Source organism: Melanostigma gelatinosum (assembly GCF_949748355.1).
Source record: "Melanostigma gelatinosum genome assembly, chromosome: 6".
Lineage (NCBI taxonomy): Eukaryota > Metazoa > Chordata > Actinopteri > Perciformes > Zoarcidae > Melanostigma > Melanostigma gelatinosum.
The window spans coordinates 5,820,552-6,024,621 of record NC_136639.1 but is presented as its reverse complement, the minus strand read 5'-3'; the positions used below and the strand labels follow the sequence as shown (position 1 = coordinate 6,024,621).

Here is a 204,070-nt window from a genome sequence, read left to right as displayed (position 1 = left end):
CACACCCAAGATGTTACCTGAACAGGTGCATGCTGGGTCTGGCTGACATGCTACCTGCTGAAATGCTCATGGTGGGTCCTCCATTCACTGAGCATCTTTTACCCCCAGTGAGGTTTGTGTTGCCACATTCAGACAGGTGAGTACAACAATGAACTCAGTTACCTCTCCAGGTGAGACCGTCTCTGCTTTGCTGTAACATGTGTTTTCTGCTTTGGTGATGTTTTATTCAGCTGTTGATTCTACAAGAAGTGTCGGGATATTTTATTTACCTGGCTTTATTTATTATCGGTCATTTTGTTTCATTGTCTGAGTTTTGTCTCGTGGTTAATTCCAGTGAAGCTACACTGAGCAATGAGGCTTCATATGTATGATTGATACAAGTTGACAAGAGTTGTGTGCCCCGGCTGCAGAGTGTACCAATAGAAATGTAATGTTTGTTTGGACATAAGGCCTCATGTGGCTTGGAATTTGTCCACAGACATTTGTCCATTGACTGTTTTGTGTAAGAAATCTTAATCTCCAAAACAACTGTACCTATTGAACAAATTAGGGCTACAACTGATGCTGTTGCTGCTATTATTTTAAAGGTATACCATGCAGGATTTTCCTGAACAACAATTTATAGATTCATACAAAGTAAACCCTCTCAATCATCATTTTGACCAACCAGAAGTGTGTGGTGGTGTGTGTGTCTGGGTGTGATGCCCCCCACTCATGAAAACTACTAAAATGGAAGGGGGGGGGGGGGGTTTCTGGAAGTATTTACAGTTGATAAGCAGGATAAGAAATGCTGGAAATGCAATAAAGAAATGGGCACTTTTCTCCATGCTGGGGGGGGGGGGGGGTCAAACAGCCGTTACCAGAATCCCCACAACGATGTCTGCTCTGAGACAAATCGCTTCTGCCACCTTACCAGCACAGAGATCAGGCTGAACTGGTTTCATTGAAGCAGCAAGGCTCATTCTGCAGAACTGGAAGAGCCCACATACGCCTGCGTTCACAGAATGACTCCGTCATGACAGCGACCGCTGCCTTTTAAATTCAGTGATGAATGTTTTTCCCCTCTATTTTATGTATTTCATTCTGCGGTTTTGTTTATTATTTTAATGGTTATTTGTTGTCTCTCCTTTTTTTGTTGTAGTTTTGCAGTCGGAAAAACGACTACAATGGAGGACACGGCGCCAGAAAAACGCAAATATCCGATTCCAGTTGACATTGTGGGAAGGCAGGGTACATAGAAACAGACAAGCGTTCACGCTCACATTCACACTTACGTTGTCAATGAATTTTTTTGATCGACTAATGGATTAATCAACTAATTGTTTCAGCCCTAGATTAAATATATTGGGGCAAAAAGGTGCAATATTCCTCTCCAATAACTAGAAAGTTGCATGAAATGAAAATACTGAAGTAACATTCAGGTGCCTATGGAAGTGAAGTATTTAAATTTTGGTAGTTTTTTTTAGCTCATGACCTCCAAAATCTGCTCGGATTAACCTAAAGTTTTCGTGACAGCAAACCTACAGTCTTCTCCCTCCTGCTGCTTCCTGTGCTTCTCTGAACCTCCCCCTCCCCCTCCTCTGTTTCCAGCCATCCCTGATAATAACTCAGGAGGAATGTGGGCTGTGGAGCTGCATGTGTTTCCTTGTGTTTGTCCTCACTGGTTTCTTCCCAGTGTTTGTTGCAGTTGGAAGCCTTGTTTGAGAAAAGAAAAGAAACGCGTAACACCAGATACCCGGGAAGTGGTGAACAGAGAGTGGACGGGGCAGTAATGGGAGAAAGCCGGGGGCTTCTGTGTCCCATTGTCCCCTCAACACAAACACACACAGCCATGCTCTCAACTCACCCTGCACTGGTCAGCGGTAGTGGGTTCAGACACTGACCTCTGACCGTGTAATGGCGTGGCAGGTCGAGTGTTGTTATCGGCACCTACAAGGACAACACTACTGGCTGTGACCTCATACAAGAAACGCTTTGAGAGAATTCTCTTGGATGAAGCGGGTTCTCTGCTTAGATATTTCAGTCTTTGGTCGTGGAGTTCTGTGCAAACATTCACATGGAGCTGGCAGGTTGTATTCTACGTCTCGAATTCAATATAATCGTTTCATCCATTGTCAAGACAAAAATAATGATCATAGCAGCTTTAAAGGCCTACGTTTTGTTTTGCTGCCCTAGCTGGACAGCTCAACGAATCAATGTTCCCTCTGCGATGCTCACATGAGGAACTGAAGTAATCCAACTCTTACCCGAGAGTCTGCTTCATTGGATTAACCTTTGGCCTTTGTCACATTATCCACTTAGCAAGTTGAGAAGGTAAACACGACGAACACCAGTAGCGGAGTTCACTTGCTGATTAAGTGTCTCTGCTTGAAAGATGTTTATCCACACTCAGTGGAACCAGATATCTTCTTTATTTTCCAACAATATTACATGTTTTTCCACAATAGAGAGCCCAAGAGTGAAGCATGTTTTAGTATCTTTATTTTCCCTTTAAGGATACCAGTAACCACTGAAGTTGGACTCCAGTAACACATTCAGATGTAGAAGGCCTTTGACTGCAGTCAGGCTTTTAATTTATATGTGAAAAGATCCGCCTTAACCAATAAATCTACAGCCGAGCTCCGTGTCGGAGGCTGCTGATTTGACCTCAGGCGCCGATGACCCGCAGTCACCTCTGACCTCTGTCCTTAGCCCAGGCCATTTAATATAACCCCAGCAGATCAGCTCCATATGGTGGTTCAGAGAGGAGAGCCTGGTGGAGGCCACTGTAGAGTCATTTAATTATACGTCTCCCAACGCCTCCGTAAGTGGAACTTACCAAACGTTATGAGGACAATCAAAGGAGGTTGTTGAGTGTAAATTAAACAGTCCGTGTGCAATATGGTCGCTTCTTTCATCGAAGCTTGGTTGAACGTCAGAGTCACTTTCTGTTGGTGTTAAATCATATTATCAAGTTGGAAAGAAGGTTTCGATTGTGCCATCAAAAACGTGTTATCCACGTTATCTCTGCCCTCACTGATCCACTGGCAGGTTATCAGTATTTGCTGAGGCGTGGGCCAAGGTGTTGACGCAGCTGCGGTTTGGGTGTAAACGTGTCCAGGATGAACCTCGTGCTGCCTGCCAGCCCAGCAGCTTCACGAAAACACAAAGACTGGAAAGATGTTCTCCCACCCCAATGTGTGAAACCGGTCCGAGGAATGTGCTCTGACCTAAAGAGGAAAATGTCTTTGTGATGAGTAACAATATTATCTTGTTAGACCTGAAACAATGTTCATGTGATCTGAAAAACAACTTTTTGCTGTGTTGATAAATCAATGCTGTGTATGTTAATATCATAGTTTTCAGGTGGACAGTGCTCAATGTACAAATAGGAGATTCATGTACTTTACTTGACAATTTTCATTTTACTCGATTACATTTATTTGTTCATTCACTTGTTTTGTTTAACACTGGTTCAAACTACAAACTTACTGACAAAATACACATTTTATTTTGGAAAAGCCAACTTTAATATCAGAAGTAACACTGACTCTGGGGCAGAACAACCCGTTGGTCGTAAAGTCAACCCAATATATTAACCCTACATGGCTACATTTTGAATCCTGTGATTTTTAGTGTTTAATTATTTTTTAGATTCATATTTTACATTATATAATCTGTTAAAATAAAATATATGTTTTGAGAATAATCCCACATTTCCCAACCTTTTTGGCTGACATTTCCTCCATGGACCTTAACTTTTACTTTAGGGATTTTGAATGCATGGTTTGCATTCAAGTATTCTTACACGGTAGAATTGGTACTTTAACTGAAGTAAAGCGTCTGAGTACTTCGTCCACGACTGCATCAGCTGCTGCAACTACTGATCCATCTGAGAATCCAAGAGGGAGAGAGTTTCTGGTCAGTTCATTACCAGAAGGGGGCAGTGGTGCTGTTACTCTCACTTGTATCTCAGTTGACCCAAAGAAAATGTGATTCTCCAATTCTGCAGAGCATCAGAGCCAAAGATCTGAAGCTCAACCAGACAAAGTAGACCTAACTCCGACTCTCTGTCGACAACCGATCTGAGATGCATTCTGGGTCTTTCTCTCTGCTCTGGTGTCTCAGTGACTGAGAAGCCCTGTAGGCAGAGAGGAAGGCGCTGTGGTACAGATACACCGCGCTAAATCTATATATAACGCTGTATATCCCTGTGTGTTTCTTTTTTTTCAGAGTATTGCTTTTCTGTATTGTTGTGTGTAGGTCAGGGGCTGATGGGTGAGAGGACGTCCTCTTCTGTAGAGTAACAGGTGCTGCAGGTCCCCAAGGGCCAATAGGGAAGAGGTACACCGTGTACACGCCTGTGAATGGAACATCTGAGAGAGGATGCTTCATGACAATACAATGTGTGCAGCGGCAAAGAATAGGTTATTGTCTGAAAACGTCTCCGTGTTGTGCTGCAAATAGAGATGCAGAGTAGAAGTTCATTTACATTTGTCATCGTAGTTTATTCGTTTATCAAGCAGGCGACTATTTCAACAAAGTTCTTAAAGGCTTAACAAGGAATTTCAGGATGTCACATTACGCTCAGGGAGAGAGCGCTATTAATCAGCTTTAAGTTTTTATAGATAACTTTACATAACTCTAGTTGGGAAACTTGTTTATTTAGAGGTTTTCTTTCATCCAAATTTTGAGTCAATTTAATTGGCTGCAATTTAAAAGCATATCCTCAGGATTTTAAACCTATTTGCTTTGACTACACCGTGTCCGCTCAAGGTCCAATCACTCACTTGTTCTGTCAGTCTAAATCCTCCATCTCTATTACTTCAGCTGTAGCTATAGTTCCAGATCTGTGTACAAGTATTCAATTCCTTGCCTTTACTTTATTACAGGTATTTGGAATCCATCTCCATGTTTTTGAGTTGCCAGATAAACTAAAAACAAGTAAGGGGAGTAACCGTCGGCCGAGAATCTGAGATTAAAGAACAGGGTTGAGAAAAAGTCTTATATATTCCATTGTTTGATGGGAAAATGCCCTAAAAGACGTGCATATAATAGAAGCAGGACGTCTCTCAGGACCCGAAAGTATCCGTTTTACTCCTTTGGCATTTTTCACAGAGGATCTGAGGTCACTTCCTGTTTGTTATTCCCGATTGCTATCATCCTGAAGGCCCGGCAGCTGTTTTCCAACAATCCAGGAAGTCATTTCTTAATTTGTTATGCCTCCATCACCTCCTCTTTTTTTCTTTTCTAATTCCCAAAGAAACCCCGGCACAAAGCAAGCGAGCACTTATCAGTCGGGGACTTAAAACGTGTTTATTTACAGACCATCAGGGAGCTCGGGCAAGAGGCCTTCAAATTAAGCTGCCTGCTGGACTTCAAAACCCGGAGATTTGGGTCCCTCGGTGCGGCGTCAGGGGCCGCGCTCTTGTTGCCATGTTCGATGGCGTCGACAGCCATTCGCGGGGCTTCAAAGAGCAACGTGGCTGCTGCAGATGTGTGACTGCTCACAGGGTCCTAATCTGTTCAGAGGAGGGGGGGGGGGGGGGGGGGGTGGATCCGATCCGGAGCTTTTTCATCCAGACACTCGGAGACGGGGCTTTTTCCAAGAGGCCTGCTGTAATACAGTGCATTAGTAAGATAAAGGCCTCTCCTCACAGCTGTCTCATGCTGACAGACTCTTGGAAAAAGTGGCTCGGGGTGGATCTGGGAGGATCTGGGAGGATCCTTTCCGTCTCTGCGGCTGTATCTCTTCTGCAGGTTTCTTTCCTTGCAGCCTCACACTTCCTTTCAAACCCTTGAGCTTGGCCTTCTTCTTGCCCATAAATCTCTCGTATCATTGTTCTGATGGTGGTGCTGCTTCATAACAGTGTGCACTTAACTGCAAAGTCGCAGCCATTTTTTTCAAATTTTTCTCAGGCATATGAATTACCAAGCACGACGAAAACCTCACTCCCTTAAAACACCTTAATCTAAATGATTGTTTGATATGGCAGCCAGAATTCCTTTATTTATCAAAAATACATTTTAAAGTGTATGAGGCTTCAGCTGTCTGAGACGGTCAAATCAAGCAGAAATCTTCCAAAGCTTTAGTGCAACATTTCCTCTTTATTACTACATTATTTCCTTACGTTCTTTTTAAAGATCAGAATGAAGGGATTCAGTCTTTTCGTGAAACAGAATATGGAAACATGAATGATGCTTTTGCAGGATCATTTCCACAGAGACGAGGAGAGAAAATCTCCTCTAATTGGCCGTGAGGGTAGTAGTTGCTCCTGTCCAATGAGAGTCTGCGCTGGCTCTCGTTGTGTTTGTATTTATAGCGTGAGGACAGCAGAGTGATGGATTGAAGTCAGTAGACAGGCAGCAGACGAGCCAGGACACGGAGAGGACGACACCAGACCGGGGAGGAAGGGAAGCAGTGGAGATGAAGGGAGGGAGGGAGGCCGAGCCCCAGACGTCACATCTGCCACCACAACTCCCAAGGGACCTCAAGGGCATGGGAACTTCTCCCGTCTCCACCCAACAGCCCCCCCCCCCCCCCTCAATGCTCCAACCAGTCCCTCCACCGGCCTGGGACCTGGTCTGCCTGGAGGGGACCCAGTTCTCCCACTCGTTTCCCTGACTCTATCACACTACTGTTGTTGCTTTTCATAGTCTTTGTGTCGTCATCTTTGACTTTTCCTTCCCTTCTCTCTCTCTTTTCTGTCTCTGTCTATACATGTTCTTCTACTTCTACAAGCCCTGCAGCCACACTGATGGTGGTGATCCTCACTCAGTTTCATGCGTGCAGATGTCTGCTTCTAACCTGTGTTTTCACGTACACGTTCGCGTTTTTGCATCAGTTTTGATCTGACTCTGTACAGTGTACTGGATTGAAATCAAACAATGATAAATGAGTTAAAGAAGCTTAAATATGAAGATATTTCCATTCACATCATGGATTGTCTAGGACATATAACTCTTCTCCCAAGGCTCGAAAAGGCTGCAAGCCCTACAGTAGTTTGCTAAAGACTCTTAAATCAAGTAGCGCTATATGATGAATCAATCGGCTGAAAATTTGATCAGAAACTAGAATAATTTTTGAAGCAAAAATGCCATAAATGCACAACTTCCTGTCACTAGAATTGTGAACATTTTCTGGTTTTCTTCGCCTTCTATTACGGTAAACAGGATCACTTTAGGTTTTGTACTGTTGGTCTGACAGAATAAACAATTCAAGCCTTCAGTTCTTGGAAATTGTGTTTATTTTTTTAAACATTTTACAGACTATTATTAATCCAGAGAGCAATCAACAAATTAATTGGTAATGACAATAATCATTAGTTGCAGCCTGATAGTCGAAGTTCACTTGCTCTCTTGCAGATCGAGTGAAATTGCTGAATTTCAGCTTTATTTTGAGGGTGTTGACATCCACATGTGACCTCCATCCACTGAGGAAGACTGAGATGCGCTTGAGAGCTCTAGAAAAATCGTCTAGAACTTAATTTGGGGTCTCGTGGTGGACTAGAGGTCGAAGATGCTGGCCATGTAATCGCAACATCTCACATTTTATGTCGTCTCTCTACTCTAATAAAGTCAGAAAAAAGCTTCAAAAAGGACCTTGAGTCAAAATTCACATTTTGTCATATTCGTGTTTTATAGGCCAAGAAGAACGTGAGCACTTTAAAACACCCTTAAAACTGAGAGTCAGCACTTCAAATAACCACATAAGTCATTAAGTACAACCAAGACGATGAAGAACCAATACTCAGAGTAACTAAAACTATTCATTTGACAACATGGTGTCTGTAAGAGACCTCACTGTTGATTCTTCGTCGGGTCTCCTGTCGAGAGGCAGCGATGTTGAGCTCTTCAGAGAGTGAACTCACACCTTCGTTTGAGCTGCTTTGGTCCAAACCACAGTGGAAAAGTTTGTTCTTGCATTTTGGAAACAACTGTTTTGGTGAGCTGCCATCCTGGAGGGCAAAAGATTTTGGGTGGAGTTCGAAGAGAAAAACAGTTCTTGTGACTTCTGCTCTGCATTATAGACTTGTATGTGATCTTTCTTGTAATTCACAGCACATTGTCTGGTGTTCAGACCAGGTAAAGCACATGCAGTTGATTATAACCTGAGTGCTGACTCACTTTTTTACCATATGAATTCCACTTATCTTGACTCCGAGTTTGCCCTCGATTCATTTAGTTATGTAGCACTTTAAGTTGTGTAACTGTTACTGTAGCTATTGTAATTTGGCATAAACATATGTTTATGAAGATTGTTTTCTGTATCGAGTTCAAACTACAAACAAACTGGAAAGTATTTTGTTTTACAGATTCCGCCAAAGTTCAAATGGCTTTTGTCCAACTGAGCCAAAAACAAAATGACTGAATGCTCTGGACTTTGCTGCTGCAAACACGTTTGGTATGAATGTGCTCGAACGCATGTGTAGCACAAGATTTGTATCGGTTGCAAACAAAGTGTCTATTTGTGTCACATTGTTGCGTTTACATCTCCGTTTTGACAGTCGAGGTTACCATGCCACATTATCTCCTCTCCGCTTGCGTGTCTGCAGTAATACAGCAGTTAACAATGGCGTGTGTGTGTGTGTGTAAAATACTTCTGTGAAGGCTGTGTGTGTGTGTGTGTGTGTGTGTGTGTGTGTAAAATACCTCTGTCAGTGTGTGTGTGTGTGTGTGTGTGTGTAAAAGACCTCTGTGAAGGCTGTGTGTGTGTGTGTGTGTGTGTGTGTGTGTGTGTGTGTGTGTGTGTGTGTGTGTGTGTGTGTGTGTGTGTGTGTGTGTGTGTGTGTGTGTGTGTGTGTGTGTGTGTGTGTGTGTGTGTGTGTGTGTGTGTGTGTGTGTGTGTGTGTGTGTGAGACCTCTGTGAAGGCTGTGTGTGTGAGATGCATGTGCAGCAGCTGTCGGCGGCATGTAGGTCCTGCAGCCAGCGGCCAAAAACACAGCGGCCGGCTGCTCCCGAAGCTCACAGCAGCACGGCCGCGTTCACACGTTTACAGCTCACCGCTGCCATTCTTGTAGACCGTGTCAATATTATCACAACAATACACGTTCCAGACTATGGCCCAAAAATATCTCCGAATATTGTGTGGCCTGTTGTTTGTTGAACATTTGCTACTGCACACTTTTTAACCTTTCCTTTCGTCTTTTGAGAGAGAGTTCATACCATAAAAGAAAAGGAGGAAGACATTCATGAGAAAGAAAAAAGTCATTTCTGTGCAGCATTTGGATATCTAGTCTCGTGGAGGACGAAGCAAATATACAAGTTTTTTTTCCCGCCACTTTGGATTTATTCCAATAAACAAACTATCAAGACGTCCATGCACTGATGACTGTAAATTTAGACTGTATGGACCAGTACAGAGGTGAATGCTGCTCATGTGAACAATACCACTCGCATTACTAAAAACAGACAACTATTTCAGTAGAAATCAATAAAAACAAATATGAATTGATGCAGTTCAAAATAAAACCTTACAGATAAAAAGAAAACCCAAACTGCAGTCACTTGCCTTTTTAATGTTTTTCTTGTGTGGGGTCATGTGAACAAGCGACGGTCATCGTGTCTGAGGGGTCGCCTCCCCCTCCTCTGAACGGCTAACTTCGCAGCAACAGCTGATATTTCATAAAAGTATAACTTTACTTCTTGGACCGACAACAAATTAACATCAAACAGTTATTGGCACATACTTGGAGCTATAACATTGACACTGAGGTCATCGCACCTTTTTTTTTGGTGAAATTGGGGATTTTAGGAATTCCATAAAAATTGACATACAGCGCAGCCTTTATCTTGGGAACAGAATGCTTTAATACGATGAAATCTCAATGACAAGTTCCACTTATGTTGTTTGCAGCTTTAACTGAACTGCATCTCAAGATCTCGAAGTCTATTCTGTCTTTCATTGGTATTTCATACTTTGGTACTAATTTGGGCAAACTAGAGACAAAGTTCTGACAGTTGTTTGAGTTTTGTTGTTGAATTTAGCAGCATTTGTTGATATAAATAATTGAAAGATCGGCTTCATTTAAAAAAAACGTTTTAGGTTTTTTATTTTGGAGAGTAGGTTTTTTTTCTCAACCTCAGTATTTTTAAAATTGTGGCTTTGTTTAAATCTTTAACTGTTATCATCGCATTCTCATATTCCTGTAAAACTCCCCCTGCAGTCTTATGTTGCTTTCATGTTACTTACCATAACAGTGACCTCAGCAGCTTGAACCGTACTGTTTGCCCTCAGTGTGGTATCTTCGTTTTGCAGTGAAATCAGCTTCGTCTTCCTCCTGACAGGCGAGAACTGAATAGAGGGGAAAAACTCGACTTTCCGGAGATTCTTACGCTCGTTCACAATCAAGGCCTGAATTACACCTTATCACCACATGAACAATGTCCTTATTCAGGTCCCCGACATGCAAGGCACTGATCCAGCAACAATAAGCTGGCACGCACACACACACACACACACAAACCGTTCTAATATACTTGTGAGGACAATGCATTGACTCATATGAGTTCCTTGGAGGTTTAGTTTGACTCCAGCGATGCATGCGTTACCCCAACACTTCCATTTGTGGGGACCTTACTGTTGGTCCCCAAATGTGATCCTGTGAAATTATTTTCACCGTAGGTTTTCCAACTCTCATGGGAAGCGAGGAGTGAGCTACTCCTCTGCTCACTCCTCCCTTCCCATGAGAGTTGGAAAACCTACGGTGACCTCACCACTAGATGCGATTAAATCCTACACACTGCTCCTTTATAGTTTAAACAAAAGTAAATATGTTGAAGGGAAAACAAATTTAATATGTCAGTTAACATTTTGCAATATGTTCTGTGTCAACATTTTGCAACTTGGCAGAAACGTTTAAAAACATTTCTTCATTGTGTAAAAATCTTGTAAAAACACAATTCAGGTGGCATTTTATCTCAAAACACATTTGTTGTTGCAAATTAGTGGAATATAAATATAATTTCTCAGCAACATATTGCAAGATCTGGTCGACAATGTTTTTGACATTTTTGGAGTATTTCAGCAGTATTTCGATAGCAGTTTTCTGTGTAACAAGTGGACTTTTCCAACTTAGCATGTGATTGTGAAGTATTTGAGTGTGACAAAGTATCCGGTCTTAATACATTTCTCATTTAACTTGTTGAAGGTCTCCTCTAGCATTTCTTGAGATAAGTGCAAGCCATTTTTTGTATGAAGTTCAATAATTAGACCATGAGACAAAAAAAGATGGAAAAGACTTTTAGATTGAGCAGATTGACCAGGATGCTTTAGAATCTGACATAATTCAGTGCAGAAAGGTTAATCCGTCCATCCATCCATTAGCTGTACCCACTTATCCTCGAGTGTCTTGGTGAGAAAGGTTCATGTTAAACAAAACTTAAGGAGCTGAGTTTCCGTTCTGATATTATCAGATGAAGACCAGATGGTTCTGACTGGAGCGGAAAGTCTCAAAACCTCCTTAAAAAAACCTTCTGACCCGCAGTTTCTCTCCATCCGTCACCGCCCGTCCTCTGGGGATCTGTGGCTTTTATTAACTCCCCACATAAACGCTAATAAACCTCATTTGTCATGAGATGTATCCTACAGCTTGTTAAAGTCCGGTGCTTCCCAGGAGCTTTCCGCTGAACGACATCTCCCATGCTGCCCTGTCACACCTGCTGGGAATCCCAGGCGACCGCTGGGAGATGAAAATTGACTGAACGGCCCTTTACCGACGCTGCCTGGTTAATTGGCTCGATGCCGCAGATGGGCCTCGTGTTGATACCAGTAATGGCTGTTACAGGAGATGGTGTTGATCTCTGTCACGTGGCTCTCTGCTGCTCTTTGCCCACACACAGGACGAAGGGTGATGCTAATTGATAAGAGGGATAGAAAGCACAACAGGAGGCATCAAACGCTGGAACATCAAGAGAGACGGTGCATTTTCAGTACACAGAAAAGAGAGGAGGAAGGATAGAAACGGAACGAAGAAAACAAGGATGAGAAATAGATAGGAAGGCTGGTGGAGAGAGTGGACCACGGTGGTGCATTTTCTCCTCAGTAAGCCCTGTGTTGAGCAGAGGCAGCTGGGAGTTTGGCAGCTGTTCAATCCCTAATGAGCGACCATCTCCCTGACCCTGCCTCGTCCCTCTCTTCCTCCCTTCATCCCTCAGTTCAATAAACCTCCCGCCTCTCCTCTCCTTCGCCTCACTCCAGCCAGCTCTCCGCAATTAGGAGAAGGACCAAACATGATTGCGATGAAAGGACGAGAGCCTCTGTGGCCCGCGTCGCTGTCGGCTCGACTGTGTCAGAGCCAGGCGGCTCGTTGGGCTCAACGTTGTCCGTCAAGCCTTTGTTCCCGGAGGAGACCAGAGATGGAGAGAGGTGATGACCAGTGCAGCCAGACCAAGAGGAGGGCTGCAGAAGTCTGCAGTGTTATTCAGCCAGAGTTTCAGCAATAAATTGGTCAAACCCAAGTGGCAACCTCCCAGGGCCGAAGAAATAGGCCAATGTGGAAGTGCCAAAAACTGCAGTTCATTGAATGGCCACTTGAGGCTGGCTCCAATAGCGAGTCAATCCCCACAGACCTCTATGTTAAAGTTATGCAGAATAAAGGGCGTGGTCACTTTGAGTGACAGGTGGCCGGTAGCTGTCTCCTCGGAGTCACCTCGGCAAATTCGAGTCATTGAACTTGACCTCTCGGCCGTGTTTGTGGTGTTGCTGTGCTTGCTCTGCTGTAAACTGTACGGCAGGCATCATACTAGCCAATGTGCTGCCGTTGGATGAAGGTCTGGATGGCATCCGTGCCTGCATCAGTTTCCATCGAGATATCAGGAACTGTAATGTCCTTGTTCCACCGCAAACTGGGCTCAATCCTGGAACGTCGTCACCGGACAGAGTCTTGTTCTATCGGCCTAGCGATCTTGACAGAACAGAGGACTCTGGCAAGAAAAAGGTCTTCATGGTGAATAATATACAAAATTGAAGGAGTTGACTGGAGTTGTACCTTGTACGATGTTAGCGTTTGTTATGCTAACTGGACCTGCCCCGAGCCTTGCTCTTCTCCAGCTTCACCCTCTCCTCCAAATACGGACACTTCTGGTTGAAGAAAACGAAGACGGCGACAGCCGGATGCCCCGACTCTGATCTTTACTTTGGCTCTTCAGAAACGTATGGGTGACATTAAGGAGACTATACGTCCACATTTTTACAGTCTATCTTCGAACTTTACCTGTAAAAAAACAACTTTTTCACGCGCAGGAATATGTTAATGCTCTCCAGCAGTGAATATGAAAAACACAAGTTTATAATTTGACCTGCCAGGTAGGTCAACAGTAATAGTAGGCCAATAGTAGGCCAACAACCAAAACATGAACACAGCTTAAACCTATTTAAAATACATAGATATAATTATGTCATGCAAAGGCTCACTGATCGAAGGATAAACACGTTCATGGTAGCGGCTGCTCGATGAGATCGGGAACTGTCATTTCTTCGTACTGCATGCAAATATTTCTGGAGGGGAAGGCTTTGACTCAAAACACAATCAAAAGTGAATCTCTATGTAGCAGCAGGGTAAGCACTGTGTGAATGTAAACATCAATATTATTTCCTCATTTCGGACTTTTTCCCAGTCTTCAAAGGAATTTTGTTCCCGCTTAAAAAAAAAAAAGGAAAAAAGATACGGGGTTGGTTGGTAAACAATAGCCAATAACCCTCAGGCTGTTTCCTTTGTGCAGAGAGCGGAAAACCAACGGTTGACTGAGATGAAACAGGATGACAGGTGTCAGATGAACGAAACAGGATTCTGATGGTCTGGGAGATACTCGATGGCAGCAGGGTGCCTTGGCCAGGAGAAAGCAACTCCATCACACAGCGTCGGCATTTAAAAACCCATCACAAACAGAGAGGGAACGTCTTGTGCAGCGGACACGGTGTGGGAAACTGATGAAATGTGTGATAAGAGTCTGCGAGGCTGCTGGAGGTGTGAATCTCACAATCGCCTTTTCCTGGAACTGGAAGTCGGCTGTTTTTAATGTTAGTGGACATAGAACACCTACAAACAACGCATCCTCCCTGGGGTCCTTTTGTTTCTCTTTGTCATGTCACTTTGTGAGCATTTTGAGTCTCTTGTAGTTGTTTTGCATGACTTTGTGGTCTTTATACATCACTCTGTGGTCACTTTGTGGTCGTTTTGCCTCTCTTTACGGTCTTTTTTACTTTACTTTGTCTTTTTACGTCACTTTGTGCTTGTTTTGCATCATTTTGCAGCCCATTTGTGTCACTTTGTAGCTGTTTTGCATCATGTGTGGTCTTTTTACGTCACTTTGTTGTCGTTTTGCCTCTTATCGTGTCATTGTGTGGTCCGTTTGGTATCTCTTTGTAGTCGCTTTGCATCACTTTGTGATCTTATCAGCTGTACTTTCTGGTCGCCGCTGTATTGTGCTGTACTGATCACAGTTCAGTGCTGGGAGTAACAAGCCATTTCCTGTCGTGCAGCCCACTCGAGACATCTGATTTCCACCTCCAGCCTTCTGCAAATATTGGACCGCCATGTGAACTGAATCACCCAGGGACTTGAAGGGATATGTATTCATGCATGTCATCATGATTAGAGCCATTTAATGAGGACTACAGAGTGGACACATTGTACTACCGGGACATTATACTCACCAGAGAATGACAGCGAACCAACAGACTTGTTTCGAGCCACACATGTCCCGGCCAAAGTGGTTCTTTGTGCATTTCAAAATGCTCATATAGTGGCGGGCGGTCAGTGTGAGTCATAGTGAGGCCCTCCACAATGAAGTGTCAAAGTAGGTTAGAAGCATGATTCTTTTTCTGGTATTTGGTTTGTTAGCAGACTCGGTCGTGAACAGTTGATGTTTGTTCTAAAGGGAAAAGCAAGATGTGTTGCTTGTATGCACTTGGTCCAAGATAAGCCGTAACGTTGAGAACCCCTGGTCTACAGGACAAACACTATCACAATGCCAAATATGGCATTTTTTATTTATTTTGCCTCAATTTAACCATCATGTTTTCAAGAGACTAAGAGAGTCTTACAGAGAGAATAGCAGCACAATGACGTTAACATGAGCACCAAGTTGATTCATGTTTGGGTCCACTCACCTACATGCTTGACGAGGTGTGCGCGGGTACTCTTGGTGCGAACAACCGGCCGTAGTACTCACTGAATGCCTCCATCACAGTTTCTCTACAGTAAAACAAGAGAACAAACATCTCAAGGTATAATTACTAAACAGTGTGGTGATGGGAATATCTTTAGAAAGCATGAAGTGAAGGATCAGTCAACAAAAGTACTTGGTGTTGGGAAAGTACCTATTCCTTTCCAATGATGTGTTGTCTTGTTTTTCAGCATCCCCTTGTTTGGTGATTCAGAGCAATTAGCAGTTAAAAGGTGTATTCAACCTTTTATTTCTCCAGAACTTTCTCACAGCCGCTATTTAGGGATTAATGCCACTCAATTATGTTTCCCAGCTGCATTGTACATTTCCCACAGTTGTAAGATTGTCTTGTCATGAGAGCAGGCCGGGGACAAACAGGTCTATAAATGCAGACGAGTGTATTTGTGTCTGTTTAGACAGATTGGATATTCAAGTAGCCTGTGAACCGCAGGAGCCTCAAATAGCTGTTTTCATTTAAGAGCAGGATTAAGTACACAAACAAAAAGTTGCCGTGTCTACAATTCATGTAAGGTCTTCTGAATTTTTGGAAGTGAAAGGGGAATTCTGAACAAAAGTCAGGGATATCTTTCATCCCACAGACCTATAGGTGAGACCTGGAACTGAGAGCTTTAAAAAAAAAAAACACAAGAAGCTTAATTGCAGAAAACAAAACATTTACTTCCTCTGAACTGTGTACGTGTCGCTGGGAAAATCAGCACAGAAGGTGATTCTGTCAGCCGGGCACCGCTGAGGAGGAAACATGCAGTCCATTTCATCACACGAGCCATTGTTGGGAATTTAGGTTCTCATGCTGCTGCCTCTCGAAATGCAAACTTAAACTTTTAGGGCAAATTAACATTGACACAGATCTCCTTTAACCCCGGTGTACAGCTTTCCTATGTCGGCATACCTGGCCCCAGATTTGTTGTTGTGTGGTGATTTTCTCAAACACAAATTGATTTAGGAACATGTAAAGCATGAAACTACAAAGGTAAAACTAGAATTTGACACACAGGACCTTCCATAAGATCTGGAAAACACAATTTCTTATCAATAAACCAAGTGGCCAAAGTTAAATTCAAAATCGGAATTTGTTGTTTGTTCTTTTAGTTTTAGTTTTTTGTTTCCTCTACTACTTAATATCTTCAGTTTTTATTGTCGAAAACGAGAAGAAACCACACTTTTCCCGTATCCCAGGAGTAACTTACCCACTACATGGTGAGAAAATATATGTTGGCTCACTTTTAAATGAATGAATCATTCAGGGCAAAACAGATATGTATTAATACGAAGGATGAGTCTTTATGTTTACAGTAAACTGCTTAAACTTCCCCCGCATTCAAATGAGATGAGCTCAAATCTAATCATACCTTCGAGCACTAATGTACTTTACAGAAAGCCACCTCCAAAAGTGAAGTCTCACATAAATAAGCGAAAGGTATGTGAATTTATTTTCTTGCCGCCACCTCCTCCGTCGAGCTAAACCCCCTCAGGTGCTTCATTGTCCCACAGAAGTCTTGGTTTCCTCGCTCTTTGTGTGGCACCGTGTCACGCGCTCCCACACACATTACACAGAGGAACACTGATCCTCACCCTTCCTTCCCTCGCCCAAACTACAATTATGAGATTACTCTCACAAACAAGCAACACACACACATTATTGGGGCTTGCACTTATATTGTCCGAACTTGAGGAGACATTACATCTTGGAATAATAAACCGGAGAGCATCAAAGGCTTGGGTAAACAGTTATTTTCCAGTAAATATTTTTCTTACAAAGATTTACAGTACAGTGGAAAAAAGACGATGAGATGGTTGTGTGTATTTTGCAGATACATAAAAAAGAGAAAAGAGATAAAGTCCCTCCTGAGAGAGAGAGACAGAAAGTCCCTCTCGGTCCGAGCGGCGACCTTAAGTCCATATCAGTAACCGCGGCTCACAGACTTGACATGGAGCTATTTCATTCCCATGACTGGGCTGCAGATATTTACCCACAATCCCACAGGGTCATGGAGCCAGTCTGTCCCAGCTGTGCAGCGATAGTTTGGCCTTTCACATCATGTCTCCCTGCAGGCGACGGTGTGGCCTGCAGGTGATGAGTCTTACTGTCAAGATTTTAAAGTAATTTGTGTGATGTGTAATGATGCTACAATCATTCAGGACGTTTTTCTTTGTATCTTTCAGAAGAGGTTAAAACATACTTGTGAATTGGGAATTCATAGAACACAGCGGTGCTTGTTGCAGACACACCTGCAAGACCTTTCTAGTTTTACATTTTACCGGTGTTATCTCTGTCGTCTATAAATGTATTCACTTCATTTTACAATGTGGTCGTGAATTATGTTTGTGTTGTTCATAAAGTTCTTTAAAAAAGTCTCAGGGCTTGCAAACATTCGCCCTGATTCCCACTGGACCTTATGTTTGTTAATAACATTTCACAACCCGTTCTTTGACACATTATTTGTACTAACTACGTTTTGTGGGTGAACATAATTGCTCTCTGGTTCATATTTAGGATTACGTTTTTTTTCAAATGAGTATGTTCTGTGTTTTCACTGGAATTAATTCCAGGGGAGGTGTATGAAGTGCAACATTGTGACACTAGAGACCATGATCCGCATCCTGAACCTGGTGTGTGGTTGGGTTTAGGCAACAAAAGAACTCTGGTTGTCGTTTGGGAATGTTGTGGTTTCGGTGAAATATAAAACAGGTCGTCTTGTGCTTCAAGTTGACTTTTAATTGAATCAAGACCACCATCTTTCCCCAACCTTAACCAGGTGCTGTGAATGTCTGTAAGTACGCAAGTCAAATAAAGAAATCCCTGAATACAAAAGTGTAGATGGATTTGAAAGGAAGGCTGTTGCAACAGATTTGTCCTCGAGTTACAGTAATGCACCACACCCAGACAGGTTTCAATGGCAGCTCATGTTTTACTCTCACCTCTCTTTGCTCCGTTTCCTGTCACAATGTTTCAGAAATGTGTGCAAAGGAGGACTTTTAGCTCGGTAACGACATAAAAAGAAAAGTGGGAATGACAAAATTGGAGCAAAATGGGCTGTGACTGGGAAAAGGTGACGCACCTAACTAATGTTAGGTGGTGGCCCTTATTCTGCAGGAAGTGATTCAATGTTGGAGAACGTCGTTGGTGCCCGTCGGTGACATCATCGTGCAAAATTTGGCATCGCTGAATCGAGTTTTTGTGTGGCAGATGTAGACGACTTCAAGGCAAATGATCAAAACTACAACAACATACATTAATCAACATTTAGACTTATTATTGAGTCTGTAATTGAGAGCACATCACTGCTCTGGACTGGGAACACAACAGGCATTTCATGGAATGTGAATTAAGTCTATTTTTACGTTTCACTGGAAGTTTCTTGTTTCAATTTAGAACTGTGGGGGAAAAAAAGCGGATTGGAGTTCTTAAAATCGCCCCTTGGGATTTAAACAAGCCCGGATCTCTGACACATGGCACGACCACTGAGTGTGTGGGAGTGACGTTCTGAAATACTGACTGGCAGCTGAAATATTAAGAGAAAATGGTGAATGACGGCTGGAAAGAGAGAGGAGAGGGTGTGTGGCAGCGAGAGTGAATGACATCAAGATGGTAGAGACAGAAACAAAGGTACGAGGGATTATAAGTGAGAAGGGAAAAAAACCCAGTTTGAAAGATGGACGAAGTGGAAGTGGAATTACAGAGTCCCGTGGGAAATCCTAATAAGGGAAAGGCAACATAGTTCCCAAACACAGCCTTCCTTTCCTGGCTGCACCTCAGGCGAGTAAGCTGACATTTTAAGCAACATATAATCACTTGAGATGCCTTTGCATCCTCATAACACAGCCTCTGATATTACTGTTTTCCATTAAACTACATGCCCTTTTATTTTTTTGCAGAATGGCTGAGACTTCACACGACGCAAAGAGTGGAATATTTGTTAATGTAGACGGAGCACATAAAGGGCGGTAATTCAGCTGTAATGATCAAATGTTTTAAGGGACAAAGGAATGGTGTTCTCTGCCTGGGAACAGTGGCTCGGAGGTGTGTCACGCCACGTCTTAAGCCCCGACAAGCTAGATGCATTCCTTTGAAAGCGAAATCTGCACCGTGGTAGATATTCACACGTTTCTGGAGTTAGTGAGTCGTATTTCATCATATACAAAAATAAAAACTTTGCGATGAATGCAGCGGTAAAAGCAGCTCGTCTCCACTTTAGGCCTCTCGGTCGCATCCCACCGCTGTTTATAATTCAATGTAAGATATTCGACGACTTCATTTTTACACTAGAAGTGCAGCATGGCAAAAAGAAGCAGCTGACTCTTTCACCCCAAATATGTCGACCTCCAAGACGAGCGTCCGCTGGCATTCAACAGGAAGCCAAAGTTTTGACGGCACAAATTTCACTGTGGAAGAAGAATGGGAACTTGTATTTTGTGTATCTCTGAATTCTTCCAAACAAAATGACAGCATATGCTGTGTGACATAACAACAACCCCAAACATTTTCTGACCTGAAGCCCTGACTGTCAGAACAAAAAAAACCACTATAAACGTAGCAGTGTCAGCAAAAGCTCTCTCTTTAATGAGGCTTTGGAACAAGATGATGGAACACCATGAAGGAATAGTCACTCTGATACAAAGAAAGCAGATTGAGAAACAGAGTAACAGGACCAAATGTGGATGCTGGAGCAGCAAACATTGGTACAACTTTTTCTTTGGGAGTTTAATTCAACCCTCCCCCTGTAAACAAAAGGAGGAAGTGGCCCTGTGTGACTGGCTTGCAGGGACTTCCTGTTTGTGATTATATGTCCAAAAACAGAACCAGAGTCTCTGGACCTCCCACGACTCTGTTTCACTGCGACTCTGTGTGCTGACACTGACCCGCTGCGTCTGGCTGTCCGCACATTGTGCTTACGTATAGCCGGGGAGCCACAATACGGGGAAGCAGCTGCTGTGGACGTAAAAGTGACAAATGTATGTTGTCAGTGGCATGAAGCACACCAGCTTTCATTCGTGTAATTAGCTTAATGGGTCGTGGTAGCGCAGGAAGCGGTCTTAATGGTATTTTAATTTGCTGGGTCAGGAGTTCTGACAGATTGACCTTATTCCCATTGTTGTGACTGTGTTTCAGTGGTTGAAGATTAAGATTTTCCCCCGGCCAATTAATTTGAGTGTATTTATGAATCTATGCCCGACAAAGTGCCAGTGGCGGAAGAAGCAAACGCACTATAAAACACTCCATTATGATCATCGTGCAGCAGGATGGTCCTGCTTATTGTGGTGAGGATGCTTCTACTTGTACGTGACTCTCCCGTTGTGATTTGGGACCATCGCAATGACGAACCGTTCCCGTCACTGGTCCACTCAAAACAATGATATGATTCCAGAGCTTTTCATGTGTGGTTAAAAAACACGATGCATTGACAATATAACAGTGAATTTGACCCAGTACATTTGGCTTTAATTACACTGAACGATGGACTGATGCGAGTTGCCATGTTCGCTTCGTTTTCAGGGACCTATACGTGTTAATAAGTCAGATATAGCAGAGCTTTCCCAACTGTTAATACGACTTGGATATTGACGTGAATGAAATTCATCAATCTGAAGACCTAATCATCCTCATCCCCTGATGAAGAGTGTGAGATTAAGGGAGCCTGGTGTTCCTTTGAATAGCTTTATTGATTCAGAGTTTTCCAAACTATCCCAACAATGCGTTTGCTCCTAAGACTCTCAGCAGCCACCTCCTTCCCTTTAACCTCGCTACCGCAGGAAAGCAGGAGCCAACGACCCTCGCCTGCATATCCTCAACATAGTCTACAGTTCAACAATTAAGTCGGTAAACCCTCCTCCCTGATAAGAACAATACAGCCCCCCCAGGATACATTAATCCGTGTTTGAAACACTCAGGAAATAATACCTCAGCAATACAATGGCCCATTTTCCTTCCCTCAGGTATGCTTCGTCTCGTCGTGGACACCGCGCTTGTAAGAATTGTCTCTGCGCTGGATGTGACTTTGACAATAAATCAAACGCCCGGTGTTGAAGGTCTGATCCCTGGGAAAAGGAAATACAGACAAAAGAGAAAAGAAACTTTGTGCACAATTCTTCTGCAATAACGTGATTCATCTGTTGGAAATAAGAGGAAGCAATGCTATTCTTGCACGTATGAAATGTCACTGTCTTTGCATGTTCAGCTGACCAGCTGTGACTTAAAGACTCGACAAGCTCATGTGCGATTAAGTGATTGGAAATGTATCGTTAAAAATGTGTCTCTCTTTTTCTCTTAATTGGTTCCAAGACCTTTGCAGGAATCTTTTAGAAAGTTATGTGGAAATGATTCCGAAATGATGGACAAAATAAAGCGTTACCTTTGGTGGTTGCACAGTTAGAATATTATAGTGATAACGAACCTAAAATAAAAGTATATGTGCAGGGGAGGAAGGCAGCTGAGGGCCTAACTAAAATGTCTTTCCAACACGAATGATAAATGTAGAGGAAAGAAAACATAAAAGAAATGTAAAATCAATCAATTTAAATAATATATGACATGAAATACAGCACTGTACACCACACTGTTCCTGGTCTGTTACAGACCTTTTGCTAAACTGGGCCCAAACAATCTTGTCCAACTGAGAGTCCCTCAGGGGGACGTGAGGGCACGAGGGTCAATTCTTTCCTCTTCCATGAAGCTTGTTACAGGCCTGTGAATTTGTAAGACTGTGTCATTAGAAATGGCTGTAGTTATTCTCTGGAAACAAAACAAGACCACGGGGCTCTGAAGAGGCTACCAACGGGTGGTTTGGGTCCTTCGGGGCCCTTTGAGATGCTCAGTGAACGTCTGTCGACAGACAACAGTTGTGGTGGCGGAATCGGCTGGAAGCCGGTCTGTCGACCGATCGGGGGATTAGAGCGGCTCACTTTTCAGGGGTCATTTACTGTAAGTGTCGGCGGGAAAATTGTCACGCTCTCTCGAGATGAAGTGTATTGACAATAAACACATCTTACAATGCGTGACAGTTGTTCACACTTCTGCTAATGGGTAAATGATCTGCCTGAGTCACTTTAATGCCGCAAATGTATCCGATAATCCTTAAGAGACAGAAATGGACACTTCTAGAGGCTGATTTTATTCCTCTCGTGGGAAAAAACGAAGTAAAAACCTGCTGACAGAGATTTACCGGGTGTATTTTTTGTATTTTCTTATGGACACAATGCCATTTCAAAATGTTTTCATTGATCAAAAATGAAACATTTTCATTTATCCACATGGGTTTAGGTGTCAAAGAGGGTCAAAAGGTTTTATCTCTAGAGACGATAGAGTCCCCAGAAAATTCGCCATCAACTACCATTGAAGTAACATTTCAGTGACCAGCTGTTTTAGGAGATTTGAGCCTTTTTTTAAATGAAATGATATATTTGTGACTTGTTTATGTAGATTTGTTCTGCTGCCATAACGCTCATTATACATGTAAAAGCACTGCAGTACGTTCAGGTCTTTTCTCTGATGAGAGTCAGCAGGTGTTCTGCTAACCAAAGTTAACAGAAACACAAAGAGTAAATACTTTTTTATTTTTATATTCTGCTGTACCTCATGTACAGTATTAACAAAGCATTTATACGCTTTGACATGACAATTGTGCACAACTGTCCCTTCACTCCTATAATAGTGGATACACGGATACCAGCCAAGTACTTTGCATGACAGTAAGTTACATAAACATGTCCTGACTTGCTCCTTACACGCCACATCTGCCGCTGCAGGCTGCTCGGCGACCGCCCACGCTCTTTCTCAAAGGCGCTAACAGAAGATCTTTCATGCAAAGTGATAAAAAAACATCGTACATTCTTGGCAGAAAGTTCATTCATGAGATACAGCGAATGCAGCAGTTGAACAAGTTTATATTACATCACCGACGTAACAAGCAGCCAAAAGTGAGGAGATAAACCGTTATGATAATGGATACATCCTGTGATCATGTCATTCATGATCATAAAGCAAAGTGCCTGGACAATTGATTAAACAAAGGAACTATAGAGGAAACTTCTGATAATCATTCACACAAAACATGTTTCATATGTGAATTTGAGAAGATAATCTGCGTTAAACACAAAAAAAGATACAGGAAAGGTATCAGTGAAAGAAGGTTTTGTGATTACAGAATATAATAAATAACGAAATGAAGTTTCACTTAGTTTACGTACTTATTTTAAGCCTAACCATGACGTTAACCCTGTAACTAAGGCTCTAACCGTGGCTCTTTCACGGTAACAATGTGGCATAAAATGACTTGTAGCACCCAATACTTGTTACCAAGACTAATTCATTGTTGTTTAAAGAAAAAGATAGAAAAAGAGAATATCAGCTCTATCCCTTTAAAGCTCCTCTCCACACATGTTATAAGACATCGGAAAATACTTTGCTTTGAATAATAAAGAACTTTAATAAACTTCAATAAAATACAAAAAAAAACACATTTACTTTTACTTCCTCCTGACAAAGTCCATAAGCGATAAACATGCAAATTAGTTAAATTTCAAAACGTTTAACAAGAGTCGATTCTCAGTGGCTGTGCATTGGGCACAAAGAAACGTCAGCAGACGAATGAGGGAACAGCTTTCTCTCGTCAAACCCTTTGAAGCTGCCTCCATGAGACTAAAGTGTAGGTTGTGCAAGTGCAGATGTATCAAAGCAGTCTTCATCATCATCATCCAGAACACTAAAAAAAACACCTTTCTGTCAAACCAGATCGTTAATGACAGTCACTTTGCATTCTAGCGATACTGAAATCCCTCATTGGATGGCTAGAGTGACAACAATCAGGGGTTTACCAGATTGCACTGTACTCGTGTGATGTGATCCAACCCCGAGCAGCTGTCTCTGTTTTTCAAGGCTGACAAAGTAGAACAGGACTCTCCATCTGTGCTGCAGCAGTGGATGGGACCGACCCCGACCCCCAGGTCAACACAATGAGGAGGAAATCAACACAAATCCTGTTTACTCTTCACCTCACAATGTGATACAATAACCAACCCCCCCCCCCCTCTTGACAATGAAGAACAGCACAATAGGGAGTTGTTTAAATGAAAGACAGCTTTTGTAGACATGTGTTTGTGAATGTTTTAAAACTTGTAACAGGGATGGGGGATTTAGTCAATAAGTGTACGTTGATACCAGCCAATGATCTCGATGAAGATCAATGTTAGGACTGAGGTCCAAGTTCAGTGTTTAACACGTCAAGTGGGGCCACTCACCTTCTGTTCAAATATAAAGTTGTTTACAGGTGTAAGAACGATAGAAGCAGCATTCAACAACATGCTGTAACAAAATGCTCTAATTAACCGTTTCATTGAACGCAAAAAGTAAAACATAATCTTGTCCTGGTGGCTTTGTTTTTCCAGGTATTCCTGTGTTGGAGGATGCATTGCCTCCACATTTGCTGCGAATTATAATGTTTTTTTTACCATAATTTAAAAAAACATTTGTGAGCCCGCTCTATCAGCACCAGCGTTGTTGTTCTGTAGCTTTAACCTGCTTATGAAAACAGTGTTCCATAGTCATGTATCACATCTGGTTTGTATAATAAATACATGGATAAAGAACAGAATAAATGTAATAGTTCCGGGTTTAAATGTTTGTGGTTCACAGAAGCTATTCCAAGTTTCATTTTATTGATTTATTTGATTAAAAGAAAATGTTTGTGCCAATGAGAGAAAGAAAATGGAGGGACATCATGAGTGTTATTTTGCTGGTTTAATTTAGTCGACAAAACAGTCTTATTATTAGCTGTTTGCAGGCTTTCAATCATATCGCATGGTCTTCATCAGCAGATGTAGATTTTTTTTTCTGAGCAGTTTAAGGACTTCTTGTCCTTGTTGGCGTGAAAATTGAGCTTCAAAGTGAATTCTTGACTTCAGAGTCAGCAGACATCTAAACAATCTCACCACAAAGTCCACGTTTAATTTAAAATGTATTCTACTTTTCCACCAGCACTCGCCATAACCTCTGTTTTTACACAGAAACACTACATGTGATCAGTCAAAACAACAAATGAAATCAGGCTGTCCTCTTCAGGTGATTCGATTAATTGAGCTGACATCGAGGTGGGTTATGGTAACAGGCGAACAGCCAAAGCTGATTATGAGATGACCAGACTGACTCATTTCCATGACAATGCCCTGATAGTATCGCCTTAATCTGACTATAATCATGCTTTAGTGTGCATGTGAACAGACCAATTAACATGTTTGCACACAGCTTTTCACTGTGACCTCCACCTCCTTGTTTTAAAAGTTTTCTCTCCATCGTTGTGTCTTCCAGCCCTCCTGCGCTCTATCTGCCCTCAGGCTTTAAACGTCTGCTTGATGTGTTTTTTTCCTTTGCTCTCTGGCAGTTGTTTTACCTGTAACGTCCTGGAAGAGTGTTCCCAGTAATCGCTCTGTGGTTCATACAACAAAAAAAATATGAGGGTGTTGAAAGAGACACTTGCCTACGCTTAACAATCGTGAATGACTGCATCGGAAAGGTTTCCGTTGTTTGTCAGTTATCCTGCACTTTAGATTATATCTGACAACTAACCGCTGCAACACATTGTGTAACCCGACAAATACAGTTCCTATAAAAAACGAATCACCTCCTTTGTAGGTTTTCATGTTTTAATGTTTTATAATATTGATTGAAAGTAGATTTAGTGTGGCTGTTTTTCAATTTTTTACACAAATCATCAGAAAAATACCATTTAATGTGTAAAAGTCAATTATTTTACCCTTTAAGAGGATGCACCTCAATCTTCACTGGTCACATGATTGGTTCAGTTGAGATCACCTGCGTGTAGTCGAGAGGTTTCAGTTGGTTGAAGTACAAATGAACGTTACAAAAATAGCGACAACATGAAGACTGAGCGACATGGCAAGCCACTTCAGCAAAAGTTGATTGAAAAGAGTCTTTTTCTGTTGATCAGGATAGAAAAGCCACATTAAATCTACTTTGATTTAATGTTATAAAAGGATTAAAAATGTTAATAAGAGAGGATAGCGGACTGTTGTGGCTCCAGTGTGGCAATGACAATAAACTCAGTTGATCAAACATCAATCTCCACTAAAAGTCGGTTTACGTGCTGATTTTTCAGCTTTCCTCGCAGAGGAAGTTTGTTCGGTTCTGTAGATGTTCAAACTTTCCATTATTCTGAGCACTTTTAGGACTTCTCATTGGCTTAAAAAGTGCTCAGAATGTTGAAAAAAACGTTTATAGTTCCATGACTTTATCCTTATCTAACATTTGTCTGCTGACGAGGACCAGCTGACACGAGAGTTATAGGTGAAGCTTGAGAGGAGATTGTTTTGTCAACAATGAACTGTTAGCCCAGCTGTTTTTCGAGTACGACAGATGAGCATGGGAAAATAAATTATTATTTTAAAGGGTTTTTTTATTGCACTATTTGGAGGGCTTGCAAGAGACAACATTAATATAAACATCATCAAAATCAAAGCAGAACAAGTTGAGATCATGACTTTTAGTCTCTGATATCGATCAGACTCCAAAAACACTGGATCCTACACCCTCTGACCCCAGTTAGAAAATGTAAAAATACATAAATAGTTATCAGTCGGTATTTTCCACCTGTGCATGACAGCGGCTACCTGTGTGAAGCTGCTCAGACTCTGTTCACAACCACCTGATGGGAAACTTCTCACGTGGACTCTGCAAAAAACGTACGTGAGTTGCTGTCAGCATTTATTTATCTGTGTAGAAGATCCTAACTGTTAACTGGTTGCTTCCCAGGCTTTTTATGATGCAGGTGATCCAAAACACTGAATCACTCAGTTTCTAGATTAAAGCTGCATTTGGCCGATTTGATTTCTCTTTCCTATTTGTTGGACGGATTGTGACTCTTGTCTAAAAACCTTCCAGCAAGTTACAAAGATGCAGCGTTTGCACCAGAAGTTTATTAGACAACTGTAACTGTAAAAAGAACTGGACTGGCTGCCAAAACAAGTAGTTGGTGCTCATCTGAGTGCTTTTAGACATTTTGAAACAATGTAAAGTTTTCAGATATCAACTCATATCTCCATTGGTGGACAGTAGTTACATGGTGGTGAAATACTGGTTTCAGTGCAGACTGAAATGAGCATGTTCATTGGTTGTTGGATAGTTCAAAATGCAATTATGCAATTAAAATATTTCATCTATCGATCTATCTATCGATCTATCTATATATTACTGGATTATAAGTGGTGCATTAATGTTTGAATCACTCAGATGCTGCAGCAGGTAAAAGTTAGGCCAATTTGAATAACTTTACATCGGCCGAAAGTAGTTTAGGTAGCAGTTTTAGGCTTATATAGAAAGGCCAGAATTGAGCATAAGTACAGTACTTGAGTAAATGCACTTCGTTACATCACATACTAAACACTTAAGTGTAGGTAAAGTATGCTAAAGTTAGCCGCTGTCTCATCGGCTACTTTAACAGTTTTAGTTCTCACAAAGTGTCCTCAGCCCATTTCAATAGTTTGGATGCTGAAGACACTTATCAGCATTATAAGCTGCATTTAGCTTTATATCAGATGAGCATAAAATATAATGCGACCAAAATTCAAGTTACAGAGCGTCTTTGGTTCAAGCTAACTGTGTCATTTACTATTTAAATAACGTTTCCCCCCGCTAAAGATAATTAAGTTTTAAACTTCCAGTTTAAATGACTTATTATCAGGACTTATTGTTTCCTGTTTGAACTAATGGCATAACTTTACTTTACATTAGGCTACATGATACATGAAAACTGCCGGCACAGACTAATTGCTGTACAAAGGATTCAAACTTGTTGATTAACCAATCACTACAGAGGAAAAAACGCCCGGGAAATGATAAGAAGAAAAAAAACAAAAAACTTTGCGCACTATCTGTTCATCGAGTTTGTCTGGGAACAAGCGCGCGCGCGCGCGTGTGTGTGTGTGTGTGTGTAAAAGAATAACGCCCCTCGGTGCAGCGGATGGAGAGGCGCGTCCCCTCAAGTCATTTCCAACCCGGGATCTGAAGCGACAACATCTCATGCTCGGAGTTCTCAGACGCGCTTCACTTTCTCTCTGTGGATCTACTCGAGGATGAACTGAACGTGCATTTGTTTTTACCTAACGGAGAGGAAGACACACTATCGGATCTATGAAAAACCCACGTGGATTTGTACAACCATTTTAAACCAGAAGGAATGCATATTTTCTTTGTGAAACTAACTTTCTTGTTATCGCTGATAGCACTAACACGAGGTAAGTTGCGCGCGCGAGGGGGGGGGGCACATCTCACTTTTTGGGATGTTTTCTTAATCAGCAGTGCAGGAAAATGTGGTTTTATGTTGTATGTACTCTTCAAAGCTCAGAGTGGAGTTTGATTTGAACTTGTTGCATTCACTGCTTTGAAAACTGATGGACTGAAACTGAAGTAGAGCAACTTTTTAGTGTTTACTCATCCTGCAGCTTTCCTCAGTTTACTGATAATTTACATGAATGGACTTTACTTACATTCTTCCACGCACCTGTTGGCATCATCCTTTGCACTCCTGCGTTGCAAACTGGATCAATTCATGCTTCTTCTTTTTTTTGTTACACCGCCCCCGGGGCAGCTGATGGTGCGCACTTGTCCAGCAATCACTTCACTTTTTCTCTCTAGTGTGTATTTCCCTTTGCAGTTTGGATTCAGAGCAGTGCGTGCGCGTGCGTGTGTGTGTTTTTATTTTATTGCAAAACTGTGTTACTCCCCAAATGGCCCATTCTCTCCGGGACAGCTGCAGAGAGGAGCATGCAACTGCCAAACCAGTGTCAAGTCCCCCACAAAAAAACTGCTCTTCTGAAGGTGGCAAGAGTCACACCTCGACTTCACATTTATGGAGGATAACATGTGCTATTTGTATCATTCCCCTGAAGGAAAACAAATATTCGCTGCATCACATTGACCAACTGGTTGCTTCAAAGCTCCTTCAAAGTTTCAGCAGGTGTATTAAAACTCTCCCTTCGCAGGTCTAAGATGCTCCATGCCCAAGGAGTCGTGTTTGAACCAGGGGAGGTGTGAAGCAACTCTAGACGGCAATGGAGAGTGCAAGTAAGTGTTCAACATCTGTGTGTCCTCGTCTCCTTAACCGATACATGGTGAGGAATACCTGCAGAGAAGATTTGACATGACTCAGATTTTTGGTTGACATGTGAGGTCTGTAAAAAAAAAAGGGGAGGGGGGGTCAGTGCTCACACCAGTGTTGCTATTTCTGGGAGGCAAATGGTCCGAGAGCTGAGACAGAAATGAGTGGACATTGATGAGGACAGGGGTCACAGAGAGAGACAGAGAGAGTGTGTGGGTGTGTGTGTGGGTGTGTGTGTGGGTGTGTGTGTGTGTGTGTGTGTGACTGCCAACACACTCTCCCGTCTGCAGCCGAACTCTCGCAGCCCTAAATCTTGCTTTTCTTTTCTTTCGCGGAGCGACAGCTGGGGTTGCCAGAAGCTCGGCGACCATTGTTCTCCGCTGCGATCAATTCTGTGTGACTAATCTGGGTGAGGCTTCCCAGAGAGACCCTCAGACCCCCCCCCCCCACAACCCCTCCTCTCTCCTGGGATTGTGTCCCTTCCTCAATGGCCCTCAGTGCTCTCTCGCTCTCTCTCTCCCTCCCTCCCTCTCCCATTCCCCTGGACAGATGGCATTGGGTGGTTGTTTTTTAACCTGATAAAAAATGGAAACGCGATCCACATTTTGTCCTCTTTTTTAGGATTTGTAGATGTTGTCAGTCCACATGTAAACCAATAAGCTCCGGCTTTGCCCAGAACTCTCTCTCTTTATTTGATTCTTTTACAACAATAGCCTACTTTGCGCTTGGCTCTATTTCCATCCTGGCATGAGCAGCACCAGCCAGTGTCATCTTACTGTCGCAGAGCTCGCCGACCGGGGCGACCGATCGGGCCGGCTGGGTCACGGCTCCGAAACTGTAAGACAGCCAGGGCAGCCATCTTGGTCCCCCGCCACATCTTAATTTGGTCTGGTTGTGTTATTCAGCCCTTAATCACCCCTCCCCTCCCCGTCCTCCTCATTGGGCAACAAAGCCGTCATTGTGCCCCAGCGCTGTCCTCCTCCACCAGACTTCGCCAATTAAACACGGAGATGGACGGCCTCGCAGTTTTCAAAAGGTTTGAGCGCGCAGCAGTGTTCTGAAGTGTGTTTGAAAACGTGGCTGCGTTGGTCGTCACTGTGCCACCAGAGGGCCGGGAGAAAAAGTTTGGGTTCAACAAGTTCAGCAGTTCACAGCAGAAACTCTGAGCTGAAACGATGAGTCGGGTCATCCATGAATTGATCGCAAAGGAAAATCATTTTTAAGATTGAGAAATCATTTAGGTCGATTTTAAAGCGAAATATGGCAAAATATATTCTCTAATAATAACATTATAAACTGAATATCTTTGGGTTTGCAGCTTTTGGTTGAACTAAAAAAGACATTTGAAGACGTGACTTTAGGCTCCGGGAAGTTGAGATGGGCATTTTAGATCGTTTTAATGACATTCGGCTTGCTTTCATATTTTGCTCTGCTGGAGTTACTGTAAAGCAGCTTCAAGTGAACCCGTCAACAGTCTCTGTGGACACGCCTTCAAACGGACACGCAGCCACTGCTCTTTGTTCCTTCTGATTCCAGTCATCAACCCGGTCTCTTCTGAAAGGGAACTCTTTGGAGTTCAAGAAGGTGAAAATAAGGAAATGGTTTGTTCTTGCCTTTTCTATTTGGTTTTGTGTTCCGAGTTTATGTATTCCTATCTCAACATGTTGTCGCAGTGATACGAGGTCCTCAAATGAAAGACTCGTGAGGCTTTCTGTTTTCAAATGATGTCAGTGAGGTTTCAAGGTGCTGCTGTTGTGTGATTCAACATGTGTGGAAATGACTTTTGTTCGATATTTTGAGAGTAATGTTTACGACAAAATCTCTTGAAAGCAACATGGAAGATATTTCCTTCTGTGAGGTCAGCGTGTGAGTTTCTACTCAAGCATTACGCCTCCATAAATGCAATGCTAGCCGATCTTATGGTATCCAGGCTTTCAGTGCTATCGGTCGTGTTAAAAATCTATTACTGGTAGGATCCAAGAAAGTGCAAACGGTAGCATCTTCCCTTCGACCCTCCCTGGTGAAGTCACCCAGTTTGTTAATAAAGTTCTATAACATCTCAATCCCTGACCACAGAAACCCCGATGACATCCCTGGGATAACTTTGTCAGCTCCAACAAATCAACGATACGACTGTTTAATGGGCTTTAGTTGAAGGTAAAGAGTTAATTGATATATTTTTAATCTGCTTGGCCGGGGAGATTTATTTCCCGCCTCATCCTTGACCGGATTGTGATTTAGTTTCTCCTCAATCGAAAAGCCGCCGCTTATGAACTCAAGTGTTGTGTCGAGGTGGAGCGAGTGGGTTTGGATGCTTCAGTTTTATTTTGTGTGACAGAGATGCCTACTTGACATGCCATACCACGAATACCACCCCCCCCCCCCCCCCCCCCCCCTCTTCATATCTGGCCCGCGACCGGCCTCGTGAGATCCCGACTGGAGTTTATCTCCAAAGAGCCGGCGGAGGAGGCCTCTCGTTTGGCGCCGAGGCTTGGCAGCAGCAGCGAGCAGTGACGGAGCCGAGAGAGACAGAACTCCCGACCAGGAAAAATAACTCGCAAATTCCAGTGGCAACAAATCAAAAGCGGCTCGCAGCGGCGCTTCGCTCTCTCTCTCTCTCTGCCCGGAGAGACGTCCGGCGAGGAGGGACGGCGCTGAGAGATCACAGACCTTCATCACCGTGTGGTCGGCGTGACGAAAAAATACAACTGACAGCCTGTTGATCGCAGAGGGTCATGTGGTCGTTTATGGTCGATGACTCGATCTCAACACACACACACACACACACTACTCCCCCCCCCCCCCCAGACGCATCCATTCAGAGTCAGGAAACAGCCTCAGAGTGGCCCGAGGGAAGAAAAGGTGCCGTATCTGATCATATCATCACACAGCGAGAAACGCAGAGCGCGAGGCTTTTATATGGCCGCTGCCGCCGGTGTCGGGTTCCCGTTGGCAAGAGTCCGGCTGGTGAGAGGGCCGATCGTCAGAGTGTTCTGGCTGAATGAAGTGACTTGGTGGCGGGGAACTTCAGCGCAGAGGATTAGTGATATTTGAGCCTCCCTCGTTGGCATATGCCAAGACAAATCCCATAAACTTTGATCGCAGACCGAGAGGATTGACAGTGTGTGTGTGTGTGTGTGTGTGTGTGTGAGAGACAAAGACACTGGGCATACTCCAAACCACACTTCCTCATTTCTTTTCTTTTGCTTTTTCTCTTTCAGCCAGACCACCTGTCTGTGGGTTATAGTATAACAACTAAGCGGGAGCACGGCAGCATCCTCCATAATACCCGTGATTACTTGTGGTTTTGCCCAATTCAGCTCCACACAGGCACAGATTGACTTTGTCTGCCAGGTGTGCTTCCAGCTTTCAGTCGCTGCTGATACACGCTTACTCACAGCATATTGAGGAGAGTGGAGTGTGATGGCTTTGTGGTTCAGCTAAGCAGCAATGCAGATTGTAAGTCTGATAATAATCATGGGATCCGTTACGAGGAGAGAAAAAAAAAAAAGATTCCTCAAGGATCATGAGTTACAACACTTATCCAGACCTGACAAGTCGCAGTGTTTAAGCTAGGATTACTTTATAATAATAGTGACTTACACTTCCCAAGGATGTCATCATCTTTGATGTCCATCATAAATAAACGTCCCTAAATCTGCTTAGAAATGACAGCAAAAGACGCCTTACAGCTCCAGAACTTGCCTGAGAATCGTCACGTCTTTAAGTGTCGTTCAGTGTTACAGTAATCCAGTGATCGCTGTCTGCACATCCATGAGTACGTTGCAAAAAGGAACTGGTAATAGCTTATTCTGCATACGTGTAATGCCGCCAGTTTTGCTAAAATGTAAACAAATATCAGCAAAATAAAAGTGGACTCAACTTCAACTTTCGCTTTAAGTCGACTTCAAAGGTGCTACATTACCGTGACACCTACAATGACTCATTAGTCTCATCATTACATTCAAGAGTGGGATTATGTTTAATGATGATTGCTCAGGAAACTCTTTCTGAACTTTAGCTGATCAATTAGTTCTCCGCTGCTACAGGCAGCTAACGCGATGGTTTACTCTCAGAAATATTAGAGTGTTGAGCAGATAACACACGTATTCCCAATAATTGATTTTGCCGTGCTCTGGCTCAGACCTTGAAGTCTCCGTGTACGGCAGCAACCTGAGTGTCCGGTTGCAGATGCACCTTCAGACACCAGTAAAGCCCTAAAGTGGTTCTCAGCCTCGTAAAGTCAGCAGTGGCAGAAGTCATTCGAGCTGCTAAGAGTCTCATGACATTCTCACACACACACACACACACACACACACACACACTGAGTGGTTGGTCCCTGGGGAAGCTGACTCTTTCCCATGGGCCGTGTCCGTAACGCTCCCAAATAAACAGGGTCTCCAACTCTAATGAAGGCTGCCAGATGTGGGCTGGCCAGGTCAGCTCTCCTGCACGATTAGAGAGGAAGGAAAAGAAGGATGGATGTAAGGAGAGGGGCGAGAGGGACAGCGTTTCCCCTGTCATTTCTCTAGCCAGTGGGGATTTGGTGCAACTTTGGTTTTAACTCCACAACAAACAACAACCCTGGTTTTTTTTTCTCACTGGACTCGGATTTGTGTGATTGAAGCTGAATTTAAGCGAGCATTTCAGTGTTGATTTTCGCCACCGGCGGTGGCAGAGTTGTCAGTGTCAGCCACGAAATGCTGCTGGGAAAACATAAGAGAGGGCAAGAAGAGAGATGGAAGTGTGTCGTCCCCCCCCCCCCCCCTCGGGGCAACGCTTTAAAAACAGATCAGACAAGGCTAGAGGAACTTAAACCAGGCACAGGACCAAACAGCCAGGAAATGAGACCGGGTGGGGGGGAGACAGGAGGGATGGGGGGGGGGGGGGTGCTGAAGGCGACACCTGAGAGAGAGACATGTATGTTTTAAATGTCTTAAAGCATCACTGTTATTTACATCTTTCTGGCCATCCAGACGAGGAGAGAAAGCAAAGAAAGGCAGTATCTAAAGATGAAGGTTACTTCTTCAAATTGTTTTTTTTTGTCCGACCAAATAAATGAAAAATTTACAAAATCTGCATATCCTCACACGGAGGATATCACGGAGGATATCACACCTGAGAAGGAAGCAAACCGAAAAAAAAGACATCCTTTAAATCGTTGCAGATTAATTTGTGTTGAACAACGAATTGATTGGTTCCTTCCTCACCTTTGACCCGCCTGACTTACAGTAGCTGTGGATGAACACACTTTTCCACTGCATTGAATTATGACCGACATTTTGGGTGCTTTCACTTTCACTCGTGTCTCCAGATGAAGTGGTTTAGGCAATCTGTTGGCTTGCGTGTTTTGTTGCCGTCTCAGACTTCATTGTAGATGTGTCACGTGTTCTCAGACCTTAACAGTTACTTTGGCGAGTGCAGTGTTATCAGTAACAATATGATTTCCAAAACCATTAAATAGTATCAAAGCTGTAACAAACCCGATTTCTTTTCTTTATCGAACATCCCGAACGTTATTTACTGTCATTAAATGTCTAAAGAAGTGGGCTGAACAAAGAATAATCCTAAAATAATCTTTATTATGTTATATTTACAGAAATGGAACCCGACTCTGACTCTGACTCCCACAGAGCTTTACAAGGCACAATAAATGCACAACCTAATTCACTAAGCTTCTTAAAATGGATACAGATTGGGGTCCGTACAGCTGCCAAAATCTGCGCCCTCTCTCTCTCTCTCTCTCTCTCTCTCTCTCTCTCTCTCTCTCTCTCTCTCTCCAGGTTTTTTATTTGTATACAGTGCACATGTGTACCCCACATACTATACGTCCAAAGCCTCCGTCCCCCGTCTGTGTGTGTGTGTGTGTGTGTGTGACCTCAGAAAGATGGCAGATGGCAGATTGGCACTGAGGAAAGCCCCTTCAGAGTGACGCCTGGCCAAGGGTCAGATGTCACCACAACATCTGCTGCGGGCTCGAGCCGCCGCCCGGGCCCCCGTTATGCATCCCATCAGTGTCGCGGACCTGTTGCCACGGGCTACTGCGGCGGCAACAGAAGAAGAGCCGGCCCGGGAGTGAGCGCAGAGGAGAACAATGAGGCCTACTGGGCTCGGGGATGACAGAAAGGATAATAACAGTATCGGCCTCACCGCCGGGATGATTCCACTGCTGTCCTGCAGTTATACGATCCTTCCCAAACACCTGATATTTGCTCAGCTTCTGATTTGTGCGCCTCTTTTCGTGTCTTCTTTATTTACCTTTCCAGCGGCCCAGTTTACCTGCTGCTGTTGAGATTATGTCGGCAGATTTCTCTTGTTGAAGCAGCTGCTTGTCCCTGTTTGTTTTGAACACAGCCAAGACTCCATAAAAGAGTCGTTGAATATCTTTTGTCTTACCACCTATTTCTAAGTTTCTGCTCTTATTGAGGCAGTGAAGCTCGCCGGCTGTAAAAGCTGTTTTGTGCCGAGTGTGTATGTGACGGGCTCTCGCCAAGTTAAAGAGCAAACTGTTAGCATTCCTTGCCTAGCGTGTGCTACAGTTGACTTACGGCTCGCACCTCAGCCGGAGTGTGTTTGCACAGTGCGTCCACGTGCACCGAGGTAAGGGGGGGGCAGCGGCTCTCTCTGTTTGTCTTTCGGGCCTCGGTGGCAGACGCCGGGGCTGTTTTGCGAGGGGCAGATGCCAGGTATCGAGGTTTATTCAAGGAGCCGCAGAAAGTGAGCCTCGGGTTAAGACTCAGCACAGGGGACTCTTTTGGAGTAAACACCAAAATTCCCTCTGGACTGGCAACCCCTTTCTGTCTTTCTCTCCCTTGAAAACCCAACCAAACCAGTTCCAGCTTCCTTTCTCTCAGACTCCTTTGTTTGTCCCGCTGCTTGTGTGTGTTTTGGATGTTAAGCTTTTCTTTTTGCCTTACGCTTGGCCTCAAACATCGCAGATCGCCAAAAAACGTTGGAAGAGCAGCTCGGGATAACTTGGAGGCGAGTTTCAGGGGGAGTGAGCAGCAGTCAGTTGAGACTTATCAATCCTAATGTGGTTACTTACAAATGCAAAGGGAAGGGGGGGGGTGAAGAAGGTGCACAGAGGGGAGCGAGCGGATGGCAGCGACTTTGAACAGAGGAAGTGAAACCAGTAATGAGAAAAAAAAAAAATTCAGGGATGAGACATATACAATGAAACGATTAAGAGAGAGATTTTTTTTTTTTAGGAGACAGAGAGGAGGCAAAGGAGAGGAAAGAGGAGGTGTAACAGCTGAATGCGCCCGGCCTGTGGTCAACTCTGAATGGGGAGGAAAAACAAAGGGCCCACTCATCCTTCGCTCCCTCTCTCTCCTCTCCCTCTCGCTCGCTCTTCATGTCTCTGCTAAGTAGTGAGGGGGGGGGGGGGGGGGGCATTCAGATTCCAACACTGTAAAAAATGTCTAGTCCGACAGCTTGATTCTTGAAATATGTTTACTTTAACGTCATGTTTGGTGAGTTTTTATATGGAAACCACACACTGACTCAATAGTGTTGATAAAAAGAAAGTCATACTGGCATAATAATAAGATTACTTTCTTTGCAGTGCGGGGCCCCTGCCTCCGTCTGGGCTCGAGGGCGGTAGTAGGATGGGGTGCCATGCAGAGGAAGGAGTCAGAGCGGTGGGAGATGGGAGGTGGAGGGGGGAGGGGGGGGGGTCGAGGTTTGAATGGCGGGTGCAGCAGCTGCCGTCTCCTCATTAACATGCGCACCTGCTCCCTGCGGCCTTTTTCCAGCGAGCTCGTGTGGCGCCTCGCGACCTCAGCACCCGCCACCGCTGGGACTTAACTGGACTGGCCCTCCAGCAGCCAGATCTGCTGCTTCTCTGCAACAGACTGCAAACGTTGCCAACAGTACAGTTTCACCATCACAGCAACGAAAAGTAAAAAGACAAAATCTTTTGGATTTAAAAATTGACGTCTCATTGAGTCAGGATTGATTGGGAGTAAAAGACAACATGTGACAGTTTTGAGTGAAATTTCTCGTACAACCTCGACTCTGATAAACTTTAATTTTGGAGCTGAAAGGCAATTTGAAACAACCAACCAGAGTCGACTGGGTTAAAATGTATTGTTGTTGCACAGAGAACAAGTAATGAGACAACAGGATGCAGTTTAGCAGCTCACCAGAAGTAGCAGTAACGTGCAGTGTAATGTCCATATCTATAGGGGGAATAAAGGGAATAAACAGGAAGGAGTAGTAAAGATATGAATCGTATTATAACAATGTTATAACGTTACAATGTGTGTGAAGGGTCCAATATCGACCAATTACTGAATACTTCACTGTGTGATTTTGTAAAGAACACATGGCTGAGATTTTTTCATTTTTTCATTTGCACGTAACAGATTCCACTTTCAGCTTCTGAAGCCAGTGCTTGTTTAACCCTTAATGCCACAGTGACCGAGCTACGGTACCCACTCTCCGCTCTCTCCGCGGTGACATGCCACCACTCACTACTGCTGTTTGTGCAGCGGGCAGCCGAGCATGTGATGTTTTATTTTCCTTACCACAGTCCTAAGGCTGCCTAATCCCCTGAGAGGGAGACCCTGTCTAAACACACGACCGTTCCTGCAACCCTGTCCCTAAACCCACACACACACACACACACACACACACACACACACACACACACACACACACACACACACACACACACACACACACACACACTGGACCCCCTGGGAACGTTTGGGGACGTGGTCCTGCCAGCCCCTCGGGGCTAACAGACTTGTTGGCTCTGGTCAGGTATTTGACAGTGAAAGCGGGTTTTTACTGTTGTGGGAAGGCCGCTTTGAAGTCGGCAGGATGTTTTATGCTCAATGTTGTTCTTGTGTGAGAGTAAAACACAACGTATTCAAAGAGGTTTGTCAAGGAAAAAAGTCTCAGAAATTTCGATTTCTAGACATTCGCGGTGCGATTTTCCCTCATATTCCACTAATCTGTCAGGTATAGCGCCACCGTCTTTTCCTTTTCATCCTCTTCCCATCTCTCGTCTGATGCTGAAGCAAATCCTCTCTGGGGGGGGGGGGGGGGGAAGAATAACGAGCATTGAGGGGGGGGGCTACGGTGCTTTTGAAGTTCCCGTAATGTTGGCTTGCAGCTCTAACACTGTGGCATAGATGCCGCCTTGTCCTCAGGATGAATGAGTGCTGACAAAAGGCTCAAAGCGAGCCCATTTCAGACCCGAGAGCTGCTGAAGGGTGCCGCGATGGCTGCTGTTCTCCTGCCTCCTGACTCTTGGAAAGGACGGATTAGGAGCAAGAATTCCAAATTCTGCAGATATTGTTTTTTTGTTCTCGTCTCCGGGGCTGTTGAGTCGACGCTTTGTTTCTGTAATGACCGAGCCTCCCTGGCCACCCAGCGTTGTTGACAGCAGTGTTGAATCTCTGAAGTTGATGAATATGGGGTGGGGGTGGTGGGGGGGTCTAATGTGGCAGGTCTGAGGTGGTTGGTTTTGGTATCAAATAGAGCTGTAATGAAACTGTCATGTGCTGACAGTTGGCAGTGGATGCCTGGTCAAAGTTAACCACTTACTGTCTCAATTGATCAAAAGATATTTACTGATTTCTAACATAATTTTGCCAATGTTTGTGAATCTAGCAGGCAATTTGTTTGTATTGTATTGACTCCCTCTAATATTAAATCTAGGGTTGGTAATCTTGATGAACTAGATAGAGTACTAGATTAAAAAAATGATACAAAAAAACCCAGCCCAGTGTTGCCAACTCTTCTCCAATGAAAGTAGCGAGCAGTGCTGCTACAAAAGTTGCTAAATCAAACAGGAATGTCGCCAAGTTGGCAACACCGACAGCCCCTTCAGGCCTCCCTCCAAAACCACTCCCCCAAAATGATCATGATGAGCATTAACATATCATAATGAACAGAAACAATGAACATGGCTGTTGTTCGTACTCACAGCTGTATATGGTCAGGCAGGCAGTCTCATTGGACGGGCTTATCACAGAGCTGCGACAGCCACAGATACCAGATGTTTCTCTCTTTTTGGCAGAGCGTTGGATTCATTGATTGCTGTCAGGATGTAATGAGAATTTTTCACAAAAATATCCCAAATGTTTTTGAAGACAATTACCAACCCAGCCTTTAACAGAAGCCTGGCTTCAGTGATTAATAAAACAAGAGAGCTTATTGTCATATAAAGGAGCTGGAACAAGGAAATGTTTGGCTTTTTCACATAATAAATGACGCAAACAGATTAATCAGATGGTGTTTGCAGTATCATTTCATGCATGCAGTTGTGAATGTGTGTGTGTGTGTGTGTAAAAGACTGCACACAGTGTAGGTATGAGTGTGTGCATGCTCTGTGTGTGTGTGTGGCCCCTCTTTGTTGAGCCGTGCGTATCCTCAGGGGACTCCCTTCCACTCCTCTCATTGTAATTGTTAATGTGTGAATGTGTCCCAGTGATCTGCAGCAGCTCTCTCTCTCCCCCCCCCCGCTGGAGTCCGAGCTGCGTTTATGACTCGACCTGTGAGAACCATCACAGGAGTTTGTCCCCCTGCCCTGTCCTCCCCCCTCACCCGTTCAGGCCGCTCCGTTTTACAGCCTGGAACACATTGTTTCAGGCGAGGGGGAAGACGGCAGAAAGGCGTTTAAAGCGTAGCTTCTCATGGGCGTGTTGCCGTGTTGTAAAAACAGCACGGACAGGAGAAATGGATACTCAGTCCTGTTTGTTGGCCAAGCAGCTGATTTATAAGCACAGTAGCAAAGAGAAGGGATGACCCTGGTGTTGTCTTACCCCCGTGAACTCTTCCATCCGTGCTCGGCTGAAAAAGATTGGATGGATGAAAATAGTGTTTGGGAATTCCCTTTGACCAATTCCACTCTTTGTAATGCAAATTTTAAATGAAGAAAGAATGGCGATTCATTAGTGCACCAATATATCTTACAGCCGAAAGAAGGTTTTTATTAGATCATTTGAAAATAGTTTGTATTCATGATATAATTCTTTATAATCTTTTGTTTGAGAAATAATTGCTGAAATGGGGGCCCAAAGTTGAGAACCTTTAATCAGTCATACTTTAATTAATCTAGCCAGCATGAGAAAAGGAAATGTCGTTTACAGATGTTTTTTTTGTTGTCTTTGTGTAGACTTTGAAGGTATGTGAAATAGCAAGCTGAGCTTATTTTAATCCAGTTTTGTGGGATCAAATAGCTGCACAGTATGTTTAGTTATTTGAGCGAGAAACTCCTGCGGGAAACATTAAATACTTAAAATCTCACATATCAGAAAATACATTCTGTAAATGAGTGGCAAAGATAAAGATGCATGTCACAGTCTGCAGACAAAGTCATAGATGCGAACATCTCATTCCTCACCCGCCAAGGGCCGCAACAAGAATGCTGCTGACCTCTCCGCCTGTGCTTTCTCAGGTGCCGGGACGGATACGTAGGAAGCAGGTGCCAGTTCCGTGACCCGTGCACCACCTCGCCGTGCATGAACGGCGGCGCGTGTCGCGCCGTGTCCAAGGGGAACACGGTGGACTTCAACTGCACCTGCAGACTGGGCTACAGCGACCGCCGCTGCCTGACGCCCCTCAACAATGTCTGCGTCAGCTCGCCGTGTCGCAACGGAGGCACCTGCGAGCTGGAGAGTCTCAGGACCTACAAGTGCCGCTGCCCACCTGGATGGTCAGGTAACAACACTATGACAGTAGTGCAGAGGTTTTTAACTTGGGTCATGAGACATATCTGAGGGGTTGCAATGTGATGAACAGAATTGGCAACCTATAGATCTGCCTCTTATCTTCCAAAATCTGAATTATTTTTGAAAGGGAGGAACCCCAGGTGAATAGGATAAAAGATTAAACTACCCGATGAAACTTCCCCAGTTGTTTATTTACATTATGGTAATCATTTTTTGTATTACAAGTTTTCTGTAAATGTATGTTTGAATATGGAAATAAGACATTATCTTTTCAAATACGTGCTAATGTACACACATTTCCAGAACTGAAATCTTCGTTAAAGCCAGGTTCAAAGCTTTTGTTTCATTTAGTTGACGTATTAGACTCAAAGGTTTTTCCAGAGGGGATTTTGTGCATCTTTTTGTATCACTTCATAAATCAGAAAGTACGGTGTATGTAAGTGCTACTGAGGAGGAGATTTCTGCCTCACAGTCTGAGAAAAAACTCATTTTGGAGAAATCTACAGACACAAATAGACATTGTGGAAGCAAAGTAGCTCAACATCTCAAAACTGACCAGTGCATGAAAAATGATGACTTTGCCGAACGTGTCTCCTCTTAAAATCAAAAGAAACCCTGACCAAAAAAAGCCAAGTGCAGCCTATACGACAACATCTCTTCTCCGTGCCCTCAGGTAAACTGTGCCAACAAGCCGACCCCTGTGCCTCAAACCCGTGCACCAACGGCGGCCAGTGCTCCGCCATCGAGTCCCACTACATCTGCACCTGCACGGCCTTCTTCTCCGGAAAGACCTGCAAACAGGACGTCAACGAGTGCGACGTGAACCAGTCGCCCTGCAAGAACGGCGGGGCGTGCATCAACGAGGTCGGCGGCTACCGGTGCCAGTGCCCGCAGGAGTACACGGGGAAGCACTGCGAGAGCCGCTACCTGCCCTGCAACCCGTCGCCCTGCCATAGCGGAGGCACCTGCATCCAGAAGGGGGAGACCAGCTACGAGTGCTCCTGTGTGCCAGGTAGGGAGGTGACACTTCAGTCATGGATAAGGAGGAGGTGTTTCGTCACTCTAAAGCCTGGTCACACCACTGTTTACGCCAACAAGTCGTTGCTACGTCGTCGAGCTTCTAGACCCAAATATTCGGTCGAGATGGGAGGATGACTTCCTCCGTGCCTTTACATTGTTCATCGTTATGAAGAAGAAAAGTATTGAGGCGAAATATCGATCGGATCCTTCATCTGTAAGATGACGTGATCCTCTTACATTAAAGCCAGGTTATCTCTCAGGTTGAGTTTAAATGTCACTGTCTGCGAGTTGCTGCTTTCGGGGATGATGTCATTTAGGGCGGGGGTGTTCCTGCTTGTGTGTGTGTTTCTGCTTTGCTGTGTCCAGTGTGTGAACAAGTCAGAGCAGGAAGACATCGGGGCTTATCATAAGGAAATGGTCAAAGGACAACATCCTTTTCACATAGCAGAGTGGGGCAAAGCTTGCTGGGACTTCAGTCGTGCCCACTACCTCATCACCTTCGCACAGAATAACTTTACCTTGTTTTTGTCCGTTGACCACTGAGTCCATAACGACCTGTTCATTGAAACATGTTCCTTGAAAATCCTATTTCTTACCCTTGAAAACAACTTAATATAAACTCAGCATCCTCTCTAAAGGTACACTTTGGAGTAGCAGTGGAACTAGCATCACGAAGCAACGTTTGTTTGAGTGGGTCATCGTTTTTATCTTGTGCTTGTAAATGAGGATGCCCATTAGAGGGTAACAACAGAGTGGATTTTCACTCCCGTCCCACTCCCTCAGAAAGAAAACCGTTGTAGTGTTTATTCATATTGGTTTTTCCTTTCCCGTCCCAGTCACACGATACATCGTGAAGTTGACTCTCATCCCGCAAGAACCCCACAGAAGTCCTTTGACCCACAGGATTTACAATAAAATGTCTAATGCACAGCATGGACCAGAGCACTGCGGTGATACACGATACACATTCATGCCAATGGTTTTACGCTCATCAACAGATGGTAGTAATACGCCAAGAAAGCTAGAAATGCATCAGCAAAATTCAGGGAAGAAGAAGAATGCATGAAAAAATACAGGTTTTGCAAATGTTTTATTCGGGAAAAAAAAGCATTTGAGGCCAAACATGTTCACTATTTAGAAGAAATCGCCACAGGATGCCTCTTTCATAATTGTAAACTTCTCAGTCGGGAGGTAACAAATGTCCAAACGAAATAATAACGCGACCATTTTATTTTTATTAATTTAAACAAACACAAAGACCATCTTCAGTGTGACGCAGCAACGAGTGATGTCATGAAGTTACATGAGTAAATGATGAACTCTTGTCACGTCCTCTTGAATATATTCAACGTGCTGTCGTTGACAGCAACGAGCACTGATATTCTTTTTTCAGAAATATCAGTTTTCTAATAAAATGATGCACACGTTTCAAATGCATTTTCAGAAATGGTCAGTTTATTAACTGTTTGCCGTGAATTCAGAAGTAAACAATTGGGTTTTTTTTGGAAACATTGTGAAGTTTGTTGTGATGACTTGTACTGGGTTTGATTTATTTTATGCCAGATGTACAGTCCAGTGGTTGCCTCTTGTGTAACTGTATAGCAGAGTGGATGTTATTACACAGCAATGACACCACAGACCTCAAGAGGATACAGCTGCCTTCTCTCTTTGGGAGGAAAATGGCCGTTGACCACATTTAACTGCAGAGTGTAGTCTCACTCTCTTGTTGATGGGAGATGGAGGAGAAACGAGTAACTGAACATCTGAAGACCCCAGTACGAGCCTTTTAATCATATCTCACTCTTTGTTTCAGGTTTTACGGGAAGAATTTGCAACCATAACATCGATGACTGTCCAGGTCATGAGTGTGAGCATGGAGGCACATGTGTAGATGGAGTCAACACCTACAACTGCCAGTGCAAACCAGAGTTCACAGGTTTGTGAAGCGACGATCCGGTGCAGACACTTAAGCCGTTATCACTTTGTGTTTTGGGATCCAAACCGCCTTTAATCCTCTGACCGCTGCTCCTCCCGCAGGTCAGCTCTGCACAGAGGACGTTGACGAGTGCCAGCTGATGCCCAACGCCTGCCAAAACGGCGGCACGTGCCACAACACCCACGGCAGCTACCAGTGCGTGTGCGTGAACGGCTGGACCGGCGACGACTGCAGCGAGAACATCGATGACTGTGCCAGTGCTGCGTGCCACCACGGGTCCACCTGTCACGACCGCGTTGCTTCTTTCTACTGCGAATGCCCCGATGGCCTCACAGGTAGCTGTCCCTTTCTTTTGGTTGACAGGAAGTTGCCTCTTAATGCTCAACAGGAAATCGTTTTACAGGAATATGCAACACTCTTCTAAGCTTAAAGTGCCAGTGAAACGGACGTGAGAGCGTCTTTAGCTTCTGTGCTGTTTCACCAGTGAAACGTCACATTTGAACGGTGTACAGTTACAAAATGGATTTAAATCAAATCCTTTGCATCTGATTGGACCACACGCACACCTTCCTACACTGAAAGTTGCAGATGGACTGAAGGATGGATGTCATGGTATTATTGCTTGAAATTGGTCGGTACTAGGTTACGTAAGCAGACTTCATAATTTGTCATACAGGAAGAAAAGATGATTGAATTTCAATTGCATATTTTGTTACATGGGTGTACAATACGACTAGGGGTGTGATGTAAAAAGGGATTTTCCATTCATCTCCATTTAAAGTTCTTTCGTTTAGCTGTCTTTCTTGGGGGGGGTGAAAGCTACAGGAAGCAACAGGTTAAAACGAACGGCCGTGAAGTCGACTCAAGTGCTCTAAGTGGCATTCATAGATGCTGATGTTTGGGTTCTCCTGTGGGTTTTGTGTCCTAAAATGCTCACGTTAGTACAAATGACACCATTTGAAGACTTAATACTGTCCGGTAGGATGTTAAGTCCATCTCCTGTGTTGTGCACCAGGACTGCTGTGCCAGCTGGACGACGCCTGCATCAGCAACCCTTGTCAGAAAGGCTCCAACTGTGACACCAACCCCGTCAGCGGAAACCACTTCTGTACCTGCCCATCAGGATACGTCGGAGCCTCTTGCGATCAGGATGTTGACGAGTGCTCACTGGGTAAAAGTCCACACTACCTGACCGTTAAACTCTCTCTCTGTTTCAGCCTAAAAACGCGAAACCTCCTAAATCATGTCATTGTCATGTCTTTCCACTCAAACTGCTCCCCGTCGGGTTGTGTACATACATGACGACGGCCTGTTTCAGTAAAGCTAAAAGTATTAATCTCTTTAAACAGGTTCCAACCCGTGTGAGCACGCGGGGAAGTGTATCAACACCAAGGGTTCGTTCCAGTGTAAGTGCCAGCGGGGTTACGTGGGGGCGCGCTGCGAGCTGGACATCAACGAGTGCATGTCGAACCCGTGTATGAACGAGGCCACCTGCCTGGACCAAATAGGAGACTTCCACTGTATCTGCATGCCAGGTGAGTTAATCGAAAAAATACTGATGCTCGGGTGTCGGACTGGCTCTTAAAATGACATTAGCACATTTCGACGAGTTGTTAGGATTGACTGCAGTACGTCAAGGCTTACAAACAAGTCACATGGACTCAAAATCGTTTAATCCATTAATGAAGAGAAAATAAATCGGGAGGATTTGTTGATTTTCTCAGTTTAATGTCATTCATAACTGTAAAACCTTTTGAACTGTCGGTCAGATACAATGAGCCATTTGAAGGTGTCACTTTGGGCTCTTTTACAATGTTCTGCTGCTCTATCAACTCACCGATCGATCCATTAATCTAGAAAAAGGAGCTGAAACCATTCGTTGATTAATTGATTAGTAAATAACTGGTTACTATTTTACTCATCGATGAGGAATTAGCTGCTTCTCTTTGTCTTTTGGGAGACTTTCGGTCTTTAGGTGTTGGACTGTTTGTTGGACAAAACAAGCAATGTGATCTTACCCTTAAAACAATAATTGCAGTCCTACTTCTATTCATATAGCCTCTGTGTATCATTTAAAGCTGTTACAGCAGTATATATATATATATATATATATATATATATATAACAGCAGTGTGAAAATGCCTCTCTGTGTCTAACCAATCCATCTCCCTCCTGGTCCTCCCTTGCTAATTGGCCAGGTTACGAGGGGGAGTTCTGCGAGATCGATACGGACGAGTGCGCCCACAGCCCCTGCCTGAACAACGGCAACTGTATCGACAAGATCAACGCCTTCCACTGCCAGTGCCCCACAGGTGAGGCTGCCGCGCTGCTGCAGAGGAGGGAGAGGGAGGGGGGAGAAGGGGGGGGGGGCATGGGGCCAGGGGGCACAGAGGTCGATCTCTCTCTCTCTCGCTCCCTCACTGTCTCTCTCCCTCTCTCCCTTTTTCACTCAAACACACACACACACACACACGCAAACACCTTTCTGGACGGGCACTAATCCCAGCCCTGAGGCAGGCTTTCGCAGGCCCGGGTAGCCAGGAACGAACGCAGCAGAGGGTGGGGGGGGTTTGAGTTTGGGTGGGGGGGGGGGGGGGGGGGGGGGATCTATAGGGAAAGGCTTGAGGAAGTCTGAACTTTTGAAACAAGTTTTCTATCCCTTTTACGGAGTCTGATCAGTGAGCAGAAACGTGTGGTTCTAAACAAGCTTTTGATTGTGACTGGGGAAAAAGGGAGAGATAATAACAGCAGGCAGAGCTGGTGCTGTAAAATGGCATTTTCACTGTTGTAATGGCGAATGAGGTAGCTGTTTGGGCTATTTTAAGGGCAGCTAGTTGCCAGTTCTTTTTTTGTACCAGAAATGCCATTGGAGTTATTTGGAGAAGAGGGATTGATGTTTTGTTCAGGGTGGAAGGAATGCAACTATTGAATCCTGGATAGAGAGGCGAGAAGAAAGCAAAAGAACGATCCTCAAACTCCTCAAAAGAGTTTTTTTGTTTTGCATTCTTTCATTGGGATCATTGAGGTGGAAGTGATTTTTTTTTTTTTAATTTCCATTCGTTGTTTTCGAGAAGCAAAATAGAGAGGCTCTGAGTCGGGTGGATCAAAGGCGGCCTGGGTGGAGTGAGGCAGGATTCCTCCTGTTGAGAGGAAAAAGAAAGGAAGAAAGAGAGACACCCCAACAAGGAAGCTTTAGAATTGATAGAGGGGCTACAAGAGTGAACACAGGAGCTTAACGCCTAAGAAAACTGTGTGTGACAGTGAGCGAGGGTTATGTGAGGAAGCAGCATAAAGTGGTGGTGGTGAAAGTGTTGTTTTGGGAGGGTAGATGGAGGGGGGGGGTGCTGAGAGGCACAGACCGTTATGCTGAAGCAGGAAGGGAGGGGTAAAGAAGGGGAAGGGGTCTTAACCGCCCTGCTTAAGATGTAAATTTGTCCCCGTTGCGAGCCAGGCCCGAGGCGAGGGTCCCCTCTTATTATTTCTGTACATGGAATAGCCATGGAAACCCCACTGAGAGCCATTGAAATGTCTGATTCCAGCAGTCGGGATAAATCCCTCTTTGACTGCTGAGGTGTGTGTGTGTGTGTGTGTGTGCCCCTGTGCATGCTTACATTTCTGCTCCCGCCTTTGTGTGTGGATGCATTTGTGTACATCTGAAGGAATTCTTTCACGGGGGACTGTGACTGAACTGAGAAGAAACGTAACTTTTGCATCACATCTTGGCAAAAAAAAAAACCACTCAATTTGTAACGCTGAGGTTTGTCCGGCTTCTTTTCCCGCTGCTGGAAACAGCTGATCGTCCACTTTACTTGTGAATGAAGTTTCTTCTTTATGATATTGGCTTTCTTTGTTTGTCGTTGAATGAGTAGTCTTTGTGTGGTTAGCATTTAATTTCTAGGGCTGTGTAGTGACAAAGATAAATGTTTTAGCACTTTCAGTCAGTACAGTTAATAGCATGTAACTCAAGGCTTATTAACAGTGTTTTAGGTGTGTGTGTGTGTGTGGGGGGGGGGGGTTTATAATGGTTTGAATAATGGTTAATACATATTTTACCAAATCTTCATTGATCAGTTTTAATTAGGTTGTGGAAAATGTCTAATTTGATGCTTTGAACCTCATTAAAGCATTAGTGAATTATTGATTTACTATTAATTAGTTATTACTCATAAACCCTTTATAGACAGTGCCAGTGATTGTTATGTGGCAGTGTTGCCCCTTGGCTGGTGTTCATCTTTTCTCCTTGCTGTACTAATGCTGTAATAAATGTTGGTAATCATTAATAGCTTTTCCACAAACTGGCAACCCAAAAGTTGCTGTTATTAATAGCTTAAAGGTGATCTATAAAGCATTACTAAATTCATTTGTATCCATTAATAAACCCATCAGTGCCAAGTTAGTATTATTTTTTTAGCAGCTTATGATCAGATGATACTTTGTATGTATGTACATCCAAGTGTAACTCAAAACACACATGTACGCACGTCTCCACTGTGTCTACGCTGCGGTCCTCACTGAATGGTTCCAGCGAGGTCCGCTGGGAGAAATCAGCTCGCAGCCAGCCGCACAAATATTTCCTCACCGGATTAGCTGCAATTGAGTCTGTCTTTCTTTTTTTTAGCTTAAACCACCTGTGTGTTCCCACGTCGGTGTGGTGGAGGAGGAGGAGGAGGAGGAGGAGGGGAGGGGGGTTCAAACTTTATCTCTTCATCAGACAACATCCTACTCTTCCTTGGACTGTACCATCATGTGACAGAGGGGAGACCAGAAGAAAATGTGTGTGATGAGAATAACTCCAGGAAAAATGAAGGAGAAAACCCTGCTGGTTGGTTTTGAATGACAAGGAGTTTGAATGGTGGAGGGTCGAAGGTCAAGCTGGTTCTTTTTAGAGGCGGCGGGGGTGGTGGTGGGGGGCTGAAAGCAAGACAGGAGAATGCACATTGTGATGGAAAAGTTTGGGGGACAAAGGAGGCAACGGGCTGAGTGTGGCGTTGCGTTGAGCAGACAGGCCCTCCTTTGTCTCTCAACCCCTTGGTCAGGAGGCCTCGCAACTTTCATTCTTCCCCCATTTCTTTCCCTCCCTCCCTCTCCCCCCCCCCCCCCCTTGAACAAATCGGTTCCCCCAGTCTCCCGTACCCCCTTTTGGAGTCGTGCTGAAAAGAAGTGAAAGGGAAAATAGAGAGTTTGCAGTGTTGCGCAGTTGTTAATTAACATGCAGATGTCTGATTCGGTGAGAGCTCTTATAGCATGGGCTCAGGATTATGAGGGGGACCGGTTTTGAAATGGTGAGAACACAGTAGCAACGTCTGAACACACACACACACACACACACACACACACACACACACACACACACACACACACACACAATCCCTCATGCCCACATGCACACAATAACACCCCCTTGTTGTTTTTACAGGCTTCACTGGGAACCTTTGCCAGATAGACATCGACGAGTGTGCCAGCACGCCGTGCAAAAATGGCGCCAAGTGCACAGACGGACCCAACAAGTACACCTGCGAGTGCACCGAAGGTATACAAGTTTCAACAGAAGCTGAAATAAGAGAAGTAGAAACTCATAAGGCCCTCCAAAAAGGGAACGGAATGTAAAAATAGACCGAACCAGGGAAATTTACCCAATTGAAAAAAACAACTGAAAAAGCTCAAAGGAATGAATTGTTTCCAGGTTACTCTGAGAGGCACTGCGAGACGGACATCAACGAGTGTTACTCCGACCCGTGCCACTACGGCACCTGCATCGACGGCCTGGCCTCCTTCAGCTGCCACTGCAACCCCGGGTACACCGGCCGGCTGTGTGAGACCAACATCAACGAGTGTCTCAGCCAGCCGTGCAGGAACAGGGGCACCTGCCAGGACCGAGAGAACGCCTACATGTGCAGCTGCCTGAAGGGCACCACCGGTAACCGCCACAAACGCATACAAACAGAAACCTCAACATGACATGCTTCTGCAATTTGAGGAATACTGAAAGCAATTTTCTGACAGGAATCAACTGCGAAATCAACATTGACGACTGCAAGAGCAATCCCTGTGACTACGGGACCTGCATCGACAAGATCGATGGCTACGAGTGCGCCTGCGAACCCGGCTACACGGGTACGAAACTTGCACACAGAGAGTTGGTCGTCGAGTAGACAAAATGAGTGGTTACGGTGCAGGAGCGGTGCCGAACGTATGGACGGAGGAGTGAGGGGTCTTGATGGGGAGGGTGACAGATGGCGAGCGAGTGAGCACGCTCCTCTGAGGCTCTCGGCCGGTGTCACTTTCCAGCTCCACCCTGTCCCCAACCGGCTGCTGTTAGGACACTGCAAGCTGCCCTCACACACAAAGGAGAGGACTCACACACACACTCTGGCACACACAGTCATCTGGGATTTGAGCAGGAGAAAAGATTCCCTGAAAGATTCCTGAAAGTTGAGCTTTTAAAAGCTTGGAAGCCGGTCCCTGCTTTAAAGCTAAATGGGCTGCCTTTATGTTATGCGTGGCACCAGGCTGAATGGCTTCAACGCTTCAAGTTGCCGACAAAAGGGGACTTAAAACCCCCTCATGTTTCTGGAAATTGATACATTTGCAGCGCTGATATATAGACTTCTGTGTGCCGCGGCTTTTGTGACTGTTTTCAGGCATTATGCTAAGCTAAGCTAAATAACTGCTGGCTCCAGGTACATATGTAGCCTACAGACATGAGAGTCGTATCAATCTTCTTATCTAACTCTCGGCAAGAAAGCGTATAAGTGCATTTCACCAAAAATGTAAAACTGTTGCTGTAACAAAAAGGTATCCTCTTCTTACTTATAGGCACCATGTGTAACATCAACATCGACGAGTGTGCCATCAACCCCTGCCACAACGGCGGCACCTGTATCGACGGCATCAACGGCTTCACCTGCGCGTGTCCAGACGGGTACCGGGACCCCACCTGCTTCTCCCAGGTCAACGAGTGCCTCAGCAACCCCTGCATCCACGGCCACTGCGAGGACAAGATCAATGGGTGAGTTAAAAGTGCACTTTAACTGACTTCTGTCAAGTATAGAACCACCAGGCACATTGCATCTACATTTACAGATTCATCGCTGAGATTTTCCCTCGTTTTTTCTCTCCACGTCAGCTATAACTGCCTGTGTGATTCTGGCTGGAGCGGAAAAAACTGCGACATCAACAACAACGAGTGTGAATCCAACCCATGTATGAATGGAGGCACCTGCAAGGACATGACCAGCGGATATGTTTGCACCTGTCGCATGGGCTTCACTGGTCAGTATTGGTGTGGATGAGTGAGTGTGTGTGTGTTTTATAGTGTGTTTGTCATCCAAACCTAACTTCCACGCCACTTGACTGTTGACCTTAAACTTAAACTGAAGTGTGTGTGTGTGTGATATATTGTCCGCTCTAACCCCAGGACCCAACTGCCAGACCAACATCAACGAATGTGCCTCCAACCCCTGCCTCAACCAGGGGACGTGCATCGACGACGTCGCAGGCTACAAGTGCAACTGTATCCTGCCTTACACGGGTATGAAAATATTGGACATATTTTATGTGTTGGTTTGGGGTTGTGGCATTTCCAGTTTCCACAGCCTGTGTGCTGTAAGTTATTGGGGCGAGGAGGAAAGAACGTGCGGCGGATGAAAGAGCTGTTGAGTAAAGTTCAACAGCAAGACTTCCTCAGGGCTCAAAGACACCGAACCTCTGACTCTGTGATACACAAGCGTTCCTGATAAGAGAGCTGGAAAATATTTTTATGACATCTGACTTATTATTTGACAAAACAGATAATGATGGAAAGGCTGAGGGCGAATTGTCTTGTATTTGTCGAGTCGTCTTTTCGGAAAAGTCCACAGCACTTTGAATAATAAAAGGCCCTTGCTTGTGCCGGGGTGGGAACGGGGTGCTTGACACATTTCCTGTTTGCCTGCTTCCTGTCTCACAGAACAGCAAATGGCTTCACAATTGCCGGAAACTGGAGCCGGCTTCCTGTACGAGCCATGTGTTATGGAAACAGATAGGGAAATGTCTCTGCAGGCCTCTACCACTGACAGAACCTGGCTAAAATCTAGTGATAGCACTGATTGAAAGATGATTCTGTGTCCATTTGGGTTGGGTTATCTCCAAGTTCATGACTCCTACATGATACCACACAGTGACAGTTGCTGTTGATCACATTACAAATGTTATTTACTTTAATAAAAGCGGTGTGTGTGTGTTTTCTTCTCTTTGTGTGTTACAGGAGAGAACTGTGAAACCTTGATGGCTCCCTGCAGCTCCAGACCCTGCAAGCATGGAGGAGTGTGTCAGGAGTCGGAGGACTATCAGAGCTTCTCCTGCGTCTGTCCTGAAGGATGGCAAGGTGAACCTTAATGTAATGTCATGAACATTTGTGCCACCATTCAAAGAAAAGGTGACATTTACTTTGTCTTCCTCCTTCCACCCCTCCAAGGCCAAACATGTGAGGTGGACATCAAAGAGTGTGTGAAGAATCCCTGTCGCAATGGAGCAACCTGCCAGAACACTTTGGGCAGTTACCGCTGTGCCTGCAAACCGGGCTTCAGTGGACGCAACTGTGAAAGCAACATCGACGACTGCAAGCCCAGTGCGTCCTCCCGTCTCTCTCCCTTTGCTTCTGTTGCTGAATCGATATCCCGTAGACTCATTGTAAACCAAAAGCAAAGACCTGAATGCACTGAGCCTTTGCCCTCACCCCTCCTCCCGCAGACCCTTGCAGCAACGGAGGCCTCTGTCAGGACGAGGTGAACGGCTTCCTGTGCACCTGCCTGGCCGGCTTTCGGGGCACAAAGTGCGAGGAGGACATCAACGAGTGCGAGAGCAACCCGTGTAAGAACGGAGCCAACTGCACCGACTGCGTCAACAGCTACACCTGTACCTGCCCGCCCGGCTTCAGTGGGATCCACTGTGAAAATAACACCCCCGACTGCACTGAGAGGTACGTAGCTCACAGAGTATCATGTTCAAACCCCACAGCTTTTATTTTAGAGAGTTGAGACAGACTGGTAATTGTCTATACATACACAGATTGGCGAGTAAGAGCATCTGCTCAGATCAACAGGTTCACTTTCATCCACTTGTTAACGTAGACCCCATTTTCCTGTCCAGCACTGCCCCCTCTGGTGGAGTATTGACGCACACCAGCTTTGTTCAACATCTCATATGTTGCAGCTGTCCCATAAACAGGAGGTTAAGTAGACTGCACTCTAAATGAGCTTGTAAATGTAGCGCTGTTTGTGAAATGTCTGTATTTGTCCAACAAAAGCTGCAGAATACTAATTTACAACATTCTTTTATCTCTGTTGTTCCTGCAGCTCCTGCTTCAATGGCGGCAGCTGTTTGGACGGCATCAACACCTTCACGTGTTTGTGTCCGCCGGGCTTCACTGGGAGCTACTGCCAGCACGACATCAACGAGTGTGACTCCAAGCCCTGCCTGAACGGCGGCACGTGCCATGACAGCTACGGCACCTACAAGTGCACCTGCCCACACGGATACACCGGCCTCAACTGTCAGGTAGGAGGAAGGAGAAGCGCTTTAAAGGGACAGTCCCCCCCAGCATATAACATTTTTTTACTTATCAATTTTTGGTTTTGGTGTGAGTTGCCTAGTTTTGGAAATATCAGTTGTAGAAATGTCTTCCTTCTTTTCAATATAGTGGAACTAGATGGCACTTGGTGCTCAGTTGAAAAACTGAAGTTTCATGTATGAACTATATTTTAGTTCCACCAACTACCAAACAATCTAGATTGATAAATAGCACTATAAGTAAGAGGAAAAATGTGTATTTTTGATATTGGGGTGAACTGTCCCTTTATGTTTAAGCCTGTTTTTCTAAAAACTGTGAAAAATGTGATTTAAAAGTGAAAGTATTTTAGATGTCTTTGATACTTGCAGCTTTACACTGACATGCTGTATAATCTTAGACTTCTTCTTTTGACCTGTAAATCACCAAATCACTTTTGGGGATATTTAAATTAGTGAGAGTAAATTACTGAGTAGAGACCGTGTGTTTGCACCTTTCAGAACTTGGTCCGCTGGTGCGACTCGTCACCCTGTAAGAACCGGGGAACTTGCTGGCAGAGGGGAACCACCTACAGCTGCGAGTGCGAGACTGGCTGGACGGGACTTTACTGTGACGTCCCGAGTGTCTCCTGCGAGGTAGCAGCCAAACAAAGAGGTAAGATGAGCGCTACCTGGTTCTGGCCAAAGGTGTTCTTTTTGCATGTTCAAATTGCAATATCATAAATAGAGCGGGAATTGGTTTGATGGTGAAAATGAAAAGCCCACCGTCTCGTCCTCTCTGCGTAGGAGTCGACGTCGTCCATCTGTGTCGTAACTCGGGTCAGTGTCTGGACGCAGGAAACGTTCACTACTGCCACTGCCAGGTCGGATATACGGGAAGTTACTGCGAGGAGCAGGTGGACGAGTGCACCCCAAACCCCTGCCAAAACGGAGCCACCTGCACTGACTTTTTAGGTGGATACACCTGCAAGGTAACAGCGCCAAAGACAGCTGTGCATCTAGTTGTTGTGAATTTAATGTAAAATGAATTCAGAAATCATGTCACTGCAATCTTTTTTATGTTATACTCTGTAATAGAATGCATCCGGTCGAAATAGAATTCCAACATGTGTTATTTTACCTTTTTATAGTAACTTGCAGAGAGTTAATTAAACATAATGTTGTGTTGTCACATTTTTTTGCTCTCAATCAGGGCAGTGTCTCGTCAGTTCATTTTAATTGCAAACTGAGTCTTGAATGTCACTCTACTTGGCATTTCAAAAGTCTCATCATTACCTTATTTAACTTTTTAAAAGTTTTTTTTTTTTATAAATCTCAAACTTTAATTTTCTATCATGAATTTGTTAAAATGTCCGGGTGTCCAGCTGAAGCAACCGTAGGCGGTCCTAATGAAGAGGCCTGGTTATAAATAGAAGACGAACAGCTTGGTTATGTTAATCTCCTCTGGAATAGAGGATCTGCTGGCCTTGGCAGGGTGCGGGCCAGAAAACAGCCAGGTAAACAAAAAAACATCTATTTCATGTCGGCCATTGATTAAACTTCCCCCTCTCTTCTCCCTCTTCCTTCCTCTTCTTCCTCCTCCTCGGCTTCTTCTTCTTCTCCTCCTCTCTCTCAGTGCATGCCAGGATACGTGGGGACCAACTGCTCCGACGAGATCAATGAATGTTTCTCCCAACCGTGCCAGAACGGGGGCACCTGCATTGACCTGATCAATACCTACAAATGCTCTTGTCCCCGGGGAACCCAAGGTGAGCGGACCCCACGCACACTCCTCCACACCGCTCAGCCTCTCCCTCCTCTCCTCCTGGTCTCCACGCTTCATTAATTAGGGCTTAACAGCAGCCAGGGCATGTCTGCAAAACTCCTCCTCCCGTCTTGCCTCCACCCTTCCCTCCACTTGTCAAATACGCCATTGATTTTTCTCCCTGTCACGCATGAAGGGAGAGTGTGTTGTAGGTCAGCACAAAGTGCCGGCGGAGTCGGGTGTATCCCAACGAAGCCGACACGTTGTTGGAGACAGAGGAAGAAACAAAAAAATGTCAGAGGTTTTGACACAAAGTTCAGGGAAAAGTCACCTTAAAATAGATCTTTTTTTTTAGATTCATGATTTTTAAGAATCATTTTTGCAGATTCTGAATCTTTTTCTATCAATATTTAAAATAAATACCGGTAATACTTAATCAGCCATGTCCTGCTTCTGATTTAAACTAAAGCATGTTACATTACAAAAGTGAGACGCCATTGACATTCGGTCTTTCTGGACACCTCAACTAACCTAACTTTTTATATAGTTTTTTACCATTTTTTTACATTCATTTCTATATGAATTTTCCTTCGACTTTACCCTTAATGGGCCATAATTCAATGAGACATTTTGCATTTTGTAAGGAATTAAGAAGCAGTTTTTCACTGTAGTTTCTGTGGCTATAGATCAGTTATGTATAGATCCCTCTGCTTAATGGTAATAGTTCTGTTTTCTGGTTTGTTGAATGTGAAAAGAACATCAAGGAGTTCAATTTCCCTTTTACTAAACTACTGAAAGCTGACATTACTTGTCCCTCTTCCCCTGCCATGCCCCCCTCAGGTGTGCACTGCGAGATCAACATCGACGACTGCAACCCGTTCACCGACCCGGTCACCAAAGAGCCCAAGTGTTTCAACAAAGGGAAGTGTGTGGATCGAGTCGGAGGCTACCACTGCATCTGCTCTGCGGGATACGTAGGGGAGCGCTGCGAGGGAGACATCAACGAGTGTCTCTCCAACCCCTGTGACCCGCGGGGCACGCACAGCTGCATCCAGCTCACCAACAACTACCGCTGCGACTGTCGCACCGGATACACAGGTAAACAGTCGGGGAGGGGGGGGGGGGGGGTCAGCCTTTTGATGACATGTCATGTTTTTGGTTAGATTTCTTACATTTGATTCCCCACGTTAGTCGGACTTACTTACATTTTTATGGTGAGATTAGAATTCGTTTTTGAAATGACGTTTCTGCAAATGTTGCTTGTATGGATTTTTTAAGATGAACTTAACTTGAACTGAAATAAAGCAGATTTATTTATTTGGAACGACTGGAACCATTTTAATAATCGTCTTATTCCTGACATCAAGTCATTTTTCAAGCCAAAATATAAACCAAACATTCTCGAGTGAAATATGAATATTGGAAACATTTGACAATTTTCTCACATTTTATTTGCCGAAGCGATGAACAAAGATAATGTGTTGCTGGCCTGAACTGAAACCAGAGTGTATATCAAATGTCCGGATATTTTTGCAACATGATATTACCGCATCAATGTGATTGACATTCTTTGTCTGTGACTCCTCTGCAGGTCAACGCTGTGACACAGTGTTTGATGGATGTAAGGGGAATCCGTGTCGCAACGGAGGGACCTGCGCTGTAGCCAGTAACACGCCACATGGCTTCATCTGCAAATGTCCTCCTGTGAGTACCGACAGTACACACTCCTACACACACACACACACACACACACACACACACACACACACACACACACACACACACACACACACACACACACACACACACACACACACACACACACACACACACACACAGATCTTTGTCTCTTGTCAGAACATTTATTGAACCACGTTTATTCCTCGGAGTATCACCCAAACCTGAACTGCTACATATCTAATCCTTACTCTGTAGACCGTCTCTCTTTTAATCTTACTTATCCTTTAAATATATGGAGGATTTAAGGCGGGGATCTCTCTTTATTCCCTGAGGCCTAACTTACATCTTTTAGATATTTTCTTATTATATTTTACTTCGAGATGTTTTGTCTTTAGAGGAGTTTTATATCATTTGACATGTGCCCATGCACCACAAACTCTCTGCTCCTCTCTTACTCTAAACTTATCCTGTAAGAAAACACATATAGATTTTTATTTGGATGAAAATTAAGTATTTGTATTTGCTCAAATTAATTGTTAATCCTGATTCAAATTTTTTTTTTTCTTGTCCAGGGCTTTACTGGCTCCACGTGTGAATATGACGCCCAGGCCTGCGGCAGCCTCAACTGCCGCAATGGAGGCACCTGCATCTCCGGCCACAAGAGTCCCAAGTGTCTGTGCACCCCGTCGTTCACTGGGCCTGAGTGCCAGTACCCCACCGACAGCCCCTGTAACTCCAACCCCTGCTACAACGGCGGCATGTGCGAATACACCACCGAGGCGCCGTTCTACCACTGCGTCTGCCCCACGAACTTCAACGGCCTCCGCTGCCACATCCTGGATTACAGCTTCCAGGGAGGGTTCGGCGACGACATCACGCTGCCGCCCGAGGTGGAGGTCGCCTGCGACATCCCGCTGTGCGAGGAGGCGAAGCACAACAAGTACTGCGACGTGCTCTGCAACAACCACGCGTGCGGCTGGGACAACGGGGACTGCTCGCTCAACTTCGACGACCCGTGGAAGAACTGCTCGGCCTCGCTGCAGTGCTGGCGATACTTCAACGACGGGAAGTGCGACTCACAGTGTGACAACGCCGGGTGTCTTTACGATGGGTTTGACTGCCAGAACCTGGAGGGACAGTGCAAGTGAGTGTTTGTATCTCTGAATTAGAATTCACTTAATTTAATCCAAATGACCAAACCTCTAATTGAACTCCCCCCCCTCAGCCCTCTCTATGACCAATACTGCAAGGACCACTACTTTGACGGCCACTGCGACCAGGGCTGCAACAATGCCGAGTGCGAGTGGGACGGCTTGGACTGTGCCAACAACATGCCCGAGAAGCTCGCCGTGGGCCAGTTGGTCCTGGTGGTCCACATCACCCCGGAGCAGCTCCTCAACAACTCCTTCGGCTTCCTGCGCGAGCTGAGCCGCGTCCTCCGCACCAACGTGGTATTCAGGAAGGACACCAAGGGCGAGATGATGGTGTACCCGTATTACGGGAACGAGCACGAGCTGAAGAAGTACAACGTCAAGCGCTCGGTGGATCAGTGGTCCGAGGTTCCTGGCAAGGTTCTGAATGTGGTGAAGAGGAGCCTGTATGACGTGGCAGGCGGCAGCAGGAGAATGAAGAGGGAACTGGATCACCTGCAGATCAAAGGGTGAGCAATACTATTCCATTATGTTTTATTCTTTAACTCCAGCGCAATTTCTTTCTGCTTCAGTGTGCAAAATAGGTTTTATAGTTGACCTCCGTGTGTGCCGTCTCTTCTCTAAAACAGGTCAGTCGTCCACTTGGAGGTGGACAACCGTCAGTGCTTCCAGCAGTCCACTGAGTGTTTCCAGAGCACCAATGATGCTGCAGCTTTCCTCGGGGCTTTGGCCTCCAGTGGCAAGCTGGATGTTCCCTACACCATTGAAGCAGTTTTTAGTACGTACATCAAGTTATTTGTGGTAATCTGTAAAACACTGTTAAAAACGCATCAATGAGCCACATGTTGCGCTGGGTGGCACAACTGAAATGTTTGCATGATGATGAGTTGTAACGAAAGATAAACGGCCTTCCTCTAATGTCCACACATACATGCTGGTTTACGAGTGGATGAGACACACGCGCTGCTCCACGCACACTTAAACTGAAAGTATCCGCCGCGCCCTCTGGTCGGGTCCTAACCCTACCACTCTTTGATTGTGTATTTGTTATGCAGCGGTGAACAAATGCAATTGTGAATCTCATGGCCAAAACAATCAATCCTTCTCTCTGTGTGTAAAGCCACTGGCTTCAGGCTCCAAAACGGTTAATTGCTGCAAATCAACTTATCCAACCCCCCTACTCACACAATACAACACTCTGTGTCTGTCTCTCTTCCCCTTCACAGACATGTACACATATACGTCCACAGATAACACACTCTCACACACACACACACACACACACACACACTTCATCCCGCAGTGTGAGGGGCTGCTGCAACCTTCACCTCGCTGAATGTAATACCAGGACTTAATGCATCTCTAAGGGTTTAGGTTGGGGGAGTTTATCATTTCAAAATCGTTAGTGAAAAAAAAAGAGGGAGAGAGAAGGGGAAAAATTGATCGGGAGTGTGCTAGAAGTTGGGAGTCTTTGTTATCTCGAAAATCCTAATAAATCCTTCGTCTTTACAGCTTAAAGCGCGTGCAGTAATTTGAAGTTCATTAATCCCCCTCCTTTTTTTCTCTTAAAGAAGAAATGGTAAAGTTGTCTCTTGGTACCCGGTTGAAAAGGGAGAGAGGAGGTGGTGGTGTTCGGGTTTTTTTTCCTTTTATCACGCCCCATCCCTTTTTTTCCTTTTTGATGAAAAGTGGTTAGCAATTGTGATTATTACTGAATAGATAGTAGAAGCTAGCTTGACAAACGGTGAGGATCGTCACTCACTTTCTGGCGCTTGCTGCTGGTTGCGGTGTGTTCCGGAGTGGGAACCGTGGGGGCGAAGAAGAGCCGGACTAGCTCTGCTCCAACACTCGGGCGGATCCCGGGTGTCCTGGTCCATCCTCTTGTCCACGTCCGTTCCTCGGCCCGTCTTGACCATGTTGTCCCGTTTCCTACCAGGCGGAGTTGACCCCCAGCCTCCACAGGACCTCTACCCGATCTACTTGGTCCTGGGCGGCATTGGGATGCTGGCCTTCCTCGGCGTGGGGATGGTGGCTGCCCGAAAGCGCCGCCATGAGCACGGGCGCCTCTGGCTCCCCGAGGGCTTCAAGACCACAGAGACCAGCAAGAAGAAGAGACGTGAGCCTGTCGGAGAGGATTCAGTGGGATTAAAGTAAGTTTCCGTTTATTCACCAATGGCGCTCCCCGTCATCGGGTACCTGTTTCTTCGGGTCAGGTGAAGGGCTGGTTCTGATGGTCAGGACGGCTGTAACTGGTGATCAGACAAATTTGGGAAAGGGGGATTTTGCGTGGATCATTAATGATATTGATATAGCAGGTTTAGGTGCGCATTAATTGACTTGTAAGGGCAGAGGGGTGGGGTATGGATTTAATCAATGCTTTTGTTTTTCGGCATTGCTGCACCATTAATGGTGAGTGTTTCGGATGAGATGGAAGCAGCAGAGTGCGTGGATTTTTACTGGCTTTTCTGCTTCATCACAGGCCACTGAAAAACTCCTCAGACATTTCACTCATGGATGACACGCAGAATGAATGGCGAGAAGACGAGCCCTCGGATGCAAAGCGCTTCAGGGTAAGGAAACGGAAATATTACACACCAACGGAGCTTTTAAGGATTTTTCTAAATTTTTTTATAACTTAAGTTTTATTTTTTTACAAATACTGATTCAAGAATTTTGAAAATTACCATCTGGGATTGAAACTGATTTAATTGTAAAATTGAAATTTTTATGAAGACTTTTTTAAAATAATTTTATCATCTGTGTTAAAATTAAGTTTCAGCTTTTTTTGTTCCATTGTGATTTTATAATTTAAACCCTCATGCTCAATTTCAAATGCCTATCCGCTTGCTGTCCGTGTTTTAGCAGTTTGACGAGCAGGCTATTCTGGAGGTGGACGACAAGACGGACCACCGGCAGTGGACGCAGCAGCACCTGGACGCCGCTGACCTGCGCATCCCCTCCATTGCTCCCACACCGCCTCAGGGCGAGATTGAAAATGACTGCATGGATGTTAATGTCCGGGGACCAGGTGGGTGACTGAAGACTCACTTTCTCACTTACTATTAACAAAATCAAACAGAGTTCTGTGTTCCGACACCGAATCAGTGGATGTGGACCTGATTTTGGTTCATTTTCATTTTGGATGACTCGGTACATATTCCATGATTTTGTTAAAGATAAAATGTTCTCGTTTAATTCGTCAGCATAGCGTTAATGATGAGGGAAAATATGTATGGAATCAGTTTTAGGAAGAAGTTGTTATCTTTTCAAGACAAGTAAAGGTATAAAAACAAAAAATGAATTGATTTCTGTTCCACAAAATGAGCTCTATTATTTCTGACTTGTTGTCTTTTTTTCTTTTGGGGTCTTCAGACCTCGAAAGATATTTCCAATGAAACAATTTGAAAAAGAAAAACTGTGTGTTAATAGAACAGCTCACAACTTACGTATGAGGTCATAACTTGTGAGAATGGTTCGTTTTCTTTGTTTTTAGGGGTCACAAGCTTAAAACGGATTTAGCAGAATGACTCATAACTTTTTGAATGAACATTTCTGTGTGTGTGTGTGTCTGGATTGATTCATGCCTTTTCTGAGCGAATGTTCCACATTTCTAGTGTGTGTGTGTGTGTGTGTGTGTTTAATCGCGCATGTAGGAGTAGCTAAAGCCCCATGTCCTCAGGGTAAAGGATCTTCTTCAAAGCAGCCGGCTGGAAGCCAGGAGCCTGGGGGAAAACACTGATTCCTGATCAGATTAATCATTTGTCCAGTTATGGGCCTCTGTTTTTTTTCTGTTCCACATTACCAAAACCAATGAGGGCATCAAATGCAAAAACCCAATTTTGTAGTCAGTGCCAAATTCCCTGAGGGAAAGCTATGAAAAATCAAAGTAACAGGGTTAACAACTTGAGAGCACACTTTTTTCCCCCCATCGTGGTTCGATGCACTTGAATCGACCAAATCTGCGAGATCTGGGGCTTGCTATCCTTTTGAAGAGGGGAAAACCTATTCAAGTCGACTGACTGAGCTGCCTCTCACAGTCAGATATTAATGCTTCGTTTTTTGCAGCAGCCTAGCTTTAGCGAGCCCCGGCCTCTATCCCCCCGGCTTCGCTTTCCTTCTGAAGCCTCTCCTGTGTCGGAGCCTCGATCAGAATCCGTTATCGAAAAGGAGAGGGCTGTGATGATTCAACTCAGGCAAAAGTGTCAAATCCACATTCGATTTGTTTGTTGCTCAGTTTTGATCTGCCTGCTGCTTTGAAGTGCGCGCCTCCTGCAGCAGTTACCGGTGCCGTGCTGACCGTGCATTCTGTTACCTACAAGTGCCTTTCAACATCCCCCCCCCCCCCCTTCTCTGTCCAGATGGATTCACACCGCTGATGATTGCGTCCTGCAGCGGGGGAGGTTTAGAAACGGGCAACAGCGAGGAGGAGGAGGACGCCTCGGCCAACGTCATCAACGACTTCATCTACCAGGGCGCTAACCTCCACAACCAGACCGACCGCACAGGTGAAACCGCCCTCCACCTGGCCGCCCGCTACGCTCGCTCCGACGCTGCCAAACGGCTGCTGGAGGCCAGCGCCGACGCCAACGTCCAGGACAACATGGGCAGGACGCCTCTGCATGCTGCTGTGGCTGCTGATGCCCAGGGGGTGTTCCAGGTGAGCTCTCATATGCCCACGTTTTTTTAAATAGTTTTTTTGAATAGTTTTAGTGCTGAAAAAATAAATCGACTTATCAGTCAAACGTAACCGTTTCAGTAATTTATCGAGCAAAGGTGTGAAAACATTAGCTTTCCAGCTTTGCTGCTTTTCTTTGTTTTATATATATATAAATTATATATCTATAATTTTTGGTCAGATATTGCCTTGGGTTCTGAGAAATTGTGATTTGAGAATTTTCTGTCATTTTCTGGACAAAACCAGAGGTTTTAGTGACATTTATTCGAACATCTGAATCTACCTTTTGAAGTAGGACATTTTGATGAATGTATTCATGTTCAGCTCAAAAGCTCAAAACACGTCTTATGTCTCTGTAGATTCTGATAAGGAACCGCGCCACAGACTTGGATGCCCGCATGCATGATGGCACCACACCCCTGATCTTGGCTGCCAGGCTGGCGGTGGAGGGCATGGTGGAGGAGCTCATAAACTGCCACGCTGACGTCAATGCAATCGATGATTTCGGTAAGGTTTCTCTCTCTTATGCCACTTGTATGAACCTAAAAATCAATGTGATTCAGTGTTGAAGGCGGTCAAATGTTAATGACCCTCAAATGCATCAAAAGCCTGTTTTTGTTTCTTAAGGTAAATCAGCTCTACACTGGGCCGCGGCAGTAAATAACGTGGAGGCTGTAATTGTGCTTCTCAAGAACAGTGCCAACAAGGACATGCAAAACAACAAGGTAAAAAAAGCAAGCTGTCTCTTCCTGCTCTTAACTCTGTAAAACAATAGTGAATCATCTTTCTGAAAAAAACAAACATTCCTCGGCCGTCTTTGATCCTCTTAACGCGATGTCTCCTTTCTGTCTGCCTCAGGAGGAAACTCCTCTATTCTTGGCTGCCAGGGAAGGAAGCTACGAGACTGCCAAGGTCTTACTGGACCACTTTGCCAACAGAGAAATCACTGACCACATGGACCGGCTACCCAGAGACATTGCACAGGAGAGAATGCATCACGACATCGTGCGGCTGATGGACGACTACAACCTGGTACGGAGTCCTCACATGCATGGAGGGTCGCTCTGCACCACCTTGTCGCCCCCTCTCTGCTCGCCCAACGGCTACCTGGTCGGCATGAAGCAGCACCAGCCTCACGGCCAGGGCAAAAAGGCCCGCAAGCCCAGCGCCAAGGGCATCGGCTGCAAGGACGGCAAAGACATGAAGGTGAAGAAGAAGAATTCGCAGGACGGGAAGCCCGGGAACCTCCTGGACAGCTCCGGTGTGCTGTCACCCGTTGACTCGTTGGAGTCTCCACACGGCTACGTCTCCGATGTGGCCTCGCCGCCCATGATGACCTCACCTTTCCAGCAGTCGCCGTCTGTGTCCCTGAACCACCTGCAGGGTATGTCCGATCCACACCTGTCCGTCAACCACATGGTGATGCCGAACAAGCAGGAGCTGGCTCGGATGCAGTTTGACCCGCTGCCTCCGCGTCTCACCCATCTGCCCGTGTCTGGCGCCGGTGGCCAGGGCGCCATAAACGGCCAGTGTGATTGGCTGTCCAGGATGCACGGCACCATGAGCCAGCCAGGCCAGTTCAACCCCATGAGAGGAGCCCCCGGCGGTCAGGGAGGCCTGCACCCGGGAGGGCAGCACGGGATGATGACGTCCCTCCACAATGGCCACCCCGCCGGCCTATCTCAGATGATGACCTACCAGGGGATCCAGAGCGCCAGGCTGGGTCCGCAGCCCCACATCATGCAGCAGCAGGCTCAGCAGATGCAGCAGATGCAGAACCTGCAGCAGCTCCAACAACAGCAGCAGCAGCAGCAGCAGAACATCCAGCTGCAGCACCAGAACTCAAACACGGCCAACAGCCAGAGCTTCATCAGCGGGGAGCTCAGTTCCCCGGAGCTCCAGCAGGGCACCGGCAACTCCAGCATGCCCATCCACACCATCCTGCCGCAGGAGACCCAGATTATGCCCTCCTCCATCAACCAGTCAATGCCCAGCACCCAGTTCCTCACCCCACCCTCCCAGCACAGCTATTCAGGCCCCATGGACAACACCCCAAACCATCAGGTCCAGGTGCCTGACCACCCCTTTCTGACCCCCTCCCCCGGCTCCCCCGATCAGTGGTCGAGTTCGTCCCCTCATTCCAACATGTCCGACTGGTCAGAGGGCATTTCAAGTCCCCCGACAAGCATGCAAGCTCAGATTGCACATCTACCTGAACAGTTCAAATAAAAAGCTTGTATGTCTACGCCCAGACGAGCTGCTGTATATTTTTTTATAAAAAAAAGGCACTCTTTGTGGAAAAAAAGGAAAGAAAAAGGGCAAAGCTGTAAACACGATTTAATAGGACATTTTTATATGCTTTTATACTAACAACCACACCTGCGTTTCATCCATTCTTTTTATTTATTCATGCCTTATTTATACGCATTGCCTGCTTACAGAAATTCCTGGGATCCACGGTGCTGGGTCAAACAGGAGAGAGAAAGTCCTTTTAGAGACGCTTTTCTTTTAGCATTTCTTTTTCTGCAGTGAAGCCGCAGCGTACACACTGGGTATTTATTTCCTTAAGGACTTTTAGTCTTTGCCTTTTTTTTTCATATGATTTCTCAATCTTTGTTTATATTTTGTTTTAGTTTTTTTTGCATAATCTTGTTTCTAAAAACTCTTGTGATGATGGGGCGTTTTATACAGCACATTTTAAGTTTCAGTGTGCTATATTGTCGTCGGTCGATGATAAACAAGTTGTGAATGTTAACAGAACACGTGTCCTGTATTTCATGCACAGGCCCTGTTTGTTTTCACAGTTTCCCCTTTTTTAAATATCATGCGATTCTTAGTTACACTCTACAGTTGTGTACATTTCTTGAATCAACGGAACGACATTACGTCGTGCCTCTAGATTTGACTGCATTCATATGTAGAGATGTGGTGGAGATGTGATATGTTGTACAGTATACAGCCATCTTGGAGATTGGCAGTCAAGACAGGCTTGAGTATCTGTTGGTGTTTGAGAACTGGCCCGTTGGCCACAGCGTATGTTGTTGTCCAGAGGGAAAAGGAAACTTCATTTCCCCTCTCCCTCCTATTAGTTTGAGCCTATGGCTGTGTTCTTCTTTTTGTAAATATGTTATGAATTTCCCTTGTAAGCAGGATTTTGTTTAAGAAATCTGATGTCTTAAGCATGTAATTTTGATAGGTCCCGCACCAGTCAACAGCCTCTAAAATGTCAAACAGAACAGAATATATATTTTATATTGTACTGTCCCTTATGCATAAATAAATTTGAACTATATACAAATAAATACGATATATTATTAGGAGACATTTTTCTCATAAAAAGCAGAAAGAAACATAAATATTGAGGTTTTATAAATTGATATTTATTCACTGTCCTGTAACACAAAAATCAACTGAGGCAACCATTTCTGCATATTATTAAATGTTTTTGTTACACTTTGGTTCAATGGAAAAACTGTTTGCTAAGTTCTCAGTTGTGTCTGCATTAATACTTTGTGAGACACTTCCTGTAGTTTGCAAAATGTTATGATTTAAGAAAAACATTAGGTTGTAGTGAGTTGTAATAGCTGCAATATGTTTCCTTCCTCTTATACAGTTATAATTTGCAAGAAATGTATTTCCCGTTTTTAATATTTTCTTTTCTGTAAATATGTTTCTTGGTATAATAAATGGCACTAAATGGTGTCTTGAACTTATGACAACTGTTTTTTCTTTCTTCAAATTACTTTTCAAGATCTCTAAAGATCAAGGTCTTCTATACACACACTGTGAAACAAGAGGTTAGCTGAATAATTATAGATCTAGTACAATAACATGTATATATAAACATGAGCTTCTGATAGTAAAAAAATAAAAAATAATAGTGATCTTTTTCATACACCGTAGCAATTTATTTAATCTTTTGAAGTTTGCTGAAGGGGCCAAATATTTCCCTTAGTGTGTCTCCCTCTAGTGCTGGTTATAATTATCACATTTGACTGACTCAGATAAAAGGTCCAGCTGGGCTGTTTCTGCAGCTTGTGTTTATCATGGAAAAAGAAAAACGAGACAAAGCAATCTTTGCATGATTTATTGCTGAAGCTGGATTCATTTACTGGGGTCCCAAATAATCCCCAGTTTCTAACTGTTTCTGTGCTTTGTACTTTTCTGAGAGAGAATATTGTCTGACCCCACATTTACTGATTAAACACATAAATGATGCAACATGTAAGCTCAAAACTGACATAATGAAAGCGAGTTAATGATATTATGACAAAGGGGCCAACAAAGACCTTCTTTTTTCTTGTAGAAGAGCCAAATCTCTGGTTCCATCGTCTCAGTTGCTCAGACCAAACAACACATTTGAAGAGGTCATTTTAAGTTTTAGGGAAATTGTGACAGGATTTCTTTATCGATTATTGGGAAATGTACATGTCATATTAATTGATAATGGTCCTTATTGTGGTAGTTGATATTGTTATTTAGTGGTGAATATTGCCAAACAAATGCAAACAGTTGACACAGTGAGCCTGGAACTTGTGGGGCCCCTGGAGGTCTGGGGTGCCGTGGCAGTTGCAGGCTTTTCTAGAATGGTAATCCATCCTCACTTATCACACCAGGGAACACCTTAGAATCAGAATCAGCTTTATTGGACATGTACGCTTACGCGTACAAGGAATTTGACTCCGGTTTTTCGTTGCTCTCTACGTGCATACACAGAATATACAATAAACAGGAACGATGTAAGCGTAAACATTTAACGACTATGTACAACATAAATATATATTCAAAAAGTGTATGCATATATATATATACTGTATATATGAATGCTGTTAGCCTTGTTGTTAAAAGTTGGCGTGAGTTCACCAGAGTGATTTATATCAATGGAATAGCCTGAAACTCCGAAAAGAACTACTGCTCCCATGATGCACCGCTAGTGGCACCGTTGAAGTTCAAAGTTCAAACCTTACAGTAAAAATAGGGTACTTGCTGGCTGGCGGCTTGTGTGTTGCGCTGGGCATAATAAACACCTTCGCGGTCACTGAACACTCTAATCGGTTGCCAGCGCAGCGAAACCCGGCAGAGGAGACCGAAGATGGCCCTCAGCTAACCTGCACCTTGTGTTGCTCTGTTGCCGGTTGGATTTACAAAAACGACGGCTAGCTGGGTGCTAACGCTAGCACGCTAGCTCTGCCAGGAGCACATAGCAACTGCTGCTAGCTAACGTCACTGGACTGGTACTCTTTACTCCCAAAGGCTGCCGCTATGTTCGTCCAGGAGGAGAAGATATTCGCCGGGAAAGTGTTGAAAATACACATCTGCACCATGGACGGCACAGAGTGGTTAGAGGAGGTCACGGAAGACACCACTGTTGAGAAACTGAAGGAGAAGTGCTTGAAACATGTATGTTTTTGGGGTTGTTTGTGTCTTCCCTAGTTTGCTTTTTTTTTTGTCCTGTCACTCCTCTGCCTGGGGTGGTTGCAGTGTGCCCTACCCGCTGTGTACACTGTCAGTGTCAGTGTCACTGGCTTTGTATTTATAGTAACTGGGTAGACCTTGCTATTTATAATTTAGCAGGTTGGCTGCCCATCTCAAGCTAGCTAGCTATGCTAACAGCTATACCCCTTGTCTGTTCCCAGTGGCTCGCCTGAGTGGCATGTTGCTTTACAGGCTGTCTGTTATTACACTCCTCTCTTACTTCTCCTTCTACGGCCTATAGCATAACTTCCAGTGGTAGTCTGCTGTTTGTTTCTCGTGACAACATGTGGAACGTACATGTTTACATTGTTTTCAATTGTGTAACATCAACACACAGCCACAGACATCATGATGCAAGTTGAAATGTATTATCAGATTCAGTTCTGAAACAACTAATTGATTAATTGCCTTTTTTAAATTAATAGTTGAGTCTATAAACATAAGAAAAAATTCTCAATTTTTTAGAGTCCCAGTTTAGTCCCAGTCAAATGATTTGTTTTGTCTGACTAAAGGATATTTAATTTACAATGATATGATGAGTGGAGAAATGCAGAAAACACAGTGGAGAATCATTATCGCTTGATATTTGACTTAAACAATTAATCGATAATCTGAATAATTGCGGATTCTTATTATGCCAACTGATTTATCAGCTTGTTGTTTCAACTCTTTTTGATTAATAGGAACTGACAAGGATTTGGATTGTCGGTTAATCATTTAAACTAAGTATTAAACTAATTCCAGACCATAACATACTTCTTTAATGGGAGAATTTGCTGCTTGTCAGCTTTGTATGTTGTAAATCAAATACTTGGAAGTTTTGCACTGTTGCTAAAAAAAACAACAACAATTTCAAGATGTCGCCTTTTTCTACCATTTTCTAGATTTTATGAATATTTGACAAGGAAATATATCTGACAGATGATAATGAAGACGGTCAACAGTGCAATCCCTTCTGTTTATGCGCTTTGTATTGTGCTTGGTTTACAGTACGTACATGGGAGTCTAGAAGACCCCAAAACACTTACCCACCATAAACTCATACACGCTGCTACAGAACGAGTCCTCACAGACACCAAAACTGTCGCTGATGAGAATCTCAAAGATAAAGGTATGTTTCCGGCCTATTTGACGAGATTTGGGAAGCACACAACCCTCCCCTGTTTCCCACCACCTGACCGTGTTTCATATGTCTCATAGAAGTTTTGCTGCTCATAAAGAAAAGACCGCCGCCGACCCCTCCAAAGATGGCAGACGTTAGTTCAGATGAAAAGGTGAGCTGAATCGGCTTTCACTTTAACCTTCATCGATATTTGTAAATTCTGCACCAGAGATGTGGTGTCTTTATTTTCCCTGCATGCTGTTAATGATGTCTCTTTGTTGTTTCTCCCGGTTGTCACAGAAGAAACAAGACAACAAGGCTCCAGACAAAGATGCAATTCTAAAAGCCACCGGCAACCTGTCCACGCGCCACACTGACCGCACTGTGACCCAGCACAACATCCGGGATGTAAGCTTCTTGGTGGAATGGATCTAGCTTAGTTTAGACCGTTGCAAAGAAGTTATTGATTTTTGTTGCGCTTGTGTTGTTCCAGTTTCAGACGGAGCTCAGAAAGATCCTGGTTTCTCTCATTGAAGTCGCCCAGAAGCTTCTAGCCTTGAACCCTGATGCTGTGGAACTTTTCAAAAAGGCCAATGGTAGAACTTACAATCCATTAAATCTGTTTACACGTCAGGAAAATGAGGATAGGGAGAAGACTTTTTCTTTCTGTTAAACAGGGCGAAAATTCACCAATACATCTCTCCATTAATGCCCTAGACCTCTTATGATCTGCTTAATGGTCCAACCTCGGCACACATTGTTATTGAGTGTATTACTATACATATTACATACGTTTTATTTAAAAACTCTGACAAAATGAGGTATGAAATGTTCTGTCTTCGTGTGCTCTTTTAGTTTTTGCGATCAAACTCAATGTAGCGACCCGCATTTAAAGTCTTTCTTTTGCTTATCGGCCATATTTCGGCCATTGTTTTGTTGCTGGAAATCCTTGATGTTTATTGTTGGAGACATTTCACACACGCATTGCTCAACCCTTAGTGACACTTCTCTGGTGTCTTTGTGTTGCAGCGATGTTGGATGAGGATGAAGAGGACCGGGTGGATGAAACAGCCCTTCAGCAGCTCACTGAGATGGGTTTCCCTGAGAGCAGAGCCATCAAAGCTCTCAGATTGAACCAGTAAGTCTTTGTTAGATAACAAGTCACTCACAACTGATGACGGGCCAAATTATTTGGAATATGTCAACGGTGTTTCTCTAGAAAATAACCCTTTTCCCCCCTCATCTTGTACTCTCTTTCTGCAGCATGTCCGTCACACAGGCGATGGAGTGGCTTATCGAGCACATAGACGACCCCACTGTAGACGCACCCATACCTGGCCAGGACTCGTCCGGGGCAGCAGGGGCCACGGCTGCCGCCACACCGGGCCCCTCGGCGCCAGCCTCCGGTCCGAACCTTCTCCGCAGCCTCTCCAGCCAGTCGAGCACAGAAGAGAGCATCCGGCAGGACGAGCTCACAGAGATCTTCAAGAGGATCCGCAGGAAACGGGAGTTCAGACCGGACTCAAGAGTGGGTGGCCTTAGCCTTCTTTGACTCTTACTTACTGTTGTATAACTCACCCCCTGAGCTTTCCATCGCTCAGTATTTTGTAGGAAGATGCTACTTGACTGCACCATCTAACATACAGTAGTATACATAGACAGAAAGTAGTAGGACTGGACTTTAATCCTCAAGCCTATTAGATACCGAGAATATTGAAATGTGAACTCGTGGATAGAAAGTGTTTGTGGCTTTAGTCATAGGATTTGTCAGTAGAACTGTGACTGTGTATGTAGACTTCATGGGACTGAGCGTGACACTCAGCCTTCTTCCTTGTCTCTGCAGGCTGTCATTGCGTTGATGGAGATGGGGTTCGATGAGAAGGAGGTGGTCGATGCTCTGAGGGTGAATAACAACCAACAGGATGCTGCGGTACGTTCACACAGCCACAACAGGGTTAGCATGCAGATTTGAGAAATGGCTCTTTATATTTATTATATATTATATTTATATCTATTTATAATTATATTCTTTTTATGTTTTTTTTTGTTTTTTTCCTGCAGTGTGAGTGGCTGCTGGGAGACAGGAAACCTTCCCCAGAAGATCTGGACAAAGGCATCGACACCAACAGCCCGCTGTTCCAAGCCATTCTGGAGAATCCAGTGGTCCAGTTGGGTCTAACCAATCCCAAGACTCTGCTAGGTAGAGTCAAGTCACATTTAGTGGACAAGCATATCAAAAACTATCCCGGACATCTTTGCCTATTTTGTTGTGTGGTCGTGTCTTAAAAGAACTCCAGCACAGCTGAACCAGACCGAGCTGAGGAAGGCTGAGTCAGCCAATAAAAGAAAGTAATTTAGTAAATGCAATGAGCTTTACAGAATGAGGACGCTTTCTGCAGTACAGTTCATTTTGTCTGGCCCAAGAAAAAATCATTCTACGTTGTTGCATTTTAATTCTGGTCGGGCTCCTGTTCACATTAGCTTTTTACAAACAGACCCAGAGGAGTAAACCCAGAGAAGTAACTGATCGTGAGCGTTATAAGTCCAGACTGTAGCTGAACCTTTCATATCTCTTGTGTTTGTACGCAGCGTTTGAAGACATGCTGGAGAATCCTCTGAACAGCACCCAGTGGATGAACGACCCCGAGACGGGCCCGGTCATGCTCCAAATATCCAGAATCTTCCAGACCCTCAATCGAACATAGAGCTTCCTGGTGACCCCCTGTGTGACAGGCAGCTTGCGTGTGTGCGTGTGCGTGTGCGTGTGTGTGTGTGTGTGTGTGTGTGTGTGTGTGTGTGTGTATCTGAGTGTGGCAGAGACACAACTATTGTTTTTGCCTTGTAAAGACAACGCTGGAGGAGTATGAATTAAGATGTTACACATATAACTATTTATAACAGTACAGTAAAAACACTTATACAAAACAAATGTTGACATAAACATTATTACAGTAATAATAATAATCAAAAGAAAAGAGATTTAGTATGTTGTTTTTACATTTTAACGAGAACAGTTTGCAGTCGTGACAGACATGATTTATTTTATATCATTTCTCCATGTGCAGAAATGACATCGGACATCAATTTAATGTTTACACTTCGAAGAGAGCTGTTTTTGTATGTTTTGCCATATTTAAATATCAATTACAGTTTTGTCTGTCTCTTTAAATTGTTACATTTCATCTGTGGTGAACGTGTGGAAAACTTCTGTCAGCTTCGCGTTCTGTTTCTTCTCCCACTTTGTCTTTATTATTTATTATTTTTAAATCAAAGTAACGGCTTGTAATTGAGAGGCCGGTGGTCGAAGTTGAGCGTTTGTTCCGCTCGTTGAAAACGGGTTTTCGGACACGTGACCTCTCTCTCCACTCGCGCCCACGAGGTCACCGTCAGCCGGCCGCCTCTCACTTCAAAGCCAACGTTTGTCCTTGAGCTTCTTCAAGAGTATTTATTTGACTTTCTTGCCTTTTTTATTTTTGACGAAAGCTGTACACTAAACTGTTTGTGTCTTAGTCATGTTTTTACAAGAAAACCGATAAATTAGGCCCGTGTGTTTATTGTCAATGTGCTCTTGAATGTCATATTTTAATGTCGCGCTCATCTAGCACTTGTTCACCTCTACGAATATCACTCACTGCAGCACTTCCGAAGTTAAGAGAAGGGTTCACGTCTCAAATGGCTGTAGCGGGACGGTAAACGAAGCTGAGCCGGTTTGCCTTTTTTAACCTTTGAATTTGAAAGATGAAGATGCGCGCTCGCTTCTCGCTGCGAAGGTGCGACCATCTTCACGCACACAAGGAAAAAACAATTTGAGACACAACCAGTGTCTTTTGGTTTACTTTTCCTTTTTTTTTGTCTTTTGAGAGCAGTGAACATTTATGCTGTCAAACCAAACCAAAATGTCACAATATAATCTGCCTTGTCATTCGTTTTTACCCATTGAAACCCCTGTATCACTGTGCAATAGCGAGGACTTCAGCTGACCTGTTCGGAAATCTGTTTGTTTTGCGTGTTACAGATGTGTGAACTGCAATGGGTAGCGTGTTCTACAATATTAGCCTTTGCATCCAGTACTTCAAATCTCCAGCTACAAGAAGGCGGGTTCAGCTGCACCTGGTTGGACCGACGGTTAAAAACAATATGGAGGGTGGTGTGTGTTTGGCCAAGCTTTTTGAGTGTTTTTATTCAATATTTAAAATGTGGTAGTGACGTGACTTTCTGCTCAGGGAGGCTGAGATTGTTTTTCTAAAGCTGTCGTCGGGGCAAACCTCTGCTCACCCTCTTCTAGTTTGGCACTTGAAAATGGCTTGAACTAATCTGTCTAGAACTTCATGAATAAGAGCACTACAGGACATGGTTTCGTAATTGCAATATTTGAAAATATTTAAATGTTTTTAGAGAGAAGTGTCTGTTTGAACTATGTATTATTACATTATTTATATCGAAGCCAAACTAGTAACTTGTTCTTATTTATGAACATTTTTAGCAAACCTCGGAGCTAATCTACAAAATGTGAAAAAAAAGAAGAATTAAATGATTCAAATGTTGTTTTTACAAACCATTGTGAAATGTGCTTCTGGACTTTTAGGGTCTCGGTGTGATTGAAAGTAGTGCAACGCGTTTGAATGAAAGTGTTTGTTCACTCGTCTCCGGAAGCCTCTCTGCACACGTTCTGCACTGCGGTGGACCTCCACCACGGCCACGGTGACAGCTGTCACACCACCTCCATGCTTTGCATCAGTATGCATACACGGCTCTCCCGTAGTATCTCCAAACAAACATTTGGGAGAATGTCCGTTTTACAGAAGAAGAAAAACAGGAAATGCAGACACCTTTGAGAACGGAGAAGAACACGATGAACTGTATTGCTGAGGGACACTGAGGGATGGTTTGAGTCACAGGGTTTGGGTTTCACTCAGCTTTCATACAGGACTGTCCCCGATTAACAACCTATGCAATATACTCTCACCGTCTGTTCATTCAGACAGCCTCACGGCTACTGGCATTTAAATCACTATTGCATTAAAGGTATTTTTTGTGGCTGTATTTTTTTTTTCTTCTTTGAGCGAATGGCAAGAAAACTCAGCCATGTTTAGAAGTGAGCGGATGATCGACTGGACTGATCACTTGGCACCTGTTGGGTAAATAGTTGACTTGTCTCTGAATGTCAGGCGGATGGAGAATGTGTTGTGCCGGGCAGGTGTACTAGTGAGTGAGGAGGATGTTGAGGAGGATGTTTTACAGAAGACATTTTGACACGTCACAGTCAGAGAAGCACAGGTGTAAATAACGTGTCACGATATAAAAACTATATAACTATATAAAAAGCATTTATATATAGTTTCATCAGCCTTCAGGAGAGTCATGCTCAGTAAATATGAAAGTCCATACAACCGCCTGAAAAGATCAAGTGCTGTCAGGTGATGACTCGATTTGACGACAGACAGGAAATCGTGAATGTCATAAATAAATGTACAGAAAAATGAGTTTGACTGCGGACTGCGGCGGTCTGAAGTCTGGTGGGGGGGTTTCCTTTGTGTGTGGCTATGTGGAGGGTGCTGTGAGTTTAAAGCAGCTCACGATGGTCAGAGTTCATGTCACCGTGTCTCCTCACCAGATCTGTGTGTTCCTGCTGAAGGTGGTGAGGAGCTTTTGTGCTCTCATCCATCTAGGCCACTTTTCTGCTGGTTGAGCCTCAGCGCCACGGACGACTTCTGCTTCTCCTCCGGTGTTGCCATCTGCCGGGTTTAAAGCTTCCTTGAGCTCGACGCTTTCTTCTCACAAAAGGTTGATCTGATCAACTCTCTGCTGCAACTCTGAGATTGTTGTCTTGTTCTGTTTTAGGGCATCTTGTCTTGCTCTCTGACTGCTGTTCTTTGAGCCCATCTACCATGCACTGGAGCTTAGTGATGGTATAAGTCTCTTCTGAGGATTGCTAGAGGATCGACTGGAGCCTGCTTTTCTATAATCATCTGATCAAAGCACTTCTCATATTTGAGGGAATGCCCTAAGAATTCGTCAGCAATCCGACTCTTTTCCAAAGCCAGAGATCTCCTCTTGGATCTGGATCTTTTTTAAAAAGCTCTCGAGGACCAAGCCTGCTGCTTCCCGATGGCCTCCTCGAGTCTGCTGCAAGCTCCTCGGTCGCCCTGAAGCTGACTATAATCAAGCTTCCTCTCATTTAGAGCAGCTTCAAGTTCACTTTGCAGCCTTTTGCTCTCAGAAGCGAGTTGTTGGTTCTCATGAGTCAGCTGCTGGGAGACAGCGGCCTCATAGTCCCTCTGGAGTGATCCGTTTTTTTGTTCGTGCCTCTTTGAGGCTCACTGGTCTTTCTCCTGCAGTGAGGAGACAATGTTGTCCTTGGCTTCAATGAAGGTTCTGGAGATTGATGCGCTGGGAACGGATTTAATCCTCTTTTTCCAGACTTTTCTCCTGCTGCTCAATGAGGCAGTCCTTCAGTTCCTTGATTTCGACACAATTCCCCACATCATGCTCTCCTGTTTCTTTTTTGTCCTGACAAGAGGACGCCTCAAGATCCCTCTGGAGATCACTCAATCAACTTCCTGTCCTCTTGGAGCTCTGAGGTCACCTCGGTGATTGTGCCTTTCAGTTTTGCTTCGCTGCTGCTCTTTCTTTGACTTCTTGAGATCAGCCACTTGTCCCTTCAAGTGCTTGCAACAGGAAGGCTGTTTTTTTCCCCAGCTTGCTCCTTCCACAGGGCCTTTGCAAAAGCCTCTCTTTCTGTTCGCTCTTGCTTCAGGGCTGCTTTGTGTTGAGCTGTAGCTCTTCAAGAGCAGCTGTGGCTCCTCTGTCCTCCTCTATGACCAGCTGATTTCTCAGATCTCTCCGATTCATCTGCCTGTGAAACATAAAACAATTATTAGTTTGCTGTCTTTGGGCCTTTTGATTAAGATAACAGAAGTGTACTGTGTTCACTATTGAACAATGTGTGTACAAACATACAGTATATGGTGAGCATGAACAAAGCTGATTTACTCCTTAAGACGTTAAGTGAAAATAAACTTTTTAAATGAATCGCAAGCATGCTCTTGTGAAGACGAAGAAGGATACATATGAACGAAATGCCAGCAATTTCAAACAGAAGTATCAGCTGCATTGTTTGAAATTATTACTATTTTAATGTGTGTAAAAGTGTGGCAATGATCTTACTTCTTACGTCACTGAAGGGAATGACAGTTAATGCAATAATTTCAATAACACACCATCACTCATTTCATTTGTATTTGACATGCAAACAATTCTTTTTTGACAGCATACAAATTAGTGTTGGCACTGCTTTACAAAACCACTGAAATGCTTCAAATTGTCATACTACATTTCACCACTAGATGGCGCCATTCGTCAATGTCACAACGACAACACAGGACTACAACAGCACAAACGTGGACATATTATGTTGTGATAAATTCATACTGAAAGAAAGACATAATAAAGGAAGGAACCACTGAGTAATGCTAGTGGGTTTTAGTCAACTTGTCAAACAAATACCTTAGCCAGAGTCTAGTGGTTAGATTTAGAATATAACATAAACTGAGCTAAGTCATTGCTTTGAAAGAATCTAGCTTCAAAACAACGACTGAAATATAATTTGGAGAGTGAGTTGGCCTACTGTTGGACTTGGTTTATTATTGACAGTTGGTTATTACCAGTGCTCTGGAAGGTAATCACGCATGCGCATTTGCTGCTTTTACGAACGCCTGGGCTGGTAATTACATTTCTATGGGCAGAGCGCGAACACATCCACCGGTTCTCGCTGTAAAGCCAGAGCCAACTATATGTGTGTTTTTGTTGTTATGCTAACTAAAATGAGGCGTCTAATACAGAGATAGGTTTTTGAATCGGAACAGCCTCTCTTGTACGTCGTGTTTCTTCCCGGGAGAGCCCTCTCCCTTTTCTCTAAACCTGGCGGTTGTTTGAGCTGAAAGCCTGCCGCGGAGAGGTAGTCACACACAGGCCGCGAATCGGGTCCTGTTTCTGGGAGGAGACCACCCAGACTCCTCGGCTCCCTGCTAGCTTTTATTAGCCGGCTACGATGCGCCGCTGCTGCTGGTGTATTGTCTACACAGCAGGCCACTGTGAAGCGAGGCGGATCCTTGGATAAGTGTTTAAACTGAAGGGTGCCTTGGAAGATACACACCACACCTTTCAAGGTAATGTCTTCCCAGCTAGCTAACGTCATGCTGCTCCTGTATTAACGTCACAGGAGACACTCCCGAGCTAACTGCTAGCTTCTTCACATTTGCATGTATGGCCCGTTTAGCAAACCTGACGTTAACCAAATGTGTACTTTGTCACCTAACTGTACTTCCCCTCGTTAATGAGATTACTGTAACACAAGTATACTAATGTTATAGATGCAGCTAATTTAGTTAATTAGCAGTCACCTATTAGCTTATTTTCATCCAGCCAGCCAGCCAGGCCGTTAAAGGTGGTGTGGTGACGTCACGTGGAGTTAGCACGCTACAGGTAATAATAATATATAACATTCACTTTACTGAGGATAACTGAGGCTGTCTGGAGAGATGTAAATGAGCTTTAGTAGGGTGGGTTTGTGAGCAGGTGGCTGCATCATGATTAATGTAGGTAGAAATGCTGCGTTGGACTTATTCATTGTGTTTTTGTAACGTTAAGCGTGTTTCAGTGGCCACTAATGTGGTTTTAGTGCGAAGAGAAACTACAGTTGAAAGTGCTCCGAGTTTCATTTAGCCTCAGCACTGATTTAATAAAAACACACACAGTCTGCTCGACTTACTGCAGACTCTGTGTAATGGTAATAATAATACTGTGTGGCAGCAGAGTACAAAGTTGGGTGCTTTAAAGGAGAACTCACTGAAAACAAAACAAAAACATGACCCAACTTAAGCAAGATAGTTATCAGAGACAAAGCACAAGTCAGTGAGACAGTACATACTATCTTGTGTTGTGAGTTTTGTTTTGTTGCAGGATGTGAGGCTGTAGTTTTGAGGCTTTATCGACAATCTGTTAAGTTGCTCAGGTTCTTACTGGCCCAAAATGTGCTTTCTCAGCAAGTGTTTTTGGTTCAAGCAACTAATGTGATCATTGATTGGGTGAAGGAAAAAGATAGACTTCTACCTTTTTTATTTTGCAGTTGTGGTCTAGTACATACAGTACACGTGTGCTTGTCACAGTATAAATAACAACCAGAGAGTTTCATTGTTCATGTTCAGCACTGTTTTCAGTCACTGTAGGCCGAGGTTCATTTAACTGCAAAGACATGGTCTGCTCTCTGTCATCAAGCATTAGACATAATGAATGTGATCACGCCAGAGAGGATGCTACTTTGGTGCTTATGTCTCAGCCACCAGATATAAGCCTACGGTAATTGACTGCTATAGGGAGGATTAACAGCGGCACCCAAAACAGCACTTTCCTTTATAATCAGCAAACACCAGATGAGGATTTTATCTATTTTACTCATTGAAGAATCACTCTAATAGAGCATCGAGACACTAACCAGTGAGATTGTAATTCAGTATATTGTGGATGGCTGATATCCTGTTATTTGACTGTTACTCAGCCGTATGTTCAGTATAATTGTGACGGTAACATCATATTTGTCTTTGTTTTTAAGGATGGATGTTGATTTGTGTGCCAGTGGGGGCAGTACCAGGAGAAAGGTGGACTTGTCTGGGGTTGCAGAAGGCACAATGGACGTCGTATCGCTGGAGATGTACGACTCGGCCAGAGCAAAAATAGCTGCCAACCTGCGCTGGCTGTTTGCCAAAGCCTATGGCATTGGTAAGTAATTCAATTGGCATTCACGCTACACAAATGCTAACTTAAGTTTTCTTATTTAGATTTACATTTGGCTACATTGTATGACTTAATATCTGCCATTACAGATTCAACAACAAGAGATTGTGCTATCCGCACAATGTCTTCCTCGTGTTCACATAGTTATTTCAGACGTTATTGTTGAAACAATGTGTTCACTCTTATCCACGTACTGCTGTCAGCAGATTGTTTTAAAGCGTCAGTGGGGAAACAGTGACAGAAAGATAAATATTTCTGTGTGTGCACTTGAGCCAACAGTAATACCCTCCATGACATTAAGACAACCTTAAGAACCTTAAGATCAATCTTATAAGAATGCAGCACGATCACAGCTTATCTTCTGTTGAGTAGTTGATATCATAAGTCCAATTTCTTTTACTGGGAGCAGCTAGTCAAGTGCATTAAGGTTAAAATCCATTCAAAACAAAACTTTATTACATACTCAGGGCCCAGATACAAGACAATAAATGACATGGAATGAATTACATGCACAAGCACAATCAGATATCATGGTTTCATGAGAATATAAATCTGTGTCCTACAAAGAGTCAACAATACCAATGTTAGTGTTTGTTATTTGAAATGCGTGCAAGAGATGTTGACTCAACTTAATGTTCATTTTAAAGTCTAATGTGGTGCTGTTGGCTTACGCCCTTCATATCTCCAGCCATTAAAGTGTTGGCATGTTTTCAGATTAGATACACTATGAATTATTATAGGCTGTACAGTCCATTGTTTCTTCGTGCATACCTATATATTAACCATGAGAAAGTAAATCTGTGGTACATCCTGACTGTTGGTCAGGTGTTTAAGCTTCCGTCTGCAAAGGTTGCTGAAGTAGCATCACAGACTGGAGCTATTATTTGACTGCAGGGCTGCTGTTTACCTTTAGGTTTGTTTCACTGTGTCTCCTTGTCATAGACGTTAAGCTAAGTCAGTGTTAGCTTCAGCTAACTCTGGCACAAGGCCCATTATTTGCTGCTTCGCATGTCTGTTGCATCAGCGTAGTCAGCGTGGTTATTATTTCAGAGGCTCGTACAAGCTTTGCTTTGTATTCTGCTGTCTCTTGTATATCTGTGGCCATTACCCAGATTTTCTATAGCCGCTGAAGCATTCATATTAAACTGTCAGTCAGATTGGAGTTTTAATGGTAATCCAGGTTATGGGTGGAATGCTACGGTTTCTTTTGCCCAATTAGTTTTCTTCTTTTAGCCTAGCAGTTTGCTCTCAGGTAATTTATAGACTCATATTTTCTCAGAGTTCATAACAAAGCTTGTAGGCAATGGCTTGCTCAGTTCTTGGTCTGTCATCATTGACCCTGGCAAGCAACACAGGCCACAAAAATGTAAGCACATTAGCGATGCATCGCTAATAAGCCTGAGCGGAGATGCTGTTCAGTCACAACAGAAAGCATACGTTGGCTCCAAAGCTTTGGCAGCCCAGAGGGAGGCAACTCTCAGGTGCAGCTGCAATTATCTTCCTCCCCTGGCAACTGAATACACAAGGCCCATTTGTTTTCCACCCTATGGCTCATATGGTGTCTGCTACGTAGCTAATGCTGCACAGTAGTTTGCTCCTGCATCGACTGACTGACACAAACCGTGACGTAGCTCCATTTTAAAATAAGTGGGGCCATCTCGTTTGTATACGTCATGGTCTCCTGTCCAACCGCCCTCTTCATGGACCACAGCAGCTCCCAGTCGGAGCAACAGGCAGACACAGAGAGAGAGCACATGTCTTTACCCTGCTCTCCCCTGCTTGTGCTGCTCACGGTCGGCTGACTCTGCTGTAGCACATCCTGGGTGTTGCTGCCAAACCCCATCCTCAATGCTCCACCCAATCCCAGTGAGTAGATGTTTCAGCACGGCTCCTGGTGGCAGGAGGGTTTTGAGGGGGGGTGTAGCTGCCACACGACATCAGTATCTGAGGAATGAAGTCAAACGTGAAGTCTCGCCCCAGCCAGACCCCTTTGTTTTCATAAACAATCATTGCCACTGTTTAGATGTGTTTACTCAGACGTTGCTCTCCAGGAACGACCCACACTGCTGCCGAGTGTGTTCCTTATAGATTTTTGCTGTTGTATAATGACATCCTTATTTGCACCATGTGTACGGTGGCAGACAGTCATGTGATCTGAGCATTGGCGGCTGCTGACATAAAGGCTGCATGCCCAGTTGTATTAAAAATCGCCATTTCTGTTTCTACTTTTTTCTTACATCACAACAAATGTTAATAGTTTCATTGATAAAGGGATTTGATCAAACCAAAGGCTCAGAGTTACTGTTCAAGACAGAAAGGATCAGGGCGTCCCTACTTGCTAAGCTGACTCAGCAGGTGACAGGTCTCTGATGCACCGTGCGATGATCACAGGCAGAAACAAAAACAATGTCTGAACAGAGAAGATCAACATTTCTGTTTTTGGGAAAGACTGAATGTGTTAGAGCCGAGGAAACCTTCCTGTGGTGTTCAACGTGGTGTTATCTAACACTAGTTCTGAGTAAAACATTCTCGGTCTACAGCTCATGTGTTAGGGCGGTCCCCTTTTTAGTTGATTGGTCGACCAATCAGTCATTTTGGTGGTAGGCGACGAAGATTTCTTTGTTTTAGCCGTTTTAATGCTTTTGTCATGCTGGATGACTTATTTTTATGAGCATATCTCTGGTTAACAAGCCCAATCATGTTTTGTAGTGTAATATTCTTAGCCTACATATTTAATATACATCCTCACTTGTGCCGTTCAACATCTGTGCTTTATGTATTATCATCCACAAAACCAGCTGGAAGGAGCTGCCGGCCTGCCTTCCGGTTTTCCTGAGCAGGAGATTGCTGACGAGTGGCTCCCTTTATCTCCCCATTCAGAGCCGGCACTAAACACATCACACACACACACACACACACACACACACACGGCTTAGAGCAGAAAAACAGATTTAACAAAACAGGGTTCTTTCCATCACTGCACCGTTTTTTTGCATCATTTTTGACCTATTTTAAGCCTCTGTGTGGTTTACGATGCAATATAACTTTGGTTTGTGCGTGCCTCCGTCCCTCGCCCTTATATGGTTGGGATTTCTGGTTTTTGAGAGTGACTTCACATCCAAAGCAACAGACTCTGTAGTGTAGCTCATTGTTTTTTGTTAAGTTGGTGCTGGCACAGCCCACCGTGTCACCTGAGAGGCCTGCTTAGCAAGGATCTGTTTCCCAATGTTCTCCTGAAGTAAAAGGCTGTGACTTCCAAACCCAAGTGGTCCTGTTTGCTCCAGGTAAACTGAAGCCAGCAAAGAACAAATATTACGTAGAAAGTTGTTGCTTTCCTGTTGACACGGTAGACGTTTGATGGGTGGAGGCAGAGATGTTGGTGTTAAAGGTGTTTATATTCCTGCATCAGTGTCTTATTATATTGTTAAATGCCTCATGGTTCACCTGTCCACTGTCTCCATTGCAGACCACATTCCAGAGGACTTAAGGGACCCGTTCTACACGGACCAGTACGAGCAGGAGCACATCAAGCCGCCCGTCATCCGCCTGTTGCTGTCCTGCGAGCTCTACTGCCGCGTATGTGCGCTCATCCTCAAGACGGAGCAGGCGGCGTCTCTGCAGTCGCACCTCTCGGTCATCCAGTCTCTGTCCAGGAAGGGCATCTACGTCGTGGAAAGTGACGACACACCGGTCACAGATGAGGACCTGGCCTGTGTGCCCATCAAAATGGTGAGTGGACTGACTCGAGGTTGAGTCAAGGAAATAAGGCCAGACGCTATGACAACGTTGCACATCAGCTGAGCTCTTCCTGCTTCTGATGTGTTATTTTACCTCAGTGAAATCAGTGCGTTTATCTCGATCCAGCAGTGCAATCAGTCTCCACCACAGACGTTTGAGCCACGAGGAAGCTTCTCTCCGCTGTGCAGAGTAACTGAAACACTGTGCAGAGGCATGACATTTCATGTTATTTGCGTTTGCATAAGTAGTGAGTTGTTTTGCTTGACTTAGTGGAGCTTTCTGAAAAAGATTTGGCCGCTTTCTTATCATTTCTTTATTCAAATGAAGAGGTGGAATTTGACTGTTAGTCGTCACACAACTAGCAAGAGTATCATGCAAAACAGGGCCGTGATGAGGGCTGTGGTGTTTCATTGTCCCACATCTGTTCTCTCTCCTGTCCACATATTCATATTTGAAGATCTAGAACAAATGAAACCTCAATCATTTTTGCTTTTTTTCAACTAGTTTCTTCAGAATTAATTCCTAATCTAATGATTTAGTTGACTAAATAATCTGACAAAATAATCCACGCAGGCTTGTGTGTAAGCAGCCAGACACAAAAAGCCCTGTGAGGGGACGGAAAACTCTGAGCAGGACAACGCTTATCTCCGATAGACTGTTGGAACCCCCCACCCCCTCTCTTAGCTGATTGAGAAGGTGTTTCCATAGCAACATTTTTCGTGTGTGTGTGTCTCTGTCTGTCTGTCTGTCTGTCTGTCTGTCAAACACAGAGATGGCTCAGGGCAGCAGCAGTGCTCTCCATGGGGCTCCTCGCTGCCCTGAAGAAGGGCAGAGTAAGTGTTGGTAGAGAACAAAAGATTTAACAGCACATCATGCTGTTATATTTGCCCTTTTGTTAAAATTTTATTTTAGCACGACTTATTTGGATGATAAGTGCAGTACACAGTTTCTTTTAAGTTGAGTCATTTCGTGCAACAGCAGTTGTGGAAGTTAGCGGTTTAAAGCAACAAGAATTTATAGGAACATTTTTAAGACTTGATTAAATTGCTTTTGAAAACAGAAAAAAAGCTCAACAAAACAGAAGCTACTGTGTGAGTGATTCCAATGAGCCTGAGCAGCCTTCAGCTTCCTCCTTTCCTCTCCTCTCCCGTCTTAGTCTAGGTCTGTCTGGAAGTAGGCTCTCACTGGCTTTGTCGTCGTTCATGTACGTCGTGCTGTGCTGAATGTTCTGAATAGCTCTCGTTCTTTATGCTAACGAGCCTAACCTCGGTGCACTTCCATCACTAATTGGATTAATCCAGCAATATGTTGCACAAAGCACTGACTGAAACAATGGCATGGATCTATTTGCTCTGTAATGGATTCAGGTGCTGCATAGTTGTGATGTCGTGGGCGAGGAATAACCCTTTATAGACTTTTACATAGAATGAGATTCAGAAAGAGGCTAGCTACCAACATTGTGTTTTGTCAGCTGCAATCAGAGATGTATTTGGTGTTAATCCCCTCCCTGGCTGTTAAAAAGGTATATTTTTTTACTGGCAGGAAGCAGGTGTTAGGCCACTTGGAGTGGGGATACACCCCTGCTGGGCCTCTGGATTTCATTATGCTGTAGAGCAGCGGTTCCCAAACTTTTTAGGCCGCGCACCCCCTTCTACATCCCGACCGGGTTCGCGCACCCCCCCCCCCCCCCCCCCCCCCGTTAATAAAAAAAAAAAAAAAAAAAGAAGCAACAGAGCCTTTTAAGCCTTCATAGCGCATAAGAATCGGACCAATGAGAGAACAGTTTGCTCGCGCGTGGCGTTAGTTTACAATATTTAGTCCGCTGTTAAATGTTGCAGTGTGAACACAAACTGCAACATTGTATCATATTAATCCCTGAATCAGAACAAAGCAAATGAACTGAAGGTGTGAAAACGCCCTGAAACACTGCAACAAAGTTTCAATAACTTTCAGTGACACAAGGCGTCACTTTTAAAGAGCAATACTGATGGCGAGCACACACGCACAGGCTCAGAGGCAGATTATCACATTTCATTTACAATTAATGAGCGACTAATGTAGCCAGGATGTCTTCGGACAAAGCATCGATGCGGCGACACAGTGTTGTTGGACACCGGGATCATGCACAACTTTTTTGCTTCTTTCTCCCCAATCATACATTCCACCATCTCTCTGGCAGCTGGCAAGCTCACGTCTTCGGCGATTGTGTGCGGTAGCCCCTTTCTCGCTATTCTGTACCCAGATATGAAGCCCGTAGTGCGTCATTTATAGACCCAACACATCAATGAGACTGCAGTTGGTTTTGGCTGTTTTGTAACTCCTCCAATTTCGATATAAACAATGTAAGGGGCTTTTGACTTGCACTGGCATGCTTGGTGTTCAGGTGGCGACGTAAATAAGAGCTTCAGACTGTTAGCCAGAACCTCACTGCACACCACGCACTGTGGCTTTGGGGAATCTGCGTTGCCAATCCAAGTGAAGCCCAGACACACATACTTTTCATCATATTTCCTCTTGTTTTCCCAGTCTGATGCTCACTCTCGTTTCCTCTTTTTTCACCTTGACTCCGCGATGGGCCGATGTGCTCCCGATGTGTCTGTGCTATCCCTTCCTCCTTTCGGTCTCCTCCGTCTCATCTTCCTCTGACTCTGGCTCGATTTCTTCTCCCGGTCTCTCCCCAACGCACCTCTCCGTTCCCCTCGCCTCCGATTCCTCTCTCTCTCTCTGTCCCTCTCCTCTTTTACGACTGATAGCTTCAGATGTCCCGCCTGACAGTTTTTAAATTAAAATTACATTTTTTTTTTATATTTAATATTATTACACCATCAGACCGCCATTACACTTTTCCTCTCGCGCACCCCCTAGAGGCAGCTCGCGCACCCCCAGGGGTGCGCGCACCCCACTTTGGGAATCCCTGCTGTAGAGAGTGGGTTTAAAGGCGGACACCCATTGGGCTAAATGAGAAGTGTCACCTTTCATTAAACCGTAGCGAGTTATTTCAACCTCAGGGTTGTTCTGCTAGAGTTCTGAAGAAGACAGCATCCTTATCCATTGATCTCAGTCGTTTGATCACACACAATAGTGGCTGTTCTGTCCCAGAATCCACTGCTCACTGACTATTTTTACGACAAATGATTATTCAATAAAGTAAAGACAGGGCTATGCTTTAAACCAGCTGCTTCTCCTGAAGGTGTTGTCATGACATGGTGTAGGATGTTCATAATGAACGTTTAAAGGGAACCCCACTGATTGAACACATCAGCGTCTGTTGTGTACTACGATATTTACTGTCCAGCCTCGGGCAATCCTTCCAATCCAGCTAACTGTGTAATGTGATGTGGGTCGACATGGAGGAGGCCTCCCAACCAACCCGAGATGAGAAAGAACTCTGCTCACATGACTACTAGACTTTTAAATACTTTATTTTGACATTTGTCAGATTTTTGAAGTGAAAGATCAGCAAATCCTGCAGGATGAGTCAAGTGTTTTTTTTTTGCTTTTGGTATACTCTAAAATACATTTGATTTTTGTGATTCTAGTTTTGCACTGATTGAGGTCTGGCTGGTATTTATCTGCATCTGTAACGCTTTGAAATTATTGTTCTCAGAAACCTTAAAGCTCCATTCTGAAAGAATTTTAGTTACACTGTTTTTGAGTCTTTTGTGAGCGCTGTGTGAGGCAGTTTATTTTAGTTTGTTTGGATTACAAGTTCCAAAAAAAATAAGAAAACTACAATATGTGATGAAGTGTGATCTGGGTATTTCAGCTTATTTGCTATGGATTGCATTGGAAACCAGGAACAATCCGTTGAAATTGAATTGTCCTCTGTTTCTACTTCCCCCTCACTCAGAGTGCTCACGTGCCAATGATCGATGCCCTCATGATGGCCTACACAGTGGAGATGATCAGCATCGAGAAAGTGGTGGCTTCTGTCAAGCGCTTCTCTACCTTCAGTGCCTCCAAGGAGCTGCCCTTTGACCTGGAGGACGCCATGGTCTTCTGGATCAACAAGGTTGGCGCGCAGACACACACACACAGCACAGACATAAGCAGTGCATATACAACTAGAAAGGTGCTCTCAGTAGAGTGCAGATGTGATCCAGGTGTGTGTGTGTGTGTGTGTGTGTGTGAGAGAATGAGCATTAGATTAGGTCCTGTTTGTTTGCCAGCCTCTGCCTGAATGTGTGTGTGAATGTTGGCGTGCAGCAAAAGCGCTTTTAGTGGTTTGAGGACTAAGGAGATACAGAACTGGCATTTATATGGCGACTTAAGCCGCCATATAAATGCCAGTTCATTTATCATATTTAAAAACTTTTCACATCCACAGCGTTCCATGCATCTTGCAGTCCAGCCTCTTCACTCCGTAGTTGTCAATCTGATTATGACCCTCGGCTGTCGCTCTGCACCATGCGGTATGAATAATCTGTTTCACGCTGACATTTTAGGAGACAGTGGCCCTCTTGTTTTCTGGAGGCCTGCATGTCACTGGTGCTCAGAGACGGATAGCAGTGTGGATGTGGTGCACACACACAAGAGGCTCATGTTGCACTGATCTTTCAATGAGTTGAAGGCCCGAGGCTGCGAAAGCCGTGACGCAGTGTGTCCGTTAATCATCATGATGTCCCACACCGTCACTCATCATGATGTCCCACACCGTCACTGTCCGTTTGGGACAGTTTTTATTCCCATGTGGGAGAATAAAAGATCATTGGCCTGTTTTTTTTTGTTTTTTTTGACTACATGTAAACACGCTGTCATTATTTCTACTGCAGGTGAACACAAAGATAAGGGAGGTTACAGAAAGAGAGCACAAAGTCAAGCACCCCCCGCTGGAGTCCCCCAGCCACCAAAAGGTAACGCCACTCACAGCGTCTTCTTCTACAGGAGAGAGAAAACCTAAAATACCAGCGCTAAAGTGACCAACACATTTCTAACAGCAGCTTTATCTGTCTGGCCTTTTGGAACTTTTAGAAGTAACTTTTCTAACGCATAACCAAGTAACATTTATTTCATTGGTCTTCATCCAGGTGTTGTTGCTGCAAAATCTTTTTTCGAAAACTTAGTTCAAGACAAGGTCCTTAGTTGTGATGGAAGGAATGTTGCTCCCTGATGGCAGCTGTTGTGACCTTCCTCTCCTGTTCCGATCGGAACCTTTTGTCTCCTCTGACCTGTTGATCTCTCTGCTCCTCTTCCTCATCTGTCTCTCCCTCCCTCTCCTCTCTTATCCCTGCAAACTGGATAGTCTCCCTCCAAATGGTATTGGAAGCTAGTCCCTGTAAGTTGGATGCCAGCCCTGCCCCCCCCCCCCCATAACCCCATTTTCTTTCCTCTCTCCCCCCTTTGCACGCGTAGTCCTGTGTTGATGTGCTCGCACACACTCCACCATGGCTCATTCAAGCTCATTCTGTGCTGCTTGTAGCCAGCGTCGGTCAGCAAGGGGGAGAAGGCTGACGGTTCTTTTCTTTTGTTTCTTCTTTTTTGTTCCCTCGTGGCAAACATGTCGCCCAGGTGTAAGGTTCCTCTGACCTATTTGTGAAGTGATCAAGAGATATTCCTTTAGCTACGCGATGTGTGCTGCCTCATTTCAAGCTCCAGTACGCCATGTGGATCTGCTGCTTGTTTTTTTGCTTTGCAGTTCCATCCCTGGCCACCTCCTCTCACTGATCTGCTTTGTCATTCCCCCTCCGGTCTCTGTCTCTTCTGCTCTCACACACGGTCTCCTCTGACATTATCTCTGCTCTCGTGTGTGTGTGTGTGTGTGTGTGTGTGTGTGTGTGTGTCAGCCTGATGTCATGCACGAGCTGGCCCACTGCATGCTGAAGCCAGAGGAGCTCTTAGAAGCGGTACGGTGGTCCCTCTTTGTCGGGGGAAGTTCTTTTTTTATGTAGAACTTATTTCGGAGTAGAGTTCCTTAAGTTTGGTTGGTAGTTTCACCTGTGACTTGTGACAAAAGCTTCCCAAGTACAGTCAGTCTAATTTTGTGCAACAGCCTCCCAATACACTGTGGATGTTGAGAAAACGCTGTACAAGTTTAAGATAAGTATATCTTTGTTGTGTGTGTGATCTTCTTAAATCGTGCAGTGGTCTCTTAGTTTCTGTGCTCGGCTTTGCCCTCTTTGATCAGTTTGGGTTTAAAATCAAGCTTTGATCTCTTTATTGAAGGGTTCCTTAGAAACATGTTTTTCAAAGAATTGTCACCAAGATGCATACTGAGCAAATCACCTTGTCAGTGCTCTGGTGAACAAACTACGTATGTAAAAACCTAGTTTGATATTTCTGTACTGCAGGTTTTTTGTTCATTATCAGCCAACATACGTATTGACGTATCTGCACTCAGCTCTTTTACAAGTGTCACTGACATGTCAGATTGATTAGTCATTACATACCGAGTGGTGTTCCTCGTATAAGGTGAATGTTTTGATGTCACGCAGAAGCATTTTGGAGTTACAAGCTGCAGTACCAGTCAGTTCAGTCTGCTCTGGCTTCCTGTGCGATCTATATTTATGTTGCTCCAAATCATATGTAGGCCTGTAATCGAGCTCCATCCCCAGTTTCTAAAACGGTTGCACATGCCTATGTAACAATGATCAGCCTATATATATTGAGTCTGTTGTATTTCGTTGATTTGTGCATGTTCTATCTGAAAATGCCCATCTTTACCAGCTGTTGGTAGCTATGCATCTGTCGTCAGCGAGTTCTTACGACACACTCATTTCCCAGAAGTGGGACAGTGATTAGCCCAGTTTCTCTCCCAGTCAGCTGGCTCACGTTGGGCTCCTCTGCTATTGAGGCCTGAGGAAGGCTGACCATCTGTGTTGTTCATACCACTGCTCTAACACCTCCACCTCCTCACAGTTAACCAGCTCTTTGGGGTTCTCCCTAAACTGCTTGATCACGAGCAGCGAGGCTTTGTCTTTGCACTAAATCTGCTGTTGATCCTTTGAAGAGGAGTATCATCTTACATTATCAGCAAATCAAACCACTAGCTTTCTTTGAAACTCCAGGGGCGAACCTTGATCTGATGCTTCAAAGCGAAACATCCGTGATCAATATATTGGTGAGACGTGAATCTCACCAACAAAGGAGTTTGGTGCTGGTGACACTAGTCAATGCATTTAGGATGTTTCATGTGGTGTCATCGGTTGTTGGTATCATTGTGGTGTTTGTAGTTGCTGTTCTCCCATAACGCCCTCTTCGTCTCCCCCTGGTGGCTAGGTGCGGTATCGCCGGGAGCACGCTTCAGGCCGCCAGCTGCCCTTCTTCCCTCTGCTGGAAGACCTGATGAGGGACGTGTGTGACGGAGCGGCACTGCTCACTGTGGTCAACTACTTCTGCCCAGACCTCATGAAGCTGGAGGGTATGCTGAGCCACTCGCAGACACGCATTCAATCGATGAATCTTAATTATCAGTTGCCCTCAACATATTTTTCTGTAAAGATCATCGAGCTTTCTCTGCTACATTGAATTAATATCCATGTGTGACCCTATTTCTGGCGCCTGCACATGGCTGACTGTCCCGTCAGTGTGACATTAATAGCCAGCAGGTCATGGCGTTGTGTCCCGATCTGACTCTGCTCTCTCTTCCTGTCTGACCAGATGTTTGCCTGAAGGAAGTCCCCTCCATTGCCGATAGCCTGTACAACATTCATCTACTCAAAGAGTTCGCCAACGAGTATCTGAATAAGAGTTTCTATCTGACGATGGAGGACATGCTCTACTCGCCGCTCGTGCTCAAGGTACAAAACGTGACGTCCTGTGTTTTCATCAACGTTTGCAATAAAAATGTAAAAACCACTTGGGCTAAACAATTTGTGCTGTTATTTTGAGCTTAATGATGATCATCAAGTCTGTTTGATGTGTTTCTCGTGCTCTCTATGTAGCACAATGTGATGGTGTTCATTGCTGAACTCTTCTGGTGGTTTGAGACTGTCAAGCCAGAGTTTGTCCAGCCCAGAGACCTCCAAGAGTTCAAAGATGGTAAGCATCCCCGTGTGATTCCCACGAAACGTAAATCTCCTTCCAGTCTCTCTGATCTCTACGTCATTGGAAGTTGCATTTAAAATGCCCCTTTCTTATTTCTTAAGTTTTTATTTTGATTACAGTCGAGGTTCTTTGTTGAGATTTCCAGTATCGGTCACTACAACTCTCCCTTCCTCCTCTTCTCAGCTCGAACCATAGCTCAGCCCAAGAGTGCCCGCCCATCAGTGCCTATCTCCAACGCCACCAAGCGCAGCTTCCTGGCCAGCCCTGGTTCGGCCGATAGCCAGAGCAGCCCCGAAGTCTGTAACAGGTACTTCCTGCACCCTGAAGACTCTGACCCCCTGTAAGTCTTCTCTCGCTCTCCTCCTCATCATGTTGAAAGATAACTGAATGTATTTGGTTGGGGGGGGGGGGGGGGGGGAGGAAATGTTCTTACCCCATACTTTGCACTGGTGAAGCGAAGACTTTCTGTTAATCTGCTCTCCCAACAGTGTTTAAAAGACAGTTGTGTTTGTTACTTTTTAAAAAAGTGATTTCTGTTTGTTTTTTAGTAAAGGGGGTCCAACCATCAGTCCTTCCCACCCGCTCCTGCCCCTCAGACAGAGGCAGCAGAAGCAGCATGGAGAAGATGGTGCAGGTAAGGACAACAGTCTTCACACCAACAAGAAGACAAAGGATTGCTCGTCAGTATATGAGTGTGACCAGCAGCTGTTGTTAGACTTATTTTTTGCTTTTGTGTGTGTGTTTCTGGTAAGGTGTCAGAAACCGCTCCAACTCCCTGACTCAAATGGACGGACAACCCCGAGGCTCTGTCGTTGCATGGCCCGACAAGAGGCAGAGGTACCTAAAGGAGCTCAAACTCACACCTGAATTGGCTCTAATATGAAACATATATTTCTACTCGTGGTTTGGAATACCTTTTGTTTCCATATACTACTGAAGGTGAGAAGATGAAACCTTTTTAAAGTTCGGTGGGCTTTGTTATAAATCCGCTGATGGATATTTAAATTGTAATGGATGCAAATGTACTTTGGTTAGAGGTTCACTCCCTGTCCGTCCTTTTGTAAGCGTGTACAATACTATAATTTATACGGCAAAGATTTTGGTTGTGTAACTATTTGTACAGCTGCAATGATTTGCTTGTTAATTGATCAGTCGATTTTATAGACAATCCATTGGCTAATGTGAATGCTCAAGCAGAAATGCTGAACATTGGATGGACGAACTTCCAAACACAAACTCTAAGCAGCTTATAATGTATAATTGTGTTTTTATTTTCATTCTCTCCTCCTGCAGACCGCTGTCCACGCTGAGCCCCTACATGTTTCACTCGGCCACAGACGGCGATGCAGACATTGCTTCTGGCGACGGTGTGAGTCTGGCTCGCTCCATAAGCAAGGACAGCCTGGCGTCCAACGTCATCAACGTCACGCCCAAACACCAGACGTCTGTCCACCAGCCTTCACAGGCTGCAATGCGCCGCGTCAACGGCCTCAGCCTCCTGGGAAACGTCAACATTGAGGATGGGGAAGAAACTCTGGTCGCAGTTGCGAGAACTGATGCCGCCGTCGTCCCCAAACGGGTCGACGGGACGCAAGCAACTGCCACAGCGGGACCCGAACCATCCGCGGAGTCCACGCCTGCACCCGATAGCTTTTACCTAGAACCACTGATGCCTTCTGTGATCAAAGCAGCGAAAGAGAAGTCTGTATGTCTGAACAAGCAGGAGGAGAGCGGTGAGGGGCCCCACTCCTCTGGGAGGGGCTCTCTACGCAGAGGAGACGGATCTGCATCGGTCGTTCGTAGGAAAGCTCCCTGCAGCTTGAACCGGACCTTCACCCCTCCGGGTGAGGAGGGAGACTTGTCGGGGGAGCTTCAACCGGGTCCGGTAGATTTCTGCCCCATTGTTACCAGCAGTGTGGACCCCTCGTCCAGAGAACCAGCTGGGGGGTTCTACCTTCATTCAGATTCTGAAGAGCCAAAGCCTGCCCAGGCCCCGGATGCTGAGCTTGAGGACCTGGATGAAGAGGATCTGGATGAAGCTCTTACCACTAAAGACCCCAACTGGGCCAGGAAAGCCCTGAATGAGGATGAAGAAGAAGAATCAGCCAAACTCCAAGAGGACATGAATGTGAAAGAGCACGAGGACAAAGACATGAACGGCGGCAGCGGTCGCTCCAGCCCCTGTCTCAGCGGTCACTCCCAGGCCAGCAGCATAGCCAGCGGCAGTGTGCGCATGACCTCCTTCGCCGAGCGCAAAGCCCAGCAGCAGCGCTTCGGCAGCAACCACGACCTGCGCTCCAGTGCCTCCAGCTCCCAAAGGACCACTCCGGATGGATCGGAGAGCAGCGGGCCCCTGGCTTCCTCCTGGAGGCTTAAAAGGGACCAGAGCCCCTCCGGCGACGGTGGCGGCGGTTCTAACGTACTGGCTTCTGAAATTGTCCAGCTCCGCATGCAGCTGGAGGAGAAGCGACGTGCCATCGAGCACCAGAAGAAGAAGATGGAAGTTCTGTCGGCGAGGCAGAGGCAGAAACTGGGAAAGGCTGCCTTCCTGCACATCGTGAAGAAAGGCAAACGCGACACGCTACCCAACCCACTCAAAGCTGACATCTCGAAAGACGAGCTCAGTGCGGAGAGAGCACCATCAAGTAAAGACATGTGTGTCGATGCCCTCAGAGGGGACAAAGTGGTGGCGGTAGCCCCCCCGCCAGGTGCCTTAGCAGCAGAAAAGAAAGAGCCCAGCGGAAGCTTCCATCTGGAAGAAGAGTTGGACCTAAACGAGTGCAGCCACTCCATCGACCTGTTGAACGACGCCATCGGCAGCATCCAGCAACAGATGATGCAGCTGTCACTGCAGCAGGAGATGTTGATGAAACAGAATGTACAGTCCCCGCCTGGTGCAGCTCAGGCTCCTCCCGTCACCGGCGACTCAAAGGGAAAGGCAGGCTTTCACTTTGTGGAGCACATCTCCAGCGCCGACCTCACTCCCACCAGGAAACCCCCCAAGCTGAGCTCAGGCCGGGGCTCCAGGGCCAAACCGTCGGAGCTAAAGATAGCCAAGGAGCAGGGCCGGCAGGCCTCCAGGACCCTCACCCCCACCCAGAGCGGGTCGGAGACATTACCACACATAAAGCAGTTAGCCGGGGGCCGGTCCCCCAGGACCGAGCAGCCCGACAGCCCCAGGACCCCCACAGCAGCGGAGACAATCGACAGGCCAGGCGCCGGCCACGCTCGCAGCGCCAACTTCCGCCTTCACGACGAGGCAAACATGCGCCTGCCGACCCGAGTGGACCTGAAGGCCGTGGAAGTGTCCTTTGACGAGTGCCTGTCCGGCACCCAGAGAGAGTCCGACCTCAACTCCTCCGACGGTTCAGGGAAAGAGAACATGCCATCGGACGAGGTGCAGCGCAACAGATCCGCACTGATCGAGGTGGACCTGTCTGTCCCCGAGGAAGAGGAAGCTGCTGAGTACACGACAGGAGGAGGCGATGGAGAGCAGAAGTCAGTCATGGGCTTCTTCTTCAAGGTAATGCCTTTGAACGAAATAGATTTATTTATTTCATTTTTTCCAGTCCAGTCGTTGATGTCGGGTTCCATGTTCTTGTGTTGTAGGACGAGCAGAAGGCAGAGGACGAGCTTGCTAAGAAGAGAGCGGCGTTCTTGCTGAAGCAGCAGAAGAAAGCCGAGGAGGCTCGAATCCGTAAACAACAGCTAGAATCAGAATCGGAGCTGAAGCGAGACGAAGTCAGGTAACCTGTCCAACGTTAGCGTAGGATTTACATGTCGTTCTTCCAAAAACCACGTGCTAACACTGCTGTTTGGTTTCAACTCCAGACGGAAGGCAGAGGAGGACCGCTTGCGGAAAGAAGATGAGAAGACCCGGCGTGAGCTGATAAAGCAGGAGTATCTCCGCAGGAAGCAGCAGGAGCTGCTGGAGGAACAAGGCCTCGGGAAGCCCAAAGCCCCCAAAACCTCCAAACCCAAGCAGAAACACCGACCCAAGCCCGTCCTCAGGGAGGAGGCGTCCGGCGACAATTTCTCCAAGTGCTATTCTTCCACACGTAAGATCGTTACATCATGAGTTTGACATTTAACGGTCACATTGTGTCTTAACACGTGCTAGCACAGTGTGCTTCATTTGCTTCATTTGCACAGCTGAGCTGTGGGGCACGTTGGCTGATGCTTGTTCTACGGTTACTTTGTCACATGACTGAGATTCGTTTCTGACACAAATGTCTTCGCTGCTTTGGATTAAATGACGGATTGAATATCAAATGGAGTAACACACTGATTAGTGTAGCCTAATCTTTATCTGCAACTGGGCAGAAATAATGTGTCCAAGCTGAAAAAACCTGAAATTAAAAAAATGTTGATTCAGAATGCAAATGCCAATGTAATGAGGGTACAGCCCTCAAATGATATGAAATAAAACAAACTTGTAGAGAAAGAAGAGATGGGATTTCATGCAGAAAATGGCATTTAACCACAAAGCACACTCTCTGTTCCACACAGCTGACAACCTGAACAACACCCAATCAGGCTCCAGTCTGTCTCTGGCCTCCGCTGCCACCAACGAGGCCGACAGCGTCAACTCTGGAGGGGCGGGCTCTCAGCGGTAAGCTGCTTCCAGCTTTAGTTTTGTTTACAATGTTAGCTTGCGCTTAAGACGTATTCTGTGTGTCGTTTTCGAGGTTTGCAGTCGTTCTAGTGTTTTCAGTCTGTGCCTCCTTTTGGTTTTGTCCTCCAGCTGCGACTCCGTGGAGTCGTTTCCCGGCAGTCGTGCCAACAGTCGAGCTGCAGAAAGGGACTGGGACAACGGCTCCACTGCGTCCTCCATCACTTCCATGGCTGAATACACTGGTCAGTTTATTATGTTGTCTATCAACAGATATGCTGCTATAACAGACCAGTAGTTGTGTTATTTATCATCTGACTATTTACTCTCTTAAGTGTTCCAACAACTATGAGATCTAACTGGCTTTTCTCCCTTAGGTCCCAAACTGTTCAAAGAGCCCAGCGCCAAGTCCAATAAGCCGATCATCCACAATGCAATCTCCCACTGCTGCTTGGCTGGCAAAGTCAACGAGCCTCAGAAGAACCAGATCCTAGAGGTCAGTCCTCTAAAAACACCACATTACACACCGCTTTTTAAGCCAAAAAGTGAATCTCCTACTCATTTTGCACTTTCACTGTACTTCATTATTATTCCCTTCCCCTCCAGGAGTTGGAGAAGTGCGAGTCCAACCACCTGATGATCCTGTTCCGTGACGGCGGCTGCCAGTTCCGGGCGCTCTACTCGTACTTCCCAGACACGGAAGAGATCCAAAAGCTGACGGGGACGGGACCCAAGAGCATCAGCAAGAAGATGATCGACAAGCTGTACAAGTACAGCTCTGACCGAAAGCAGTTCACCGTCATCCCCTCCAAGACTGTGTCAGTCAGCGTGGACGCCATCACCATCCACAACCAACTGTGGCATGCCAAGAGAGGTGCTGTGCCAAAGAAAAGCGCAAAATAGCAGAGAGCCGGATTTCAAACCCTCCTTCACCCAAGTCGTCTCCTCCCCATCGCGCTTGTTTCCTGAATAGACTGCATTGACACTCACCGCCATGCTCGGCCTGGAAACCTGGAGGCCGTGTGTGTGTGTGTGTGTGTGTGTGTGTGTGTGCGTGTGTGTGTGTGTCAGTCAGTGAGTGTCACAGGTGGTCTGAGGGATCGGTGCTTGCAACTAAAAGGAATGCGGCTGAATTTGCCTCTCAGTGAGATCTATTCGGGTTTCTTTTGGTCCGGCTCGGTTTTTATACGACTCAAGCATGTGGCATTTTCTTCCTCTGTTTCTCTCATACTCTTCTTCTTCTTTTTTTTTATTCTTTTTTTTAATACATAAAGTATTTATTAGTTCAGCACTGTCATGGTCGAGAGCTCAGCTGCAGCACTAAAGTCTCTCCTTTCGGACAACTTGGGAACAAAAGGAGGGGGGGGGGCATTGGGGGAATTCTGTCGCTCTTTTTCGGGAAAATCCGAAGCAAAGGACCTTTTTACAACGCTTTAGGACCGCCAGTCTGCTCTGCTGTCCCAACAACAATCTCTTCCTGCGTGGACTGTCGAATCAGGCTGGCATTGCCGAATTTGCCTCACCGGGGATCTCCAAAAAAAAACAAAGCTGCTGCTCTGAACTGTCTTCTTCTTTAGTCCCGGGGAGCTCCTCAGGTCTCCCTCAGACATCCGTTGGCCTTTTCACGCATCGTGGTACTATCGTCTATTTATTCAACCGCTTTTTAGACTAGACGCTGATCGTGTAGCACTGGATATGTGTATAGCAACAAAAAAAACAGAAAGTTAACGGTCATTTAAATACTTTTTCAAAACATCCTTTTCTGGGAAGAATAGGGTGACGGATAGATTTCTGGGACATAAATTGTGCTTTTTTTTTTTGTTTCAGCCTTTTTCTTTCTGATTACAGCGATGTGCTTTAGAGTCTGAGCTGATGTTATGCGTTTTCATCATAACGGATATTCTCTGATGTTTAGAGCTTAGTTGTGTCTTCTCGCTCCACTGGGCACTCTTGAATTGTCCTGTATAAAGGTGCACTCACGAACACTTGTCGACGGCTTCTTTCATGCAATGTAACCCCCCCCCCCCCCCCCCCCTCCCTAGTGTTTTTGTCGGCCCGTCCCATCTTTAACCACGAGCGCGGCGCACACACTCTTGTTGTGAAGGGTGTGTTGCGTGTCGCTCTGTAACCGCTTGGAGTGACAGTATTTGATACGTTCACAGAGGCGTTTGTGTGTGCAGACTGTGGTTCAGTTATTAAACCGACATTAAAGAACATTCCTCCAAGGTGTTGACAACAGCTGCCATGTTCTCTTCTCTCCGTCTTTAAAAGAAATACAAAAGTGCTTTTTTACAAACCGTTTGTTGGCCTCGAGAACGACCAGTGTTGCACGAGCACTTTACTTTCTGTTTGTTGGGAATTTAACCTTTTCGAATGGGCATAAAAACGAAGAACTAATTGATCATCCTGCTGTTGTGCGCTCATAAAAATTGTTGAAACCAAACGCTAAGATTTAATACTGACATTTAAAGTTGATACGATACTACTGCTGTCTCCAAAAACAAGCTGATACTTGAGTTCTCCTTTGCTGCATATTGATTTGTTTTTGGGTGGACGGGGTGGCAGATCCTTAATTGTATGCAAGTGTATTTCTATGTTCACTAAACGATTGTACTGGCATTTGGTCACCATTTTTGTTACACTGGTGTACTTTTCATCCTTGTTGATTTTATCTCTGATCCCATGCCATCTATTTATTTTACAAATGGAAGCACTGAACCGGAGCACATGTTCAAGTGAATAAAAGTCACATTTTTCATTTTTATTCTTTCCTCATGGCTTGATTTGTCCATTTGTGAGACTCCACTGTTTATGTTATGTCTTTAGACACCACACTGATTTCAGTCTTTGCACAACCAACGGGTTATTTTTTAGTTTTTTCACATTTCTTTCGCAACAGGTGAAGCTGCATCTTTTCACTGAAATGTCAGTTTTTCTTCCCATTTGTGAGTTGACACTAACGACACAGGGTTGTGGGAATCTTCTCAAAGCAAAGAGGCAAACGTGTCTCATCCAACATGATGCTGGGTTTCCTCCTCTGGCGCTAACTGCCTCACACTCCACCACCCAACCGGAACAGCGCCTTGACGCCAGCGCTCATAACCATGGCAAGCTATGATCTGCCATGGCAACAGTGTTTCTTCAGGTGATCACAAGACCCCCCCCACCCCCCCCCCCCCAAACTTTGTAAACTCAGTCCAGGTAGAGTCCAAGCTGTAGACCTGCACCCAGCGTCCATCATGAAGGGTAAGTGCACGTCTTCCACGCTTGTACGACGTGATAAAAATTATGAAATGTTGAAGTCAGAGCTGATCTGAGTTCTGTTTCTCCACAGCTGTTGCTGCTCTCGTCTTGTTGCTGATAAACGTGCGTTTGAGTCATTCTTGTCGTGAAGTGGGACAGATTTTGATCTGCTCGAACATTCCACAAGGTGAGGACTCTCCTTGTTTAGCCAGATATCTTGAAGTGATATCTTCTGATCTACTTGCTTCCATACCACAGCTTTGTAGAAACTTACAGTACAAATTGTATCTTATTTCCTCAAAATTATTCTAAATGTTTGTTACCTAAAATGTTCTCTTCAAAGTTCTGCCAATCATAAACTCTTTTAATGTAGAAATGCTTCGTCACATTAACATCCATGGATTTAAAGTGTGTGCATTTCTAGATGGTCTGCAGAAGTCAGTCTTGTCAACTAGATGGCAGCACAACTTTGAAATCGTGTCATGAAATAATAAATAGAATTGCTGCAACATATAGGTTGATCGTGCGTACATAAGTGCTGGCTTTCAAATGCAGCGAGACATCCAGGTTCCCTTTAATGCACTCGTCTTGTATCTGCATCGCTACCGATACCATTTCTTTCTCCGACAGTCATTTTAATAAAGGGATTTCCAATCATGCAATGAATGCAGCTGATAAAGACTGCTGTTGTGTTGCAGATGACTGATTGCTGTGCTCTTAGCTTTCAGGCCTGGTTTTTCAACTCTGGTGCTGTTTATGAATGACGTCGGGGAGATAAACTCCACTGTGTTACGCAGCGACGGCCTCATCTCTGTAACCAGTCTCATAATCGACGACGCTGCTGTTACAGGAATCGCTGAAGGGGCCTTCAGTTCTTTCCTGCGCCTCACAAATCTCAGTTTGAACCAGAACTGTCTGACAGATATGAACCCAAAATGGTTCGGTCGGCCGGACATCCTCAGCGAACTCGACCTCTCAGAAAACCACATTGAAGTTCTGCGTGAGTCCAATCTGAACGGGTTCATCGACCTCACGAGGCTCAGTCTGAGTAAGAACCGCATCAGAACCATCGATCCCAATAGTTTTCGCTCCAACACCATCTTGGCTGAGCTGGACTTGTCTGGGAACCCCTGGGACTGTTCCTGTGGAGCTGAAGACTTTGTCGACTTCCTAAAAGGTTTGTAAAACATGAAGTTGCGTGTTTCTAAAACCTTTTTTTTTTTTTTTACAAACCTAAAGCTGCTTCTCTTCTCAGATCTACGAAGCAGATCTCTGCTCGACAGACAGACGGAGGTGACCTGTGCGAGTCCTCCATCTCTGAGGGGTCGACCTGTGTGGAACGTGTCGGTGTGCGTGACGTCGCCTCCACCGTCAGTGACGCAGACCGCCCACCGCAAACCCACATCTGGTACAGCTTCTTTTCTCAGTTTGGAATTCTTCACGGTTACAATTTGGATTATTTGCCCCTTTTTAAAAAACACAATGTGTGCTCAGTACCTCTGTTCCCTCCAGCAAAAGTTGTGACAACACCTCCATCAGAGACAAGCACCTCTGTCCAACCCGAACCCACTGATGCACCCGTCACTAGGTCCTCAAACACTGGTACATGTGGTTCTTCTTGTGCCCGTTTCTGGGTTTTTTAATAAGAGTTTTAATTCAATGTGTGCTCAGTATCTCTGTTGTTCTCTCAACACCTCCAGCACGACCCACATCAGAGACAAACCCCTCTGACATCCTCCCAACGGTCACTACGTCTACTTTAAATCCTGGTACATTTGGTTAGTTTTGTTCATATATGAATTCCTTTACCAGCAGAATTGGTTGGTGATATTATTTTAATATCATTAAACCTTTCAGGTCATCCACACCCCAACAACGAATATCACCTTTTCACCCGGTAGTCATAACATTCACATGATATTAGGACTCTTCCAAAAAATAACATTACTCATTGTTCAAATACGTCGTTAAATGTGATAGTTTGTGTGAACAGCACCACCATGTGGCCGTTTATCAAGTTTTCTTTTTAAATTGGATTCTTTCCTTCAAGACAAATATACCGGAAGGAATTCTCCACTGATGTTCACCATTTTGAATTTGATTTCAAACAATGTTTTGTTTAGTAGGCCCAATGTGTTCACAACACTTCCTACAAATATCTATTTTCGTTTTTCTTTACATTTTTAATGATAGATTTTAATATTTATATTTTCTATTATTGTGTTGAGTAATAATAATTAAGGATTACATGTTATTTAAGCCTTGCAAATATTGGTTTGACAAGAAATGTGTGGCACGAGATCTACTTTACTGGAGCTTTCAGCCTTATCTCATGGCCTTCAGTGAGAGATGGAGTTTGACCGACCATGTGTTTGAAAAAGAAAATCAGTGAGCGGAACTAAAATGTTTTCTTCTTTTTCTAGAAGTTAAACCATGATTCATCATGATTGTCTCTAACTATCAGTATTCTGAAGCCCGTGTGTATCCTGGTGCAGATAAACGAGATGAAAGCGTGACCGGTTATTAAAATAACACATTTCGAGGACTGTGCAGCTTGAGCTGCTTGAATCTCTTTAGTCGGTCCGTTGTTTCCCTTCAGCAGCTCATGTGATGTCGCCTCCATCAGTGACGGAGGTCTCTGTCCGCCCTGAACCTTCTGACCTGCCCAGAGCTACATCTACACCCACTGGGATGACGTGTGTGTGTGTGTGTGTGGTTCTTCTGGTCTTTGATATTTGAACCATTATGTAACGTGTGCTTCATGTGTCTGTTTTTCCTTCCAGAAACGTGTGCGACATCAAGACCGTCGGATACAAACGTTGTCTTCACGCTGGTTGTTGTGATAGGTTTGTTTCTGTTTGATCGTCCTGAAAAAGATGAACGGATGCTTGAAAATTCATTTCCGTTCTAACTACTTGCTCCTCCGCAGTGGTTCTTTCGTTGCTCCTGTTTGTGGGGTTCTTCCTGGCGGTGCTGCATCGGAGGAAACGCAACAGCAAAGCCGTGACGCCTGGACGTCCAGAGGAAAACGGACCTGAGTTGAAAGAAGACGGCAGATCCGGTCGTGCTCCGTCTCCAGGACACTCTGAGGAAAGAGAAATCAATCAGTGGGAGACGGGATGGAGGACGCCCTTTGCTGGAGTCAGAGCGAAGTCGGCTAATGCCGTTCTCTTCATGTCTTCTTTTTGTGCGCCTGTCAAAGATGGAGTGACTTTGCGAACTGAGACGGAGGCTCAGTCAGAAGATGCAGGAAAGCAGAAGCTGGGAGAAGAAACTGAAGTAGATGGAGGAGTTGAGACGGATGATGCTGATGTAATAAAAGCTGGGAAACAAGCGGAGGCTGGTGGCGATCTAGGTGAAAACTCCCACCGTGTTTCTGTCAACACCACCAACACTGTGCCTTATCTGAGCATCGGTACAAACCAGAATAAGCTCAGTCCTGATGATTTCAACAAACAGTCCACTGACGGGTCAGCTCAAAGGTCACTGACGGGAAAAATCATGGGGAGGATCTCCACCTGGCCTCCGACCGCAGTTCAGTGGCAGGCCAGATGTAAAGCGAAGGACGAGGAGGAGGGGACAGATGTTTTCGCTGTTTGGACACCAACGTTTCCAGCTGAGGTGAAGACAGTTTTCAAGATAGAGCGTCCCGCCGGTTCTGACTGGGACAAAAAGGAAGAAGACATTGAGAACAATCTAATGGAAGGTTTACGGACTGCACCAAACCAAGATCCTTTAACAATGACCGCAGCTCCCGTGAGTTTAGGACACTGTCAGTCCTCCAAACCAAATGACGACACCACTTGTTTCAGTGAGGCTCTCACCCACACTGGCACGAGGCTAGAAGAGCAGCGAAAGAATGAGGGGAACCTTTGTCCAGATCAAGACCTGAAATCTGCAGCAAATCGTGCGCAGAAGAAGCGCAGCACCGAGGCGGAACAGAGGAGCGAATCAAAGCGAGCTGTGACGAGCAGACGGAGAGCAGAGGACGGCCCAAAGGCTCTCTCTGGCGGCGCCTCGCCAGACGACGAGACGCTGCTGTCCGGCAACGAGTACGCCTTCATGGACCTGCTGCACGAAGTCGTGCAGAACAACGGCCGCTGGACCCGAGACCGGTGGAAGCAGAAAGAAGCCAACAAGCAGCGGCGTCACGGCAGAGCCGCCGAAAGGAGTTTAGAGAAGGGTTCGCTTAAAGTTAGAAATGACGTAACACGACGTACAATGTTGTGGTTTTATTCTATCACTCTTTAAGTTGGAGGAAAATAGTTTATTTTTACCTGCTGCTGAAAAAACATGAAAAAAATGATCTTTGTGTGAGATGAAGTAAACACTTAAAATAATTGTTTGACATTTTGGAGAACACTTAAATGAGCTTTTTATTGAAAGGTTACTGTAGAATCCATCAGACGTAATGTCATTGCATGAGCTACATTTAACAATGTAGAAACACATCCCATCTTATTGTAAAGATGCAAACCCAAACCTTTTTACAGATTTTGTTGCGATTCAACAAGAGATTTAATTCATTGTAAAGCTTTAGAGCTGCTGTTTGGTGGGTTTTCTGGTGGCTCGTCTTTATGCTAAGCTAACTCATCTTCATTGTTGCCATACAGACAGAAGTGGTGTTGATCTTCTCATGCTACTCAAAGAAAGACGTGTGGTTCCCAAAATATCCTTCAGGGAATTGTTTATTTTGATTTCTGCTGCAGTTTAAATGTAATCTCTGTGATAATGCGAGATGAAGTCGATACTCCTCAAATAAAAGCACTCTAATCAAATACAAATACAAATTCATCCACATGTTTTGTCTCCACATTCATCAAGTTGTCATTTGACGATCTGGGATCAAAAAATAAAAAGGTCTTTTCATTTGTTGTATCTGGCTGCATGCAGCATTTATTTGTTCAGGTGGAGAAGTACACTCGCTCCTCATAAGAGTACAAAATGGATCAACCCCTTTTTGACAATGACTTCAAAACATAAAGTGGAGGTAAACGGGATACGTAGGCTTTTGATAACACCTGGACACAACATGCATGTTCCATTCATATAAATACACAGTATCAAATAATGGCCCCAACTTGCAAGCAGTTGACTTGAATATGGGTTTCTCCAGCCATGGGACATCCCACTAAATGTACAAAATGTATTGTTCCTGGCAAGCTAGTATATCAAAACATGCTGTTACATGTTAAATGTAAAAAAGCGCTTATTCTGCAGCCTCAAATAAAATAAAATCCATCATCACTGTCTCTTCATATTTCAACAAATCAATAACATGGCTCTCACCACAATACTTTTTTTTCAAACATCTGCGAGGTAAATGAAAAGAACAAAAAGCATGACGTGTTACTGCACGTTTGACTTCTTTGCATCACAGAGCTGAATACTGTCCACTGTGTTGTACGGATTAAAGGGTCATGCTGTTACGCTCTACACATCCCCGAGGAGCTTAGTGCAAACAAATGTTCAAGTCCTCTTTCACTTTCCATCAAACAAGAGAGACTGAAACGATTTACAAAGTTCCTATTTACAGATTAAACCAAAGATAAATGGAGATTAACTACTGCACACTGCCTTTTTACACAAGGTGTGGCCTGTACAATTTGGAGAGGAGAGCACTTTGTTTCAGCTCAAGTATGTTCCAACTTCTGATTTGGAGACGCGTTACAGGACAGGAATGGACTCGACTGTGCCCGTCGCTGTCTGTGCAAAACCATTCTGCTACCAGTGTAACTGCAACTCCTTAAAGAGTTATGGAACTGGAGGATCACAATGTGAATGAATATTTCCCATTTCCCATGATTTCAAACTATTCCTTGGCTGACTATGTACTTAATACATACATATGTCTCAAACACAACACTAATACTTTATAAAAATAAACTAGAAACCACACAAATATAACATGAATATGCTGAAGTTCAGCTCAGAAAATAAGACTTTAAATATACATTAAATAAAGTAGAATGTGTTGTGGGCACAATTAATACATTTTTGGTTCTACCTTTTCAGCCTGACATCATTTTTCATCAGCTGATGATATCTGCTCGGCCAATAAATGGGTCAGGCGCCAAACTAAAAATAACACCGATATCACAATACATCCCACATGCACAATGGCACAAAATCTACAAATAATTTAAAAGTTATTTACAAAGCAATAGAGTAAACTAAATAATGTAACATACGGGACAGCAGACTTCAAATGGTAAAATAAATGAACAATATTTACGCTTTTTACCATCACAACAAAAAAAAAAAAATCGGTCCCCAAAACAGCACAACAAAGAGAGAAATGCTGACAATGCTAATATGGCTGATAAACGTGCCACGACAGTGTGTATATTCACAGATGACACTTTGTCATAAAAAAAGTTTGTGCTGGTAAAGAAAACGAAAATCCTGCCTGATGAGAAACCGACAAAAAGCAAACCGACATTTGTAATAAATTAAGAAAGGTGCACATGTAACATAACGAGGGTAACGTTGCCCCGAGATTCGGTTCTTTGCGAGTTTAGGCAGAAACGGACGAAGAGGAAGTCGGCCCCGCGAGGGCAACGTCACCCGAGTGAAATGATTTGATATCCTGTGCAGCGTGTGCACGAAAACGACTATCCAAAGACCTCTCACGGCATCCACCAAGTCTCCCTGTCCGGTGCGAGGGTAACAAGTGTGCGAGTACTGAAGGTGTGCGAGAGAGGAGTCGGGGTCGATGACGAGGCACTCTTCATGCATCCTCCTGTAGCAGCTCAGTGGGGAAACAGCAGGTCTCTCAGGGCCGTCTCTTTAAAACAAAGGTAGATTTTTTTCTGATCTGAGGCTGAGAGACGCATGATGCACAGTCACCATGGACCGCTGTTCTTGGTCCGAGACAAGCCTTCATCTGTGTGTGACAAACGTGCTCCGTCGGCCCCGGGCGGTGGCTTAGAGGTTAAGGTGTCAGGGTGTCGAGGACTGATTTTCAGAGGTGAGTCTCGTCTCTCGTCGCTGTGCCAAAGTCCTGCCGGTTCCTGGTGCCAGGTGCCTGCCCCACTTGTGAGTCCTCCGGCATGTGTGCCAGCGGGTCGGACCGGATAATGTACCTGTGGAGACAGAGTCAACGTCATCTGCCAGCATAGAGCGGTAGGTATGGATTTAAGTCCGGGCAGCACAATGTACTGGCAAATGATGAGCACAGTCGCAACCTTAATGGATGAGACACGCAGCAAAACACCCACAGTCTTCTACTGGTCGATGTGAACCTACTGCACACCAGGTGCAGTTTGTTATGCGTATTTTTTTTAAAGTTATTGCTTCTTAACAGTAGTAAAGTCTCGCAAAATATGCAACCAAAGGAAAAAGAAGTGGTGTCGCCACACTGGTCTCCCCGCATTGCTTCGAAACATTGGTTGTTCTGTTTTGAAGTTGAAATAAATGCGTAAACGTGCATTTAATGTCTTAAAATTGCAGATTTTAGCTTGTAATCTACAATCTCAGACCATGTAATCTTGCGTGTTAAGACGTTAAGATCATCTGGCCTTGCTTGTGATATGCAGGATATCATATACAGTGCATAAGGCCATAAGAGAAACGGGTTCTTACACGGTGTCGTTGAGCTCCAGCATGGTGTCAGGAGGAGGATTGATGAGGACGTAGGACAGCGTGTTCTGGTGGTCGTTCATCTCGTCTGGGAAGAAAGAGACAGAGGAGACCTTCAGTGCTGCTCTGGATCCCTCCATGGTGCTCTTCCATTATAGAGATACATCAGCCAGGAAATGAGCCCTCTAACCACTGACGATATGAGACTCCCTCGTTTTAACCCTTTTAGTATCGGTGAGGCTCTTCTCCTAGTCTGGTTGTTCTTCTTACAACTGTTAACAATTACAATTTAACTATTTTTAAAATTTTAGTTACCGAATCCAATTGAGGAATTTATAAATCATGCTGACAAAACATCTAATGGGAAATAAATGGCAGAATTTACAAGTAGATTTCACAGTTGATTCAATAAATATTTTGACGAAAGCCCGACCAACAACAGCTTTTGGAGGCTGAGACCAATTTTGATATTTACAAGTTCAAACGATCTGCAGGACAATCCTTAATTCATGTAATTATCAAGTGTTTTATCAAGAACTTGATAAACTAAATATGAAATCAAATTACTTTTAACACAAAATAAGTTTTTTTTATTTGTAAAATGTTTTAATCATCCATCTTTATCAAATACAAAATGAACAGATAAACTACTGAATGTACTCTATATATAACTCGGCCTTCTATAAAGTTACCTGTAAATGGTTTCCACATTATGAATACATTAACAGTTGCAACAATATACTTAAGCCAACCACGGAAACTGTTTTCCACTATGGAGGTCTAATATTGTTTCAAGAATCAATAAGAGGAAACTGACTGTTACACTCATTCCCCTGAGGAGTCATATGACTGTGTGTCTTTATGTCAGTGTGTGTGTGTGTGTTGTTTATTGTGTGTCTGTATGTGTGTTGCGTGCTCTCTGGCGGCGGCTCCTACTTGCTTTTACGTGATGGACGGAGGAAGTGAAAGGAGGGGACATGTGCCTCCATGACAACCCACCTGCTTGTGGCCCTTTATAAAGCCAGGCGGGGGGGGTGGGAGAGAGAGAAGGGCTAACCGTTACTGACAGGGCACTGTGAGGAACAAGGGGAGGCCCATGCTGCCTGCTGACTCAAACAGCTCCCCAGGCGCAGCTTCACAACGGAGCCAACATGCAGACAGCGTCCGCGGCTACGCCACAAATCCAAACCATTCCCTTTTTTTTTTTTTTTTACTCCTGCGCATTCCACACGGGACCAAAGGCGGCAGGTTGCCATGCTAAAGGACGACGCTCAGCCCCCCCCACACACACACACACACACACAGAGAGGGACATGCTCCAGCATCATCCGTCAGACTGGACCAAACGCAGAGCGACTCGAAACCAAACCGAGTGAAGCAGAAGACATTGGGAGTGTGAGAGTGGAAGAGGTCAACCTGCTGCTGGATCATCACCTGTGAGGTAAACCTGGTCTACAGTGCTGGAGAGTGGAGCGAAAACAATGTGAGTGATGTTAAAGACCGGACCAATTTGTTTTTCTCCTCCAATCCACACTTTGTTATTGTAGACTGCTCAGTGTGTTAAATATGGATTATACCATGGCCACAGAAAAAAAAAAGATACGCCTTTATCTCGTCTTTTTTTTGGGAAAAGAAACCCTCACACACAGTGCAGAAAGGAATGAGTCACCGGTGTTTTTTTCGTGTTGTTGTTGTGGCTCTTTAGGCCAGGACGGATCAAACCGACTTTGATTGCCCATTTTTTCTGGTGGTTTTAGTTTTTTCTTTTATTCCACCTTTTTGCTAGATTTTGACCTCCTGGGCTCCATCAACCCGTCACTCGCTAATGATCAGACTGAAGGCAAACGCCCCTAAAACAAACAAGACATACTGCTATTCCTGTATTAATACTCAGCAATTCCGTCTGCCCTGTACTCACTTACACCTCTATCCCAGTCATGTTCCAAATATGTTAATATCAGTATTCAATGCTCGGAATTTAGTCAAAACTAGTAATGAAAATTGGATATTGATTGACAGATAGTTCGGTGAAGGGTCATACTGCAACCACTTGGGGCGGCAGAAGCTGGAAGCTTCAACCTTTGATCTCTTTTTTGTTGTTGTTCATTTAGACTCGCTAACTGACTTCACTTAAACCACGAGAGGTCAACAAAAACAAGACCAACTGATGTTAGGGTTCAGGATCTTTAAATCTAAAGTCAGCACGTCGACATGATAGTCGTGTGCGTTAAAATGACACACTATATTAAACTGCAGGCAACTATAGCAACAGCACGATTTAAGTCTAACTCACAAACACATTTTAAGGAATGAATGGCGATATAAACTGCTCCTCTTTTTGCCTGTGGCGAAGCGGCCATGGTATAAGTGTGCAGATACACTTTGAGGTGTCCCGGTATATGGAAATAAGAGACAAGGCAGACTTCTTACATTTTCTACATCGAGACGCCTCCGATACACATCCTTCTTTACATACATCTGATGTTTGAATTTGAACTCTACATCTACCCTTCCATCCACAGACATAATGCGCTCCGCTCCACTCTTTAAGCCGTACTCTGATGCCCTGCAGTACTCTAGCCATGTGGGACGTCACCTCACGGGAACACAATGCAGAAAACACCAGGTAGAGAGAGAGAGACAGTAGAGCGAGGTAGGGAGAGGTTGGCTGCTCATCTACCACTTATTCTGGCACAACACACACACACTTATACAGACACACACACACACACTCACACACTCATGCAGTAAAGTTGCAGCACTGTGGTCAACCAGCTAACCTGACGGCTTGGTCCCCTCTGTATACGGGTGCTCTGAAATGTCCTGCAACTCTAAACAACGGCATTTACTGTCAACGTCAATATCCTAATTTGTGAATTTATAATTAACTACAAATTATATAAAACAGCCTACGAAGAATCAGACAAAGGGGGAAAAACACACTTCTAAAAATGGATAAATCAAGATCTGCGTCTAAGTTCAGTGCACTAATCTTCAATGGGTGTTGGTGAAATTCCTTCCTCCACAAGATGGAACGTAGGCGCTCACACTGTCGTGAATGTGTTATAAAGAGCACACGGAATTACCTTGCAAATATCCTAGATTTACTCGATTCATGACATCGCTCGCAGTGAGATTAGAAACATCCTCTACAAGCCAAAGGGGGGAAGATAGAAGAATCAGAGAGAGACAGAGAAGAACAAAGGAAGGGGGGAAACAAGAAAAAGATCAGGCAGGCAGCAAAATGCATTTGCAGTTTAAAAAAGAACTTTTTTTTTTTTTTAAAGGAGAGCGATGCAAAGCAGCCAGGAAATAGTGCGTGTGTGTGCACAGAATCACTTCCAAACGATTCATCTGACACATATTATGATCCTGCCGCAGTAATCCTCACTGACATTCAACGGTTCATAAGATGATCCAGAGCTTTTTGGGTTTCTTCCTGAAACGTAATGAAACATAATATTTCGCAAAGTGCACATCTGGAGCATGATTCTGCTTTTGTTTTGAAAGCGTGAAGCTGGGAGGAGAGAAGAACTGAAGAACAACAAAAAAAAAGGACAGAAGTGAGCAGAGAAGAGTGCAGGCAATTGCAGTCTGTGATCAAACGCAATGGAGACGAGGTTTTCGGTGCTCCTGCATCTCCATGCGTGACGTGCTCACATCCACACGTTGAGGTATGAGCGTGACTGTGAATGTGGTGTGCAATGTGTGATGGGCACATGGAGGAAGAGTTTGATGAGTGTGAAAGGGATGTGAGGCGATGAAGTCGATGTCAATGATGGTGTAGTGCGATATTAATCATTTGTACTATCCCACAGCACCACATCTTATTCGACAGGAAGATGACATGAAATGACTGGAGCACAGATTGGAGTTGTCTTCAAACACGGCCGCACTCACGGCTGAAATAATTGAATTGGTTGAGAGTTGGTGGAGCAAAGGAATGTCCTGAACTAGTACTTGTTTTATTGAATAAAAAGAATATTGATCTTAATGTACATGCTATATTCTATCCCTATATTATGTGTTAGACTCTCAATATTACATGTTTACCTTTTTGTGACGTAACTTATAACATATTCTATTCTAACTATTCTATAAGGTTTATCATTTTTACATGATGCATACTAAGACTTTTTAAGATGTTTTGATGAATCAAAACACATTTTTTCATGGCATACTATACTATGACTTTTTGTGACATTTTTTATGATATAAGCTGTGACGAACTATACTATGACATCTTTGATGGCATTCGATACTAGGATACTTCAGGACGTTCTTTTAATGAGATACCATAGTATAACTTTTCATGATATTTTTGATGGCATACGATAATATACATTTACAATCACTTTCTTTAGGACATACTAGATTATGATATTTTTGATGGCATACTATACTATGACTTTTATGATATTTGTTTTATGGCATACTTTGTTTTGGACCTTTTTAATGATATTCTTTATGGCACACTACACCAGTTTGTTTCCTAAATTATATTCCTAGTGGCATACTATACTACGACTTTTTTATGACAATTTTATGACATACTACAGTATGATTATTTATGACATACTATGACATTCTATGACATACTACAGTATGATTTTTTAAATTTTTGACAAAGTATACTAGGACATACTACCCTTTGACGTATTCATAATATGATATATAAACTGTAAAAACAAATCTGTTGCTTGACACGTCACATGACACGTCACACAAAGTTCTAAGCTTAAACCTGAGATATTTAGGCCCTACCCACTAAAGTTCAACACAACCAATTTCATTATTTCTGCCTCCGTCAGCTGTGGCCTTCAAGAAATGTTGACAGTACCGAGACTCCAATCTGCAAAATAACATCATTTGCATCGTTATCCATTTTCATGCACATAATGACTAATTATGCTGAAATTACTGTGATGAAAATGAATAACCACCAATACCTTTTTTAGTATGCCATACAGATATAAGTCACATGTTGTAAAGCACTGCATTGAGTTAACGTCTACATAAAGCAAAGACGACTCATCATCTCTCTAAACCCCGTGCCGTCAGCTGCTCCACTCACCGTATCCCACGGTGGGCAGGCCCAAGTGCTTCATGCGGTTCTTGACCAGCTCGGACAGTTCCTGTCGCTCGGAGCGCCGGTACAGGCTGAGTCTCTGCTGCGAGATGCGCTCTGCTCTGCTGGACGGTTTGGTGGTCTTCCTGCTCAGCCGCCTTGCCCACTGCATGCTCTTCTTTCTCAGCAGTGGGTGCTCCGATTGGTCACTGGTGGTGGAGTTTCTGTGGGCCTTCTTCTCCTTCCAGGACTCTCCACGCTCGCGATGCTCCTCGCCTTGCTGCATGTTTATGGACACCTGAGACTGGGAGAGCAGGGTGGCAGTGTTAATGCTGGATACTGTGTGTGAACAGGTTCGTGTTGGCTTCACTGTTTTGTTATTTTTTTGTTCAGTTTGTTTCAAAGAAATACCTGCGTGTATCACAATGAAAGCAAACTTTCATATTTCAGGCGCCTGTATTATCAAGATGTGACGGCAATGAGCTTTACATTTTGATAAGCCAGAAAAATGCCAGTGTTGAATTATTGATCGTTGTGTGCTGTCAGCAAAAAGAGGACATTTGAGGAAAATATAGTATAAATTATAAAGAAGCACATTCGGATCTTACCTGTGCGTAACTGTCCTTGCTCTGAAACAAGACAGACAAACAGACATCCAAACAAAAAGAATTGCAATGAAAGACGGAGGCATCCAAAGCAAACTAAATCATCCAAAGCCTCAAAAGTTTGCACATGAATTATTAAATATAGTGTATTTAAAATTGTATTATTCACGATTAAAATGGTGGAAATGAACACTATTATCGAGCAATGGTACATTTCTAGTTTGGATCTGACATTAGCCACTTACATAACCTGCTAAATATCATAAATGGCTGATTTCTTTTTTATTCGTCACACAAAAATGAGTGAAAGTTGTCGAATAACCTTTTGTTGGCAATGCCTCAAATGCATAATTTTCCTTTTTTAATTTCCTTCCCCTGGCATCAAACAAGTAGAAGAGAGAAATGCAAAAAGGAGGAAACAACGATGGATGAAAAGCAACACGAAAAAGCATTCAAAGCAGCAAGTTAGAACGATTGCAAAAACCAAAGAGAGGGTGGGAGAATGGAGGGAAAAATAGAATTTCAAAAAGAAAATAAAAGTAGAAAATTTGCAAATCATGGAAGGACATTTTAAAAAAAGAAAGAAAAGAAGGAATGAAGCAAACACAGAATGAGGGAATGAACAATGAAAAGAAGCTAAAGCCAAACCGGAAGCCAAACCCAAAGCGAGGTCTCCGATATCAAGCGTTTGGTAAAACTGAACTTGCTTCTGAGGTTGAGAACATGTGCGACTCCGTGCGGTAGATCCCTATGGGGATCTCGGCGCTGGAGGAACAAAGCTTCTGGAAGAGTCTGCCATAAGTTCTGATCCACAGATCCTCTTCTGTGATCTTCATCTGAGGACGGAGAATAAAGAGTCAAGTAGCCACAAGCACAAACTCACTCACTCAAACGCTTAGCAGTATGAACGACTCACAGCACACAGGTACCCAGAGCCGGGCGTGGTGTCCAGACCAAGAAGCAGCCTCGCAATAGCGATCATATAGTCCTTAACAAACGACTGAGAGAAGAACGGCAGAGAGAAGGACGGCGGTGAACGACTGTGAAAAAGCCCAGCCACCAACGCCTTGTTCAGAACTCAGGGTTAGACGTTTATGTATATATATACACTTTGTTATCCCACCTGGTAAAGCAGTGTATCCAACATGCTGATGCTGAACACCCTGCCCGCAGCAAACGGCAGCCGGAACATGAAGGCCAGGTTGGAGCCCTTATCACGCTCCGTCTGGAGAGAGAAACAGAGCAACCAGATATTCAAATCTCACCTTTTCCCGTTTGTTTACTGAACTATTGCTCTTTTGCTCCATCTGCAAAAGGACTTCAAGACACTCCTAAAGTAGCAAGTTGGTGAAAGTCTTCACAATTCCTTCCGTTTCTTTTACCATCAGTGCTGGAAGAACAGACGTAACGGCACATGAAAAAGCACTTGAAAATATACAGGGGGGGAGAGACAAATGGTGTGTTTACCACTGAAGACACAACACATACAAGAGCGATTTTTTGAGAGTTGAGGTTGAGAATGAATAATCGATTCCCTCGATCCTTTAAGACTCATTTGAAACATTACACTGCTCGAGATCATCTTCGTTTACGCAGCTTTGATCAGCCTTTTGAAAACATGGACGGACCACAGAGTTACTTTCAGGAAGAACAGAGAACCGAAGTCAAAGTCGTAACATGGTTCTTTCTCAACAGCTCACCTTCTCCAGTTTGGAGAGCGCGAGGGAGTAGCAGTCCTTGGCTCTGAACTGCATGAACCTCATGTTGGACGGATGTGTGAGCTCCGTGATGATGCTGAGACTGGGGAACAACCTGAGCGAGGGGGACAGTAAAGAGAGACGGATGTCAGGGAAGGGAATAAATGCTTCGTGCTGAGGGGGAGACCCCACGTGGCAGTGATGGATGCTTTTAATTTCGGTTGTTGAAGAAAAAAAAAAAGAAGCACTTTGTCTTTGAGATGAACCATTCTGGCAAACTCTGAAAACAAGCATTTGCTTTCCAGCATCTTTACGAGAACAGATGAGGGAGTTAATTAAGTGGAGTCTGATGCACAGTCGAGCCAACGCGAAGGTGTGGCTCAAACGCAAACAGCCGCATGGTACCAACTGTTTCCTGTATGTTTCTACACAATGACATGCTGCCCGTGTTACCTGAACATAGTCTGGACGTTGACGATGGTCTTGGCGTCTGCCATGTAGTCCTCCTCGGCGCTCATGGTGCTCTCCTTGTCCACAACCACCAAGTTGTCAGCGTAGATTATGCCACACTGAAGCAGGTTGTCCAAGCTGGTCCATTCACAAAACAACAGTGTTCACAACGGCATGTCATGTCAGGAAATAGTCCTGGATATTATAACAATGGTAATATCTGTAATGTTCAATGTATTTATATTTCTATCATTTATATCATTTTTGTGACATATTTTGTAACAAAGATAGTTTAACTACATCTGATAGTTTAAAGTCAGTCAGAACGCTGCAGCTCGAGTCCTCACTAAGACCAGGAGGGTGGATCACATCACTCCAGTTCTGAGGTCTTTGCACTGGCTTCCTGTCCAACAAAGAATTGACTTTAAAATCCTGCTGTTGGTTTACAAAGCACTGAATGGTTTCGGGCCAAAACACATCTCCGATCTGCTGCTACCTTATGAACCATCCCGACCCCTCAGGTCGTCTGGGACCGGTCTACTTTCTGTTCCCAGAGTCAGAACTAAACATGGAGAAGCAGCGTTCAGTTTTTCTGCTCCACATATCTGGAACAAAGTCCCAGAAAGCTGCAGGTCTGCTGAGACCCTCAGCTCATTTAAATCAAGATTGAAGACTTTTCTGTTTGCTGCTGCCTTTAATTGAACCACATTCAATTCATATATTAATCAATTTTCTGCATTTTACTACTGCATTTTATTTCTTACACAGTTTTTATTTTTTACTGTTTTTATTGTTTCAATGAATGTTCTTAATTGTTTTTAAATCTCCTTTTCTTTTGCCTTGTGTTTTGATGCTTTTAATGGTTTCATGTGAAGCACTTTGAATTACCTTGTTGTTGAAATGTGCTCTACAAATAAACTTGCCTTACATTCATTTTAAGACATACTAGAGTATGACACATTTTTATGGCATACTATACTATAAGTCTTTTCATCAAATTTCAACAGCATACTGTACGATTGACTTTTTAATGAAATACTATGCCGGGAGGTTTTTATGGCATGCTATACGATCACATTTAATCACATAAATTATGGCATTTATATGATTATATTTTGTCATTTATTTACACATACTATACTACGACTTATTTATGGTTATCTCTAAGTCATACTAAACTATGATTAATATCATAATTTTTCCACATTCCATGTGTGCAGACAGTTACAACATTGATGTTGCAGTCACTCCCTTTTTATATCGCTGATTGCTTTTGATTGGACAGCACAACAATGTTTCATAGCAACCAAATTACACATTACTGAAATCTTAATCAACTATGCTCGCTTAAGACTTAAAGGTCCAACCTGGGTTATTAAATCACAGGTCATAACTCGCTAATGTAAGTGGGAATAAGAATATGATTTATTCACGAGGCAGGTAGCTGTAATACAAATGGAAAAACGACTAAGGAGATGAACGTGATCACAAAATCAATGAATCAAGCGAGCAGGTTTTTATAGCTTTATAAATAATCCAAATACATACTTATCGATTGTGCCAGCCATGAAGTAAACCATTGGAAAGCAGCAAATGGCCTCTAAGAAGTGGTTGTCTGGCCTGCGGGAAACAGGAAACATCACGAATGAGCCTGCCAGACTAATTATCTCTGGAAAACTCCAGTGACACATTATGACACTGCTGCTGCAATTTCCTGAAATGAACTTGTTGATCAGGGAAGTGCAGAGGCTGGTTTAACTGGATTCATTTCGATGGCAAAAAAGAAAAGAAAAAGTTTTTTGTGGAAACGTTTTTTAAAATTCTTGAATTCTGCAAGAGGATTTAACTGGTTGCTATGAAAACCCCTGAGGTCGTCGCTCAGCTTTCTTGGCTCTCTGTCGGCATAGGTTATTGGTTTCGGCGACCGTAGAGATTTGGCCGAAGTCAATAAAACTCAAAGTGAGTTGGAGCAGAAAACACACGCCAGACACACAAATGTTTACACACCCTAACACACGGCTGGCTCGGCTTTCTTATGCAGGGACTTTCTCCATCTTGAAGGAACGCTAACCCACAGTTCCAACTGTGCTCAGCTGACTGCTTTTCGGTTGCTTTAAATTACAAACTCACGGAGCACCGGAAACATTTTTCAAAAATCGATTTCATGTGTCCACAAGCAAACGCAAAAAAAACACAAACACACAAACGGGCACATCCAGATCCATTTCCTCACATATTTTGAACTTTGATTCAGTTCTCTACGTAAAAAAAACGCTTTTTATTAACAATGTAAAAAACATTTTCCTATATCTTGAGGCTAAGTTATCCCATGTTCATCAAGCTAAAATAACTCACTCTACGGCAAACAATTCTGTCACTTTCATTATATGCTCATATTAAAAAAGCACTCTTTTTTTTATCTGTATCAAACTCTGACATACGGTAATTGAAATAAAGAACTAACTACAGATTTGTAATAAAAAGTTTGAATACAACGAAACCTTTATCAACATGAATGCACAGCTGTATCAGTCTACTGTCTATCTGCATACCATCTCATCGTTATGGTGTTAAACTGTACATAATTATCGGTGTAGGTAGTCCATGTGTTAGCGGCCTCGATACAAACGCATTACTCTCGAGTTTTTTGAAGTTATCATGAAAGCGTCTGTGGTTTTACGTCCCTGTAGGAGTAAGAACAAACAAATACGACTGTTAAAGGTCTTACTGGTTGTCCAGCAGCAGCACTATGGGGTTGAGCTCCTTCCTGGGCCGATAGTAAGCACGCAGAGGGACAACGAAATTGTAGAGACCGTTTCCCGCCGTCTCTGCGGACACGATTATCAGCTTATTCTTGAAGCCGTATGCTTTGGCATCCTCAAAGCTGCTGTGTGTGCAGCCCTGGACGGAGACAGACAATTCAACAGGAAGTCAGTCAGGTTTCACTTGTACTGTGCTTTTAGCAGATCTTTGACATAACACTTTGTATTTTTGTATAAAAGATTGTGAAAAAAAGGTTAATGCATTTTTGTTTTTGGTTTAATCCTGAACTGCTTGTGTCTGTTCCTGTGTGTGAACTTACCTTGTCGAGGCGAAGGCAGCAGAATGGAGCTTTCTGTGGCAAGAGGTGGCACAGAGTTGGAGAGCTGCCGATGTAGGGCGAGTTGGGAGGGTAGCCCTTCACAAAACTGATGGCAAAACAAACAAGAATTTACCAAACCTGAACATTGTAACAACGTAGCGTCAACGAACTGGAGCAATGAGAATCACCACCTCGTGGTTGTATGCCTCCGCCAACCAGTCAAACGTGGTTTATGAGGTGACCTTTACTTTTGAGTCCAAGTTGATGTTTGTGCCAGATGTAATGAAATACCCTCCAGGTGTTCCTGAGATATTGTGTTCATGAGAATGGGATGAATGGACGGACGACACACACATATAATGCCTTCGACCCCGGCTGTCACCATGACTGACATATAGTGCAACCATGTTGTCCATTATTCCTCCCATAGGCTCTGAAGGAACTGCGAAACACAACCTCACACAAACATAGTGCATCCCCGAATCCCTTTTCAAGACTTTCATCATTATTCCATCATGCTAAATATCACTGACTGCCAGCAAATAACATTTACATCTTTCCGTTTATTGTTAAAATCGGTTTTGTTCAAATGACTGATGATTGTCAGCCCGAAGGACTCATTCCTGCTCAACACAAACTACACGGCCAATTACAATGTTTTTGTCGTCCGTTTAGTTTTAATCGTGTCTCATTTTGTTTTCGCAACAATTGTGTTAGTTTGGTTCTGCGAGCGTCGATTTGTAAAATGCCAGATGCAATTACCCTAATCAGTTTCACGGTGCCCTCTAGTTTACCAATAAAAGAGATTGAGACTTTGTTAATGGATGCATAATACCGGATCACCACGTGATGGCACTGTGGCACCTTGAGCAGCTCGGTCCGTTTCCTGCAGACAATGCAGTTGCCTCCATCCCCTCAACTACTGCGTCTGACATTTGTTAAAGAATAAAAACGACTCAAGTGGTTAGGAGCTCAGAGGTTAGAACGTTATCTCCAGCTAATGAAACCAAATACAGGGAAGGAAACGAGAAGAACGAAACTGCTGAGATAAACCGATTACTCTGACTCGCTGAGTTGCTAGAATGGCGACTGATAGCGTTGAGAGGTGAAGATCTAAACAAGGACATACAGCATGAGCTTCACTCAAGAGGAACAGTGATGACCCTCCCTGTCATGACGTACACATTCATCACCGCCATGTCTGCACCATTACAGCATCATGACACACGGATTACATGCCGATTTCAAACCCATCAATCTCTCCTCCTACAACCACTGAGACATGAGGAAGAGGAGGACGACAGGTGACATCAATCAAGTCTATAGAGCACAGGACGCCGGCAATATGAGGACATTTCACTTATTTTACTGCCACATGACAATACAAAACCACAAAATCTCCTTTGGGTCAATAACATCACTCACTCTGACCCGACAGAACCCTCCTCGTCCGATTGGTTGGTCTCGTCCTCCGATTGGTCGCTGAGGAGGTCGCAGGGCAGAATGGTGGAGGAGTCAGCGATCTCTAGGACAGCCGCGATGCTCGGCCTGCGGCTCCCAGAGCCGTTCTCCGTCGGCAGGGTCAGCTTGCTGCTCTCCTCGGGAGGATCGGGGTTCTGGAGGTCTATGGCCACCGTGCCTGGAAACGACGTGAGGCTATTGCATGAGCAGAAAACTAGACGGCCATTTAGACATAGCATGTGCAGCACTTTTACTGTCACGTGTTGCTCAGACAACAACATATGTTTGCGCATTAATGTCTTGGTGAATCCAAAACCATTTTATCTCAGAAAACACTCCTCTGCTTTTTCATATTGTATATGTATTCGTAATACAGTCTATGTTTAGCTTATTCAGCATCTTTGCCACTCACGACCCGATCGCCTTCTTTAGCTCAGCTTTACCTTGAGGAGAAAATGTATTGCTTTCATCGACGTAATTGGACTCTCAAGTTACAACAAAAGACATGCAAACAGTATTGACATTGTATGTGTGTCAATACATATATCCCTAAAATACATCACACTGGCTTTATGATGTATGCACATATATCCGGCATATCAGATACATGATGATATATGCACAATACATATATCAAATACATGATATACTGCATGTACAATACATATATAATCTTCTTTGAGAAAATTTGATTTTAAATTTTTAAAAAGATCATGAAAATCACAAAAGAATTAAGAGGTGTTACGAACAATAAAATATCACTGTGTGCTGCACAGTGCATATCATCCTGTCAATTGTAAAGTTTGTACTCCTTAAATTGCAGGACGACTAAATATGTGTGGAAAAGTGATGCACAATGCGCAAACTTACCATATGCAGTGGCCTGATCAACTTTCACAGGTCGAAGAAAAAGCACAACACAATAATGTCAGCCAAGAAAGTAAAAAACGCATGTAAGAAAAAAGTCGTGCAGAACAGTCAGCGAAAGCGTACGGCATCACCAAGGCAGCCACCACTCAGAAGTGTGAGTAAGTAAGCATCAGCAACAAAGCATCAATTTCCTCTTTGTACATGAAAACCCTTTCAACCTGACGAATGTAAAACTGTCTGCAGACTGAACACACAGCATCTTCCATCTCCTTTTCAGCTGCGAGTCTCACCCATGCTGGCGATGATGCTGTGCACGGGCAGCCTGGAGGGGGCGTCGTAGAGGCCGGACACAGACAGGCCCTTGTTGTGCTTCTCCTCCTCTTTGAAGATGAAGGCAGAGTTCTCCTCCTTGGTGATGTTGATGTAGTAGCAGGTGTCTGCGGCAGCCATGATGTGGCGGGGGCCCGGGTTGAGGAGGATGCTCTTGTTGTCCTCCCTCTTCACTCCGATCAAACACACACCATACCTGGGCAGTAAAGGTGTGTGTGTGTGTGTGTGGGGGGGGGGGGGGGGGGGGTGTTCAAAATTGTTATTTTCTTGCTCCCAAAGACATTAGAAATGACTCTGATTAGGTCAAACATCATTGTAGTGTGTTGAGACGAAGCTAGTGGAAGTTTTACTAACTTCTTGTGGGCATGGAAGGAGGCGTAGGTGAAGCTCTTTCCATCATACTCCCCAAAAAACTTGCTGTCGCACAAGCGGATGTGGTAGACCTCGTTTCCAGAGCAGCGTCCATAAATCTTCTGCCACTGCTCCGGGGACATCTGCCCCTCCCTGAAACAGCATTATCATCATCGATACTTCAGTAACATGACGTGTCAGACTTCTACAATGTTGTTGCTAACATACAGCAGTCTTGTTTTTAAGAAAATAAACATATATGTCTAAATGAAATGTCAGACTATAATATATTGACTCAAAAGTCATTTCAATTCATAGAACAGGGCACCTTAAAATAATTCCGGACCTTATTTCCCCCTAGACTGATAAATCTATCGAACCATTCACGACCTTATATTCACAATCATGAAGAAAGAGAGAAATGGCTCTGAAGTTATTTCATTTAGGCAATTCATGTCCTTCATGACTTTTGATCAATGCGATGACATTTAAATTAACGACTGCCAAAAGGAAGTCTATTCCCAGTCCTGTCACCTTCACAGCCCCAAGTCAGGGCAAGTTATTCAAATTAAAATGGAAGAGCAGTGAAGATATAGTGGTCACCTTTCACAGAATAAAAAAACAAACAGCTAGATTTATTGCCAAGCAAGAACCAGCGTAATGTTTACTGACTTGATTTTGACAGAGCCTTTATGCTAAGCTAAGCTAATCATCGCAGCCCATCTAATGGACAGACATTTGAGTTGTTATCGATCGACGCATCTACCTCGAGGCAAGAATGTGAATAAGTGTATTTCCTCAGGGATCAAAATTCAAACGATTAGATTACTTCGACTGTCGGAGCACTTTCTTACATTTGATAACTTTGAAATTACCTCAAGTTGCAAAGCATGTACAGTATATTACTCTGAGAAAGTTGCAGGGCCGTAGCATGGATAGCACTGCAAATCCACAAATGCTAATGTTAATAGTTGATGTTGTAAAGTGGTAGCGTGTACTCACTGTCCTCTGGAGGTGTGAACCAGGAGTGTGACTAAGGTGGACGTGGCGGGACACACACAGTTCAGTGCCAACATGGCATACTTGAACTCCTCTTCACATACTACGTGATCTGATTGCAATGGATAAATTGCAATGATACAATATGTTAGACTGAGGTTGCACCAACAAGGATTTAACTTTAAATCATAAAATTAGGATTTAAACTAGACCGCTCTTTAAACATTAGTTTAGTTTGTTACTCTTAGCTTAAGGAAGTTTAACTTATAAAATGGCTACCTTGTTTAAATGGATTGAGTAAAATAATCGAGTAATCAATAAGTAGGCAGTCTTCACAGCACTTACCTGCAAACTTCACGTGGAATTTATTTTCTGGTTTGAGAATTTGGACGTAGAGAGGGCAATTTGGAGCAAAATCTTTTGCAGCCCAAGCCCTCAAAATAGTCTGATGATCCTGCGGCACAAGAAAAGGCTCCATTTCACTCAACCAGTAACTCATTTGTAAATGCAATCTGAATTTTATGGACCATAAAGTTTCACTCAATGGCAGGGCCACAAAATCACAACGTCGTATGAATATCTCAAACGTCCTCGGCTAAATTGTATTGGAGGGGAGTGTGAGGGGAGGAATCGCTCCATTTAAATGATTGTTATCGTGAGATAGTTTGTACTGGACTTTAAGACTCCTGTTGACCAGACTCACAGCAGCAGTTCGGTCGACCTCGTTCCTGCTGCTGAGGATGAAGCAGGCCTCAGCATCGTCCATCCTGAGCACAGATGGAGAGAAGAGACAGAAAGAAACAAAGACAGACGTTTGACGGGTTGATGACTGTGAGGAGGACATTCAGCCAAACGTAAAGTTCATGATTTACAGAGATCAATGCTTTGTAGAAAAGCCAGGCAGGGGTGAGCACTAATGTCCTGTGACCAAAGCGTAACAGCACGTGAGCAGATGATCAATGTAGATTGCGATCCCATTACACTGATGTGCGAGCAGAGGGCAGCCAAGTGAACGCGTAAGTACCCTGGACTCTGATTTTCCAGTGGAGGACTTAAACTTTACTGTAATTTAAAGATTCTTGTTCAGAAAGTAAAATTAATAAAACATAGATTTTGTGCTCGACTTAAAGTCAAACCTTTTAAACGACATTATATGCAGTTTGAATGACAGGACCTGGTTTCATACAGCCTGATAATCACATTGAGTTGCCATCACATACACTATTCGGTGCAGACAGTATATGCGGTTTCATAAAGAAAGGTGGAATCAGAGATGTAATAAACTCACTTGGCCCTCATCAAGTCCTGGTCCTTGAGGGCAGATCCTTGAAGGTAGATGACCCTCTGGGACCACAGAGGGATTTGGAGGATACGGCGAACCTGAATGTCTATCTCCGTCGGACACAGGATCACCACGTAGTAGTCCTGCAAAACAAGGTTTACCGATGCATTTACTTGAATCTTGCAATATTAGATCATGTACAGGCTTTTACAGCTAGCTGCATATCCTGCATTTATCCTCCAGCAATACACAAAATACTATGAATGGAATAAAGTTGGTGAATTTCAGCATAAATCTATGGTTATATTCATCCTGCTTATCACTTTACCATTCCTATGCTGCTGGCCAACAGCAGGCTTGATTTTTCATGTATGGTATTTATACCGACGACATACAACTGTTTTGTTTTGGTACCTGTAGTCTCGGATGAGCGTAGAACTCGTTGAGGAAATCCATCAGCAGGTCAATCTTCAGCGAGCTGACACACAACACCACATGTTTCTCCGTCTGTGCCCGGTGGCGGCTGTAGTTCCCTCCTAACTTCTGGCTCTCTATCCACAGGTACGCTAGTTCTTCAAACTGACAAAACGACAACAACGCCGACGTGATGTCAAATGCAACAAGACTTAAATTAATAATAGATGACAGATTGAGTCGCTTTCTGGACACGGACAACTGGAGTGAAAGTTTGCCAGGCAGCAGGAGTTCATTTGCATTGCTTCCCCAGCACATCTGGGGAATACTCAAAGATCAAAGGTCATCACTAGATGCAGAACATGACAAGAATTGCTAACGATGAGACGGCACCGAGTACAAGGTTTAATGAGGCGTGGAACCGCCGCAGTCACTACCTGCAGCGGGAGCACCACCAGCGCAACACAGATGAGAATGACCACCAGCAGCTTGGAGGGCCAGATCTGTGGCGTGACGTCCCCGTAGCCCACAGTGGAGAAGGTGACGATGCAGAAATAGAAGGAGTCAAACAGGTCCAGGTGCTTCCCGGCTCTCTCTAGATGCTGGATGCCACAAGCTCTGCAGAAAGATGAGGAAGTACACTTTATGATGCTGCATCCGACATGTCTCCTACAGGTAAAGATAATTCAAATATGTAAGCTTACTAGGGAAAGCTGTTTTAGCCCGGTGGACTGGATATAAAACTCAATTTGCCCGAGGTCAAAGGGCAGTAGAGTAAATACACCTGAGGCTCCACATCAGTGTATTGATTGCTCCGTCGGTTCCGCCTCCCAGCTTGTGCTAAGTACTTTGTGTTTTTTACATTGACGAGTTGGAGATTTAATGAATCGATCAATGGTGATTTCTGACTGGACAGACTGGTGTGGAGGAGGTGGGTGTAGGCCAAGGCACAAGAAGGTGCTTAAAGGTACAGTCTGTAGACAATTAGAGGGATATACTGGTAGAAATGGAGTATAATATTATAAGTTACGTTTTTTTAAGAGTATAATCACCTGAAAATATAAATATTTGTGTTTCGATTACCTTAGAATTAGCCGTTTGTAACTACATACGGAGTGGGTCCTGTTCACGCAGCTGGCCGTCATGTTTCTACAGTAGCCCAGATTGGACAAACCAAACTATGGCTCTCGGGTCATTCACGTTTTTGTGAAACTATGATGTACGGAAGAATAAGAACGGTCAGCTGTGTTTTTCTCTTAATTTATCACACTGCCCTGCCGTGTTTTCTTGTTGTTAGTTCTTGTGTTTCACTGCTGTTCATCACCATTTTGGAACGATCTACCTCGTCCACCACATACTACTGCAACTGTGGTGAAGATAATGTTTGCTGGGCCATGTGGTGCACTGTCCAGGAAACAGATTGAGGCGGAAATGCATGTCTGTGTTGAACAAGAACAGAGGTTCACTCACCCAGTGAAAACCAGACACATTAAGGTGCAGATGAGGATGCACACCTGGTTGAACATGGCAGAGTGGGTCCTCTGGATGGCACGATGGAAGTCATTCTGGACATGGGAAAAGAGATTAGTAGATAGCTGGGTTTTTATTACCATATCCATACCAATGACTGATAAGTAAGATACATTGCCAACTATAAGATGTGTAAGTTCTCAAGTCAAACAATGCTCGAAAAAAACGCAGTTACTGTCTTTATATTTATTAACTTTGCCTTGATGATGGATATGAATTATTAACAAACAAACCCATACATCATTACACACAATCTATAACCAACTCCACTGTCCTTTGTCGTCATACTACATTGTGTTTTCTCCGACTCCCGTCTTGAAATGTAGCAGCTCACGACTCATTTCCCGTTGCACCTTGTGAGCATGTTCTGCCTGCCACCGCCTCCCTTCATCGCCTCTCCAAACTGTCCCTGTTTTCTCTCCACGTGCTGGTCCGCTTGGCCTCGGATTCTACCATCTGCCCAACTACCGCCTTGGCATGAGGCTCTTACTCTGTCATGGTCTCATCTGAATCACAGTGGATATCATGTAATTGCTTTGAATTCCATGTACCAGCACCTACTGTACGGTAAATCCTGGACAGTATTGATACGACAACAGCAGAATCCTGTGAACCCGGCTTTTTTATCCTTTATCTGTTTGTATGCTGCATTGCAGTGTTTTGTATTGCCTGCATTTGCTGTTGGTTCTGCATGTGCTGTAGCCCCCAAAAAACTACAATTTATCATTTTCTTGTTCCGTACAGGCCTACAGTACATTAAGTATTTGCACGCTTTGCAGTTGCATCATTAATCCCCCCAGCAACGGCTGCTGGTGGCATAATGAAAATCAACTGAACGAGTGAGAGTCAAAAGTAGCTGCCTGTGAAACCATTCACAAAAGATACATACCTTGAAAAAACAATGCTGTAATATAGATGTGTGTCTGTTACATTTTAAACCAGAATAATTCATACAATTTCTTCGGAAATTGTGAAAAAAATGTCCGAGCGCCTCTTATCTTTTCTCTAAACAAGAGTCGGCTCAGTTACCCTGATCTAATGGTTGGTGTTTGCGTTTAAATTAGCCAGCAACCTAATTTATCAAAGCAACCAGCGTTAACAGCAACCATTGCCAACAATGTTACACAAACTAGTAGCAAATAACACTTGCCTCAGAAAGATGCATTGGCTGGTGCCCAGTGTCAGCTCAATTGAATTCTCTTCGGATTGCTAAATTGTATGAACCCAGTCCGCCTTTATTGCCTTATTGCATTACCCATGAGCTAAGGGCCTCCAATATGGCTGTGACAGGATGGATAATGTACCTTCAAAGCCCTCAGTGGTAAAACAACAAACAAGCACAAACATGAGTTCCGTGTGCTCTTTTTTTTTATGCATTACAGCTGTTGAAAATACTTACGATCATGTTCTCCAGGACACCTTTGGCAAGCCAGCAGTTGAGAAACACCGGGACGAAAATGTTTCTCAATGGATGCCAGAAGATCTTAAGGAAGAGAGGAAAGAAAGACGGAAGAGAGAAAGGGTGAGTAACATCAGTGACATCGTTATTCGTCAACATAGCTGAAAGGAAATCGTTATTCTCGATACAGGGAAGAAAATAAATTGACCCTTAGATGAGGTACACAGTAATTGGACATTAACATTCGATTATCGTATTGCTCAGAGCAATGGCCTTGAGTGTTAATACATTTTTTAATGGACCATATTGACTGCTCAGTTCATTAAATGAATTACTCACTGTGATTATAAATGGCACTGAATTGATCATCTCCAATATGAAGGTTATCTGGAAGATCTGCTCCCAAATGTTCCCCTGGAAAGCAAATTGATGGGAAGTGATTCAATGAATTCAATAAGCGACAGCGCAGATTGTTTCAGAGAGAAGATAATGAGCCGAGACATGAAATGTCAGCCGAGACATGAAACCAATACCGTAAAACAGGCAAGAGGACAATGCTTTTGAATGTTATTTATTTGTTGGTTTATTTGAACGGGACAGTGCACATTAATAAAAACATTTCTGCAAATGTGCCAGTTAGCCAAAAGGCTATTTTTCATCTGTCGTCCCAATAATGAGTTGTAAGTCCGTGTTACTCTAATAACACCATTAAAAATGCTTCGTTCTTTGGTACAAACAATTTCTGTATTGATCCGAGTTCCTCAAAGCTGGAACGGAGAGGTTGGTAATTATAGTTGGGTCGGGAAACAACACTCCTCATTGACCTGGTTTTGTTCTTCAGGCGTTCAATGCACAATGCAAGTGCATGTTTGTGGAGCATGTTAATGACGCTTTGCCACTGTGCAGTGTGTATATACAGAAACAGAATTATTATACTATTCTTTGTCATTCAATCTCTCGCCATCACAAACGCTTTCTTCTAGATCTTAATGACTTTTTGAAGAGTTTACTTTGTAAGTTACTGTATGTTGAATTCTCTGCTCTTGCTTTCAGACATGCGTTCTGTAAATTAAGATTATTAGTGCCCTTGAACTATTACATGCTGAATTATGTATTTATTAATAAGGCCTTGAATGAAGGAAAGCTAAGCTAAGAAAAGGAAAACACTTTGTGGACACTGGCAAGATGTAGGCCAGTTCATAAAGTATTTACACACAGGGACAGTATGGTGGCAACTAAGCACAGTCAGTGTGTGGGTCTGAATACTAATCACATATTGAGCAGCAGAGTTTACAAGGTTCAGTTTAGTGGGGGCCGTCGTCGATAATGCTTCTAAAAAGCTTAGTGGAGAAAATGAAAGTGTGTGACATCAAATCATTTTTGCAGTCGCTGAAAAAAGGAGATTTGTTCCTTCTTAAATATACGTAGAGTGAGTCCCTAAACAGTCCTCTGACAAAAGGGAAAAAAGGACATGGCAAGACATAAAAAGGATAAAAGAAACTGCAAATAATAAAACCCAGACAAAACTACAGTGGATCACCACAGGGGGAGGAAGCTGAAACCTACAGAACAACCATTGGAGAGGAACAAAGTGCACCTTTAGAGGACTCGCATAGATGAAACAAAAACAGCACTTCCAGCCCTGTGACCTGGTTTATCTAACTTGTAACTGTGCGTGATGTCTGAGTCTAAATTTAGGGGCTAAAGTCTTCGAGCCCCGTGTCTCCGATAGGTGCATGGGCACTTGGACTGGACACTGAAAGCTGTCGGCTCACGAGGGAGTAGAAACGAGGTGTGCTGGACTTTTAATCAGACAGCTGTAAGACATCGGCTCGGATTAAAGAGGGAAACTGTGCACCAGTTGCTTACCTTGTAGCTGAGATATGTGATGAGCACGGTCTCCAAGAAACTGATTAAGGCCACTGTCACCTGGAGCAGAGGAGAGAGGGAGACCAGTGAAGCCAGCAACAGCAAACGCATCTCTTCTGCTCTGCTTGTATCTAATAAATGGCTGCTCATGTCTCTGGGTTGCTTGAAGATTTAGTTCAAACAGTGGAATTTGATTCACGTCCACTTTCATTCGGAGTGTTATTCGCCTCACCTGTATCGCCCATACAGACTCCCGTCTGTCAACGCAGAAAATCAACGACCTGTCAAAAAGCATATGAAAGTTTTCTTCGGTGCACCGCCATGTAATTGCAACATCAACAATGTACGCGCTTCAGTTTATAATTAAATGCCATGAAGGCTGAAACATACCAGTCGATTTCTGCCGAGGCTGCTGTACTGTTGTTGCTCCGACATATTGCAGTGTGGAGAAAAACACTAACGGGGGAAACACAAAAAGAGCGTGAACGTGTGTGTGTGTGGAAACATTTTGTTCAGCTGTTATGTTGCCATAAAGAAGAAACCCACATGTCTCTAAAAGCTGCTGGCAGTGAGAACAATACAAACAATCCACTACTTCCACATGACTGCACAGACGGAGCAACACACACACAAGTAAAATCCTTTCAAAATAAATAAGAAAACATTAAGATGGCGCCTGGGTGAAGTCATCAAAAACACACATTTAATGTAGTTTAGTTTCGGGAACTCCTCAATTTGAAAAAAATAAATAAACGTAGACATATTCAAAGTGATGAAAGCAACATTTTAATCTAAATTAATGTTCTCTGGTCTCATTATTTCTTTCATATTTGTTGCTCTATGCACATGGAAAGGGAAAAAAATCCTCTGGTATTATATGTGAAATTAACTACATGAATTTGGTATGCCAGAGGATAATGACAGATGATATTAAAGGTGATAAGGAGGTAAGAGAAAGGTTTCTTCAAAAACCAGTTTCTGGACAGTTACAGCCTTTTCTGAAGCAAAGGACGCAGCATCAACTTCACTCAGCATCAAAACCTATCGAGGAAGTATCGGCACATCTGGAAAAGGGGATGACTGATAAGCGGGGCTGCAGAGTGACTCTCACCATGGGTTGTCGTTGACCTCCTTGGGGTTATCCAGGCTGACCCTCAGCATGTAGAGGGCACAGGTGAGGATCTTCAGTGAGAAGTTGAACAGGCGGATTCTCAGGCCTGCGGACCAACAAAGACAAACGGTCTGGCTTACCGGAAGAGATGATCACCTGAGAATGAGTTTGTTTAGGTCTCCGACATTGTGGTTGGGTTGCTCTAAAGCTCTGCACACTTTTTTACACCATCGTCCACCATGTAAAGTTCAGACCCTCCAGTTGTTATGACCGCCTCTGTCATTGTGAGTCTACTGCTGACGACAGGCGCCGCCAGATCTCTCCTCAGTAGAAGGTTGATACTGCCTGAACAGCAGTCGTTTGGGTGCATAAACGGCTTTGAGTGAAAGGCTAAAAGAGGCCAGATGTGTCAAAGCCCTGAAGCATGACTAATGTAGTTCTATGCTGCTCTGACACCCCGTCACAACGGGTATCCTCTGACGCATGGCTTTCAAACCCTCCAAGAATAACACATGAAATGACACCGGCACTGTCATGGGCGTCTAATATGAAGACGGACTACACAGAGCAAGATAAATGACCGACGGGATGGCACAGAAATAGGCAAGGGGGATTGTAATGTTTTGTCGAATCACAATTCCCTGTTTGAATAAGTGCAGTCAATTACTGGTAAGCACACACCACCACCAAATCTGCGGAAACAGCCACTTGGGTGCAGACATGCCTGCTGGGCAGAGGGTGGTGCTAGTTGTATTACCCAATTCCAATCAGCCTCAGCAGCTTCCCCAATTATCTCGTGACACGACCTCTTCAGATGAAGCCGGTGTCGATGGTAAAATGAATTACAAACAGAGCTGCGACGGCATAGAGCAACAGACCCCCGCAGCCTGGTCTGACATTTTTCTTCCGAGTCTGCGGTTTCATGTCACAGACTGCGGAGGCTTAGTGATGGCGACACGTTGAGGTAAAGACGGCAGACGTCAGTGCCGAGGATACGTTAACGACGTGTTCTACCAGAGACACAGAGCTCCCGTCGTGAACGTTTGTACAACTCGATGCAAACGAGTGGCTTCCAGAACTGCTGTGCTTGCACCAATGTCTCTTTCAGTGATGTTGTGGCATTGCCACTTTTATCTCCTGTTGAGAAAAAACCCTGCAGCGCTGCCTCGTTTCTCAACAAATGAGCCATACTCTGTCCTTGCTGTGCGCACATACTGTACAACGCTTCACAATGAGCCAGCTAATGTCCCAATAAAATCCAACTGAGTCCCAAGTGACAAAAAGGAATTTAATTATGAGTCATCACTGACTGCAATTTCCTACATTATGCTTTTATTTGTTCATTTAGATCTGAGCATATCTAGCGGGACGCTCCCCGTCGGCTGTACTTACTTGACCTTTGGTTTTTGATGAAGAAAAGCTTCAGCCTCTCCTTGAAGGTGTTTTCGTTCACATAGAACTCCACCTGCACCCTGTGGGGAGCAGTCACATGATGTCATTGTAAATGTACACAGGTGAGCATGCACGCAGCACCGCCCGCCAACATACATACACAGAGATGACCAGACAGTGTCAATCATACCTTGGTATTACATATAAATCAGGCGGGAGACAAAGCAGTGGATATGCAGTGAGATTACTTTGGCTACAGACTAAGACAATACCTGAGACAATCCCAAAATGACATACTTGGTTTATGCAATAGAAACACGTTTTGCAACAAAAATATATATGCTATTTATTCTTGTTATTCCTGTTTGGATAAAAAGTACCGTGCCCAGATGTTTCAGGAAACCATTATTAAGCCTTTCGATACTTGATGCAAAGGATACATTTCCGTCAATACACAACAAGGACTGAGGTTTGATACCCAGCCTTAGTTTGCATCCTGCTGTTGTTCAACAAAAATGTTGGAAATGTTAATTGTGCCATTGCTATAATTGTGTTGGGTGAAGCTTTCCAGTAAAAAAAAGAAAAAAGAAAAGCATGTGCTTTGTGTTGACATCTAGTGCAGGAAAAGGGCAAAACAGCAGATCTTACACTAATCCCATTACCCTCCATTTACCATCAGTGGTTGCATAGAGCTCTCCTTCACTGTGCAACAAAATCAGCCACAAATGCATATGCGCTTGAAACTCAATGTGCAGCACTGGTACTTGTTAAATAATGCAGATTATTACATAAATAAATGGCCCATTTTTTTCAAACACTGACAGTCTCCTATTAATGCACCAGCTCGGACTTATATGCATACTGTAAATATATGACACATGCAAAGTTCAGGTCTTATTAAATGCTCTACTGAGACATTCGATCATCCAAATTGATCAATGTGTGCGTAACGGGGACCAAGGAGGGTTTAACACTTTCCATTCGTTCTTGATATTTCATAAACCCATTTAGTACCAAACCACATGATCTGAAATGTTGTGTGTACGACAGTCTGTCTCACTCCGGTAAAGACCATTTTCTTCACATATACAAGTGAGAACATGAACAAACGTCCTGCTATACCATGACCATTATCACAAAAGAGTCCATGAATAAATGACAATCAGCTCCCTCCTGAAAACCTAGGCTACTTCAAATCACATGGACTGTTTTCTCACTGACGAATCCGAAGCAATAAAGGTTTTGGCGGACATATTGGACTTTGACCAGGAACTTGACCAAACGACCGCTTAAGCGCGGTTACGTACTGTACTGTAGCTGAATACAGGGAGTGGGACAGGCCTATTAACAGTTTCTGTACTGTAGAGAGAGCTTGTTGTCACTAATGAGCATGGAGGGGAATTAACGATGGCCTGGTTGCTCCAGGAGGGACCCTTTAGAGCAGGGGTCTCAAACTCCCGGCCCGCGGTCCGAATCCGGCCCGCCACGTCATTTTATGTGGCCCGCGAATCCGCCAGCACAAAAAAAAAAAAAAAAAATCTTTTTTTTTCTTTTTCTTTTAAGTTAGACTTGACAATAAAAATATCCCCATAGACGAAATTATGAGATAGAAAGTCGAAGTTATGAGATAGAAAGTCATAACTATGATAGAAAGACATGATGATGAGATACTTAAACACAGAAGCAGCTCTTTGGCTGGTTACTGTACATTTGAAATGAAAATGTATTGTGAGTACATTGAAGACTACTTCAAATGTGGCTTTAAAAACACATGAAATACTTCATGTGGGATTGTGCAAACGCACCCTTGAAAGGATTGTAAGCATTGAAGTTATTGTAATAACTTGTTTGATATTTGTCTTTGATATTTTCTGTAATCGTTTGATCTTTGATAGAATGTGGGTTTCTTAACCCTAAATTAAAAGGATTTAAGTTATAATAACAGAAATGTGCTTAAATATATGTTTACATTTATATAACTACATGTACAATATTTTTACACTTGAATAAACAATAATCAAATGCAGAGACAGTTATTTACCAACATGTTAGGAGTAGTTACATTTACACAGTCTTACATTTACAACCGGCCCTTTGAGGCCGACCGTGATGCTGATGTGGCCCGCAGTGAAAATGAGTTTGAGACCCCTGCTTTAGAGAGCCTTCCACCCTGCCTGACAAGATGAATAAAGAGTGCAAGAAGGCAAGAGGGGAGAGTAGGAGGGCAATTACAGCAGCCAAATCCCAAGACAGGCATGTATGTGCAGATTAAGAGTGTAGGTGGAAGAAAGAACATGAGATATGAACCACATTCCAGCTGTTCCCCTCTCTCCCTCTTCCAGGCTCTATTGCCATGGAGACAGCTTCGCGGCAGGCTGTGTTTTATGTGTTTCCAGTGCCAGTAGTTAGCCGTACACGCACATTTTATTGTCTATAGGCACCAACCACACACTCTCACACCCCCCCCCCCCCGACTGCTCTATCGTCGGTGGCTTATCAGGAGATCAGGAACGTGTGTCGTCTCCATTGACACAGCTGTCAGAATAGACATATAGGCAACAGCTACACAGGCTTCATGTTTACCCAGCTTGACTACAGACACCTGACCCGTATTACAGTCTGTAAACATTTGGGCGGAGACACATTGTCTGTAGCGTTGGCTCTGTATTTGATCAGATTTATTCAGATGATTACGAGGGTAAAGACTGACTTTTAGCCCGGTTTGAGGGTGTTTTTGAATCCACACTGGCTGAACCGTGCAGTGCTGCTATTGTAACATTGTTAGTCATTCTAGCAGCATAGCTCTTCCTTGCTCTAACTCTTCTGCTGGTTGTTTAATATCATTGGATCTCATGCAAGAATTAGCGAAAATAAAAAAATACGTGGCTACAATTCCCACACTTGACCAAATATGAACACCTTCAAAGTCTGTAGTCCGCACTTTAATTTCATAATAATTTGATTTCAAATTCACACAGTAAAAGTGATGAGTAGAGCCAAAAAAGGAAAATGTGACCCCGTCAAACACTTCCAGATCTCTGCCAGGCACTGTGCATTTTGGTCATTTTTGCCAGTTACTGCAGACCCACAGTAGTACCTTTGAAGTACTCACGCTCTTTTCTTTGGCATCTCTGTCGTCTGCAAACCATCAGCACCAATCTATGGACATTAGTCATCCTTCGCAAATATAAACAAGAGCAGTTTGAATATCCAAGAGGGCAGACAGCATCCAACAGGTTGCTACTTCCTAACCTTAGGAAGAGACTCTCAGTGTTAAAGTGGCACACGCAAACACAAATACACGAAGTACACCGTGACCGTTGCCAGTGATAGGATTACAATTTGATGCCCCCTTGCCTGAAACACACAGTACACAACTGCATTATAGACTCTGTAAATAAAACATCACACAGTCTGTTGACCTCGAGATATTCTGGCTTAGAGAACAGAGCTGTTCCAACGCCTGCATTAATTCCAGTGAAGGGAAGAGACCAGATGCTCTGCGCCATATGGAATACACACCAGAAGATTACAGGGGCAAGCACAGGTAAACAGCAGCATCAGTAAAGCCTCGATATCAAATCCTGTACAGTCTTGTAATATCCAGTCTCGTTGAGGGCATTGTATAGTGTACAATCAGCATAAAGTACCCCACTTAAACTACATTACCACAACTTTTTGCATATCAACAGATGTGGCAATCATCTGTCCCGTTATCTCTGACCAGAGTTAAACTACACACCAGGGTTCAACGCAAATGTTTCTCTTAACTTACCCGATGTGGCATGTGGCTCAGAAATGGACCTGATCAAAACAAATATGAATGTTCATAAGCTGTGGATATCTTTGTTATCCTCTACTTCAGTTCAACTTGTGCATTGGAGTTGTGGAGAGGGTCCTAGCTATTCTGTGTGTGCACATGTGTTGAAGGACGTAGAAATCCCTGAAGCATTTTGTTCTCAAGCTTTTGCTCGTGTAAGTGCACAGCAGCACAATTTATTATATTTTAGCCTTGAATCAGCATGTCAAAGACGCTGATTCAAAGCCGTTGTCACGCGTCCATCAAGGAGTTCTAACACAAATGCTCAGTTTTAATGAGTGCTGCTCACTTTATGGATGACTACACTGTTTGTGTAATCGCAAATTAATCTTCCTGTTGACTGAAGTGAAGATTTCAAGAGCACAGAAGCTAAATTGCTGAATAGTTGGACAACACGCTTGAGACAGGTTAATCCACATGAAAGAGATTTTCCTTATTTCTAAAAAGAGACAATTACAGAACATGTCCAACCCAGAAAAACAGAGGATTTAGGAGGATGCTGGTTGAGTGCAATGAATGCAAAACAAAACCAGACCAACTCTGCATTAGACTGTTGGCCAGTTCTGTGAAAGAAACAGAACATCTATGCAAGGTGGTTACGTCGGCTTCTGAGCTAAATTGGCGGCCGCCCACAGACGCCATGAATGACCAATGTGCTGTCCAGTTATAGGCTTGTTGCTCACTGTTTGATGATCCTTCATGGTATGTGTGGTCCAAGGGTTGTTTGAATGGTGTATTCGAGTTGATGGTTAGGGATGAACTGATTAGATCCAAACAAACACTCCCCAGAAAATAATAATAACCAAAACATGGGTCTTCCACAGTCCACCCACTTATTTTCAAGACACCTACTCTCAATATCAGCTTCCTGAGATGCGAGGTCAGGTGACACTGTTCACTGTTTTAGCACCAAAAACTGCCACTGGGTTATATTTACATTGAGGTAATTGGAAACAAAAATGAATGATAAAAGCTTACCAGAAAAGGCTCTAACAGGGGTTTTACTGATCCAAACCCCTAAATTCCCCATAGGTTGAGGCTCAGCACTGTAAAAATAAACACCTCAGGGCATGAACGGGGCATGAGAGCATGAATGCTGTCAGATTGGATGATGGCATTTTTAGGACCTTGTAAATAAGGCCACAAAGGGTTGTACAAGATCTGCTGCAAAATGGCAGATTAAGTTAAATGTGCTCTGTCTGAGAAATAGGAGAAGAAATGATATCCAAGAGAGGCCTCTAAAATCTTCACATGAGCAAGGTGCGAGACCATTCCCTCCCCAACAGTAGAGTGTTCTGTTTAGTAGGGGAAATGATGATGGCAGCGATTCTCCCCTGAATGTGAAATTGTTTCACAACCAAATGAAAGTGAAGCCAAAGAACATTTGAATGTTTCATTTGCTGCTCGATTGTCGTTACTTTTCTAAAAGCTGTCAAGAAAATGTGTCTTCTCTTGTCCGGACAGCACCACTTTCAGACAACAGAGATCTAGTCTTATCACACCTCTGTACACACTACGGAGACAGAAATAACAGCATGCCTTTTGAAAAGACCACAGTAGGTAGCAGCATTACAAACACATGTCAATCAGTGTCAAATAAAGCCTTCAGAAACGAAGGCAATGTTTCTTTCACATCGCGTTACAGAATAAAATCCGCCTTAAGTTACTTCGACTACCGTACAGTACAGATCACAATTCTGATGCTCAATGTATTCCAGAAGTCGTTTGTTATAACCCGCTACCTACCTAGTGTGCGGAGTACCCAGGCACGTCTCGGTATAAAGCGCCTCCATATTGAGAGGAACCCAGCTGTGGTGGTTGGAGCACCCACCAAGAATGCACCGTGAGCATAATGTGCTGCTGCTGAACACAGAGAGAGGCTTGTGTTCAAACATCAAACATTGTGGTTTTCTGAATGTGCAACGATGAACGTGCTCTTTGTTGAACTGAAACCAAGACATTTCCTGTGATGTTTGAGTACAGTTTCATAAGATCTTGTTTTCGGCCACCGGAAGAACCTCAAGATCACTGGCTTTGTCTTTGCTAGTGTGTGTTAATGTAGTGTTTCATGGAAACAGTAGAGAAACGGCTAAATATGTGTTTGTATCAATGGTTATGAACCGTATTCCTTTTTATAAAACAAAAGGCAATATGCTCGGTCAGCCTGAATTTCTAGAGGTAGGATCAGCAGGGGGAAAAAAGGAGGATAACAGTGATGAAGAGTACACTAACCTGTCAACACATGATTATAGCTCTCCACTTAGCACATCCCCAAGGATAACAATCCACTTTCCAACAGCAGTACAGCCCCAGAAAACACCACACTCAAGAGACATCCCACCACGGCTGAGTGATGAAATCTCTGCAGCACGTCTGCCATTGACATACAAAACTGCCAGCATGTATTGACTACATGCTGGATGAATACATTTTTTTTAAAATACAATTTAAATCTACAATCATACTGCAGGCAAATCCGATTTTCTTCTGAAATCAGATCTTTAAGACAGGCTGTCTAGACTGTTATTTGCAAATGATCAGATTTGTGTGTTCAGACATCACTAACATATCTGATGGGCTGCTGTGGTAACGACGTAGGCATAATAACTATGTCGCTACGCTGGTAACGTGGACTTCTAACGAGGAAGCATTCGCCCTCAAAACAATTGCGCTGTCAGGTAACGCTGCAGAACTCCTTCTGGTGAACATTGTGAGAGGGAAGCATGCAGAAAGTGAAAGTGCCAGAGAATTTATCTGGGCGTCTGTCCACGGACTGTTGTTCTCTTCTGTTGTCCTTCATAGCGCTTTGCTAGTAGCAGCATGGTATGCTCAGCACCTCCACACCTTAAAAATGGAATTTAAGCAGTCGGAGCTTCCAGCCTGAGACACATCCGACTGGAATAGCATTTCAAACCACGTGTGGTTTGGATCAGAGTTGCAACAATTGCATTTCATTTTTTTTCCCCAGACTTTCTAAAATCAATCTGGATAAAATCTAGATACGCCAAAAAATGGATAAGAGCTGGGAAGCTAAACATGGGACAGAGATTTACAGATTCTAAATCCATTGCACTTCTGTTCTTATGACGATCAGAGGACCCATTTCTGCCATTCATGAATTTACAAGTCATAAATATACAAGCTTTTGGTCCTGAAAGCAAACTGGCCTCTGTATGATTGGATTTCTCGTGGCTGTTATTTTGTTTAACACATCTTATTGGTGTTCCACTGCAACACTAACAAGATGAAATACACATTGACCATGTAGAGAAGCAAAACATGAAGAATTATTGACACAAATTCTAAACAATTACTGTCAATTACTGATGTGGCCTCCACGCTTCACCTCCGTTATCACCACATCTCCGCAGTAAGGCTGAGAAGTTTTTTGAATTAGTTTAAATAAATATCCCAAACAGCCCATGAAATAAGCATCAACATGAATTATTATGAGTTATTCTGGGACATATAGCGCTGTTAGTTGTGTGTAGAGGGCGTGTGTGTGTGCCGTCACTGAAAAGCAGCGACAACAGCTTGTGTTGTCGCCTTCGAAGCTTCAAATGTTTCTGGATATTCCTGTCCAGACATTAAAGAACACTCTTTAGTGTGATCAGTGAGTAAGTAGCATCATACACAGCATCAGTACAGCACAAACAACTGACATGTTGGTGATTTCAGCACCTATTTCACCGATACAACCCACAGTGTGTCCAGAGACTCATCTCTCAGCCAAGATTTAACATTCACAACAGTGATAGAGTGACGACTGGTGTGCACATTCAGTCAAGGGACAGATCATACACCTGGAATACATTCATAAAAAAAACACACAAGCTGCCTTTTCACCATTTACTGTGACAAGATCGAATGTATCAAAACTGTGTTCTGTGCTAAATGTGTCTTTAAAGTCTTTGCCACAACAATTGCTGAAAAGGCAGCTACACATGAACGGGTTATTCTCAGCATTCTGCAACCATTACCACAACAATCATTGCCCACTTTACAGATAACATGTAATGGTGATATTACCTCCCAGGCATAATGTCCACATACAGTATATGCAAAATCTGAAGTGAACAACACTACGCATGTGCTTTTGTGCGCGCAAAACAGTCCTGTGTAAAGTTACCATTGTAGATACAATCCATGCCATGCAAGCATGATGCTGCCAGGGACTTACTGGGCATTGGTTGAGTCCATACTGTACTCCTCTTGATACCTGGACGCAGCACACATGGACACAGATAGGCATAGGTTAGGAGAGAGTGGGGTTCAAGGAAGCAGGAAAGGGAAGGAAAGAGCAAAAGAAAAGGATGCGACTCAGGATGCCACTGTCATCTATTTGCATTCACTTGCAGCTGGAGTCAGAATGCAACTATTGGATAACCTTGTAGAAGAATCTGAGTTCAGTTTGCGCAGCAAGACGGCTCAAGATGAGGATCTGAGAGCACAGGGGGCATGCAAGGCAAACTCTGCACATTAAGTTGATCAAAAACGTTGTTTCAGCTGACGAACGAACAGATGGGACAATTAATGCAAACCACAGGGGGATCAGTGGACACACCCTCGTGGTTGAGGTGACCATGGAGAAAAGGGAAGTGTGTAACACCGAGGGAACTGACAGACAGGGAGACACACCCAGATATTGATCTTAATGGCTGGCATATGGACAATTGTGATGGACTAGGGGTCGAAGATTAAACACACGTTTTGATTTGATGCAGAACAAATTGTCTTGAGCACTCTACGGCTACGGCTTCCTTTGGAAACCACTTACTGACGCTGAACCACAGAGATCATGTCCGTCATTTGTTTCTTAATTGTGCACAAATTCTTTTCAAATATTCAAAACTGCATATAACAGTCAACCCAGTAATTACACGGGCACAGGTAACAGCACGACTTGGACTTCTTGGCTGAGGCAGAAGCCCACAAAGCCACTGTGATTTGGGCGGTAGACAGTTTAACTTGGTTGAACTAATAAACACAGGCGTGACTAATGGCATTAATTATGAAATGCAGCCACATTTGTGTCTTTCCTGTTACAATGAGTCAAACGTCTTCTTCAAAAGAAAACAAAAGTGCCTTTACCGCCGTACAGAAATGTACGGAAGCATTAAATAACATACATGAGAGGAACAGACGACAGAGCTCCTCCAGAAAATGTTTGATATCTTACTCTGTATTGTAAAGAAAACTCTGTCCTGCTACAGTAAAAAAAGGTTATTTATTTTACCTTTAGACTCGTGTCGTTGGCGGCCCATTTGACATCAAATCTCATCTTATGCCTCTCAGAAATAGTGGTTGGTTTGTTCGAGATTCATTTTAACGATAAACCCATGTTTGAAAATGCTTTTATAATATATATTTTTTTATAATGAAGAGACGTACCATTAATTCAGATACATTTTAGGACTGAATAGATTAAACTTTTACTCTATTCCCAACAAACCTGCAAGTACAGTATGAACCAGACCATGTACAAATCAAAACTACATATGGCCGAAATACACATCGTTCTCTTTGTAATATAAAGACATTATACTGTGCTTTAAGTCCCTCAACCTTACATGTAACCGGCAGAAAAATTTCCCAAAGCTTTAAAACGTCAACAGAAATATGAATTGAGTACTATGTCTGTAGGTTATTGTAGATGTGAGTACACTCTTAGTCTAGTGAGTAAAATGCTTCAAGTCCAAAGCACGCCTAAAAAATATCAACTTCAGCGGTGGATGTATAAAAATATAATTTAGATTGATATTGTAAATTGTAAATAATCAAAGTCTGTCTGCTGTGTAAAGCAGCAAAGCTGGAGGAATATGTGTTCATAAGCTCATTCTTCAGCAGTTCAGGCTGTTGCGTTGAAAAGCTTCTGACAAAACCAGCCTTTTTAAAAAAGGACTAATGGAGTGTCCATTAAAGCCCGGAAGCAATAAATCACAAGAAAGGAACTGCACTATGCCAGTAACTAATCAAGCACCGTTTGGCATCTCAACAACAGAGCGTAGTCGATTAGTACGGTCCCCAGGAAGCAATGACATCGTCAACTCTGGAAATCAGCCCTCAGGCTTTTAGTGGAAGATTATTGCCAACAATGTTCCTTCTGTAACTTTCTAATAAAGCTACCAGAGAAGGAGATTTTAAAACAATCACGACCGGAAGTTTGTAATTCACTGGAGGTTTTTGTAAGTAAGACCTTTAATGAACTGAAAATCCAGTTATTTTAGTTATCATCACATTGCATGAAAGAGTTTCCCATTTTTAAAAGCCAGATTCAATTCAACATTTAATTCATTTCACTTTATTTTAGACATGTAGTGCATACAAGAGAGAGATACATTTGTTTTTTTAAAAAGGTACAAATGCAGATGGATGGCCGGGTGTTTTGGACACTTTCTGATAGCAGTACAGTGCAGCTGCATTGAAGGATACAACAGCCAGATGTGCTGTATGTGGCAGAGGAGAACTTTATTTTCAACTTTATTTGAGACTAGCTATCGTCTCACATTTTGTATATGGTAATATGGCATAAGATTAGTCTTTTCCTGGTTTTCCTGCACAACATTTTGTGATATTATATTTTCTCCATATCGCCCAGTCCTACAATTTACTGTACAAAAGACGACGATACTATGTCATTTGCTGCCCCTTTAAAAACTTAGTTCAGAAGTGAAAAAGCAATTTGGAAATGCTTACGGTAGTCTGCTCATCATAAATACAGTACAGTATGTGATCTGCTGTGATCTCAGTGTCCATTTTGTGTCTATTTGACAACACTTTAATGAGCAATAAAGATGCTATCTGGCTGCTCAGAGCTTTAGCAGTGTAGAGGATATGGTTCACTGCGGCTCCCTTTGCCCCATTAGCCTACAACAGTCACTCGACTCTGTTCCCTCCTCTGTTTCTTCGTCATAAACCAAAGAAGCCGACACATCCGAATATTCATGCAGTTAGCATCATGCCCTTCACATTTCACTCTAATTATGATAAAACAAATGCAACAAAGAAGCGAATAGTTCCTCACCTCTTTGCAGCTGATCTGGAATCACAAGTATGAGCTGAGCTACTGACACAAGTGCAAAATGACCAGCACTTTCAAACTGTGCTTTCAAATACATTTACTGACAACTGCCTCAAGGGCTGCCTGATAGAATGGGGGAGGGCCTCACACACATGCACACCATCTCTGCAGCAATTTCAAGGGCAAATGGGATTTGTAGTTTTCCCTGCATCAGGAAGCTCGCCAACATGTCATCGTATACTACATTTCCCATACTGTTCCTCACTACCACGGAGGCAACTCAAGTTCGGCAGCAAACATATGTTGTATGTAACCTATATACAAGTACTGCTGATCTGTAAATAAAGCTGGTGGACACAAACCACCTTTATACTCTCTTTCTATTGTACCATTTTCACAGAGAATACCTGTTTGACTGGCTGGCAGGTGTCAATTAAAACCTAATAATAGACCGCCCCCCCCCCAGACCTGGTTCTGGTCAACAGCTAAACCTCACTTCTAAATCGGTCTGAAGGTATCTTAAACTGCAGGTAACCATAGCAACAGTACCTCTGTACCTTTGGGTTACTTTACCAGCTACAGTGTCGCTTACTTTTAAAGATGACCTGACCAGCTGTTGAACTGACGAGTAACAAAGTAAAACAATAAATGAAAGAACAGAAACGATTGTCATGAAACGATAACACTCAGCCGTCCCATTCCAATCTCTGGGACAGTTTATTAGGTCATTACGGATAATGTTGCAATCAATAGGCAGACAAGTTTTGTGGCTATACTGTATTGTTCTGGACAGTATATGATTTTTGTCATCGATATTATATATTTTCTACCTTTATTGGTATTAAATTCACTAAATGGGCTGCAAACACATTCCCCATGTTGTTGGTTTGTGTTTCTTTTGTCTCTTTTGAGAATTTAATGTCTTTTTTTCCTCCTCTGCTTTGAACTGAACCCAATATACAGTATATATATAAATGAATAAATAAAAGGTGCTTGTGATATTGTGCCCACCTCCTTGTTGATGCTCTAAGCATGTGCAGCTTACTGATGAAAACACCAGAAACATGATGGACTCAATGATAACAGCGTTCTAGAGAGCTCTCTACCAAGCAACTCAGATTACGAAGGTTTGTGCTGGTGCTACTTTGCACAGCACAGGTTGTGATCCTTTTCTGGAACACGGCCCAGATTCAGTTCATCTGACATCCAGCGCTGGCTGTGTGAGCCCCTCCGTTTGGAAGCGTCGCTCAAATGATCACACATCCTCGCATTCTTATACGGCCCTTTGATTGATTCTGTTAAAATGCTCTTAGGAGGAAAGACAAGGCAAGTGAACGACGCGTGCGATCGATGATTTGGCCAATGCATGTGCACAATTACTACGTGCATGTACACTTACAGCATGCAGCCAAGCACACAGGGGTATCTCAGTGTGAGAGGCTTAACTAACACTTTAGATGTTCTCTCTTGATATCGAACGTCTTTTTTAAAAGGTTAATTTGTTAGTTAGCAACCACAGCACTCGTTATTTTCGGGTTGCAACTCTCAAGTCAATCACTGAGATATTTTCATCCTGAACGAATAATAACGACGGACAACATGCAATTTACCCCAAGGACCACATTAAAACCCCCTCATTAAACCTCAGGTACTCGGATCAAAATGAGAGTTTAGTTGTTCCGTGAAAGCAGGGCGCTATAAATAAACATGAAGACAAAAAGGGCAGAAGACACTGGAAGACACTTTAAATACATTGGGAAATGCCGAAAAATCGTTATCAGCTGGAAAACTGATTATTCCTCTGTCATTGTGAGATAGTAATGATAAGCCAAGTTAAGCCAATGATAAGTTGAAGGCACCCACAACAAGGCAAACATCCGCCTGCAAAGAGAATACAATATAACACATCCTCTTCTATTCCAGTGAGCTGCTGCTCTGTAATTACAGCTACACTTGTCTAAGTATTTATTTAAACAGTGCAAATGTCCATTACCCTCCAGCCATTTCCCAACTGACTGCTGCTGCTTACAACGAAAGAAATCCTCATTTCGCTGTTGTAGATTAATCTATATTACCCAAGGCAGCTGTTGGGGCGGGACCTCAAAATGTGGATTCAGACTTAACAGGATATTCACAGTTCATTTTTCACCCTAAATGCATCTAAATGACTGTATTAGATGCACTGCTTCATTTGAAGAGGATTTCTGCATCAAACTGTCTGCAGCGGGATAACAAAAAGGTGTGTGAGCAGCGGAGAAGTAAATCTAAATAAGACAAAAGTCGGCTTTGGTGCCCAAGAATGTACAATCAAAGTACATTAAAGCAGTTAAAGTATCACAATGTTGCAAGCTTTTTTAAAAATCAATACTGATTGAGATATTAATTGTTATAGATTTAAGTTACCAGTCACTATTCTGTTACAAATGCTCTTAAAACGACCATTTTTCTGCAGAGAAGTTACTGAGATTCTCCCCGATTCCTCCAAAAAAAGATACAAAAACCATTCTTCTGCTTGACATTGAGTCTAAAGTGCACATCCCAGATTTGTCTGTTTAATTAGCAATTGAAAAATGCATTGACAATGAAAATGAATAAAGTGAACTCAGGAATCTGTCAAAGCCTCAATCAAAAAGTGGAAATATGAATGGCAAAAATCAAAGACTTCGCTGTATAGCTTTGATATTGAGGGGCATTGCTGACTGTAAAAACTTAAAAAGCATAACTATGAAAAGCAGAGTGCTTTGGACTGACAGCTCTGTAGAAAGCTCAGTGTTGCTGAAATGTCAGCAAACTATGTAAAGTCGATGCTGCATATCAGTCAATCGAAAGTCCTGCTTTTTATCAAGTTGCTACTCTGCTGGCCTGTATCCAGTAAAACACTCAATTCATCCCGTGTAATATACGAGTCTAGCATTAATGAGAATATGACTAACAGCTCCCACTGCGAGCAAACACTTTGATTCATTGCACACCAAACGTCTGTTTTCTAAATAGACTTTTCACAAAGAGGCAATGTGGTGGCGAGGCAGCATGGAGCCAAAATAAATTGTGTTTAAAAGATGTACGATCCCTCTGAACATCCTCCAAGTCTCACTTAGTGCCTTTACTGCCTGTTATTTACAGTGAATGTCAATACTGCAGAGAGAATCCTCCACAAACATCAAGGGGATGCACTGCTGCTGTAAGTTATGCACAGTTCGATAACTTCTTTACAATTTATGTCGCACAATGGACCAGATTATTGATTCACTCACTCCTCCCACCACATCCTCTGGTTCCTGAGCCAGCTGGACACAAATCCCACGCTGATCACATTTCACAACCTATACAGCTCCGAGTCCTGAGAGCCTCCTGTCAGCCCGCCAGCTTACGTCACACAGGAAGGTAAGATACTAAAGTAAAGCAGTGTGATGGGAGGGTGATCAAAGGCAAACATTCATCGATATCACAACTTGTTGCCAAGAGCGGTAACCTACTAAATGGTTGACAGTGGTCAAAGTCTGGTTGCCCAGGGCAACTGGCCAACTGATTCATTTAGGGTTTTCCAGCCCCATCCTTATTAGATCACCATTCAAGCAGTCTGGCTTCCAGAAGTTGAACAATATTGACGCGTGGCAATGCCAATCTGTTCTTCCGTCAGCATGTTCAGAGCAGGTGTCGGTGGAGTCGCTGGCTTTCGTAAGACTAAGACTTTGATCGCTCCGACAGATCTGCAACCATCACACGAGCTTCATCATCTGCATCGTCGTTTATGATCGTTATTGCCACGCGACACTGCCAGCTTCATCATCCTCACTTTCATTGACGTCAGTATTATCTCAATGAAAAAGGTTTTCGTGATGGATGTCTGAAATTCTTGCTAGTTTTTGATGGCCAGCTGCCCCCCCGTCTTCATCATCTTCACTGTGATCGATCATTACAACGATTAGGAGAATTATATGTTTGCTATCATGCTCACCATAAACAAGCTACACATTCATCTATACATCCCACATGATGACAGCTGAACTGATTTTTCGAGCTATGAGACTTCATTGACAAAAACAGTCATTTTACACATGGGAGTATACATGCAACCCCAGTTCAAAGGATCAAAACTCCAAATGATTCCAAGCACAGCTAACTTTGACTCAGCTAGTGCAAGAGTTCACATTATTATTATTGGTTATTTTTCTAAGGTAACATAGGTAAGTGCTTATGCTAACCACTGTGGGTGTTGAAAATAACACATATGGACCTTCACCCTTTAAGAAGGTGCTGGACATTAAATATATGGTGCAAAAGACCTCTTGAAGTTGTGCCCTTCCCCACAATACACTGCATTGGTCTAAAGGTCATTATAAAAGAAAAATGAAGACAACTAAAAGAAAGATGGTCCTTACTCAGAATCGTATTACCCATTGAAAGCCAAACCATCTGCATTCTCTTGGTATGGGATTACATTGTCCACTCTGCAACACATCATGGCATTGAAAAGAGATTAATATTTGGGGTGTGCCTGAAACCCTGCAGATTACTCAATGGGTCTTTATTATTGATGGTAAATGACGGCGGGAGAGACGTTTTTTAAAAGAATCGTCACCGAGTAGAGCTTCATGGTTTAGGATTGAAGTGACGATAATCCGACAGATTATTTTCCTGCATCACATTTATTAATCGATACCATTTTTGACACCGACATTCTATGTGGACTAAACGTTTGTTTTTCCAATGCCACTGCTGTTGCTTTTACCATCAGACAGATGCATTACACAATAAATGCTACTGCATTACAGATCCTAAAAACATACGCAAAAATGAAAAAATGTGTGCCGTCAATACTGAGACAGAACACGCCGCACCGCCAGCATATTGGCTGTGCAGTGGTCTCTGAAACGCTGCCAAACAAGAAGAATCTTTCCGGTTTTGGCCAAACCAACCTCGTATAACCTGCAGATAGAGTGCCAATCGGCTTTGATGGCAGCATATCTGCTGAGCTCAAGTTCTTTTCTCTCTCCGACAGAAAAAAAAGAACAATGAAGTCTCCATCAGTTGTTACTGGATCAGCCCATCTCCCACAAACCACAATCTCATTTGTCTACCAAATGGCAGGAGTGTCCTGATGGTGGAAGTCTGCATGCCAATTCTATAGAGCAGTGCAGACCGGCTTACACGTCTTTATGCAGGTATGTCAACACAATCGCCTGTGGTTTGCATTTTTGTTTCATATAAATCTGGTTGTATTGCATCAAAAATCAACTTCAGCTTTGGATGCAGTAGCATAGCAACATTTTGCAACTCTATCAAAACAAAGGATTTGTCAAATTGTAATGGGAATGCAGCATCTGCAGTATATTGTAATCACAATATACTGCAGTTATTAAATACGTGCATCCCCGTGATGCCGAGAGGAAATGATTGACGGCAGAAGCGTTTGCGATCATGCTGCTGTCTGTCTATAACTGACTTAGAAGGTTGCGCACTGGAATCGTTGGTTTAACCTCAATGGGGACAATAGCTTACCAACCGTAACGATTACACATTCCTACAAATGTCCCAGGGAAATAACAACAAACGGGTGAACAGATTTAATGGTAATGGGATGTTCATCACGCCGCAGCTTTACGCCTATGAGGATAATTACGAGCCAAGTTATTCGGGAGACGTTATGCACCGCGCGCTGGCATCACATTTATTTTTTGGTGGATGCAAGCATGTGTGCAAGCGTGCTGCATTCGGAAACATGCGGATCTGCGGCAGCTACCTTTGGCCGGCATCGCTCCCAAAAGAGCCCGCGGTCGGGAGAGGACTGGAGGGGTTGACCCAGGTGGGCTCGGGGGTCTTCTGCGCCTCCGTCTTGGCATCTGGGTCGATCTCCGAGGGAGAGGGCGTCAGTTTGGCGCCTGCCATGGCTCTCCGCCTCCCGAGCGTTACCCTCCAGCAGAGAGAGAGAGAGAGCGCGGCCGAAACGTTTCCTCCTGCTGGTGTCGGAGCGGCTGCTCACGCTCAGCGACCGACTCCACCGGAAAACCGCATCTCCTGTCTTCACCGGTGCTGCACGGAGGCGGAGGGAGAGCGTCTCCCTCCCTTCCGCATCACGGGTTCCTCAGACACGCCGAGCGCTCCTCCATCCCCGATGGACATGTGAGGTCCCCCCCCGTGCGTCTTTGAGATTCACACGTCGTCACGATGGAGCGTCAAGCGCACGGCTAAACCAACGGGCTTCCCACCGAGTTACATAATAATGAGTGTCAGACGTGATGACCCGCGGTTGCTTTCAATCTGACCAACGTGCCAATTACTCAATCACGTCCATCATTGCTATGATTACTGTTTCAAAACGCATGCACTGAATGTCTCACAGGTAGATCGAATTATGCCAATCAAGCAGTCCTCACTTCCATATCGGCCGATCCTGGTTTATCAGCTGCGTGCAGCTCGTTTTGGCTACGTATACGCACACGATTCACCGGGATAATGAGATGCAACAGACACACGAGCAGGTGGCCTAGATAAACACCCCATGGCATGATCATTCCCATTTGCATGCACGTGACACGAGCGAAACCTACACGAGACATGATATCTGTCAGGTAAATTCAAAAAGTGAATAAGCTTCAGAGACACGTCATCTCTCCTATACGTTTCCTAAATAATGAAGAATCATCAGAAACGCTGATAGATTCAATAGATTATTATCAATCAGCATCATTTTTAAGAAAACAAGTCTCTACTGAGCTGCAGTTCTCTAAACAAACTGCTATACTTTACTGCAGCAAATTTTCTAACCATAATACAAAATGAAACATGTTTTCATCAATTAAATTCAACATGTCAAATTGGGTTTGCAGCTATAGTTTGCCTGTGTGACCCATATTAGGTCACAGAGATGCACCAATACTGTTATCTGTCCAACACTGATACAAATAGCTGGATCGGATATCTGGGACAGTAGGCCGAGACGGTATTGGATACCTTTATCAAAATTAATAAATGATATATATATATATATATATACACACACACACACACACACACACACACACACACACACACACACACACAGACAGACAGACAGACAGACAGACAGACAGACAGACAGACAGACAGACAGACAGACAGACAGACAGACAGACAGACAGACACTTATTTGCATTTTGTTTTGCAAAGTTAGGAAAGTTGTTGCAGTCATGTTTGTTTCAGTCAAGCCTGATGTTTCTTTACACTCTTCCACACAGTGAGGCATACAGCTTTTAATTAACAGTGGATTGGTTCTCTGCATCAGCCGATAGCCAAAGCCTGGGTATCCTTTCAGTGTCGGGATGATACTGATTGGTGCATCACAGCCTGTGGGCCACGAGAGCAAACAGAGAATCTTTACATTAGAGAGCCAGATAAAGTCCTTTTGGTTTTACTGATTCAGTGTTAGAAAGGGCTTGTGGTTGGAGAGTGGAAGAAACAGAAGGGAGAGGGTCCCACAGATTGGGCCGTTAAAAATGCATCCCAGCTGTGAGGTGACGGCGTTGACGGGCAGCGTAACTACCAGGTTTCCCTTCATCAGCGTTTAAGAGCGTCAAGACATATCCTGTATTTAACTTGTGACGGGGCTTCATCAGTAGCCTTGCGGGTCATTTTACCATGATGCAGGCCTATTGACAGTCATGGGCTTACAGGATGCAGTTTAGTTCTAATGTAACCCTGAAGATTTCTAAATGGTTCACAGATTGAATGGTAATGGTATATTGATCAAGAAGCAACTTTCGCCTGAGGATAACGAGATTAGTTATTGGGAATACTTTATGCACCATGCGCTTGCGTCACGTTATTTTGTCGATCTCAGAGAGAGGGGTTCATATTTATCATTTCCTGATCATGATCTACAGGCCTTATTGACAGACTTACAGGATGCAGTTTATTTCTAATGTAGCCAGAGTAGCCACATCAACTCAACTCGCATTAGTAACGCATTTAGGAAACACATAATACAATCCACGTCTACTGAACATGGCATTTGGAGCTCAGCCAGGAAATGCATCAAACGATGTGTTGATAGCTGCCTTGGGATTCGAGAGGTGGGGCCTGCAAAGAGAGGGATGCATCTTTAATCTGTGACTGCATAGCAACATTTAGGGATTTAAATTGTTCTAAACAGCTGATGTAAATGTGTACATGAGCAAGCTACTTAGCCCCGACTGTTTCATTGGAGGAGCTTGGTGTTTCCTGGCATAAAGCAGACTCTGGTTGTACTGATTAACCCATTGTTGTTGGTGCGTGTATGCATGTAAAGGTATTTGTGACAATGTTATATGTATGTATCGAGTCAACTTCCTCCGTGTAAATAATGGTAAGGGTATTCTCCACTCCTATCCTTAGCAGCACTTATAATCAGTAATGCATTTCATGGGAAACAAAAATATGCAGAACAACGGACAATTTGTTGTTATTTAATCATGTGTGAAAAACCAATCTGTTCTTAATGATACTATGTCCATCTTGTATAAGTGCTTGTGGACTAATGTGAGTTCAGGGCAAAGAATTCCAAGAAAATGAAAAAAAAATGGAGAATGATAGAGAAAAGGATGCAGGCAAGTTCATCACTAGAAACAGACTTGAGCACAGAGACACTCTGTGGGGAAGTAGAGAACTGCAGATTGTGGGAGTCTGATCTGATCTGACAATAGCAGCAAGATGACACTCCAAACAGGCATCAGCCAGTGACGACGTAATGTACCGTTTATCTGATGACACGGGTGGCAGCGCGGCCCTGGGTTTCATCTCCTGTTAGGTCGTATCAATGCAGCGCCCTTGAACAAGATGCTCAACCAGTTCACATGCTTCAGGTACATCACAATACCTGCTGGGACCTGCACCACGGCCAAAGTAAAATAAAGCAGATCATGCTACAATGATGAAAAAAAAAGGAAAGAAAAATCTAGAGCATTAAACATGATTCAAATGCAAATCCAAATACTGGATTGGGATTAGTTGCCATACTCCTTTGTGCCAGACATGAATACAGGGTAATATTTCTCATCGCCAGCTCATTATTATGAGCTTACTGTTGGGCGCATGCTTACAGGATGCAGTTTATTTCCATTGTAGCCAGAGCTCCAGAATTACTGCATTATATTTAGCCAACTGAGTTGCTTCAGAATCACACTGGTATATTTACAGACATTATTTTTGGCTGGATTTTGACAATGCAGCAAAATGCAGGGATATAAAACCAGCGAGAGAGAGACAGAGAGAGAGAGAGAGAGAGCTGCAGTGAAGCCTATTAGCTGAGTATGTCTGGTAAAGCATTCCACTCTCAAGAGCCTGGCACGTAAACTTGAATGAATTCCAGATCCCAACTTCCAGCCACTGAGATCAAAAAATGAGAACAGAGAAGAAAAAAAAAGGGAAGAGTATTTTTGAGACAGAGCTGATAAGAGACCATGCTGCAACAAAGTGCCACTGCTGTCACAGTTTTGCAGAAACGTGCAGTTGAGGGAATATGTGATCATATTGTTGGTAGAGCTGGGCGAAAAATCGATTTTATCAAACTTATTAGAATACATGTGTTGGAGCTATTTATTTGATATTGTATTTTGTTATTTCATTTATAAGTAGTATTGTTTAATTATTGTAGATGTTTCATATGTTAAGATTATTTTTCTCTTTAATAGTAATTTGTTTGTTTCTATTATTTTTTGGGTAATTACTGTGGGCACCTGTTGCTATTTAAACAAGTAGAAAGGTAGGACCAGCATGCACCGGGGTGGGCGTATAGTTTTTACCAGCTACACAGGACAGGAGAGACAGCACGACAGGAGTTTGTTAATTAGTTTGTTTGCTTGTTTTATTTGCTTTATTTAATAAATACACCAAAATTGAATCCTGCTTGGACATTTTACTCTCTTCTGGCTGCGTAAAGATACCGACCACGGTGCATCAGTGGCGTTTGATTATTATTTGTTTAAGTTTGATTTAGCCGACAAATGGCCACTACATAAAGTAAAAACTACGCCCTTGGACTAAAGTAAAAGCTTAGCTCTTGGACTCAAAGGACCGATCCCACCACAGCCACAACTGGTTGGATCGTTTTTGGATTTCGTATGGATGATCAAAGAGGATTGTTTCATTCATCACTCTTGGATTCAATATCAGCGGGACAACTGCTTTGGACCAGATCAACACAGCGCTGAAACATCTCAGAAGAAACGGGTACGTGATACGACTGCCGTATAGGAAGACGGTGAAACGAGTGGAGTTTAAAAGTCTGTATTCACAGTGATGTACGTGCTTCTGGATGTTTAAGCCTGACTGCGTTGAATCGCTACAAATGGACATTGCGCAACACCCGCGCACCACTATCGGCGGCTTTCATTCATTAAACAGCCCGACTTCAGTGTGTATGTGTGTGGCGAATTGGAGGAGCGGCCTGTAAGCACCTTTGCTGTTTTTTGCTGCACTTTACCTGCATTCACGTCCGACGGATTTGATTGATGTGTGACAAGCAGTTTGGAAGAAGTGTTCAAAATGTCTGACGTTCAGGCGACGGATGTTGAAAAGCCGTCAGCAGGAAGAGACATTAAAATGACTTCTAAAGGCTTGGAGTTCTACACGGAAATGTACCAGCAAAAGAGGACCGCACAATGCAAACAAGCCAAAAAGTGTTTGAGAAACATAAGTGATTTAATGACTTCCAATAAAAATGTAAATTCAGTGAATGCTGAGCTTTTTACATTCATCAAGTGTTACCAAGATGCAAATGACATGCATACATCTTTTGTGAGCTTACCTTTACCTCAAGATGAAGTTACAAGGCAAAATCTGTACTTCAAAGAAAAAATGACAATGTTCTATCACTTCACTGAAAAGGTAAAAGGCTGGCTGTCTGAAATGGGTCACCCATATGTGCAGCCATATAAAGATTATCTCGACCACCAAGGTGTTGCAGATGAAATAAACCCTGAGGATAGTGCTTCTAATGTGTTAAGTGTAAAGATGAACTCGGTAAAGACACATTCCCAGCTATCACGGATTTCATCAACATCATCTGCACGCATTAGAGCTGAGGCTGACAAGGCAGCTCTGATGGAGCGCGTTGCTGCTCTAAAAAGGAAACATCTAATCGAAGCTCAGGAGGAAAAGTTGGAGAGGGAAAAGGAAAAGTTGGAGAGGGAAAAGGAAAAGTTGAAGAAAGAAAAGGAACAATTGGAACTTCAAACGGAATTGGCAGCAACAAGTGCAAAGCTTCATGTCTTGGAAATAAATTCATCCCAGCGTGGCTCAAAATGTTCAGACGGAATGAACTCTTATGTTGAAAGGAACAAGTTCAAAGAAGCAAGACTATTAAATCCCCATGCCTACACCTTTGTTCCTGTTGAAAATGATGTTATTTCTGTGTCTGATCCCATAGTGCAACCACAGGTTGTTAGGACTAAACAAAGGTCAAACACACAAATTGATGAGATGCTCGTAAAGACTGATTCTCCAGGTCAAACGACACAAACTGTGAATGAAAGTCAAGCAGGACTTGTGCAACCTCAACCCCATCAGAATGACATTGTAAATGTGATGCAAAGACAAAATGACATCGCTGCTCTGCTGGTCCAGCAAAATCTGTGCTCTGTCCTGCCTGTAAGAAACATTCCTGTGTTTGATGGAGACCCTCTTCAGTACAGGTCTTTTATCAGAGCTTTTGAAAATGGAGTGGAGGAGAAGACAACTAATTGGAGTGACTGTTTGCACTTTCTCGAACAATACACCAGGGGGCAGCCAAGAGACTTGGTGTGCAGTTGTCAACATCTACCTTCAGATCAGGGATACCACAGAGCCAAAAGTCTTCTCGCAGAGCACTTTGGAAACGAATACAAAATTGCATCTACGTATATGGAAAAGCTTCTCAGCTGGACGCCTGTTAAAAGTGAAGATCTTAAAGCATTGCAATCATTTTCCCTGTTTCTTCGAGGATGCTCAAATCTAACAGAGCAAATGATGCATATGAAGGAACTGGACCTACCATCTAATATGAGGAGCATCATCTTGAAACTTCCTTATAAGTTAAGGGAACGGTGGAGAAATGTTGCTTGTGATCTGCAAGAGCGACGTGGCCAGAGAGCACTGTTTGAGGATCTTGTTGCTTTCATTGAAAAACAAGTCAGAATTGCCTCAGATCCACTTTTTGGCAACATTCAGGACTCACAACCTACCAACTTGAAGGTCTCCAACGTTAGTTACTTGAAGCAAAGGAAAAAAGGAAGCAGCTTTGCCACCAACGTTACTGCAGTGAAAGAAGGAGTCATCACTCAGTACACAGGAAACAAGACGTCTTCCTCTCTTCACAACTGTCTGTTTTGTAAACAAAGTCGTCACTCATTGGATAAATGCTCACAGTTTAAAGTTAAAGGACATCGTGATAAAATTAATTTTATCAAAGAACAGGGTATTTGTTTTGGTTGCCTGAAAGTAGGCCACACAAGCAAAGACTGTAGGAGTCGCTTGGATTGCAATGTGTGTCACCAAAAGCACCCAGGAGTCCTTCACATAGAGTGGCAAGACAAAAGAACAACCTTTCAACAAGCCCAACAGTCTGTGAGCCCTCCAAGTGTCTCAACCACCATGTCTCAAACCTGCGGCCATATCGGGGCTGGTTATGAAGATAATTCCATCTTTTCTATTGTCGCAGTCAAAGTCAAGAGCCAGAGAGGTAACAAAACGGTGCAGACATATGCCTTCTTGGATCCAGGGAGTTCCGGCACATTCTGTACAGAGGACTTGGCAAGAAAACTGAACTTGAAGGGTAAAAGGACTAGTATTCTGCTGAGAACAATGAATCAAAAGAAGATCGTAAATGCACATATTCTGTCAGGCCTTGAAGTGTCTGGTATGAGCACAAACGATTTCATTGAGTTACCTGATGTTTTAACTCAAAGGAGCATGCCTGTTTCTGCACTCAACGTCCCACGGGAGGAGGATCTTGATCAATGGTCTTACCTCAAGGATGTTAAGCTCCACGACATTGACGCAGGTGTTGAGCTACTAATTGGAACTGATGCTCCAAAAGTGATGGAGCCTTGGGAGCTGATAAACAGCCAGGATGAAGGACCTTATGCGGTCAGAACCAGAGTTGGTTGGGTCATTAATGGTCCACTTCGCGGCGAGAGCAGTAGGAGTAAGAGTGGCTGCCCTGCTGTAACAGCCAACCGAATCTCTGTGGAACATCTGCAAGGAATGCTGGTTAAACAGTATAACCATGACTTTAATGAGAGATCATCAGAGGAGCAGATTGAAATGTCCAGAGAAGACATCAAGTTCATGAATGTTATGAGCAACACAACAGTATTAACTGGAGACCATTACTGTATTGACTTACCTTTCAGACAGGAAAATTCTGTCTTGCCTAACAATCGCTGTGTTGCAGAACAGCGCCTCCGAAGCCTGAAAAGAAAATTTGTCAAGAATGTTCCATTTAAGGAGGAATATACCGCATTCCTAAACAACATGATAACTCAAGGATATGCTGAGATGGTACCTGCTGATCAACTCGAACAAAGTGATGGAAAGGTGTGGTATATCCCTCATCATGGAGTCTATCATCCCAGAAAAGGCAAACTAAGAGTTGTTTTTGATTGTGGAGCAACTTTTAAAGGGACATCACTGAACTGCCAGCTGTTGCAGGGACCTGATCTCACTAACACTCTTATTGGAGTCCTCGTCCGATTTAGGCAAGAGCCCGTTGCAGTAATGGCCGACATCCAAGCCATGTTTCATCAAGTTCGTGTCTCAGAAAAGCACATCAACTTTCTCCGCTTCCTCTGGTGGTCTGATGGTGACACTGCGCAGTCTCCACTGGAGTATCGGATGAAAGTACATCTGTTTGGAGCTGTATCCTCACCAAGTTGTGCAAATTATGCTTTGAGGAGAACTGCAGATGATAATGTCCAACATTTCCCTCCAGAAGTGACAAATACAGTCAAACATAATTTTTATGTGGATGACTGCCTGAAATCCATGGCGTCAGAGGAGGAGGCACTGCAAATAATCAAAGATTTGAATGCGCTCTGTCATAAAGGAGGATTCAATCTTTCAAGATGGATCAGCAACAGCCGCACAGTGCTGCTGTCAATCGCTGAGGACAAAAGACCAAAAGAAATGGTGGAACTGGATTTGGATACAGACCAACTTCCAATGGAGCGAGCACTAGGACTAGAGTGGTGCATTGAAACTGACAAGTTCAAGTTCAGGACATCACTACAACAACAGCCAAACACCAGAAGAGGCATTTTGTCAGTGGTCAGCTCACTTTATGACCCTTTGGGATTTCTAGCCCCATTCAGCATGCCAGCCAAGCTGTTACTGCAGGAGCTTTGTAGGAGAAACTTGGGTTGGGATGACACTATTTCCCACTCTTTCGCTGAACAATGGTCTAATTGGCTTGAGGACCTGCAAAGGATGTCTGAGTTCAAAGTGGACCGCTGTATTAAGCCCAGAGACTTTGGAGAACCTGCTACAGCACAACTTCACCACTTTTCTGATGCCAGTCAAGTTGGCTATGGAACTGTGTCTTACGTGAGATTGGAAACTGATGATAAAGTACATGTTGCATTTCTCTTGGGAAAGGCCAGAGTTGCCCCACTAAAGCAGACCACAATTCCTCGACTGGAACTCACAGCCGCAGTTCTTGCAGTTCGTGTGGATAAAATGCTTCGGAAGGAGTTGCAACTCAAGCTGGAGAAGTCAGTCTTCTGGACGGACAGTACAACAGTCCTTAAGTATATCTCTAGTGAAACCAGACGATTCCACACTTTTGTGGCAAACAGAACCTCTTTCATCAGAGAAGCAGCAGATGTAGATCAGTGGAGATATGTGGGTTCCAAGGATAATCCAGCAGATGAAGCATCAAGAGGAATGAGAGCTGAGGATTTCCTGAAAGGCAGGAGATGGATAAGTGGACCTGAGTTTCTCTATCAGTCAAAGAAGGAGTGGCCTAAACTTGATGGGAATCTTGATGTGATTTCTGCAGATGACCCAGAGGTCAAAAGGGACTTAATGGTAAATGCTATCATCAAGGATTTGGAAAATGCCACCAACCACCTGATCTACTATTTTTCATCTTGGACTAGACTAAAAACATCTGTGGCTTGGTTTCTGAAGGTCAAGGAACGTCTCTTGTTATTGGGACAGAAGAGAAAGGAGTTTTGTGCTTCTGCAGGCCTCAGAAAGGACGATCTGAAGAATCGGGAGCATGAAGTGCAAAGAAAAGTTCAAAGCTTTAAAGCCACACTCAAAGGACAAAGAATAACACCTGAAGATCTTGCTAAGGCGGAGAAGTCAATCATTCAATATGTACAACGACACAAGTTCAAAGCTGAAATTGCCTCACTGAAAGGATGCTTTAAAAACATCCACAAAGAAAGTCCGCTGTACAAACTAGACCCAGTAATGGATGATGAAATTCTCAGAGTTGGTGGTCGGCTGAGTAAAGCAGCACTGCCAGCAGAATCCAAACATCCAGTTATTTTGTCCAAAGACCTGCATGTATCCACGCTGATTTTGCGCCATATCCATCATCAGCTGGGACATGCTGGAAGAAATCACATGCTGTCAAGGTCACGGCAAAAGTACTGGATCATCAATGCAAATTCCGCTGCCAGGAAAGTCATATCTGACTGTGTTGTTTGTAGACGCAACAGAGGAAAGCTTGGTGAACAGAAGATGGCAGACTTGCCGGAGGAGAGAGTGTTGCCTGATAAAGCTCCTTTTACAAATGTTGGAGTTGACTATTTTGGGCCCATCAATGTTAAAAGAGGAAGAAGTCTTCTGAAGAGATATGGAGTGCTTTTCACCTGTCTTACCAGTCGTGCTGTGCATTTGGAAGTGGCATATACACTAGACACAGACTCCTGTATAAATGCAGTACGAAGGTTCATCTGTAGACGAGGTGCAGTCTCCACTATCAGGTCGGATAATGGCACAAACTTTGTTGGAGCCAACCGGGAGCTGAAGGAAAGTCTGGCTGTTCTGAATCATGACAAAATTCAAAGGGCTTTGGTCCAGGATGGCATAAAATGGAACTTTAACACCCCAGCAGCTTCCCATCAAGGCGGCATCTGGGAGCGCCTGATTCGTTCAGTGAAAGGTGTTCTCACCTCAGTTCTGCAACAGCAAATTCTGGACGATGAAGGGCTCCAGACTATTTTCTGTGAGGTTGAAGCAATTCTAAATGACAGACCCATCACAAAAGTCTCAGATGACCCAGATGACCTTGAAGCTCTCACACCAAACCACATTCTAATGTTAAAAGGCAAACCAATCATGCCACCAGGACTATTCATTCAAAGTGATCTGTACATCAAGAAAAGGTGGAAGCAAGTACAGTACATGGCTGAACTCTTCTGGAAGAGATGGATCTCTGAGTACCTGCCTATAATGCAAGAGAGACAAAAGTGGACAAGGCCAAGAAGAAGCCTCACTGCTGGAGACATTGTCCTTGTTGCGGACTCTACAGCTCCAAGAGGATCTTGGATGATGGGAAAAGTTTTGGAGGCAAGACCAGATACAAAGGGGCTGGTGCGGTCTGTGCGACTTCAAACCAGGACCAGCATTCTGGAGAGGCCGGTGACGAAGCTCTGTCTGCTTTTGGAAGCAGCAGACTAAACATCATGGACTGATGTTTTCTCGACCTCTATTTTCTCTCTCTCTAATCTTTCTTTTTGTTGTAGGAGTCAAGAAGAAGATTAACTTTAGGTCATGTTTATTATAGGAATAGCTCGTTTGTGTCAGGATCCAGGATTCCCCTGTCTGTTGTGGTGTGCCATGTGCTCTGTTTGTCCTCTGCCTTCAGACACCTCCCAGGGCCGCACCCTTAATCGTGCACGGCTGAGGACACTCAAGCTGATCACCTCCTGCAGCCTGACACACCAGACTCAGGGCCCCTTAATGAGTAGCCTGCCACTATATAAACTCTGGTCCTGCAGTCTGGGAGTGTCAGGTCGTACCGTCTTCTCCCGCTGAAACCCCGTGGTTCCTCTGCCCGCCTTGTGTCTGTGGATTACACTCCGCTCCTCTGCCCTCCTGGTGTCTGGGGATTACACTTCGCCGCTCTGCCCTCCTTATGTTTTGTGGATGCGCTCTGCCGCTCTGCTCTCGTTGTGGTCTACGGATTACACTCTGTCGACTCCAGTATCGAGCCACGGGACTTCACGCCGTCAACTCACCAGCCCTCCAGTGTCGAGCCACGGGACTCACACCGTCGATCTGTCAACTCTCCAGTGTCGAGCCACGGGACATCACACTGTCGATCTGCCACTCGGGTGTCGGACCACGGGCTCCACACCTGCACCCACCTGTCTATAAATAAAGCCTGTTTAACATTCACTTCTGTCTCCTGTGGTCTTGCGTTTGGGTCCTATCTGTGAACTCCCGTGACAGAACGACCTGACCATAATGGACCCAGCAACCACAGGAGCAGCTACGCTGGCCGGATATAGCACGCAGCTGGAGGCACCCCAGCAGATGCTCATGGAGATGCGTCAAGCCCTGCAATCCATGGAAGCTGAGGTCTCTGGGGTTGGCCGCATCTTGCAGGGACTGGTTCGGACAGGCCAGCTTCAGCCGGCTCCAGCACCGGACCCATCACCTGCACTCCCCTCTCCTGTCCTCGCTCCGCCGGTCTGGGAATCCCCCGTGCCGGCTCCGAGTCCCTATGATGGAACACTGGGGAGGTGTCAAGGCTTCCTGTTGCTATGCCAACGGGTGTTTGACCGACAGCCCCTGACTTTCGCCTCAGACAGGTCCAAGGTGTCTTACGTGGTCTGCTTACTGCGGGGAAGGGCTTTGGACTGGGCCATGTACACAGTGAGCAGCGACCAGCCTAATACTGTGGGGTATGTGGACTTTGTGACTGCTCTGATGAGAGTTTTTGACCCTCTGGGGAACTCTGAGTATCTGGTCAAGCGCCTTCTCAGCCGGAGACTGAGCCATGCAAGGGTAGCGGAACACTCAGTGGCCCGGTCGACTCCGGCTCCCCGTAGTCAGACTGCATTGCAGCCGGCTCCTGTTCCTGTCACCTCTTCGCCGCAGCTAGCTCCGGTTCCTACCGCCTCTGCGGCACAGCTTTCGCCAGTCCCGGTCGCCGCCGTCTCCGTACCGCGGCGACCTCCAGTCCCGGCCGCCGCTGTCTCCATACCGTGGCGACCTCCAGTCCCGGCCGCCGCAGTCGCAGTGCAGCAGCGACCCCCAGTTCCCGCCGCTGTCATCCCGGAGCAGCAGCGACCTCCAGTTCCCACGGCTGCCGTCCCAGAGCAGCAGCGACCTCCAGTTCCCGCCGCTGCCGTCCCAGATCAGCAGCGACCTCCAGCTCCCGCCGCTGCCGTCCCAGAGCAGCGACCGCCAGTTCCCGCCGCTGCCGTCCCGGAGCAGCAGCGACCTCCAGTTCCCGCCGCTGTCATCCCGGAGCAGCAGCGACCTCCAGTTCCCGCCGCTGCCGTCCCAGATCAGCAGCGACCTCCAGCTCCCGCCGCTGCCGTCCCAGAGCAGCGACCGCCAGTTCCCGCCGCTGCCGTCCCGGAGCAGCAGCGACCTCCAGTTCCCGCCGCTGTCATCCCGGAGCAGCAGCGACCTCCAGTTCCCGCCGCTGTCATCCCGGAGCAGCAGCAACCTCCAGTTCCTGCCGCCGCAGCTCCAGTTCCTGCCGCCGCAGCTCCAGTTCCTACCGCCGCAGCTCCAGTTCCTGCCACCTCTACGCCAGTTCCTGCCGCTGCCGCCTCTACGCCGCAGCCCGCTTCAGTTCCTGCCGCCTCAGCGCCGCAGCCCGCTCCAGTTCCTGCCGCCTCAGCGCCGCAGTCCGCTCCAGTTCCTGTCGCCGCCTCCGTGCCGCAGCCTCTCCCACACCCGGCCGCCGTCCCAGAGGCGCAACGACCTCCAGTTGCCGTCTCTGAGCGGCAGCGACCTCCAGTGCCCGCTGCCGTCTCTGAGCAGCAGCGACCTCCAGTGCCCGCTGCCGTCGCGGAGCAGCAGAGACCTCCAGTACCTGCCACTGCGGCACCAGCATCCTATTCTCCAGAGCCCTTCCGCCCGCCCGGCCGCCCGCCGGAGCACCCGGGGCCGGAGCCCTTCCGCCCGCCCGGCCGTCCGCCGGAGCACCCGTGGCCGGAGCCCTTCTGCCCTCCCGGCCGTCCGCCGGAGCACCCGTGTCCGGAGCCCTTCTGCCCTCCCGGCCGGCCGCCGGAGCACCGGGGGCCGACGCTCTTCGGCGGCCCCGTGGCGGGTCAGAGCCTGTCACCCCTCCTCCGGACCCCCGCCGCCCACCCTAGTCGGCCTTATAGCTGTGGGGACATCCCTCCTCCGGACCCCCTCCACCCGCCCTGTGTTGGGTCTTGTGTTACGTCTGGAATCCGTGCCTTAAGGGGGGGGTACTGTCAGGATCCAGGATTCCCCTGTCTGTTGTGGTGTGCCATGTGCTCTGTTTGTCCTCTGCCTTCAGACACCTCCCAGGGCCGCACCCTTAATCGTGCACGGCTGAGGACACTCAAGCTGATCACCTCCTGCAGCCTGACACACCAGACTCAGGGCCCCTTAATGAGTAGCCTGCCACTATATAAACTCTGGTCCTGCAGTCTGGGAGTGTCAGGTCGTACCGTCTTCTCCCGCTGAAACCCCGTGGTTCCTCTGCCCGCCTTGTGTCTGTGGATTACACTCCGCTCCTCTGCCCTCCTGGTGTCTGGGGATTACACTTCGCCGCTCTGCCCTCCTTATGTTTTGTGGATGCGCTCTGCCGCTCTGCTCTCGTTGTGGTCTACGGATTACACTCTGTCGACTCCAGTATCGAGCCACGGGACTTCACGCCGTCAACTCACCAGCCCTCCAGTGTCGAGCCACGGGACTCACACCGTCGATCTGTCAACTCTCCAGTGTCGAGCCACGGGACATCACACTGTCGATCTGCCACTCGGGTGTCGGACCACGGGCTCCACACCTGCACCCACCTGTCTATAAATAAAGCCTGTTTAACATTCACTTCTGTCTCCTGTGGTCTTGCGTTTGGGTCCTATCTGTGAACTCCCGTGACAGTTTGAGAATAATAATTGTGATATTATGCACAATTAGGGGCTGGAATGTTGGAGCTATTTATTTGATATTGTATTTTGTTATTTCATTTATAAGTAGTATTGTTTAATTATTGTAGATGTTTCATATGTTAAGATTATTTTTCTCTTTAATAGTAATTTGTTTGTTTCTATTATTTTTTGGGTAATTACTGTGGGCACCTGTTGCTATTTAAACAAGTAGAAAGGTAGGACCAGCATGCACCGGGGTGGGCGTATAGTTTTTACCAGCTACACAGGACAGGAGAGACAGCACGACAGGAGTTTGTTAATTAGTTTGTTTGCTTGTTTTATTTGCTTTATTTAATAAATACACCAAAATTGAATCCTGCTTGGACATTTTACTCTCTTCTGGCTGCGTAAAGATACCGACCACGGTGCATCAGTGGCGTTTGATTATTATTTGTTTAAGTTTGATTTAGCCGACAAATGGCCACTACAACATGGTTGGGGACGACATTTAAAGGTGAAAGTGGATTTTCACTTCAACTATTTTTTTTTACAAATCCTGCTTCGTAATTCTTTTGTAGGCCTAGTTTGTCTAAAAAAAATAAATTAAAAGGTAATTGTATATCGTCAAAAAAATCAGATGGGATTTGAAAAATCTGAGATTTTGCCCCACCTTAATTGTTGGATGAAAACTGTATTTACATTCTTCATTGATGGAATTTGCATATGTTCGATAGAGTAAACATATGGGACATTTGTGAACTACATGCTGCCTGTGAGAACACGCCATTGATGGGCCGGAGAATTTCACAGTCTTGGTGAGCAACCAGGCCTCCCTCCGTGCTGCAGATGGGCGTCAAGAGCTGCGATAATGCTTCCTCTGTCAAAACATATTAAGGCAGTGAGCTGGCGCTGCTGTGGGCGAGCTGTCTGCCTGTGCACAGCATCGCCAGAGAGGAGGAAGAAGTCTAGCCAATGCCACTGGCAGGCTTACACTCACGAGTGCACACACACACACACACTTGAGCGCCGCGCACACAGGGATGCTTTTGCTTGCCGACTGCTGTTTCGTGCAAAAAAAAAAAAAACTTCAACTACCCATTTACTGTTCATAACCTTAAATTCTCTTCCAAAAATGAAGATGTCGCAGCTGTTCACTTGTGTAATGGGTTTGCCAGAGCCAGTGGTCCATCCATCAAAAGAAAGAAATAAATGTCATCGTCTTCATTTTGTCCATGGGACCATTAAATCATTCCTTTCAATCTCTTATGAAGATGAGTCCCTTGAACCGTAAAGAAATACTACTTCAGCGAGTGCAGCATTTACTCATTTAATATGCTTTCCAATAAAACAGAATGAATACGACTGTTTGGGGTTTTAGGATACAACCATTTCCCTTAGAAACTTCTCTGGAAATATGCAGGCACTTTTATTAGGCCACATTAAAAGACACAAGCAGGCCACGTTCAACAGTTTCATGAATAAAACAACAGCTCCCAGCATGATGATGTGCCAGAAAGCCGTGGTGGTGCCATCCTCATTTGCATTAAATAGGACAATCAGCTTTTATTTGCCAATTTGCGATGTAGCTAGAAACAGCTGCAAAATTTCTTATTTGGATAACTTTTAATGTCTTCTTTGGTTATGAATCTCAGCCCAGACCGTACAGTATTGATCCATGGATGAACTGTTTGAATAACAGTCTACCTGCTCATGATGTCCAGAAAATGTAAATATTCAGAAATCCGTGGTCGGATCGATTTCAATGTTTTTTGCTCACCCATTTTATCATTTAACTCAATTTTATGTTGTTGTTTTTCTATCTTTGGGGCCTTTGAAAAAAAGTAATTACTGATGTGGTTTTAATGACTGAAAGTATCTTTCATTGTCCCTTTCATTCAGCTGAAACAGCCAAATAAACTACTGATATCCGTCTTGTATTATACTGAATGAGGGACTATAGTGTCGAAGCAAACAGACAGTAGGAGAGGCTGCAACTGGGCTCTTCAATAAAATAATGCTGCACATCCGTGATCAGTGAAGCACAGCAGCTCTATTCATTATGAAACATTTTTCTGATTACTTCAGTGGGGCCAAAACAGGCAAATAAGTTCATCAGCACCTCACAACAAACGCAACTAAGAGACCTCTATGTGATCATTTGTTGCCGATTATAACTAACATCATAAAGTTATTCTTTGACTTTGAACAATGATGGAACTATACCTGAGTGACCCATCTTCTGGGGTGTCTTCTTAGCAACACATAAGCATAAAAAACAAAAACTGCTCCTTAATGTTATGTAGTATTGTTACTTACATCTTGCAAAAGAGATTTTTAATCTCAATGGGACTACCTGGTTAAATAAAGGTTTAAAAAAAAAAAAAGAATTCGTCATGCGTACTGAACCGTGAGCCTCGTACCGAACGGTTCAATACGAATACGCGTACCGTTACACCCCTAACATTCAGTTATACTTAGTTGTACTAACTCCACCAACTCTCGTCACATTTGGTCGTTAAAAACAAAGATGGCAACGACCAAAATGCTGAACAAGTTTCACAACACTATTCCACAAACCAATGGGCGACATCACGGTGACAACTTCCACTTCTGATATACAGTGTATGTGCGCTCAGCCACTGTGACAGGGCACAACAGTAACAGTTGCCAATCAATGCTTAGCCACAGAGGAAACCACTTGGATTCGTTTTTGAGGGACCATGTGAAGAACACGGCAACAGCTGCACTACTTCAGCCTGGCAACCACTTCTGAATGTTCGCGTTTATCCCTTTGTAATGTGGTTTCATATGAACACCAATAAAAGGCTTTAGGAGAGATGCTTAAGCACGCTCTGCTGCTTTCACTAATACCTCCACTGTGTTAAGGGGAACTAAATCTTTGAAATTGTCCAAATTAAACATTTTCAGGAATGCAATGCCTCGGCTCGGCCTCATCTTTTACCGTTTACTTTTTCCCATTCCAGTTTCTGCTCGCTGGCGGCACAAATCCTCAGAGAAACTTACCCCCTTAAAATGTGACGAAACAGACAGAATGTGAAACAGACAGACAGAATGTGGACAACGCGTTCGGGGCACCGAAATACCAACGGCAGTTCTCAAACAGACAGCACGCCGGAGACACACAGCCACTCCGCTGCTGATGAGAACAAGTCTAGCGGTGTCGCCCACCCACTCTGTGCTGATGGTGGTGACTAATGCCACCTATGGTCTACATTGCAAGCTCTGGTTGCTAAGCGGAGCCGTGCGTGTCACCAGCGACAGCACTCAGCATTTCAAGTACGTCGAGTTGGGAAACGGTAGGGTCACAATTCATAGTATCCAAGGTGGTCCCCCCCCCTCTTTTACCCGAGATGTTATTTCATGCAATTTTTCCTCAGTCCATAATCACTCTGCATCGTCTTGACCACAGGGTTTCCCCCCCTCGGCTGTCACAGGTGCCATAACCTTAGAGCAAGCTGTACCGGAGTACCGGACACAACATTTAACAGGAAACTCACTTGTTCAGGGAGATACTGCATTGAGTCAAAATTGGAATTTTGTGTGCAAAACTCAGGACAATATATTCTACAGTATGAAAATGCAGCACAATACAGAAAATCTCAAAAAATCGAATATGTATGACGCAACTAAAGCAATTGTACCACTGTTATGCATTTCATGAGACCAAGCTCTTTGTATGTAATAATAAAAAAATTCTTATGACATATTGTTTGTGATCGTTATCATCAGAAATGTATATTCATGATACATGCATAAACAGAGAGCACACATATACAGTGTTACAAAAACTATGCTACCGATCCTCTCTGCAACATGAACCAGGATTTGTCATTGAGCATGAGGGCCTGCAGTGTAAACATAGCCTGCGAGCGTTCAAGTCCTCCGTGACTTATTGCACCCAATCATCCTCACATTAGTGTCACTGATAACTGTGCCTTCCTCTGATTTTATGTTCCTTCTGCTTCTCGTCTCCCTGGGTGTCTTTGTTCTCCGTCTTATCAACACCCTCCTAAACTCAGGTGGAAAGCATCCAGGCATCAAATCCCAGCAGTCGCTTCTGCCACAGAATCAGTGCAAACAAACAGCTGCTGCCAAAATGGGTCTGCAATCTCTCTTTTTTCCACTTGGAGTTTGATTCTGTGGTCTGGGGTAAACTTTGGTTTATGAAATATATCAGAATCAATCTAAATCAACTCAAAATGATGACCAAGGTTAAAAACAAGGCCTCTTATGGGCTGTTGTAAAGCTGTCATATTGGAGATAAAACATTTTCACGGCAGTACGAGTGAACGATCAGTGTCTGGGACGAGCTGTTGCTCGACAGCGGAACATGTCAGTGCTGGGTCACCATTCCAAGTGCCACTATTTGACTCATGAGGAGGTGTTTAGAGTTGATTCAGCGACCAATTAACACTCCTCACTCTGTCGACATTATACTACCATCAGCATCCTGCCTTGATGACACGCAGAGGAAAGATAGATGGAACCAATTTTCATCCTGATGCTCTCTCCGTTTTCAAACCCTGTCGGCATGTATAAAAGTGTTCGATGGCTTTGTCGTTTCTATTTCCGACGCTGACTGAGGCTTGCCCTCCTGCGCTGGCTGACAGACCGAGAAATAAGCCTACGTACACACACTCGGATGTACAATCAGACACTCAGGAGGTGAACACACACACACACACACACACACACAGGTGAGCACATACATAGACACCTGCACAAACAATACTCAAACACTCACAGTCCAATTGGCTGTCAGCCTTCATGACTTCAGCGTGATTGCTCCTCTTCAGCACCCAACCACCCACACAGCCAAGCCATAATTACAGCCCTCTTACACCAAACCCTGGAGATAATGACAGCTCAGGAGGGAGACCCCCCCCCCCCCTCCACACACACACACACACACACACAAATCCACACCACAGACACAAAGACATTAACGGAACCACATAATGTAACAGCACAGAAGGACTTATTGCCCTAATACTGTTGGAGCGACACACACTGAGAAAGTTATACAACTTGTAAAAACACTAAGAGACACGGTCAATGAGTGCAATAATCTTACATTGTTACAAAGGAAAATTCTGCTCAGTTTTTCTGGATATTTGGAGACATTACGGATGCTTACACGGCTAAACTGAATAGTTCAGTAAAAACAAACTGGGTTCCCTTTGCTCGTACGATTGTTTGGGCTGGTGTGAAAGCTGTCAATCCAACCCTGGTACGGACCAACAACCGAAGAACTACATTCTGCTTCACAATGTTATGAATGATTAATGTGTATTTTTCAGACCTTTCTCTATTCCTTTCTTCTGTCTTGTGAAATACGGTTACATCTTTTTGAAATGAGTAAGGAACAATACCCTTCAACTGAACTACTCACAACCTGTGACGGGGGTTAGTTTCTCAAATTGCTTCCCCCCCCCAAGAGGATTCGCAATATAATACTACATATATATACCAATATAAAATACACCATGATGGAAGACTTGATCAAACACCCACGGATGGCGTCAGGATCCGCTTCTGTAAATGTTGGTTTCTGCAGCGCTCATTCCTAGTTCAAATTGGACATTCTGGCACAAACCTTTATTTTTATGATATTTGGTTTGGTATAACTCGATCAAACCATCTTATTTACAACCTGTTTGATCATCTGACGGCTCTGCCCGCTGCATAACGGGACTCCCTTCTAGCAATGTTTAGGGAGTCTTTCCGCCCACTGCCTCCGACTCTCATAGCAAACTATGACAGATGCCAGGAAACAGATGCGAAAGACCATTTGTTTTGAGGCTTTACAATCGACAAGGCATCGACACAGGAAATAATCAACATCAGGAATCATGATCAACCACCAGGAAATAGAGCGTCACCGAAGCTCAGTGACGTCGTTTGCTTCCTTTTCCACTCCGGAGCTCGGAAAATAGCAATTAGCGCCATAACACACTATCAATAATCGTGTTTTCTTCTTTTTTGCATCTTGGTTTCGCAACACACATTGTGCAGATGTGTGTCTGATAAGCTACAGTTTACAGCTGTTACTTGTTTTGAAGAAACAATGGCTGTTTTGTCGGCATCTGTGAATTACTGTAGCTCTGTGACAAGACCTAGCATGCACACACACACACAGGCATACATGCGTTGGTAACCCAGCAACAAACCCTAATTACCCTTTGCAATTGAATAGCGATCAGCAAAACAATTCACAGAGGATCTACTGGATGAAACATGCGTACACACACACTCTCTTACACACGAACATACGACTACACATGCAATATCACGTAGTCTCCTTCATTGCCATATTCTAGCATCTCAAGGTCTACAAGGCAGAAAACTGATCTATGTCACTGCCTGTTGACTGAATTTCCACGCAATTGATGTGCACTGTAACCTATACCGTGTTTCAGTGTTGCTTTATTTTTCTTTGGCCTCAAACCATTTGTTATGTCAACAGTACAGATAAAACTGGCATGCAGCTCGAAAAACAAAGCCATAAGGATCTGCAGTCAAGAAATCCCTGCATCCCTGGGAAAGACCACAGATCAATGGGGAGAAATGGTCAAATACTAGACTGCTGTTCTAAAGGTTACATGTAGCATTTATCTCAAATATACTGACAGCTATTTACTGCAGGGAGCCCTGGCGACAGTGGGTGAGTGGACAGAATGACGATGAAGGACGGTGGAAAAACTGAATGTTATATTTACTGCAAAATACTTGCTTTCAAAATGCGATTTCACAAGTAACGGCATTCACCGTCCATTCACACAAGATCAATAAGCCAATTGTAAAAACACAAAAGCCATTGAAGCTGATCGACTCGTTGCTAAAACACTGCTGTGGCTGCTGCGGATAACCAAAAGGCTGGCGAGGCGAGATAACGCGCTGTCAGATTCAGCCATCGATAAAATGATCTACGGTGCTGCTGCAGGCCGGGCCGGCTGCACAAGCTAAATACAATGTTTATTCAGGAATGTAACCCTGAGGCAAGAAAAGGTTCCAAAGACCCCTTCAGTAGATGTGAGACGACTGCCTCTTCTACCTCTTCTTTGCTCAGTTTATTTAAAGAAAAAGGCCCTTGCCGATATTACTGGACGAAAACAGCTAACAGTCCAGTCCTGAGAAGCTCCTTTAACAAACACAGCGAAGAGGATTTAACAGTGTGATGAAGTTCAAGTAAAGAATATCATGTTAGCTTTAAGGTTACTGACAAAGCCACAGGAAAAACTGCAAAGCGCTGCTCTCCGTTTGCTCTTTGCAAGCCAATATTGACGTGGCTGCTGATCCTTCAGTGAGACGGCTTCATTTCAGCACCACGGAGAGCTCCGCGGCACTCAGCCGGGGCTCATGCTCGGCTAATTCTTCCCCCTCTCTTTGGCTGCAAACAACATCTGTTGGTCTGCCTCTCCAACCGCAGCAATAATGTAACTCATAGGAGACTCCCAAACACTTCAGCTCAGGGCAAGAGGAAAACAACCGTCGAAAACACTCTGGATTTTTAAAGAAGACAGAGTATGTTCAAACTACCTGTAATACTTGCATTTCGTTCTAAAAAAACTGTACTAATGTGACAATCAAACAAGGTTATATTCACAGACAGGATTGTTTTTTTCTGTGTAACCAGTACTGCAGATAGTCCGCAGTGCAATTCAGCCACAGGATCTGTTCAAGACGTTTACCACTCCAAAAACCTCGGCTTGTCTCTATTTCCACTGCTCTATCCACCTACACATAAAACCAACAGCTGAGCACAAGTCACGCCACATCTCTAGGGGGTTGTCATGAGTAGTCATTCTGGGAAATGTCGGAAAACAGTAACCGAGGTAGAAGTAGACGAGGCAGCTCGAGGGAATGCGAGTACAGCGATTTAGGAAACTACAATATTCAGCACAAAGTAACTCCTGGAATGTGTTGTATACAATAGAAACGTGTGAAAACAGTGTTTCAAGTGTCCAGGGAGATTTGAAGATGAATTAAGTGCATGTATGCACATACACACACGCATATACACACACACACACACACACACAGGCCCCTCCATGAACATCCCTGAGCAGCCTCTCATATACAGTAGTTTTTCATGCTACCTGTCATCATTCTGAAATGTCTGGTCCCCCAGCAGCAAATCCCTGAAGCGATAGCGAGGCGGAAGAGGAGGCACCTCCGTGTCCACCTCTGCCATCTTGAGAGCCGAGATGTCCAGGATGACGCCAGAGTTGCTGCTGTTGTTCCTCTGCAGGGTGTCAGTGGAGGGCCTGCGGGACGAGGAGGACAGCAGCATCTGCTCATCGACATGCAGAGAGTCTGGTACATTGCAGCGACATTACAGCACATTTTTCCAAGCTAACTGACCACGATAAGATTGTGTATGTACAGTGAATATAAGACATTGGGCTTCACACAAGAACCACACGTATGAACAGATTTGTACACGAGTGATTTAGGAGAACTTGACGTATTCACAGATTTTCTTGTATTTTGAATTAATTTTAACTTGGTATTTTTCCCCCATACCTTGGCTTTAGCGGGTGTTTTAATTCCGCTGCAGACTCTGTTAAAGATTATAGACTTTCTCCGGAAGCAGTACTTTGATATATGACATAAGGGGCATAGACGCATAGCCTTATATGGTATGATTGATGCTTTAATTATGCTAATTTCCATTTCCAATTACCATGAATGCACGCTCATTTACGCTTGTCATTTACACAGTTATCTGAAGTTAGGAGCGTTCGCTGAATCTGAGGTGGAACACTCGTATGAGCTCATCGTACTAAAAAAAAGCAAGAGAATGTTAAGAATACAAAAACGTCTTGCATGAGGTCCAATGACTGAAAAGTCCATTGCTGGGGAGGGAATTGTACTGAGAAGTCTAAAGGCAGTTACAGGGTTGCATAATGAGTAAGAACACACGAGTACAGAAAATCGCTGTATTTATTGATCTGGGGCAAAATAAATGAGCAAAGGAGAAGTTTATCTGTGTGCATACTGATTCCAAATGAACACTGCATGCATTTAAACACTTGAATGAGGATTGTGCCCGAACTCTTAAGCTGTTCGGTCTACAGTGTCAAACGCAGCAGAGAAATCAGATGAAAGAAATGCTCAACGTCGACGGATTCTCCGAGCCAAAGTAAGTCATGCATGAACGTCTGAACCAAATGGTTTGACGTAACTGTCCTATTTCACGTGTGTCATGTATTAATTTTAAAAAAAACATACACAATCACATAAATTATAGAAAAAGAAAAAAAAGTCAAAGTTGACACTGAAGGGACTGATTACTGCGGAGACGAGTATGAAAATACAACCCACCTGCTTGTACATAACAGTAAAAGTGCACGTGTGTGTCTACTGCACACAGTGCTAGCTACGGAGTCGTGTGCGCTTATGTACATGCGTTACCACCATGCCACTCAGTGTCACATATAGGGGAATTAAGAGCTTCGGGAAATTACCTGTCATCATGGGAACCGGAGGATCGGCGCAGAGGGCTCGAGGATCGGCGGGGAGGGCTCATAGCTGCCTCTTGAGGGGGCGAAATGAGTGACAAAGGAGAGAGCAAGTGAAAGAGAAAGAGACACGAAAGACAGAGTGAGAGAGAGTTTAAAAACACACAAAATCCAGTTCACCTCTTTCAGACTTAGCGAGGAAGCAATATGATTCACTGCCCGTGTCTCAGCTTACCTGTCCTCAAGAGTTCAGCCCGACCTCTGAAATGTGCCGCTCTTTAAACAGAGCGGGATTACACAGTTTAATATTAATGTGTTCACTGTCGTTTCATTATTCATAGTGTATATTCTGACAAAGAGAAAACTAGCATTTCAGGAGGGTTAATCAGCTATGATCCACACATATATTGAAGGCACTCTGGGGGGGGGGGGGGATCACCTTATCAAAGTGGTGTTAAACCAATTTTCTGCCCACGAAGCAACACAGGGAGAGGAATATAACTTTAGAAATAGGACAGCGACGTTTCTACCTCAGCTACAACGTATGCATGTCCAGCTGAACATGGTTTATTCATGCGCGTGTGGGTGTTTCTACTTGAATGAATCAATGTTCATCTTAATTCATAGATGGCTCTGAGAGGTATAATCCCATAATTTATTGGTGCATCCTGTTTAGAAGACTTTGAATCCCACCCTCCTGTAAGCCAGAGGGAACAATAAGTGGGTAATACAGAGTATTTGTGTGTGGTCATAGTGCCGTGTGGGCAGCCTTGAGTGGGCTAATAGCACCAAGAGACACGCTCTCCCGTGAAACCAAAAAACCCCGAGACAGAGGAAAGCGAGTGCATGGGGGGGGGGGGGATGAGAAAGCGGTGTGCTGGTGAGGAAAACAGGATGTGTCCTCAATGTCCCCTTTACATTAGGAGAGAACTGGATGATATAAAAGTATCTAAAAAAAGAGACGATGAATGCAAGTCCACCAAGATGAACCTTGAAATACTGAGTGTGCAACCTCTGAGGGACGACATAATGGATGAGGCGAAGTGACCACAATGATAGGGAACAGAACTGCTCCCAGTGGGAGTCGGTCTCCACTTAGAGAATATACCGCAGATCCAGACCAAAGAAAGCAGATGAAGCGAGGAAAAATGCATGCAGGGCATAGATAGAAATGTGTCTCTCCATAAATAAGAAGACCCAGAAGATCTTCAAATATGATGAATTGCGGTATAGGCCCAAGGTCGATGTCACTTACTGTACGTGGGATTAATATGCAGAGACCATAAGCAATATCTAAAACAATGTGTCCTGTAAGTTGTCTTTATGGTTATATAAAAATATATTAATTCATTTGGTCAAGGGTTTATCTTTAAAACAAAACATCATATTCAAAGAAAAGTTTGTTGGTGACAGCGCAAAGCCTTCCAAACTACTTTCCGCGTGAACAAACAGATATTTCAGAGCAATTTCTGGTTTCAAAGAAGATTATCATGACAGTTTCCTATACTGCTGATCAACCAAACGTCTGCAGTTAAGTCCAGCATCAATATTAAAGAGACACTAGCCTATATATAAATAGTTAGAGAACAGAGAGGAAGGTCACAAGTAACTCCATCTGACTGAGCACCATTGCAAAACAGAGAGGATGCAACAACACTACCAAGAGCTGAGCTGAACGTCCACAACATTAAGACAATAAGAGTTTATATTACCACAGATGTTTAGATCAGCTAGAATGGCAATGTTATTGCCTGGAGACACAATAACAAAACAAACACTCCCGCTGGCATTGAGTAAACCTATAAATGAAGTCAGGCACACAGGCTAAATCAGACTTTTTCTTCTTTTTTGTTTTACCAACTTCGTTTACCTGGCTGCGGTCCCGCGTGTGTCCGAGGGCCCATCATCGTAAACACGCGATTGGTTGAGATAACCTCCACACACTGCCCATGCAGCATTGCCTGTGTGACAGATGAGGATGTTTGCCATCAACGCGCCCAGGCTGCGAACGCCCTATCATCGTTAGAAAAACCGGTAATTGCTAAAAGGGGCGGGGGAGTCGACTCCAGCGGTCAGGTGGCGACCACGAGTCCAATAGGTCACCCTCGACGACACCAACACTGCTGCTTGACGAGCTGCCTATCTGCAGGCTTCCATGCTGCTGTTATTTAGGTTGATGAGGTGAGAAACTAGTCCCGGTTCCTCGGCGCTGGTTGGCCGACACGCCTTTAAAATAAAAATCCCCGTCGTAATTTATCGCACACCTGACATGTTCATTTCAATATCAATGCGCGAGTCCCCAAAACCGCCACCAATACCGAGCGACTTCATGGTCGCCTAGCAACAACTTTATTTGGTATAGTGTTGACGAACTACATTGCTCGGCGGAAGCATGGATGAACTGTTATTTTTAGTCCCGTGCGGTCGAATATGAACCAGATTTGCCTTGTTCTTTTTTAATTACTTCGCAAATCCCGTTTTCAGCTGCTCCCACACGTCACGCGCTTCCTCTGGCTCTTTCTCCGTTGCAGTCTTCTGTCTCACAACATTTTCTAGAATAAGGACATCATGTGAGCGCGCTGTACTCCCTGCATGGTTTCCATGCTTTCCTGTCAGCATCAGCATCTTTCTCCTCCATCCCTCCTTCCCCCAAAAGACGGAGCAGCAGGAGGACGCTCACGTCACCCACGGGTGCCTCGCCATCTACTGGAGAACTTTACAGTGGCGTGCTGAGGAAAACTGATGTGTTTGATGCTGACAGGGAACTTCTCACAACCAATAAAGGCGTTTCGTGAAGTGAATAAACCTAAGAATAGAAACTGTAATTCTGCATCATCATGGTTTCTTGCCCTCCAACTTGTCTGTGCCTTTGTGTCTGGATACATAAGACTGCTTCTTCTGTTTTATGAGCAATAGAATGGTGTGAAACGCCTGTGCTGGTGTGTGTACGCTACATCAGTCAGAGTCATCTGGTGGTAAGAGGTGGAAAGTGACATGTACTTGTGACAGTTGCATATCATTCAGTAAAAACAAGTAAATCTGTCTTAAGGGTTTAAATGGCCCCCAAAGACATTTGCCAAAAACAACACATTGGAATTACAACCGTCCCCAAATCGTAAGTCATTTATTCATTTTCTTATCATAATATCTCAATGTCCAACATTAAAGATGGAGTACACACAGTGCATGCAAAGTCTTGGCAACTTCTAGGAAATCCACAACCTATAGTCTACGTCCGTTATTTCCCTTCTGTTAAAACATACCTGCAATTGTTCTGTCCTCTGCTATCTGTCTCACAATCGTCCCCCTCAAATTGAAAAATATATTCATTCTGAGTGCGCTCGGCGTCTGGCTGGAGACACCGCTGGCTTGTATGTGTGTGTTTGCGTCTCTCCCGGAAAAAAAATCTGCGTCGCTCTGTGTGCTCAGCCTCTCCACATTTCAGCCCATTATATTCTCCAGGGGACAAGAGCTCCGAGCGTCATCGTTTCGAAAAACCCACACAGCCACTTACGCTGCTTTCCCATGCCAGCAGTCAGATTTCACTCACGCGTTTATCTCACGCAGCATCTTGATTCTCACAGATTTCTTTTTCCCAACAACTTGATCCAGCTGATTTTGTTATTTTGCAACCCATTCCGTGGCTGCCTATTGGCTGTTGAGTGTTTTACACAAGCTAAATGATGAAATACCGTAATAGTAACAGTGATTTGTTTACAGTCGATGCTGAGGGGTAATTGAAAATGTGATAGTGTCACAGATATTGACAGAAGCATGATGTACACATGCAAACAGTAGCCTACAGATGAATATCTATTCCTAAGGGGAAAACATTCCTGAGCAAAGCAGAAAGGATTACAACATAAAAAACCCACGTACTCACACATCATTATACCATTTAACTGTATTACTTTGAAAACATTCAGTACTTTCTCCTTCAAAAGCATACATCAAGATTAAGATTGAAGCAAAATACTCAATACTGAAAAGATGGAGCATTCTGTCACCTACAAATCCTGCACATTCTTCAACCAAACATCTGAATTACTTCTGTGTTTACGTCCATCTCTTTGGCTCATACCCATTACTCTTATCAATAAAATGGCAGTACACAAATGACATGTACAAGTGCTGCTTAATGCACTATTTTGTGGAACACCGATCACTTTGTCATGTTTGACGTCGCAATGTTTTTGTCTAATATCATGGTTAGAGCGATGAAATTGGCTCGGCTGGTACATAAAAACAGTATTGGTCTGGATATTATTATGGTGGTACTGAATCACATTGGTAAATCCAAATCCAAATATTTGACATGTGTTTTTTTGGGGGGAAATGTAATGTATTTGCTGCTGATTCATCTCTCTAAAAAGGTCTGTTTTATAAGCTGGAGACATAAAATGATCCATAACTTGAATGGTAACCTGGTAACCTATAATGTGCTTTAATGTAATGCTCCTAGTTGCGATGTAACAGCAGCTAGGATTTGACGAATGCAGCGTTGTCTCATATTGGAGTGAATCCTTAAGTTATTCAGCCATTATCCTGCCTCATTTAAGCCGCATCACGAGCCGTACACTCATTCGGCTATTTCTCTCCGACACCTCTGTCCTCTTCACATAAAACGAGCGTTGTCTCAGCACAGCACAGCCACTCTCCCGCCTGGATGCTTGCTCTTCATGCTTCCAAAGTGTCTAAAAACAGACGGAGGGAGAAAACAAGACTCAGACATTGAAGCACTCAGTAAACAGCGGAGCCCGAAGGCGTTTGTAAGATATAGGAGCCTTTCATTACTATACATGAATCACAAAGGGACTCTCTTTGACTGTATCGAAGCAGCAGACCTCCTTGATGTAAAGTTTGTTTTGTCCTTAGCTTGGAATTGGTTGTATGACTGTATCGTAACGGCAAGATAGACCGTAATCTGTATGGAATGTTTCATTTAAATTGAAGAGGAACAGGGGTCATTTCTCTGAGTGGGTAATGAGGCTTTTCTCTTTTCTCCTTATTCATCATAACACTTTGACCAAAGAACATATTTTACACCTTTTACAGCACCACACTGCATCCTAATTTCCCACACAAGTACGATACAAAATGAAAATGTTCCCATGAGATGCAGCTCATTCTGTCTTAATTTAAACCCTCGTATCAGGAAAACTTGCTCCTTTATAGTCGCATATACACTCACACCTTCAGGAATCAGCAGACACTCTTATACACGCACCTCACACCATAAAGCCAAACTTTTCTTTCTTTTTACCCTTTTTCCATTGTATTAAGTTCTGTCTATAGTCTCACCCGTCTGTCCTGCTTCACATTAAAAAAACAAATGTAGATCCTTACGCCCAAATATTCTGGATACGTGATACACTGTGTTTTCCGCTACTGTATTTATGGTTTGGTTATCACTGCATCCTTGCTGTGTTTGGCATTTTCAGTGTAGTTCCTGCAAACCACATTAACAGGGAATGGAAACAAAAAATGATTCAGAGCTTAGGGCGTTATTTGAATGACGAGTAATCTCTTGGAAGCCCAGTTCAAATAACGCAACAGCAAAGAGCACTAAGGAGCATGAAGGAAGTCACGGCATTAGCTTTCTTCTTACCTCCATGTGTTGGTTTCATGACAGTAAGCTTCTATTGTTTTCAGATTGGTGACACCATCAGAGCCTCCGACAGCCATCAAGGCACCATTGAACACTACGAGGGACATCTGAGGCACAACACACACGAGTTAGTGGGAATGATAGAAAATGACATCAACAAACAAATCTAAATGAAATATATTTGAAATGTTCTTGTGACTATATTATGAATATTGCAGACCAGCTTACTTAAGTAATTTAAGTTACACTGTGCCATCATCATATACTTTTATAACAGCATGAGATCAATAGTTTTAGCACACAATACACAAAATATGTTTTCTAGACACCTTTTAGCCTCAATAGCGACCCCATCAGGATGAATTGCAATAACTCTGGTGATCCCTGAATGTTTCATCTAGCACAGCGGTTCCCAAACTTCGGACCAATGAGAGAACAGTTTGCTCGCGCGTGGCGTTTGTTTACAATATTTAGTCCGCTGTTAAATGTTGCAGTGTAAACACAAACCGAACAAAGGGGCAACTGCAACATTGTATCATATTAACCTGAATCAGAACAAAGCAAACAACTGAAGGTGTGAAAACGGCCTGAAACACTGCAACAAAGTTTCAATAACTTTCAGTTACACAAGGCGTGACTTTTAAAGAGCAATCAGGATGGCGAGCACACACGCACAGGCTCAGAGGCAGATTGCATCACATTTAATTTACAATCAACCACACATGGAATGAGAATGCAGTTGTTTTGGGCTGTTTTGTAACTCCTCCAATTTCGATATAAAAAATGTAAGGGGCTTTTGACTTGCACTGGCATGCTTGGTGTTCAGGTGGCGACGTAAATAAGAGGGTTTCAGACTGCTGTTAGCCAGAACCTCACTGCACACCACACTTTGGGAATCCCTGATCTAGCACCATCATCAGGTCTCTATTTCTTCCATATTTGGTTTATGACCAAACACATGCAAAACTAATGCCATTCCCATCAGCCTCATCTCTGTTTTGTGGTCATTGGCATATGTTAACACGGTAAACTAAAATGGTGAACATGTTAAAGGTTATGCCAATCCATCCATGGCATGCCAGAAAAAAAGTTACCAGAGTTTCACCCGTTATTTTGCTCTTAGAACAAACAACAAATATTTAGTCTGTGGGATCCAAAAATAGTGATGACACCTTAAACCTCCACAGACATATTTGAGGTCATCTGTTATTAAGAACTGTGTCTTTCCCTCAGTCGTGTCAGTCGTATTGACTTTTCCCATCTTTTCTTATCGTTTATAAAAATAAACCGGACCTGCGGGGAGGCCTTACATCTGTGGTGTCTTGGTGATCCATTACTCACGTCGTCCCTCTTGCTCCTCATGCGTTTGACAGGAGTCCACCTCATGGTGTCTGGGTCAAACCTCTCTGCACCGCAGAGCTTCAGGTTGAGCTCGTCTTTGCCCCCAGCCACGTAGATGTGTCCCAGGTACACGGCGCAGCCGGCGTTCTCCCTGGGACTCAGCATGTGGGCGCATATCGACCAGGTACCGTCTACAAGGTTGTATCGCTCCACTGGGGGACATTTAGAGGATAGCAGGAGTCATAAGAGGCCACATACACCATTTAATACACAGCTGCACACACCGTATGAGTAATACCTTACAGACAGGCAGGGTTTATATGCCTAGGGTACAGTTAATGCAATGAAATAACAGAAAAAAGCTGAAAATGCCATGCAAGATGTATTTAGATCTATTTATTTTTCAATAAAAGCTCACAAAAGGTTGTGGGAATTTCACTGACGTGCTCTTCTCACAGACTGAAATAGTCAGTGACAAGAAAGAGGCAGCACAACATAACCCCTGTTTATCTTTGGCATGGTCACAGGGCTAAAGAATGTGTGTGTGTGTGTGTGCGTCTGTGCATGTGTGTGTGTGTGTGTATGTGTGAATATGGGTTAGAATAAAAGGTCAAGTAAGTCGTTATGTGTGACTAAAGTCCTGCCACACGTCAAAAAAGTTGTCAAAGGTAGCTGAGATTTAAAAAAAAAAATAATAATAATGGTGGGAACAAGTAAATTCCCCAAATGCCTCCACGCACAAAATAACAGTTTTAAGTAGTATTCCCACATAAATAAACGACCAGCATCCCTTTAAGCTTCTTTCATTTGTCATCGCTTGTTTGCGATCACGTGATGAAATGAAGAAGAGCAATTTTTCCCACAACTTGACCGATTTGCCCGGTGTGGAGGCGATCAACGTCACAAATGACCTCGTCCTCCAGACGTCTTACAACACGGCTTGCCAGATGAAGTCATTGAAGAGTATAGAGGCTTACATCTATACTTTGTGTGCGGTTGGGTCCACGACCTCGGAACCAAAGTAGCATTGAACGACTGCCGTCTTGTTTTTTTGCCCGGGTAGCTAGCATCGCTAAAAACAAATTTCCCGGTAGATAGCTAACTAGCTTTCTCCCGCACAAAAACAATGACGAAACACCGGCAAAAAACACAGATCATGGTGGTGATATCGCCGAAAACATTGATGGTTTATGTTTTTCGTCAGTTTTAGCTATAGCTATGTAGTTAGCAAAATGACTCTGCTCCTCCAGACTCAAAAATAGCCCTTTTTTGATCGGTTAGAACAGCCGTAAACAGCGTAAACCAAGGGCATTATTGCTGCAGTATTGAACCTGCGTGCCAGTTGCCTGCCCTCCATCTAGAAAACACGCCGATGTGCGACGTCATCTGCAAAGAGCCCATTTCTCTTCTTTAAGTTGCACTACTACTTGTGCTAGCTGTAAAAAGTCCCATCAACACTCAAAAGCACTGGCTTTAAAATAAAGTGTGTGCAGTTCCATTTTTAATTGAGTTTTCCAATGAGAAATTAAAGAAGTGCTGGAGCCATTAGTCAGTGAATCAAGTAGTCGATGGAAAATGAATCACTGGCAATTCTTCAGAATCAATTTATCCTCTGAGTCATTTATTAAAAGCACAAATACTTAACGTTTGGTGGTGCCAGCTTCTCAAATGTGAGGATTTGCTGGACTTTTTGTTTCATATAATTTGAGATTGATCAGCTTTGGGCGTTGAGGCTGACAATTTGTGTGGTTTGATGTCTTTTCTTTTTTTTTGACCACATCTCTCACCTGAGTTCAGAGCCATGTCGCCGTCGTTCCCTCCGATCACATACAAGTGGCCCTCCAGCACAGCAGCCACCGCTCTGGTGCGTCTGGTCAGCATTGCTGCCTGCTTGCTCCATGTGTTCACTGTTGGGTCATACCTAGACAAATGAAAGAGAACAACAACAAACAAACAAAAAAGGTCAAATAATGCATAGTAGTCCCACTTAATGTCGAATAGATCACCCTTTGTTTACAGTTTGCATGAAGATGATTCGCAGTTCATTTCAAAATACTATATAGACCTTTTGCAGCATCCTTCTGTACCTCTCCACAGTATTTATGGCAGCAACGCCGTCGTGTCCCCCGATGGCATACAGGTATCCGTCCATCGCCACCAGACAGACTCCGCTGCGGGGGCTGCTCAAGGGTGCTACATCTGTCCTCCAGCTGTCTGTGTCGGGGCTGTACCTGCAGTGACGGGGGTGTGTTGGTGGGAGGTTAAATCAGGTGCTGCTGTTATTGACAACTCGAATAGAGCCAACACAAACACGCCTTCATAGAGACGTGTGCTGGTTTGCTTTTCAGGGACACATTCGCACTGGGAGAATGAATTTGAGTTGTGTGGGCATCTGTGTAAACATGCAGTGTTTCCTCTCCACTGGAGGGCCATTCGATACAAACCCACATCCCACAAAACACTTTCTCCGAATTGGCAAATATGTCAACAGTTCCCAGAAAATATTAGCACGGTGACCACCCTTCAGAGATTAGATGCACTCTGGTAACTAAAATGAGAGCTACAGCTGGTTTGGGTCAATTACAGCAGATCAGTCTGGAGCAGGTGGTTCCCTATACTGGTCTGCTGCCAGCCGGGGAGGATCATGATGGGGTCAGCTGGCTAGAATCCAGTTAAGGAGTGGCTGACTGTGGGAAGTGGATTTTTTTAGCTTTATCCACTGAAAAAAAGGTCAACAAATACTGCAAGTGGTCACTTTTTGAGTTATTAAACAAATGAGTGTATCGTGTGGCATCAGAGCCTTTGGACAAAAAAAAGAAGCAAATCCTGCAAAGGATAGGATTTTGGGTGGTTTCTTGCTCACAAAAAAGATGGCTTGTGGTTTAATGTCTCAAAGGTTTTCATCTAATTTCTGCCTCAATGCCGACCTCTGCTGGTCATTGATGTAAACAACATTAACTACAGTCATGTGATGTTGAGTTAGATTAACATCAGGAGTTAGGTTTTGGTGTGACAAAAAAACAACTGAAGAAAGTGAGAAATGCATATAACTTTGTTTTTCAATATAATCTGTTTTACATGACGTATTTTAGGTTTAATTAATGACATGCTCTCCTTCTTATGTTTTCCTCTGTGTCTGCAGAACATATGTTATTCATTTCCAGTAATATTCACATGTAAACAAGCTGTCCCGTCTCTCACCTCTCCACACTGCTGTAACATCTGATGTGATCTTCCCCACCCACTGTGTAGATCTTGCCATCCAGTGTACCCACAGCCACTTTGCCGCGGTTGTTGACCATGCGTGCTGCTGCTCTCCATTCATTGTACTCGGGGCAGAACTGTTCCACCGGACAGGATGGGTCGTCTTGGGTCCATCCCCCGACTGCCAACACAAAACAGGGCGCTCATCATTTTATCACAATTCAAAACGTATGACTCAGCACCAGGCCTATCTTTATGGCGCAGCGAGGAAAATAAATATATTTTCTTTTTTGCATTTCTCTATATGATGTAGAAGCAGTGAACACACTAAAGCATGGATCCAGTAGTATTGAGCTGTTTTGTCTGGTTTTCATGGTAATGCTTGGCAGAAAGATGTGCAATCCAGGAAAGTGAAAAATCACCAAAGTCAACTCTAAATTATGATGCAAATGCCACATATGGGTGACCAATAGAAAAACAAGTACAGTGAGGTGCTGGGCGACCACAAGCCCTACGCGAGCCTTTGTGTTTTGATGGTCGTGGTAGAGAGAGTCTTCGGTCAAGATCCACTGATTGCAAAGATCATTTGATTCCCATCATTTTCCCTCATTCACTGAGGTTTGTCTTTTAATTTGTCGCCTGTCAGTATGTTTTAATGGTCTTTGCTTTTGCCTGGATACAACATAATATATATATATATATATATATATATATATATATATATATATATATATATATATATATATATATATATATATATATAACGTTATTGTAGTGATACAGCATGTAATCAGCAATTAATGGCATGTCCATAGATCATATGATAAGTCAATTAAGGTAAATGTATTGACGTCATGTCCATATGTCGTAAAGCTGATCATTTAAATATGATCATTATTTTTAAAGAATGCTCCTCCTAGCTCTGGTGATACTGCAGTAGACACTTTGCTCATTTTCTGTCCTCCACGCAGAACAGAAAAACAGAACCTGCACGTAAAAATAAAAGTTCAGTATAATCAGAAAGTCTGCTTGTCAGACGTAAAACCAAATGCATCAACTGACCCATGAACATCATGTGATTGAAGATGTCTCTAGGGGGAAGTTTGCTGAGCTGTCTGCGAAGGGAGAGGGGGGTCCTTCCTTTGCTCTCTTTGATCATCATGAGGTGGGACTCTCGTTGTTCCAGGGCCGCCCTGAAACATTCAGTGATAGAGTAGACACATTGCAGTTATTATGGCAGTCACAATTTACTCTTGAGGGAACTACCGGTATTCAGCATAATAGTTATCATTGTCCAATTTCAGAGATTTACAATTTTTAACAATATACTTTTTTTTGAACGATTACAGAAAAGCAGTCGTTGGCAATGAATGTGTTAGATCCAAGGCGCCCTCCGATAATGATCATTTAATATGCATGAAAAGAAAATCACGTAAGTTCATTATTTTTGTTCAAGACATACAATAGTGCAGAAGTTAAGATATAGAGTTGAAAGGTGTACAGTAACTGCAAAAATGAATGAATTCATCAAGCAAGTACTAACTGTATATTCATTATGAGAAGTAATGATATCTCTCTATATTACATCTATATAGATGCATATTTATATCGACGTAAACAGCTTGTAAAACATTCGCTAAAGTTAAAAAAGCAAAGTGACAGTGTAACTTTTTGTATGTTCTAAAAAGTATTAAAAAAGTAACATCATTTGTAAATCTAATTTCAAATCAACAATATCACATCAAAGTGTTTCTTCCAAGTGTTAATTGTATTGCGGCAATTACACAAACGATGATGAATGACGCACAAATATTGCTCAAAGTCGACTTTGCATCTCCTAAATGAACCAGCACAGCGGCTTTTAGTCAGGATGAATAATCTTACCCTTGTTCATTGTACAACCCCATGTTTTATCTCCTCAGTACTTTGCTCTGCAGTCAAGACTTGTGCTGCTGCCTCTCAGCTGCACCTTGGTGTCAGTCAGGTCTCGGGCCTCCTGTGCTTTATCGCCACGCGCCGCTCTTCCACCCTGCCACTACTGACACGACATTGTACTCGTCCGCTGCGAGAAGTAAAACCTCCTCCCTCTTAGCAACACCACCGACCCCCATGCAAATTCTCCAAATCTCTCTCTCACACACCCTAACTCCAGCCTCCTTTTGACAACTGTCATGCCCAAAGAATTGTCCACGTGTGGCTAATTTTAGGTCCGGATGAGAGTGAGTTTAGACCAGGAACAGCCAGCCATGTGTTGTGGAGGGTCAAAAGGTTGAGGTACTAGTTACCGGAGAGGCTTTTCCTTCTGTTTGACTCTGATTGCATCATTACTGGTGACAGAAGCATTCGTCTTCACCATTTCACATTCTCCCCACATGACTCCAGATATTAGTTACAAGTCTCTCAGCCACTCCATCACTTCTTCGCGTGACTATGCTGCAGGACGCCTATATTTATAACTGATTCCAGCGGAAACGCCTCAGATGGTACGGTGATTCATCTCATGTGGGTCAAGGAAGAGAGGTCAAATGCAGATTCTACGTGGTCACTGCTGTTCTGTCGCCAGTACGTCGCTTCTAAAGGGCTGACCAACACATTTAGTTTGACTCTTTAGCATTATGCCGATGACTCAGATAGGTGGATGGATGGAAAGATAAACAGATAAATAAAGAGATATATAGATGGATAAATAGAAAGATGAATTTAAATAGATGAATATAATGACATTATATTGTAGTTTTACTCCATGTAAGTTATTGAACAGCTACAGTGACCAGTTACTTTTCGGAAATAGTCATATGGTTGCTTAAAAATAAAGAATACATCGATTAACTAGCCAACATATGAAGCTGTTATTAGCTCTTCCTCAACCAACTGCAACATTAAAGCACCATAATGGAGACTTTTTAAAGTGTGCCTCACTACTTTCACTCAATCAAATGATGTGAAAACTCTCTACCAGAGATTAAAGAAACACGGGAAAGCGAGACTTATACAGAACCAATCTAAAAACGAATGGTGTCAATTTCTATGGCCGCCAGATTGTACAAGCAACATTTATCTTCATGATGATAAGTTAAAGCAAAAAACGTGTCTATTGACACTTTAAAGACACAATTCATTTTTGACTTGACATTTTCTTTTTACTTTTGTTTACTTCGGTTTCCGCTCTGTTCCTTCATTCCTGAATTGTCACCCTTTAGAGATTATACCATTCATCTTGAGCATGACACTACAGTAGCAGGTATAGTGACTACAATATATACAGTACATATATACATATATACATAGATGTATAGATATATAGATGCATAGATGCATAGATAGCTATATGTATAGCTAGATTTAGATAGACAGATAGATATATAGATAGATAGATAGATAGATAGATACTGTAGATAGATAGATAGATAGATAGATAGATATATATATAGATAGATAGATACTGTAGATAGATAGATAGATAGATAGATAGATACTGTAGATAGATAGATACTGTAGATAGATAGATGCTGTTGATAGATAGATAGATAGATACTGTAGATAGATAGATAGATATATAGATAGATAGATACTGTAGATAGATAGATAGAGGCAAACCCACACCAGAAGAAGCAGCTGCTGTGCTCCTGACGACGAGGCCTTCAGAGTTAACCCAACAGCAGATGAGTGTGAGTTCTCGAGGTATAAAGGCAGACAATAGATCCCTCTAATTATCCAGATATGAGTAGCTGAGACTCTGCTACTGAGACGATTAAAGTTTCCTCCTCGGAAATGTCCAGAACGTACAACAGTGAGACCCAAACACTTGGCTGGCCGCTTTCATTTTGCCACTTTGTGAACTTGGCAGCTTGGTGACGCCCGCCCGCCTGCGGCCACTTGAGCCATTAGGCTGTAAAATCCCAGATTTTTAGGAGGTCAGGTGTTTATTTAGGTCTGTGACGATTAAAAAAAAATGCTGACAGGCTGCCATCTTGACCATAAACAAGTTCTTCATGTAAAGTGTCTGCAGTGTGTCCTTCCTTGACCCGCATCAATGTGGAGAAGTATAAAATTAAAATATCAGTGGAAGTGGGTTACTGGGTAGAACATTTATTTTCAAACCTGCTGAAGTGGGAGAAATCAGGAGGATATGTGGTGGACATCTGATAATTAATCAAAGCACAATATCTTTTTGTGGTAATGTAAAATTCCACAACTTTTTTCAATAAACGGTGTCGACTCAGACATTCAAATAAGTATGGGTGATGTCATCAATCAGGCATTGGTTGGCCTCAGTCCGGTACAGAAGGCATTTAAAATGAGGAGCAAAAGAGGTAAATGACAGAAAAGTAGTTCTTCTCAAAGCATTGCGTAACAGACATGGAGGGCAGACTAAACACAGCAGTCAGTGGGAGTGAATCAACGGACATTTTTACAGAGGAACAGGTGTTGAGATGGTTCTTTAATCTTCTCACTATCTATGTCACGGTGACTCACTCTCAGGCTACATGGGCTCTTTTACGGTGCACTTGTTTGCAATCTTACCCAGATTCTAATAAGAGCACCGAAAGGGAAACAATTAGCCACATCCAACAGCTCCACAACTGTCACTTTCATAAGTTCCTTATTGTTTAACACGTAGAAACAGAGGATGAGATGTTATGCAACTCATGCATTCGAGCTATTTCTTGGCCAACAGCTGGGTCTGGTGGTTTGAAACGTCCTCACACTCATAAATCTGAATAAATGCCTCTGTGACACGACTGTCTTTGAACTTTGCTGCCGAGGGTTTGAGGGAAATAATTCCTCGAGTGTCTGAGTGTGTTCCTTTAAGTCAACCTCAGACAGTTTGCCAATGCAGATGTATAAATGGAAGTCCTGCTATTTGATCATGAGCCCGGGAGCTTTTTTTATGGGTGTTAATGCAACAAATGTCCTCACCATAAATGTTTTTTTTGTTTGAGGGACCAGGAAAGTTCAGAAAATGTGCGTAAAACATACTTATTGTGCGCATCAGCCATTGAAGGTGACCCTCCATCATTTCAAGACACAAGTGACGTAGTTTGCGTGGCAGCATTGTGATCAAGTGATCACACGCAGCTGACTCCTGATTCATTGGACCTCTCGCATGCCAGAGAGCCTGTATGCCCCCCAGCCGGCCGATGACACGCTAGCTGTCCGGCAGCTGTCTCCGGAGACTTTTCTGCCAATCAGAAGTCATAACAATAAGGCGTGTAAGTGATCTTCAACCGTAACACGTCATCCCCCACTCACAGTGGGGGAAGACACTGGAATGGAGGTGGAAGCGGTGGAACGGGAATGCTGATTGGGTGTTTGTGTTGCTGGGTAAGGTTGGAAGATGTTTCATAGGAAAAGGAAGGGATTAGATGAATGGATATACCTCTTAAAAAGGAAATGGGAAGTGAAGAGATGAGTCTGGAAGTCTTAAATATAGCAGGTCTACAGAGGGTTTTGTTTTTAACCATGATTTGACATTCCAGGACCTCTATTGAAATGAGTTATGGTAACTTTTAGTGATTTTCTCCTGTCAAATTGATCTTAATCTGTTTACTTATTTTTGGGTATTCACATACACGGTACCTAAACCATAGTCTCTTGAACTTGTTTTTTTTAGGAACTGAATTTGACATTTTTCAAAGCATGTCTTATACTGCATGGTTTTATGACCACCAGGAGAAGATATCAAACATGTTAGTTTGTGTGAAAATGTGACAATGGTCATTATCTAAACTTTATGTTGTTCATTAAAGGTGATTTTTACTAAATCATATCAGATTAGGGCCTTGCTGTAGTCATCACATGTCCAAAGTGTGATATAAATTCAGCCTTAAATTCTCCTTAAATTAAACCCTCACACCATGTATTCAGCTGTATTTTAATTGACCTTTCTTAACCTAATTTAGTGTCCATTTTCATCTTGTTTTTGTCTTGTCAATCATCTGTAAAGCACTTTGAGTTACATTTGATTTGGTTAAAAGGTGCTATATAAATAAAACTTGATTGATGAACTGTACATTTTGAAAAGTAGGGTAAGCGCTCACTGAGGTAAAGACTGCGTTTCAGTACTAAAAACATTTTAGTGACCCTGTACGCCACCCATCGTCTTTAAAGGTTGTGGAGAGGTTACGTGTCATTTTGCGGTTGTAAAAAACCAAATGCTGACACCAAATCCCAGTTGAGGGGAAAGTGATACAGAGGTCGTGAAATAGAGCTCAATAAGAGGACCCTATAAAGTCAACAGCTGCCCGACTTGACTTGGTGTCACTGTTGACGAAGGATCTGGTAGTGCTGGCTATTTAAGGGCGTTGGAGGAGAGCGAACACAGAATCTTAAAACATATCTGTAAATGTTTAGACCTTCATCCCCTGAAAGATAATCGGCATGTCTCTTGTTAATTCATGGCCATGATGTACAGAATAATTTAAAAAAGTTATTTAGAATATCGGAAATAAAAAGCTATTTTAACAGCTGCACGTGTGTCCACGTTTGACTCTTCAATGCGACCTGCGTGATCGCATTGTGATGGGATATATTTTGTGGTCAAAGGGTAACCACCTGTGCATGAGTCCTAAAACCTGGAAATGAGTTAGGACTTCCGGTTCCCTCGTCTCGAAGTCAATGTTTTTTTTGAACATGCTTTTGGTAATATCCCTAAAATAAGGTCTGTGGTTAACACAAGCTTGAGAGAGATTTGAACGTTCTGTTCTATGATGTAACATACGTCAGTAAATACCCCTCTTGTAAGTTTTGAATGCTTTTACGTGTCTTAAAAAGGGAGTTAGTGGCTAAATGACACTACAACACGCCATTAGCTTTGTGGAGGTGAAGTGAAATGATGGGACCGTGGTGTGGTTTATTTATGGCCCAATGTTTGCTTTTTACTTCCGGCAATTGCATTTACACTTCAAAAAGTATCATAAACGTCTGTTTGCCAAAGAGCTTTTTTTCTGCAATGATCCAACTGGCTGTTTGTCGAGGGAACCAGGGCGCGTTGCTAACTTTGGCCTAGAAAAAATACATCATCCGTGCAGCACTCTATTACCTTTCTCTTAGGCCCGTGCAGCTAGAAATACAGACAGAGCTTGGTCATGTGGACACAAACCCACAAAATCACACTGCAAGCACTGACCTGGTATTCACCAACCTCCCTAACCTAACTATAACCTCCACATTAAAATATCATAAATGCCCCGAACTCTGTTTTCTGCATGCACATATGAATTGGTACTGGGGAAATATTATGATTGTAATAATCACAATCATTCATTAACGAAAAGCCATTGCAGACAGACTGTTTACAGCCGAGAGTGGGCAGCTCTAATGTTCATCAGTGTATTCCTGAAAAACAGGGGCTTAGTAGTCAGATTCACATCGTCATTGGCTTCCCAGACAGATCTCTGAAGAGCCTTATTCAGAATCCAGCCCACACACCACTATGAACCTGCACAAGGCTCTGTGCTACTGTTACCTTCAGCGTTCATCTCACAGGGGTCTAATGAGAGATTACAGAAAAAAGCATCCTTGTATAAATATGATGCAGGCTGCACGATGTGTTGGAAGTTGGAACACTTGTGCCCTCTCCACCTCAACATATGATCTTCTGCAGCTAGCACGTTCCTCCATGTCCCATTATAACTTTTGCCAGCAGATAATACCTTGAATTGTGCAAATTCTTTTTTTTCCCAGTTGAGAAAAGTCACTGTTGTAATGTTGGTTTCTGGTCTGTCAGAGCAGTCCGTGTCGATGAAGAAAGCGATATCTCTGCCTCTGCCTCATACTGTAGATGGAAGAAACAACAAGAGGCTGCTTCTTCAGCTGAGGCTGAACATCCGGAGCTACCTCTTCCTCCCCCCTTACCTCTCCAACCCCAGCTCCCTTCATCCCCATCTCCCTCCTCCATGATGTTATATGGTAAACTCTATTAAAAATACAATTGTCCGGTTTATTAGGAGTAGCAGTTAGGGTTTAGTGTCAGTGCTTCTTGCTCAAGGACACATCGACATGTAGTCAGGAAGAGCTGGGATTGGACCTCCAACCCCAAACTCACTGAGTCACAGCTTACGAGGCCACACAGAATATTTTAATTCATGAATACAGTGAAGCACATTTTCATGTTCAGGCTCATGTGGGACAGGAGCCTGGCTATCCAAGCATGCAAAAAGCACACACAAACACACTGGACTAGTTGCTTCTGCAGGGCTAACACCTCGTCAGACAGACAAATTCACATGAAGAAAAATAACTATGCATCTGAACTGCGAGAGTAAATCAGAATGAACCCAGCACAGGGAGAACAAATTACACAAATGCAAATAAATATTGCACACAGTCAGGTTCAAACGCAGGACATTGAGTTGAGAAAGCAGCGCTAACCCGTGAACGCTGCCCCTAGTGTCTGCTGATCAAGAACTGAAAATACACTGTGAGGCAAGACTTCACATGAAACAACTACAGTGTGCGATACAAAAATAACACAAATCTCAGCAAAGTAAAGTACGAGAAGCAATAACAATCCAATCATCAGTTTTTGCCATGCGACATAATAACAACACACTACTGGGTACTTTCTTTTCAATATCCGTTATAACCAGCTCTCATACTCCACGTTCACATGCTTTGATACAACTTTTTTCATGTCCTATGTCCAATGAATAATGTCAGTCTGCATTATTTCCCTTTTTAGCTGCTCCCTCACACACAGCCGGCACCATCTCCCAGTCAAAGAGGTGCCAGCTTGCCACATGGCTCTGCCAGTCTCCAGCTGGGACCAGATGGAACGGGCCACTTGTGCCATCTGCTGACACGGTACATGGATATGGTGTTAACTTAAGATCCCAGACGGGTGGTATCACATGAGGTCCCATTGTTAAACCGTATGCATGGCTATTAGCAGAAATTCCTAAAATGCATGTCCAGTGAAGTCTGTCTAAGTTCTAAAAAGAAAAGTAGATGTTAAAGATATGTAACAACGATGCATGACAAGGGTGTGATCATCTGGACAAGAAAAAAAGAAAAGAAAAGTGATTTAAATGCATAGGTCTAGCTGCCAATAAACCATTGCTATTATTAATTAAATGTGCTAAATAGAAGATTGCCTCTCAACATGGCAGCAGCTGAGCCGGCGGCTTGCAGCTAACAGAGCAAACAGTGTTGACCTGACGGGTGACCAGAGGGCGGGGGGGTTCCTCGACTAAACCGCCGGTCAGGAAGGCGTTATCAGCTGCACAGTTGTGAGCTAGCCACCGGGCCACGCTCACATGCACTAACATGCACGAAAAGCATGCATGGACAAGTCAACAAAGCACAGAGAAGCTTGGATTAGAACACAACTGAATTATCTGCTCAGCTTGACATTATATTTTCACATATCAAATAGTTGTTTGCTGCTCTCAATGTTCTGAATATTGCAGTAGTCAGCTTTAAACTGGATGCATATGTGGTGCTTAATACAGTCTGGTTAAAAATGCATCTGGGGAACATGTGTTGCTGCTATATGCCTGGTCAGTAATCCAACCTTGATTGCATTGAAACTGAAGCAGGATATTTCTACATGTGTGTGCAATAAACTTCTCTGATCCGCCAATTCCCAGTTTTCAGAAAATTCCTCCGTGTGATGTTGTGTTTCTTACGGGTATTAGACTGCTTGGCAACAACAGTAGAGTGTGCTGCAGGTCCAGTCATTTGTGGAAACCCAACTATACCTGCCAGTTAGCAGCCCTGAGTTAATGCGTCTGACAGCAGGGAGGGATGCCGCAGCCCTCTGGACAGAGAGGTGATGAACGACAGACCACTGGAAGAGCCTGGAGAAGAGCTGACGTCCCGCTCCTATGTGCAATGAAGTGATATTACAGAGAGCAGCATGATGTGATTGGTCTGATTGGTCTTCTTGCACCCTCAAGTGGTGAGATGCTGACATGAGCGAGAAGACACGGCAGCTGATGTTTTTTTTTGTTTCACTGTGGCAATGATACAACCGAGCTCTGCTGTGCATCCACCATGTATGTTGCAGTTTGTGTTAAACCAGACAGAAAAGAGTTTAAACGTCCAACGCCACGAGAAAGTGAGAAATTTGAGTCCGAGACAGCAAAAGATGAACGACCTGAAGTTGCTCCATAAACAATCACTGAGTGGTTTATTAAGTGTGATTAATGACTGATATTAGGGGTGTAACGGTTCACAAAACTCACGGTTGGGTTCGGTACGATACAGTGGAGCCACGGTTCGGTACGTTTCGGTACAGTAGAAAACTATAAATGCCAGAGAAATGTACTTGATTTTAAAATATATTTATTCATTACAACTAACATCATAAAGTTATTCTTTGACTTTGAACAATGATGGAACTATACTATACTATCTCAGCAACACATAAGCATAAAAAACAAAAACTGCTCCTTAATGTTATGTAGTATTGTTACTTACATCTTGTATTGTTACTTACATCTTGCAAAAGAGATTTTTTTATCTCAATGGGACTACCTGGTTAAATAAAGGTTTAAAAAAAAAAAAAGAAGGCAATATGGAGTATTTAGTATGAGTATTTACTCAGATTTCTCCAGTATTATACAGCCAATTAGTTTGCCAGTGTCATACGTATTCGGTTCGTCATGCGTACCGAACCGTGAGCCTCATACCGAACGGTTCAATACGAATACGCGTACCGTTACACCCCTAACTGATACTGTTGGAATTTTAGCACAATCAAAAATAAATCACTGGAGAGGCTTGTGTGTCACAAGAAAAAATCACAACATAATCATAAGCCCCATCGAGAGAGCTGTGTATACATTTTGAACAATACTACTACAAAAAAAGTCCAGAAATGAATGAAACCAACTCGATCAACTTTCACGAACAAATTGTCTAAAACAGTATATGTAAATCACTGGCAAACTAATTGGCTGTATAATACTGGAGAAATCTGAGTAAATACTCATACTAAATACTCCATATTGCCTTCTTTTCCAGGTCTTTGCGAAAAAGTTGGCAACCATTCCTTTTTGCACAGCAATATACCGTATAATAGGGTTTTGTAGAGTCATTTCATGGAAAATCAACTCACTTCAATCGTCATAGCATGCACAGTAAAAAGGAAAATAGGACAATGAGGCACCTCACAATCTGTTTTCCTCCAGAGTATTTTGAACCTCAGTGGCCAGAGGATGAATGCCAGTTTTCAACTGTGCAACTGAAGATATTTTGGCTTCTAAATAAGCGATACGGATCATATGATTCAGGACCAAACTCGTATTTGATATACTGTACTGCACATGAGAAAGCAATGCTCTCTTTTGCAGGAATGCTATGTTTACGCTGACATAATTACACACATTCACACTCAGAGGCTACAACCACCGGCCACTGAGCAGATCCACTCTCTCCACTGGGGGTTAAAGGCCCTGCTGAATGTGGCAAACTCTTTCATTTCCCACAGATTTGTCCTGCTGGTCCAGAGAATGAACCGGCCACTTTGCCATCACAGTCCTGCTTTTATTGACAGTAATCCTCAACCTGGGGTACTTGTTTACTTCTGCAGCTACAAGGGAGCTCGGAGAGATTGTGAGGTAGCTCAGCTAACAATCAATCAAACAAATTCACGCTAAGTGTTGCAATTGAGGGGGTAGAAAAACCAGTTAGCAGACAAATCGAAATGGATTGCTGAAAGTGACAGATTAAATGGATGAAACTTCTGCGACTCCAAGGGGTCAGTATGAATATCAAACTCCTCCACTGGATCATGTGTTCAGCATGTGAAGACATGGATCCACCACAGACACTGTGGACATGCAAAATGTTGCTCCATGAAGGCCATATTGTCTGCCAGAAAAAGTTTGGCAATCACTGCCGCGGGCCACTGCTGTTATATATTAGCTACACAGCATTCGATAAGAAGAATAGGAGGAAATGAAATACATCCTGCTTCTTTGCTTGTCACAATGAGAGGCAGGATGAACGGTCAGTAATCTAAACTGTCCCCTGAGAGCAGGATATTACACGAGTTGTCTATAAACACAGTGATATATGGCTTTAACACAGCTTATAAACTCCGACATCAGCTATCAATTTGGCCTCACTTCCAAATAATCACTGCAGCAACTTATGTTTCCACATCGATCACCGATGACTTTTACAAATCCCGGGCGCTCAAAAAAGGTGCTGAGCAGACGGGAAATGACGAATCACGGCTCCTGCTAAGCACCGCTCACATAATGCGTCACATGATGAACGCCGGAGGGCGGAGGGTGTGTAATAAAGTGACACATTGCTTCAGTGAACATGGCAGGAAGGATGTACTGGACTGCCAAGGCAAATACACTCAGACCTCCTATCAGTTCATGGATGTAATGGATCCAGCAGGCACGCGGAGCCCGTTGGCCTCCAGCGGACCTGTGGATGCACCGAGCGCATAAGAAACTGCAACGCACTGAGGGTCGGGCTTTTTGTGAGAGCTGAGGCGTGCAACCATTCAGACAGCTCACAGAGGAGAGATGGAGAGAGAAGGAGCAGGTCTTTATGGGGCAACGGCAGGAAAATGGCTGTCATATAACAATATCACCATATGATGGCAGGGCCTGCCCAGGCTCTGGGTATGAAGAGAGATGCACGTTGATGGTCTCTATTTATAGGATGACATCTTTTTTGTTTTTTTCAAAAGAATGACACATTCATTGTTTTACATGTTTTATATCCACTGATGGAAATGGCCGATACTGATGATGGTCACATGTAAGACTTGTCTTCATCCCTCAGATGAATGAGATGAGCAACATCTGTATTTTTCCTCAGTGTGTCTGTCAACCATGCAGTCAAAACTTCCATGGATCTAATTAAGGTAAAACCTGACCATTTTCTGTAGCCAGTTCAAAACATTCAACCATCACATGATTGAGGTCCCTTTCTGACAACAGCAATGTCACCGTTTTCTTTTGCCGTGAAAGTTCCTTCTCCATCTTGTAAATAGGTCTTTTGTCAAAGCGTAGCGTGACAAAACAATCCCAACTCCATTTACTGGCTCTTTCCAGAGATTTCATCCGTAACACAAGGTCTGGTCATGGATCTGTTGACATGCAAGCTCAGCCGCTCTTCCGATTTTACCCGTGGAATAGCAGCTTAGGAGCTTTGCTTTGTGCGATATGGCTGAGAGCTCTGGAAAAAGCCAGTAAATAGACCTTGATTTGGGATTGTTTTGCCAAACAGCCTTTTGTTGATCACATTTGTTTATGTTTTTCATATTTTGACAAATTATTTTGTTTATGTGGATCGTTCCTTTACTTTAAAAAACAACAGTCAGATTCCCAAATGAAGATCGCTCTAAAATTCCTCCTGTCCATACTGTTCCTTATGTGCTTCCTGTGGAAGTGATGGGGAACTAAAATACAATCCAAATTTTAATGTAATGCTTCAGCTGAGTTCAAAAATAAAAAGTTACCAACTCAAGATGCATGACGTGTAAACAGCGGGCCCTGTCTCCTCCTCCTGTTGAATGCTTGATGAAAACTTAAATAATCAAAGCACTGGCATCGGCCTACCAACAAGCAAACAAAAGGGCAGTAAATACGGAGCTGAAATCAAGATACTGACACAAAAACACTCTCATCAATCAAATGGTGAATCTCCAATGTTTCTTCATGAAACGGCCAGAGTGCACAGAGCAAAGGTTGGGGACGATTAAAGATGGATGAGGAAACAGTGTCAGGAGGCGGGGGGGGGGGGGGGGGGGGTGTGCCAAAGGTGTCGTCCGCTCAGGTGTCACTGGCTGGCCGTGTGAAGGGAGAGCAGAGAACAGGAGATCAACAGCTGTGGACGTATCCGATCACCTGGTGGAAAGACACATTCAGCTCCGTACCTGGACAAGACAACAGGTAAGACCTCTGTCCTGGGAGGCTTTGATGGAACACTAGTGAGCGGGGGAAGACAGGAAGGAGACTTGAAACACCTTATTAAAGATAGTCATTCGAAAGAATTCTGTTATTTTTTAACAAGGTATAAAAAGCAACAAGAGACAAGTTCAGTAATTCTTGTAAACTTGAACCCACTTTGAAATATTTTTTTATTCTGTAGTTTAAAAAAAAAAAAGGTGATGACTAAAGATGACTAAGGAATGAACAGTACTGTACTTCAGTAAAATGTTGAGGTAATATTTTCACCACTACATTTCAAAAGGAGATTTTTTTACTTGAGTACATTCGAAACTGAAGACGAACGAAACAGTAAATCTGCGTATTAAATATGATGCATTGTTAATCATGAAACTACTCAGGTTAATAAGCCGGTAACAATAGATCTACCTGGTCCAGCTACAGCAAGGCGCTCAATGCTCTTGATGCTTAAAAGTAAATTTAGCTGATAATACATTTGCACTTTTTATGCAAATTAGGTCTTTTTCAGTGAGGTATTACTACTTTTACTTCAGTCAAGCATCCGAATACTTCTTACACCACTGGAAATGGAAAAAGGTGAGTGATAAATTCACTGTGCATTTGAGAAGACAGAGTTTTAACATTATTAAATAGCCTTTAAACTGAAGGCAGGCTAGATTACAGATTGATCACAAACACATGCCGCTCTATTTACTGGTAGAAAAGCTTCTTTTTACAGCAACGTACAGGGTGCAAGAAACTGTGCATGGTAACTGCAGTGAAGAGTTTAACATGGGGGAGCTACAACAAACTTCTTGACCACACAAGCCCCATTTTTCTTGCTATTTACCGTCTGAGGTGCACTCATGCATGCGTACGTATAGGCTGCTAATCTCAGGACATGGCTGCCTGCCTGCTGCGTCCTGTCCCAGAAGCACTCAGCCCAGCAGATGACATGGCCGCGGATGAAGTGATTAGGTTACAGAAACTGTAAGCCGCTGACGGGCTGTGAAGGGAACAATGGAGGCTTGTTAGTTTACAGTGGGAAAAAAAAAGATCAATGTCGTCTTAATTCAGTTCCTCCAAGGTGGACTTTAACATGATGCCCAGGTGGGAATTGAACCATAGACACAGGACATAACCCATCTTCACCTGTACAATAACGTCTCAGTACTTCATCACCACACTGAATTATGCTCCACGTGCTATTTTTACCTACGCTTTCCCTCACACTATATATGATCACTGGTTATATTACAAAAAGTAATAATATTGGTAATAATATAGTCCTGGTTTCATCCACATGTTTTTTTTTCCTAATTAGCAGCCAGGTATTGTCTTAATGTAAAAGCATATCTTCAAAAGTATGATTTCCATCCTGTTGTTATTATGACCACGCTGTTGCCAGTATGTTCTGCTCCATAGCCTTCCATCAAATGTGTTTTTTCCCCATAGTTTTGCTCCTTTATTACCCTTCTGCAAAAATATCTTTTTTAAACTTTGGTCAAAGCCAAGCTTACTGTTTCGCGTGCTATCACTCTTTATGCTAAGCTAAGCTAACTCGTATTTAACCCATGAGACATAAAAGTGGTATAAATCTTCTGATCCTTCTTTCGGCGAGAGATCAAATATATTCTTCAGATAGTTATTTTTCCACTTACACCAACATTGAATCAGCACACAGTGATAATAAATTACCACAGTATACAATGCAAATAGTTGCTGATACAGCCCATTATTACTATACTATACTATTATCTATTTGGGGATTCATTCATTCATTCAGATAACTCTGTATTAAACTAAACCCTAAAGTTATCGTAAAATATCTCTATATTTTAAGGGCTGCATGTATAAATCGATATGTTTCTGTATATCAGGAGGACTCAATGAGAAGAATCAGGAGAAACAGCCAGACTCTCCTCCAGGATCTCTTCTATAGGGGGGTCCACGGAGGAGACAGAGATACTCCTGTAAGTGTTCAGCATGTTTATGATGTCTGACTCTCAGCTCCACAGCTTCATTGATGGCTGTTCATCTTACAGATCCCAGCTCAGCCTGGTAGAGATGCTAAAATGATTCACTCCATCGCCAGCCTGATCAGAGGGAAGAGCAAACTCCTCCTCCTCGAGAACCCCGACACTGTGGAGATCTACAAGGTCAGCATTCAGCTTTTGAACAGTGTATTATTGTTGTTATTATTACAGGGAGTGGTATTTTAACTTTAATACAGGTTGAGAGCTCTAATTTAATCATTGTAGATTTTGATACTTTCTTTCTATGCCCCTTTTATGCACAACTAAAACTAATCTGAAATCAAACATTAAATTGAATAAATATTTGTGATCAAAAATTCTCTCCAACACCTAATATCTAGAGAAGTCTTTTTGTCATTTGACATTAATTACTTTTTATGGTAATTTTCTTTTACTCAAATATTATATTATAACCAGTGATAGACTTCTTGTGCTGTTGAAGAGGGTTATTCAGGTTTACATTAGGGTTGAATGTGATGTATGATTGATTTACCCCTTTGATTATTGCATGTCCCATCATAGCTGGATGATGCAACAGCCCTTCGTGGCAGAAGTGGTAAAGACGATGTTTACCTCCCAGCCATCGCAACGAAGGCGCCAAGTCTGACCTCAATGAGAGGGTCTCTGAGTCAGTCCTGTCCGTATCTGTACGACAAACGAAGAGGATCTTTCTCCTCCGTTGCCTCTCAGAGAACTGGAAGTCAGCCTAAAAAACAGGTACTCTGTTAAACTTCCGGTGGCAATATGTTGAAACTTCCTATCTCAGTCAAACCTTTTCTCTCTTTCCACCCGCCTCTCTCTTCTTATCAGAGTAACCTAAAGGCAAAGAAAGAGGCAAAGAAATCCAACGTCACCGTGACGATGACCTACCTAGGACAAGTTTGTCGGGGGTCAGGGTTGGGGTCAACTCAGGATGAGCTGAAGGTACTCCAGCAAGTCAACGGAGGAGAGAATATATGTGTCTTCAAAGGCGTGGTGACTCCAGGAGGTAAGAGCTGTGAAGCTGTTTCATGGTTGAAAAACAGTATTTAGGCTTTAAAATATAACTTGAGACTGCCTAGCCAGGGGCATAAAGTGTGTGGGTGGGGGGGGGGGGCATCCATCTTTGAACTCATTTTGATCTTAACTACACATATAGTATATAGTGGGGCATAAAGTGGAGGCACAACTTCCCCTTTGCCTCCCTTGCTCAGACCACAGCTATCAAAACTGCTTTCATTTCATATCTCAATTACTCACCTTCAAAGTTTTGTGACTACATCCTCCAAGGCAAATTTGTGATTTGTGATTTTGGGCAACACAAAATAAATTGAATTGAAAAAATTGAACCTTGCATGGTTTTCCATCCTGTCACCAAGACATTCAAACACCAGGGAGCGCTACTCGCCCTCAAAGCATCGTTTGCTCCTCGCGGGGCTTTAATGTTAGCGTGAACAGAGATATTCTGCGCGGAGTGATGTGAAAGCGCTCGCAAAAGTAATTTGCTTGTGCGGCTGTTTGAGTTGCACGTGCTCGGACCCCATATTAGACTCATTATGAAAAATCTATAGAAAACCCTGAGGTGTTTTCTCACAAGTCCAAAATAATAGGTGAGTGTAATTACACGTGTTTAGGATTCCACCTCTTTTCACACATTGAACTACTCATCTGCCCTCAAAGCCACGCTGTAAAAAAGGATGATGATATGGCCGGAGGCAGTGTTTGAGTTGAAAGAAGAATAGAAAGCTGATTTGTGACGTGATAGACAGCCATCACATAAAAAAATCAGTAGACAAGCTGAGACTCTTTCATCTTTGCAGCCGGTACATGATACACACTGTACAGCCGCCACTCCAGGGAGGGGATCACTGTGTCAGGCAAACAGAAAGAGGTTATGGATTTCTGCTTGACTGTGTGTGTGTGTGTGTGTGTGTGTGTGTGTGTGTGATCTGTTTACAAAATCATCTGTAGCTTTGATAAAGGAAAACAACAAAGGACGTGGATGCACATTCCAAACAGAAAATATGATTTAGCAAAGTTCTATTTGTTGTGTCTTTTACACTGTATGTGCTCACTACCTACATTGGCTAGAGTGGTGTGTGACTTTGATGTGAAGAGTGGAAACAGTTTCCATTCATTTTTAAAGAAGAAATATTCAGATGAAATGATTTTCTGTGTATCCTCATGTTTCAATGCTGTGAGCACCACCAACAAAAGTTCATTCATTTTCAATGGACGGCGGTGGAAACAGAAATCTCTAAAACTGGACAAATAAAAGCAACATGACCACTGAAATTAAGTGCCAAAATGCACGTTTTTGTGATCTAACTTCCCAGGACATTAATGACTGGCTGGAAATAGTTTACAAATGACTAAACATGATGGCAGAGCAACAAAACGAAAACGAATTGGACTCAGATCTCAGATTTTACAGCCTGTGACACATTTTTTTTTCTGGGTTTTTCAAATCTTTGCTTTTTATCTTGTTAATACAGAAGAATTTGGTTGTAGTGCTTCCAGCCCACAGATAGAACGCAGTACAAATGTTCAGTATTACTGCAGCTTTACGTATATAACGAATCATACACATACTATCACTGGCTTTTTAGCTTCCTCTCATTGCAGACTGAAATTGTCAGCTTAACAGTGAAATACAGGTTGTTGATGTTTGTTTAAAAGCTTACTGAAGGACTGTGAAAATCACAGAAACAATCTGGATGTGATACATCTTTTGCAAATAGGTGGTTGCTGAGCTGTTAACCTTATAATCCGTGTGTGTAGACACAGAAGCACTCACAACTTAATGGGTATTGCCATTTGCAATATCATCCCTCGGAAAGGGCAAACACGTCTCCACAATGGCTCGTTTTTTTGTAAAATAGTCAGAAACGATACATATTATGATTTTATGCTTATTCTTGACAAACTATAAAAACTAAATGTAAAATAAAAAACTTTGCAATTACGTGAATAAGTTCTTATTTTCTTTGGTGCTTTTGTCATATGCAATGATGATTGCTGGGTATTATAGATCTGTTGATGTTGTCTGATGTAACATCTCCATTTGATCATGTGATGATATGATATACGGTGGCAAGTTTATCTGCAAAACCTGTCAAGGCTGACAAGCTGAGCACGGCTAGCCGAGCGAGCAGTCACTCCTTTCAAAAGCGTGCAGTAAGAAAAGTGTTTTGGGGTTTGCTTGGTAACGAGCGTGCACTAGGGCCCGTCATAACTACCTTTATGAATAATATTTCCCTCCTTGTGTCCCTCAGAGCAGTTCCAGTTTGTCTCTCAGAGACACAGAGCTTTCCCCTTTAGCGTCACCTTGTACGTTAACGGCATCATGGCGGCCAGAATCAGTTCCTGTTGCGAGTACCGCTACGCTCCCGGCTTCCAGCAGGGCAGGAAGAGCTGCTTCCGATTGGCGTGGCTGGCTGGTGGGATCCCCTGTTACAGGTCAGACCTTTGGTAGACAGACAGCGAAGAATTGGCAGAAAACTGGCAGAAAAGTACCAGTCAAAACTGATCGGGTAAAATCCTCTGCTCTGCAGATATGATGTATTGTTGAAGGGAAAGGACGCATATTGCATGGCATGAGGGAATAGCGTTGGTGTTGGTATAGGGGAGGATATGTGAGCCACAACAAAAACACATTTTTCATCTTTTTCAGATGTACAAGTCTCAGAAATAAATACAGCTCCTGCCAGCAGCTGAACAACGGCACAAAGGAAAACCTCATTCAGAGCCCTGGCAACGGTACAAAGCCTGGAAATGAGTGTCTCCATTTTCCATTACTTCCTAAAGCTCATTCATCAACATTTTTTTTGACATTAGGCCCAGTCCTTGATTTCAATGGACTGCTTTAAAGACAAAATATCCCACAAAGCCTTAATTGTTCCTTTTTCATTTGTGTCTACTGTCTCCAATGCAGGCACCGTGGAGTCATGTCCATCGTCCCCTCTGTTTATCCCAGCCAAACCAGAGAAGAAGTCAGCGAGGAGGACCAGAAACCATGTCAAGGAAAGCAGCGGAGGATCGACAGACAGCGAAGACCCCGCTGCAGCTGGGATTAAAGAGGCGTCCAAGAAGAAACGACGCAAGGGTCAAACTAATCGAAAGGAGAGCAAAGACAAAGCCGTAAATAAGAGGGAAGACGGACAAGACAGCAAGGGCCCGGAGGTCTCGCAGAGGCCAACGGGGACAGCAAAATGTGAAGACCAAGCATCGTCTGCCAGACAAGAACACAGGCAGCAGAGAACAACCAGCGACGTCACAGCGCTGCAGACAGAGCAGCCACCATCAAACAAGACCAGCAAAGTTTTCGGTGAGTTTTAGCTGCTTTCATTCCTGTAACAGAGAAGATAGAAAAATAGAGGAGAATAGAAAACCTTCCATGCTTTCATGTGAAGATACCTTCAATCCATCTGCATGTGGTATTTCCATTTAATATTCTTCGTTGGGGGGACAACAATGGGAAAGAACAATATTTCTTTGTTTTTTTTCAAAGATTCATTGCAGGATGAGGAAGCACTGACGAAGCAGAGCGGAGAGAAACAGAAGGAGCTCGGGTCTAATGAGAAAACCAGAAATGGGGAAAGACTGAAGGACTTCTATGAAGAATGCGTGGAAATGAGCGCCGCGTTGGAGCGGGGCCCAAACAAACACAACTGGTTCAAGGCAAACAGTGAGTAGAGAAACGGCAGCGCAGCAGCAACGCACTGGAATCCCCCTGGAGTGCTGTAACGGATTTACATAACACACTTTAGCAGAAAAGACAAAAAAAGTGACGCATCGTGCTATGTCTGCGTGAGGGAAGATGGATGACGTGTGGGACAGGTTGTCCAGACAGTGTTCACACACACACACACACACACACACGCACGCACATATGCCTGCATGCATAAAGCTCAACGCAGAATACCTGCTTCTCTATTGAACACGAAAGCTCAAACTGAATTTTAGATGATATTATTACATCCCCGCATCAGCAGCGTGTGTCAGTGTGCACTTGGCTGTTGGAGAGGCAGTTTCGTTGCGCCTGAGTTGTTTCTGTGCCCCTTTTCTATGCCAAGTGCTGGAGAGGCGGCGGCTCCAGAGGAGGCTGTCATCGCGCCCCAAAGCTCCGGGCTCAGATGTGGAGCGTAGTGCAGAAAGTGACACGGTGCCGCAGCCCGATGGAGAGCCAGAGGAGGAAGAGGACACGGCCAGCCAGAGTGCTGGCAACGCACAGCCTGTTAAAGAACGAGACCTGCAGGAGCAGGTGTGTTCGTACAACACAAATGACTGCGAATCTGTGCTTTTGCCAGATAAGCTCTTGGCAAACAATGTGTCCTTTAAAGTGATGCATTTCGCATTCATGTGCAGTATTTTTCCTTTTTGCAGGATGATAAACATTTAGCTTTCAGCCAATAGGACAATTATAATACACATTGTCCCTCAAAGACGCAGAAGAATAGAATAGAAATGAAAAAGTGAAATTAAAGATGCAAATGTCGTCTGTTCACATATTTGGATTGAAAGCAGTTAAAAATAGTTTTAATGTCATATGTCATATGTAAATATCAAATCTATAAAAGTAACAGGGACAGGGCATTACCTCATTGTTATGTTCTGATTCAAAGGGCAATCACTGGGAGGTTGGTACACACACACACACGTTGGTAACAAATGGTCACAGAGGTTATCAGGGACAGGCAGGCGTTTTGGCTCGCTCGCACCCATCATGATAAAAAAAGCAGAAAAATTCCTCAAGGTCTAGCAAAGTGGCGTCAGCCAGGCCATATGTCTCTCTGGGCTCTCAGCCCGGCTCTGTGTTTAGAAAAGCTCCAGCACCTGTCCCGCTCACGTCTCATTCCCGGCCAAAGCTTTTGAAGCTATGCTGCCATCACACGCAGGGAAATAGTCTTTTCTCGGCGCAACAGTTCTTTCTGTCTGGGGGCAAAAAGATTATGTGTCCGTGCTACAAAATGGGATTTTGTTTATTTTACGAAAAGACCGTAGGATTATAGAATATAAAAACTCCAACAACATGTTTTCATAGCCCTACAACCTTTGGCCATCTTTTTTTTAATTTTTTGTGACAAGATAACCTTTCGGAGTTTCTACTGACATCTTGCACCAAGCCAAATCCATAAAAAATAACAGCACATACTTTACTTCAGCGTGCTTCTGTGTCCATCTCTTTGGTTTGTATAGCTGGACGCCATGGTGGCGGTGCTGAGCGCGTCCGATGAGGTGGAGCAGCTGGTCCTGAGGAACACGGACCTGACGGACGACCTCCTGCTGAGCCTGGCGGGGGCCCTGAAGAGCAGCCTGTCCGAGGTCACGCTGCTCAACCTCAACCTCAACCTCATTGGCCCATATGGCGCTCACATCCTGCTGGACGTTCTGACAGCGAAGCCTCAGGTCAGAGGCTTACAGTAAGTCCCGGGCTCCGCTCATCCACAATACCGAATTCAGAAAAACACATACTGAATAACAAGCAGATCCAGGAACTTCAAAAAAAAAAGTAAAACAACAGACAGTAAAAAAAATGCAGCTATTCCAAAGCCAGCCTCGTCGTTGCAGAATAAAATCTTCACCTTTCACTGTTGAATGACACAATCCATCTCGTTTACATGAATAAGAAATGCCTCAAGTGCCTTACCTCTCTGAGTTATTTTCTTTTCCCCCACGAAACACAGGGAATGTGCAAGAACTTGTCTTTCTGACAGATCTAGAGACTCACAATGCATGCTGACACGTGTGAGATCAAAAGAATAGCGCTGGGTTTAAAGAAGTATGTAGATCAACACTTTGGGAAATACGCTGCTGGAGAGGTACATGAGAAGATTAATACCAATCTGTTATATCTCCATTCAATATAAGGCTACCGGTTACTGGTCTCTGCCAAGAAAATGTCTAACACATAACCCTGCACTGTAGTTTGCGTTTTTTTGTATGGATTCAACCAAGATGAAATGTTGGACTATTCCTTTAGTGTGTGCAGCTGATCAAACATGTCGCTGTAAGGAATACAAGTATTTGCTGGGCGAGGATGAATATGTACGCTTGAAATCTTGAGGCCTTCTTAGACCCGACTCAATAACAGGGAAACATCAAAAAATATAAAGTAATTTTCCCACGGAGTGTAACGATCTTGAAGCTGCAGAACACACAGATACAAATCACTAAATTGATTCAGTGTGAAATAGAGAGGATGTTGTAGCTCATAATTTAGATTTCGCACAAGGAAAAACCGATCATGGTGCAAGGACACATGTACCCTTTGAAGTGAGCAGTTCATGGAGCAATCTAAATAAATCTCCATGGTTATCCCCCCCCCCCTCTCTTTTTACAGCTTGTTTGGAAACAAACTGCATGACCATGGAGTGCTGACCCTGTTGAATGGAATAGCCGAACTGCAGGAGCAGACGGCGAGAGCCGCTGCTGCCATCCAGCAGGCCGCGCTCCTCCCACCGGAGCCGAGCGCGCTTCGGCAGCCCCCCACCGGGGGGAGCTCTTTCGGGTTTTTTGCGCTTTTAGAACTGGATATCGGGGGGAAC

At 43.8% G+C, this 204,070-nt stretch overlaps 4 protein-coding genes across 5 annotated transcripts; 3 read left to right on the top strand and 1 right to left on the bottom strand.

The window, feature by feature from the left end:
- Window positions 1–28,249: 28,249 nt before the first annotated feature.
- notch1b (notch receptor 1b) lies at window positions 28,250–66,423 on the top strand. Of its 2 annotated transcripts, XM_079270166.1 has the most exons (34): window positions 28,250–28,411; window positions 29,159–29,240; window positions 40,685–40,947; window positions 41,632–41,970; window positions 43,792–43,914; window positions 44,016–44,249; window positions 44,930–45,085; window positions 45,264–45,449; window positions 46,113–46,226; window positions 49,331–49,444; window positions 49,598–49,831; window positions 49,918–50,028; window positions 50,731–50,923; window positions 51,041–51,186; window positions 51,332–51,445; window positions 52,160–52,279; window positions 52,370–52,522; window positions 52,645–52,873; window positions 53,250–53,451; window positions 53,962–54,115; window positions 54,247–54,431; window positions 55,076–55,208; window positions 56,045–56,302; window positions 56,796–56,908; window positions 57,457–58,028; window positions 58,110–58,544; window positions 58,665–58,813; window positions 59,972–60,185; window positions 60,515–60,605; window positions 60,898–61,063; window positions 62,394–62,692; window positions 63,070–63,217; window positions 63,338–63,435; window positions 63,569–66,423. In XM_079270166.1, exons 1-34 carry the CDS (start codon window positions 28,354–28,356, stop codon window positions 64,937–64,939), a joined length of 7,557 nt encoding a protein of 2,518 aa, XP_079126292.1. In that variant the 5' UTR covers window positions 28,250–28,353; the 3' UTR covers window positions 64,940–66,423. The 2 variants fall into 2 exon arrangements, with proteins under 2 accessions (XP_079126292.1, XP_079126291.1); XM_079270165.1 differs by lacking the exons at window positions 28,250–28,411; window positions 29,159–29,240; window positions 40,685–40,947; window positions 41,632–41,970 and having other exon boundaries at window positions 43,808–43,914; window positions 60,901–61,063.
- Window positions 66,424–67,692: 1,269 nt separating this feature from the next.
- Window positions 67,693–72,475, top strand: ubac1 (UBA domain containing 1). The gene is made up of 10 exons (XM_079269975.1): window positions 67,693–68,110; window positions 69,176–69,296; window positions 69,386–69,459; window positions 69,588–69,695; window positions 69,781–69,883; window positions 70,317–70,425; window positions 70,551–70,815; window positions 71,131–71,217; window positions 71,349–71,487; window positions 71,877–72,475. The coding sequence occupies exons 1-10, from the start codon at window positions 67,973–67,975 to the stop codon at window positions 71,990–71,992; spliced, it is 1,260 nt and encodes a 419-aa protein (XP_079126101.1). The 5' UTR covers window positions 67,693–67,972; the 3' UTR covers window positions 71,993–72,475.
- A 4,725-nt stretch (window positions 72,476–77,200) lies between these two features.
- camsap1b (calmodulin regulated spectrin-associated protein 1b) lies at window positions 77,201–98,142 on the top strand. The gene is made up of 18 exons (XM_079270317.1): window positions 77,201–77,455; window positions 78,898–79,064; window positions 82,546–82,808; window positions 86,668–86,829; window positions 87,590–87,670; window positions 90,033–90,174; window positions 90,414–90,553; window positions 90,698–90,794; window positions 90,984–91,140; window positions 91,349–91,434; window positions 91,553–91,637; window positions 92,094–94,323; window positions 94,410–94,546; window positions 94,632–94,858; window positions 95,310–95,412; window positions 95,545–95,657; window positions 95,790–95,908; window positions 96,019–98,142. Exons 2-18 carry the CDS (start codon window positions 78,899–78,901, stop codon window positions 96,313–96,315), a joined length of 4,605 nt encoding a protein of 1,534 aa, XP_079126443.1. The 5' UTR covers window positions 77,201–77,455; window position 78,898; the 3' UTR covers window positions 96,316–98,142.
- Window positions 98,143–103,214: 5,072 nt separating this feature from the next.
- On the bottom strand, window positions 103,215–176,079 carry kcnt1b (potassium sodium-activated channel subfamily T member 1b). Its single transcript, XM_079270734.1, has 34 exons — window positions 175,843–176,079; window positions 173,760–175,190; window positions 170,503–170,572; window positions 169,132–169,299; window positions 138,147–138,185; window positions 130,147–130,226; window positions 128,755–128,860; window positions 128,034–128,099; window positions 127,876–127,924; window positions 127,644–127,703; window positions 126,114–126,188; window positions 125,775–125,858; window positions 124,316–124,410; window positions 123,283–123,496; window positions 122,846–123,010; window positions 122,438–122,574; window positions 121,853–121,916; window positions 121,495–121,603; window positions 121,153–121,261; window positions 120,154–120,303; window positions 119,760–119,995; window positions 118,564–118,777; window positions 117,139–117,244; window positions 116,785–116,957; window positions 115,605–115,676; window positions 114,060–114,194; window positions 113,610–113,721; window positions 113,033–113,134; window positions 112,826–112,909; window positions 112,613–112,745; window positions 111,311–111,643; window positions 109,323–109,385; window positions 106,240–106,324; window positions 103,215–105,740 (listed from the first exon to the last, which is right to left on the bottom strand). Exons 2-34 carry the CDS (start codon window positions 173,824–173,826, stop codon window positions 105,620–105,622), a joined length of 3,876 nt encoding a protein of 1,291 aa, XP_079126860.1. The 5' UTR covers window positions 173,827–175,190; window positions 175,843–176,079; the 3' UTR covers window positions 103,215–105,619.
- Window positions 176,080–204,070: the final 27,991 nt, after the last annotated feature.

Bases quoted from the DNA above. Each gene is read 5' to 3' on its own strand.
- notch1b (XM_079270166.1), top strand. From the start codon at position 28,354: ATGCATATTTTCTTTGTGAAACTAACTTTCTTGTTATCGCTGATAGCA. The intron at 40,948-41,631 runs GTAACAACACTA...CCGTGCCCTCAG, and splicing joins CTGCCCACCTGGATGGTCAG to GTAAACTGTGCCAACAAGCC. The intron at 41,971-43,791 runs GTAGGGAGGTGA...TCTTTGTTTCAG, and splicing joins CGAGTGCTCCTGTGTGCCAG to GTTTTACGGGAAGAATTTGC.
- ubac1 (XM_079269975.1), top strand. From the start codon at position 67,973: ATGTTCGTCCAGGAGGAGAAGATATTCGCCGGGAAAGTGTTGAAAATA. The intron at 69,884-70,316 runs GTAGAACTTACA...TTTGTGTTGCAG, and splicing joins ACTTTTCAAAAAGGCCAATG to CGATGTTGGATGAGGATGAA. The intron at 70,816-71,130 runs GTGGGTGGCCTT...TTGTCTCTGCAG, and splicing joins AGTTCAGACCGGACTCAAGA to GCTGTCATTGCGTTGATGGA.
- camsap1b (XM_079270317.1), top strand. From the start codon at position 78,899: ATGGATGTTGATTTGTGTGCCAGTGGGGGCAGTACCAGGAGAAAGGTG. The intron at 91,435-91,552 runs GTAAGGACAACA...GTTTCTGGTAAG, and splicing joins GCATGGAGAAGATGGTGCAG to GTGTCAGAAACCGCTCCAAC. The intron at 94,859-95,309 runs GTAAGATCGTTA...TGTTCCACACAG, and splicing joins CAAGTGCTATTCTTCCACAC to CTGACAACCTGAACAACACC.
- kcnt1b (XM_079270734.1), bottom strand. From the start codon at position 173,826: ATGAATATATTTTTCAATTTGAGGGGGACGATTGTGAGACAGATAGCA. The intron at 128,100-128,754 runs GTGAGAGTCACT...TTCCCCCGTTAG, and splicing joins GAGGTCAACGACAACCCATG to TGTTTTTCTCCACACTGCAA. The intron at 125,859-126,113 runs GTGAGTAATTCA...CTCTTCCTTAAG, and splicing joins CAGTGCCATTTATAATCACA to ATCTTCTGGCATCCATTGAG.